General features: G+C 38.0%; 1 protein-coding gene, 1 non-coding gene and 1 pseudogene across 2 annotated transcripts; 2 read left to right on the top strand and 1 right to left on the bottom strand.

Moving 5' to 3' along the window:
* Positions 1-119,114: 119,114 nt before the first annotated feature.
* ELP5 (elongator acetyltransferase complex subunit 5) lies at positions 119,115-122,181 on the bottom strand. The gene has a single exon (XM_043969391.1). The coding sequence runs from the start codon at positions 121,353-121,355 to the stop codon at positions 120,486-120,488; it is 870 nt and encodes a 289-aa protein (XP_043825326.1). The 5' UTR covers positions 121,356-122,181; the 3' UTR covers positions 119,115-120,485.
* On the top strand, positions 121,728-121,834 carry LOC122730308. Its single transcript, XR_006353492.1, has one exon. It is a non-coding gene; the product is annotated as a U6 spliceosomal RNA (small nuclear RNA).
* Positions 122,182-122,188: 7 nt separating the features above from the next.
* On the top strand, positions 122,189-244,946 carry LOC122728876 (annotated as a pseudogene).
* Positions 244,947-288,358: the final 43,412 nt, after the last annotated feature.

Raw genomic sequence — 288,358 nt, 5'->3', positions numbered from 1 at the left:
TTAAGCTTGGGGACCTAGAAACAAAATAAAATTGATTTTTTAAAACAAGGTAATCATGAGGAAATTCTGCCCAGATATATTAAAAATCAGAAGGAAATGTGAGAATAGAACCCACCAGTCACTTCCTGAAAGAAACCCCAAAATGAAAATACCCAGGAATGAGGTAAAAAGAATATTGCAGTAAACTAGAAAGAGTTCTGGTACTGAGGAGCCACAGTCACTATGATTTTTACAGCACTACAAAAGAGAGGAGAGCTTGGAACATAATATTTCAAAGGGCAAATAATAAAGTATTACAATTTTTTTTCCAGCCATACCATATAATCCTATAGGAGAGAAATGTGGATCATTAGTGAAAGGGCATTTCAAGCATTCCTGATGGAAAAACACAAGAATTGAATAGAAAACAAGAATTGTGTAGAAAATTTTAAATATAGGGGGCAGCTAGTTGGCACCATGGATAGAGCTCCAGCCCTGGATTCAGGAGGACCTGAGTTCAAATTCAGCCTCAGACACTTGACACTTACTAGCTGTGTGACCTTGGGCAAGTCACTTAATCCTCATTGCCCAGCAAAACAAACAAAGCAAAAAACATTGAAATATAAACATGAGTCAAAAGAAAGTACGAGCAAGAAATCTGAAGGAATTATATAAAGATCAAGTATTTATAGCCTTAATAAGAGGGAGATGATTATATGTCACCCTAGAAGCCTATCATACAGAGATTTAAATAAGACAGAGGGGAGGGATTTTGTTCTGGAAAGGACAAGAATGGGGAAAGGAATATACTAGGGAAGAAAGTAAAAAGGGTGGAAGAACTTTTTCATATTATTGGAGTGTACAAATAGAAAACCATATAAATGGAATGGGGGACCCTGAATCACTTGAACTTCACTTTCATTTGCACTAGTCAAAGAATAGATACTAGCTGTGCAACCCTGGGCAAATCATTTAACCCTATTTGCCTCTGTTTCTTCATCTGTAAAATTATCTGGAGAAGGAAATGGCAAACTACTCAAGTATCTTTGCTAAGGAAACCCCAGCGGGGTCACAAAGAGTAGGACATGACTGAAAAATTAACAACAAAGCAGGTTAGAATACATACATACGTACACACACACACACACACACAAATTTTGATTTGAAATATTTAGCAGGGAAATGAGGGTAGGGGGAATATAAGAGTAAGTAGATCCAGGAAGGGATATTTCACTAAAAATCAACCATGTATAAGGACATTAAAAACCTTACAAATATGCAGTAATATTAACTTACTTTAGTGATAACAATATGTTATGGGGTAGGACTATTGAAGTTTGACCTGGCCAGCTGACATAGGTCTTCCTGAGACACCTTGAAGCAGGAGAGATATGCCCACTGGGCATGGCTGCTGCTTTTGTGGCATGAGAGGGATGGAGATGGCTTGAGCTGCCTCTCGCCCAACCTCCCCCAGCAACCATCAGTGGGGTATGGTCCTCCTTCAGGTGATCACCCCAATAAGGGAACTTTCCACAGTTAGATGATCATTCCATCAGACCACAATCAGTCCTCTATAAAAGTATTTGTCTGTCTCCAGCTTGAGGAGATAGGTATCTCAGAGAACCACGCCTCTATGTCATGCCTTCTCCCCATGAGAAGAAGTCCAAGGACTTCTCTCTTGGTTTCCTTTCCCTAGCACCTAAATAAAAGATTATTTTATTCTAATTGGATTCGTGTGCAAGAGGGTGTGATTCTTTAAGGAAGAATTCCTAAGAAACCCCAACCCCCACCAATTTCCCCCATAACACAATACAATAAAAATTATTCACTAAAGACTACTGAAGAAAGGATTTAGATTAATTGTAGACTAACAATACAAAGGCACTGGTGGCTCATAGAACAAAGTGTAGAAACTTATCAAAGATAATGACAATAAGATCCAAAATTTGTGAGATTTAGAATTCGTGGGGGTGAGGGGGAATTTTATCATTAAACACATTCAGCAAAAGAGGAACAGTTGTAGGGGAATGGGAATAAGGAATTACATAGTGAAGATAGGTAATAGGGATCGGATGATGACCTACAGAGATTCAGAATCACTGGGAAGGGGAAAGTATGATCAGATGGGAATTTGTTAATTATTAAGTGAAAATTTTCATTAGTTGTCAAGGTCAATAGTGGTGTGATAACAGGGTAGAGTCCTTTCAGAGCCTTGCTCTGTTCAGGTGAGGGAACAAAAATTTGGAGCAGAAGGAGTAGAAATACTCTCATTCCTTAAGGAAGGAGACCAGGCTAGAAATTGCCTTTACCTCTGGGGTGGGAGACTGGTATGGTAAAATGGCACTTCTCATAGGAGGCTAGAGATCAAGCAGAAAATGTATGGGGCACAGTGGAAGGTGCCCACCTCTCCTCTCCCCTTCTCATTCTTCCCCTTTGATGTAGAAGGTGAAAAAAGACTTAAGAGAAAAACCTAAGATCCAAGCTTTAATTCAGTTATTAGCTCCAAAAGGGAGTCAGACCCCAGTTAATGGATAACTTAGAAGTCAAAATGCTAGGTTCTTGTACTCACAGTGATCAGTATCCATAACGAACTAAAACGGGTCAGGTCAAAATAACAATAAAGGAAATGACAAGGCTATAGAAATTCTAAAGAAAAATGATTATATTTTGAAACTAGTCATGAGAATCAGAAAGAGACATGTGCAGAAAAGGACAAATTTGTCCCCAGATTCACCTTATGACTTGTAAACCCCCAAAACACACCTCCACTGAAAAAGGTACCCGCCTCGGGGGTTGGCTTAGGCCCCCAGGAACTCCAAATTAGGCTATGCACTCCCTTGTAACACCCCTAGGTGGAGAATATTATAATGAGTAGGACAGGCTCCTACTCCATTGTACCTCCCCAAGGTGGTGATTATTATAATGAGGCTGATAATCAATTTATCTATACTATAAATATAACTGTCTTTTCTTTCACTATTTGAGAGATACCTTTCCACTTTTCTGGTTCTCTCCCTGTGATCACTCACAGCATTGCAATAAAACTTGGTAAACTGAGTCACTGAGTCTTGTAATTCTTTTGGGACGACTCACGATCAATTTGACCCCACATTTTCCTGCCCACATCACCTTTATTCCTCCCTCCTCCATCCCCTTATCCCTCCCCTCCCCTTTCCTCTCCTCCCCCATCCACCCTCCTATTCCTCTCTTCTCTGTTCATCTCTCCTCTCTCCCCACTTCTCTCTTCTTCTCTGCAGAGACTGGAGACCAGGCAGGAGCCGCTAAATTTTTTTTTTTTCGGGGCAATGGGGGTTAAGTGACTTGTCCAGGGTCACACAGCCAGTAAGTGTCAAGTGTCTGAGGCCGGATTTGAACTCAGGAACTCCTGAATCCAGGGCCGGTGCTTTATCCACTGCGCCACCTAGCCGCCCCTAAATTTTTATTTCTAAGGTACAGGTTTGAATATGGCACTTCCCTGTCTCCCCACCTCCACTTCCACACTTCAGTGGTTCATAATAACATCTAAATCAAAATATAAACACCTTAGTTTGTCATTTAAAACTCTTCAAAGTCAGACTCCTCCCTACCTCTTGAGACATTTCATATACATGCAATCTATATTCCAGTCAAACTAGCCTACTAGCTTATTCTCAAACTCAGAATTCCATCTTCTTTATGCATTTCCGTAGTATATTCCTCCCCTCCCCCCCAAGCCTTCCTTGAATCCACTCCATCCTAATCTCTACCATTTATAAACCTTGCCTTCAAGGCTCAGTTCAGATGCCTCTTTTTTCCAGATCCTCCCAGTTGTTAGTAACTTTTTGCCATCCAAATTATTTTGTCTCTACTTATTTGTGTTACTTATGTTGTATACCTCCAGGGAAATAGAAGCTCTTTGAGGGCAGGGATTGTATAATTTTAGTCTTTGTATCCTCAGTGTATTACCTCACATACATTAAGCATTTCAGTATCTACTCCTATCTTTTGGGAGGGGTAAGATTAATTTAAAAAATATCTACATTTGGGACAGCTAGGTGGTGCAGTGGATAGAGCACTGGCCCTGGATTCAGGAGGACCTGAGTTCAAATCTGACCTCAGACACCTAACACTTCCTATCTGTGTGACCCTGGGCAAGTCATTTAACCCCAATTGCCTCACCAAAAAAAAAAAATCTACATTTGTTTTCAACTTTTGTTCATTATGTCATGGGGAAAATGGGGTAGGGGGTTAGGGGATAGGGGATAGGGGTTTGGGGTTAGGGATTTGGGGTCCTTAGGAATTCCTCTTTAAAGAATTACACCCTCAGGGCAGCTAGGTGGTGCAGTGGATAAAGCACTGGCTTTGGATTCAGGAGTTCAAATCTGGCCTCAGACACTTGACACTTACTAGCTGTGTGACCCTGGGCAAGTCACTTAACCTTCATTGCCCTGCAAACAAAAAACAAACAAAAAAAGAATTACACTCTCTTGCACACAAAAGCAATAGAATAAGATAGTTTATTTAGGGGCTAGGGAAGGGAAGGGAAACCAAGAGAGAAATCATTGGACTTCTCATGGGGATAAAGGCAGGGCACAGAGTGTGGCTCTGAGATACCAATCTCCTCAAGCAGGAGACCTTCAGGTACTTTTATAGAGGACTAATGGGGGTGACCATCTGACTGTGGAAAGTTCCCCCTTAGTGAGGGAGGACCTTCCCCCCCCCCAGTAGACTGCAGATCTCTCAAGCCATCTCTACACAAAGGCAGCAGCCATACCCAAATTTATGGGGGCGGGGGGAGAGACTTGAATGAAGGGTGGGGGTCCCAGAGCTAGCTCAGTCTCATCTGGTTCCATTTATCTCTTTAGGTGTGTCTGTCCTTTGGTTTAGTTTCTCAAGGAGAAGATTCCTTGATGTGCCCCAAAGAACTTTTGGAGTGCTCTGGGCCCATAACATTTCCATTTCCATTGTTGTAGTCATTGTGTATATTATTTTCTTGTCTCAGCTTACTTTATTTTGCATTAGTTCATGTAAGTCTTTTAACACTCCTTCATATTCATCATATTTGTCATTTCTTATAGTGCAGTAATATTCCATTACATTCATGTACCACAGTGTGTTTAGCCATTACCTAACTGGTGATTATCTACTTTGTTTCTAATTTTTTACTAACACTAAAAATAAGTGTTGGTATAAATATGTCGCATAAGGAGTCTTTCTTTTTGTCAGTCACCTCTTTAAGGTATGAGCTAAGAGTGAAATCTCTGGGCCAAAGGGCAAGAACATTTTAGCCACTATTTGCAATTCTAAATTGCTTTATAGAATAGTTGTGCTCAATTACAGCTCCACTAAGAAAGTATTAATATGGGGCAGCTAGGTGGCACAGTGGATAAAGCATGGGTCCTGGATTCAGGAGGACCTGAGTTCAATTCCAACCTTAAACATTTGACACTTACTAGCTGTGTGACCTTGGGCAAGTTACTTAACATTCATTGCCCACAGAAAAAAAAAAAAGGAAAAAAAAAAGAATGGATTAGTATGCCTGTCTTTTTACAATTTCCCCTATCCATTCCCATCTTTTGTCAATTTTGCTAATTTTCTGGGTGTGAGTTGAAACCTCAGAGTTGTTTTGATTTTCATTGCTTGTACTATTAGTGATTTGGTACATTCTTTCCCATGGTAGTTAAAAGTTTGCAATTCTTCATTTGAGAATTGTTTGCTCATATCCTATGAACAAGTAGCCTTCAATGGAAGGTCATTCCATTTTGAAATAACAAGAATTTTGTCAAAATTATAAGAATATTACTCCCCAATTGATAAATGGTCAAAGGACATGAACAAGCAGTTTTCCAATGAAAAAACCAAAACAATTTACACTTATTTGAAAAAATGCTCTAAATCCTTACAGATTAGAGAAATACAGATTTAAACAACCTTGAAATAACATTTTACACCTATCAGATTGGCTAAAATGATAAAAGAAGAGAGTGGCAAATGTTGGAGGGGATGTAGAAAAACTGGGACACTAATTCATTGTTGGTGGAGTTGAGAACTGATTCAACCATTTTGGAGAGTAATCTGGAATTATTACCAAAGAGTTATTAAATACCCTTTGACTCAGCAATACCACTACTTGGTCTATTTCCAAAGATAGGGAAAAAGGAAAAGAACTTTTATGTTCTAAAATGTTTATAGCAACTCTCTTTGTGGTGGCAAAGAACTGGAAATTGCAGGCATGCCCACCAATTGGGGAATGGCTAAACAAGTTGTGATATAGGCTTGTGATGGAATATTACTTTGGCATAAGAAATAATGAGTTCAATGATTTTAGAAAAACACGGAAAGACTTGCATGAAATAATGAAGAGCAAAATGAGCAGAACCAAGAGAACATTGTATATAATAACAGCAATATTGTTTTAAAAACAAATTTGAATGAATAAGTTATTTTGACTTTTATAAGTACCCAAATTAATGATAAAGGACATATGAAGAAAGACACTATCTGCATTCAGAGAAAGAACTGATAAATAGAAGTATGTATAGAATAATTTTATATATATATACTTATTTGTGTCTAATGGTAGCCATCTCTAGGGCAAAGGGTGGGGGGAGGGAAGAAAAAAATGTACAGGATAATTTTGTTGTATATTTGAAAGAAATAGCAAATTGTGCATAGTTGATTTGCAGTTTTATGTGCAATCATCTTTTTATTGTACAATATTATGAAAATACTTGTTTTATTCTATAAATTAAAAATAATTTTAAAAAATAGTGATAAATGCTCTGGTTCAGTCCTGTAGGACTTTTATGATACAGAAATCCTTTGTTGGTGCCTTGGTCTCCCAGCTTGGGAGTAGATGTGAGCTATGTCAAAGGTTTGACCACTGGGCCCTGAAGAGAGGTCCACTTAATAGACTAAAAGAAGTGACATCCCTCTTGAATTTTCTCTCTTCTCATTTACTGAATATTTTAGGACTCTCCTATTCTCTCCTTTGGATTTCCCATTATGAGAGCGAGGGGAAAATAGAGGAAGGGGATACCCTGGACGCTATGAACACTGCTTGCTTATGACAATGAGAGCAGATACTGTGTAGGTGAAGTAGGTTGGATCCAGAGGCCCTAGTGATTTTTTCTTACTTGTGTTACTCGGAGCTCAGGTGACTGATTAGTGATCATAAGACATCTATTGAGGAATTCAGGAATTCTTGGTTCCACAGTCAGTTCTAACTGCCCTTTGGGAAGTGCTCCCTACAATGACACCTTCTCAAAGGAGAAGATGACCATGAAGAGAATAAGGCATGCTGTTCTGGCTAGGAGATATGGACCATTAGTGAGTGGCACAGATGGCAGATCCAAAATGAATGTGAGAAACCTGTTCATATTTGTCTTTGTCTTTGTAGTGAGCTTTAATTATTTGTCAGTGGATGCCTTTGAGTCTTTTATGTCTAAGCATTGTTGTGAAACAAATAAATAGCCTTTTTACATCTAAACTATTTTGTACATTGAGTCCCTTTCTAGAAAAAAACCACCTTTTTAAGTTCCCCTTTGGGGAGACTTTAGACATAAATCAAATCTGATTTTTGTTTAAGAGATTGTCCCCAGAGTTCTGTTCTGGGGTGAGAGTATAATGAAGCAGAGTCAAGAAAAATCCTGGTTTCTCTCTCTTTAGAGGTCAGGCTCCCTCAGGACTGAACTCAGTCTATGTGAGTCCTAAATGGGGCTCCTCATTGAAAGAAGGTGCTCCCCAATCCCTCTGGGTGTGCAGATCTTAATACTTACTTATCTTGGATAGCCATTAATGAAAATTAGTTAATATTATCAGTTAATTAATCAATAATATCAAACTTAATATCAATGAATTCTTTATTAGAACTGTTTTGTTACATCTTTTCTGATCTCCTTGAAGAGAAAAAAAGTTGGAAAATAAGAATTTAGCAACACTACAGCAACTCTATTTGTTGTCAGGCTCTGTCTCCTGTTGTGTCATCCAGCCTGAACACAATGCTAACTGCCCTTTTTTCATCTTTGTGAATCCCATTCCTCTGGACTCAAGGAAATGATGTAGAAAGTGTGTAGAGTAAATTGCAATTAAAGGTAAACTGAGGCACATCCTCTAAGCAAAATCCATTTATTAACAGTGACACATATAACTGGTAATAAAATGAATAAAACTGACCACCATAGTAAGGCCAGTAACCCCTATGAGAAGGGGTGAAACCTTTTATTGACACAGGAAAGCAGAGGGTCTGGGCAGTTGGGGAACATTACAATTGGCTATAACTGGGGAAAGTGGATATTGGTGTGACTGATCACCCCCCCCACACACACACACACACAATTAGGAATGTTAATTGTTTTATGGGACTCATCTGCCCGTTGTGAGCTCGGCTAAGAGACCAGAGCCACACAGTTTGGCCTCCACCAAGGGGAGATCAAACCTCCCTTAACTGCAGAAAAATTGTCTTTTGGGGGACATGGCACCTGGTTAAGCTATCTGGGGTTTACAGACGACAAGCAGATGCCCCAGGTTAAGCTGGTTGAGGTGTACAGCAAACAGATGTTCCAGGGACTAGCTGCATGAATGATAACAGCATTCCCTTTCAACCACACCTTTAAATTCATTCCACCTGGGATAGACCATAATTTTGAGTGAATTCAGATCAAATATATACTCACAATTGTAAAAATCAATATAGTATAAAATCAATTGCATTGTAAAATCAATACAGTTGCAATCAAAGGTAATATTAATTATTTATCTCTTTACAAGAGACTGGCAAAGTGAATTCTGATGATATGGTAAATGGAAAAAGATTGTTTTTCTCCTTTGGGGTAGCTCAATGATCATCTCTCTTGTGAATGGAGCAAAAGTGGAAGACAGGATCAAAAGATGTATTCTCTCTTTTCTCCTCTTTGTCTTCATGTGAGGTGATGGTGACAGAGTCTGAGAGGGTGGCAGAGGCAGTAGGAATGGCTATCATAAGTGGGATGCTTTTCTGCAGTTGCGTTTGGCGGGGGTGGGGGGGTGGTTAGAAGACAACTGGAGTTGTAATCAGCATCACCCAGTATCAATAGAAGTCTTAGAACCACCAAGACTCCTTTTGGCTTACAGATTGCTGACTTGAAGAAATGCCTGCATTTCCTACTTTTCCCTTTAATCCATGAGCCTGAGATAGAAGTGGGTGGAAGATAGTATAGTGAACACCCTTCCTCCATTGAACCCATAGGTTTGTGTGCCAGAAACTTTCTTCTTTACATGAGAGATCTGCAAGGAGCTGGGAACATGCAGGCATGCATGAGATTTTATATATTTCTTTTGCATTTAATTCCATGTTACTAAACACCATGCATTCACAGCATACTAAGTTTTCAAATGTATGAGTGAAGTAGGAAGCGACTTGAGAAAGGTGAATATCCCCTAAAATAGGAAGTCTTAGCCTCAGGTCCAGGAATTTTCAAGGGGCTCAGGGATAGATTTCATGGAGTCCATGAGTTTGGAGAGGGAAAATTATATGGTTATTTTAATTTGTAATCCTATGTATTTTATTTTATGCATTTAAAAACATTTTGAGAAGGGGTCAATAGGTTTCACCAGAGTGCCCAAGGGTCCATGACACACAAAAATGTTAAGGACCCTCTGAAGGGTAAGAGCTGTGAGGAACATAGAGATAACAGATTTCATTTTAAAACATTTGATCAACAATTCATTTTATCTCCTTGTCTAATTGGAACCTGGCCAGTAAAGGGTCAAAACAAATGCCACTTCAGAGCCAAGAAGGCTACTACTGCTGCCATGTTGGAACAGGGGATAGCCACAGCAATTTGCTTAGGCTCCTAACCCTGCTAGAAAGTGACTAGCTAGGAAGGACATAGGCCCCACAGACTTAGAGGCTTAGGCATTTGAGCACCACCTGGTCGCTAGCTCAGATATTGCACTTGAAGCTAATTTAAACTCCCTTGCCTGGATAATTAACACAGTGACAGCTGGTTCCCTGTATGGATAAGGGAGGTAATGCTGAGCCAAAGTGTCACATTTGCACTACCTACCTTATGGGGTTGTTGTGAAAAAAGTGTTTTGTAAACCTTAAAGCACTTTCTAAATGCATGTTATTATTATGTTAGAATCAGAAGTCACATGAGGGATAGGCAGGGAAATGAACCTCTTGAAAATGAACCAGAATAAGATTCAGGCACACACTTTTGGTCTAAGAGGAGGAAGTGGAAAGACCACCGGACTTGAACCATGGAATTTGGGTCCAAAGCCACTTTCACTTCCTAATGACAGCTTTTTTATCCATAAAAGGAGGAGAATGAACTACATGGTCTCTTCCATTCTAATATTTTGTGATTCTATGAGAAATTACTTCCTTCTAGGTACCTGTGCCTACTTTATAGAGAAAAAACAATGGATACATTTCTAGTAATCAGGAAGGAATGAAAATCACCACTAAACTTCTTAGAGAAATATATATGTGTGTATATACATATATACATACATACAAAGATATATACATACATATATACATATAGTATGAATCCATGGAATAATTTAGTTTTGTAGTTTAAATTTTTTTTTAAGTGAGGCAATTGGGGTTAAGTGACTTGCCCAGGGTCACACAGCTAGTAAGTGTTAAGTGTCTGAGGTCGGATTTGAACTCAGGTACTCCTGAATCCAGGGCCGGTGCTCTATCCACTGCGCCACCTATCTGCCCCAGTTAAAAATTTTTAAAGCAAAATCTATCAGCTCCCCACCCCCTAGCTTCCCAGGCAAACCATGCTATTGCCCTTCACATTTTCTATACTACAGCCAAACTGGACTACTCACTGTTTCCTATGTAATGATGTAGTGAAAAGAACTCTGGACTTGGGTCTGAAAACTAAGATAATCTGGAACTAAGAGTTCCAATTCTACCACTTAACCAGTTTTTCCATTTGTAAAATGGAATGGGAAAGAGGAGGTGACACAGTGGATAGATAGAGTGTTAGGCGTGAAGTTAGGAAGACTCATCTTCCTGATTTCAAATCTGGCCTCAAACGCTTACTGGCTGTGGGATCATGAGCAAGTCACTTAACTCTGTTTGCCTCAGTTTCTTCATCTGTAAAATGAGCTGGAGAAGGAAATGACAAACTACTCCAGTATCTCTGCCAAGAAAACTCCAGATAGGGGTCACAGAGAGTAAGACACAACTGCAATGACTGAACAAACCATCTAGACTCCTTTTAATCTCTTAAATTCCTAGGATTCTGTCTCCTTTTTTATTTATACCATACCTCATACCTAGAATATCCCCTCAGCCTCCCTAGCTACTGGCTCTTGGTTGCCTCAGCTGCTCTAGACTACAAATGTTTTCTCCTTGCCCTATACCCATATCCTTCCTTCTTTCCTCCAGCATCTGTGCTTGTAGACTGTAATTTGCCTGTTGAAATTTTGCCATCTTTTAAAATTAAGCTTAAATGCTGCCTTCATAAACTGTTTCCTGGTCCCTCCATTCATAATAAGACATCAAATTGCCAAGTTAAGAAGCGTTTATTAAGCACTTACTATGTGCTAGGCACTGCGCTAACTAAGCACAGTGGGATAGAAGGGTTAAAAACGGTACCTGTTCCCAAGGAACTCACGATCTGATGAGGGAGACAACACCCAAACAGCTATATGTACACAAGATATGTACAGGATAAACTGGAGATGATCTCAGAAGCAAGGCACTAAGACTAAGAATGCTTGGGAAAGGGGCAGCTAGGTGGCGCAGTGGATAGAGCACCGGCCCTGGAGTCAGGAGGACCTGAGTTCAAATCCAGCCTCAGACACTTAACATTTACTAGCTGTGTGACCCTGGGCAAGTCACTTAACCCCAATTGCCTCACTAAAAAAAAAGAAAAAAAAGAATGCTTGGGAAAGGTGTTTTACAGAGGTGGCATTTTAGCCGAGACTTGAAGGAGGCAGAGATGAGGAGGGAGAGTGTTCCAGGTATGGGGGACAGCCTATGAAATTTCAGAGTTGGGAGTTAGAGTGTCTTGTGCTGTGAACAACAAAGAGGCCAACGCCTTCTTGTGAGAGACAATAATTTCAGAGGAGGTCATTTCCACCTGGAATATAAAATGCTGCTGATGAGTGTAAGGCCATACTTAACTCTACAGATATCCTCCCTAACTAGTGAGTGTTCCTGAAAGGGGAGGTAGAATGCTTCTGACTGTAGCAGAGAGCTAGATAATCTAATACCTTCCTCTTTGGAAGAAAGGTCAGGGCAGTTGCCAGGGCAGAGTTCCTTCCCTGATTTAGAGTCTTCTCAGAAGAGGAATATTATCTCTAAAGATCAGTTAGGGGAACTTGCCAAGCCAGTTTCAATAACTACTACCCTCATTAGTTATAAGCTCTCTAAGCTAGTAAGATCTTAATAATTGTTGATTGACATAAATTTTTAAAAAATTTACATGTAAACAAAAATGTTTAATATTTTATTTTTTTTAAATGTTGAATTCCAAATTTTCTCCCTCCCTCCTTCCTTCTCCCCACCTTGAGAAGGCAAGCAATTTGATATACATTATGTTTGTGTAGCCATTCAAAACATTTCCATATCAGCCATGTGGCAAAAGAAAACACAGATCAAAAAGCAAACAAGAATAATAAAGTTTTTTGGTTTTTTTAAAGGAGCTTCGATTAGCATTCATACACCATCAGTTCTTTCTCTGGAGTTGGCTAGCATTTTTTTTTTATAAGTCCTTTGGAATTGTTTTGGATCTCTGCATTGCTGAGAATAGCTAAGTTATTCACAGCTGATCATCATAGAAAAATCAATTACATTGTTAATAGCGATGGGCAGTCACAGTCATCTCTTGGAATCTTTTGTAGCCCAGAAGGGCACTGGCTAATGGATATGTAATGGGGTGGGGGGGGTTGGCTCATGACCTCATCAGCTTGCTAGGATGGTGTCTGCATGCTAAGGACAATGGAGAAAAGAGTAGCTTTCAGGAGATTTATTATGATGTGTGAAGGAAGTCCCTTGGAGAGACTGGAACGTGGGTGGACATTCTGTAACTGGTTCTGGTTGGTGTATGGTTGGAGGATCCTTCCCTTATTGACTGCTTAGCCACAAAAGGGCCTGAGGAGGTTTCAAATATCTCTTTGCCTTATTTGCTTCTGGGAAATCTTGGTGATTCCTTTAATTGTGGAATCTGTTGAAAAGAGTGGGGTCTCTACCCCTTTTTAAGGTGTTTTAAAAGATAAGAAGCATCTCCATCTCTTTGGCAATTCCGATTCATGGTTACACATGGTGAGCCAGCAGATGTGTGTTGGAGTATATTTTCCAGAGTCCTAAAGTTTCCATTTCCTTTGCCCTTGGAGAGACTCCTACCTAGATTTTTTTATGGTTTGGTACAGAAATGGATGACCAACAAGCCACCCCAAGATTTTCTGTGCTTTTGTTGCTGTGAGACAGGAAGCAGAGCACAGAATGCTGCAAGCAGAGGAGGTGAAGTATGAACTGAAATCTCTTTTCAAAGCTATTCATGGAAGCAGTCGAGTGGACTATAGGCTGTGAAAAGAGGTCAACCCCAACCATGCAGTGTGGACTGTATCAGGACAAAATTGGCAGCTACTCTTGGTGCAAGAAAGTGGAATTCTAATCCACAATTTCTTGTCTCCCTCACTTGTCATAGTGCTTGCTCAAGAAACCCTCACTACTTTTGTTTTTAGTTAAAAAAAAAGTTTTATTGATACTTTTTTTTTTCTACATTTCTATCACTTCACCATGACTCCTTTGTAACAAAGAGGTTCAGGTCAGCAAATCAAATCAAAATATTATCCTTGTCTGTGTTAAGGCTAAAATTCTAGCTAGTCTATCTAAAATATCTAATGAGTGGTCGCCAATAAATTATAAGCTTTATCAAGAGTTAGACTTTTAAGCATTTATTAAGGAGAATAAGAATTTGGTAAAGAGAGAGAGAGGCCTAGATTCATCTATCTGTTAAAGGGAGAGAGCATTCCTAATTCCGCTCTCTGCCAGAGTCCACACCAAAAAGAGAGCGAGTCAGAGCACCAGGCTCCCCCTTCTTCCTCCCACAAGCAAATGTTACTTCCTGACACCAAAGAAAAGACGCATGGTCTTGCCCTCAAAGACCTTCACCTCATGGCCGAGCTTTTCTACAATAAGTCTCCAGCAGGTGGTGTCATTCCAATCATTACATCTGATAACATATGCTTCATTCCACAATTTCAGTCTGACACCTCCAAATGACCCTAACCAGTCTGCAATTAGTTAGAACATCTATCAAAGTGTTTATAAAATCTCATGATATTATTTTCCTTCATATTATTGTGTAAATGTTTTTCTGGTTCTGCTTCCTATTCTCTATGCTGTTTCACAAAAGTCTTCCCAAGTTATCCTGAATTTATTTCATTCGTTCTTTATATCACAATAATTTTCCACCATATTAAAACATTTTGTTCAGCCATTTCTCCATCAGTGTGTACTCACTTTGTTTTTCTCTTCTCTCATTATCACCAAAAAGGTAATAATAGGGGGCAGCTAGGTGGTGCAGTGGATAAAGCATTGGCCTGGGATTCAGACATGCCTGAGTTCAAATCCGGCCTCAGACACTTGACACTTACTAGCTGTGTGACCCTGGGCAAATCACTTAAATCCCATTGCCCCACCAAAAAAAAAAAATGAGATTTGGGGCAGCTAGGTGGCAAAATGGATAGAGCACTGGCCCTGGAGTCAGGAGTACCCGAGTTCAAATCCGGCCTCAGACACTTAACACTTTCTAGCTGTATGACCCTGAGCAAGTCACTTAACCCCAATTGCCTCACTAAAAAAAAAAAAAAAAAGGTATAGCCATAAATATTTTTGTGCATGTGAGAACTCTTTTTCTGTCTTTGACTTTAGGGTACCATGTATGTAGCTTGCTTCTTCATGCAACAAGTCCCACATATTATTTTCAAAACTAGGTACTGCTTGAATGTATTTCCTATTGAACTTCCTTTTGTTCTTTGTGAATTTTTGTAAAAAAAATATTTCAATGACTCTCTTTTCTTTAGAATTGAAAACACTTTGGGTCCACTCTTCCAGAGTCAGGCACCTTGAGGAGTTTGGAAGTGTCTCTTCTCTACTATTATTGGCCTGAGGCCTCTCCCACCACTGGCTACATTTCCCCCTAATGTTAGCCCCAAGTGACTAGTGCCCCAGTTCCATTCAATCTCTTAACGTCAATTAGCTTTTACAAAAGTATATTTGCTTCCGTGATATATAGCAAGAATAAAAGTACAAAAATTTCAGGGGCAGCTAGGTGGCGCAGTGGGTAGAGTACTGGCCCTGGAGTCAGGAGGACCTGAGTTCAAATTTGGTCTCAGACGCTTGACACTTACTAGCTGTGTGACCCTGGGCAAGTCACTTAACCCCAATTGCCTCACCAAAAAAAAAAAAAAAGTACAAAAATTTCCTCCCAGCACTTGGTGGGGGAACATTCTCCTATATAGCACCTTTTTATCTGGTAATAATGGGCTCACTCTTAGCGAGTGGTCCCATCAAGTGCAGAAGCAGAATGACTGCTGGATGAATCCTCTTCCCAACTATCTTTGGTCTGGTTCCTAAAGGTCACCTCCAAAGGTCACTCCTTGCTCCTTTGGACATTGATGCTATAAATCCTGGATTCTAACTCTTAGACTCAGGTGGCTCACCCTCTATATTTTTCAAAACTCACAAGGATGCAGTCTTCAACCTTTTCACTTACAATGAAAGAATAAACAACAAGGTAGAAAAATAACTCCGGCCCATATTTATAGACCACATGTTGACCTTGGTAGGAGAGAGTACAAGGCCTCTGCATTCATAGCATTTGTCTCTCCCTGGCAGTTAAAAGGGAAGAACTAAAAGATGTTCACTAAGTAAGCAACCAAAGAGAAAATGGCTGCTCTTTAATGCCTTTTATTTTTTAATGTCACCCCTAGTTTCAGCTACCCAGTCAAACAAAAAATGCTTTCCTAACATGTAGTTAGCATATCAGAAGCAAAACGCTTACATTCTACATCATCACAACTCTCTTGGAAGCAGGTTCTCCAGCTTCTCCAAATGGAGGTGACACTGTTAGAGGCAAGCTGGGCACATGCCAGTGCCTAGTGCACTTTTCTTCTTTCTGATTTTCATAACCCTATTGCTCTGCTCATTCCATCCCCTTTCTTCCCTAGCTTGCCACTGAAAGAAGATAACAAATATACATAGTCAAGCAAAACAAACCTCGCCAGTGACCACAATGAAAAATATATGTCTCATTTTGTATATTAAGTCCATCTCTGTCAGGAGATGGGTGGCATGTTTCATCTTTGGCCTTTTGGAATAGTGGTTGATCAGTCATTTTGTTGATCATAATTCTTAAATATTTCAGATTTGTTTGTCTTAAAATTTTTGTTTTGTATAAAGTGTTCTAGTTTGATTCACTTCACTATGCATCAGTTCATGTAAGTCTTCCAAGGCTTGTCTGAAATCATCTCTTTCTTTTACCTCTTATGGCACATAGAGTTTCATTACATTTACATACCATAATTTGTTCATCCATTCCCAACTTGGTGGCTGCCCCATTGGTTTCAATTTTGTTGCTACCACAAGAGAGCTGCTATAAATATTTATGTGCCTATGAGTCTTTTTCTAATTTCTTTGGTCTTTGGGGGGTATTAGATCAAATGATTTGCACAACTTTGTTACTTTGGGGGTATAATTTAAAAGTGCTTTCCAGGATGTCTAGAATAATTCCACCAACACCAACAATATATAAGTTTATTTTTTTCTTCAATCCCTATAAGAATTTATTTTTACTAATCTGATGTTGTGAAATAGAACCTCAGAATTGTTTTAATGGGCATTTTTCTTATGATTGGTGATTTGGGACTTTTTTCATATGGCTGATAGCTTATTTTTCTTCTCTTGAGAAATATTTGTATTCATTGATCATATATGTATTGGAAAATGGCTCTTGGTCTTACTATATTTGCATGAATTCCTCATATATCCTGGATAATAGATCTTTGTTAGAATAACCTGTTACAAAGATTTTTTAAAATACTATTCCCTTTGTTCTCAATTTTTTTTTTGGTGAGGCAATTGGGGTTAAGTGACTTGCCTAGGGTCACACAGCTAGTAAGTGTTAAGTGTCTGAGGCTGGATTTGAATTCAGGTCCTCCTGACTCCAGGGCTGGTGCTCTATCCACTGTGCCACCTAGCTGCCCCTGTTCTCAATTTTTAACATTAATTTTTTTTAAAAGTTTGAGTTCCAAATTCTTTCTCTCCCCTCCTTTCCTGTCCCTCTCCCTGAGATGACATGCAATTTGATATAGGTTGTACATGTGCAATCATACAACACATATTTCCATGTTAGTCATGCTGTTAAAGAAAACACAGATCAAAAAAAGCTGCCAAAAATAAAGTGAAAAAAGTGTGCTTTGATCTGGATTCAGACTTAATCAGTTCTTTCTCTGGAGGTAGATAGCATTTTTCATTATGAGTCCTTTAGAGTTGTCTTGGATCATTGTATTGCTGAGAATAGCTAAGTCATTTACAGTTGATCATTGTAACAATATTGCTGTTACTATGTACAATGTTCTCCTGGTTCTAGCTCATTTCACTTTGCATCAGTTTATATAAGCCTTCCCAGGTCCTCTGAAATCATCCTGCTCATCCTTTTTTTTTTTTTTTTCCCTTTTTTTTTTTTTTTTTTGCGGGGCAATGGGGGTTAAGTGACTTGCCCAGGGTCACACAGCCAGTAAGTGTCAAGTGTCTGAGGCTGGATTTGAACTCAGGAACTTCTGAATCCAGGGCTGGTGCTTTATCCACTGTGCCATCTAGCTGCCCCCTGCTCATCCTTTCTTATAGAACAATAGTATTCCATCACAATCATATACCACAACTTGTTCAGTTATTCCCCAATTGATGAACATCTCCTCAATTTCCAACTTTCTGCAAAGATTTTTTCCAGCTAATTATTTCCCTTCTAACTTTAATTTTGTTTTTACACAATTTTTTTTGCACTTTTCAAACTTATGTAGTCAAAACTGACTGTATTCTATTTTTTGATTCTCCTGATCTTTTGTTTGGTCATGAATTCTTTTCCTATCCAGAGCTATAATAGATATTCATACCTTGCTCCTCTAATTTGTTTAAGATAGATATCACCTTTTCACTCTAAGTCATGTATCATTTTGGAAGAGTGTGCAGGGTATTCAGGTAGGACTAGAACCTCTGGTGTGAGGACTTGATGAGTCCTTTGGTGTTCACCTGTTGCCCAACTTTCACCTCTGGATCCAAGAAGCCTTAGAACATACAGTGGCCACATCCCGGTAAAACCACCTCAGTAGATGGGCTAAACCAGATGGGAGGTAACCAACAGACTTCAAACCCATCAGTGAATTAGGGAGATGTCTACCCCAAACATGTGAAGACCTCCTGACAGGATGGATAGATGAGAAACACTTGTTCCAACAGCCATGAAGGTGACTGAAACAGGCACTAGGGAGCACTTCGAGCTTGGTCAGACATTGAAGAGACCAATGTCATCCACTGGTTGACATTGCTGGTTGTCTCGACTTTTGTTCTGCCACTGAACTTTGATGGCTCTGGAAGAGAGAGCGAGGCTGAAAAGTCTGGGTAACTTTACCTCATTTAAATCCAGTTCACATGCAAGTCAAGACATCACCATGATGTTATTGGTCCTCTTCAAAAATGAAGGATGGACAACATCCTTTTGGAGTTTATCTTACTAAGTAGCATGGGTTTTTTATTTATATCTAATTTCAGCCAGATTATTTTCCATTTTTTTCAGCAGTTTTTGTTTCTGGGTCTAATTTCTGCTTCCCACCCCACCAAGCACCTCCTTTTGGAGATTTGTTTGTGATGTGTTTGATTTCTTCCCCTGAGATGGGATTATTCTCTACTTTTCACTTGGTTAATCTTAGCATTTTACAGCTTTGTAAAAATCATTCCATTTCATTTAAATCGTTAGTTGTATGAACATATGATTGGGTAAAATAACATCCAATAATGTTTTTCTTCTTCACTTGTGCGTTCTCTTTTTTTCTTCTGTAATACTGTGAGCAAATGATAATGGAAGGTTAGTGGGAGCTTGGATAAAATCATTAAGGAATTAGGGATAGGTTTGGATTAGTGATAGGTTGGGAAAGTCTTGGAAATTGACCAACATTATTTTCTCTTCTGGAAAAGGATAGACTGTTCCACGAGCTGCCCCAGTATCCATTGGGTGAGTCTGGCCCCAATTGTTTCTTTTAGAAAAGGAATGCTTCCCTTCCTTTGTCTTCTGGGTAACACAATGCTATTTAACAGGAGTTGGAATAAAAAGTACAGTGAACTGTTACTCCACAACCTTGATGTTCTTTTGCCTTTTTATTGCTATAGATATTTCTATTTAGTTCCCTGTAGTTATCAGTCCTTACTTAGGTTTGACTTTTCCTTCTTCTCAATCCTCTATCCCTTCCGTGTTCCAAAAACATGGTAAAACAAATCCAATAGTAAGTGAGGAAGCATACAGGTTATCATGTTATCCCCTGGCTTCAGCTATCACCTCTATGTCCACATTTACATAGCACCTTAAGGTTTGCAAAGGTCTTTACAAATACTATCTCATTTTATCTTTATAACAACCCTGAGAGGTACTATTATTCTTCCTATTTTACAGATGAAGAAACTGGGGCAGAAAGAAATTGTGTGCTCAGATTCACATAGCTAATAAGTGTCTGAAGCTGTATTTGAACTCAAGTTTTCCTGACTCCAGGTCTAGTGATCTATCCACTGCACCACCTAGCTGCCTCTTCACCCATTTTCCTACATTCAAAACCTTGGGGATAACACAGAATGATAACATTTCAGACTTGGAAGTAACTATCTGCTTTCACCCATAATATCAAAAGAGTCCCTCCTATAATATTCTTGCCAATTGCTCACCCAGTCTTTGAAGACTTCTAATAAGGGAGAACCCACTACTTACCAAGGTAGCCCACATCTATCTTTATTCTTTCTTCCCCATTCCTTCTCATATCTAATTGGTTATGACACCTTGTACAAGTTTGTTATTGGTCAGTCATTTCAGTCTCTTTGACTCTTTGTGACCCTATTTGGGGTTTGCTTGGCAAAGATACTGGAATGGTTTGCCATTTCCTTCTCCAGCTCATTTTGTTGTTGTTTGTTCTTCTATCTCAAAGAGGACCATGACATTAGGAGGTGATGTCATGACTTGCAGTAAATTGGATTTAAGTGAGGCAAGGCTATGCAAGGTCACCAACCTCACTTTCTCCTCCAGAGCCATCTGGGTCCAGTGGCAAGATATAGATCAGGACTACTGGAGATGGCCTAGTATGTTTAAGGCAATTGGATTTAAGTGACCTGCCCAGGGTCACATAGCTAGTAAGTGTCTGAGGTGAGATTTGAACTCAGGTCCTCCTAACTTCAGATCTAGTACTCTAGCTACTGTGCCACCTAGCTACTCCTTCAGTTCATTTTACAGATGAGGAAACAGGGTAAATGACTTGCCTAGGGTTACACAGGTAGTAAGTGTCTGAAACTAGATTTGAACTTGGCTCTTCCTTACTCCAGGCCCAGCACACTATCTACTGTGCCACCCTTGTACCAAATGAAAATGTACAATAACATCCTTCTTATCCATACCTAACTCTTTCTTCCTACTATCCACCCAACAATGCAATGTTTCATTACCACTCTCTGGCTTATTATAATACTTTCCAAAGAGGAATTCCCATTTCTACTCTCTTACCACTTCAATCCATTCCATCCTTCACACCACTGACAAACCTATCTTCCTTAGGTGCAAAATCCATCAGTTGTTCTGTGTTGTCTACCCAGTGAAGTTGAAACTTGTTTTTCTTTTCTTTTCTTTTTTTTTTTTTTTGGGCTGGGCAATGGGGGTTAAGTGACTTGCCCAGGGTCACACAGCTAGTAAGTGTCAAGTGTCTGAAGCCAAATTTGAACTCAGGTCCTCCTGAATCCAGGGCCGGTGCTCTATCCACTGCGCCACCTAGCTGCCCCTGAAACTTGTTTTCATGGTACTTGTCACCGTTTAGTACCACCCTCCCTTTTTAGTTTTATGTCATACTACTACTCCCTAATTCTATAACACTAGCCAATCTGGCCTACTCATCATCTTGCTATAGTCATTGCACTTTCTTGCCTTTGGGCCTTTGTTTCTTCTGTTCCTATGCTTACAATGCCCTTTCTACCTTCTTCATCCCCACCTGTTGAATTCCCTCGAATTCTTTAAAGCCCTAATCTTCCTAGTCAATAAAGATCTTTCCTCCTTTATTTGCCCCTTCCTTATACATTAATTAGGTCTTATTTTACATGACTTCTTTTTGTTCATGAGCTATCTCTTTTTTAGACTGTAAACTCCACGAGGACAGGAGTTTTGTTATATCTAAACCTTGCATATCCCAAAGGACTTAGTACAATGATTAGTGCACAGAATATACTCATTAAATATTTGGTGAATTGTATTGAATTTTTATAACCTGTTCTTTCTGCTCACACCAAGTTGCCAAGCCCTCCCTTTGGGTAGTATGAGTTTGCCAAAGATGAAAAAGGATTAACATGTCCAAGAATACAAATCCAGACCAGGGAATCTGTCAGTGTGAAGAAATGAGCCATGTTAATAAGACTGGGCAAGAGATATGTGCTTTTATGTTTTCCTTTGTCTTATGTCTTTGAACCCTGCAAATTTAGAACTTGTACCAAATGAAATAAAATGTACTTCTGTATTAGTGTGAGTGTACTCATTTCTCCTGACAAGTGTCTATGAGGAGGGTGTTAGGGTAGTTTGATTTATGGCTACTTCATTTTGCAAGTCATATGCTTGTGTTAGGATAGCACAAATAGAAGAGTATTTTAAGTGCCAAAAATATGGAATGTTAAACTTTATTTCTGAGTGATTTTATTTTCGTTCTTGATTTAGAAGTATTAATATATTTTCTTGACAACTCCACATTCGGGAAGATATTTTGGCTGCTGTAAATACCTGTAGGCTGAAGAGAAATGTATTTATCGACTTAACTCAGTTATAAGTAGATAGTTGAGATCAGAAATGTTAAGGTAATGCTTCTACTTTACTTAAACATAATTAATCATCTAGGTTTTAAAGACATATGGTCTAAAAGTAGCCACAGGAGACTCTGTATGGTGAATATTTTTCAAGCTTCCTTTGTAAGCTCTCTCTCTGTCCCTATACACATACCTACCCATTCACCCACCTAAATACACACACACACACACACACACACACACACACACTTGTATAGGTGTGACTAAAAAACTAATGTAATGTTTTCTTGTGTGGTCTACAGAAATCAACCTTTTGGTTACATTGACCTGAAGACTCTTAGTTCATCTTGTCCTTGATCATAGATACAGGTGTACTCTGCATCTTTCATCCTCTAGATATTCTTGAGAGGCCAAGGTAACTGTTGTGTTTCCATTTTCTTAGTTTCCTTCCTGCATTCCTGTTTGGTGAAGTTATTCTATTGTTCCCAGCCTTTATTTCCTTTAAGACACACACTGAGATGGGGAAACTATGGTTTAGAGGAACACTCAAGCTCTTGAGCTCTCAGCCAGACAAATAGCAGGTAGGGATATGTTATTAGGAATGCTGTTACAGACAACTTTCAATAGGATATTGCTAGAGAATGAACCAGTTATCAACATATTTCCTTGCTGAGATGTCCTACCACCAGGCACATATGTGTAAATAGCTATTTTACCACTAAAACAGAAGACTGGATCGATCATACCATCAAATTGCTTCATTAACGCTGCTGCTGGAGTGAGCCAGGACACTGCCCACTGAAGAGGTGGCCCTGAGCATAATTGTTCTCTTCAGGGATGCTTAGTCAGAATAGGCAGGTTCAAATTCTGCCTTTGACTTTAAGTAAATGACTTCAATAAGTCACTTAGTGTCTCTTGAGTCCAGTTTCTTCTTTTGTAAAATGGGTGAAATAGTTATCTGCTTCACCCTCATGAAGACTGAAGGTGATTCTCTGCCCCCCCCCAATAAACCTTTGATTTCATTGGTTTAGGAAAATGCCAGAATGGAAACTCATCCAATCATTGCAGATAAAACTGTAACTTAACATGTTAGAGAGTTGCTTGAGGGGCACAGAGAGGTTAAGAGATTTATCCAGGGTAACACAGTATGTTCCATATCAGAATTAGGACTTGAACCCATTACTTCCTGACTCTAATTCAGTATTCTACTACATCTCTGCCTCTTGTCAAAGGAAAAGTTAATATATGTAAAGTTATATAAGTAAAATGTGTATTTATTTGCAAACCTTTATGTGCTATGTCAGTACATCAAGGACCTGTGGGTTTGAAATTGTGGGAATTCTCTACCAACATGAATGTTGCCTTTTGGTAAATCATTGTCTCAGGCTATTTCCTGAGTCTTAGAGAGATTAAGTGATTTGCCCATGATCACAGAGCAGGTTAGTGTCAGAAGTGGGATTTGAACCTAGACCTTCCTGATTCTATGTCCAATATCCTATTCTCTATGACATGCTGCCTGCCAAAGTGCTATATAGCTATTTGTTAAAAGGTAGGGCAGTATTATGGAAAGAAAGAGGTAAACCTACCTCAGGGCTAGAAATTTTTTTTTTTTAAGTGAGGCAATTGGGGTTAAGTGACTTGCCCAGGGTCACACAGTTAGTAAGTGTTAAGTGTCTGAGGCCGGATTTGAACTCAGGTACTCCTGACTCCAGGGCCGGTGCTTTATCCACTGCACCACCTAGCCGCCCCAGGGCTAGAAATTTTTAAGAAAAAGACTTCTCAATGATAATTGCAATAATTTTGTTACGCTTGTTTTTTAAGAACACATGGTTTATAGCATGTTATCTTTTATTCTTTTTTTCTGATAAAAGTATTTTATTTTTTTCCAGTTACATGTAAAGACAGTTCTCAACATTTATTTATACAAGCTTTCCAATTTCATATTTTTCTCCCTCCCTCCCCTCCCTCACCCTTCCCCTAGACAGCAGGTAATCTGATATATATATATATATATATAACATTAAACATATTTCTGCATGTTATAAGAGAAAAATCAGAGCAATGAGGAAAAACCTCAAAATAGGAAAACAACAGCACCAAAAACAAAAGAAATAGTATGGTTCAATCAGCATCTATACTCCACAGTTCTTTTTTTTTCCCCTGGATTTGGAGATCCTCTTCCATCATGAGTCCCCTGGAACTCTTCTGTACCATTGCATTGGTGAGAAGAATCTAGTTCATCACAGTAGATCAACACACAATGTTGATGATACTGTGTACAATGTTCTGGTTCTGCTCATCTCACTCATCATCAGCCCATATAAGACCCTCCAGGTTTCTCTGAACTCCTCCTGTTCATTGTTTCTTACAGCACAATAGTATTCCATTACATTCATATACCACAACTTGTCCAGCCATTCCCCAATTGATGGGCATCCCCTCAACTTCCAATTCCTTGCCACCACATAAAGAGCAGCTATAAATATTTTTGTACATGTGGGTCCTTTTCCCTTTTCCATGATCTCTTTGGGGAAAAGACCCAAAAGTGGTATTTCTGGGTCAAAGGGTATGTACAGCTTTATCGCCCTTTGGGCATAATTCCAAATTGCTCTCCAGAATGGTTGGATCAGTTCACAGCTCCACCAACAATGCATCAGTATTCCAATTTTTCCACAGCTTCTCCAACATTTATTATTTTCCTTTTTTTGTCATTTTAGCCAATCTGATAGATGTCAGGTGGTACCTCAGAGTTGTTTTAATTAGCATCTCTCTAATCGTGATTTAGAGCATTTTTTCATATGGGAATAGATAGCTTTGATTTCTTCATCAGAAAACTGCCTGTTCATATCCTTTGACCATTTCTCAATTGGGGAGCATGTTATCTTTAAGGATGGTGGCAAGATAGAACAGATGAAAAGACTGGGGGCCCTTGGACCTGAAGTATGACACTTAAGATATGCCAGACTAAAACTAAGAAGAGATAGCTACAAGAAAACAACAGGATTCTATATTCCTTTGCAGAACCAACAGAGTTCAAGTGAAGATAGCCAGAGGCTGAATTGAGGCATGGGTATGTGCAAGTGGCTGGGACTGTGGCCAGGACAACAAAGGAATGCCTAGCTGGGGGCTGGCCTGGGCATGAGCATGGGCAAGGCTATGCAAATTACAATACTAACTACAAAGGAGTAAATAGCCTCATAGGACCAATATTTGAGTGACATTTGGAGAAGAGCCTTAGTGGGGAGACCCTGTAGCCTGTGGGGAAATTGATCTCAGATTATGAATGTCCAACAAGTTGGTTCTACTTAACATAGCCAAAGCAGAGCCATGCAGGCTTAGTCGCATACTCAGATAAGTCTAGGTAACTCAAAGGCAACATTGATCATTATAGCAGCTACCTGGTGGGAAGTAGTATGGAAAGAAAAAAGAACAACATCTTTTTCTCCCTCAAAGTTGAAATATATGCTAGCCACAGTGGAGAGATATAACAACAACAACAACAATAACACAACAGCAGCAGCAACAGCAACAGCAACAACAGCTTAGCATTTTTGTAGCTCTTTAAGGTTTGCAAAAAGCTTTACATATGTTAACTCATTTGATCCTCACAACAACCCTTGGGAAGTACGTTCTATTATTAAACCCATTTTCAGATGAGGAAAATGAGGCACAGAAATATTTAGGGGTTTGTCCACACAGCTATTAAGTGTCTGAGGTAGGATTTCAACTCCTCATGGGGAAATCTCATCATTCTGCAAGATCGAATCAGCCTTGGTACTCATTTCATTAGTATCCTCTGCCCTTCTGATTAGAGGGTGGAGCCCAAAGCTCTAAAACCTCCATTTAAGGAGAGGGCCCAGGCAATCCATCTCCTCATTTCCAACCTAGCTGCACCCTTTAGGACTTCTGTGGACTTGTACAACATGCTCTCATATCAAGTACCCTCTGTTCTGCCCCCTCTTCTTCAGCTTCCTTTTGTTGTGTTTTCCCATTCAACTGTAAGTTCCTTGAGGGCAGGGACTGTCTTTCTTTTTTTCTTTCTTTTTTTTTATATTTGTATTTGTATTCCCAGTACTTAGCATAGTTCCTGGCACATACAGAACACTTAATAAATGTGTATTGACTGACTAACTGAGGATATTCTGACTCTAAGTCCTTCACTCTATCTACTGTACTGCCTAGCTGAATTATACCTATATGTTAAGTGTGGAGGGGTATACATACACATACACATACACACATATCATATGGTTAAGATTTCAATGAAATAATCTTTCTGTTTGGAGAATATATGTTATAATTTTGCTTCTTACATTATAATTGATGTGAGAAAGATATTACCAAAACCATTAAAGTATATCAGGCTCAAAGAAAGAAAATAATTTAATTCAACCAATATTAAGCACCTGCAGTGTATAATATGGGCAGCTGAGTAGTGCAGTGGATAGAGTACTGGGTTTGGAATCAATTCAAATCTGGCCTCAGACACTTACTAGCTGTGTCACTCTGTGCAAATCACTTTACCCTGTTTGCCTCAGTTTCCTTAAATGTAAAATGAATGGGAAAAGGAAATGGTGAACCACTCCAGTATTAGGAAAAACCCAAATGGGGTCACAAAAAGTCAGATATGACTGAAATGACTCAACAACAACAACAACAACAACAAAACAGTGTACAATGCTGTGCTAAGCCCTAGGAACAAAAGTTGAGAACAAAGGCGTCCCTGACTTCAAGGAGCTCTATTCTACTGTGAGGATACATTCAGCATGTAATCAGAAAAGTATAATAAAAGGTAATTTAAGGATGGAGAGCACTAATACCTTGGGAATCAGCAAAGACTTCTAATAGGAGTTGTCCTCATGAGTTGAGTTTTGACAAAACTAAGGATTCTGAGAGGTGATGGGGAAGGATTGCATTGTAGACTTGGGGAATGACTTGTACAAATGCACAGAGGTAGGTTACAAAGTGTACTATGGGAGAGAAAAGTGATATAAGACTGGAAAGGTAGCTTGGAGACAAGTTGAGGGAAGAGTTATTTACCAGTCTGAGGAGTCTGTATTTTATTTTATTTGAGAAGCAATAGGCTCTCAGTTAAGGCTCACTTAAAGCACAGCAACTGTGCATTAAGATTATTTTGGTAGTTGTGTGGAGGATGGATTATAGAAGGGAAAGACTGGAATCAACGAGACCAATTGGAAGGTTCTAAAAACAATCTAGGTGAAAGGTGATGGGGCCTGAGCTGCAGTGCTTGTTATGCAAGTGCAGAGAAGGATATGGATATGAGAGATGTTATGGAAGTAGAAATGAAAATTAATTGAAAGGCAAGTAATGGTTTTTGGGTTTTTTGGGGGGGCATGGCAATGAAGGTTAAGTGACTTGCCCAAGGTCACACAGCTAGTAAGTGTCAAGTGTCTGAGGCTGGATTTGAACTCAGGTCCTCCTGAATCCAGGACCTGTGCTTTATCTACTGCACCACATAGCTGCCTGAAAGGCAAGTAATTGAATAGCAGGTAGGGATGTAGGGAGAAAAACAATCAGGAAAGCTCTAAGGGAACAAAGGATGACTTTCTCACAGCATTAGGGAAGTTTACAATAGGTAATTGTTTAGGTCAAGAGAAAGATGAGTTCTGTTTTGGACATGTTGAGTTGAGATGGCACTAGGTCATCAAGGTAGAATTGTCTAGCTGTTGGTAATACGGGAAAGCATTCAGGAGAGCTTTTTAGGGATAGATGTATAGATTTGTAAGTCATCTACAAAATGGTCATAATAAATAACATTTAACATAGCACTAAAAGGTTTGCAAAGTACTTTACATATGTTTGATTCTCATATCAACTCTGTGTTATGGGTACCATAATTATTACCATTTTATAATGAGCAAACTGAGGCTGAGAGGGGTTAAGTGTCTTGTACAGGTCACTCAGCTAGTCAGTGTCTGAGGCAGGATTGGAACTCAGTCTTTCTTATTCAAAGTCCAGAATCTATTCATGAAACCAACTATCTGCCAAGGATGTTGATCCAACAGATGGAAGGTGATGGGATTACCAAGAGAAAGATGAGAAAAGGAGGGGGACCAGTATAGAACCTTCAGGAAGACCCACATTCAAAGGGCAGGGGATAGACAAATAAGAATGAAAATAGGCAGTCAAGTAAGAAGAGAAGTGGGAGAGGGCAATGTGAAGGAAGTCAAGGGAAGAGGGAGCAGTGGGGTTGTCAGCACCGTCAAAAGTTACAGAGGGGTCAAGAAAGAAGACTGAGAAAAGTCATTTTCTCTTGCTATTTGATTGAACAGTTAAGAGGTAATTGGTAACCTTGGCACTTGGAGTTGGTGACCTGGAGTTTCATTACAGTGATCTGTTCCCAGAGACAGATTGTAAAGGTTTGAGAAGTGAGGGGATGGTGAGCAAGTGGGGGCAAAAAGGAGATTGAACAACTTCATGGAGCTTGGCAGTGAGAGAAGAGAGCTATAGGATAACTTCCTGAGTCAATGTTGGAGTGAAGCAAAGGCTTTTTATCCATCAGGTTGATTTGGGTGTTATTGTAGACAATAGGAAAGAGCCAGTAGAAAGAAAATGATTTAGGGTGAAAGAGAGGGATGTTGTTGTTTGTTTTTCCATCTTGAAGAGGACCATGACACCACAATGTGATGTCATGACTTGAAGTGAATTAGATTTAAGTGAGGCAGGGCTGTGCAAAGTCACCAACTTCACTCTCTCCTTCAGAGCCATCTGGGTCCAGTGAAAAGATCAGGCCGACTGGAGAAGGCCCCAGATGTTTAAGGCAATTAAGTGACTTGCCCAGGATCACACAGCTAGTAAGTATCTGAGGTGAGATTTGAAGTCAGGTCCTCGTGACTCCAGGGCCAGTGCTCTATCCACTGCACCATCTAGCTGCCCCAAGGGATAGAATTATCTCTGGAGCAAATAGAAGGGGATAGGCTTAAGGGCTCAAATAGAGGGCTTAACCTTGGCAAGGAGAAGGGCCATCTCTTCATCAAAGTCAAGGAGGAGAATATGGCTGATGATGTAAAGTGATGTTGAGGTTTCAACCAGGGGAGATATGGGTGTTCATGACAGATGGCCTCAATTTTTTTTATCAGTAAAGTAGAAGGTCAGGTAATTTGCTTAGAGACAGTGGGTGAGGGTTAGAGGGCTTGAGGAAGGAGGAGAAGACTTGGAACAGATGCTATGGGGGATATGCTAGAGAAGCAGCATGAAAATTGATGTGATATGATACTGATAAATTTGACACAGCAAAAAAAAAAAATCTTACTGCACCAAAACAGAAACTTTGTAAATGTCACTGCGTGTCCTGAATGATTTAATATAGCCTCACTTAAAAGACACCTCACTAACAAATTATACACACACACATATAAATTGTGTCTAAAAAACCCCCACATTTAATTCACTCTAACTAAACAAAATGGTTTGATTGAATTCAACCATTCTGCTTGTTCCACCTTAAATCACTTTGTGCCTTTAAAAGCAGTCTCTCAAGCACTTAAACAATCCACATTTCCATATTAGAAACATTATCTCCTGGCTATTTCAAATGAAAAACAAGAAGATGTGAGATGTGAATCTCAGACCTAGGTTTTAGGCTAGGTTCATCATCCTGGATAAGTTCATCTGCCTTACTACTACCTTATGTTTTCTATTAGTAAAATGGCAGCAATAATACCTAAGAATTTGTGAGAATGGAATGTCTATTGTTGTCAAGGGTTTGTTGGAAATGAGAAATATTATCAATATTACTTCTTTGTCTTCACCTTCCTGTCTTTTTTCTTCTTTCCCTTTATCAAGGTCCTCAGCTAGGTGGCACAGTGGATAGAGTGCAAATGGCAAACCTCTCCAGTGTCTTTGCCAGGAAAATCCCACATGGAGCACAAAGAACTGGACAGTCATTTCAGATTGAACAACCACCACAAAGTCCACTGCTGGGTCTGAAAGAATTTCACAAAAGAATCAGATGGGCCAGTCATTGCTGAAACCAGTAGGCCCCTTTAGTTAGTATGTTTAAGGGAAGGGCCAAAAGAGCGGGATACATGGTTTTAATGGAGACACTACAGGGAAAGGACTCAGAAATATCAAAGAAAGGATACTAGGGTGGCCCACTGACTCCTCTTTTATATTGGGACCAGGACAGATACCTCACCCCCAAACTAGGGAAGCCCCTCAACTCCTGTACTCTAGGGACAAAACTTAAAAAACCCCCGCTGTATATGGAGCCAGCGGCCTCAGTCCAAATCCTACTTTTGTTCTCTAATGATTATATGATCTCAGATAAGTCATTTTCCCTCCCTGTACCTCAATATACTCGGGTATAAAATGAAAGAATTGTACAAAATTATCTCTAAGGCCCCCTCTAGCTCTGTCATACTTCTTAGACCAGCTGCTCAAACTGCTTATGTGGGAGCTAGGACCAAGAGCTCCAAAAATAGGACTGGGAAGGGGCAGAGAAGGGATCCAACCAGGGATGTCACCAGGGAGCCTTGGGAATGATGGTCTTCCGGCCATGACAAGAAGAGGGAGGTCATGATGACTTAGGACCCTTGGATCTGTGCTTCAGGACAACTCAGTCAACTAGGGGTCATGACAGGCCTAGGATCAGAGCTGGTAGGCAGAAGCTCAGCTATTTCATAAGGAGGGAAGAGTGGTTCTACTCAGATTGCAACGATTTTCCACCCCAGAGGTCAGAGACAAGGAACTGGGAAATTGGAAGTTTCTTGCCTGGAAAATTCCAAACATAGAAAATACAGATAAAGGAAGAACATGCTCCAGAAAAGGGGGCAGGACAGGAGTAAGGGTGTAAGAGGCAGGAGGAGGGGATGCTGCTAGGGAACAGACAGATTGCTGGGCAGAGAAAGCCTAAATCTGAAAAACTGAAAAGTTCTCAAACTATACAATACCCTTAAATTTTTCCATGTGCGTGTGCCATATCCCCTATTAAATTCTACTTTCCGTGATAGCTGGGACTGTCTTCTCTAATTTTGTATCTTTTCCACTTCTTAGCATGGTGCTCTGAGCACATCAGATCTTAATAAATGTTTTTTGAATTGAATTGAATTGGAATCTCACCACTGACCCTCAGGTTCAGATGGCATACTTCCAGTTCAAAGGGAAATTTGTTGACTTGATGGATTTCACTGATACACTGACACCTCTGGTGGCCTGAAGCTAACAAAACTAATTGCCGTTGGCCTAGAAGAAGTTAAGTCAGGGGCTTCTCCGTTTAAAATTTTTTTTTTAAGGCTATCAAGTCTTCCTTCCTACCTTCCTTTCTTTCTATGAGGCAGTGAGGGTTAAGTAACTTGCCCAGAGTCCCACAGCTAGTGTCAAGTGTCTGAGGCTGGATTTGAACTCAGGTTCTCCAGGCCTGGTGCTTTATCCATTGCGCCACCTAGCTGCCTCCTATCAAGTGTTTATATATATATATATATATATATATATATATATATATAATGAATTCAACATGTAACTTTGAAAGCTATCCAGCTTATCTGTGGTTATTTCTGGCCTTCCTGTAGTATTGTGCCACCTTCTAGAAATGGTAGCAGATTGATCTTAGAAAATGCTACCAGCATTCCTTTTCATATTCAAGATCTTGGTGAATCAAACAACCAATCAACAAACATTTAAATGACAACTATGACTATGCTATAGGTACTAGGATAGGCTCTGGGGATAAAAAAGAAAGAAGGAAAGAAAGAAAGAAAGAAAGAAAGAAAGAAAGAAAGAAAGAAAGAAAGAAAGAAAGAAAGAAAGAAACAGTTCCTGCCCTCAAGAAGCTTACATTCTATCAAGAGAAACAATTTGTATATGTGTTCTTATACATACTATATATTCATGTATATAACATATATGTATCATGTATACATGTATATATATATATATATGTATGCAATATAATTGGGATCACTGGCAACTTAGAATATTAGGAAAAACTTCATGGAAAAGGTGACACTTGAGTTTTGAAGGCAACAAGGGATTCTTAGAGGTCGAAGTGAGGAGGAGCACAGACAAGGCAGTACACAAAGTGACAAGAAATGAGATGTCTTATGTGAGGAATAGCAAAAATGGCCTTGTCAACTCATCTCACTGTAAGAACTATAACACTTTTCCAAGGAAAGGGAAAGGGTCGGCAACGATGGAGGTAAAGGTGGCAGTGGGTGGCAGTCATAGGCAGAGGCACCTAGGAGTGCTCAGTGGGGTGTATTGGTCAGCAAAATGGCAGCAGTGGAGTAGTTATAAGGCATCTTTAGACAGAAGAGGGGATTGCCCATGTTAAGCCAGGAGGAGCATCAGTGCACTGGTCTCAGTGAAATGGCAGAATAATGAACCTTGCCCTTTCTAGTGTGACTCAAGTAGACCATGCAGCTTTGAGGAAGGTGTGTTAACTCTAGTAGACTTAAGTTCTTTTCTCACCGTGAGGTGGAGAGAGGGGGAGAGCTCAACTCTCAGGGTGGTGCTGTGATTAAATAGGTCCCCTTGAGGAAGTTTTCCCTTTTTAAAAAATAATAGGGGGCAGCTAGATGGTGCAGTGGATAAAGCACAGGCCCTGGATTCAGGAGGACCTGAGTTCAAATCCAGCCTCAGACACTTGATACTTACTAGCTGTGTGAGTAACTTTCAAAGTCACTTAACCTTCATCGCCCTACAAAACAAAAACAAAACAAAAAAAATAATAAACATTTTTATTTAAACTTGAGTCCCAAATTTCCTCTCTCCTTCCCTCCTACCGTTGCCCCCTCCCTGAGATGGTAAGCAATCACATATGGGTTATACATGTGCAATTCTGTAAAACATTACCATATTAGTAATTTTGTGTAAGAAAACTTAAATAAAAGAAAAAATGAATGTGAAAAATAACTTGCTTCAGTCTGTGTTTAATCACTATCAGTTCTTTCTTTGGAGCTGGATAGTATACTTCATCTTCATGTTTTTGGAACTGTGTTGGATCATTGTATTGCTGAGACTAGTTAAATAATTCATAGTTATTCATCAAACAATATTGCTGTCACTGTGCACAATGCTCTCTTGGTTCTGTTCACTTCACTATACATCAATTCATGTAAGTCTTTTCAAGCCTTTCTGAAATTATTCTGCTTGTCATTCCCTATAGCACAATAATATTCTATCACCATCATATACCACAGCTTGTTTAGCCATTCCCCAGTTGATGGGCATTCCTTTGACAGGAAGTTTTTTTGACCATGGACTTTAGTATGAGTTTTTTCTATATTCTTTGCTGTACATAAGAGACTTATTCTATATTCCATGGCTTGGTTGCTTGAAAGAAAACTAAAGGCTCTAGGCAGGTGCTAGAAATGATCCTTATGAACTCAGGTGAAACCCTCGGTGAGGACAAAACAAATAATAAAATAATTATTGAGAAGCCACCAAGATGAAACTAAAGTCTGTGTGATTCTAGATGAACTTTGGACCATAGATAATATAATCATAGATATTTTAGACATCTAGAGTTGTATGAAAAGAATAATGAAAAACTAAGAATCAGTTAACTGAATCTAAAGAGACAAGGACAAAGAAAAAAAAAAGTGACTGGAAAACCAGAATTACCAGCCTTTCTCTAACAGATGTAGCAGCACGGCTGTTTCTACATTTAGAAAGGACATTGACTTTAAATAGAAAACTGGTATGTACTGTTAGCATGGGATATTGTACCCCAAGAAGCAGTTGGCTAGCGTTACACATTTCATTGTTACCTAATGTAGCAGGAAAATCCTGTAACATCTGCTACCACAAACTAAGTGAATCTTCCACCTATAACAACTCTTTGATTTACTGAAAAGAAAGATGAAGAAAGAAATGTTCCACATGGATAATGACTGGAATTCAGCACCTCCAAATTGTGAATGTAGCCATGTTATTACTGACTTTCAGCAAATTTCTTTTTTTAAAGCCACATTTTTGTCTCTGACTCTTAATATAAACTACAATCACACTACATGGTTGCCATAGCTAGGAGCTATTGTTAAATGGATGATCTTATGTATAATTATCTGACTGTTTAAGTGAATGGTAACCCATATGAGCAGTTTAATTTTTCTTAAATTTGATTGTGATACTCTAAAGTAGTATTGTATAATATCTGCATGTAATAATTAAAGGGTTTGGTATGCATAAAGTAATTTCAAAGTGTTTTTAAGTGCTTAAAAGGTCACCAATAGGGAAAAGAAATGATAAATATGCTGTTTTAAACTGTATTTTTTTCACCACTTCAAAAATGTCACAGTGAATGAAAGGAAAAAGCTGCCCGATAGCAGATGAGTGGGTATTGACAGCTGCACTAGTGTTAAATGCTTCGTGGCATAAAAAATTTAGTGAAGAAACAAGTTGTAGTCACTTTCCCATATTACTTTTTATTTTTAAAAAATCCAAATTCAGATGTGAACTTTGATTTATTTTTGGATTTGTTAATGAAAGTAATTTGTTAAGTAAAGAAAATATGAAATCAATTGGACAGATACATATATACTCAGAAAATAGTTATATGTATGACATTCAATGTATAATTGTATAATCTTTGTAAAATTATAGTCATAATTTTGTGATATTGTTTTGTGGCCAGATGGTCTAGCATATGTAGCTATAGAATATACAGTGAGTAACTATATTATATATGATATATGTCAAGGATATGGAATTCCATGATTATACACATAAATGAGCACAATGTCTATAGTTTTTATGTATATACATCAGGAACAAGCATTTATTAAGCACCTACTATATGTTAGGCCCTCTGCTAAGTGCTTTGCAATTATTATCTCACTTATCTTCACAACTCTGGAAGATAGGTGCTATTGTTATCTTTGTTTTATATTTGAGGAACCTAAGGCAGACTAGCCTAAAGTCACACAGCTAGGAAGGACCTGAGACTGGATTTGAACTCAGGTCTTCCTGACTCCAGGACTAGAGCTTTATCTACTGTACTACCTTGCTGCCTATATACATAAAGAAATAATATACCTATATACATACCCAAAAGGTAGAAACATGCCAAGAGAGGGGCGGCTAGGTGGTGCAGTGGATAGAGCACCGGCCCTGGAGTCAGGAGTACCTGAGTTCAAATCCGGCCTCAGACACTTAACACTTACTAGCTGTGTGACCTTGGGCAAGTCACTTAACCCCAATTGCCTCACTTAAAAAAAAAGAAAAAGAAAAGAAACATGCCAAGAACTCCCCCAGTGGAATGGGTGGATGAAAACAATTTGTTCTAATGGCCATGAAGGCAGTTTGAAAAATGAAGGGTGAACAACAGCAGCAGCAGCAACAACAACAACAACAATGCTAATGGGAAACAGTTGGGGTTTAGAATTTTTCTTGTGATTTAATTTACTTTGGTTTGTTCCAGATATTTAAAAAATAATTTCTTCAAAGATTTCTGATTTCATTAGTGTTGATACTCTATCCACTGTTACCAATCACCATCCCCTCCATGCCTCTGTAGACAGTATTCATGAATTGCTATATCCAAAGACATACATCACCTGGTTGTTGTTTTTGAAGATGACCAATGACATCACTGGATTTGATTTACTTGTGAACTGGATTTAAGCAGGCAGAGTTTCTCTGAGTTGTCAGCCTCACTCTCTCTTCCTGATTCATTGAAGTCCATGGCAGGACAAAAGTCAAGATGACTGCTGCAGGATGTAATGGGTGACCTTGGCATCTTTGATGTATGACCAGGCTCTAATCACTTCCCAGCACCTGCTTCAGCTGCCTTCATGGCTGTTGGAACAAATTTCCTTATCTGTCTATTCTGCCAGGGGAAGTCTTCACATGCTTGGGGTAGACATCCCCCAAACTCCCTGATAGATTTGAGGTCTCTTGGTTACCCTCAACATGGTTTAGCTTGTCTGCTAAGATTTACCAGGATGTGGCCACTGTGTATGCTACAGCTTCTTGGATAGGAGTTGAGTGACAAATGGACATCAAAGGTGGATTAGCAGCTCTGAAAAGGGCTCAGTAAGCACTCACACTAGAGGTGCTGGTCCTTCCTCAACATCCCATACACTCCTTTTGGTGAGGTTCCTCTCCAAATTTAGGGTATTAAAGAGATTAACTATAATCTTGATTTCTAGGTCTATACTTGAAACCTTTGCAGCTGGGCAGGACCAACCAGAACTTGCCCTTTGCTGTCATGGCTTTGGAGATTCCAGAGTCACTACCAAGTCATAATTAAAGAAAAACTAAATTTATAAAAAATGCTTTCTTCCCAAAGAAAGTTGGGAGACATTGGACACAACAGATGTCAAACAACATCACAAAAATGTAACTTGTTCCTGATGTGGAAGTTATATCAGAAAGAACAATCTATGTGTAGTCATATCATCAGCTACTTAGAGCAAAAGTCAAAATCAATATAAAATTAGAAGAAAGGCTAAAGATAGGAGGAAGACTGAATAATTACAACATTTTCAGCTTGACCTATTCAAATCAGTCATTGATGCATAAAGCTAGAAAGTAGAAATGGCAAAGATCAATGTTTTGGCCTTGATTATGGCTGTTCCTTGAAAAATGTAAGTGATATACAACAGTTACCTCAGGGAAGTTAAAAAAAACAAACAACAACCCAGAATCTACCATGCTCAATCACTTATCCAAGATGAGAGACATGGCAGCCAAGGATAACATTGGTTGCAAATACAAAATCATTTTAAATACACTATGGATTATATATGAGTAGCAAGATGGTGGAGCAAGGTTTAGCTTAGTTTAGTTTAGTTTTTTTTGCAAATTTCTTTAATTAAAAAACCCCAGGAAAAGAAATTTTCACCAGTTATATTCATTCAACTACAGTTGAATCCACAAAATAAGAAGATAAATACTGCACAAGGTAAAAATTCTATTAAATAACATTGGACAACTTAAATAGAGCTTTTATTCACCATCCCCATATTCTAACACATTACATGCACAGGTCATAGTTGGTACAAAGCATCTCTTCAGAGTCCAGCTGTTAAAGTTCTTAACAAGTCGCTATGAAAATGACTCAAATGGACATCCCTTTCACTTCACAAGAGTCATCAGACACTCATTTTGCCCAATAGTTTGAAGGAATGGAAAAGGAATGGGAGGAGGGGGAAAAAGATGTGGGTGTCAGATGAACTATCTTATGTTTATAGGTATCATAGAAAAATAAATATCATCATTTCTAACCATCCATGCAACAACTGGCAAAGCATCTAAATTTATAAAGATTAACTGAATTGAAAATTTCACAGAAAATTACATAATAATTTTAGAAGGATTTAATGCTCCTCTCTCAGAACCGGACAATTCTAACAAAACAACAATAATAACAACAAGCAAACAAAAAGGAAAATATAGAATTGTGCAAACTGTTGGAGAAGTAACATTGGAAAGACATGACATCTTTTGAATGGGATCATTAGAGAATATATAAATATCTTTCCCTCTATTTGAAATCTTTATGAGACTTATCTACTTACCTATTGAGAACAACCATAAAGGGAGTATTAATAGGGAATAGGCCAGCTTTCATAATTGATATTACCATCACACATACAATTAACTGAAAGATATAGAGAGTATAAGATTCCACTGTGATTATTTTTTTAGTGTTCATAATAAAACATTCAACATGGTAGAGTAAAATACTACCTTAAAGGCTCTCTTCCAACAGTGTCACCCATTTAGGTATACATCAAACTAATTCACAATTCCTTGAAAACTATGACAAAAGTCAACTTTGTTCCATGACCCTTTGATTATAAACATTTAGGCAAGGCATAAAACAGGGAGATAGCTATATGGTCACCTGAGGTCCTTGCCAGTGTAATGGAGAAGATCCAGTACAGAGTCCAAGTTGAAGAGGGATCGCTTATGGATGGTGAGTTCCATTAAATGTTCTTGTTTGTGGATTATATTGTGCTGGTTGCAACTCACTCCAGGACATTTCAGAATATCATGAAAGAGATCTATATCACTCAAAAGATTTCAGCCTGATGATCCATAGAGGAAGGATCAAGTAGATGAAGAATGCTTATTGGATGCATTTGGATGGACGCCCTTATCAATCTTATCAAAGTTTACCAATCAGTATGTAGACTGGGGCCAAAAAGAACAATGGACAATGATTTAGGCCAATAATTAAATAGGAGTGGTTCAGTCTGGATTGCCTTTAGGTAACTGTAAGGTTCATTTAATAACCCCAAGTTTCTCCTTGAAACAGGTCCATCCATTTTTCTATTACCTAAATTCTACCGGTTGTATGGCTGCAAAACATGGAATGCAACAGGCTCTAAATAATTGGAAATGAATATCACACAGTGGTCAATGGACTAGTTGATGGCTGGTGAAAGCAGGCTACTCATACCTGCTATGGTGGACTCTGGGGAGCACATGCGTAAGAGTAGTACTAGAGAGGAAAACATAGATGGCTTGTGATCTGTATCATTGGAGGTAACATGCAAATTGATGAGATTACAAATCCATCTAAGTATTTGAGTAGTAAGACCTGATATACATAATCATATGTTAACAAAACAAAACAAAAATGAATAAAAAAGTAATGTCTTGGGGCAGCTAGGTGACGCAGTGGATAAAGCACCGGCCCTGGATTCAGGAGTACCTGAGTTCAAATCCGACCTCAGACACTTGACACTTACTAGCTGTGTGACCCTGGGCAAGTCACTTAACTCCCATTGCCCTGCAAAAAAAAAAAAAAGAAAAAAAAAAGTAATGTCTACTTGTAGCAGTGCTTTGGAGATAAGTATTTCCTAACAGAAATAAGGTGCTTAAAGCTTGTCTACATGAGCCCTTTGGAATCATGGGACTTGTGAAAAGACATTCCTAGAAGAATGGGGGAAATGATGTATTTTTTAGAATTGAGAAATTATCACAGGAAGGGATTAGAGTTCCTTCACATTATAATAGAGAAAAAATATGGAAGGAAGGAGATTCTTCCCCTCTCCTGCTCAGAAAATAGCAAAATGTGGTTCCTTGAGCATGAATGTAGGAACTCTCCAAGATAGTTTTCTTGTTAGACCAAACAACTCCTACCTCTTGCCTTTCATGACTATTACAAGTTGGGGTTCATCTAAGACCTGAGAGAATGATTCCAATCAGTCTCAGAAGCTGAATCCCTTTTTGGGAGCCCACCATATATTTAAGGTTCATTATTTTTTTTTCCTTTCATTTTGAGCCAAGATTTCTTGTTCTATCATTGGACTGCTCTTGTATTACCTTATGAATTGGCATGGATCCTTTGGAAAAAATCTTGGAGTGCCCTATGTGTTGGAGTAAACAAGAGGAATTTCTTTTGTCTAGACATCCAGGTGGATCACCTTATGTATTACAGGAGATCTGTTGGGGGAAAATAGAGCTTATTATATGTGCTCCAGGGATCATGGAAGAAATTTTATTATTATTATTATTATTATTTTTAATTTTGTGGGACAATGAGGGTTAAGTGACTTGCCCAGGGTCAAACAGCTAGTAAGTGTCAACTGTCTGAGGCCAGATTTGAAGTCAGGTCCTTCTGAATCCAGGGCTGGCCCCTATCATGGAAGAATTTTAAAAATTTTGTTTTTCATCTGAAGATGAAAAACTGTGGCTCAGGAACATTACCACAGGAGAACATTCAAGAGTTTAATGGAGCTAATGGCCTTTGTTCTACTAGCAAAAAAATGGTTGTGTACCTTACATAATTCTCAACATCTCCCTTATTAGCTTGTAAGCTTTCTGAGATCACAAACCATGTCTTTGAAAGATTTATATCCTCATTATTTCACATGGTACCTCAGATATGGTAGGTGAATTAACAATGTTGCTGAACTGAATTGGATAAAACTATTAGAAACCTTGAGAAATCATCTACTCTATCCCATTCATATTCAAGACAACTCAGAAAGATAGTTGCCTACCATTTTCCTTAAACTTTCAGGGAAAGGAAACTTTTCTACTTCTGATTTCTTTTACTGGTGGGAAATGACACATCCTGGGAGAATCTGAGATGAGTAAGCTATGAATTCACAAGTTAAAGTTTGGTTGGGGTGCCAGGATCAATATCTCTCTTCTTGATGAAATTACTAAGGGATTATTAATGGCCACAAGTAGTCAGGCCCTGAGCCAGGCTTATGGTGCCATCAAAAAGTCTTGCCAAATGATTAAGACACTCACTACTTACTCAGTCTGTGACTATAGATAATATGTGAAAGCTTTTTATAGGAGTAGATTTAGGGTTGGCTCTGTTATATATAATGCCCAGTTAAATTGGTAGTGAGGTTAATGTGGTTCTGTCCTTGGATGTGGCCTTGAACTTCAGATTTTTGTTCTGGTATGTTTCATCTTTTAGACACAAAAACACAGAAGAGAGAAATCCACTTAAGGAATTAGATTTTCTTAGTTGCTTAAAGATACTTCATGAGAAGAAGGCACCTTTAGGTGTTACATGAATCTTTTAGGTAATCAGGTGACCCTGAGGTCATTCAAAGTTTCTCCCAGAGAGTAGTTTAGCTTGAGGACAATCGAATTTAATAAGCCAAAATCCAACAGGAGGTTGATTCCTTTCTTTCATGGTTAGGAGGCAGCTAGGTGGTATAGTGGATAGAGCCCTGGGCCGTGAGTCAAGAAGACCTGAGTTCAAAAGTAGCCTCGGACACTTATTAGCTGTGTGACCTTGGGCAAGTCACTTAACCTCTGTTTTTTTCAGTTTCTTCAACTGTTAAAATGGGGATAATAACAGCACCTGCTTCACAGGGTTGTGAGGATTAAATGAGATCTATGTAAAGCACTTAACACAATGTTTGGCACATGTGTTGTAGATACTACATAAACCGCACCTCTGTCTTTACTCTTACATTCAACCTGTGGAATACTTCTGCTACTTTGTATGGTAACAGATTCTGTTTTTTATAATTTTTCTTTGTCATTTTTCTTTGGACTTCATCTGGTAGTTTTCATATTTGACATCTAAATGAAATCCTACCTAAAAAGTTTCCCCTTATTTTGGTCATTTTCCAAGGAGAAATGATTAATGATCAGTTAATTTCAATCACATTACTATTATAATTTTCTAATTTAAGCCCAATATGAAATAATCTTATTGATGTACTTTTCACTTTGATTTTTCCTCATCTTTTTTTTCTTCAGTTTTCCTTCAAAATTATGTTATTTTGGGCCAGCTTAGAGAATGGTGGAGCATTCATTTAGATTTGGGATGAAAAACCTTTGTTGGTTGACCACAAAATTTACTTTTCAGTTAAACAGAAACATGAATACCACAATCAGTGAAGACTTGCTTTAAAAAAGTTTTTTTCTACTTAAAAAATGGAGCTATGAATATTTTGTTGTATATGGGAAATTTCTTTTTGTTACTTAGACCCTTAAGTATATTTTTAGTAATGAGATAAACAGGTCCCAAGGTATAAATTTGAGCAACTTTTCTTGAAAAATTCCAAGTTATTTTCCATAATAGTTGGACCAAATCATAGGTCTCCTATTAGCATATTAGTGTCCCTATTTCCTTACAACTACTTGTACTTTTGCTACTTTTCTCTTTTGCCATCTATGCTAATTTGATATGAGGCTAGTCCTCACAGTTATTTTCATTTTCATTTATCTTATTAATATTTTGGAATATTTTTTCATAGATTTTGAAAAGTTTGTATTTCTTCTTTTTAAAACTATTCTTTCATATTGTCTGGCCACTTGGTTACATATTCTGGATATCAGTTTTTTATAAGAGATGCTTCATGCAAAGATATTTACAATTTTCTAGCTTTTTTCATATTTTAGCTAATTTTTATTTCTGATTTCAAGATATGCTAGCATCCCAAGGAAACCTGGAATGTTCTGAAGCAGAGCAGAGATGCAATGAAAAACAAATACAATAGGGATTTGAGCCTTAGTCATTAATTCTCTTGCTCTCCTTTTTTGGGGGGGGGAGGGCAGGGCAATGAGGGTTAAGTGACTTGCCCAGGGTCACACAGCCAGTAAGTGTCAAGTATCTGAGGCCAGATTTGAACTCAGGTCCTCCTGAATCCAGGGCCCGTGCTCTATCCACTGCACCACCTAGCTGCTCCATCATTAATTCTTACTTACAAGCCGTTAACCACCAACTTTGCCCTTTTATTGTGCAGTGTTTCTAATACTTTCTTGAAGCTTCTCTAAAATATAACATGTTTTTTTTCTTTTTAAAAAAATAGTAAACATTTATTTTTTCTTCCTCTCACCCTAACTGTCAATGCCATTAAAAACAAAACCTGTTTAACAAGTATTTATAAACAAGCAAAAATATTTCAGCATTGGCCAGGATGTGGGTAGCAGGAATCACAATTGGCCATTACATTGACTAGAGTGCTTAAATTTTTCAAAGTTGCTTGTTTTTACAATGTTGTTCTTGAATAAATAATTCTCTTTGTTCTGCTCACTTCACTTTGCATCAGGTTGTGCAGTCTTCTCAGGTTTCTCCAAAACTGTGCCTAACGTTATTTCTTACAGTAAAATAATATTTCATTGATGCAAGGTGATTTGTTTGTCTCAGCCCTAGTCACTGGAGATGTGAGAAAGTGGGTTAGAGAGGGAATGATAGGAGCTGGAAAATAAAATTAAAGGTGTACAAATGTTTTCTCCCTTCCCCAGAAGGCTTAGTGGAAGGTGTTGAAAATGTGAACACTGTCTGAGCCCTGACATAGGGAAGATGTGAATAGAAGTTAAAGTTAATCACTTTAACTTAGCTAGGAATGAATGTTGGTGACTTTCAATTTGGACGGATAAGTCAGGAATTCTTCATAACCACTTTAGGGCTGTAGTCCTAACTAATAAAAGAGCAGGCAGCATTAATTAGCTCAGAGGATGTCCTGCAACACTTTTTTGAGGGGGGGAAACTGATGGCACTGACAGAAGAACTCCAGGAGATGGAGACAACAGATGCCAATTAGGGTGGCAACATCATAGTGATGAATTTCTACAAGAAGAAGAGATCCTAGACCAAGTTAAAGGATTGTAGATTTAATCCATGAGCTCTGAGACAGTTGTTCAGTTGTTTTTCATACTGGGGCGGCGGGGCGGGGGGGGGGGTGCCATTTCCTTCTCTGGCTTATTTTTCACAGATGAGGAACTGAGGCAAATAGGGTCATACAGCTAGTAAGTGTCTGAGACTCGATTTAAACTCAGGAAGATGGGTATTTCTGACTTCAGGCCAGCTAGCTGCCCTACAAAAGACAAATGAGGAACAAGTGAGGAACAAGTTGGGCACAGAATCATGACATGGAGGAGCATACTGAGACCTTGATACTTTCTGGTATTATGAGTCAGGTAGACTCTTTAAATATAGGAGAGGGGAGTCAAATCTCTTGTATTTCTGAGTTAGTTCCCTACTGGGGCAAGGAGCTAATGAAAATTCAATGTTAGGGTGGGGCTTACATCTGGAATTAATGTATAAATTGCTGGAGAACATAGGTTTACCAGAGGGGAGAGATTCTTGACCGCTTAGTAATGTTGGGTTTTTTTCCCTTCATGGGGCTGGGGGTTGGTTGTTGACCCTAAAACAGTAGGACACAAGTGAGGAACGCTCTGGGGAAAAGGGGGACCTGCCTATCAATGAAGAAAGTTTTGACTATGGGCTTTAATATAAGCATTTTGTTTTGTTATGTGTAATAAACTTATTCTATGTTCCACAAGTAGGTAATTTGGTAGTTAAAATATATAAATTCTAGAAATGAACCAGATTCTGATGTTTCCTGGGAAGACTCAAGGTAAAGCAAAAATGGACTACAAAGAATACCGATTATTGTAACATTTCTAAGATACGAATTTGAGTCTCTGAGAGTTTAGTGCTACTTTGGAGCAAGGGCTACATACTAATAATTCCTAAAGGTGAACAAAAGGAAAACTTAGTAATGATGTTTATGGCTTATTTTAATTTTACATTTTATTCTTTATTCAGAATTTGACCATGAACATTTCCATAAAAAACAGAAAAATATACATAAAACCGTGAATCTATATTATGTGTAACATATTTTCTAAAGTATAAAATACATTAAACAAGTTAGTTTCAAAGCTGCCCTACTTGTCTGTGTCTTCCTTCAGAACTTCTTTCTGTGTTTTTATTTAGCACTAAAAAAAAATACTTCAATGACATTCTTTTTTCTTCTTTTCTTTAAAAAAATTTTTTTTGGGGTATCACTATCACTAACTCCTCTCTACCTTTTTCTAATTCCCTACCATTAAAAACAAACAAACAGGGGCAGCTAGGTGGCGTAGTGGATAGAGCACCGGCCCTGGAGTCAGGAGTACCTGAGTTCAAATCCAGCCTCAGACACTTAACACTTACTAGCTGTGTGACCCTGGGCAAGTCACTTAACCCCAATTGCCTCACTTAAAAAAAAAAAGAAAAGAAAAACAAACAAATCCCTCCCATATAACAAATTAGTGCAGTCAAGCAAAACAAATTCACATGTGGAAAATATCTGTCATATTTTCAATTTAATAGATTTTTTGGGATAGTTCCAAATTACTTTCCAAAATGGCTAGATCAGTTCACACCTTCACCAACAATGTATTTAAGTGGCTGTTTTTTTATTATTATTATTCATAGCCCACCCAGCATTTAATTTCCTTTTTGTGGTCAACTTTTCCAATCTGATGAATATGAGATAGTGTATCAGAATTATATTAATTTGCATTTCTCTAATTATAGTAATTTGGAGCATTTTCATATGGATAGTGATAGCCTAGATTGCTTCCCCTGAAAATTACCTTTTCTTTGAATATTTACCTTTTGGATAATGACTTTATATCAGTTTCCTTCGTATCTTAGTTGTCAACTTTCTCTTTTAGTAAGATCAGATGAGTTAATTTATTTTATTTTACTTAAAAAAAAAAAGTGACTTCTTGGGGCAGCTAGGTGGTACAATGGATAAAGCACTGGCCCTGGATTCAGGAGGACCTGAATTCAAATCCGGCCTCATGCACTTGACACTTACTAGCTGTGTGGGCAAATCATTTAACCCTCGTTGCCCCACTAAACCAAACCAAACAAACAAAAAAAAAAGTAACTTCTAATTTTACTTATAAATTTAAGAGAGTTGTCCTTAATTGTTAATATTCTTTTTTAATTTTCAGAATGTTTTGTTGGTATTTTTATTTTCATTGTTTTAGTTGCATGCCCAGAGTGCCAGGCCTAGAGTCAGAAAGACTTGTCTCCTTGAGTTCAAATCCAGCCTCAGACACTTATTAGCTGTGTGATCCTGGGGAAATCACTTAACTCTCTTTGCCTCAGTTTCCTCATCTGTAAAATAAGCTGGAGAAGAAATGGAAAAGCACTTTAGTATTTTTTACAAGAAAACTCCAAATGGGGTTATGAAGCATTGGACACGACTGAACAACCTTTTTTAGATTTCTCTTGATACCTGTGTTTTCACTTCAAAACTTTTACTTAGCTATGTTTTTTGTTGTTGGTTTTCTTTCAATCAGGAATGCTTCAAAATCCATCCCCCCTACCCCCGTTATAAGTCTGTTTCTCCCTGTGTAGCATTATGCTTAGTTTTTTGTAGGGTAACTTATTCTTGGGTATAAGCTTTTATCTTTTGCCTGTTTTGGCTGGTAGGTAGAATGTTTTGTTTATTCTAATTTCTTTTTATTCTGATTGCCAGAATTATAACTGTCACTTTGTTGGCTCAGCAAGTTACTTCAGTTCAGAGGAAAGTGAGTAGCTGTCTCCTTACTCAGCATGTTCCCTTGATTCGGAGGAAATTGCGGTGGCATTTGGTCAAGTATTGACTTGATTTTAGGACAGTATTAATGATTTATAAAGAGTAGTTGCTTCTATATCAGGATTTTGGTGCCCTTGAATGAAATTATCTAAGATTGCTTATGCTAGTGTTTTAGTAAATAATTCCTAACTCTTTGGAAAAGATTCCTTTAGGTATTTTACTTAACCCATTTGGAAATGTACTCAGGACCCAAATGTCTAATATATTAAATCATTTGACTTTTTAAGAATACATATTTCAATTGTTTGTTCCTGTCTATTAGAAACATAGCATTATTTTTCTATGTGTAAGATGGTTTTGAGGTAACTCCTTTTACATAGGGATTGTAAACTTTGGACAGTAATTTATCTCGTTTAATTTTTTTATTGTTCTGTCATAATCAATGAACAATTATTAAGTGCTTACTATGATCCAGACATTGTCCTAGATATTGCTGATACAAGTAAAAAAAAATTGAATAGGCCCTGACTCAATGAGCTTACATTTTATTCAGGGAAAAATATACTGTACAAGCATTTTAGTAGATTAAAAAAAGTAAATTTAAGATAAATACAGGATAATTTGGGAGTGAGGGTGTCATTAGCAGCTGAGATGATGAGGAAAGACCTAACATTGGAGGTGACTTTTGAAGGATGATGGGGAATTGAAGAGGTAGAGGTGAGGAAGGAGTGCATTCCAGACAAGGTGGAAGAACTTGAAGCTTGCAAAGGAAAAATAGAATTAGTGTCTCCCATAATGCCTGGCACAGTGCTCTGCACACATATCAGTGTCAAGGATGTGTGATATTTTTGGTGAGGGAATGGTCTTCACTGATGTAGATTTTTACCTATCAATGAATCATAGTTTTAGAGAGTTGCATGAGACTCAGAGAGGCCAAGATGGTAGAACCTGAGCCAAGTAGCATTTTAAGAAGCCCCGTGCCTGGCACATAGTAGGCACTTAACAAATGTTTATCGGTTGATTGATTGAAGATGAGAAATGAGTGCATTCCTGGCATGCAGAGCCACCAGTGCAAAGGAGGTACAGTATGAAGGTGTGAGAATTGGAATTGCACTCCCTACTGGAGAGATACTGTGGGGAAGCTCTGCCTGCCATGAGGAGAAGGCATGTGATTTGGAAGCTATGTGGCTTTAGTGTCTGGAAGCTGGCTGGCTTGCATCTGTAGAGCCACCTGTTAGACTTGTCAATCAGAGCTACCAGCCAATTAGCTTGGAGCTGTGTGTGTGTCTGTGTGTGTGTGTGTATGTATGGCCCTGTTTCCTGTTGGAGAGGATGATTTTGGGAGAAGGAAGGGGTGAGGGGCTCACTCTTTCTCTCGGGACCTCAGTTTGAGTGGAGCTAAGATGCTGGCTCCCTGAGATAGATAGATGAAGGAATCTTGGCCTCTTTCTCTCTCCTCACCAAATTCTTATGCTCCTTAACAAATACTTAAAAGTCTAAACTCTTGCTAAAGCTTATAATTTATGGTGACCACTCATTAGATTTTTAGATAGTCTAGCTAGAATTTTAGCCCCGTACAGATAGCAACTTTACAAAGGCTAGTTTGCATGAATCATAGAGTGACATAAGAAGAGTGATATGGGGTAAAGGTAAGGAGGGTGGGTGGGGGGACTTGTGAAGTGCTTTAATTGTTAAACAGTGGAAGTCAGAGTTATTGCCTCTAGCCTGAAAGCCTTGGGTCTTTGGTCATATACTGGGTTGAAATCTCTTAAATACTGATACCTTAGAAAAAAGGTGAGATTAGAGGTTGAGACCAAAAGGAAAGAAAGGTCTGAGGCTTGAACTGTTCCCAGTGGGAGGAGGAGACTGGTGCAGTATGATAGGAGTCAGCCTTTCCTTTCCAGAAGAAAGAAGAAATTCCTTCTCAGCCAGATTCTACTCCGCAACAATAGCTGCTAGTTACAATATCAACATGACCTCTTTCTTCACCTACATGTAGGCTGCACTAAGATTTTTGGGACATTTTGTATTTGAGTCTAGAGGTAATAGACAGCCATGGGACTTTATTGATGAGGCACTGTGTACTCTAGCCACTGTACGACACTGTCTCTGTGCTCTGCAGAGAACAGACACAAAACATATTTGTGGAACTGAATTCAATGAACCATGAAAACAGGTTGCATGTTGTAGAAATTGTTATTTTGATATTTTCCAAATGACTTTTCAATGAAAAGTGGTGAAATGATAATGATGATGATAATAATAATTAAAAAATAGCTAGCATTTATATAGGACTTACTATGTGCCAGGCACTGTGCTAAGTGCCTTATTAATATCATCTCATTTGATCCTCACAAAAATACTACAAGGTGGGTGATGTTATTATCCCCATTTTACAGTTGAGGACACTGAGGCAAACAGAGGTGAAGTGACATGCACAGAGTCACCCAGCTAAGAAGTGTCTGAGGCACCTCCTCAATAACTCATGTAAATAGGTTAAGTACTGCCTAATTGCACACCAAACCTTTTCCTCCATTTTATCTTTATTCTAGTTTTGTACTAATTGTTTTCTTTGTTCTAAAAAGATTATGGTTATACTGTCCACAGACATCTATTTCAGGAACAACTCCCACATTAGTAATGAATCATTTTCTTTATTTTAAAATATAACCAATTTCATTTAAAAAATGTTATTGGGGGCAGCTAGGTGGCGCAGTGGATAGAGCACTGGCCCTGGAGTCAGGAGTACCTGAGTTCAAATGCAGCCTCAGACACTTAACACTTACTAGCTGTGTGACCTTGGGCAAATCACTTAACCCCAATTGCCTCACCAAAAAAAAAAAAAAATGTTATTAGGTGTTTCCCCCTGTTTGGTGCTTCTAATTCTTTTTCAAAGAAAACACTCACGATACAAAGGCAATAAGTTTCTTGGTAGTCCTAAGTGTTTGTCTTTTTTATGCCTGAGCCTCATCCTGAACTGTATTTTCCAAAATATCTTTTGCTCTTCTTTCCTATTCTTACCTTTGCATTGAAGTCATCACATATTAAGATGTGTTCATTTAATAAAAAGGAATCTAATAAAATTCTTCATAGAATGTCTTTACCTTTCATCCTCTGCAACAGATGTTGGGGCATAACATGCAATTATTTTCATGATGGTCTTTTTGCACATTCTAATCAGGAGCACTCCAAAAAGTGATTTCAAAATAGCCTATGAAATGATGTTTCTTTTCTTTAGATACACAATAAAACCAATTATACCAAGTTCTCTATTTATTTCTCTTCTGTTTATCAGCACCTTCCTTCTTTATTCTGATTTCACTTATATCAGGAATATCAAGATTGATATGACTCAATGCCTCACTTAGTATGTCTACTCGTTGTTCATTGGGCAAAGATTTTGTGTTTGATGGACTGTGAACTTTAGTGAAGTGGACATGTCAGAAGATGCGCATCTAGAAGTCAAAGTCATGCATCTTAATATTAATTCCCCTTGCATGGAGGAGAATAGCTGGGTATCAGGCAAGACACAGCTCAAAAGCTTTTTACCTAATGTTTATAATGTGCCAGGCACTGTGCTAAGTTGGGGAGGCAAAGAAAAAAATGAAAAGAGGGCTCCCTACCCTCAAGGAGCTTATATTCCATTGGGGGAAATAGTGTGTACATATATTGGTATATACAAGTTACCTACAGAATAGATGCATGCAGAGAAGAGAATTCTGGAAGACTAGAAAGGACAGATAAGCAAACAGCTGTGAAAACTACAAGTTGAAATTAGATACTTAAAAAGAAAAGCAAACTATATGTAATACAGATCTACAGTTTAAATGTTTTTTAAAAAAGGATCTACCCTGGCCTCACCCCAGGGCAATGAGGGTTAAGTGACTTGCCCAGGGTCAAGTAAGTGTAAAGTGTCTGAGGTTGGATTTGAACTCAGGTCCTCCTGAATCCAGGGCTGGTGCTTTATCTACTACGTCACCTAGCTGTCCCCCTAGATCTGCAGTTTCATGAAGCATCTTTTTCTGTTCTATTATGTATATGTGAATGCCCATTTTATTTTTATTTAGTGCAGAATAAAAATAAAATTTAATTAAAAAAATAAATATAAGGTAACCTTAAAGGAGAAGGTATTAGCAACTGGGAGGGAATAGAAAGGCCTCCTGTAGAAGTTGAGGCTTGAACTGAGTCTTTAAGGAAGTGTGACGTGTACAACTATATGTGGTTGGGGGGGCAGCTAGGTGGTGTAGTGGATAAAGCACTAGCTTTGGATTCAGGAGGACCTGAGTTCAAATCCAGCCTCACACACTTGACACTTACTAGCTGTGTGACCCTGGACAAGTCACTTAGCCCTCACTGCCCCGCCAAAAAACCCCAAAACACAAACAACTATATGTGGTCCCGTTATTTCTGTTCCAAGTTTGGGGAAAATTAGCTGGGATTTCTAATATGTTTGTTACTTATAAATTAGAAGATTTAGCACCAGTTTGGGGCATTAAGAATTTATTAAAGCATACCAAGTATTAGTTAAAAGAGAATACCTGGGTCAGAAAGTTAAGAAAAGACCTATCTAGCCTAGTCTGCTTCTTCCTCCACCACAAGCCTGTCCGAGAGCCAAACTGAGAGTGCAAGCTTCCTCTTGGTCCGGAGGAGAAGCAGTCCCTACACACCACTCCAAGCTAATTGGCTAGCATCACCTAAATCTATTGGTTTTGCTGGACTTGAGGGAGGTTCATGAGCAGAACATGCTGAGGTCAGAGGTTCAGAGAACACACCCCCTGAGGGCCAGGTTCTCAGGTAGGTGTGGTTTCAATCAAGTTAACTCCAAGTGAATCAATCAGCAAAGTCAATCCAATTGATCTTTTCTTTTTTTTTTTGGTGAGGCAATTAGGGTTAAGTGACTTGCCCAGGGTCACACAGCTAGTAAGTGTTAAGTGTCTGAGGCCGGATTTTAACTCAGGTCCTCCTGAATCTAGGCCCAGTGTTCTATCCACAGCACCACCTAGCTGTCCCCAATCAATCTTTTTTTTTTTTTTTTTGTGGGTCAATGATGGTTAAGTGACTTGCCCAAGGTCACACAGCTAGTGTCAAGTGTCTGAGGCTGGATTTGAACTCAGGTCCTCCTGAATCCAAGGCCAGTGCTTTATCCACTGTGCCACCTAGCTGCCCCACCCCAATCAATCTTAATATAATCCCCTTGAACAGGGGGGCCTCTGGGTGTTCCAAAACCCATTATTTTCTCACATAAGCCAAAGTTCAAGAAGCAATTATGAAAAGGAAGAGAATTCCAGGCATGGAGGACAACTGGTGCAAAGGCAGAAGGATGAGAGATAAAATAGGATAGTTAAGGGGTGGCAAATAGGTCAGTATGACTAGACCACAAAGTATGTAGCAGAGAGGTCCAGAAAAATGAGGACTGAGAAAAGGCCGAATGGGCTTTGGTAACTAGGAGATCATTAATAATTTTGGAGGGAGTAGTTTCAGAAGGTCGGAATGAGGGGAGGAGCCTAATTGTAAGGGGTTAAGAAAAGAATGAAAGGAGAGAAAGTGGAGGCACTAACTATAGATGGTCTTGAGATAGAATAATAGTTAATGGAGAATGGAAGAATGAAATCACTTGCTTAAGGTCATGCAAATAATAACAAAGCTGGGATTTGAGCCCAGGTCATTTGGCCTTAAATTTAGGGCTCTTTATAATCCTACCATTTCTTCAAGCCTCTCCTCTCTTTGTAGTCTATCGTTCTGTGCAAGGAGAATGTTAGGGGACTAATTTTATTCATCGGTGACTATTCCCTAAATTTTGTTAGCTGTATAAGCTTCAAGCATTTGCCCTAACACCTTAGATTGGTTTTGTACTTTGTTATTTTATAGTCCTCATTGGCTGGCTTTAATATGTGCTCAAACTCTTTTCATCTTTTGTATTCTTTTAAAGTCTGAGGTTATGGGAGGACTCTACATACATACATACAGAGAAGTATCTACATACATATTGATGGGTCAGTTCTATAGTTTGTTCATCCAAATATACATTAAAATCTTTGCAATAGAAATTCTTTTTTTTTTTCTGGGCAATGAGGGTTAAGTGACTTGTCCAGGGTCACACAGCTAGTGTCAAGTGTCTAAAGCTGGATTTGAACTCAGGTTCTCCTGAATCCAGGGCCGGTGCTTTATCCACTGTGCCACCTAGCTGCCCTGCAATAGAAATTCTTCATACACTTGGTCCTTCCTGAGTGGATGGTTAGGCTAAATTCTTTTTAGTTGTAAAGGTGGAATGCATTGATTTACTCAACCTAGCCACTCTACTTCCTTTCAAGTACGGGCTGAAATATCTTAATACATTAACAAGGTGAGCTAAGTAGAAGGAAGAAATTGCTATCACAGTTTCGAAATTATAGAATTTTTTTTTTTTTTAGTGAGGCAATTGGGGTTAAGTGACTTGCCCAGGGTCACACAGCTAGTAAGTGTTAAGTGTCTGAGGCCGGATTTGAACTCAGGTACTCCTGACTCCAGGGCTGGTGCTCTATCCACTGCACCACCTAGCTGCCCCGAAATTATAGAAATTGGGACAAAAAAGGATGGAACTTTGAGATGAAGACCACAGAAAATTCTCTAACTAGATGGGAGAACCATTATATTATTGCTAATATTCTATTGTTTACATATTCTATTGATATATTTTATTATGTATAGTTATGTTACTACATCACATTAAATCATATTATATTAATTAAGTCATATCATATCATATTACACCTAAATGGCCATGTCGATATATGTAAAGTGAAGGGTAGAATTTAGGCAAATATCTACAAAATTCAAACAATTTGCTATTGAGCAAAAAATAAAGAATAAAAAAAAAGTAGAAGTTGGCCTTTATTTTCTGGATCTACTTTCTAGTATGATGAGTTTTCTGTATAACCATTTAATTCCCTACTTCAATTTATTTGTAGAAGCAAAACCAGTGAATCAATAGTGCAATTAATAATTTGATTAATCTACAGATAATGTAGTCTCTAATGTGTCCAGGGCCGGTACTCTATCCATTGCACCACCTAGCTGCCCCTGCGGTCCTTTCCAAACTGGGAAAACAGGACCACGAAAACCAAATAAAAGGTGAATTATGAATAATTATGAGAAGCCAGATCAGGTTCAAAAGTTCTAGACCTTAGTCCCTTGCTATCTTTATAAGTAGAGTTCAATAACTGCTGTGCCAGAACTATTTAGGAGGCCCAGAATTAAATCTACATTTTAATTAAACATGTCATAGTGTAGTATTTACTGTGGCCTCTCTTTCCCAGAGTGAGACAGGATACATTTCCCCTTCATAGTTCTAGAGGAAGCCTGAAGAGTTGGAGGTATTTTTTTCTAATCATGTCTACTTGTATCATCATTCCAATGTGTTCCTTCTTCTGTTAGCCTCCAGTTATTAGTACTCTAGTTCCATTTATCCAATTAACATCAACTGGCTTTTACCAAAAAAAGATATTTATTTTGAATATACCACCAGAACAGAGATTACAAACATTTCCCCCCAGATACAGAGGTATATTCTCCCATAAACATCCTTGGTCCTTGGGAACTGTTAACTCAATTTTGACATAGCATCTATACCACTAAGTTCATGTTCAAATGTTGGATGAGTCCCTGCCTCATCTACTGATGGGATGGGTCCTGTAGGCCATACTTCATTCCTCAAGGCACTGATGCAGAATTAACTGCAAAACCCAGCCTGTGCTCTGCTCTCGATGAGTTTTCTGTCTAACTATTCAATTCCCTACTTCAATTTATCTGTAGAAGCAAAACCAGTGAATCAATAGTGCAATTAATAATTGGATTAATTTACAGACAATGTAGTCTGTAGACTACTGCTCTTGGCCGTCCATCTCCAATCTTCTTCACCTAAGGTAAAAGAAAGAACAGACACTAAACCAAAGAAATTAACCCTAATTTCGTGTATATTTACAAGATCACATGATGGTCTCTGATGGAGAGGGTCCAAAGCCTTTCTCCTTACAGCACTGTCTCCTTTCTCTCACAGAAATATCACCATACAGGAAGAAGTCAAATCAAAAGAAGCTTGATTGACTAGTGTTTTTTGAACACATGCCCAGTTCTGGCTGCAGATGTTCAAAGAGACTCCTCTTCACCTTGTGGTTAGCTGACCAGAATCAGTTACAGAACTTCTGTTTATGTCCCAAAATTCATAAGGGGATTGTTTCAGCTGAACACTTTGAGCAGGTTCATAAAGAATGGGCTTATTGACCAGTTCCCCATTGCAATAGAATGCAAAAGATTTCAGCTGAGGTTTATCAGGCATAAGTGAAATCAGCTATCTTTGTTAACTAGATGTTCCTAGGAAAAGAGAGATCCCCAAAGACAAGTCTGACAATGTTTGAGAATTATTTGAAACATCTTTGACCAAAACCCACCATCATCACTACACCATTGGGGAGGGATTGTCTTGCCTCTTTTTTTATTACCAGCATTTAGCATAGACACATAGTAGGCACTTAATAAAAGTTTTCTGACTAACTGAAAAATAGCTCAATACAAAATAATGATTTCATAAAGTAAATGATATAAAACAATGACAAATTTAAAAGCCGGGTAGAAAACTGGGTAAACAAATGAAACATGCTTATAAAGACACTCTGACAATTACTGTAGAGCACTGGGAATACATCCTTAAATATTAATCTATGGTGACCTTGCAGGCTTTCATGAGCTAATTAAGCACTTACTACATATCTAGCATGGTGTTAGGCATTGGGGCACAAGTACAAAAAATGAAACAGGAAATCAATGCCCTACCCCTATGTGATGGGGAAGGGTGGAGTTGGAAAGAAGAGAGAAGAAATTCTCTTGACTTCTGGTTTCTTCAGTCTCTTCAAGCTCTGCAGTTGATTTGAGTACTTCTGACTTGCATCTTTGAGAGAGAAGATGAGTGATGCCAACCCTACTTCAGGCTGCTGAAGGGAGAATAAGACTCTGTAAAGATGACATGAAAGGAGCTAGTATTTTCTATCGTGGGCCTATCCCCAACTTGCTACACTAGAAACTTCAGGGAATTTCACCTTGGGTAAGATCTGGGGCTCTCTCTCTTGGTTGAGTTGTTATCTCACTACCAATGGATAAGCTCTTCACTTTGCATTGTCTAGTATATATTCTTCTATGTATTTGTGTTTTGCTATTGACTTGGAAAAATGTGTTTCTTTGCTACTTGCTAAAAAAAATAAAGCAATATTCACAATGAACTTACATTTTAATGAGGGAGACAACGGACATATATTTTATACATTGTTGTTGTTTGTCCTTCATTCTGTATGTAAAAGTACCCACAGCACAAATATTATAACTAATACACACCTAGAAATATATAGGCTAAAGTTATATGTACAAAGTGGTTTGAGAGGAAATTTACTAACAGTTGGGGGGATTAGGAAAGTCTACATGCATTAGATGGTACTTGAGCTGCCTCTTTTTTTTTTTTTTGGTGAGGCAATTGGGGTTAAGTGACTTGCCCAGGGTCACACAGCTAGTAAGTGTTAAGTGTCTGAGAACGGATTTGAACTCGGATACTCCTGACTCCAGGGCTGGTGCTCTATCCACTGTGCCACCTAGTTGTCCCGTTGAGCTGCCTCTTAATGGAAGAGAGGGACTCTATGAGGAAGACTTGAGGAGAGAATACATTTCAGGTCAGGGGCACGGTCAGCTCAAAGACATGGGACTGTCAAAGGAGAGGGAAGGTTCTGAATGAGGAACAGAGATGGCTTCCTCCTTGGTTGAACAATGAGTCTTTTTGTACCATTATGGTCCATGTCTCATTTCTGTGTCTTTGTGACTCTGGGTTTTGAAGTATCTCACTTCTGTTGCTTGTTAAAATGAGGTCCATAGAAAAGATGCAAACAGGAGCAGCCTAGAACAACCAAAGTCTTATGCTAACTTGATTAAAAACATTAAAAAACCAGCTAACAAGAATGCTTACTACAGAAAACCATGCCTAAAATTCTACATGGAACAAAACCCAGAAAATGAAATTCTGACTTTAAGACCTAGACAAGGTGGCAGATTTTAGAGATTTTTTTTTTATCCTCCTATGTACAAAATTGAAGAGAAAAACAAAGCAGCAGGAGGTCCAAACACGTCAATCAAAGAGGAGACAGCATATTCTTGCATAGGAATACAATTATGTAGAAGATATAAAAATAGGATTCCCTAACCTGACAAGTGGAAATATCAACCAAATGGGAAAAAAGGGGTATAGAGGATAATCTTTCCCTTCCTAAAAACAATAGAGAAATAAGAAGAAAATGAAAACTAGATGGGAGAGTGAAAGTAAGATGAAACTACTGTTGAACTTGGAATCAGAGAACCTGAGTTTAGAATTCCAATTTTTCCTCTTTGGGCCTTGGTTTTCTCATCCATAAAATGAAGGGGTTCAGTAAGATGACCTTTAGCTCTAAATCTATAATCCTATAAACTATTGGATTTGTACACACTATCAACCCATTAAGATAGAATATAAGACTCTTGTTAACTCACTCATGTGTGGAAACATCTTTTTCTTTCTGTAAAAATAATGAATAGTTGGGTTTTTCAGGGTTTATATGAATGCATCTCACACTGAATAGTGGAATAAGCCACTTCTATTACGGGATAAAAAAAAATTATGCTTGCACCTGAAAAATCATAGATTTCCATTTACCCAAGTAATTGAGTTTTAAGTGTGCCTTGCCAGGATGTACACAAGCTGCTGATATCTACATTGTTGATTTCTGCTTACTTTTGTAGAAAACTCCTATTCCAGACAGTGGTGGTTTGTTATGTTAATGGTATTGAATTCTCGTGTAGTTCCTTTCTCTCCCCCTTTCCCCCTTGTATTGATTGCATTACAAAAAGAAGTAAGTAAAGATATATGGTTTGTGTGTATGGAAAAGTGCTTTGATGAAATGAAAAATCTGTTTAATAAAATATAATGAAAGGATCTCACATCAATTTCCTAACCATTACAAGCAAAATTACAGTAGTCGGAGGAAACCTCTTAGAGCTGGGCAAGCCCTAAGACTCCTTCAGTTATTCTCCACTTAAAAGCTATCAATTTACAGCTGTCCTATGTATTGCCCTGTGAATTGAACAAGCCTTTGCAGTCTTTAATTAAGGGTGAAAAACTCTTTGAACATCACAGCATTCATCTATTCATGTGTGGAAAGCCTAGTGTAACAAAAGAATTTAATCAAACTACAACCCTAATAAAGACTACATTGCTTGAACTAAGTGATGTTATTGCAGTAGCAGCTCATAGTTTTACATTTAAAAAAAGCAGGTCAGAGTGTTCATTCATCTTGATTAGCAATGCCAACCTAATTACTTCTGGAGGAAACAGTAATTAGCTGGAGTCTCACCTCATTAATCATGACATTCTTGTAGCAGACTATTTTTATCTGATAAATGGCTTGGATTGGAACAAGGTGTATATTTGATTTCTAGTTAATTGTACACAGCTTGCCGCATAACATTTCACATTTTTATCATTTAACTACTTGCTTCCTGTGAACCTCTTGAGGGCTTTTTGTTGGCTACTTTTATTTACTTGGGTAGAAATCCCATAGAAAACCAGGGCCAGTTGTACTTGTTATGGAAAATAAGAGAAATGAGGTCCTGAGGAATTAGGGGATAGACCTCCATTTATAAGTCGAACCATTCCAAGAACTCAGGGACAGTGCTAAAGTTGCAACTGCCAATTCAAAGTGTGTGGAAACATTATTTTACTTTTTTTTGGCCCAGTAGTTTCTAAATGCTAAATGTTATTTCAAGGACCTATTTGGGTATTCCCTCCAAAAACACAGATGTCAATCTGTCTCTGACTTGGTAGGTGATCTTCAGGAGCTGCTTCGGCCAAAAATTCATCATCATGCAGCCAAATGATGATAAAACTCTTCAGACTTGCTTAGATTCATTTCTTGATAGAGTCCGTTCTTCTAGCCTTGCCATTTTGGTAAAAGGAGCTTGCATTTTGCTGGTATAGTCTTCAAGGTTGGAGCTGTGAATTCAGGGTCATGTCCTTCCCATTATGAAGCATTGGAGTTAGATAGAGGAAAAGAGCAAAATAATGATTTTAGATATGCATTATCCTCAAATCAGTGCTTGAAGTTAGAAACCTCCATAGGGATTATGGAGAATAAAGCATAGGGTTTAGAGTCTGCAAGACCTGGATTTAAATTTTTCCTTAGATTCTTACATGCTGTGACCCTGGATGTTATTTAACTTCTCTGGACCTCAGTCACCTCATCTGTAAAATGAGGGGGTTGGTCTCAGTGACCTCTGTCTCTTCCTGATCTAAAATTATGATTCTATGTTCTATGATGTTATGAAACTCATTCTATGCTAGCTACCAGCTGGTAGTTTTTTCCTATCTGGGACAGTTGTGGGGGGAGATTAGGATGAAATGGAGGAGCTAGGACACAAGGGAAGAAAGATGTCCAGTTAGGTTGACAAAACTTAGTAGTAGGGGAATCAATTTATCCACTCTGGATTGAATGCTGGAATTGATATTAGGGCTGCTGCCAACAGTAGGGTTGTGACCTAGGGTGGGAGGGTAGGTGAAGTATTATATCATAGGGTCCATGGAATTATAAGTTTTAAAAGGACTACCATTTTTATCATCAAGAATTATATTTACATAGCTCAAAAACAGGGACCTACATTTTTCTTAAATGTCTCAATCAGATGACTTCATAGCTTTCCTTGGCAGTGTTCTCTATTGACAGAAATCTTTATAGTCAAGAAGTTTCTTATTTTTTTTATAAGATCCAGAAAACATTTCAGCCATAGTTTAATTCTGTTCTTTGTTATCTTGTTCTTACTAGTAGACCAATATTTATCACAGTGGAAATAGTAGCTCAGGGGACAGAATACCTGCAATTTTTTTTTTCAGGCTCTATCATTATGGGGCTATGTGACTTTGGGCAAATTATATATAAAATTCCAGTTCCTTTGTTGCCTCATTTGTAAAGTAAAGATAATAATACCTTCCCTAACCTTTCTTTCTTTCTTTTTTTTGGCAGGGCAATAAGGTTTAAGCGACTTGCCCAGGGTCATACAGCTAGTAAGTGTCAAGTGTCTGAGTTCGGATTTGAACTCAGGTCCTCCTGAATCCAGGGCCGGTGCTTTAGCCACCTAGCTGCCCCTTCCCTAACCTTTCTTGCTGGATTCTTGTTAGGACCCAAAAGACTATATATATAGTATAGAGAACTTCTCCCACTCTCTATAAAATGCTCTAATAGCATGTGTCTCAAATAGTCTCTGACAACAGAAGCCCAACTCCTGGCCTTCTCATGGCAGAACTGTTTCCACTAACAGGAGAAGGGGCAAAGGTGAGTCACTGGCACTTAAAACCAGTAGCTTCGGGCAGGTGGGGCTCCTTAGTCTTGACAGGCAACCTGCCTAGGGGAAGGAAACCCTGATTTTAAACCTCCACTGCCTTGTGGCTATACCCATATATGAGGAAGGCTTCGGGAGTTAAGTCTGAGGAAAAATCAGGAGCTGGAGTCCCTTAGGCAGTTGGATGTTGGACATCACATCCCTCTGGCAACTCCTGCGGCGGCACTGGTGCCAAACTATATTGGCTCTGCCTCTCCTTTGGATCCACCAATGTTGCGGAGAGGGAAAACCTGCTGCATGGGCAACAGCTTGTTTTCCAATTGATCTGCCCAGGCCAGCGCCCTGGAGAGGACACTCCAGTTACTCCTCATGGGGTAGATACAACATGGGATTCAGCAGTTATCGGTTATAAGTCACTCAGGAGCTGCGGCTCCCGTAATGGACTGCACAGACACACTGTGGCCTGTGGCTCTTCAAGGTGCTGATCCATGGTCGTCCAAGACTGATAGAGGCCTACTACTACTACTACTACTACTACTATAGAGAACTTCAGAAGTGGGAGATTAGGAAGGCTAGGATTGTCAGGTTATAGGAAATCTGTTCTCAATCTTTCTCTTTCTTTTACTATCTTTCAATAAACCTTTAAAAAACCTAAACTCGTTTATCAGTGATTTTAGTCAGTTTCCCCCCAAAACTGGGGAGACAGATTAGAACCTATATTTAGAAATTTAAATTACACAGTTTGGCTTAGACTATATATATATATATATATATAAACACTTTGATAAGAGTAAAGTACTATAGATATAGAAAACATTATTAGTCTAAGATGTTATAATAACAGTTACATAGCACTTTAAGATTTGGAAAATGCTTTATACATGTTAGTTTATTTAGACCTTACAACAACCCTGTGAAGTAGGTGTTATCATTATCCCTATTTTAGAGATGAGGAAACTGAGGCTGAGGGAGATTCAGTGACTTGCCCAGAATCATACAGTTAGTGTCTGAAACAGGATCTGAGCTCATCTTCCTGACTTCAAGTCTGTTTACTGTGCCACCTAGCTGTCCCTATCATAGAATAATACTTCAAAAAGTCTTGATTTCATCATTGTGCATCACTGACAAAGCTCATCATTTCTCTATGCCTCATGAGACCAATCAGTCAGACAGTTAGTAAGTAAACATTTACTAAGTTCCTACTATGTACCTGATATAAGGCTAGGTGCCAGAGACACAAAGAAAGGCCAAGGATGGTCCCTGCCCTCGAGGGGCTCACAGTCTAACAGCTGAGACAACATGCAAACTAGTCTGTACAAATAAGCTCCATAGAAGTGAGTAAACAGAGGGAGGCATAAGAGTTGAGAGAGATTGAGAAATGCTTCATGGATTGTAGCTGGAACTTAAAGGAAGCCAGGGACAACAGTAGGCAGAGATCCTTGAGGAGGGAGAGCATTCCCTGTCTGAAGGACAGCCAGTGAAAATGTATAGTTTTGGAATGTATGAGATATGGAGTGATTTGTTCAAGGAATAGCAAGGAGGCCAGTGCGATTGGATTGAAGGGAATGTGGCAGGTATATATTATGAATGACTTTGACTGCCAGGGGACACACAGACATATGTGTATGCACATGCACAATATATACATGTGACCACACAATACATACACACACATGCACACAATATGCGCAAATGTCCACACACATTTATGTATACATGCACATACATGTATATGCACACACATACATATATGCACACGTGCACACATATACATATAATATACATCTACATCTACACACATGATCCTGGAGGTGATAGGGAGGCACTGGAATATATTGAGTAGGGGAGTGACATGGTCAGACCCGTGCTTTAGGAAAATCACCGGAATGATTATGAATTTCCTAATTGTTAAATTTATCACCTGGTGGTCAACTGTTAGGTGAGGAAACTCTCCATACTTACTTAGTCTGGTGGAAAATGTTATAATTTTCCAAGAATTTGGGGTCACTACTATGTCATAATGAAAAAAATATGAGGAGGATTTTATTAGAGGAAGATATTATTCTGTAATTGAGTAATGTTATTGAGTTTATATTCAATTTCCAGAGTCTTCTGCTTTCTTGGATAAATAAAACCAGTTCCTTTATCCTTTTTTTCTCAGAACTTGTATTATAAATGTTCCATCATTATTGACATCCCTTGGATCCTCTCCAAAACCCAGTCTTTTCATTTTTTTTCACTTATAGGCTTCTAAAATATGTTCTCTGTACTAAGCACAGAGAACTTTATACTATTTACAAAGTTAACATATTTAGTATATCATCCATTATGACAAAGACATCCTGTCCCATTTAAAAAATCTGTTAAATTAGCTTTTTCTTTTTTAGGTAAATTACCTAAAATGGATTTCATTCATCCATTAATTCACTGAATAAATATTTATGAAGTGCCTTCTATCTATGGCACACTGTGATAGGTGATAGGACAGAATTTGCACAGAATCTTAGAGCTGGAAGGGATCTTAGTCTAACCCATACCCAAGAAGGAATCCTCATGACATCATTTCTAACAACTAATCATATTACATCTGCTTGGAGACCTGCAAAGAGGAAGAACCTACTAGCTCCTCAGACAGCCCCTTATATTCTAAGTGTTAAGAAGTTATTTCTTACATAAATCCTAAGTTTGTTTCTGTGACTTTCACTCATTGCTCTGGGTACTGCCCTCAGGGACCAAACAGAACAAGTCTAATCACTCTTCTATAGGATTCAGATATGTGAATACAGCTGTCATATTCCTCACCCATTTCCCCTTGCTCTTCTCTTTTGCAGATGTTATAGGACAACTGTCTACTGGGTTTCTCTCTGTTCTTCCCACATAGGCTTGTTAGACTAGCTTTCCCTGATAGGTAACAAAGTTGTCCCTAAGACTTGATTGGCCAAGTGAGCTAGAGCTCAAGTTGGGTATCCTTTGATGCAATTTTCTAGTGACCTACCATACTGTTGTAGCTTCTTGGTTATCTAAGGACATAAAAAGGTCTAAGCACATGCAGTTGGGGCCCTTCAGACTTGGTGAATGTCCTGAGACTGTGAATTACCCTATATAACCCTGCTGAACAGAAATATTTCCATTTAAAAGGGAAGGGGGCCAGATCTATCCAAACAAAGTGCTACAGTATTCTTGCTTTTTTTAAAAGTAATAAACATTTTTATTTATAGTTTTGAGTTATAATTTTTCTCTCTCCTTCCCACCCTCCCCTCCCCCCTTCCTGAGGTGATAAGAAATCAGATATGGGTTATACATGTATGATTATGCAAAACATTACCAAATTAGTCATTTTGTACAAGAAAACTTGAATAAAAGACAAAAATGAAAGTGAAAAATAGCATGCTTCAATTTGTGTTCCATCAATATCAATTATTTCTTTGGAGGTGGATAGTATGTTTCATCAATAGTCCTTTGGGACTGTCTTGTTGAGAATAGTTAAGCCATTCACATTTCTTCATCAAACAATATTGCTGTCTCTGTGCACAATGTTCTCTTGGTTCTGCTCACTTCACTATACATCAGTTCTTACAAGTCAGCTCTGCTCTGGCAGAGAAATAGTTTTAGTAGATGTCTGGAAAATTGAAGTCTCACATCACAACTGGATTGTGTTAGGTTTGTGATCTGTTTATGTTTATATGTTCATTTATGTATATGCTCTTTCTGTCCAGATGATCCATATTGTACACTGCTAACAAGATTTTCTTTCTCCATTGTAGTTCACACTAATACTAGCCTTTGCTTTTCTCTGTGGTTCCTAGATTTTCTCATGTGAGTCTATCTTCTTAATATATAATGTTACCCAATTCCTTTCAGCTATCCTGGCTTTTTTGTTTTTGTTTTTGTTTTGTGGGGCAATGAGGGTTAAGTGACTCGCCCAGGGTCACACAGCTAGTGTCATGTGTCTGAGGCTGGATTTGAACTCTGGTCCTCCTGAATCCAGGGCCAGCACTTTATCCATTGTGCCACCTAGCTGCCCCCTATTCTGTTTCTTTTGAACTAAAATGTACATAGCAGTGTGCAACACCAACTCTCTGGGGGAAAAAAGTATGCATGGTACACTTTTAAATTTAACCTTCATTATTTACATTTTCTCCACAACTTTCTTAAGTCTAGACAATTAACAAAACAATAGATCAAGTCCTGATTTGTAGCATTTGCCAATTTCCAAGGTATAAATAATCACACTGAAAATTTAACGATAGGCTTTTTAGTGCTGGTTTGAACTGGACCCAGAACACTCTTGGGTGTATACATTCAGAATCATATTCCAAATATAGATTTTATCTCATCAAATCTCAGGAATTTCTTTCAGATCAAAATTGCCCTCCTTACATTAGGATCTTCAGTTTATCTTGCTTGTTGCCCATGTTGTATCATGGACTTAGTATTGGCTCTTTTCTAAGATGTTTTCTCCCTTTCAATTATTTCCTCCTAGAATTTTTTTATTGCTGCAGAAAAGTCCTATTGATTTTTTGGGGGGGACAGGTATTTTGTATCTTGCTATTTATTGAATCTATTAATTGCTTCAGATGGTTTCCTTGCTGACTCTTTAGTATTTTCTAAGGAAAGTATTATGTTGTTAGAAAAGTAAGGATACCTTTGTGTCCTTGCTTGTCTTTATGCCTCTATTTTTTCCTACAGTCTTACTGTTTATTATTAGTCTTTTCCTATAGGATTTTCTTTTACTGGATCAAGGCTCTGACCCGAGTGCCTTCCTTTTCTCATTCTACATTCTCTATTGGTGTTCTCAAATCAGCTCCCATGACTTCAGATACTTTCTCTGTGCAGACGATTGCCAGGTCTCTGTTTCTAGCCATACCAGAATGAATACTCCTTGAGTTCAGGGGACTGTTTTGTTTTCTAACTTTGTATTTCCAGAACTTTGTCCAGCATCTGTTCCATAGTGAGCTCTTAGTAAATGCTTCCTGACTGCTGACTAACTAACTCTCAGAAATTGTGGTAGCTTCTCTTGTCATTCTTAGAAACAGTAAGAACAGAAGTATAAACATTCTCTTCTCTACTATATCTATGCTACCTTGACCCCTAGGGAGTATGAACTCAACCTTCTGGCAGTTTTTACCAAGCATTGTTCCCATCAAGTTTATATCTAAATGTAGCCCTACTGCTGTACGAGCCCTATTCTCAGCTAGCTTTGGGCTGGGTTCAGAAGGTCAAAAGTCATTCCCAAACCCTTAACAAGGACACACTCAAGGTCTCTCTGAAGAAAGTTGGAAGACACAGGCACAGGATAGCCCAGCCTGTTGTACCTACATCAAAGAAGGAGCTGTGTTCTATGAACAAAGCAGAATTGCAGTAACTCAAAAGAAATATGAGATGCAGACATTGAGAGTCATCTCTACTCCAAATGTTCACATGGACCACTTGTGCCTGACCTGTAGTAGAGCTTTCCAAGCGTGTATTGGGCTGCTCAGTCACAGTTGGACACATTGTACCTTGAGCCCAACAGAGTGATATCATTTGGTCCTCTTTGAGAACTAAGGCCAATGACCATCCGGCATGTGCAGACACCCCAGTAAAACTGTCTCGGTTGAGGTAACTGACAGGCCTCAAACCCATCAGTGAGTTAGAGGGATATTTACCTCAAGTATGTGAAAATTTTCCTAAGTGGAATAGGCAGATGAGAACCTTCCAATGGCCATGAAGGCAGCTGAAGCAGAGGCTGTGGAACATTTAGAGACTGGTCAGACTTCAAAGACACCAAGGTCATCCACTGTATCCTGGGCCATTGGCTGTCTTGTTGACTTTTGTCTTGCCATTGGACTTCAATGACTAGAAGAGAATGTGAGGCTGACAACTCTGTGCAACTTAAATACACTTCTTATGTAAGTCAAGACATCACCAGGGGGCAGCTAGGTGGCGCAGTGGATAAAGCACTGGCCCTGGAGTCAGGAGTACCTGAGTTCAAATCCGGCCTCAGACACTTGACACTTACTAGCTGTGTGACCCTGGGCAAGTCACTTAACCCCTATCACCCCGCAAAAAAAAAAGAAAAGAAAAGAAAAAAAAAAAAAGAAAATGAAGGACAAGGGGCAGCTAGGTGGCGCAGTGGATAAAGCACCGGCCCTGGAGTCGGGAGTATCTGAGTTCAAATCCGGCATCAGACACTTAACACTTAGTAGCTGTGTGACCCTGGGCAAGTCACTTAACCCCAATTGCCTCACTAAAAAAAAAAAAAGAAAATGAAGGACAAAGACATTTAAGATCTTGGGTTGAATAGAATTCACTTCTTTACCCTTAGATAAAAAACCAAACTGCCTTGGGCTCTTGCCTTAAAACTAGCTTTAGGTCCTGGGGAGCAAGGTAGGACACTTTCCTTTTTCCTTTTCCACAAAGGATTCTCACTCAGCTCATGTTGTTGTTATTATTGTTTAGTTGTTTTTCAGGGGTGCCCAACTCTTTGTGACCCCTTTTGGGGTTTTCTTGGCAAAGATACTAGAGTGGTTTCCTATTTTCTTCACCAGCTCATTATAAAGATGAGAAAACTGAAGGAAACAAGGTCAAGTGACTTACCCAGGGTGACACAGCTAGTAAGTGTCTGAGGCCAGATCTGACTCAGAAAAATGAGGCTTTCTAACTCCAAGCCTGGCACTCTTTCTACTGTTTAATTATTGAGCAATGAATTCTAAAAGAAACAAAAATCATACTTATCATCTCAAAAGGAAATCCAGATCCCTACAGCAATCCCAGATCATGAGGACCTCTCCCCAAAAGAATTAGAGACTTGGGGTTGATTAGAAGTCACCCCAATTCACTCATTCAGGATGTCATTTTAAAATGTCCATTTAGGTCTGTATCTTTTCTTTGTGTTCTTTGTATTAATCACTGCTTTTATTGTGTCATAGTCTTATAAAAGATGTTAAACATTTCTCTTTTCTAAAGACATTTATTTATTAGCACATTCTGTTTTTATAAAGGTACTATACGGTGCTTAGAAATATACATATTCTTAAATGTTTCCCTAGTCCAAAGGCAGCACATTTTCTGCCCACCTAATTCATCTTTTACTCCTCCTTTCTTTCCAATAGTTTGGCAGAACCAGCTTCTTACAATGTGAGAAAAATGTAAATCCATAGGTTTACAAAGGAAACCAATTTTATTGAAATATAGTTATCAAAATGTTAACACCCTCCAAATTAATGGACCCCTGTTACAGAGGCTGTTGGAGAAGGGGATCCTGAGTGAGAGAGAGTTAATTTGTAAAGGCTTTTGCCTTGCTGGGGATTCGGACTTCCTGCATAGTTTTAGTTGTAATTATTCTATATCTGGTGAGTTATTCCTCTTTTGTTGGGAGTTGGGGGGTGGTTGGAAGGCTTGAAAAGAGATTTGGAGAAAGTGGCTATTCCCCCCCTCCCTCAAGAAACACTTCATTGTAACTGATGATAGGGAGTGTTATGCATTCTTTAAAAGAAAGGCATTTACCTTTCTACCACAAGGAAACCTGCCTATTCTTAGAATATATAGAGCATTCAATGGCTGTGGCAGGAATTCAAATGTAGCATATATACTCAATGCAATTCCCTGCAAAATTCACCACGTTGTCCATACCAATTGAGATTCTCAGCTTTGTTTTTCAAACTGCTTGTAAAAGCTTGTACCTCACCTAAGCACTTTCTTAAAATGTCGCTTTTTAATAACCTTTTATTGACTCTTGACAATGTAAGAAGCAGAATGAATAGTGGTGGGGGAAGCTGTGACACCTTGTAAGGAGATATTGTGAAAGATACGGACTACTTTCTCTGGGGAAGCCCTCTAATATATTAGATAGCCGATTTGCTTAGTGAAGAACTAGGAGTTTGGGAAAAGCCACCAGAGAGTAGAAGCTCAGGGCACAGGGATAATATCCTTTTCCTTTTGTGACTTTATCATCAGTGAGACATTTGAAGCACTCCCCCCAGCAAAGCGAAAAATCCCAAACCAAACACAAGAATAACCCTTTGGTTTTGCCAGTAGAAAATCAGGTGTAGAAGAGATGGAGTGGGAAGTGGGTAAGGGTGGGTTGAGAATTTATATCTTGTTAGTAACAGTTACAGCTGTGCTTAAGTAAAAAAGAGATGAATTTTCTGTAGCAATGGGGGCTATAGCGTTTGAGAAATTGAGAATTGTGGTTGGGAATTCATCATTCCTTTAGGCTGGACAGGACTCCAGGTGAAAGGGAAAATCTTGCAAGATGAAGGGATCAAATAGATCCTGTCCATGTTGGCACATTTATTCAAGCTGACAGATAACTCAGGACTTAAAGTAACATCTAGTGACTTACACAGATGTGGAATTACTAGTAGCTATTCAGCCACAGTGTGGCCTGGTGCTCTTGTAAAGTATCTGCCCCCATATGTGGGACATGTGCCTTTACCCAAAGAAATGGTAATATCTATTAGTATACTGTAAGTGCTTAAGAGTATAAAGTACTATAATGTACGGTGAGGAGATCAGGGAAAACTTCATGGGGGAGGTAGTTTTTGAGCAGGACCTCAAAGCTTCTACCCATCCCCCAGTAGTTTGTTTTGTTTTGTTTTTGGTGGGGCAAATGAGGGTTAAGTGACTTGCCAAGGTCACACAGCTGGTAAGTGTCAAGTGTCTGAGGTCACATTTGAACTCAGGTCCTCCTGAATCCAGGGCTTTACCCACTGCACCATCTAGCTGCCCCCCCAGTGGTTTGTTTATCCACTGAACTTTACCTTGATTTATAATCTGGATGTCTAATGCAGATGTTTAAAGTATTAGCTTCTACCTGATTTTGTAACCAAGTATTGCATGATAAATGTGTCATTCCAAAAAAATTTACTAAATATATGTGCAATAATGTTTATGGAATCATATATTTAGTCTTTTCTTTGGTCCTATCTTTAAAGTTGAAAAAAATCACAATATATAGCATTCTAGCATAGGAGTGAGAAAAAAAGTCTCCAAAATAAGAAACACAGGCTTAGGGATGACAATTTGTAAAAAAGATGCACAATTTCCTTTTCCCATGTGGCTAATATTGCATATTATCTTTTCTACAGGTTTGTAGAAGATGGTAAAGTCTGTAAGGGAAATGCAATTAATGTAGGAACATAAATAAATAAAATTAATTAGCAAAGTTTTGTTGTGAAAATTAGACCAGTTTCTAATGCATAATTTTGATGTTAACAGAACCTGGTATGCTTTAGGCCAAAATCTTTGATTCCAGAGCATAGTTCTTATGCTATTCTTATTAAAATTTAAAAATGAATACATTCTACTAATAGGATTTTTTCTTATAAATGAATACAGCTCTAGAAAACACAAGAATGCATTTAACTGAGAGAATACAAGTATTCATTTAATTTTCCTTATTGATCTTCTGTACTATTACCAGAGTCATATCTAAAAACTCCAGTGCCAGGGATAAATTCAGTTGTAGAGGTTTGGGTTTGCGAAGTCGTACAATAAAGTTATTTGCATGATTAAGATAAATTGGAGACAGAGGCCTTGGAAGTTGAGAGGTCAAAGAATTGAGAGGCCAAAGTGTTAGAAGGGTGCAAGAATTGGGATGAAGAAGAGGACTCCCAGCCAGGTGCTAAATTTAATGGGGTGGGTGGGTGGTGGTCATGGTAAATATAGGGACTGCCCTCTTAAAAGTCTATGGGGGCAGCTGGGTGGTGCAGTGGATAAAGCACTGGCCCTGGATTCAGGAGGACCTGAGTTCAAATCTGGCCTCAGACACTTGATACTTACTAGCTGTATGACCTTGGGCAAGTCACTTAACCCTCATTGCCTGTCCCCCCTCAAAAGTCTATGGATAATAGCTACAAAATATCTGCAAGATAACATGAATTTTAGAGGAACCCAGGTGGTTTCTGAGTGATGGTGGCCAAGAAAAAGTTTGAGAGTTGCAGTGGGGAGCATGGAGCATGTCATTTCCTCCTCCTCCAGATTTTTCCAAGATATTTTGAAGTTTACCCAAATCACTCTGGCTCTCACTGATTGACTAACAATAGGTCCCATCCCAAGCATCACTTGTCATTGTTTGGGAACTGATGGCTCAAAGTCAGTGTAGATCGCAATTGTCTCTCTTTTGGCCAGAAACCCTGAGGGTCTTCCCCTCTCAGATGATTTTTTGTTTTTGTTTTTTTTTTTACTAGGTAAAGGGGACTATTCTTCTCCTCATTTCTTTCTTTCTTTTCTTTTCTTTTCTTTTCTTTTTTTTTTTGGTAAGGCAATTGGGGTTAAGTGACTTGCCCAGGGTCACACAGCTAGCTAAGTGTCTGAGGCCAGATTTGAACTCAGGTCCTTCTGACTCCAGGGCCAGTGCTCTACCCACTGTGCCACCTGGCCACCCCATTCTCCTCATTTCTTACCTAGTTTTTTTTTTTTATCATTGAATGGGCACTGACTCTTTCAAACAGAGACCTGGGAAAGACCTTAGCTTAAAAAGGCCAAGGTTTTCTAATGCAACTGGGGCCATCTCCAATCATCCTGATGTATATCTTGCCACTGGACCCAGATGACTCCAAAGAAGAGAGTGAGGCCTGGTGCCTTTGAACAACCCTACCTCACTAGATTCCAATTCACTGTAAGGTCATGGCATCATCTTCCTGATGTCATGGTCCTCTTTGAGAACAAAGGACATACAACAAACCACCAGGGGGTGTGAGAGAATGAGCTTTCAGCCTTGGAAGAGATATCCCCAAATATAGTGTTGCCAGGGAAAAAGCGAGCTTTTAATATCACCAAAAGATGGCAAGAATCTGAAAGGAAGACTCAGTTCTAGGCTCAGTACTGACATTAGAGATTTGGGGCTAGAAGGGACCCTTAGAGACTGTCTGATAGAGACCCCTCATTTTACCGATTGTAGGCGCACACTGCAGCCAGGCTTCAGAGTAGAGGATTTATGGGAATTACAGTCCAAAGGGACAACCTAAGTTCTTTTTGCTTGAAGTGGAAGGTTCATGAGACTGCTGAGGGAGGATGTGAAACTTTACTGTGGTTGAGATGAAGAGGAGCTAAAATACATTTTTAATGTAGACTAACACTGATGGTGGGTGGGAGTGTTGTGGAATTTTGATGGAGAAACCCAAACGGCACTTAGGAATAAGGAAGAGTAGTTTATTGACGTGCAGGCCCAAAGCAGAGTAGCCTTTGGTTCTTTGGGCCCCGAGCAAGTGTGTCCAGACAGCAGTTATTATACCCCTTAAAGTGCAAAATACATGCAATATGCTCTACTTTCATTTGGGGGGGTCTCAGCTCGGGCCTCAGTTTTATCCCCCGTACTTTCCCATATTAGGAGTGCTGAAATACACTAGACATCTTATTACTCAGAAGAGCTGTATGACTATAATGAACTGAGGCAGCTCCTTGGGATAAACAAAAGGACGAGATATGTTTTACTCCTTTTTCCTTTCCCTGGGTTCTACAGTTTATATGCACTTTTTATGTAATTTTTTTCTGTTTAAGCCATTTCTAATTCTTGATTTTTTGTCTCCTCTAAATTATTACTGGTTTGTCTTTGTGTCTTCTCGCCCCTTGTGATAGGATCAAGATCTAGCGGGGTTCTGCCCTATTTTCCTATAATATGGATGAGGCTAATTTTTTCCTAAAAGGCAACAAAACAAGAACAACATTGGCCCAGGGTCGGGTAAGACACAAGTTGTGCTTCCTTTGACACATCTTTCTTGTGGTCTCTGGTTGTGGTGCTGTGTCTTCTTGCTTACCTAGAAGCATAAAAGGTCCTGTCCACATGAGATCAATGGTCTTCAGATTTTAGTAGATGCCTGAAGAGCATGGGAGTCATCAACATCCTGCTTGGCTGACCAGATGCATTTCTATATGGAAAAGAGGGGCTATACCTACTGAGTTAAATGATACTCTATATCTTTGAAATGTTAAGGATAAATAACTTCATTTTGTTAACAGTTCAATGACCTATGCATGCCCTCATTTTGTGCCAACATCAAACCTGAACTAACAGAGTTTTCAAGTCCTCCACTTAATAGGCCCTCAACTTCAGAATTTCAGCCACCTGAATTTTTTTTTTTTGGTCATGACTCAGTTGAGTAGGAAAATGTTTATGGATTGTTTATTTCCACTATTTAGGAACCTATAAAAGCTAACTACATTGGAATCACTTGAAGTTTCTCCTCTTAAATCAACTTAGCCCTCAGTCCAAGGGGGTGGGGAGGGAGTAGGGTGTGAGAAAAGAATGCCTTTCCTTGACAGTCCTAACAATCAGAGAGAGTGTATCCTCCATTTCTTTATTTCTGTACCACAAACCCTTCTTGGGTCCTCCCTTTCAATTCCTCAGTACATAAAATAATTAATAGAACATGAATTATGGATGATTAACGTGGTAGACCAGACCAGTACTGTCAAACTCAAATAGAACAGGTCTCTGCAGGCTGCATATTGACCAAGAAAACCACAAACTAGCATTATTTTTGTTGTATTATATTTTTATTTAGTTAAACATTTTCCCATTCCCATTTTAATCTGGTTCAAGCCACACTGGGAGTTTCCCTAATGTCTTTAGGTCTGCAGGCTGTGAGTTTGACACCTCTGGACTAAACAATCTCTAGATCCCTTTCACTTATAATATGCTATGGTTCCATGAGTTAATTGGGAAGCTTGGTAAGTATTGATGGCCTCACCAAATTATCATTTCTTGAAAAAATATACAACATTGATATCTTATCATTCATTTGATGCTCAGATTTTTAAAGATGATGCTTATAATTTTGTCTATGAAAAAAAGTCAGATTTAAAAAAGGGTAGGATAAAGGGAATGTGACACAAATGAAATCCTCTCATAATTCACAACCTTCATTCAGTTTGGGTAATGGTTCCTGTCTTTTCACTACCCAAACTGACTAATTAGTATTGACTTTCCTTTGTTTTTTTCCCTTGCTTTTCCTCTGGTGGAGGTGCTAATGAGAATGGAAATATTCAATGTGTAAATGGCAAGAGAAGAAGGAGTTACTAGGGACTGAATAAACCTGTGGCTCAGTAATGAGCCTTGTAAACCTGATATTTGGTTGATGCTATTTCAAGGCTGAAGACTATTTCTGGTTGAGTCTTCTCACAGAAATAAATACAGCTTTGAGCTTAATTAAAAGCATACAAAAAGCTTATTAATCTGAATAAATCTTTCCATCATTATGTTAGTTATTTTTATCCACCTAATTCATCTTTTACTCCTCCTTTCCCTAAAGTTCATCTCTGATCTGCCATCATGCTGAGATCTCTTGAAGTCAATGTCCCTGAACAGAAGCTCTTAGAGTTTTGATGTTGAGTCATTTTTCAGTGTGCCTCTACATGACCCCATTTGGGATTTTCTTGGCAAAGATACTAGGATGGTTTTGCCCATTTCCTTCTCTGGCTCATTTTACAGATGAGGAACTGAGGCAAATATGGTTAAAGTGATTTGGCCAGAGTCACATAGCTAGTAAGTGTGTGAGGCCTAATTTGAACTCAAGTCCTTCTGACTTCCAGAGCCAGGACTCTATCTACTGTACCACCTAGCTGGGTGTCCTGCAATGAACCAATCTAACTAAATTAAGAGGCTGACACTAGAAGTTGGTCCCCAGATGATTTTTTTTTTTTTGCCATATTAACTTAGCAAGGTAGACTAATAAGGCAATGAAAGAATGTGGTCTGGATCAGTAGAGGAACTAGCCACACCTAAGAAAAGAGCAGGTCTTTGGACTATTAAATGGTGTGCTTTTAAGATGAGACATGTAGTGGGCCTCCTCTGACATTATCCTGCATCTTCCTAGCTCCATTGTTCAGTAATTTGTTTTGGCATGGAAGATTTCTCTTAGCAAGGTACAAAGATCCTCATTTGTCTCATTGACAAGGATAACTTTGGGCACTGATGATGTCTTTAACAATGTGTGGGATTCCTTTGCAAGGTTAACTTCTTGGGAAGGTATGAATTCCTTGCCTTATTCTGACTTGCTCCATGAGGTAGGTAGATTGATTTGTACCATTGTTTTGCATTTGCTCTTTAAGGATTTAAGGGGGATGAAGAATTAGAGAGAAATAAAAGTGGGAGAAAAGTCAGCTTTCTTGGGAGCTATGTACAGTAGTCACATGAAATCTCCTGGGAACTCTTTACACTATGATTTCTGTGCTTCAGGAAACCCTGTACCCTGATGAACTAATGCTAGATGGAGACACAGATTGATGGGAAGTAGGGATCAGATTCTCAAATCCAAGCAGCAAGGAGACAGCAGCATGTCAGAGATGTTACCAGATCAAACCCAGTGGAAGAGTTGTTGGATGTGGTGGTGAGAATCAGTAGCATAGGATCAGCAAGGTGTGACAGCCATGATGTGGGAATTACAAAGAAAACCTTGCTCTGCTCTCAGTCATGTGGCTTATATAGTCCTCAAAAGATCTTCCAGAGTAGAGGGTTGTTGGCCTTAGGAACCCTCTGTGCTTTCCTTTTGCAAGGGAGAGGGTGAGTACTATGGCTGGGTGGCACTGGATAGATCCCTAGGACAAGTGAGACATCGGAAAGAAAAGTTTCTTTACCTCCTACTACTCCTGAATGATTTCAACTTATGAGGTTGGTGAAGGGGGAGAATCAACCAGGGGAGTTCAATAAATTAAAAGTTGACTGTATAGGTCCTGGGGGACAAAAAGCCTCACTCAAGGGGAAAGGAGTGTTGTTTTGATTGCTCAGAGGCATTTGTTTGGCCTTTCCTGCTGGTGAGATCAAGGTTGTCCTAGTTTTGATATCTCATTAACTTTAGTTCTTGCCTGAAGGCTCTTTTCACCATCTTTTCTGAGACCTCCAAAGGCCTTTATGATCTAGCTCCCTGCTACCTTCCTAGTCTTGTTATACCTTGTTCCTTAGCACATATTCTTTGATCCAGTGACACTGGCCTCTTGGCTGTTCCATCGAACAAGCCATCCATCTCTTGGCTCAGGGCATTTTCTCTGGTTGTCCCCTATTCCTAGAATGCTCTCTCTCCCTCATGTCTACCTGCCAGCTTCCACGGGCTTCCTTTTAAGTCTCTTTCCCATTTTGACAAGTTGGTGAACCAGTTGAACTGTCCTTGGTGAACTCGGTGAAGTGTCCTCTTCTCTCAGGTACTGTGCACTCTTATCTTATTGAAGATCTTCTTGGCTTCACTTAGTTTTGTTTTGTTTTTTTTGTTTTGTGGGGACATGAGGGTTAAGTGACTTGCCCGGTACACCCAGCTAGTGTCAAGTGTCTGAGGTTGGATTTGAACTCAAGGTTCTCCTGAATCAAGGCCAGTGCTTTATCCCTGCGCCACCTAGCTGCCCCTTCACCTCAGTTATGAATCACCCCTATTGTCTGTTGCCTTTACTCTTACCAATGTGCTGCTAAAGACAGAGCAAGTCATGAAACTGCGCTGATCAAATCCATCAGAAATGTATGTTTACATAATCTCACCTGGCTACTCACTGTCGCAAGGCAATCCTTTTATTCCTCCATAACTGATTCATTATCCCACTCAATACAGTAAACTATTTCAACTTTTCTTTCCTCCTCAAGTCTTCTCCTACTACACCATCTCAGCCAAGGACCCTGTTTCATACTTAATTGAAAAATTCAGATCAATCGCTCAAATCTTCCTTTTCTCCTTTCCTCCTCATTGCACATTACCAAGATCCTTCGGCCACTATCTCCTCTTTCACTCCTTTCTCAAACGAAGAGGTAGCCCTTCTTACCAAGGCAAACCCTTTTTCCTGCATAAGTGATCTCATGCCATCCTATCTTCTCCGCAGATTGTCCCCTCTATTTTCCCCACTCACACTTATCTTCAATCTCTCCCTGTCTATTGGCTGTTTAAAACTTCATAGAAAACATCACAGAGAAGACTAATCCACGTCCTTTGTGCTAACCTTAAGTAAATCACTGACTACTCCTTGAACATGGTCTCATCTTTAAAAAAAAATTTAAAATTTTGTTTGCAGGGCAATGAGGGTTAAGTGACTTGCCCAGGGTCACACAGCTAGTAAGTGTCAAGTGTCTCAGGCTGGATTTGAACTCAGGTCCTCCTGAATCCAGGGCTGAGTCTCATCTTCTTAACCAATAAAGTCTGCTTTGTACCTGATATGCATTTTGCTGCCTTGAGTGCTTATGTGTGAGCTTGGGACCACTTTTATCCAAATTTGTGGAATCCTAAATATGAATACATTAGGAGATTTTCTAGGAACGATTCCAGGTGGAGTAATGAGACAAAAGGGGAAACTCCCTCTGCGAGTTGGTCCCCAGGATGGAAACTAGTCCTTATGAGACCAGAGTCTTTTGGGGATGGGGGTCCCTGGGCCATTAATTACACACCTATGTATAAACTAGCCCCTGATGGGAAGGTAATTTTTAAACATATCTAAAAATATATGAATCTACTTTTTAAAAAATATCATTTTTCTTTAGCTTGGCCCTTTCTCTTTGTGGCAGTAGCTTATAGTCTCTTCATGAGTACTATGTTAGCTACAGATAAATGGTTATTCATGCTACATTAACCTATCAGCACTTTCATTTCATCTTTATTATTACATTCCTTAAGAGCCTAACAAGGACATAATGACCCTAGAAGCTATCAGGGCAGTCCACTAAGCTGTCATATGCAAACTTTTACCAATCCCTTTGTTATCCCCACTTCACTAAATTGTGAATGCCCCAGATGTTAAAATTAGTATCAAATCTATAATACAGCATAGTGGACAGACAGCTTAGGAAAGATTCTAGTAAAAACCCTGTTTATGGCATACAAAAGCATTTTTTTGTGTGACTATGCATTTAAAAATGGAAATTGTGCTCCATGTCATGTACCAAGTTCAAGAGTTGGCAAGGAGACAATGATTTTTCACTTGTGATAGTTTACTGGAAAAGCAAAGTGTTTTATGTTTTGGGTCTACAAGCTGATTAGATCAGCTGAGTTGCACAATTACTGTGCAGTCTGTTGATCAATCTAACCCTTCCCAAATGTGTATAACTGAACATGATTCCCCCCCCCATTTATTAGTCTTTTTAAACTTCATTTTCAGATTAAATTGGAATGCAAGGTTCAACCTAATGATGAAAGATTAGAGGAGGTCTGGACCAGTATAAATAGATTTTTCAAAAGGAAGAGTTTATTTTGAGTGGAGTGCTAGTTGTACTAGACAATTTCAGTCAGGGCCTCCTCTTCAGTCTTGTCAAAGCTTAGCACAGTCCAGAAGGCAGTAGTGTGTATGCCAAAAAAATGAGAGCAGCAGAAGTAAAAAAAAAAAAAAGGACAAGAAAGAATGGAAGGAAGGAAGGAAGAAAGGAAGAAAGAAAAAAAGGGAAGAAAGGAATGGAAGGAAGGGAAAAGAAAAAAAAACAAGTGCACTAAGAACTACTAACTGGAAAGCCAATGCTATAAAATAAAAGGGCAAGTGAGCATAAATCAATCATAAGTGAATCTGAAAACAAAACAGGAGTTGAAAGGAGTGAGAGAGACTTCACACATAATATGTAAAACGATTAAAAAATAATTAAAATTTTGCTCCTTCAATTACAGAAAACTAAAAAACAATTCCTTAAATGTTAAGAAAACAGGAATATAAAAACGTAAACTCTTTTTTGTTGTTGTTTTTGCCATAGTTGACAAGAGGCAAGGACATATGCCTATTGCAGAAGGGGAAGTAGTTGATGTATCTGGGTGTGAACTGGAAATATTCTATTATCTATACCCATTTCTCTAAATTCATTTTTCCTTTGAAACTTACACCGGAGGAGGGCCAAATAAACAAGACATTCCAGTCGCACTTGTTTTAGAGCTTGGAACAACAACAAAAAAATCAAGTGTGGGGGGGTCCTAAATTGATGCTAAATTTTATAGGATTAGAGTTGGAATTGTGATTTCAGTAGTCTAGGGTACTCCTGAATAAATTCTACTATCAGTGCCGTTCAGGAACATCTCTACAATTCTAGTCTTATAGAGTTTCCTAGAGCATGAGAAGTTAGATGATTTTATCCAGGGTCATACAGCTAGTAGTATATCAGAAGTTAGTTTTTAGATAGATTTTCTTGCCTCTAAAGCTACTTCTCTATCCATAGAACCTTTTGGCTAAAATTTGTGCTTAAAATAAATTTTAAATTAAAATACAAACTTTTCCCACAGAGAAATTGTTGATTATGGACAGGAGAAACAAGGACTATTGTTTTTGTTAAAGGGAGAGAAGCACACAACAGGAAGACCAAAATACCATACTGACCAAGGTAAAAAGATGCATTTAGACCAAGAACCTATCAGTCTTAAAGCCCAGATTATTTAGAGATATTTGAATGTTTGTTTGATTGTATATATAGTATCTACTCAGTAATAGTTATCACACTTATGAATATGAATACAAAGCATTGAATCAAAACAGAAAGAAATCAGATTGAGTTTTCTAGTATACCAAATAGCAGGCAAGGTTTCCAAAGGGAAATCAGATTTTTAAAAATACACATGGAGAGGGGCAGCTAGGTGGTACAGTGGCTAGAGCACTGGCCCTGTAGTCAGGAGGACCCTGTAGTTCAAATCCAGCCTCAGAAATTTGACACTTACTAGCTGTGTGATGCTGGGCAAGTCACTTAACCCCAATTGCCTCACCAAAATCAAACCAAAACAAAACAAATGCACATGGAGGAAGAAAGTAAAAGAGTTGGCTCATTAAATATAACATATCAAATAGAGTAAAAAGAAAAAAAAAACTTAATTGGTAGATTTTAATTTCTTATTAAATCTAGGGATGTTACCACAAAGAAGAGCAGCTGTAGGTATTTAGGTAGTGCAGTGTATAGAGCCTGACTCAGGAATCAGGAAGACTTGATTTCAAATCAAACCCTTCCTGGTATTTATCAACTGATAAAGGTAAGTAGCATTCACTTTAAAACAGTTATATAGGGCTAGCTAGGTGGGACAGTGGATTAAAACACTGCCCTTGGATTCAGAGGACCTGAGTTCAAAATCTGACCTTAGACACTTGTGAATACTTAGTAGCTGTGTGACCCTGGGCAAGTCACTTAACCCTCATTCGCCCTGCCCCCCCCCAAAAAAAAGTTACTATCAATTTGGCCATGTATATGACTTGTGTTTAAGTGCTTTTTGCAGATATTTTCCTTTAATAGTTGATATCAGTGTCTTTTGGTCTGCTTAAAAACCCCCATTGTATTCTACATATTAATCCTTGACAGAAAATATTCTATTATGTTTATGGACCACAATTTGCAATCCCTCAGTCTACTTTTTTTTTTAACTAGGGTTTTTTTTGTTTGGTTGAGTGTTTTTGGTGAAGATTTATTTTTTTCTCTTTTTCTTTGGCTATTGTTAGTTTACTTCTATTTGACATATTGTTTTTGAGATGATGAAAGTGAACCAGGTCAGACATAACATTCACTCAGCATTTTGCCAGAAGTCCTCTATCATATTTATTATGAAATATCTATCTATCCATCTTTCCTTTCTTGCACTCATTTTCTTGCTTCTAACACAGTCTAGAAACTCATTGCCTCTCACTGTAAACAATTGTAATACTTTCCTGATAAGTCTCCCCCATAGTTTGTTTTCCTGTATTTTGCTATTACAAATTGCTGCTGCTATTAATTTTTTATGTAAGGATGGTACTTTCTCCCCCATTATTAACCTCTTAGAGTTTAAATCTAAAAGTAGGATTGCTAGGTCAAAGATTGTGATGATTTTGGTAACTTTAGTTGCATAATTCCATGTTATCTTAAAAATGGTTAATTCAATTTATAGCTAAAAAAAACAGTGAATTACAATGTTAATTTTTCCATGTTTCTACCATCACTTGCTTTTGAAATATAATTTTTAAAACTATCTTTCTAAATGGTACCTTATCCCAAGTTCAAGTTTGGTACCAATGGGTAACAAAAGGATAGGCTTTATACCTTTGTTACTCTTGCTAGATTTTCTCCTTTCCATACCTATCTTCATACAAACCATCCTACAACAATAAAAACTCCCAATGAACACAAATTTATTTCATAAATTCTTAACATTGCAGAGATGGGGGTGAGGATAGGGATAAGAGGAAATCTCCAGAGAGAGAAAAAGAGAGAGAGCGAGAGCGAGAGCAAGAGCGAGAGAGAGAGAGAGAGAGAGAATGGCAGAGATGGATTATGAAAGTAGTTATGTATCAGCCAAATTCCAGAGCAAAATTAAAAATAGCACATTTAGATGAGCCACTTGAATGATCTTTAAAGCAAAGCAACTGACTTTGAAGACAAAACTCAGTAAGACAGCCAGAATTATTAACATCTTGTAAAAACACAGTGAAACAAACTGAATATGATATTCCAGGAAATTATGTAAGTCATATTGGAAACAAGGCGCAGTTTAGCTCAATAGAATCCATAGTATGCTTTCAGAGGGAAACCTGAAATGTAGCTCATCCATAAAGGTAGTCACTAAGCTCCACATCTTCAATATAAAAGAGAGCTCTTTCAAGCAGCTGAAAGTAGTTCATATTTTAAAAAAGTAAATATATTTATTTTGTCTTTTGATCACCTCTACATCTTGTTCACTTAAGGAGTCTCCCTTCATCAAAGTTATGAAAGTTCTCTCTGTCATTCCTCTAATTAAAAAAAATTAAATGATATGAACTTTTATATATAGGTTCATATTGATTGGGGATTATTGAAAGTTTCAATGCTTTCACAATAATTTGGTGAAAGATGTTTGTATAAACCATTCATCTTTCATTTTTCATTTTCTTTGCTTTCCATTTCTCTCAAAAAGTTCTTGTCAAATAGAGAATCCTTCCCCTAGTCATTTATATACTTGTGTTTGTCAAACATTGTTGTATATTGCTTCTAATTCTTGCTTATTTACTCTGATTATCTTATTTACTTTTTTTAAAACACCCAATACCAATAGCTTGATGCTTATCAGCTTTACAATATGATGTCTGGTGACTATATCCCCTCCATTGTTACCTTTTAAAATTTTCTCCTTGAGATTTTGCTAGACCATTTTTTTTGTTGATGAGGCAATTGGGGTCAATTGACTTGCCCAGGGTCACACAGCTAGCAAGTGTGTAAAGTGTCTGAGGGCAGATTGAACTCAGTACTCTGAATCCAGGGCTGGTGCTCCATCCACTGTGCCACCTAGCTGCCCCTCATTTGTTTTTTTACTAGTGAATATCTCACATGTTCTTATCATTTTTCTCTTTTTGACTGTGTTGCGCTAATATATCTTACTTTATCACTGAATTATTGAGTTTTATTTCCTCATTATCTTTTCCAGGTGGTTCATGGGAATGTTATTTAGCTTTCCTTCTAAGCTATTTATTCTCCTTATTTCTCAAGGGTTCTAATTTTAATCTTTTTGTTTGCCTTTTTTTTTTTCTTATAGTAGGCTTTCAACCCCCTCCAGGAATCTTTGTGTCTAGTTCATTCTCTTTTCTGCAATTCTACCTGAAATTGTTACAGAATTATTCTCTTCTCTTGGAATTTTGTTTTGAGGTTCTCTTAAATCATAGTGTTTCTTCCTTGTCTTTGCCTTTCACCAATTTCCCCTCCATACAATTCTGAACAGCTTGGATTTCATGCCAGAGAAAAGTAAGCTCTGGGTCTTTCTTTTGTGAGAAAAAAAATTAATAATGGATTTCTTGGGGGTGACCCAGAGATCAGTTTCTCAGTGCTTTCTTCCCCCTACTACAGGACGTCTAGTTCTGGAGAAACTTTAGCAAATCTTATTTGGGACAAACCCAAAGGAACAAAAGAAATGGAGGTAGATTCTTTTGTCTAGCTCAGTGAAGGACTGATGGGATCAAAGCACACCTAGATAATGGACTTTGCCTCAAGCAACTTGATGCAAGGGTCTTTTCCCTGATGTCATCTGTAGAGTTTCATTTTTATGTGGACCACCCTTCAATCAAGTCAACCAATGAATTGAATAATGCTAACTATTTAGCTTTGATCAATGACACCCTCTATCAAAAGAGGATAAAATTCTGGGAGAGGCCGGCATTCTCTTGGCTTGACTCTCTGGCCTCTAGGTCTTTTGGGTCTTTGAGTGCTTTTCTCCTGCTCATGCTAACTAGCATGCTGAAAACTTTCTCTCTGCTTTCTATACCATGCTGCCTGAGACAATGAGAAGTTAGGTAGGACATGTGGTCAATTCTTTACTGGTCATTAATATTAATAAATCAAAATATGCTTACCCCCAAACTGGTATCAATAGCCATAGTAATTATTCTTAAAATCACACTTTTCAGAGGGGCAGCTAGGTGGCGCAGTGGCATAGAGCACCAGCACTGGAGTCAGGAGGACCTGAGTTCAATCCCGGCCTCACGGCACTTGCCACTTACTAGCTGTGTGACCTTGGGCAAGTCACTTAACCCTCATTTCAACAACAAAAAAAAATCACACTTTTCAGGAAAATCTTGGGTGGTACAGATGCTAAGATGTATGAAAACAACTTCTATTCCAATACTTTTCATAACTGTTCTGAATGGTTCTCATCCCAAGCTATATATAGTGGTTTCCATCAAAAAGGACAATACCAAATGGAGGTGAGAGGCTTTCCCTCTCAGCGCTGGAGTAGAGTAGGATCCAGAGCAAATAGCATATTTCCTTCATTGTATTGTCTCTTTGGGGATGGAGGAGGAGGGAGAGGGAACACAAAGGAATTTCTTTTCATTTATATCTTTTATTTGTTTAATTCTCTGCTTCATTTTGCCCCTATTTCTTGTTTTTAAAAGGTGGGTTTAGAGGAATTTGTGTTATTGAATCAGGAACTTTTTATGTATTAATCTTCACTGGAATTCTGTGTTAGATCTTTTTTGATATTTGGTTGGCTTTTAGGTATTTAGATACTATGCCATTCATTACATCTTTATTGTTGTTGATATATTTATCTATAGTACCTTTAAGAATAACTTAGATTTTCTACTTTTCTCTCTTGACCATGTTTATTTTTACTTTTGTCTTATCTGAGGTCATTTGATAGTTCTGCCTTTTAGGATTCAGCTGAGGCATAATACATTGTATCCTAACTTCTCCTAAGGTCTGTATGAGAGATAATGTGGTATGGTGGTGTAATGGGACAACTGCCTCAGTATACCCAAATAATTTGAGGAGACCACCAAGTCAAGCAGAGACAGATTTATTTCATTCTCATGAGAATGGGGGACCCCATTCAAGAGATGAGGAGTGTGCTGATGAGCTCATGAGTTGGGTTTTTTATGGAAGTTTGAGGGGGCAGTCCCCTCATGCACAGGGTAAGCTCACAAATCTAACATCCAATTTTTTTTTTTTTGGTGAGGCAATTGAGGTTAAATGACTTGCCCAGGGTCACCACAGCTAGTAAGTGTTAAGTGTCTGAGGTCGGATTTGACTCAGGTCCTCCTGACCTCCAGGGCCAGTGCTCTATCCACTGCTCACCTAACTGCCCCTAACATCCAATTCGTCTTACCCAGCATGTGTGTTCAGCACATGATCATGGTATGGAGGCATGCTCAGCTGGGTTCAAGAGCCAGGGGGAAAAGGGAGGGAGAAAGGGTGAAACTACTCCACCCCCTGTAAGGAGAGGACAAGGGGGAAGAAGGGAGCTGGTATCAGGAGATAGGGCTTAGGAATGCAATAAGGGAGAGGTAGTATCAGGGTGGGTCCTGCGCTAACAAAAGACAGCTGTCCTGTTGGCCTCAGAACAAGCGGGGAAGAGGTGTGATTTAGCAACGGGATGGAATATGGACAGAATGGTCTAACAATAACAGGGACTAGGGGGCTGGGTACTTTCCAGACCAGCCTCAGAGTCTGAATTGCCACGTCCACCATATCCTGACCTTGTACTTAGCAGATCTTGCCTCTTGACACATACTGACTGAGGGATCCTGTGAAAGTCTCTTCAAATTTGAGTGAGTCAGGCAGCTCTTCCAAGACTCCAAGTTTCAGAAATGGTGTAGATCTACAGTGGCAGAGGAAGTTCCTTACTGGAAGTTTCCTGATGTTGACGAAATAATAGGTCTGGGAAACCTTGGGGGTTTTTGGAGCCAGTTTTATTAAACTGATTGAAATAGAAGAATCTTCTTTTCTTCTCTCTTTTTTTTTGCAGGGCAATGAGGGTTAAGTGACTTGCCCGGGGTCACGCAGCTAGTAAGTGTCCAAGGATCTGAGGCGGGATTTGAACTCAGGTCCTCCTGAATCCAGGGCCAGTTCTCTATCCACTGTGTCACCTAGCTGCCCCAAATAGTAGAATCTTCCAGCCCATCAAAAGGACCCTGAAAACTGCCCTACTCCTTGATAATTCTTGGTTTCCTTCAGGTGTTATGTGATTCCAATTCTGGCTACCTTTAGTTTCCCATCTTCCATTTCTTATATGCTGCTTCTGTCGGTCCCTTTCTGGGAGAGATATTCATGTTTCACATAGGGATAATGATGTTTAAAAAATTAACCATTTTCTCTAGTTCCTACTCCCCCATCCCCCCCCACTCTGAAAAAAAAAAGAAAAAGAAAAACCTTGAAATAAATATGCATGGTTAAGCAAAAGATATTTCTACACTGGCCATGTCCAAAATTGTGTCACATTCTTCATCTTGAGTTCATTACCTCTCTTTTGAGAGATGGGTAAACATTCTTCAACATAGGCCTTCTCATGGTTGTTATCAGGGCTCTTAAATCTGAAGCATAAATTATTTTCCTGGTTCTGCTCACTTCTCTCTGCATCATTTCATACAAGTCTTGCCAGGTTTCTCTGAAACCATCTCCTTCATCTCACCTAAAGGCACAATAATACCTTTACATTAATAAAATGAGTGTCAATTAATCATGATAATTAATAGTACCATTACATTAATAAACCTTACTTTGTTTAGGCATTCCCTAATCGATGGGAACCCCCTCAGTCTCTGTTCAGCTGCCACTACAAAAAAGAGCTCCCATACATATTTTTGTTCCTATAGGTCCTTTTCTTCTTTCTTTGTTCTCTTTGGGTGTATAAGCCTTGTAGACAACAATTTCATTCTCATCATCTGTGATCAATGACACACGGTGACTATCTCATCGAACTAGGGGAGAACAAATCTTCCTCTGCCCCCTTACCCTTATCTTAATTATTTCTTCTTCTCTTTTTTTTTTTTTTAGTGAGGCAATTGGGGTTAATTGACTTGCCCAGGGTCACACAGCCAGTTAATTATTTCATCTTAATGCCCACACTTAAGATTGCATTGACTTCGGTATTTGTATCTACTTTTCAATTATCTATCCCTTTATATCTGAACCTAAATGTTTTTCTATCTTCTCAGCTTCAACATAAATCCTTTATAACCCTACTGGTTAAAATTCCTTCCCCTTTGGCCTCAAGGACACTTCAGTTGCTAACCCTCTCCTTGTCTGCTAATGAACCTTGAGGAGGCTAACTTCCTGACAAAACCCCAATGCCCTTTGCTTCTTTCCTGCAGTAGTTATAGGCAGGTGACCATCTGCTTCCCAACATCTTATTCCGGGGTTCAAGGCAAGTCTAAACAGGAGATACAAAGACGTTTGACAAATGAGCTAATTAGCCCTTTACTCAAGATTTTGCTAAAACTTAGCCTTATTTTTATGACAGATTGGAGACACAAGCTGTGAAACATACATGTACCAAACAAATAATGATAATAACTTTTTAAAAAAATGACATCAATACTCTTAACATCCATATTCAGGTGGTCTACTTTCAAAACTTTTGAAGAATTTGTATGGCCATTCTTAAGCTTTGTTACTGGACTGAATCAAGATAGCTGTCTTGTTATTTCCTTTCCATTTTTAAGAAAGCTTGTTTATTATTATTTTTTTTGTGAATCACTGTCTCTGGCTTTAAAAATTAGTTGCTCAAAATGCAGTTCCTCATCTGTAAATGAAAGTACAGGGAAGGGGCTGGGTGAACAGATGACCTCTAACGGTCCCAGCTCTGCGTTGTATGAGAACTATGACCTAGGTGACAGCCAGTTAGGAAGGAAATGCCTTTATCAAATGCTGTGGGACAAAAAGATCTGAGACTCATTTGCATATATTATCCTCATAAATGTCTTCATCCAGTTACCCAAATAAGGCAAAGGGGGTAGAACTATTTCTCATCCCCCTTCATATATACCTCATTAGGCTACTCTTTTGTGACTTGTTTTCCCCTTCATTGCTTTTCTTTGGCATATGATTTCCTTTAAATAAAAATGTTTGTCGGTGGCGTTGGGGAAGGGTGGAAGTAATGGATATACTTCTATTTGCCCCATGTTCTAAACCTTCCTAGAAATATATCCTGTGGACAATATATATAGCACGACTTCTTGGCTTGGACACAGCATGGTAGATTTGCACTGACTTTAAATAAGCCTTCAGGCCCCACTCCTTAGTGAAAATAAAAATGCAATTCTAAATGCAACTGCAATTTTTTTTAAAGACAGAGGGTTTCAAGGTTTTCATATCTAGCCCTTTATATCAATTTGACTTTAGGTAATACTCAATAATCACTCTTTATTCCTTTTTAAAGCCTGAATTAATAAAATGTATGTTTCCACAATGAGTATTGTTTCTAGAATTGTTTTTTCAAATTCCCAATATAAACAGCTTTTTATGTAGATAATTAAAACCATCTGCTTTCCTGGTAGCTCAGTTATGTTTACAGCAGCCCCTTTTTACTTGGGGAATTAAACTGTCATAGTTTTTACTTTAGTGGATGAAACATCACAAAAAATGCTTTATGGCAGTTTAATGCCTCAAAAAAGAAGAATGTAGGCTATTTAAATATTCCTGTCAAAATGCTTTCAGCTCACTCAAAAGGCCTTTTTACTGGGTAAATATATCCAAGAACTTAGTTCATCAAGGAGACTTAATGCGAAATAAAGATTATAATATTTTGCATGCATACAGAGGGCTCTGTGTGCATGGCCCTAAAACCGGTTTTTAAAAGCATTACCTCTAATAATACTACTTTTGAGGTACAGTGACACTGTTAAACCAATTTTCTGGAGAAGCGGAAAATAGAGAGGATTGAAGGATTTGTTCAAGGTTAACAGAAAGTCAAAAGTCGAGTTCTATCTCAATCCCCGGAGTTTATCAGTAGAAGTCCTCACTTTCCTTTCTATATGTTGAACACACACACACACACACACAATGTAAATAGTGTTCAAATTGGGTTATCAGGAGATTTAATCCTACTGTCATTAACTTATATTTCAAATGGAATGAAACAATTTGAAAACACTGGTCACGTAATTTGCCAGTTTAGCATCTTCTTTAAGTGTGGGAACACATTTATTAAAGAAAGAGCAGCTTGTCTGAACTCATGCTGAGTTTGGGTAATAAAATCCATTGTCTCAATCTTACTTCTATGTTCTTCTTTTCACAGCTAAAGCCCCATAAGTTATTATTTTTTTAACCACAAGAGTAAGTCACTTGACCCTATTATCCTTGGGCACTTTTTATCTTCTTTGTAAAGTAGAATGATATTTGCTTTGTATCAAGCACATAAGAAGCTTACTTGGAAAATGTGGAAGAAAGAGGAGTGAAATCATGTTTCAATGACCTTTAATTTGCAGCTTGCAAAGCTTCACTGTCTGTTCAATTACAAGATTTTGGCTGCATGTTTTAAGTGAACTGAATTAAAGTTTTATTTTGTAGTTATGGGCAGGAGCATGGTAAATGTTTCTTATTGGGATTAAGTCTTCCAAAAGCATTTTTTACCACTCATGAAGTAAGATATCCTCTCTACCTCAAAAAGATGGAACAGACTACATTCTGATCTTGTAAGCTCTGAAAGATTAGAAAAGCCATAAAATGTCCTCTCAGAAATTGGAGTCAGTGGTTAGAGAGGCCATTGGAACTATAACTCAGATTCAGTAGCTGAGTGTGTCAGCTCCTCAGGGCAGGGACTATTTACTATCTATCTTTGTATTCTCGGAGCTAAAAGCGATGCCTGATACATAGTAGACACTTGATAAATGCTTATTGACTGACCTGACTGACTAGTGAGGAGCCATCCTGGAGGAGCAGTCTCTTTGACTCAGCCCAACAGAAAGTTGATCCCTCATCCAAGACATTGCATCTTACAAGAAGCTAGTCCAAATGAGAATGGGAGTGACTTTATCCACTAGCTACACCACACCCAGAAATGAACTTGGTGGGATCTATTCAAAAGATTAAGATCGGCACCTTTGTGTTTGAGCTATTATCCCCCAGGAACCAGGTATGTAAGGAGGAAAGAATATATACCTAGTTTGAACAATGTCCTTTGTAGCTTCTGTTCTTGCTACACTTTCTCAGTTAATATCCCTTCTGTAAAAGCTAATTGATATCAACTGGTTAGTTGATACTGAACGGAACAGGCCAGTGGGGTTTTATGAGTGAAAGTGTTAGAATCTATACCCAGTTTAGAGTTATCCATAGGATAGAGATGAGAGCAGTAGGCAGCTACCCTCTGGGGAATCTAACCTTTTAGTTTGAGTGAGGATTGAGAGAGGGAATCCAAAGGAGTTATCTATAAAACAATGTATTTCCATTGAGTAATTGGACATCCTATACTACTGATGGGCATATTTTGATTTTCCGTTTCATCTCACCTCAAAGAAAAATGCTTTCAGAAGAGATAGGCCATACCCTGGATTTGTAGTATGAAGAAGATAGGGATGCTTCTTGGGTTAGGGACTTTTTGTTTGTTGCTTGTTTTTGTTTTTATATCTTTAGTCCCTAGCAGAGTGCCTAGGTCATTGTTAGGAACTTAAGAAATATTTGTTGAATGAATTAACTTAGCATTCGTAATAAGTTACTCTTTTAAGGAGCAATCAAATGAGGAAACAAAAGAACCTGTAAAAAATGGGAGGAGAAGGGTACAACAAAAATTAATGGACAGCACATTGGAAATCTCATAAGATTGGCAGGCTGGGCCTCAGGCTGCTTAGCTGGGCTCAAGTTGGGAATATGTTACCTAAATAATAATGATTAGCTTAGAAAAATGTAAAGGATGTAGATTTAATTCATTTTATATGTTAGAACTGGGAAAGAGCTTAGAATTCTAGTTCATCTAGTTCTGGACCGGTGTGCCAGCTGCCTTACTCTAGGACCAGAAACCTTGTGCCTAAGACTCTCACTTTTTCATCTCAGAACTCCTGCCCTGAGCCTTGCTGGTCTGATTGGTGCAAGCTGCACACTGTTTCAGGCAGACTCTAGTCATGCTTTAATCTACTTCCCTACCCATCTTCTTAAAGCTGCCTTGCTGATGTGCAACTGTTTTTCTCTCTCCCTTCCAACTGTTTCTAATACTGAAACTATAATCAAAACAATACTGCTATTACTCCTTATGGTAGGTGATGGCACCAGAAAACTGGGCTAAGGCCAGGACAACTTGTGGTCTGGGAATGCTCTTAGTATACTGACTCCCGCATTATCTATAGTGAGGTCACTCCAGGTACCTGTCTGAAGCCACTGATTCCCAGTAGGTGACTATAAAAAAAAGGGAAGTGGACAAGGCCAGCACAATCTGGGTTGGGCGTTGAATCATGAAATAGATGAAGCTTCAGACTGTAGCAGTGGGCCACTAACACTGCGTCCTGCTCCTGGTTCCAGGGCCAGGACTATGATCTTTTTGCACTGTAAAGGAAGGGGTGGGTGGGGCAAAGAGAGAAAATCATATTAGGATATAATGGAGAGAAAAATATCCCTAGTAATCATAATGGTCAAAGGATATGAACAATTTTTCAGAAAAGGAAATGAAAACTGAAACAAATGTTTGACCTCAGAAATATCAAGAGAAACACATTAGCACAACTTTCAGATCGCTTTTCTATAATTCCTGTTAAAGATTCCTTGTCTATTCCTTGTACTTGTTTACTTTTCCAGTTATGATAACAATTCATATATACTCCACTTTTTCTGGTTCTGTTGTTTAAAAATTTTATGACCTTGACTACTCCTTCCCAAATTCTTTCCTCACTCTTAAGCCCCTCTTTCCCACCCTGTCCCCACCAACTAATTATTATTTTAAAAAATTTATTATTATTATTATTTTCGGGGCAATGAGGGTTAAGTGACTTGCCCAGAATCACACAGCTAGTAAATGTCCAGTGTCTGAGGCTGGATTTGAACTCAGGTCCTTCTGAATCCAGGGCTGGTATTTCATCCACTGTGCCACCTAGCTGCCCCCCACCAACTAATTATTTAAAAAGGAATTAGATTTTTTTTTGATTGGTTCCAGAGGTCAGAATTGAACAAACTAATTAAAATTACAGGAGAAGACAGATTTTTGCTCAATTGTGAGGAAAAAGCAGTGCAATGCAAAGCAATGCAATGCAAAATGGAATGGACTTCTTTAGGCTGGGAGAATGTCTATTTTTAGCCATTGTCGGTTATCCTATCTTTAGAATGTCTTCGGGTAGAGTATAGATGACCACTTGCCATTCTATTTCTGTTAGGGCACTACCATCCTATCCCAGTCATCCAGGTTCTCAACCTTGGAATACATCCTTCTTCCTCATCCCACAAATGCAATCGATTGCAAAGTCCTATCAATTCTACTTCTAATATCTTTTTTTTGTTTGTTTTTGTGTGGGCAATGATCGGGTTAAATGACTTGCCCAGGGTCACACAGCTAGTAAGTGTCAAGTGTTTGAGGCTGAATTTGAACTCAGGTCCTCTCAATCCAGGGCAGTGCTCTATCCACTGTGCCACCTAGCTGCCCCCTACTCTCATATCTCTTATATCCATCCCTGTCTCTCCATTCACATAATCACCATCCTAGTTAAGGCTCATTATCTCTTGCCTGTTTCCTGTTTCATAACTATATCTTCCATAGAACCGTTGAAAGTAATCTTCTTAAACATAATTTTGATCAAGTTAACTCCCCTGCTCACAAAGCTTCAAAGGGGCTTCCTCTTTCGAGGTTCGTAAACTTGAGGAATGTGAATGCTTAAAAAAAATTAATTGTATTTCAATATAATTGATTCCTTTTTAATTCCATGTATTATATTTTATGTATTTAAAAACACTGTTTTAAGAAGGGGCACATAGCCTTGCTCTACTGGACTGCCAAAGGTGTCTGACACAAAAAAAAGGTTAAGAACATAGGATAAATACAAATGCCTCTGTTTGGCATTTAAAGTTTTTTACATTTGGACTCCAGCTTATCTTTGCAGTGTTAGTCAGTTTCTCAGTCTCTCCTAGTTCAAACAATTCTAACTCAATCTTCAGGTAGGGACCCTGGGCATCTGCCAATCCCATTATTTTATCACAGCAGGTTTATTACATATTATTCCCTTTCACAATTTATGTTCCAGTCAAAATGGTCCTACTTGTTACTATTCTATAAAATTCAACTTTCATCTTCTTGTATGGAATACAATCCCCTTCTTTCCCTCGAATTCTTTGGTCCCTTCAAAACTCAAATCAAGGGCCACCTTCCACATTAGGCCTTTTTGTAGCCTCTCAAGTTACTAGTAACCCCTGCCCTCCTTCCCCCCAATGACTATGTATTTACCTTGTATTTCCTGTGTATTTATTTATATGTGTACATGTCACTGTCTTTAATAGAATGTAAACTCTTTTAGGGTAGGGACAATTTCATTTTTGTCTTTGTGTCTACAGCACCTAGTCTGACAACAGTAGAAACTTTAAGATATTTGTTGACTGATTGATTGTTGGGGCCATCATTGAAAAAATGTACCACTTGATTAGAAATTTAACTGAATGATCCTGAAGTCCCTTGAAAATTTAAGCCACTGTGATTTTATGATTAAACTTGGCGCTTCAACTTCCTTCTTCAACAACCTTTTATTAGACAAATATATTCTATTGAAATAGTGTGGAGTACTATAAAAATCAATGGTCTGAGAAATAGGAGATTTGGATTCTGTTCCTTTTTCTGTTTTTGATTTGCCATGTGATATTGGCAAATCACTCAAATCTCACTGGACTTGAATTTCTAAATTTGAAAAAATAATGAGGTAGGACAAAATGATAATTTTTGGATTCAATGATTCTCACATCAATGATTCCAAAAGCAGAAAAGACTATTCTTCCCACCATTGGACAGAAGTACTAATGGAACAAATGAGCAAAAACCCCAAATCAGATGGAAAAAGAGGAGAATAAACATATGAATAATTGAATTGCATTTTGCATTTCATACCTTGCTTTTATATCTATAGTTTTGGAAATTTTTGGAATTATTTATATTTTAAAAAATATGTAGGTGGTACATGTTATGAATTTCATGTCTCTTTCTTTCCTTTCCCTCCAACAAAAGACATTTTAGTTCATGAGAATAAGCCTATGGAAACTGCCTGGATTTCAAGTTTGATTTCTTTCCAGTTTAATGTCTTACTAAGCCACATTAGAAGTGACATGCATCAGGGGGCAGCTAGTTGCACAGTGGATAAAGCAATGGTGCTTGATTTCAGGAGGACTTGAGTTCAAATCCAGCCTCAGACACTTGACCCTCACTAAGCTGTATGACCCTGGGCAAGTTACTTAACCCTCATTGTCCCATGCAAGATAAAGGGGTGGAGTTGGGAAACATGGTATAACAAAAAATCCATAAATCAACTGGTCTAAATAAATTAATAAATAATGTTTTCTAGTTCCTTTGGGGATATTTATTGTTTTTAAAGAATGGGAATGAATATAGTAAAAAAAAAGGAAATGGAGGGGTTAATGTTCACAGCAAAATGATATTACTGCACAGAGCTTTGAATAAGATGAATTTTTACTAGTATTTTATTTTTTCCAATTGCATGTAAAGATATTTTTTCAACAATCATTTTTTTTAGATTTTTGAGTTTCAAATTTTTCTCCCTTCCTCCCTTCCTCCTCTCACCCCCCCAAAGCCAGCAGGCAATCTGATATAGGTTATACATTAACAATCATGTTAAACCTATTTCCACATTAGTCATGTTAATGCGAGAAGAATCAGAACAAAAGGAAAGAAACACAAGAAAGAAGAAACAAAACAAAACAAGAGAAGTGAAAATAGTATGCTTCAATCTGCATTCAGACCTCCATTGTTCTTTTTCTGGATGTGGAGAGCATTTTTCCATCCATGAGTCTTTTGGTATTGTCTTGGATAAAGGTATTGCTGAGAAGAGCTGAGTCTATCTCAATTGATCATCACATAATTGTTGCTGTTTCAGTGTATAATGGTCTCTGGTCTGCTCATTTCAACTGGCATCAGTTCATGTAAATCTTTCCAGGTTTTCTGAAATCCATACTGCTTATCATTTCTTACAGCACAATAGTATTCCATTATATTCATGTCCACCAACTTGTTTAGCCATTTCCCAACTGATGGGCATACCCTCAATTTCCAATTCTTTGTCAACACAAAAAGAGCAGCTATAAATATTTTTGTACATGTGGGTCCTTTCCCCTTTTTTAATGATCTCTTTGGGAGATCATAGACCTAATGGTGGTATTGCTAGGTCAAAGGGTATGCATAGTTTTTTTTTTTTTTTAAGTGAGGCAATTGGGGTTAAGTGACTTGCCCAGGGTCACACAGCTAGTAAGTTTAAGTGTCTGAGGCCAGATTTGAACCCAGGTACTCCTGACTCCAGGGCCGGTGCTCTATCCACTGCGCCACCTAGCTGCCCCGGGTATGCACAGTTTTAAGGCCTTTTGGGTATGGTTCCAAATTGCTCTCTAGAATGGTTGGAATTTCCCCACATCTTCTCTAACATTTATCACTTTCCTTTTTGTCATAAAAGCCAATCTGATAGGTGTGAGGTGTTACTTTATAGTAGTTTTAATGTGCATTTCTCTAATCAGTAGTGATTGAGAACTTTTTTTCATATGGCTATAGATAACTTTAATTTTTTCATTTGAAAACTGCCCTGTCCATATCCTTTGATGATTTCTCATTTTGGGGAATGACTTGCATTCTTTTTTTTTTTTTTTTTGGTGGGGGCAATGAGGGTTAAGTGACTTGCCCAGGGTCACACAGCTATTAAGTGTCAAGTGTCTGAGGCCGGATTTGAACTCAGGTCATCCTGAATTCCAGGGCCAGTGCATTATCCACTGTGCCACCTAGCTGCCCCAGACTTGTATTCTTATAAAATTTGATTCACTTCTCTCTATATTTTAGAAATGAGGCCTTTATCAGAAACACTGACTGTAAGAATTATTTCCCAGATTTGTTTTCCTTTGAATATTGATTGCATTGGTTTTGTTTGTGCAAAATCTTTTTAATTTAATGTAATGAAAATGATCCATTTGTGTTTCATAATGTTCTCTATATCATCTTTGGCCATAAATTCTTCCTTCTCCATAGAATATGACAAGTAACCTATTCCTTCCTTTTTCTAATTTGCCTATGGAATCTCCTTTATGTGTAGATCATGTACCCCCTTTTGACGTTACTTTGGTATGTGGTATAGAATGTTGGTCTATGCCTAGGTTTCTGTCATACTATTTTTCCAGTTTCCCCAGCAGTTTTTGTCAAATAGTGAGTTCTTATCCTGGAGACAAATCTTTGGGTTTTATCAAAAGGAGATTGTTATATTCACTACTACTATGTTTTGCTGTGCCTAACCTATTCCACTGATCCACCACTCTATCTCTTAGCCAGTACCAAATAGTTCTGATAGTTGTCATTTTATAGTATAGTTTTAGATCTGGTATAACCTAGGCTGCCTTCCTTTGCATTTTAAAAAATAATTCCTTGATATTCTTGGCCTTTTGTTCTTCCGACTGAATTTTTGTATTATTTTTTCTAGCCATATGAAATAATTTTTTTGGTAGTTTGATTGGTGTGGCACTGAATAAATAAATTAATTTAGGTAGAATTGCATTTTTTATTACGATAGCTCAGCCTACCCATGAGCAATTAATATTTTTCATTTGTTTAGATTGATTTTATTTGTGTGAAGTGTTTTGTAATTATGTTCATATAGTTCCTGGGTTTGTCTTAGCAGGTATAGACTCCCCAAATATTTTATATTGTCTAGTTATTTTAAATGGAATTTCTCTTTCTATCTCTTGCTGCTGGACTTTGTTGGTCATATATAGAAATGCTGATGGTTTATGTGGGTTTATGTTATATCCTGCAGCTTTGCTAAAGTGGTTAATTGTTTCAAGTTGTTTTTTAGTTGATTCTTTAGTATTCTATAGTTTTCCTTGTGTATTCCTAATTCCTTGAATTTCTTTTTCTTCTCTTATTGCTAAGGCTAACATTTCTAGTACAATATTGAATAATAGTGGTGATAATGGACATCCTTGTTTCACTCCTGATCTTATTGGGAATGCCTCTAACTTATCCCCATTACATATAATGCTTGCTAGTGGTTTTAGATAGAAACTGTTTATCATCTGAAGGAAAAATCCCATTTATTCCTATGTTCTCTAGTGTTTTTAATAGGAATGGTTGCTATATTTTGTCAAAAGCTATTTCTGCATCTATTGAGATAATCATATGATTTTGGTTAGTTTTGTTATCAATGTGGTTGATTATGTTGATAGTTTTCCTAATATTGACCAGCTCTGCATTCCTGGTATAAATCTCACACGGTCAGAGTGTATTATTCTGGTGAAAAATTGCTATAAATCTCTTTGCTAACATTCTACTTAGAATTTTGCATCAATATTCATTAGGGAAATTAGTCTATAATTTTCTCTGTTTTTGCTCTTCCTGGTTTAGATATCAGCACCATATTTGTCTCATAAAAGGAATTGGTACAATTCCTTCACTTATTTCCCCAAATAGTTTGTATAAGACTGGAATTAATTGCTCCTTAAATGTTTTGGTAGAATTCACTTGTAAACCCATCTGGCTTTGGAGATTTTTTTTTCAGGGAGTTCATGATGGCATGTTCAGTTTCTTTTTCTAAGATGGGCTTATTAAGGATTTTTATTTTCTCTTCTGTTAATCTGAGCAATTTATATTTTTGCAAATATTCATCCATTTCTTTTCAAAGTCAAATTTACTGGCATATAGTTGGGCAAAAATAGCACCTAATCATTGCTTTCATCTCCTTTTCATTGGTGGTGAATTCAGCCTTTTCATTTTTGTTTTTTTTTGGGGGGGGGCAATTGGGGTTAAGTGACTTGCCCCAGGGTCACACAGCTAGTAAGTGTTAAGTGTCTGAGGCCAGATTTGAACTCAGGTTCTCCTGACTCCAGGGCCAGTGCTCTATCTACTGCGCCACCTAGCTGCCCCAGCCTTTTCATTTTTGATACTGGTAATTTGGTTTTCTTCTTTCTTTCTGAAATCAAATTAACCAAAGCTTTATCTATTTTATTGTTTTTTTTTAAATAAAACCAGTTTAGTTTTATTACTTCTATAGTTTTCTTACTTTCAATTTATTACTCTCTCTTTTGATTTTCAGATTTCTCATTTGGTATTTAATTGGGGATTTAAAATTTGTTCTTTTTCTAGCTTTTTTAGTTGAATGCCTAATTCATTGATCTCTTTTTCTATTTTATTCATGTAGGCATTTAGAGATATAAAATTCCCTAAGAACTGCTTTGGCTACATTCCCATAAGTTTTGGTATGTTGTCTCCATTATTGTCATATTATTATTATTATTTTTTTTTAGTGAGGCAATTGGGGTTAAGTGACTTGCCCAGGGTCACACAGCTAGTAAGTGTTAAGTGTTTGAGGCCAGATTTGAAACTCAGGTACTCCTGACTCCAGGGCCAGGTGCTCTATCCACTGTGCCACCATAGCTGCCCCTATTGTCATTCTTTTGATGAAATTATTGATTGTTTCTATGATTTGGATGAGATTATTTAGTTTTCAAATGAATTTTTGGTTTATTTTTCCATGGCTCTTTATTACATCATGATCTGAAAAGAATGCATTTACTATTTATGCCTTTCTGCATTTGACTCTGAGTTTTTTTTATGCCTTAATACATGGTTCAGGTTTTGTGTAGATGCTATGTACCACTGAGAAAAAAGTATATTCCTTTTTATCCCCATTCAGTTTTCTCCAGATGTCTACCATATTTAATTTTTCTAAAATTCTATTCACCTCCTTAATTTCTTTCCTATTTGTTTTATGGTTAGATTTTAGTTCTGAGAAGGAGAGATTGAAGTGCCCCCACTAGTATAGTTTTGCTGTTTCTTCCTGTAACTTACTTAACTTCTTCTCTAAGAATTTAGATGCTATACCACTTGGTGCATGTATGTTCAATACTGATATTAATTCGTTGTCTATAGTACCTTTTAGCAAGTTCTAATTTCCTTCCTTACCTCTTTTAATTAGGTCTATTCTTATTTTTGCTTTGAGATAAGATTACTACTCCTGCTTTTTTTTTTTTTTACTTCAGCTGAAGCATAATATATTCTGCTCCAGCCTTGTATTTTTTTGCTTCAAATGTGTTTCTTGTAAACAACATATTGCTAGGAATTCTGGTTTTCATCCACTCTGCTATCTGCTTTCATTTTGTGGGAGAGTTCATCCCATTCACATTCACAGTTATGATTACTGTCTATTTCCCTCCATCCTATTTTCCCCCTTGTTTATACTTTTTTCTCTCCTTTTGCCCTGTCCCTTTTCACCAATGTTTTGCTTCTGACCACCACCTCCCTCAGTCTACTCTTCCTCCTATCAGCCCCACCCCCTTCCCTTTCCCCTTTTACCTCCTAGTTTTGCTCTCCCTTCTATGAGCACCCCACCTTTTTCTTTCTCCTCTTACTTCCTTATTAGGTAAGATAACTTTTTATACCTGAGTGTATATGTGTATTTTTGAGTATTTGTGAGTGTATATGTGTATTTGTGAGTGTATTTGGCTCCTCTTTGAGCCAAATAAGATGAGAGTAAGGTTGAAACAATGCTCACCCCTCCCTTCTTTACCTCTATTGTAATAGATCTTTTATGCCTCTTCATGTAATGCGATTTACCCCATTTTGCCTCCCCTTTACTCTTTTCCCAGTATAATCCTTTTGGCTGCCCCATGAGTTTTTTTAATTTTAGTGTCATCACATCAGAATCAACTTATACCCACACCCTCTGTGTGCGTTCCTTCTTTCTGCTCTAATAGACATACAGTTCTCAAGGGTTACAAGTATCTTCTTTTTTTATTTATTTTTCTTTTTTTATTTTTTAGTGAGGCAATTGGGGTTAAGTGACTTGCCTAGGGTCACACAGCTAGTAAGTGTTAAGTGTCTGAGGTCAGATTTGAACTCAGTTCCTCCTGAATCCAGGGCTGGTGCTCTATCCACTGCGCCACCTAGCTTCCCCACAAGTATCTTCTTCCTGTGTAGGGATATAAACATTTTAACCTTATTGAATAACATGTTTAGTCATTCTCTACCCCACCCTCTCCATTTTACCTTTTTATATTTCTCTTGAGTCTTCTATTTGAAGATTGAATTTTCCATTCAGTTCTGGACTTTTCATCAGGAAAGTTTTAAAGTTCCTTATTTCATTGAATGCCTATCTTATCTCCTGAAAGAGTATGATTAATTTTGCTGGGTAGTAGATTCTTGGTTGTAATCCAACTTCCCTCTAGAATATCATGTTCCAAGCCCTCTGATCTTCTAATGTTGAAGCTGCCAGGTCCTGTGCAATCTTGATTGTTGCTCCTTGATATTTAAATTACTTCTTTTTGGTTGCTTGCAGTATTTTCCCCTTCACCTGATAATTCTGGAGTTTGGCTACAATACTTCTTGGAATTTTCCTTTTGGGATCTCTTTCAGGAAGTGTGTGGTGGATTCTTTCAATAGCTATTTTTTCCTCTGGTTCTAAAACAGTGGGGCAGTTCTCCTTTATAATGTCATAAAATATGCTGTTCAGGCTCTTTTTAAAAATATCATGGCTCTTAGGTAGTCCAATACTTCTTAAATTGTCCCTCCTGATTGTATTTTCCAGGTCTGTTGGTTTTTTTTGGAAGAGTCATTTTGAAGAGTTATTTCTACTTTTACATTCTTTTGGTTCTATTTTACCTGCTTCAGAGGTCTCATTGAGTCATTAGCTTCTTCTTTTTTTTTTTTTTGGTAGGGCATATGAGTGGTTTAAGTGACTTACAAGGGTCACACAGCTAATAACTGTCAAGTGTCTGAGGCCTGGATTTGAACTCAGGTTCCTCTTGAATCCAAGGCCAGTGCTTATCCACCTGTGCCACCTAGATGCCCCAAGTCATTAGCTTCTATCCGTCCAATTCTGATTCTTAAGGAATTATTTTCCCCAGTTAGTTTTTTGTAACCTCCTTTTCATTTGTAATAGTTGTATTTTTTAAGGAGTGGGGACCAGGGACCTGATCATTGGCTTTCTTGCTCACTCACTGGGGATGGCCCAGCCTAATTGTGCTGTTGTGTGGTAGATACTCTAGCTGGCAGATTGCCTTTTGGCATTGAGCTGGGGAGCTCACAACTGGCCTGCCTGTTGCCATTAACTTGCTGAGCTAGGCCCTGAGGAGTCCTCAGCTGCTAATTCGTTCCCTGAGTGGCCTAAGAGACTTCTGCTGGCTTGCCCAAAACCCTATGTGCTGTGCCTGTGCTCCCCTTTATCCAGGTGGGACAGACCTTGTCCTGAAGTCTTCTAGGTCATCTTAAGCCAGAATATTGTTCCACTCTGTCTTTTTGTAGGTTCTGTAGCTCTAGAATCAATTATAGGCTTACTTTAAAGTTGTTTCTGAGGAAATTTGGGGATGAGCTCAGGCCCAGCTTCCTGGGTTCTCTCTGCCCATCTTGGCCTCCACCCTCTGGCTCAGAGCAAGATGAAATTTTTTAACATAGCAAAGAACGTAATAGTCATGTTTCCAATCACTCTATTACAACATATATAGACATATATAATTGATTAGTAAGCATTTAAGTCATTACATAAATCGTGATACAAAAGCACATAATATGATCACACAGAAGCATATGTTATACCATATGATGTTCACTAGCTCTTTCAAAACGAAATATTTTCATTTTTAAGTGATTTGAATGTGAAGCATACAATTTGGCCCTTCCTCTGTTGCTAACCTTTGTGGTGAGGAGTTAAAGAGAAGGGTGAAAGAAGTGATGAGTTGTAGCAATCAAAGGGGTGGGGGCTATGGTGTACATACCCTTTGACCCAGTGATACTGATACTAGGTCTATACTCCAAAGAGATCAAAGAAAGGGGAAAAATGACTCATAAGTACAAAAATATTTACTGTAGCTCTTTTCATGGTGACAAAAAAATTAGAAACTGAGGGGAAACCCATCAGTTGGGGAAAGTGATGTAATACTATTGTGCTATAAAAAATGATGAATGGGATCATTTCAGAAAAACCTGGGAAAACCTATAAGAAATGATGCAAAGAGAAATGAGCAGAACCAGAACCAAAAAAAGACCATACAATAACAGCAATGTTGTAAAGATAATCAACTTTGAAAGACATAGTAACTCTGATCCACACAATGACCCATCCTAATTCCAAAGGACTCATGAAGAAACATGATATCCCCCTCCAATAGAGAAGTGCTGTTATCCAGAGTGTAGACTGCAGCATCTATTTTCTCTGTTTTTCTTGAATAATGGCTTAATGTGGAAATTGTTTTGCCATGACTATGCATGTTTATAATAGGTTTCCTTTTTCTTGTACTTCTGAATATGTGGCGGAGGCGGGGAGTCAGTCTAATAGAGAGGAATTTGAACCCTTAAAAACAGGAAATAAAAGATTCCTGCGCTTACCAAAATACAAATAAATATGCAGAAAAATGTAACTGTTGAACTGTTTAACAAGTCAAATAAAAATACCAAGTATAACAAATAATGTTCTTATTTATTTATTTATTATTATTTATATATATATTACTTACTTACTTATTTATTTATTTATTTATTTTGTGCAGGGCAATGAGGGTTAAGGTGACTCTGTTCAGGAGTCACACAGCTAGTAAGTGTCAAGTGTCTGAGGCTGGATTTGAACTCAGGTCATCCTGAATCCAGGCCCTGGGCTTTATCCACTGCCACCACCTAGCTGCCCCCCAATAATGTTACTTTGTGGTAATATAATGTAATGAAATATAATATAATAATAATATAATATAATATAATATAATATAATATAATATATACTATAAATAAAATAACATAATGGATCTGTTTCTATTTGTTTGATATTATTGGTAGATGACTAACTCAGATAAGGAGAGATGTGGGATATAGCATATGGATTGGGAAGTCAACTGAGTCTATCCTGGTTTCAGGAAGAGTTCTGTTCAGATAGAAAGAAAAGGTTGAATGTTTTTTTTTTTTTTTTGTGAGGCAATTGGGGTTAAGTGATTTGCCCAGGGTCACACAGCTAGTAAAGTGTTAAGTGTCTGAGGCGCGATTTGAACTCAGGTCCTCCTGGAATCCAGGGCCAGTGCTCTATCCACTGTGCCACCTAGCTGCCCCCTGAAAAGGTTGAATGTTGATGCGGTTCCTTTCTATCCTAATATTCTATGGAGACACCTGAGGAATAGAAGGGCAATTGTAAATCTGGAGATAATGATAGGCAAACCTAGGCCATCCACAAACTCAGGAATGGGATTACATACCTGTAGGTTTGTGGATACTGCTAATCAGTTTGGCTTCTCCACACGCACAGAGATCATGGCAGAAGTACCAGGTCTAGGCCAGTGACCAGTCAACTGACGAGTATTTATTAAGCACTTGCTACATGCCAGGTACTATACTAAGTATTTAGGATACAACCTAACCATCCCCACCTGCCCACCCCTTCAAAAGACAGACTCTGCTCTCAGGAGCTCACAGTCCAATGGAGGAGACAATATACAACAAAACATGTATAAACAAGATACATTTGTTGTTTAGTCGATCAGTCATGTTCAAATCATCATGACCCCCTTTTGGGGCCTTTCTTGACAAGATACGGACCCGTGGTTTGCCACTCTTCCTTCTCCAGCTCATTTTATAGATGAGGAAACCTGACGGCAAAAGGATTAAGTCACTACCCAGGGTCACATAGCTAATAAGCTTCTGAGGTTGGACTTGAACTTAGTCCTCTGCCTCTAGGGCCTGCATTCTATCTACTGTACCACCCACCTGCCATGAATACATGATAAAATGGAAATAATCAACCAAACCTCCTACAGAAGAAAGGATTTGAGCTAAATTATGAAGGAAGCCAGGAAAGCCAGAAGGCAAAGGTGGCAAAAAGAACATTTCAGTCACGTGGAACAGTCAGTGAAAACCATTTAGTTAGGGGATCAAATGTTGTGATATTGGGAGAGGAACAGCAAGACAGCCAGTGTTATTGGATTGTAGAATACCTGGAGAAGGGTAAAGTGGAAGTGGTCTCAAAGATTAGGAAGAAGCCAGGTTGTGAATATAACACATGAAGATTTTACAAAGGAATATTTACTTCAAAAGGTATGATTACTTCCCCAATCCTAATAAATCTTAGTAAATGTTGCCTTTCTTGGAACAAGTACACATGATTTTATACTAGTTCAGTAAGGGTGCAGACCTCAAAATACTTTTAAAATTTAAAACTTATTTTAAATTGTATTAAAATATATCCCAATCCACATGTTATATCCCACATCTCTGCTTAACAGTCATTTCGACCTTCTTTCCAGATTCAACACTTCCCTGTGACAAAGCAAAACTATGGAGCAAAAACATTTGATAGTGACTTCATCTGATGGTGCATATACAACAGTAAGTCCTAGTAACTTCTGGTCTCTCTGGCAAAATGATGGAGTTATATTTCATCACCTGATATTTGGAACTTTCAATAATTTTTTTGTTATGAAGTTTGACTTTCTTTTAGAAATCTTTTAATTTACATTGTTGTAGTCATTATGTATATTAAATTAGAAAAAGGGTACTTAAGAGTTAAAGCAAGTACTTAGCCTAGGTGCTTAGCTGGTAAGAGAAACCCAATTTAAAGAGACAGGCACATGTGGAGATAGGGGAAAAATTTCTTATCCAACTGGAAGATCAGAAGATCACAGGGTTCAGCAGTCCCTTCGTGGTCATCATCTGTAAGGGCCTAAAATTCTAGCTATGATGCCTAAAATCTAATGAGTGGTCACCATAAATTAGAAAACTTATATCACCATCTTTGGGAATTAAGTATTTATTAATGTACATTAGAGGTTAGTAAAGAGAAACACATGGATCAAGTATGAAATTTGCTTGTTCTCCCCATCCTGCCTGTCTCTGCCACCCAGCTGAAGTCTCGCCCAGAAAAAGAAGACCTCTCTTCAGGGGCTTCTCCCAGAATCCTCTTGTGAAACAGGACACAGGGCCATACACACACACACACACACACACACACACACACACACACACACACATCTCCACCTAATTGGTTGGTAGCACTGATTGACACAACCAACAGGTGGTAACTTTTGGATGCTTAAGTTATATGGTTTCCAAGTCACATGATTTCTCCTCATGGCAAAACTTCCCTGCAATATCTTTCCCAGAAGGGGGTGCCATTCCAATTCTCACACAGTTGACATACATCTTCTCATGTTTCTCTGAATTCCTTAGCCACTACTCCTTATTATATCCCAAATTTGTTTTAATTTTTTTGCTACCATAGTAGCAAAAACAATTGCTATGAAGTTAAAAAAATGAAAAAAAAATAGTTGTAAAGGCTTGCTATTAATATTTTGGTGTATATTGGATCTTTGCTTCTTTCATTGACTGCCTTGTTTAATAGTGACTCAGAGGATGGACAACTGTTTATTCACTTTTCTTGCATAATTTAAAATTGATATTCATAATGATTGCCAGATTTCAGAAGTCTACCAACAATGTATCTTTGTGTATGGGTTCCCACATCCTCTTTAACATTGGTCATTCCCATATTTTGTCATTTTTGCCAATTTTCATTGGTGTGAGGTGAATTCTTAAATTTGCATTTTTCTTGCTATTACTTATTTATATCATGTTTTCATGGAAATATTTATACTTTGATTCTTTTGTTGAAAACTGCTCATGTGCTTTGACTATTTTTTCTACTGACAAATAGGTGTTATATAGTTGTGTCAATTCCCTCTATGTCTTAGATATGAGACTTTTGTTGGTAATATTGAAAGCAAACATTTATCCTACTCTACTAATTTCACTTTACATTTTCTCTTTAGTTTATTTGTAAAAAACCTTTTAATGTAGTCAAAATTATATATATTTTTCTTTTATAATTTCTTCTACATCTTTTTTGGATAAGAATTCATTTCCTAGACATAGTTATGAAAGGCATCTGATTGTATTCTCTTCTGATTATTTTTATAGCACTCTTTTTATTTTTTAATTTTTTTTTGGTTTGGTGGGGCAATGAAGGTTAAGTGACTTGCCCAGGGTCACACAGCTAGTAAGTGTCAAGTGTCTGAGGCTGGATTTAAACTCAGGTCATCCTGAACCCAGGGCTGGTGCTTTATCTTCTGATTATTTTTATGATGTGACCTTTTATATTTCAGATATGGATCCATTTTAATCTTACTGTGATATATATAAGATGTTGACCTTAGTGTAATTAATGCCAACACTGCTTTCCAATTTCCTAGCAGCTCTTATAAAAATAAGTCTAAGAATATAAGTTGTTGGGTTTATTAAACATGGGGCTATTGCTTTTGATTGTTTCTCTTTTTTGTTCCTGTTCTCCTAACCAACTTTTCTATTCCCTAACCAGTATTAAAAGAATTTTGATGACAATTATTTCAAAATATAGTTTAAATTCTGGGAATACCATGACCTCTTTATTTCTACTTTTTCTCATTATTTCCTTTCAGATTCCATACCATTGGTGCTTCCAAATAAATTTTTATTATTGTTTTCGCTAGTTCTAAAAAGCATTCCTTTAATACTTTGATTGGCATAGTACTAAATCAGTAAAATAATTTAAGTAGTATCATCATTTTTATTATTTTGGCATGGTCCAACCATAGTGATTATTTCTCTCATTATTTAATTCTTCCAATAGTTCTACAAAGAATGCTTTGTATTTTTATTTACATAAATCTTGTGTGTGTCTTAGAGGACAGCTAGGTGGTACAATGGATAGAGTGCAGGGCTGGGAGTCAGGAAGACATAGGATCAAATCTGGCCACAGACACTAGTTGTGTGGTCCTAGGCAAGTCATTTAACCCTACTTTCCTCAGTTTCCTCATCTGTAAAATGAGCTGAAAAAGAAAATGGAAAACCACTCCAAAATCTCTGCCATGAAAACCCAAATAGGGTCACAAAGATTTGGACATGATTGAAAAGACACAACAACAACATATCAAGGTAGATGTGCTTTGTATTTTATGGGTTTTTCCCTCCTGTGGAGTATCTCTAATTATAATTTCTTTCTGTTGGTGTTAGTACTGTATAGAATTGCTGATTTATTTTTTGTGAATGACTTTAGACTCTTAAGAAATGTTATTAAACAATGATAATGATGAACTATGATAATTACATGTCACATTGTCCCTTATGTAGATTCAGTTTGATCATTTGTTTTTCCATAATTACTTTAGGGCCTATGTAAATCAGATATCTGAAGCTGAACAATGTACTTTTATTCTATTTAAACTGATGTTGAAGAAATTTTAGTTGGTAATGTTTACATAAATGTACACACATTTTAAAGTTCACATAAGTCTAATTGTTTAATTGTAGGTATTGGGATAGTAATATTTATTTCAAAACCTGACCCTTTTCTAGGCCTAACCTGCATTAACTTAATATTTACATTCTTACTTCCTCTTTCCTTTCTATTTAAAACAATAGCTATCTTAGACATAAAATGTTAAAGTCTTTCAAGTACTTTCTTCATAATAGCACTGTGAGATAAGTGGTACATATATAAACACCCTAATTTTCTAAATGAGGAAACTTCCTCATAGAGGTGAAGTAACCTGCCTGGAATTATACAATTAGGAAGTGTTGGCTGGCTCCGTGACTTGAATCCTAATACTCTGGCAACTCCATGATTTCAGCTCTTTTTTATTTACCATACTGCACATTTAGGGAGGCATTCCTTTTGCCTAGTTTCAGAAGTTCAATATGTGCTTATAGTATGACTTTATTTTGCTTTCGTGCTATAGCTTGAATTATAGATGGATGTATGGGAGTTGCTTTAGTAAATTAATCAGTCACTTCTCTTCACTTAACCTTGATCAAATGAAAATAGCTCCAATCAATCAATCAATCAATCAAAAATATTTCAATGTGATGTGATTGGAAGTCTTTTGGGATTAATTGAAAAAATTTTGTCATGTCTGTGGGGACTTGTATAAAACCAGCAAGCTTATTTGGAATCTGGATTTGGGCATATGGCAGCTTAGAGGTGTAAGTCTTTTCTTCTAGCCAAGCTCCAAAGAAGGAATCATTTGGGGGTGGAGGAGAGGATGACAGTGCTTTGGCTTTCTTCTGATACTTTGGTCAGGTAGGAATCATAAACTTTGTTGCCTTCCTGTTCACACAAACCTGCATGGAGGTTCTGCTAAAGAAGAGCCAAGAATTATGTGGATCTCAGTTTTATCTCAGTGAAAGATTCTTTGGATCTTATGCAAATGAAAGGAAATAAAAAAGGAAAAAAATCAACAGGTTCAAAAAAGAGGGAAATATCCATAGGTTCAAAGTGGAATGGAGGCATTACCCTCTAACTCAATCTCTTCATATAAATTCCTGCTTTTATTATGTATAAACATCTAGAAACATTTCTCTCTATATTACTTTATTATCTATTCTTTATGCAAAATGTGCCCTGCAAAGTATTTCTTTTTCAGATTGGAAAAATATTCCATTGTGGAGATGGAGCTATTTTGGCTCAAATTCTTAATCAGTAGTTGAGGGAATAAGATACATAGCAAAAGGCACTGATAGCTTTGGTGGAAGGTCTGAGTTTCCAACATAAACCTTGGGAATTAGTTGCAGCAATAGAATATCTGTCTCTCAATGGAGTAATAAGGACTCATTCTCTGACAAGGTGCCTAAATAAAGACCCAATATTAAAGTAATTTAATTTTTAAAATAGGCTTTTTAGTTATAAAATTGTCTGCTATTATAGGATCTTAGAATTGGAATCCAATTCAATAATCATTTATTAAGGGTCTACTGTGTACAAGACTATGAGTCAGGCACTGGGAAATACAAAGGAAAAAATGAGAATTGTCTGAAACCACCATAAAAACACAACATGTACTAGGTAAATAAATACAAAGTATTGGGGGGTGGAGGTAGGAGGAGGGTGGTTGAAAATGCTAACAACTTGGCAGGTTTCACAAAGGCTTTATATAAGAAGTATCATCTGGCCTGAGCTTTAAATGGGCCAAGGGAGTCCAAGAGCTGGAGGCGGGGAGGGAGAGCTTTTTAAGCAGTGGTAGAGCATATCCAAAGGCAGAGAGGTGGGAGATGGAAAGTTGTATCTAGGAACAACCTATACATAAGTTTGGAAGTAACTTAGTTTGCATGAAGGGAAGTAATGTGAAGTAAATCCAGAAAGATAGCTTGAAGCCAGCTTGTAAAAGGCTTTAAATACCAAAGAGAAAAAGTTGTATTTCTTCTAAAGGCAATAAGGAGCCACTGTAGGTTTTTGAGCAGAGGAGTGACATAGTCAGATCTGTGCTTTAAAAATATCACTTTTGGAGAAAGAAGAAAGCCAAATTGCCAGTATGAAAAATGAAAAGCGTGAAATCACCACCAATGGAGAGAAAATTAAAGCAATAATTAGGAGCTATTTTGCTCAATTATATGCCAATAAACCTGACAATCTAAGTGAAATGAATGGATATTTACAACAATGTAAATTGCCCAGATTAATAGAAGAAGAAATAGAACACTCAAAAACCCCATCTTAGAAAAAGAAATAGAATGGTGGATCAGTGGAATAGATTAAGCACACAAGACGGTTGTAAATGACAACAGTAACCTCATTATTTGACAAAAACTGCTGGGAAAACTGGAAAAAATGTGGCAGAAACTAGGTATAGACAACATCCTACACCATATACTAAAATCAAGTCAAAATGGGTACATGATTTAGACATAAAGGGTGATATAGTAAGCAAATTAGAAGAGCAAGGAACTTTATTTGTCAGATCTATGGAGAAAGGAAGAATTCATGACCAAATAAGAGATAGCATTACAAAATGCAAAATGGATAATTTTGATTATATTAAATTAAAAGTTTTTTTGCACAAACAAAACCATAGCACCAAGATTAAAATGAAAGCAGAAATCTGGGAAAATTCTTTACAGCAAGCATCTCTGATAAAGGGCTCATTTCTCAAATATTTAGAGAACTGAGTCGAATTTATAAGAATACAAGTTATCCCCCAATTGAAAAATGGTCAAATGATATGAACAGGCAGTTTTCAGTTAAAGAAATCAAAGCCATCTATAGTCATATGAAAAAATGCTCTAAATTGATTAGAGAAATGCAAATTAAAACAATCCTGACTGAGGTACCACCTCACACTTATCAGATTGGCTAATATGACAGAAAAGGGAAATGATAAATGTTGGAGAGGGTATGGGAAAATTGGGACACTAATGTACTGAGTTGTGAACTGATCCAACTATTCTGAAGAACAATTTGGAACTACGCCCAAAGGTCTATAAAATTGTGCATAGCTTTTGACCCAGCAATACCACTAGTAGATCTGTATCCCAAAGAGATTTTTAAAAAGTGGGGAAGACTTATTTGTAGAAAAGTGTTTATAACAGCTTTTTGTAGTGGCAAAGAATTGGAAATCAAGGGGATTCCCATCAATTGGGGAATGGTTAAACAAGTTGTGGTATATGAATGTAATGGAATACTATTGTGCTATAAGAAATGATGAGCAGCTCTTTTCATGGTGGCAAAGAACTGGAAATTGCAGGGATGCCCATCAATTGGGTAACAGCTAAACAAGTTGTGATATATGATTATAATGAAATAATACTATTGTGCTATAAGAAATGACAAGCAAGGGGGCAGCTAGGTGGCATAGTGGATAGAGCACCGGCCCTGGATTCAGGAGGACCTGAGTTTGAATCTGGCCTCAGACACTTAACACTTACTAGCTGTGTGACCCTGGGTTTAACCCCAATTGCCTCACTTAAAAAAAAAAAAAAAAGAAATGACAAGCAGGATGCTGTCAGAAAAACCTGGAAAGACTTACCTGAACTGATGCAAAGTGAACTGAGACAAAGACAAGATTATACACACTTAACAGCAATATTATTACGATGATCAACTGTGGATGAGCTATTCTCAGCAATACATTGATCCAAGATAATTCCAAAAAACTCATGATGAAAAATGCTATCCACTTGCAGAGAAAGAACTGAAGAAATCTGAATGCAGATCAAAACATACCATTTTTCGCTCAAATTTTTCTTCATTTTTCCCCCTTTGGGCCATTTATAACATGACTAATATGGAAATGTTTTGCACGATTGCATATGTATAACCTATATCAAATTACTTATTGTTTTATAGAGGGGGAGATAAAAGGAGGGAGAAAGTTTTTAACTCAAAGTTTAAAAAAATGAATGTTAAAAATTGTCGGTACATGTGATTGGGGAAGAAATAATTTAAAATATCACTTTTATAGCTATTTTGAGGATAGATTTGAGTGGGGAGGGACTGGAGGTAGGCAGACCAACTAGAAAGCAATTTCAGTAGTCCAGGTGAGGGGTGATGAGTACCTAAACTAGGATGGTGGTCATGTGAGAAGAGAGAAGGGGATGGAGATGAGAGGTGTTGTGGAGGTCCTTGATAAGACAGAAATACATAGGAAAGTGAGGGAAAGGGAAGAGTCAAAGATGACTCCAACCTGGGTGACTGAAAAGATAGTGGTGCTGTAGACTTAAATAGGAAAGTTATGAAGGGACCTTAGGGAACATGTACTCCAACTTCTTTAATTTTATAGATAAAGATTGAAGTCTGGAGTGGTTAGGTGACTTGTATAGGTCACACATGTAGCTCAGTAAACTATGAACTATTGTTATTTAGTTGTATGCAACCCTTTGTGACCCCATTAGGGGTTTTCTTGACAAAGATACTGGAGTAGTTTGCCATTTCTTTCTACAGCTCATTTTACAGATGAAGAAACTGAGGCAAACAGGGTTAAATGACTTGCCCAGGGTCAAGTAAAAGCTAGTAAAAGTATGAGGCCAGATTTGAACTCAGAATGATGAGTCTTCCTGACTCCAGACCCAGAACTCTATCCACTAGATGTTCACTAAATACTTTGCCATACAACTATATATTAACCTTGTTAGGCATGTTCGTAAGCCCCCAAATGCTGTAATTGAAATGTAAGTGCTATGTATGATATTACCATAAATACTGACTATATGATAGAAGGAAAATATTTGATTTTTAAATAGTACAAAATGGAATCATTTCCCGATGTGGCATCTCCTATAGGTGATCACTTATCTTGAGCCAGATGAAAGTGAATGTCTGCCTCTTTTTCCCCCCCAATGCACACTGAACTGGAGAGCAGGTAATTGACTTCTGGAAACAAATTAAAGGCCAGAGTACCAAACTTTAGTTCATTAAAATACTTCTGTTTTATTAATCTCTTTGTCTCCTGCTATTTAATGAGTATTAAACTGGAATGGGAAGGAGTGTGAGGGTTGTGTATAATCACCTTAGAAGCAATAAATATGGTGATCAGAAGGAACACGAAACGAGAATGCCTATGATTCTTTCTCAAAAGTTCAAAGCATAATTGTCACTAACTTGGAATCTCCTTTCATTGTAACATCAAATAAATATGGAGGCATAAATGTTATTCCCAGTGTAAATCTATATGAATTATTCTGTTAATGTGAGAAAAGTGAGAGACCAATATGTAAGGTATCTAAAGGGGAAGACACCAAGCATGGAAAAAGTCTTTGACTTTATGCATATTGCACTTCCCCCCAAACCACCCCCCCCAAAACAATCAAACAAATGTGATCAAAAGAACATGAACAATTATCAACTATTTACTGTCCCATATAAACAAGTGTCATTTATACACAAATTATTATATTTCTTTTTGGGTGGGGAAATGAGGGTTAAGTGACTTGCTCAGGGTCACACAGCTAGTAAGTGTCAAGTGTCTGAGGCAGGACTTAAACTCAGGTCCTCCTGAATCCAGGGCCAGTGCTTTATCCACTGTGCCACCTAGCTGCCCCCATCTATACACAAATTGAAGACACTCACAATGAAGGTATTAGTAGGGAACTATCAGGCTTCTGCAAATGACATTCAACAACGGACCACATCTTTGCTGTCTTACAAATGAGTGAAGGACATAAGGAACATAAGACTCCAACAAAACAAAACAACAAGCCACAATACCTGACTTGGTAGAACAAAATGCTGCCTTATAGTCTCCTTTACGTCCAAGTGTCTCCCATGTGTACATCAAGATCATGCATGATTCCTTGAAAAACTAAACAAGAGAAATAACTCTATTCAATGACCCAACACATGGATAACACATTATCTATTCAATGACCCAATGATAACACATTATCATCCACAGAGAATTCCTTCTGGATCTGGACTTTGAATTGGTTTACTTCACCTGGTAAGGTGAGAAACTGCTATATGTCTTCTTGTCAAAATTATTCACCACTGTGATGTAGGAGAACCAATGTGAGTTGTACATTGGCCAGGTATGGATGGGTTTTGAATTGCACTCTTGCACAGAAGAGATCATAGATGTATTTTAGTATTGTTGAATCCAAAAAGGAAATAAGGTTAATCAGCATGACTTGATCTTCACGATAGCTGTTTCTGCTTCTATCTTTTTCCTAGCCATTACTTTAATAATCCAATCTAGAATATTTATCATAATTGAAGTCAAGGTTATTGGCCTAGACTACAGACTATATGCTTGTGACATTTGCCCTTCTACAATAACCTAGTATTCCTTTCATAGTTAATGATCTTTAAAGGACCTCTATCACAGGCAGCTAGGTGGTATGGTGGATAAAGCACCAGCCCTGGATTCAGGAGGACCTGAGTTCAAATCTGGTCTCAGATACTTAACATTTACTGGCTGTGTGACCCTGGGCAAGTCACTTAACCCTCATTGCCCTGCAAAAAAAAATCTATATAAGTAGCTCAGCAATCACATTTATTCTTTTAGTGGTCTAGATGTATTTCTATACCAAGCTGTATGCTCAACCTTCCTATGTCTGAATCAGGTAAGTTTCATCTGATGCCTAACTCCCCCTAATTCCATATTTGTATGTTCTTCTCATGCACCCTAGCAACTTCTACTTCTTTCTCCTTTCTACCGTAATGTATTATTTTTATTCTCTCTTCTCTTTCCTTTCTTAAAATCCAAACATTTGAACTGCTTCATTCACAGTTTCTCTATTTTTCTGATTTAACCTCAAAGTCATTGAAGACAGTAAGGTTCTGAAAGGATACTTGTTTCTTCTCCCCCTTTTAGGATTTTTTAGCACTAAATCATCATATGGTTCCTTCTGATTGGTCAAATGAATTTACCTTTCTGAGTTATCTTGATTCTTGTGCTTAAAGAATTTCAAAGTTTCTACTCATTTCTGGTCTTTTAATCAGAAATGATTCTCTGTCTTCATTCTTTCAGTTGATGACCTCATCAGTTCCTATGGGCTTAATGATCATATCTATGAAGATGACTCTAAAGTCTCTAGATTAAGCCCTAACATTTCTTGAGTTCCAAATCACCAACTGCCTATTGAACATTTTGAACTGTACTTCTTAAGCATCTTAAACAATATGTCAAAAACAGAACTCACTACCTTTTCCCCAAAATGATCTCCTCTTGCACATTTCTTTCTTTCTATTGAGCTATCATCATCCTTCCACTCAGGTTTGCAACTTCAGTGTTATTTTCAATTCCTCACTTTCCCTAATACCACGGTTAATTGCTCAATCTTGTTATTTCTACTTTCACAACACTTCTCATGTAAATCCCCTTCTCTCTACTCACATGGCCACCACCCCAACTCAGTCTCTCACCTGGACTACTGCAATAATTTCTTAATTGATCTCCCTGCCTCATGTCTTGTTGTACTTCAAACCGTCTTCTACAGAGCTTGCAAAACGATTTTCCTAAAGTACTTGTCTTATCAGGCTACACTTCTCAGTAATATTTATTTGTATACTTTTAAAATGATTTTGTTCATATAGTTCATGGGATTATTTTGGCAGGTATACTCCCAGGTATTTTATACTGCCTAGTCCCTCTAGGATCAACTAAAAACTTCTTCATGTTCTATTTAAAGCTCTTCAAACTTGCCCCATTTCTATTTTTCCAGTTTCCTTATTACTCCCCTCCATAAACTCTCTAGAAGCCATACTACTTGCTATGTCCCAGCTCTATAAGCCTTTGTACTAGCTGCCCACCATACTGGGAATATACTCCCTCCTAACCTCTACCTCTTAGAGATTGTCGAATCCTGTTTGCTCCTTAAAGTCTTTCACTGCACTCCAACCTACTTTTCCAACTTTATTATGCATCATTCCTTTTCATACATGAAGCACCCTAGTCACCCTAGGCTCTCTGTGCCTTTGTACTAGCTATACTCCATACTTAGAAATCACTTTCTCCTGAACATTATTTCTTTTGTGTGTTTTTTTTTTGTTTGTTTGTTTGCTGGGCAATGAGGGTTAGGTGACTTTCCCAGGGTCACACAGCTAGTGTCAAGTGTCTGAGGCCAGATTTGAACTCGTGTCCTCCTGAAACCAGGGCTGGTGCTTTATCCACTGCACCACCTAGTTGCCCCCACCACTACTTCTTAAAATCCCTAGTTTCCTTCAAGAATCTTCTCAAGCATTAATGTCTACATGAAGTCTTTAAATTAAAAAAAAAATTCCGAACTTAAGAAATAAAAAAGTATTTCCAATAAAAAATAGAAAAGAAAAAGATTGCAAATGATTGCAAATGTATGACTTGCTTTTCCTTTTAAATATATAATAGAGTTATCATGGAACTTTTTTTCCCCTCTCTTCTCCCTGTTCCCTCCAGAGATGGCTACCATTAGACACAAATGTGTATGTATGTGTGTGTATGTATGTACATATACAAAAATATACATATGTAAAATCATACTATACATACTTTTGTTTATCATTTCTTTCTTTGGATGCAGATAGTATCTTCCTTCTTATAGGTGTAAAATACCTCAAGGCTATTTTAATTTGCATTTCTCTAATCAATAATTACTTGGAATATTTTTTCATATGACTATAAATTGTTTTGATTTCTTTTTGGAAATCTACCTATTCATGTCCTTTGACCATTTATCAATTGGGGAATGACTCATTTTTATAGATTTGACAAAGTTATTTTATATTTCAGATATGAGACCTTTATCTAAGACACTGTCTATATAATTTCCCCCCAATATTCTGCTTTCCTTCTGATCTTGGCTACATTTTTTTATTTGTACAAAACCTTTTAAATTTAATGTATTCAGAATTATCCATTTTACACCTTACAATGTCCTCTATCTCTTCTTTATTCATAACTTGTTTACTTATCCATAAGTCTGATAGGTAATATATTTCATGTTCCTCAAATTTTCTTGTAATATTCCTTTTATATCTAGGTATCTATTGGTATACATCCAAAATGTATCCATTTTGACCTTATCTTAGTAAATGGTATAATATATTGCTCTATCCCCAATTTCTGCCAGATTGCTTTCCAGCTCTCAACATTTTTAAACCAAATAATGAATTCTTATCTCCAAAACTGAAGTCTTTACATTTGTCAAACACAAGTTACTATAGTCATTTGCTGCTGTAAATTGTATATCTACTCTGTTCCACAGATTAACCTATTTCTTAGTACCAGATAGTTTTGATAGTTACTGCTATATAATTTCAGATCTGATACAGCTTCCTTCTTTTACATTTTCATTAGTTCCTTTGATATTCTTGACCTTTTGTTTTTCCAAATGAATTTTGTTATTATTTTTTCTAACTCAGTAAAATAATTTTTTAGTAATTTAATTGGGATGGCATTGAATATATAATTAATATAGGTAAAATATTTATTGTATTGGCCCTGCCCCCCCATGAACAATTAATACTTCCCCAATTATTTAAATCTGATTTTATTTGTATACTTTTAAAATGATTTTGTTCATATAGTTCATGGGTTTATTTTGACAGGTATACTCCCATGTATTTTATACTGCCTAGAGTTATTTTAAATGGGGGCATCTCTTACTATTCTTGCAGGGTTTTGTTGGTGACAAATGATTTATGTGGGTTTACTTTACATCCTGCTTTTTAATCTGCAAAAAGATAGGTTTTTTTTTTTTTTACCTCATTGCCCGTTCTGATTCTATTTCTTTTTTCTTCTCTTGTTATTGTCAGGATTTCCAATACAATATTGAATATTGGTGACAGTGAGCATCCTTGTTTCACACCTCTTACTGAGAAGGCTTCTAGCTTATCCCCATTACAAATAATGTTTGATGATGGTTTTAGGTAAATGCTTATCAATTTAAGGAAAAATGAATTATTTTTCTAATTCCCCAAGCTGCTATTCATTTCCCCCAAATCACCTATTTATTTAGTATTTACCTATATGTGTAGTTTCCCTGGATAGAATGTAAACTCCTTGAGGACAGGCACCGTTTCCCTTTTTATTTGTATCCTTAGGGCCTAGCACAGTACATAATACTTTGATAAAATAATAGTATAGTAGGCCTTTCAAAAAAGTAAATAAGTTTAGTGCATCAAGACCTGTTCTTTTTTTTGGTTCTCTTTCTCCCTCTCCTCCCCCCTCCCTGAGGTGGTAAGCAATCAGATATAGGTTATACATGTGCAATTATGTAAAACATTATCATATTAGTAATTTTATATAAAAAAACTCAAGTAAGAAGAAAAACCACAAAATAGCATGCTTCAGTCTGTGTTTAATCAGTATCAATTCTTTCTCTGGAGGTGGATAGTATGCTTCATCATTAGTCCTTTGGGATTGTCTTGGATCATTGTATTGCTGAGAGTAATTAAGTCATTCACAGTTGCTCATAAAACAATGATGCTGTCACTGTGCACAATGTTCTCCTGGTTCTGCTCACTTCATTATACATCACTTCATATGAGTCTTTCCAGGTTTTTCTGAAACCATCCTGTTTGTCATTTCTTATAGCACAATAATATTCCATTACAATCATATACCACCAAAAAAAAATCATATACCACAGTTTGTTAAGTCATTCCCTGACTGATGGGCATTCCTTCGATTTCTAATTCTTAGCCACCACAAAGAGTTGCTATATTTTTGTACAATTTTTTCCTTTTCTCTTTTTCAGTTACTATTGTTTCCCTCCATCCTATTCCCTTCCCCATGATATTTACTCTATTATCTATCTTCTTTCACCCTATCCCTCCTAAAAAGGGATTTGCTTGACTGTCCCCTCCCCAAATCTGCCCTCCTTTTTTTCACCCCTCCCTCCTTATCCCCTCCCCCTCCTACTTTCCTTGCAGGGTTATATTACTCTACCCAATTGAGTGTGTTACATTAATCCCTCCTTGAACCAACTCTGAAGAGATTAAGGTCTTTGAGCTAATTTTGATAAGTATAAGGTTCATTCACTGTCTCATTCCTCCCACATCTCCGCCCCCACCCCCCACTCCATAAGCCCTTTCCTGCTTCTTTCATGTGAGATTTCACCCCATTCTACCTCTTCCCCTTCCCCTCCCCCCTCAATTTTACCCTAAAGATATCATCATGGGGTAGCTAGGTGACACAAGACCTGTTCTTGATGGAGCCACACTGGCTCTTTGTGATCAACTCTTTTCTAAATGTTCACTAACCACCTCTTTAATAATGTTCCAATATTTTTTTCAGGAATCAAGTGAATTAGCTACAGTTTATAGACTCTGCTCTTTTTTTTTTTTTAAATATGGAACACTTGCATTTGCTCTGTAATACTTCTACATAATAGTTACTCTTTAAATATTTGGTAATATTTACTGTAAATTTGTCTGGACCAGGGATTTTTTCCTTTGATAGTTACTTTTTAGTTCAATTTCACTTAAGATCTCTATTTCATGTTATATTGACCTGGCTATTTATTTATTTATTTTTTTTGGGGGGGTGAGGCAATTGGGGTTAAGTGACTTGCCCAGGGTCACACAGCCAGTAAGTGTTAAGTGTCTGAGGATGGATTTGAACTCAGGTCCTCCTGACTCCAGGGCCAGTGCTCTATCCACTGTGCCACCTAGCTGCCCCATTGGTTTGTTGTTTTTTTTGACCCGGCTATTAAAAAAAAAATTATTAACATTCTTTTGAGTACCAGGTTCTCTCTCTCCCACCCTTTCCCCACCCAGGGAAGACAAACAGCATAATATTAAGGTTTTTTGGGGGGTGGGTGGGGGCGGGGAATGAGGATTAAGGGACTCAACCAGGGTCACACACAGCTAATGTCAAGTGTCTGAGGCCGGATTTGAACTCAGGTCCTCCTGAATCCAGGGCTGGTGCTTTATCCACTGCACCATCTAGCTGTTCCAAAACAGCATATCAATTATGTATGTGAAATCATGTTAAACATATTTCCATATTAGCCATATCACACACTCAAAAACATCGAGATAATTATACTCCAATTTATACTCAGGGTTCATCAGTTCTTTCTCTGGAGATGGATAGCATTTTTTTCATCATGAGTCCTTCAGATCTGTTTTTGATCAGAGTAGCTAAGTCTTTCTTTTGATTATCATTACAATATTGCTGTTACTGTGCATACTGTCTACCAATTCTTCTCACTTCACTTTGCATCAGTTCATATGGGTCTTGCCATGTTTTTCTACCCCCCCCACTCCATTTACATTAGTATTCCCATCAGTCATATGCCAATGTGGACATCATAACTATTTTTAGATAAACTTCCATTTGTTTTAAATTCATAGTTTTGCTGGCACAGAATGCTACATGGTATTTCCTGAGAATCCTTTTACATTATTGGCTTGTGACTTTGCCTTAATGCTTTAGTTTGGTAAATTTATTTTCTTATTTTTGTTCAGTTTAACTTCAGGTTTATTAATTTTGCTAATTTTTTAAAAATTGGCTTTTAGTTTCATTAATTTTATTGTCTTGTTCCAGCTTATCTGTTTTTTGTCTCATTTTCAATATTCCCTCTTTTGTTCTTCCTTTGGATTTACTTTTCTGATTGCTTATTAACACTAATCTTAAAAAAAAACGTTGTTGATTTAGGTTCCCAGATACCTCTTTAGCTGTATTCTACTAATTTTGGTATGTTGTCCCACCATCATCATTCTTTTTCAACATTTTTATATTTGTTCTTTGATCTATTCTTTATTCAGTATGTCATCACTAAGTTCCCATTTAGATTTGCATCTTTTCCTTATATTCTCTGTACTAGTTTTATTGCATTATACTATGTAAAGGTAGTGTTTAGTACTGTTTTTTTTTTACACTTATATTTTTCCCTAGCCCTAGTAAGTGCTGTTTTTGTAAAGGTGCCATGTGGTTCTAACACACACATTCTTATTTTTTTCCCTATGTATTTTTTATTTTTTAAATAAGATTTTTTTTACACAATTACATGTAAAAACCAATTTTTAGCATTTACTGTTCTCATGTTTTGAGTTCCAAATTCTATCCTTTCCTCTCCTTCCTCCCTGAGATAAGCAATCTGATATAGGTTATAGATATGTAACGATGTAAAACATTTTCTGAGTCATTTTGTGCAAAGAAAACTTGAATAAAAAAAGTGAAAGTAGCACGTTCTCTGGAGGTAGATAGCATTTTTCATCATGAGTCTTTTGTAACTGTTCTGGATCACTGTAGTGTTGAAAATAGTTAAGTCATTCACAATTCATCACACAATATTGCTGTTGTCTACAATGTTCTGGTTCTGTTCACTTTATATCAGTTCATGTAAGTCTTTCCAGGTTTTTCTGAAAGCATACTGCTTGTTATTCCTTATAGCATCATATATCACAACTTGCCCAGCCATTCCCCAGTTGATGAGCATTACCTCAATTTCCAATTCTTAGCCATCACAAAGAGCTGCTATAAATATCTTCCTACAAATAGGTTCTTTTCCCTACTGGGGGAAATCTCTTTGGGAAACAGACCTAGTAGTGGTATTGCTTGATCAAAAGGTATTATGCGGTCTTACAGCCCTTTGGGCATAGTTTCAAATTGTTCTCCAGAATGGTTGGATCAGTTCACCAACTCCACCAACAGTGTATTAGTGTCCCAGTTTTCCCACATCCCCTCCAACATTTATTATTTTCCTTTTTTGTAATATTTGCCAATCTGACAGATATGAGGTAGTACCTCAGTTGTTTTAATTTGCATTTCCATAATCAATATCACACACACATATCCTTTAGCATTCGTATTGATTTTTTAAGTCAACACCAAAATTTTCAAGTTTGTTAGTATCTTTCCCATACTCCATAATCTTTACTCTTTTTTAAAAATACCTTTTGTTTTAGAATCTTGACATTTACTGTTCCTCCCCTATTTCACTATCCCTTGTTAAGAAATAAAAACAATTAAGGAAAACCAATTGACAAAATAATGGCATTGAATAGTGAATGTAACAATCTGCTATCAAAAGTCTCACTGCTTGCATGGTGCCTGACAAGTAGTAGGCACTGAATGTTTGTTGATTGATTGAAAAGAGGAAATGATTCTTCAACATCTTCAAAAGATAATTGGCACTGCTTTATTAATCAGATCTAGCAGTTATTTCAACCTCCAAGAATATAGTTCATCTAGGTCTGTTGACTCAAATATACCAAATAGCTACTACATGCTCTCTTAGTATTTCATTACTTATGCAAGGAGCAAAAGCACAAGTGCAGGACCCTTTCTAGCAATGAGACCTAGCTCTGGGCTCACAAGGATCAAGTTTGTGTCTGGATGGAGCCCAAATACCAAAGCAAGGGCATCAGGCTCTCTTGCACATCTCTTAAATCTTTGGTTTGGTTAATGTTTAGAGGCTACCCAAAAATAATTAATAAGATTCCTTATAGAAAGAAAATGTTATCAAGTAGATTTTATATAAAAATATATATTAAATGACATATTTTAATATAAAACATATTATATAAAAACGTATAGGGTGACTATTTCCTTTACCACAAGAGAAATGTTTAAAACAAGACTCAAAAGCATACACTGACCAATATTTATAGTAATTTGTAATTTTTATTATATTCTCTCATAAGATAAAGGCTGCTAGGAAACTCGTGGGATTGCTGAACAGTCAATCTTCAGCACTTTCATTTTACATCTGTATTGTCTGCTCAGTTCATTTAAGGTACGTATTTTCTACCAAGCCAAGCTCATCTTGTCAATGGTTATTTTTTCTTCTAAGAAATATTGTCCAAACAGAAGTACTTTCCACTGGGCAAATGGCACTTGATTTTTGAAATCACACAGATTCTTGAGCTTACAAGATTGCTGAATAGGAATATTCATCTCAGAATTAATGTTTGGTGACCACTGCTCAGGATAAGAAACACAAAGAAAAGGAAGCAAGAGCATCATGTTTTAATTTCAGTTTTACCTAGACAGTACATGCTCTTACTGCCACGTATGAGCAGCTGCAAAAACTGCTGAGGGAAGAGCAATTGCTTGAAAGTCTGAGGTAAAGTTTGAAGAGTCCTGACATACTTGAATATCAGGAAGAGAGTGATCAAGAGGGTGGAGTCACTCCTCTCAAAGTCTACTGAGTAGGTTGGCTCAGTGGCCTATCATCTTTGGCATACCTAGGCCCCCTTCCCCACCTATCACAGGGACTAAGGGACCAAATAGGAGCTTTTATTCCAGCATATATTCCTGAGCAAGAGACCAACGCTCATGTGTCATTAGAACTGACTTATTATGGGGCCACTGGAAGAGGCTAGGAACCACGTTCAGCTTCATAGGAAGTGCCCTAGCCAGAGCATACGTGTTACTGGCAGTGGCTAGGGTATAGGCCCAACTCCATGGAAGAGCCCCTGTCCAACATATCTGAGAGCTTCTCTGATGACCACTGTTACACTTAACCTGCACAGAAACTCACTTTTGATACTTGCCCCTCCCCCCTCTACATTCCAAAGATTATTCTCTTTAGCACCAGAAACAGATTCAAAATAAAAGTTGAGCATCTCTACCTTCTATTAATGGTTTTAATCTTTCCATTCATAATGAACAGTAGTCCTATCCCTCCTTTGATTCTCCTTTTCTTCCAAATTTAAACAAACTCAGGCCCACTGATCAATAACTAAGCTGGGTATAGTGAAAAAATTTATATTCAATTATTTCTACAGCAACCACTTCTGTGCCATCTGCTCTCTGATAGACTGCCTAAAAAAGAGAGATCCTAGCCCTTTCCCAGTTACAACTGTTTAAAGATACTGTACTATATTTAAGGGGTAACATTTTTCAAAGGCCATTTTGACTATATCAATTTTTGGCTTACACACCGACTTTAAACCATAACCTTCAAACTGCTATATGAAAACAGTACAACTCCAGGATCTAGGCCAATGCCTCGCTAGATATTCCGGATTCATTAGATATCCAGGTCATTGTCTGGATCTTCCTCATCTAGGTAGTCATCCGCATCAGGCTCATAAAATATCTGGCTGGTGGAAGAGGCTGGTGAAGGACGAAGCAAAGACTGTTGCTTTTCAGAACTGAAATGGAAGGGCAGGGCCAGCGTATCCCGGGCCTCTCTTTCCTTCTTGGACAGGTGGAGGTTAAAGGTCAAGTCTGCCATGGCATCCACCGTGGGAGTGGGGGGTGTTCGCTGGGGCTGAGCCTCCAAAGGAGGTTCCTTCTGGAACTGCAGGCTGAAATCGGGCTGGATGGAGAACCAATAAGTCTGCTCGATGGGGCGATGCCTGGGCTTGGGATGGAGGACGTGCGCAGTGGTCCTGCCCAAGCTCCCCGCCACCGTCACCTCCACCTGAGCCAGACTCCTTAAGGCACCCAAGGGCCCCGGGCCGTGCACGTCCTCATGCAGCAGGCCAAGCACACGGACCCGTCCAGGATGGGCTCTACCATGGCCCAGGGCCCTCAGCGCCTGGCACAGGGCACTGCAGGGGGCATGGAGCAGCAGCCAACTGAGGGAGTCCACGGCGAGAGTGCAGGGGCCAGGGTCTGCTCCCCTCAAACATGCCCTCAGGCTTCCCAGGGGCCCGCCGTTCCCGGCACAGCCCTGGGGGTCTCTGAAGACATCGTGGTACACAAGCCGGCGGTTCGTATCCGAGTCCAAGCCTTCCCTGAAAGCCTCCTCGCTTACCTCGCAGCCCAGCACCTGCACCTGCTCTCCTTTCAGGGCGACTTCCCGAACCAAAGCCTTCAGCAGGCTCCGGCCCTCCCAGTCCACCGAGTCTCGGACCAGTACCAGGTCGTAGCGGCTGCCGAGCAGCTGCAGCATTTTTCCTCCAGCTTCCCGGTTCCCAGTCAGTCCGGCTAAGCCCGGCCCCACACGCGGCTCCCCGGAGGCGCGCGCTGATGGCGTCACAGGGCTTGAGTTCGGATTCCGAGGCGGCGGGTCCTTCCTCCCACCCCCGCGGGTCCCGAAGGCCTCATCAGGTCGCGCACTGTGACGTTGCCGGCCGTCCTCCGCGCGAGAGGCGGGGCTGGAGGAAGGCGCGCTTCCTGATCCCGCGGCTGCAGAGATGATTCTTTTTAGGGAGCTGAAGTGGGGCGGGACGTGTGTAGAGGGACTGGTCAGGGTGGGAAGTTAATACCCACCAGGCCCGGCCTTTCGAAGAAAGCGCCCCTCCCTCCTTTAAGAAAGAATGGGGTGCTCGCTTCGGCAACACATATACTAAAATTGGAACGATACAGAGAAGATTAGCATGGCCCCTGCGCAAGGATAGCACGCAAGTTCGTGAAGTGTTCCATATTTAAAAGAAAAAAAAAAGGAGTGGGGGCAGGGCGCATCCCCGTAGGTGGACTGCAAACCCATAAGCAGCCGTTAGGAGCAGCTGTGATTGGGCATTTGGAAGGAAGGTCAGCAGCCGGTGGGCGCGTGCGCATGTGCCGTACTACCTCTTGGCTTTCTCAGGTTTTCATCTAGGATACCTTTGTTAGGCTCTACGATCCTATTAATAAGCATGGGAAAGCGGAGGCCGCCAGGTGGCGCAGTGGATAGGACTCTGGACCTCGAGTCGGCAAGATGTGAGTTCTAATGTGGCCTTAGCCGTGTGACTCTGGGCGGTTCACTTTCAAGCTGCGGCTGCCTTAATTCCCTCATCTGTAAAAATGGAGCTGGTAATAGCTACCCCCAAAGTTTTCTTGAGGATAAAAGTAAGGCACTTGGAAAATCTTAAAGAGCGACATTAATGCTAGTACTTACTCAAATCTGGATGGTGTAAAAAATGTTAGTAGCAATAAAATGATGACGATTGAATTGCTTGAGAGGAGTTATTTGGAGGACCACAAGTTCTCAAGAATGAAAATCTGAAGACACAAAGGGAAAGAATTCTGATGAAGAGAAAGTTGTCTGATGTGGATGCAATAAAGAATAAAAAAAGTATATACAGCAAAGGAAGAACATGTTTGTTTTGAGGAATGAATATAAGTATAAATATAATGAATATAAGTTTAAGTTTGGCATGGCCCTGTAAGAATAGTGTCAGGAGGGCTGATTTTCAGAAATAGAAAAAAAGTCCCCCCAAAAAATAATAGAAAAAAGAAAAAAGAAGCCTGAGACTGGGAAAGGGTTTTGATTTTATTGACTACACATACATAATAAAAGACACTCAGACACTAGTATAGCCCTGGGCAAGTAACTTAACATCTGTCAACCTTATTGTCCTCATCTGTAGAATGGGGATAATAATAACATGAGGGTAACCCACATTGAATGGTGGAAGAGCAGGCAGATGCCACTCACATCAATAACTGGCACTAGCCTGAGAAGGATGTTTCTAACTCATTCACTGATGAGCTGAAATCCCTGTTTCTGGAGATCCAAGTACAAGGTGAAGAGGGCAACCATGAGGTGACAGAAGTGAGCAAGCTTACTGGAGAGGCATCAATCAGCAATCAAAGGCAAACATCTTCCATGAGTGGGCCATCAAAATGAACTAGACAGGTACTCTTAAGTCAGGAGTGAAATACAAGGGACATGTGGAGATCTCCAACTTGTTAGATAAAAAGGATGTCAGTGAAGTGGAGGTCAGTGTGAACCTTGCCCAAAATGAACCTGACACAATCCTCTTGGCCTTAATGATGCAAGAAGGTGTGACAGATCTGAGATGCAGTGGAAACTTAGGTCAGGACTCTTAGAACAGAATTCATACAGGACAAGATGTTACTTACTCTGAATGGTGAGACAGTAGATCCATCCCCCCAACTGCCAGAAAAAGCTGGAGTCCAAAGTCAGACCTGGTACTTTGGCAAGTCAACCTAAAATTGTTGGTGTTAAGATCCCTACCTGCAAGATCATTGTGAAGGACACTTTCATAACATCACCAGAGTAGCTCTTTAGAATATTTTTCACCCAGGAGATGGCTCAGGACCTTACCCATGTTTTTTCTGTGTTAGAAGCAGATAAGAGTGGAAAGTTTCACTTAATGTCACCAGAGAGTTCTTACATCTGATCTCTGAAAAAACAAGATTGTGAGAAAATAGAGGTTTAAATCTTGTCCTGGTGGACACTTTGCTACCATTACCTGGACCTTTCTTGACATATATGGAGAGACAGAGCTTTTCAGGGAGGGCAAAGTAATGTCCATTTCCAGAGGGAGGGAACAGACTGCTGGGCAGGGCTGATAGCAATATTAGTTTGATAGCATCAAACAGACTTTTGCTATGGGCATGCTTATTTTAACTTTAACTTTTACAGGGGCCGATGGCCCACCCACAGCCAGCTCTCTACAATCCTATGCTGTGATCTGGCAGGGATAACACCTTTCCAACCAAGGATAGCAACCGTCCCAACCACTACTGTGAAGTCTAAGCCCTTTCACCATTCATATACCATGAGTTGTGTATGTTTTCTACTAGGCATGATCAGACAATTAATTCTTTTAAGTGTACATATACTAAATAAACATAACTTAAAAAAAAAAGGTTCCAGGGTTTATTGTTAGGATAAAATGAGGATATTCGTAAAACATTTTGTAAACCTTAAAGTGCTACATAAATGCCACAATAACTACAACAACTACTACTACTGCTACTTTGCAATTAACTAACTATTAATATTAAGTAGGTCATTAACTATTTTATATTTCCCCTCCAGTAAGCCAAGTGGGTTTTTTTCTTTCCCTGTGGTTTGTCTCTTTCTGGATGACACTTCCTGAATATTCTGCTGCTAACTTTGCTATGCTTTTGCCTCTGTAACTTCTCTGATAGCTGTTACCAGAAAGAGGAAAGATTCCTAATGCCTTTGAGATCTCACAAGGGCTTGAACCAAAGGAAAGAAGGCAGAAATAGAAGGTGGCCCCATCTCATCCCCAAAAGACTTGCTGCCTTATACGTTCGTGGCCAAGCCCTCTACTTCAGGCCTCCTGGGAGCTCAGCAGAGAGGAGAGGCCAAGATTGCCCTTTTAGTTGTAACCTAAGTCCCAAAGCCCATAGGTATGGGGTTCTCATTGATAGATAGCAATGTCCTACACCTGCAAGAGGGGCAGGGCAGAGTTAGTGAGAACAGGAAAGAGTGCCAATCTCTTTGAGTCTCTTTAGGTATTTTGTAGTCTATTGAATCTTTTTGGCCTCTGGAGTTGCTTTGCGTGCTTCTAAGCTCTAGCTTCAAGAAAGAAGATGGAGGGGGCAGCTAGGTGGCGCAGTGGATAGAGCACCAGCCTTGGAGTCGGGAGTACCTGAGTTCAAATCCAGCCTCAGACACTTAACACTTACTAGCTGTATGACCCTGGGCAAGTCATTTAACCCCAATTGCCTCACTAAAAAAAAAAAAAAAAGAAGATGGAAAATATCAACCCTATTTCAGGTTGCTGAAGGAAAAGACTGGGAAGAATCCAACAAGAGAAGAGCTGTCAGTCTCCATCACATCCCATTTCATCTTGCTATACTAGAGACTTTGGGGGAACTTTCCCCTGGGTGAGATCTAGGATCCTCAGATGGTTGAGCTTAGTTACCTCCCAGTGGGAGACCTCCGTTCGCTCTTTATTATCTGGGATATATTCCTCATATGTATACGTCTTCTGATTCTGTTTTGGCCAGACTTGGACCAATGGGTTTCTTTGCTACCTTCTCTGTGTTCGTTGTGGAACTGGTATTTAGTGGGAGGAGGGGGTGTTAAGCCTTGGATATAAATCTTGGGGAAGGAGGGGTCTTTCTTCCTCTTCCCCCCATTAATGAGCAACATTAGAAGTTTAAGTTGACTCTGAAAAACATGTGCTCTAGAACAACAATATTTAAAAGACAGATAGATATAATTCTAGCCCAATACCCCACTCCTCTCTTCTGTGAACACATTGGCCAATCTTCTCACCCCAACGTCCTGCTTCCTTTCCTGGAAGGAAATAAGCCTCTCTTGAAGAAATGTCAGAGGGAGAAGAGGCTGAAGATGACTATTCTGCCTCCCTTCAAGCCACAAAATGACATCCTCATGCTTAATTATGGGGACAGCTCTTGCTACATAGCCTTTGGAGTTCTGGCTCAGCTGTCAATTTTAAGCAAAGCCTCATGGATAATGAAAAAAGTTCTTTCATTATAGCTCTCCAAGGAAAAGTTATGTTACAAAGAATGAAAGAAACATTAAGCACCCACTATGTGCAAGTCATTTTGTTAAGCATTTTTTTTTTTGCGGGGCAATGGGGGTTAAGTGACTTGCCCAGGGTCACACAGCTAGTAAGTGTCAAGTGTCTGAGGCTGGATTTGAACTCAGGTCCTCCTGAATCCAGGGCCAATCCTTTATCCACTGTACCACCTAGTTGCCCCATCTTGTTAAGCACTTTACAAATATTTCATTTGATCTTCACAACCCTTGGAGGGGGTGCTATTATTTTCCCCATTTTACAGTTGAGGAAACTGTAAATGGTTTGCCCAGGGTCTCCTAACTGGTGAGGGTCTGAGATGGGTTTTGAGCTCCAATCCCACTGACACCAGGGTCACTGTAATAACTAACTGCCTCTAAGGGAGCATTCAGTGGTCCTGGTGGTGGAGCAGTAGCAGGAAATAACTAGCAAAGGACTTCAGAACTTAAAAAAGCCCTCTTGAATAAACTATAGCATTCTCTTGATCAGTTACTATCATCTCTTTCACATACAACTGCATTCCTATACTGCCTTTGAGTCTTTTTCTTCAACAATACTTTTTTTTTTTTTGGTGGGGCAATGAAGGTAAAGTGACTTGCCCAGAGTCACACAACTAGTACACTAATAGGTGTCAAGTATCTGAGGCCGGGTTTGAATTCAGGTCCTCCTGAATCCAGGACCAGTGCTTCATCCACTGTGCCACATAGCTGCCCCAAACAACACATTTTAAAAACCTTTTTGTTGTCCTTAGATTTGTCTGTCAGCCTCAGCTCTTTCTGAGCTTTGGCACCTCTCATATGATTTTTATTGTTGTTGTTGTTGGGTTTTTTTGGTGAGGCAATTGGGGTTAAGTGACTTGCCCAGGGTCACACAGCTAGTAAGTGTCAAGTGTCTGAGGCTGGATTTGAACTCAGTCCTTTGACTCCAGGGGCCAGTGCTCTATCCACTGCTCCACCTAGCTCCCCTGGTCGATGATTTTTATAGACCTTTTGTATTATCCTTCCACTAACTTTCTTGCTACTGGTTGAATATCTTAAGGAGAAATACAAGCACAACAAAAGAACCCTAAAGTGAAAGATGATTCTCTGTGCTTCTACATTAGTTTCTTTACAACATATTCCTGGGGTCAGCTAGGTGGTACAGTAGATAAAGCTCCAGCCCTGGATTCAGGAGGACCTGACACTTGACACTAGCTGTGTGACCCTGGGCAAGTCACTTAACCCTCATTGCCCTGCAAAAAAACCCCCCAAAACCAACCAAACAAAAAAACCCCAAACATATTCCTAATCTCTGTCCTTTTATTCCTCCACAGACTTTTCCTCTTGATGTCTTTAGAATTCTATTTATTTAGAATTTTATTTTATTTAAGGGTATCTCCCCTCACAGAATTTTTCATGATGGGATCTCCTCTAGTTTTCCTCTGAACCCTGTAAAATCTAGTCCCCCAAAGTCTAACATGCATGTTAGACTTTTCCCTAGTTTTCTTCTCCTCTATCACGAATTTTAAGATGGAACGGTTACTTTCATTCTAAGATTTCCATGATTTTGACCTTCAGTAACCAGTTCCTCGTTTAGGGCAACTAGGTGGTACAGTGGATAAGAGTGCTGGGCCTGGAATCTGAACTACTCATCTTCCTTAGTTCAAATCCAGCTTCAGACCTTTACTAGCTATGTGACCCAGCATAAGTTTCTTAATTTTGTTTGCCACGGTTTCCTCATCTGTAAAATGAGTCACAGAAGGAAATGGCAAACCACTCCAGTATCTTTGCCAAGAAAGCCCCAAATGGGGTCATGAAGAGTTGGACATGACTGAAAACAACTAAACTAAAAACTAAACTAAACTAAACTAAATTAAACAACAGCAACAAAAACCAGTTCCTCCTGGTTGGTGAGAATAAATCTAGAATAGCAGTTCCCTTCTTTGCCTCCAGATTTTAAAGGATTAATTTATCAATGGAGCCAAGGCAATATTAGATGATCTGCTTTTGGAAAAGAAAGAACTTTAGCGGATGTGCAGATAATTTGAATCCTTTAACACTACTACAACATTCCTGTGTGGCAGTTTTGTGAGCTGTTTCCTGAACTCCTAATTTACTTCCTCTTCCTGTTGAAATCATCTCTGATGCCAGTCTTGATTACATTTTCTGCCTCCATTTATCTTCACCCAAATCCTCTCCATCATGCTTACATTCTTTGGTTCTTATTTCCCTTATATGAGTACAATTTTTTTCAGTTTTGCTTTATTGTTCAAGGAAAATGTGGGAATTTGATTCTCTGTTGGATAAAACTTAGTTGATAGTATCTATATAATGATTACATTAGTTTTATATGCATCATGGGAGTTGAGTTGAAAAGATACTCAGAGGTTAAGTAGTTAAATCGATACCTGAAAAATAGTCCCCCCTATATTTCCAATAAGAATCCAGCTTTCATGTTCAAATGTTGTCATTCATGACTTCCTTTTTTCTTTTATTTAAAAAATTTTCTTTTTCTTTTTAATTTTTCCACGATTAAGACATATTAAGATATCTTTTTTGATTTCCAAATTTTTCTTCCTACCCTCTCTTCCCTCCCTACTCCTGAGGCCTGCAAGCAATTTGATATAGGTTATACATTACTATCATGTTAAACATATTTCCACATTAATCACAACAAAAGGAAAAAAAAGCAAGAAAGAATAAACAAGAACAATAACAAAAAAGCAACAAAAAAGTGAAAATAGTATGCTTCAATCTGCATTTAGACTTCATAGTTCCTTTTCTTAATGTGGAGCACATTTTTCATCATAAGTCTTTTGTTATTGTCTTGGATCTATGTATTGCTGTGTTACAATGTTCTCTTGGTTCTGCTCATTTCACTCAGCATAAATTCATGTAAGTCTTTCCAGGTATTTCTGAAATCCACCTGCTTATCATTTCTTATAGCACAATAGTATTTCATTACATTCGTATACCACAACTTGTTTAGCCATCCCCCAATTGATGGGCATTCCCTCAATTCCCAATTCTTTGCTATCACAAAAAGAGCAGCTATAAATATTTTTTGTACATGTGGGCCCTTTTCCCCTTTTTTATGACTCTTTGGATATAGAGCTAGTAGTGGTATTACTGGGTCAAAGGGTATGCACAATTTTAAAGCCTTTGGGGCAGGGTTCCAAATTGCTCTCCAGAATGGTTGGATCAATTCACAGCTCCACCAACAGTGCATTAGTATTCCATATTTTCTACATCTTCTCCAACATTTATCATTTTCCTTTTCTGTAATATTAGCCAATTGGATAGGTGTGAGGTGGTACCTCAGAGTAGTTTAAATGTGCATTTCTCTAATCAGTAGCAATTGAGAACATTTTTTCATATAGCTGTAGTTAGCTTTAATTTAATCATCTGAAAACTGCCTATTCATATCCTTTTACCATTTCTCAACTGGGGAAAACATTTTCTTATTTTACAATGTTAACCCCTTCCCCTATTTACCCTATACTGTCCCTTTGGAATAACCTCCCAGAGAAATATTCCAGTCATAAATCTCATCCCTTCAAATCTCAATAATAAACTGGGTGATCAAATTTGCCTTTTTATATTTGGGTCTCTAGGTCTCCTTACTTGTTATTCACTTTGTGCAATAGATATCTGAGACCACTGAAGTTATTGCCTCCCTCCCTCCCTCCTTTCCTTCCTTCCTTCCTTCCTTCCTTCCTTCCTTCCTTCCTTCCTTCCTTCCTTCCTTCCTTCCTTCCTTCCTTCCTTCCTTCCTTCCTTCCTTCCTTCCTTCCTTCCTTCCTTCCTTCCTTCCTTCCTTCCTTCCTTCCTTCTTCCTCCCTCCCTCCTCTCCCTCTTTGGAAATATTTCACTGAGTTGTACAAACTTTCTGTCAGATACAAGGTACAAAACAATTCTACAATATATTTGGAAGAAAGCAGAAATAAATAGTGCCAAATTCTTGTTTACATACTGTAGAGTAACTCATTTCCCTCTCTCTGTGATGTTCTTTTCTACCATCCTGGAGGTCCTTTTGCTGTCAATATTATTTATTTAATCATTTACAGTCATTGATATCTCTGCTTGGGACTCCATCATATAACATCAACATGTGTTTCTTGTGTAACTATTAAAACCTTACTGGTAGAATATCAAAAAGAATAAACAAAAAGCTGTTGGAATTTTCAATCAACTACTCAGCTGCACACTATTTCTCCAAGTTCTAGTTTAGATACTTCTAAAGCTTTAGGTAAAAGTCTGTGTGATAGACTGAAGTGAATATATAAGAAAAAAGTCATTCAACTACAAATCACAGATGTATGCATGCACACATGTATGTATACATGCACATATATAATTACGTGATAACTATGTTATATAATAATAGTTATAATACACATATGCATAAATTACAGGTGTGATTTTAAAATATCCATGTAATTTTAAAATTCTTAAAAATTACCAAGATTTAAAATAAATAGTAAACTTCATTTTTTTCATCATTTGTGCTTCTTGGACATCTCCACCTATGCTATTTCCATTGGACTATATTAAAACAATGATCCTAACTTTCTCCCAGTTGGAAAATTGGATTCTGTCCCTGGAATTATCCTGGGCTTTGATAGGTCAAAGTCTATGTTCCACCTCTTCATAGTCAGTCCTTCCTGGATATTTCCAACCATACCACCTCCCATTTCCTTTCCTTCCCCTCCCTTCTTCTTCATTCTTCATTCCTTCTCTTTTTCTCTCTCCCCTCCCTCCCTCCCTCCTTCCTTCCTTCCTTCTCTGTCCCTTCTTCTCCCTTCTCTCTTTTTTTTCTTTCTTTCTTTCTTTTTTTTAATTTTTGGTGAGGCAATTAGGGTTAAGTGACTTGCCCAGGGTCACACAGCTAGTAAGTGTGTTAAGTGTCTGAGGCCGGATTTGAACTCAGGTCCTCCTGAATCCAGCGCCGGTGCTCTATCCACTGCGCCACCTAGCCGCCCCTCTTTTTCTTTCTTTATCTCAATTTTATTTGTCTTTGTAATCTATTATCTTATGTTGAAAGGATAATGGATTGTTTTCAGGTACAATCATGGATCTTTACATTAATATTTCTCCTATAAATTCTTTGAAAAAGGTCTAGAAAAATGAATTGATTTGAGTTCACCTTTAATAACTTAATAATTGGTTTAATAGTCAATAAGAGTATCTTGTATGGTTTTATTGGTATAGGGAACTTCCAGCAAGGACACTTCAAAGTTTGCAGCTCAGTAACTCATTTATAGAGGGGCATTTTCCTGGTACCATTGAGAGGCTAAGCTGCTAGCTCATGGTCACTTAGCTATTATGTTTCAGAAGCAGTACTTAAATCCATGTCTTCTTCACTTTAAGACAAAATTCTATCCATTATACCACACTGTCATAATCATAATAATTATAAAATTAAATAACAAAAATATTTTAAAATGAAATATAGGGATTTACTTAAAATATTGCTGCCCTACCTTCTAAAAATTCCAAGATGGAAGACATGGAAGCAAATAAAATAGAAAAAAGGATAAGTAGTCAATAGATAAGGAAGCAGCATGTTCTAGTGGGAAGAATACTGACTAGAGTTGGAGGAATGAAGACTGGCATAGGCATCCTTCTTAAAATGGAGGTTTGAGGAAGAACCAGCCTATGAGAGGGAGAGGTCACAGAAATGGAGTATACTCCAATGTGTGAAGTCTAGGGGTAGAGTGGGTTTCCAGGATTAACATATTTCTCAGGCATTATGGAGAAAGTCAGGGAGAGTCTAGAATATAGATAGGACAAGATGCCTAGCTGCAGAAGCAGCTGGTGGAACAGTGGATAGGACCCAGTACTTGGAGTCAAGAAGCCCTGAGTTCAAATTTGGTCTCAAATTTGAACTGGTTGTGTGACCCTGGGTAAGTCACTTAAACTCAGTTTGTCTCTTTTGCCTCAACTGTAAAATGGGGATAGCACCTACTTTGCAGGGATCTTGTATAGATCAAATGATATAATATTTATATGTTTTTAAAAAAGCACTTAGTACAGTGCCTGGCATTTAGTAGGCTCTACATAAATGCTTATTCCCTTATTCTTCCTTGCTTCCCACTCCTGAAAGGAAGTGGCAAAATTTGAAACCAGAAGGGAGAAGAATGCTGAAGGTAGAATCACTCCCTTTTAAATATTTACTGAGTCATCAAATTTTTTCAGCTCAACTTCTAATTTTTTTCTTTTTTCTTTCTGTTCTTTACTTTTTTTTTTTTTTTTTTTTGCGGGACAATGAAGGTTAAGTGGCTTGCCCAGGGTCATACAGCCAGTAAGTGTCAATCAATCTTCTAATTGTAAGGGGTTATTCTTCATCTCTCAAGCCTTTAGGGCTAAGCAAGGTGCATATGGTTAGTAAGAAGCAGAAAAGCCAGTTTTGTGCATGTTCTGTTTAATCTATTTCATATATATTTGTATAATTATAATTTGTATGTGATGTAAGCAGAGGGTTGACACATGCCTAGATGAAATGTTTGTGGGATAGTAGTTTCATGGTGAAATGTCCCATTGCTACTTTTCCTCCTGTGATATTTCGTTAATGCATTTATTTTCAATTAATTGTATCTTGACTAAAGAAAAAGGAAATTTGTTGTTGATGAGGCCTCATGGGTTATGGTTTTGAGCAGCTGCTGGCACATAGAGGCTCCTGAACCTCAGATAACTTTTCTGGGAAATCCGTGTTTGGGAGGATGTTACCCAATGCTTCTTGTACAGTAATTCATTACATACATACATATATACATACACACACAGCAAAAGCATATCTATGTCTATATCTGTCTTTCTGTCAGTCCATCCATCTATCCATCCATCCATATAGCCATCCATCCATCCATCATCCACCCATGCATCCATGCATCCATCCATGCATCCATCCATGCATGCATGTATCCATCCATCCACCTATCTATATATCTCTATCATCTTTATTTCTATCTCTTAATGTAGGGTATATGGAGTGACCTGGTTAGACCATGTAAATTATGAGCGTCCATATGAGTCTGTCTAGATGTAGCTCACAGGGAGGCAAGACTAGATAGCTCTTGAGACTCCTCCCCAACTCTTTTTCAAAGGAGACTGATTCCTTCCAGGAGAAACAGGAGGTTAAGGGCCAGAGGCTAGCCACTCTACACTCCTCAGGAAAAGGGCATTCCTGGTAAGACTTATGTCTATCTGTTCCCTTAAATATTGTTAGTCTGGGGAATGTAATTTTTAGGTTCAAGCTGCACTCCTGATTACTGCCTGCTCCTCACACAGGTGTTGGTGAGTAATCAATCTCCACCATAAAGAGAGAGTCCCATGCAATTGTCCTTTTAAGTTGAGTTACCTATCTATACCTATGCATTGTACACACACACACACACAGACACACACAGACACACACAGACACAGACACACAGACACAGACACAGACACAGACACACACAGACACACAGACACACAGACACACAGACACACAGACACACACACACACACACACACACACACACACACACACACACACACGATCCCAACCTGTGGCTTACTTCATTTTGACCTATTGGTTTTAGTTTCTTCTGACTAGCCCTGCTCTGCTGCTACCCATGCCAGGCCATGATAGGCATGGTACAAAATATAGATTTCTCATTTTCTGGGATTACTGAAATACAACACCAGAGTATTAGAATGGATGCCAGCCATGTGGTTGGAATAGGAAAGAGGGAATACTTTTTTTTTTTTTTTTGTGAGGCAGTTGGGGTTAAGTGACTTGCCCAGGGTCACACAGCTAGTAAGCGTTAAGTGTCTGAGGCCAGATTTGAACTCAGGTCCTCCTGAATCCAGGGCCAGTGCTCTATCCACTGCGCCATCTAGCTGCCCCGAGGGAATACTTTGAAATTTGGGAAAGAGATATGAGAAGTCTGGAAATACTAGGAAAAAATGTGAGTAGATTGTTTTAAAATAATGGGGGTACAGAGTTGATTGTTTTCTAATAGAGTAAAAACTGATCTTTGATAAAGGCACCTCAATAGTCAAAATTTTGCCTCAATTTTATTCTTGCCCTGGCTTTCCTTTAATGAAAGGAGAAAGCTTGTTCTGAAAGGAAATGCTTAAATGAGGATTGAGGCATAGGGCAATGATTGCAAGGGCTTTTGAAAAGGAAAAATTAAATTCCTGAAGATTTTCTTTTACATTAGTCTATACAAAATTGTGGGGCTTCTCTTTAAATAGCCTTTTTTTCTTTCAGCTAACAAACATCTGAAGTTGATTTTCTTTAGTTGTGGGAGGATACTGTATTTTGTTCTTTTTATCCACCTTCACAAAAACAATAATACTAATGCAATGAATTTCTTATAAAGTAGCCTAAATATGATTTTATAAACTCATAAAATCTCTGAGTGGTAACACATACTATTCTTCCTATTTCATACTCAAGGAGAGTGAGAAATAGGCAATTTAGATATCTTCTGAAAAACTCTGTTGAATGTCTCATAGGAGGGTTGAATAATATGACACATTTCATTCTGGGATCCATTGCTTCTTAAATACTTCAAAACATTTTTGATTGTGTTGGTATGGCATCTCCCTCCAGTGACATGGATCATAACCTCTTTGTAACTTAGTAGTTCTTCAGAAATTCTGGTTACTGAAAAAAATTCATTACCCTGTGGCTAATCTGGAGATGTGATGTTTTGAACTTAGGTGAGCCCTTGGCTAACAGACATACAATCCATCACCAGGACCATGATGAAGCCTTTCTTACAGGTTTGGTAAGACTGGCTAGAACTTTCAACTATGGAAATAACTTTCAAGAATCCAGAGTTACATGGGGTAGCTAGGTGGTGCGGTGGATAAAGAACCAGCCCTGGAATCAGGAGGACATGAGTTCAAATCTGGTCTCAGACACTTGACTCTTATTAGCTGTGTAACCCTGGACAAGTCACTTAACTCTCATTGCCCTGACCAAAAAGAAAAAAAGAATCCAGAGTTACCTATACACCATGATGAGATATTAGAGTAGGACTTTAATGGAAGAGTATTCTATAAAACATGTAATGTTTATTCATAAATACTTCTTCTATGCTTCTGGTGCCCTCCTACCCTTTCTTCCTATTGTCATTCTTCCTACTATCTCAATTTCTGTCTAAGGATGAATATACAATGAAAAAAAAGGCTAGGAAAATGACCTCCCATGATTGCCTGAAATGCTCACAGAATCACAAAATTTGAAAGTTTGAAGGGACTTCAGTGGTTATCTAGTTAAAACCTAAAATGCAAGGAATCTCCACATAATATACCTATATACTAGTCATACATCCTCTGGTTGAAAACCTCTAGTGAAGGGGAAACCACAATATTTCAAGGCATCATATTCTACTTTTGGAAAGCACTAGTTGTTAGGAAACTTTTCCAGACATTAACTAAAAATTGGCCTCTTTGCAATTTCCACTTATTGCTCCTGATTTTACTTTCTGGGGCCAAATGAATAAGTGTACATGAAGACAGCTATCATTTCTGCTGAGTCTTCTCTTCTCTATGCTAAAATGCTCACGTTCTTTCAATCCACTCTTTTATGTCACAAACTCAAGGCCCTTTTGCTAATCTAGTTTTTTCTGGACAAGCTTAGTTTATCATTATTATGTTTTATTTTTATTTTTAAATTTTTCTCAATTCCATGTAAAGATTTATTTTTTATTTTTTATTTTTTTTAGTGAGGCAATTGGGGTTAAGTGACTTCCCCAGGGTCACACAGCTAGTAAGTGTTAAGTGTCTGAGGCTAGATTTGAACTCAGGTACTCCTGACTTCCAGGGCCCGGTGCTCCACCTAGCTGTGCCTAAAGATATTTTTTGAGTTCCAAATTTTTCTCCCACCCTCTCTTCCCTCTCCCCTTGTGAGGCCAGCAATCAATTTGATATGGGTTATACATTACTACCATGTTAAACATATTTCTACATTAATCAGAACAAAAGGACAAAGAAACACAAGAAAGAATAAACAAGGACGATAACAAAAAAGCAACAACAAAAGTGAAAATAGTATGCTTCAGTCTGCATTTAGACACACGCTTAGTTTATCAATATTTTCCTTAAGCCATAGCTCTCAGAACTGAAAACAGTATTCTAGTTGAGGTCTAATGAGGGCAGAGTTATCACCTCCTTATTTTGGAAGTTATGCCATTCATTGCTATCCAAGCTTGCACTAGATTTTTTTTGTCTGCCACATCACACTGTTGAATCAAAATGTCTCAGCACAGTGCCTGGCATATAGTAAGTTCTTAATAAATGATTATTGTATTGCATTGTATTGTATATTCATCTTGCAGTCTACTAAACCTCTCTCCCTCAGTTCTTTTGCAGAACTGCTTTCTATATCTTCTCCATATTATACTTGTGAAGTTGATTTTTTTGGTACCCAAATGTTAGACTTTATACATCCCATTCTATTTCATTTGTTAGATTCGAGCCAAGGACTCTTGCCTGTCAAGATCCTTTCAGTTTCTGATGTTTTCATTCATTGTATTAAGCTGTCCCTCCTGGTTTGTAGAACCTGTAAATTTCATGAGCATATGATCTGTGCCTTTATCCAAGACACTGATAAAAATGGTAATCAGACCAAAACAAAACATTAGATCTCTGATATGATCGATTAAAGATCTCTGACCCTGTTGATAAATTGAGCCATTAACAACTACTTTTGAATCCATTCCAGTTCTGAGTTTATTTAGCTGTATTATGTAATCTGTATCTATCTTCTCCACCAGAGTATAATTTAATTCTCTACCAGAAACTTGTAAAAAAATGTACACTTATCCAAAGCTTTCTCCCTTCTACTTGTTTAATATTCTTGTAAAATAAAAAGAAATTAAGTTAGCCTGGCATGCCCTGTTTTTGATGAAGCCATTCTGGCTCTTTGTAATCAACAATGTTTTTAATATGTTTACCTTTAATGAACTGTTCTAGAATTTCCCCGATTCAAAGTCAAAACTTCATCGGGCTATAGTTTAGAGACTGTTAATTTCACTTTTTCCTCTCCCCTTTTTGATAGTTATGACATTTGCTCTTCTTAATTTTGTGGTACCCTCTCTGTTTTCTAAGACCTTTCACATGTTACTGAGAGTGGCTTAGTAATCACATCTTCAGTTTTTTCAGGACCAGAGGATCTGAGCCAGGTGACTTGAATTCATCAAGGCCAGTTAGATACAATCTTGCTATCTTTTTATTTGGGTATCAGTTCTCTGACATTTTCTCCTGTCATGTCTAGTGTAAAATTTCTTCCCTATTTGCAGGGATAAAAGAGAAACAAACAAACAAAAAACCAAAAGGATTGAATAGCTCTGGGTTTCGGTTGTCAGTCATCAACCCTAAACCAAGATTCCTAGTCTTTCTTTGATCCTTCTTTTTCTTTCAGAATAGGTTTAAAAAATTCTCTTTCGGTTGTATGATTATGTCCTCCTCAAGACAAATCAGATTTCCTGGAACACTGGACTCAGTCTTTGATATATACCCAAAATGTATTAGAGTAGAACACCCACTAAGGTTGAATACTGAGTAATGTAGGAGTATGCTCTCATATACACTGGGGAGAGCTCTTCCACCCTGTTAGTGTATCTGTGTGTATGTATGTTATTGTGTAGACACAGCATGAATGTAGTGTAAGGGGAAACAAAAGATAAATGTTAACTTGGAAAAGAGACTATTTATGACAGGGGACACCCCACAATTGTCTTCAAATATTTAAAGTACTCTCATGGAAGAAAATGAAGATGTTACAGGGCAACATATTTCAGTTTGATATAAGAAAGAATTCCTGAACAATTGGAGCTGTCAGAAAATGACCTATTTCATGAGGTCTGGATGTCTCAGTCTCTGTAGGGGTTTGAGCAGAGGTGAGATGACCTGCTGTTGAAGATGTTATAGAGGTAATTCACCTGTCAGGTAGAGAGTTATACGAGATGTAGCAAGTGATTCCAAGAGTATTGTATACAGTAGCTATTATTCAAGTGGCATTAGTTAAGTTATTTTAATAAACATAGAAGGAAAAAGAGCACTCATTTCTACTGACCTGGTCATCAAATGGTATTCATTTATTTAGTAATTTGCACATCATAAATCAATTTTTATATGTGAAGGCATTTTCACAAATTAGTTTAAGTGTTATTATTGCCTTTAAACCAAATGTGTTCTAAACAGGCACAGTTGTTTCAAATTTCTGAATAAAATTATTACATAGCATTTTGGAAATACTGAAAATTCCTGCTACTGTTTTTCTGTAAGAGGACATTAGTTAATACTTGGTATTGAGATTGAATTGGAATAAAATTATTTTGATAGTGAAGAGATAGGATTCAACTATGTTAAGAAGTAGCAAAACAAATCTAAAATATTGTATAAAAACAATGAAAGAGTGCATAATTTAAGATGTACAATTGGAAATGTTTGATACTAAATTCTTCGCATGTCATTTACTTACTGACACATACACCCAATTCTAGCATGATAAATCTCATGATTGATAACAAACACTTTTGGGAATAAAAGAAAATTCCCGATTCAAAATTCAAATCAGCGAATTTACCATCGACCACTAGATGTCAGTACTGAACTGGCAAAACATTGCACTACCAAGCTTTTAGACAACATGCTATTAATTTATATATAAAAGGTATCTGACAGCTTTATTCTGATGAATTATGGGAATCCAAACCATTAATTCCCAGGCTTTGGTTATAAAATTGTCATTGATTTTTAATGTTCTTTGTAAAGTTGTGGCATGCAACAAATTTTCCTGCCAGAGCTGTTAAATAAATAGTCCTCCTCTGCTCTGAGTAGTACATTGATCTGTTAGACTGATGAGCAGAACCAATTGATTGGTTTATCCATAACACATTTATGACAGAATGCACAGCAGCAATTTGAACAATTATGAATGCATTTATTATATATATTTTTAATTCTCAAGTGAACCGAAAGAAATAGTTACAGGTAATAGACAGTAGCAATGCCAAACAATTCTTTATAAGATACATCCTGATTGACAGATGACTAGAATTGGTTGGTAGGATTTACTGAGTGGCTCCTCAAACCTCGCTAGATATGTTTGCTTTTCTCTATTGTGAAATTTGGCATCCACAAAGTATATTCTGAGCTTTTTTTCTAAAGAATAGATGGTTAGTCAGTATAAATGCAAAAGCTTTTGTCTATAGAAAGATCACTTACAAACTGGCTTCAGAATAAAGGACAGCTTTATACTCCTGATATCATTCCTGTGCATTTTAAGATTACAGTTTATGTATTTAGGACTTTGAAATTTGTAAGTCTATGAATGTTGATAAATGCTAATTCACTTAGAAACAGAAGTTATGTCTCCTCTGAAAATTTGGTACCAGTTTTGTGCTGGTGTATTCAATTTCACTCTTAAGAAAACACTTAACAACCCCAGCAGTTTTTGGAAGGACCATCTTTCGAGTTTGTTTCCTTAAAAAAAAATCTCCAAAATATCTTTTGTCAGTGACAACTTGCCCTCCACTTGCCCATTCATTTGTGTAAGTTAAAAATCTGTCATATATACTATGCTTTAGGAATGTTTTGTTTTTGGAAGATCAAATGGTCTAAGAAAATAAGTTATTGTTAATGCTTGTATTTCTGTTAATACAACTACAAACATAGCAAGTCACTTAATCTCCCTTGGTCTCAGTTTCTTCATCTGTAAAATGAGGGGCTCCAACAAAGTCGTCTCTAAGGACCTGTCTAATCCTGAATGTTATGATTGTCATGAACTTGAATTGTAAATCAGTGAAACAGATCGTGAAAACCCAAGGAACTGATGCAATTACTCTCTATTTAGTTCATTTTTCTTGTGTTTCACTTTTGTCCCAGATGTGGTGATGTGATATCAGTCCACACTCTGGAAAAGCTCCTCTGATTCTTCTTGGCAAGGGAGTGGGTTGTGGGTCAAGAACATCAGCTATAACTCAGAATTGGGCAAAGGGTTAAAATTCTTTAAAGGTTGCTCTTATTTAGTGCTGTTTTTCTCTGATTTAAAAGAAAAAAAAGAAAGAAAAAGAAAAGGAAAGAACCCCAGGAAGACAGAGTTTGATACACATATGGCTGCCTTTTACAAGTCATTATGATCTGTCATATAAATAGTGTATTTACTGACATTTCAAAATGTGGACACACATTTATTATTTTTTAATAGTTGCTTTTCATTGCAAGCTTCAAACAAACAAATAGACATTAGAAAATATGCAACGGGTCCACAGGTTCAAGTATCAATGTTATTTTCACTTCAAAAAGCTAAAAGACAGCCTAATACAGAGTATAAGCCTTTAGACTAAATTGAGTTAAATTAAATTAAGCTGGATGGAAAGTTAGAAAGGAGTGTTAGTTTCAGGGCTGATACAATTTTTCAGTGTGTGTGATGAATAGTAGCTGTGTATTTTAGTGTGTTTTTTTTCAAGGGAATTTTAACAGTAGTTGCTTTTTTTTCTCTTCAATCCAACAAGCATTTATTAATACTACTAAGTGCAAAGTGTTGTACTAGATGCTAGGGATACAAAGACAAGATGAAAAAAAAATAATGGTCTCTGCCTTCAAGAAGCTTACATTCTGCTGAGAGGATATAACATGTACACACACACATATTTATATATGATTATTTGTGAGTAAAAAGAGTCCTCTCAGGAGACAGCACATGAGTTGAACTTTGAAGGAAGGTAGGAGTTCTAAGAAGTGAAAAGTGAGGAAAGATTGTATTCCAGGCATGGGTGCAGTCTGTGAAACTATACAGAGGCAGAGGATGAAATGTCAGTTTCAGAGAACAGAAAGTAGGGCAGTGCAGCTGGAATGTAAGTTATATGAAGAGTTATAATGTGAATCAAGACTGAAAAAGTAGACTGAAATCATACCATAAGAAAACTTTAAATGTCAAGCTGAAGAGTTTGCATTTTCTTTGAGAAGCAATAGTTACTGATACCTGGAGTGGACATGATCAAATGTTCATGAAGATATTTTGGTAGTTGTGTCAAGAGTTGAAGAGGAAAGAGACCTGAAATTGGAAGTCCAGTTAGGAATTAGCTTCAATAGTACAGGTGAGAGCTGATAACAAATTGAAGTAGAGTAGTGACCATGTGAATGTGAGGTATGTTGTAGAAGTTAAATGGACAATACTTGGTAACTGATTGGATAAGGGTAGAGAGGGAGAAGGAAGTGTTGAAGATGATTCAGGTTATGAACTTGAGTGAATGGAAGGATGATTTCACTCTTTCCAGAAATAAGAAAATTTGGGTATGATGTATTTAGTGGAAGGAATATAATGGGACATCCAGTTGGAGATATCCAACAGGCAGTTGGGGCATGCAATTAGAATTCAGGAGAGAAACTTGCTAGATACAAAGATCTGGAAGATGATAATGGAACCCATGAAAGCCAATGAGATAGAGAGAGTAGAGAAAAAAGAGGATCTAGGATAGAAATCTCAGGGCACATACATTTGATAGGGGGCAGGTTCTGGAGATTGCAAAAGATCAGAGAGAGCTAAACCAGGAGAAAACAATAACTCCAGCAGAGGACAATGTTTCCAGGAAAAGCAATCACATGGCTAATATAGCAAATGAAGCAAGGGGCATTAAAAATGATGAGGACTGAGAAAAGGCCTTTCGGTTTATTAACTAAAAAAAGTTCACAGGATCAGAGATTTAGTGCTGGAAGGGACCTTAGAGGTCACTGAGTCAACTCCATAATTTTACAGATGAGAAACCAGAAGTTTAGAGAACGTAAGTGACTTGCCCAGGGTCACGCAATTATTAAGTTTCTCAGGCAGGATTTAAACTTGGATTTCCTGACTCCAAATTCAACACTCATCAGTAACCTTGGAGGGCATAGTTTCAGTTGAGTGATGAATCCAAAGTCAGATTTCAAAGGACAGACAACTGATTGGAGGGGGAGAGATAGAGAACAGACTTCTGTCTTCTATTGCATTTTTTTAGCATGAGAACTCTGGGCTATGCTACTCAGCATTTCAAACAGCTACTATTATTTTTCTAAATCTATGATTTCATGGTTATAAGGAGCTCCTGATGAGGAAACTTCTACCAATGCAGATAGACAATTTTCCTGAAATTTATAGTCTTAGATATTTGCCTGGAAGCATTGAGAGGTTCAGTGACTTTCTAATAGTTATACAATAGTACATTGTCAGAGGTGAGACCTGAACATATTATCCTGATTCTGAATCCTATCTTACTGCTATCCTGTGTTTATTTTGTATGTATATATTGTGTAATCCTAGGCTCAAAGCCTATTTGTATGGTACTCAACTTATTGGTGAGAAGTGATTGATTATTCAGTGCTCCATATTTGCATGAGTGAGGGAGTTGTTGAGAGCTTGGGAGAATCCTGCTCTTCAAGAGTTTAAAGAGAAAAGACATGCTATTCCAGACTCTCTTCAGGTCCTTGAAGAGAGAGAGACTCAAGGAAGAAGTCAATATATACAGGAACTGGCATCTTAATAATTTCCCTATCTTCAGCTTATTACTCTAGAGAGTTTTAAGTTTAACCCCCTTGGTTAAAACCTGGGACACTCTTTTGGTTGCCCTGAAATAATTTATCACTTCCAATGAGAGAGTTAATTCATTTTGAGTATTGTCTGATATGTATTCTCAACTGTATACTTTCTCTGATTTCTGTAGATTAAACAGGTTTATTTGCTATTTGGTCTGAGTATTAATTGTGGAACTGGCATTTGATGAGAAAGGAATCAAGCCTTGAATATATAGCTTGGGAACCTCCTTCCCCATTAAGGAATTGTGATCAGGAGTGCAACTTGAACCTAAAAATTCCTTCTCTTAGAATAACAATATTTAAGGGAACATATAGATATAATTCTGGTAACCCCTCTCTTTGAGGAGAGCAAAGTGACCAGCCTCTGGCCTCAATCTCTTCCTTTCATGCTGGCAGAAATCAGTCACCCTTGTAGAAAGGTGGTAGAGGAGATTCTAGAGTTAACTATTCATGCTTCCCTGTGAGCCACATATAGAGAGACTCATTTGGACACACATAGCCCACATGGGAAAAATAGTACCTAGCATGTAGTTCCTATAATAAAATGTTTGTATACTGGTGCTATTATTATATATAGTTAATTCAGTATTTTAAAATTTGCATTTTATGCCTAGTATTGTAATTATCTCTGAGTTATTAGCCTATGCTAATATACTTAGCCTCTCTGGTTTTTAAAAGACATATGAAAGTATATGGTTAGATGTTTCTAGAAAGAGTATGATTTTTGGTCAGAAGGGAGATAGGAAAACTTTTGAAAATTTTGTTGGAGTTCTGAATTCTAAACTCAAGTCAAGGTAGCTCTGTTAAATACAAATGCCCACTTCTGCTTTCTACATAAATAAAATAAATTTAGAGCTGGGAGGGACCTTATAGCTACTGTAACCAGCTCATTTTATTGAGGAAGAAACTGACATTCCGAGGAACTGAGTTCATATAGGCAGTAAGTAGAAGATTCAAGTTTGAACCCATGTTATCATGCTTCCAATCTAGCAATCTTTTCATAATATCACGCTTTAAAATCCTTAAGAGAGCATCTTTCTGGTCCCTCCCCCCATAACTTTCCTCTCAAAAAGTGAGAAGGGGGTGGAATTGAATGGGCTGATTGTATTTCTCACCTTCCAACAAGTTGAATTAGGAAGACAAAGACACACCTTTTGAATCAAAATATTTTGTAGTTAAGAAACTTAATATTCTTTATATTAAGGTGGTTTAGTATCTTCAAAAGCAAAATTATGTGAATTTTTTGTGGTAGACATTTGTACACATACTTTAAAATGAGCAGAGTAAGCTGCTCATCTGGAAAATAATGTTTGCTGTATGCAACAATCATCTTTTTCAAGGTTTCTGCAAAGTGTCAAAATCATATTAATGAAAAGAAGCAAAGATATGAACCTTTAAGGAATAGGTAATCTGTCTTCACAAATATTAGTATTTGACTCTAGAATATATTGATATTTAATTCATTTACACATACCACATATAGTTATGTGTAAGTTGCCCTTACACATATGGTTTGACAGAGTTTGATGTTGCAATTGATTATGTGGGAAAAAAAGGGAAAGAAGGCAAAGAAAAAGGGAAAAGAGGAGGAAAGGGAAGAGGACAGGGAAACAAAGAGGATGTAGAGGAATATGGGAAATAAAGAAAAGGATAATGATATGTTAATAGAAAAGCCTACAGAATAAAACCAATAAACCATTTAATTGGTTTTTGGCCACCTATATAAAAAGTATTAAATATGACATAATAAAAAGAAAATTGACCTAGGAATCAGAAGGTCTAGATTCCAGCCTCATACCACTAAATTGACTTTGGGTAAAATTCTCAACCTTATTGTGCCTCAGTTTCTTCATCTGTAAAATAAATAACAGGATCATAGATTTAAGTTACATTTGGATAAAACAGAGGGCCATTGCTCAGGTAGATGAAACAATAACTGACCATGGAGAAAAGGTAGAGATGCTTATTTGTATTATTTTTGTTGTTTTTGTTATTTTGCTTCTGTTTTCCCTGCAAAAAAGAATGTTCATAGGACTGGAAAGGAAATTGGGAGACAGTAAAAGAACATCTAGCTGTTCTTAATGAATTTAAGACATTTGATCTTACTGATCTATGTTATAGGATATTAGAAAAGCTGAACTATGTACTAAACTACTGGTCTTTTAAACACTGTGGATAACAGGAGAGGTAAGGGTAAATATTGTCTGATTTTCCACAGAGGGCAGAAAATGGAGTATATTAAACATAGGCTAATGAATTTGACTTTGATTCCTGTCAAAATTTTGGACTATAATATAATATTAAATAGGTAGAGAACCTTTAGCAAAAACAATGATGATCATAATGAACTTTATCTCTAAGACCAGGTAATACCAGACTCACCTGATTTTCTTTTGGGACGGATTTAATAGACTGATCAGGGGAATGCTGTAGATATAGTTGCCTAATTTTAGCAAAGAATTTTTAAATTAGGACTGCTGGGTGGTGCAGTGGATAAAGTGCAGGGCCTGAAGTTAGAAAGACCTGAATTCAGATCTCAGACACTTATTAGCAAGTCAATTAACCTTGCTTGCCTCAGTTTCCTCATCTGTAAAATGAGCTGGAGAAGGAAATAGCAAACTACTCCAGTATTTTTGCCAAGAAAAGCTCAAATGGGATCACAAAAAGTCAGACACAACTGAACTGACTGAACAGCAAAAATTTGTTAAATTCTCTCTGGATCTTCTTACAGAAAAGGTGAAGAGATATAGGCTAAAACATAGTATAATTAGACAGATTTGGAATTGATTGAATGGTTAGGTCTAAAAAGTAATCATGAATGATTATATATACAAAATCAACAGTAGCATGCCATAGTATTATTCTTGCTCTTATACTGTTTAACTTTTTGGATGTTTGAATGAAAGTATAAGTGACATACTTATCACATTTGCAGATGATACAACATTTCTACAATCTCTTACAGACTAGATGACAATTCAAACATACCTTGATGGGCTAGAACTCTAAATATAATCAAACGAGATGAAATTTCATAGTGATTATAGTGATATCTATACTTAAATCAAGAAAGTCAACTTCATAAATGTAAGATCAGGGTGCTATTGCTAGACCATTGCTCTTTTGAGAAAGATTTGATGATTACAGTGAACTTCAACGAGAAATCTTAACATAAATGAACAGTGTGACAAAGCAACCAAGAAAGTTAACAGTGTTAGACAACATGAAGAGAGGAAGAATATTCACAAATAAGTAGATGATAGTCATACTGTCCTCTGCCATGAAATATTGTGTTCAGTTTGGGGCGTCACATTTAAGAAAGTACTGTAAATTTGGGGAGGGGCCACAAGATACCCAAAACAGTGGTGAAGTGGCTTCATGCCACATGTGAATAGGTTGAAGGAACTGGCCATGTTTAGCCTGGAGAAGAGGCCGTTATGTCAAGGGCTGTCCTCTGGAACAAAGAAAAGATGTTTTTCTTGTTCTCAGAGGAAAGAGCTAGAAACAATGGCTGAAAGTCAGAAGAGGCAAATTTAGGTAGGACTAAGCCAAAGTGAAATGGGAGGTTTCAAGAGGTAGGGAAATTACCTTCACTGGAGGTCTGGAATGAAGGTTGGTTGATCATTTGGAGAGTATGGTTCAGAGAAAATCTTTTTCCAGGTATGAGTTGAAATAGATGGTCTCTGAGGTGTCTTCCAATTCTGAAATCCTCTGACTCTGTGTCTGTGACTAGAGGATACCTAAAGTCCTTACTTCCAGGTCTAGCATGCTTCAATATCTCTCTAGCTGCATGAAATTGGGGGAATCCCTTGACCTCTTTGAGTTTTGATTTTCTTATCTGGGCTAGATGATCTCTAAAGTTCCTTTCTATTTCTAAATTATTATGTGATTTGGAGTATACTCAGTATGTAAGTTCACCTTCATACTGTTACCAATATCATCAGCTATGACTGATTGGGAACAGAGCTTTTCTCATCCTGCTGTTTAAGCAGCTGCTAATGGGCAAAGATCACCCCAGCTCTATTAGAACATAAACAGCTGCTTTATTCTACTTACGTTAGTTTCTTAAAAAGAGGATTGAGGTAGCTCTGCTGTTGGGCTAGGGTTGCTAAAGTTCTGCTTGTTGTCATGTAAGGTATATAGTTGGGTCCCAATGTAGGGTAAGTATAATCAACCTGGCTGATTTATGTGTCATAGCATTTGAAGTATCTATCTGTTTTTACATTGTGAGATAATATCTTGAAAATATTTTGTAGTACTACACAAATTAAATATATATTGATGATGTTCTGATAATTTGTAACACTTAAAGCAAAATATTGAAAACCTTCAGAGAAGAGCTAGAAAGATGCTCAGTTTCTTTGTTCTGCCACTCACCTTCTCTTCGCAATATAATGAGAATAAACAGGATCACTTCTCTGAGAGATAGGAAACCATTCCAATTCCATGGCAATCTCCCTAAACTTTATAGTTCATACCTTGTCTCTAGGCAAGGGTATAGTTCATTATTTTGGCTGAAAAGGCCTTCATTTTAAACTCTTGCTCTGTTGTGATGTTAAGATGCTAAAATTAAAGATCATTTTACCTGGAAGGAACATTAGGAACTATCCAGTTAAACCTTATTTTCTCATAGAATTTACTGAAATTCTCAAGGAGGTGAAGTACTTCAATGAGTTAACCTGTTTATGTGAAGACAGAACTTAACTGCAGTGAATGGTTACATCAATAAGAATCACAGAATCTAAGAATTAGACACTACCTCAAGAGCCGCATGACCCAACTCATACCTGAAAAAGGATGATTTGTAAAATCTAGCCTGAAGGATGCTAGCTTTCCGCTCCACATCTCCAGTGAAGGCAAACCCACCACCTCCTGAGCTGGCCCATTCTACTTTTGTATAGCTCTGCTTGTCAGGAATTATTTCTTGTTGTTAAGCTTTAAATCCACCTATTTGAAATTTTCATCCATTGCACTTGGCTCTTCCTGCTCAGACCAAATAGAGCAAATATATTCCCTCTTTTGCAACAAAGCCCTTTACGTACTTGAAGATAGTTAGGATGCCCCTATAACTATTCTCTTCTCCTGCTAAACATCTCCAATTCCTTCAGTATCTCCCATCTGACATAATCTTGAGGTTCTTAACCTTCCTTGCTCCCCTCTTTTAGATATCCCCAAGATTATTCTCTAAATTCTTCTAAAAACATGACATGCAGAATTAAGCGCAATATTCCAGATGTGCTCTGACCAGGGCAAATAACTGCACAACCTGACTTGTCCTGAAAGTTCAACCTCTTTTAATTCAGCCTGGGATTCCATTGGTTTTCTTGGGTGCTATATTATATTGTTGATGTAGGTTTATCTCATCGTTCCCTAAAACCCCAAGTTTGTTTTCTTAGGAGAACTATTGTCTAACTATGTTTCTCCTCCTGTCCACAATCTTCTACTTATGAAGAATTTGAATTTGATTTTTTTTTTTGCGGGGCTATGGGGGGTTAAGTGACTTGCCCAGGGTCACATAGCCAGTAAGTGTCAAGTGTCTGAGGCCGGATTTGAACTCAGGTACTCCTGAATCCAGGGCCGATGCTTTATCCACTGTGCCACCTAGCTGCCCTCTGAATTTGATTTTTTTGAATCTAAGTGCAAGTCCTCATTTTTATGAAGTTCATTTTATTCTGTTTAGCCTAGCCCATCAAACTATTTTAGAATCTTGATTCTGTCATCTAGTATGTTAGCTATCTTTTCCAGCTTTGTGTCATCTGCGAATCTCATAAGCATGCCATTCATGTCTTCATCCAAGTCATTGATAAAAATGTTAAAGGGCATAGGATTGGGGGCAGGTAGGTGGCTCCTGAGTTCAAATCCAGTCTCAGACACTTGACACTTACTAGCTGTGTGACCCTGGGCAAGTCACTTAACCCTCATTGCCCCACCAAAAAACATACAACATAGGATTAAACATAAATTCCATTAAAGACCTTCTTTCAGATTGACCTCCAAACCTTGATAATTACCTTTCTTTGGCCTAGACATTCAAAATATTTTTAATTTGCTTAATTTTATTGTTCCCCCATTGACTAACCCATGTCTTTTGATTTTTTCCAGAGATTTAAAGCAAGATCTGTTACACAAAATTGTTCTGCATATAATACAGGATTCACTGTTTACTTGTTATTGTTGTTGTTTTTAATACTTGTATTACTTTTTTTTCATAAGGAGAAAAAATAACCCAATTTTTAACCAAACTTTGGGTATTCACTATTAGTTTTCCTCCTTTGTGTCAGAGAGGATTAAGAGATAATATTGGAACTTTGTGGGTAATCCTGTTTAATTTTTATTCCCTTTTTCTAACTCTTACTGGGGCAGTTAGGTGGCACAGTGGATAGAATGCTGGACCAGGAGTCAGGAAGGTTCATCTTCATGAGTTCAGATCTCAAAATCAGACACTTACTAGCTGTGTAACTGTGGGCAAGTCACCGAATCCTGTTTGCCTCAGTTACTCATGTGTAAAATGAACTGGAGATGGTAATGGCAAACCAATCCAGTATCATTACCAAGAAAACCCCAAACAGGGTCATGAAGAGTTGGACATGACTGAAATTACTAAACAATAACAAAATATAACTCTTACCAGGTTCTACAATAGCTAGCTAATTATAGCTAGCATTTATGTAGTGCTTTAAAGTTTGTCAAACACTTTATGTAACTCATTTACTTTGAACTTCATAACAACCCTATGAAATGGGCTGAGTGAAGTTAATTGACTAGCCAAGGATCACACAGCTAGTGTCTGAGTCAGGATTTGAACTCAGGACTTATTACTGATTTGAAGTGCAGCACTTTATCCAGTGTGCCACATGGCTGCCCTTTGTCTAGTTCAAAAGAAGCTCTGGTTATCTTTAGTATCAAATTACATAAGGGAAAATGTTGTGCTTATCCTTTTTACCTGTTCAATAGATGTTGATTAAGGATTGTTAGCATTCTTAGAGTGAGATATAATTAAGTATATATACACATACGTATACATGAAGATATCACCCAATGATATGTCAGCTATTTCAAAACTGTTCAAAATTCCAAGCTTAAGGGGGAAGCTAGGTGGCACAGTGGATAAAGCACCAGCCCTGGATTCAGGAGGACCTGAGTTCAAATCTGGCCTCAGACACTTGAAGCTTACTAGCTGTGTGACCCTGGGCAAGTCACTTAACCCTCATTGCCCCACAAAAACCAAAACTAAAACAAAACAAAAAAGCAAAAAAAATTCCAAGCTTAAGATGCAGGAATATAGATAACTTTCTGATCATTATTATAAATTAAGGATTTTTTTTAAAGAAGGAGATACATATACCCACTAAAGGTGCTTGCTTTCATCACTGTTTCTCTTGAATGGAGTTAAAATAGAAGAAAGATTCCCTTTAGATAGTAAGGTCTATTATAAATTGTGAATTGCATTGTGCTGATTGAAAAAAGGCCCAGAACACTGCAGAGCTTCCTAAATGAAATCTATACATTCTCAAGAGAATTCAGCTTAAATATCCACATAGGAAAGTCTAAAAGGATAAAGAATACCTATTGTCCAATCAACAGTAAGTATTCTTAAATACCTATGAAGGATCACATACAGCACTAGGTCATTAGGATGAATGGAAAGACAAGAAAACAAAATTGTCCATGCCCTCAAGGGGCTTGGAGGGAGACAACATGTACTATATGTAAATGTAAATGTGTATATAAAAATAATGTGTTTTATCTGAGGGTGGGGAGAATCGGGGAAGATGTCATGTGGGAGGCAATATTGCAGCTTAGTTTTGGAGGAAAGTAGGGATTTTAAAAGATGAAGTAGTTCATTCCAAGCATGTGGCTTCTGCAAAAAACAGAGGTAGGAAATGGAGTCTGAGGAAGACTGTCTGTAGAGTATGTAAAGAGGGGTAATACAAAATAAGGCTGAAAAGGAACAATCTATGTTATGCATTTGGATGGACATCTAGATATCATATCTGAGACACACTTTAACAGGGACAATGAGTTGTTCTCAGAAGTGAACAGAAGAAGAGGCTGTATTGCCTTTGGGCATCTGTGTACTGCTTTTAATAAACTCAGGATTCTTCCAAGATGAAACAAAGACCCATATTTTAACACCAGTTTTCTCCTGGTCATGCTGTTTTGTTGTGAGTCATGGAATACCACAGCATCCAAAGAATTAAAGTTGAGGGTCACCCAAAGGACAATGGAAAGGCACAGAGTGGGTGGGTGTAGGCAGGCTGAGAACATTACCAACAAAGAATTGCAAAAGAGAAGAAACATAAAGGATGTCATTGGAGAGAATTATGATGGAAAAGAAGGTGTGTCAGTCATGAGGCAAGATAACTGATAAACAGTGCCCACATCCCCATCTTGTCCATACGATGTCAGAAAATCTCCAGGATGTGTGTACCTCTTTTATGGAGGACCTTTAGGAAAGCATGAGCAAGAGCTTCACAGTTTGAGAGCACAAGGATAATTTGTAATTTGTAGCATTGGACTGAATTTCAATATCCTTGAGATCATAGTTCCATTGAAGTAAGGTCTCCAAAAATTATGGATTGTAACTGAACAAAATTTCATGCTATGGGGGCAGCTAGGTAGCGCAGTGGATAGAGCACCAGCCCTGGAGTCAGGAGTACCTGAGTTCAAATTCGGCCTCAGACACTTAACACTTACTAGCTGTGTGACCCTGGGCAAGTCACTTAACCCCAATTGCCTCACTAAAAAAAAAAAAATTCATGCTATTCTCTTCTTAATCCTCCCTTCTCACCCCATCCCTAAGCATTCAAGCACATAGTCCAAGAAATCAAGGCTTAAAAAGTAGTTTATATACTGAATAAGTGTCGTTCAATAAATTTTTTAAAACTTGGAGGGGAAAAAGAGCTTCACGTAATTTTATAGGACCTCTGAGGCCATGAGTTTTTAAGTAATCTTTTTTGATGTTTTTAGACAGACCATTAAGCTAAGGATAAAAGTCCCTGCGTTCAATATCTAGATACATTAAGCATTAGGTTTAAAATTTACAGTTTTCATTTTGACAAGGAAAATGACACGTTTGGTCTGGAGTGCTACCTTGAACTGTTTTTCAACACTGAGACAGGTTGTCAGACTGAAAGGTGGTGGTCTGTGCACTTAGTCCCTGATGCTCATGTACAAGGGTCCAATGAGGTAAATTGCTCCAGCCCATCAGGAAATTCGAGGCAAACCCTGTAGAAATGAATTGATCTCTGATTGGGGAAAGGGCAGAAAGGAAAAGGGACTAGTATAACAAAAATGCACTAAGCTACAGGGAGAGAAAAGTATTTGCATAATACCTTGGACATTTAAATAATCCTGACTTTTTATTGAGCGCACAAAAGGCCCTTCTTGCCCTCCATCTCACCTGTACTCTAACAATGAGACTGATAGATTTATCTTCTTACCTTGACATACTTTATTATTCCCTCATAGTTACTATGTTACCCTTTCTGATAACCACTGATATAGGTATGAGAATTTACCTTATTCTTTTTATGAATGGAATGGGGTACCTAGATGCATTTATACATGTGGATTTTGTTATGGAACCTGGTTGATAAAATAAAGACCAACATTCGTTTCAGGGGATGGAGAGTAGTTCAGCTTAAACAGATGTAAAACAATCATTGTACCATAAAAGGGGGACTGATCAGTAAGGGCCACAGTTTTTGTTTTTGTTTTTGTTTTTGTTTTTTGTGGGGCAATGAGGGTTAAGTGACTTGCCCAGGGTCGCATAGCTACTAAGTATCAAGTGTCTGAGACCGGATTTGAATTCAGGTCGTCCTGAACACAGGGCCAGTGCTTTATCCACTGTGCCACCTAGCTGCCCCCTTAATGTTAAATGATATTGAAGAGAAATCAGTTGGTCAAGTGGTAACATGGTTTTGGGGAGATACTGATTGGTGATTGATATTGGGAGTAACGACCAGATGGTGGCTCATGAACTGGATCATTATTGGAAAAGAAACCTACCTTAGGATGACTCCTAGAGCCCTGAGGGGAAGGGAAAGGGTCAGTGAGGGAGCAGTAACCAAGCTCTGGGGACTCAATCTGACAGTAAAGGTTGGGGCTAGAAGAGTAACTCAAGAGCCTCTATGCAGTATAGTGCTGAAGGATTTGGGGTAGCTAGGTGGCACAGTGAATAGAGTTCTGGGCTTGGAATCAGGAAGACTAATCTGCCTGAGTTCAAATCTGGCCTCAGACACTTACTGGCTGTGTGACCCTGGGCAAATCACTTAATCCTGTTTGCCTCAGTTTCCTCATCTGTAGAATGAACTGGAGAAAGAAATTGTAAACCACTCAAGTATCTTTGCCAAGAAAACCCCTACTGGGGTCACAAAGAGAAGGTTATGACAGAAATGACTGAACAACAAAGCTGAAGGATTTAGAAGAGACCTCAGAGACCATCTAGTGTGGTCTCTTAATTTTCCAGTCAAGGAAACTGAGGCCTAGGGAAGTTGTGATTAGCCTAAAATGACATAGATGGCAAGTAGTAGGGCTGGGATCTGAATCTATATCTCCTGACTCCTGACACCAAGTTCTTTCCAATGAATTGTGCTAATTCCACAACATACTCGAGAGCTAGCTAAGAGCCATGTTATGAAGAGCCTTGAATGTCATCCTAAGAAATACAAATTTCATTTTGTAAGCAGTGAGAAGTTACTGAAGGTTTTGAACAATTAGGTGACTTGATCAGGTTTGTGTATTGGGATGATGAATCTGGCAGCAGTAGTTAGGGTGCATTGGAGGGAGAAGTGACTTGAGTTAGGGAGATCATATTAGTAGACTATTCTCATAGTCCTGGTGAGAGGTAAAAGGATCATAGATTTAGAGCCAGAAGGTACCTCACCATCTAGTTTAATTCCCTCATTTGCCTAGAGTGGTTAAATGGTAGAGGTGAAGGGTTTTTTTTTTTTTTTTTGGTGGGGCAATGAGGGATAAATGACCTGCCTAGGGACACACAGCTAGTAAGTGTCGAGTGTCTGAGGCTGGATTTGAACTCAGGTCCTCCTGAATCCAGGGTTGGTGCTTTATCCACTGTGCCACCCAGCTGCTCCCTAGAGGTGAAGTTTGAATCTGTATCCTCTGATTCTACATCTACTGTTGTTTCCATTGTACCATATTGCCTCTTTCAATATATAAGTGAGGGCTTATACATTGTGGGGGATTTTGTTGTTTATTTGACTTTGTTAGGTCAAGTACATTACATATGAGTGCTAGGTTGCTTCATGATGATATTGTGTTGATTGAATCAATGGTATTGTTTACAATCACAAGTATACCTAATAGGACATATATAATAGTTATGCTCATGGTCGGCAGTTCAAGGCTGGAAGGCTTCTGGTTAGCCCACATTTACATATGAAAGACAGGAATTTAGAACAATTTCTGCAAAGTGGAGTATGATAATAGTTTTGCCTGGTTCCACCTAACCTTTTTGTACTTGCCAACTACCTACCCTTTCCCTTTCTTTTGTTAAGAGAGACCCAAAGGATTTGGAGAGCTTAGAGAAACTGCAGCACCTCAGACTCACACAGACTTTTGTGGTTTGTGGGAATGAAGGTTGACAGTCAGGAACTGACTGTAGTTAAAGAAGACTGTCTAACACTAAATCAGATAAAAGCTTGGGACATACCCTAATCCTGCTATTAGGAGAAGTGAGTCCAAAAGACAGAATAAATATTTGTGGTTTCTTACTGGCTTTTGACTGATTTGTCTGCCGAAAGAGTTTAGAATCTGGAGTGAAAACTGTGGAAGCTGACAGACTTCTTTCTTTATGAAGAGAAGACTGTTTTCCTCTAGTCTGATGAGAGCCTACCTTTGCAAAAGAGCTAAAGCTTAATCTTTGGACCATAAGCTAAGAAAGAGATGACAAAAACATCTCTCCTCTTATGGGGAAGAGTAGGCTACTACTGAGGTTGGCCAGATGGCAGCAATGAAAAGAGAAGGGGAGAGAGAGAGAGAGAGAGAGAGAGAGAGAGAGAGAGAGAGAGAGAGAGAGAGAGAGAGAGAGATATTAAAGAGCAAATTTTACACATACACATGACTTTAAATAAGTAGTGTTTAAAATGTCAAATAAATGCTTAATAAATAATACTTAATTATGATGCCATATGACACATTCACAAAAATATTTTATATCTAAGTGGCCAAATCCATGCCTGATTTTCTAAGATTTCCATTTTGTTTAGTTTTAATACAGTTTCTCCTCTCACCAAGCATAAGTGTGGTCAAAAGAGGCGCTCTCCCTCCTTTTTGTGATCACTTATGCACCCAAACTACATTCACACTGGCAAGTCTGTTCTTCTCCCCCCTCCCTCCTCTCTCCACCCGACCTGACCATGTTTGCCATACAAGTACAACTCACTCTCTTAGGGTCCTAAGGATAACCATGATGGGTGGGATTGGGGATGAGATACATCTATTACTTACTTCTAGAATTCCTGAGCCCCCACTGGTGAGCTTCTCATCTATACAAATCAGTTACAAGGACATAGTTAACTCTTAAATATGTAATATTTGCTAAACAAGAAGACAAAAGGAAGAATAATAACACTATGTTAATTAAGTAGAAGGAAAAAGCAATAATAATGAAAACACAACAGTCCACTGATAAATCTGGTTCACACTCTCCCATTAATGCATACAGTGCCCATGGGGAGAGAAGAATACAAAATTGCAGAAATCTAGCAGTGGGTCATAACAAGTAGGAAGACCCATGTACCTAGGTTAGAACTCTGGACTTCAGGCCTGGATATACCTGGGATAATTCACAACTATGGATTTCAGGCTTGAGAATCTGACTTCTTTTAGGTACACTCTATACTATGTGTCATCTACTGGGTAGGACCACTTTTAAGCCTCCCTGATCTCCTGTTGGATAAAAATACTTCTGTTACTCTTGGGGTATTGAAGTAGTATTAAGTTCTTTCGGCTAATGGTATTCTCAAATTTAGGATTTACTGAGTTTCCCAAATCTGTTCCCTCGGCAAAGCGCTGAGTCATTGTCATGCTTTTTTGGTGAAAATCAGTTTCCCTTAAGCTTCAGATCTGCAAAATTATTCAGGTCAGTTCTCTAAAGGCTTTGAGGGATTTCCCCCTATCAAGCCATGGAAAACAATAATGGCCAATGTATGCAAGCCTCTGAAAGGTTTCTCTTCCCTCAAGTTGTAGATGGCACTGGAACTCATGGTAGACTTTATGCATCCAGTTCTTCATACAGCATAGGAAGCTGCTTTCTTCAATCAGCTTTCAGAATCAAAGTTTTTCCCCAATAAGATCAGCTCCCCAAAGCAACTATATTTTGTAAACAGCTTCTCTCATCATTTTTTTTTGAGTGTCTCAAATTACAATGCCTCAGGGTCTCCTTATGTGTAGTGACCCATCTCTATCAGCCAGAGAAATGAAAAAAAAAATCACATTTTTGTCAGATATAACACAAATAGTTAATCGACAGTAATTCTATAATCCCCAAAACAGTTCTTCGATTCATCGTTTCCCAGCAATAAAGGACTTCCAAGTCCTAAAAACAGTAATATGTAAATTAGCTGTTCAGAAACAATGTATTATAGACATCTTTACACTAGTCAGTACTTTTCCCTTTCGTGAGCCTGTTTTCACTCCAGACCTCTCAGAACTGTTTCTCTTCAAGCTGCTTTTCTTTGTGCTTCATACAAAACGTCCTTTTCCTTCCCCTTTTAGTAAATAGGATGTTCATATAAGAAAAGTTTAGTAATATGTGTGTATGTATATATATATGTATGTATATGTATATATTTAAAAATAAATATGTATAATTGTTTCTTAGGCTATATTATGAGAGGCATTATATGCACAACAAGGGAGCTGATAGTCCCATTGCAGTCAGCTCTGTTCAGTCCAAATACAGAAGAGTGTGTCCAGTTCTGGGTGCTATATTTTAGAAAGGACATGTGTAGGTTGAAGTTTTGTGCAGGGTAGAGCAGCTAGGATAATGAGAAATGTGGAGAACATACTTATTTAAATATTGGTTGATATTTAATAAACATTTAATATTAAAATATTTTCTAAATGCTATTTTGCTTGGAGAAGAGAAGATATGGAAAAGTATATACTATCTCCTAGTATTCAGAAAGAGTGTCACATATAACAGTGATTAAACTTGTTCAGTCTGGCCCCCAAAAGAACTAGTAGCAAACGTGTGGAAGTTACAATAATTTTAGTGCCACCAAAGAAATAGCTTCCTAAGCTTTAGAACTATTTTAAAATGAAATTGGCTGTCTAGGTATCTATTGAGTTGCTCATCACAGGAGGTCTTCAAGTAGAGGATGGATGACCGTTTGTAGGCTATATTATAGCTGATTTCTTTTGAGGTTTGGGTTGGCCTACATGAAATATGAGGTCCTTTCCAACTCAGGGTTTCTGTCATTTTTATAATAACCATATTACTGTTAGGCAATACAAATTATTTAATGGGCTTGCTGTCACAGTTCTCAGTGGAAATAATAAGTTTCTTCAGCTAAAATGTTTATAGTAGCCCAGGGGTTTTAACTGGTTAGGGAGGACTGGGCTGACTCACATCATGCAACATCTGGTATGGGCACAGCCTTTGCCACTGGACTTTAAATGAACTGATTGAGAAGAGCCTTTTTCCTACAAAAAGGGGAATATTTTAATACCAAAGTTAACTTTGAATCTTTGGTTCTTTTCTATAAGGGGGAGAGAGGGTAACTTGCCCCTGGAGGCTGAAGTGCCCTCCTAACTCTGAGCATGTCCCACATGAGATGGTACTGGGAGGGATAAACATTAGGTATATTTTGGAGGCAAGAATCCATCTGCAGGGCACTGCTGGAGGGATGGTGTTGGGGGCCTAAGAGATGAGTTTGCTAGCAAGAGGGAAGGAGGCTCCCAGGGAGGAAAAGGCAGAGCTCACAGGGCAAGAAGACAAGTCAGAGTGATAAAGAGCAACAGAGGCCGGAACTGTAAGCAGCAGCAGGAGACAGTGGCAGCTGTGCTGTGGCAGAATGCTTAGCAGGAACTATCTGAGAGTGAGAGACTCAGGGGAACAAATGCTTTGTGAAATTTCACCAGCACTGGTGTGTTTGTTTTCATGTTAGGTTGTAATTACAGGTGGTGGTCATAAAGGCAATAACTTTTTTTGGCTAAGTATGGAAATAAGAGGTGTGTGTGTGTGTGTGTGTGTGTGTGTGTGTGCACACGCGCACATCTGAAAACAACATATGTAACAATACCTTTATTATCTTGGAAAAAATCTATTTCCTTATGGAAAAAATAGTTTTAAAAAATTATCAAGGAAGAAAGGATCTTAGTTTTTATCATGTCTACTCCCACCTTCCATTTTGTACGTGCTGAAATTATGTTTCAGTGATTTGTCCTGGCAGCCAATTAATTATATAGCTAGGGCTATTCAACTCCTCCAAATCCAAGACTCTTTTTTTCCTGTACTAAATGCCACTGCCTCCTTAAGAAATAATGAATGAGAGTGTATTTCATGCAAAAGAGAAATAATGACAAGAAAAATCACTTTTTTTAATTATGACATTTTGTAGCATTTTCTTATATTTGCAACATTCACAAACATGATAATTTTCAAAGCCTACAACTCGTAATTGTTCCAATACTCAGGTCAGAGAACTACTATTCAAACCCATAATCATGAAATCTCAGAGTAGGAAAGAACCTGAGAGGACACTCTATAACCAAATAAAAGACCCCTACAATACCCCTACTACAACTGAAGCAGTCACCTTGCCTTTGCTTGAAGATGGCTAATGAGGAATCAGCCTCTTCTGAGGCAGCTGATGTCACTTTTTTTTGGCAGGGCAATGAGGGTTAAGTGACTTGCCCAGGGTCACACAGCTAGTAAGTGTCAAGTGTCTGAGGCCAGATTTGAACTCAGGTCCTCCTGAAGCCAGGGCCGGTGCTCTATCCACTGCACCACCTAGCTGCTCCCTGATGTCACTTTTGAATAACTCTAATTGTAGGGAAGCTTTTCCTCACTTCAAACCTGTACTATCTCTTCTAATTTCCCCTTCACTTCTCTGACAGTGTCACCATTCTGGCTCAAGGTGGTCTTATCACCTCAAACCTGGATTATAATAATAACCTTTTAGTTTGTATTTCTGCCTCAAGTATCTCTGCCTACTCCTGTCCATTCTCCTCTAAGCTGTTAAATTTGATCTTCCTAAAATTCATGTCTGACTATATCATCTTCCTACTAAGAAACTCCAGTGTCTCCCCCACTTACCTTCAAGATTGTATATAAAATCCTTTGGCTTTTACAATCTTGTATAACCTGGTCCCTTCCTATCTTTCCAGTCTTCTTCTCTTCCATATACTCTATGGCTTCCTTGTTGTTCCTCCTATATAACACCCTACCTCTCTCTACTCTAGGCATTTTAACGGGCTGTCCCCATGTCTGGACCTCTCTCCCTCATCATCATCACCTTTTGACTTCCCTGGCTTCCTTCAAGTCTCAACTAATGTTCTACCTTCTACAAGAAGTGTTTCCTAGTCCTTTTTAATCTTAGTTCCTCCTGTCAGAGATTATCTCCAATTTTTCCTGTCTATATATTGTTTTTTTCCCTTTTTCTTTTTTGGTGAGGCAATTGGGGTTAAGTGACTTGCCCAGGGTCACACAGCTAGTAAGTGTTAAGTGTCTGAGGCCGGATTTGAAACTCAGGTCATCCTGAATCCAGGGCTGGTGCTCTATCTGCTGCGCCACCTAGTTGCCCCTATATTGTTGTCTCCCCCATTAGACTATGAGCTACTGGAGGACAGGGACTGGGTATTTTTTTTATTCCTTTATTTGTATCCTCATTGCCTAGTACATTGCTTTTGTTGTTTGTCCTTTGTTTTCAAAGATGACTAATGTCTTGACTTGTGTATGAATTGAATTTAAGTGCAGCAGTGTCATACAAAGTTATCAGTCTCACTCTCTTCTAAAGTCATCAAAATCCAGTTACAAGACAAAAGTCAGGACTGGGAATGGCCTGGGAAGCAGTGGATGACCTTGGTGTCTCCTATGTCCGACCAAGGTCTAAGTACTCCACAGTGTCTGCTATAGCTGTCTTCATGGATGTTGGGACAAATTATTCTCATCCACCCATTCTACTGGGAGAAGTCTTCATATGTTTGGGGCAGACAGTCCCTAACTCACTGATGGGTTTCAAGCCTGTTGGTTACATCAGCCTGGTTTAGCCAGTCAAGATGGTTTATTGGGTTGTGGTTGTGCTACGGCTTCTTGGAATCAGAGGTGAGAGTTGAGTGCCAGACACCAAAGGTGGATGAGCAGCCCTGAAAAGGGCTTGGCAAGTTGTTATGCTGGAGGTTCTAGTCCTTCTTGAGCCCCAATACACCCACTAGTAAATAGCAGACACATGATAGATGCTTATTAACTTGAGCTTAATTATTTCTACCCATCTCTCCTGATTCTTCCCTCTGAGGTTAAACAAAATGACCCTAATCCATCTTCCCCAAGATGGCCCTTCAAATATTTGAATAAAGTTGAGCTGTCCTCCCTGAGTTTTCACTTCTCAAGGGTAAACAGCCACAGTTGCTCAGATTGATCCCCGTGTGGCAGGGCTTTGTGTGCCTTTATCATTCTGATTGCCATCCTCTGTATTACAACATACAGACATCATATAGGTGGCAAATGACTCTGAAGTCAGGAAGACATGAGTTAAGATCTGGCTTCAGACACTTACTACCTATGTGACTTAATCTTTGCCTCAGTTTCCTAAAATATAAAATAATATAATAACAGTACCTACCTCCCAATTTTATTGTGAGGATCAAATGAGACCACCTGTAAAATGTTTAGCATAGTGCATGGTACATGGTAGGTGCTTTATAAATACTAGCTATCATCATCATTAGTAGTAGTAGTATATGCTCATTAGCTTATCAAAAATTTCTTCCTAAATTGTGGCCTGGCACATAGTAAGCACTTGATGAATGTTGATTGATTGATTGTGGTATCCAGAGTTGAATACAATCCTTCAGATTACTGACCAGGGCAGAGTAAAGCAACACTATCACTTCCTTACTCTTTAATGTAACCTAAAATCCCATGAACTTTTCTTGGAGACTGCAGTCCACCACAATGACCAGATCTTTTAAGATTATAGGCTAGCTATGCTTCCCTCATCTTATATTTGTGAAATTACTTTTTGGAACTCAACTGCAAGAATTTATACTTCTCCCTATTCTATTTTACCTTATTGATAAAACCTAGTCAAATTCAGCTTGTCAAAATATCTTTTGAATTCTGACTCTGTCATTCATAGTTAGCTATCCCTTACAATTTTATGTCACCTGTGAATTTACCAAGTGTACCATGGGACCACACACCTAGAGATGGAAGAGACCTCAGGGGTTACATAATTTAACCCCCTCATTTTACAGTTGATGAAACTGAGGCCTGGGAGGTAAATTGAGTTGCCCCAAATCATCAAGATAGCATCAGAGGTAGGATTAGGACCCCAGTCCTATGACTCCAGAGCATTTCTACCACACCATCTTTCCAAATTCCATATTCTCCTGTTCACCCATAATAAATTTATATGTGATTTGGTATTTTTAAGTGTTGTGCTGGGAATTAGTAACAAGTAAGGGATGATAAGGCTTTTAAAGTAACAAAAATTACTAAGAAATCATTACAAAGAATAAACATCTTAGGTCAAAAGGTACAAAAGAGTCTGTAATTCAAATGAATGAAAATCTCTGCATTGTACCCCAGTAATAGTAGTGGGAAAATGGTCTAAGACAGTGATTCCTCCCTCCCCACTCCGTTTTGGGCAAAGCTACTGGCCAATGGTCCACTGAAGCAGTGAGAGGAGCTCAAGTACTCTTAACTTCTCCTTGGTTAAGTCTACCCATGCCTGACTGGAAAAGGAGTACATCTTAGGCCAGGGCACAAGAAATACTCTACTAGCTAAGTTTAAAGTTGTTTTGTAGGACTATAAGATGGGTTTACAAAGCAGTTTTCTTTCAGTGTCCCTTTGAAGTAAACGGTGAAAACTTTTTTTTTCTTCTTTTGAGACTGGGTAGCTCTAGAAGAGGCATTGAGAGGCTGGAAGTCTTTGTGACTCATGAATCCTGATGGCACAGAAAATTTAACTTGTTTTGTTTTTCTGACTTGGGCTGGTTTGGTTTTCCTTAGGCATTTTGGTGGCACTTTGCTAGGGGCTCACCCTATTGGTGCTGGACATAGTACAGATGTCCAATTGACTTTAGCCTGATGAAGTTCAGAACTCCTGAATTCAAGTGATTTACTGGCCTCAGCTGCCTCAGTAGCAGGGACTCCAGATATACACCACCTTGTCCAACAGTAAAAACATTATTATTATCCCCATTTTACTGATGGGCTAGTTCAACAATGTTTGACACTGCTCCAGAAAGTCGAGGTAGAGAAATCCCAAGATTATGACCTCTTGGTTCCCTAGTCCATAACTATTATCTCTTGGACTAAGAGATTATTCCACTGGATTTCTAAGGATGGGACCCCAAGAACCTGAGGTCCAGGAACTCTCTGTCTACATGGGCAAAAGTAAATTCAGCTCTATTGGCATGGTAGAACACATTTGAAATCCCTGCTATTGGGGAAACTGAGGCTGGTGGATAGCTTGAATTTGGGTATTCTGAGCTACAGTAGGGATAAAGCTAATTATGTGACTGCACTACGTCCAGCACCAACATGAACCCTGGTAGGGGTACAATGGGGTGGGGTGAGGAGCATCAGGCTGTCTAAAGAGGGGTAAACTTGTCCAAATCAGCAATGCAATAAGTCAAAGCTTTCATGCCAGTCAGGAATAAGATTAGGCCCATGAATGCTTGCTGAACTTCTAGCCTGGGTGAGATAGAGGGGCTGATTCTATGAGCAAACAAGTATGAAACAAAAGAAGTAAATGTAACTTTAATGTGTCTCTGCTCAAAGCAGCCATTTATAGCTGTAGTAGCAGAGCTATTGTTTGCCCCAGATTCTCGCTCTTGCCAACATGCCTACTTCTAAATAGGAAAAAGTAAAAACAAAAAGAGTAACAGAAAAATAATAGAAAAGACAAAAATAATACCCTTGAAGGAAAAGTTTATAGGATATTAGCCCCCTTCCTATGGATCTTTAATCTATAGGGAAATCCTGGATGAACTGTTCTGACTTGTGCTATGACAGGGTAAGTAGTATAGCTAGAAAGAAAATTATATAGTCTTGGATGAGTCTCCAAAATGTAATCTGTGGTTTGAGAGAATTTGGATATCCCTTGAAAAATAATTTGTATTTTAGGATGCTAGACAGGCAACTCCAAAACTGGTGCTGCCTAGGAAATCCCTCCACACAAGTGAAGAAAGTTCTGTCAAACACACTTTACTAAGAAAAATAAATAAAATGAGGACATATACTGTGTGGATAGCTATAGCTAATTCTATAGCCTGCCCAATGTATTTGAGATCAATGGTTTACCTTCCCAGACCAACCCCTGTTTTTTTTTTTTGTAATAAACATTTTTATTTATAGTTCTGGGTTCCACTTTTTATTGTTCTTTCCCTCCCTCCTCTCCCCCCTCCCTCAGGTGTTAAACAATCAGATATGGGTTATATATGTATGATTATTCTCAACAATACAATGATCCAAGACAATCCCAAAGGACTATGGATGAAACATACTATCCACCTCCAAAGAAAGAACTGATATTGATGGAACAGACTGAAGCCTGCTATTTTTCACTTTCATTTTTTTTCCTTTTAATCAAGTTTTCTTGTACAAAATGACAAGTGAGAAATATGGTAATGTTTTATACAACCCTTATGTTTTAAATTATTGATATCACTTTTAACAGCATTAACTGGGGTATGAATTCTTTTTTTTAAAGAAAGAATGGGATCCCTAAGTATCAATAAAAAAAATGACACATTTTTAAAAAACTACAGATATATGGAACCTATGTCAGGGATGGGAAGTAAGTGGGATTCAGTGAGATTAGGGGACAGGAAGGTGTTGTGTCTCCTGGGGTGGTGTGCGGCTCAAATGAGATAATAATTGTAAAGGACTTTGCAAAACTTGTTCTTGTTGTTTCTGTTCTTATTAGGTTAATGGATCTCCAGGCTTGCGATGACTTCATTCCCTGAGGCTTGGACTGCATTCCCGCTGAGCAATGTTTATAGAACAATACAGGTGTGTGCTGGTAAATGCTTAATAACCAGGCTCTCTGGTAAAGAAAAAGTGTCATAAGAATGTGAGTCATTCCCCAAGTGATAAATGGTCAGAGGATACAAACAGACAGTTTTTGGATGAAGAAATCAAAGTTATACATAGTCATATTGTTAAAGCTAAAATTCTAGCTAAACTGTCTAAAACATCTAATGAGTGGTTGCCAATAAATTATAAGCTTTAGCAAGAGTTAGACTTTTAAGCATTTATTAAGGAGAATAAGAATTTGGTAAAGAGAGAGAGAAAGGCCTACATTCATCTATCTATTAAAGGGAGAGCGCATTTCTAGCTCCCCTCTCTGCCAGAGTCCACAGGAAAGAGCCTCAGTCAGAGCTCCAGGCTCCCCCTTCTTCCCCCCACCAGCAAACGTCACTTCCTGACACCAAAGAAAAGACACATGGTCTTGCCCTCAAAGACCTTCACCTCATGGGCAGAGCTCTTCTACAGTAAGTCTCCAGCAGGTGGCGTCATTCCAATCATTACAATATGAAAAAAATTATCTAAATATTTATTAGAGAAATGCAAATTAAAACAGGATATGATTGTGATGGAATACTACCGTGCTGTAAGAAATGATGAGCAGGATAATTTCAGAAAAACATGTAAAGACTTGCATGAAATAATTAAAAGTGAAATGAGTTAAACCAAGAGAACATTGCATACAACAATAGCAATATTGTTCAAAGAATAATAGTAGATGACCAAGTTATTCTGAGTATTTTTTCTCTCTCTCTCTCTATTTAATAGTATTTAATTTTCTTTTTTTTCCAATTACATATTCATTTCATATTCATAGGTAATTTCCAATTACATATTACAATATTCATTTATGTAGGATTTTGAATTCCAAATTTTTCTCCCTCCCTCCCCTCCCCTCTCCCCAAGACAGCAAGCAATCTGATATAGGTTATACAGTAAAATCATGTTAAGCACATTTCCATATTAGTCATGGTGTGAAAGAAGAATCAGAAAGGGAAAAAACAAAAAACCACCCCCAAACAAAAAAAGTGGAAATAGTATGTTTTGATCTGCATTGAGACTCCATAGTTACTTTTCTGGATGTGGAGAGCATTTTTTCATCATAAGTCTTTTGGAATTGTCTTGGATCATTGTATTGCTGAGGAGAGCTAATTCTATCACAGTTGATTATCATACCATGTTGCTGTTACTGTGTACAATGTTCTCCTGGTTTTGCTCATTTCACTTTGCATCAGTTCATGTAAATCTTTCCAGGTTTTTCTGAAATCCCCTGCTCATCATTTCTTATAGCACAATAGTATTACATTACATTCATATGCCACAACTTGTTCAGGTATTCCCCAATTGATGGGCATCCCCAATTCTTTGCCACTACAAAAAGATCTGCTATAAATATTTTTGTACATGTGGGTCCTTTCCCCTTTTTTTATGATCTCTTTGGGAAATAGACCTACTAGTGGTATTGCTGGGTCACAGGGTATAACACAGTTTTGTAGCCCTTTGGGCATAGTTTCAAATTGCTCTCCAGAATGGTTGGATCAGCTCACAACTCCTCTGAGTATTATAAATACTGAAATCAACTACAGGGGCAGCTAGGTGGCGCAGTGGATAGAGCATCAGCCCTGGAGTCAGGAGTACCTGAGTTCAAATCTGGCCTCAGACACTTAACACTTACTAGCTGTGTGACCTCGGGCAAGTCACTTAACCCCAATTGCCTCACTAAAAAAAACAAAAAAAGAAATCAGCTCTAAAGGACTTATGAAAGAGGATGCTTTCCACCTCCAGAGAAAGAACCTATAACAGAAATATGCATAGTATGGTGCTCTCTCTCTCTCTCCTTTTAAAGTTAATGGTCTTGAGTGAGTTTGGGAGATAAAAAGTGAAATTTTATCTTTAATGCACAGGGAGAGACAAAGAACAGCTTATAGAGACTATTTAGGAAGTGTTTGTGGGACATAAGGTATGACCAGACTAACCGTAGTAGGAAGAATATAAGGGGCATATAAATGACTCCATTTCCAGTTTTTCTCTTCTTGCTCTGCCTGCATTTTCTTGTCTTTATCTTGCTCCTTTTCTATCTCTGGTCTCTCCTTTTGGCACCCTTTCTCCCATCTTCCAGGTTTCTAGTCTGAACCTGGTAGACAAGGAGACCTTGTGTTAACTCTGATTTTAAAACTAAGTCCATCTTCTTGGCAGTAATGTATCTTTATGGTTATTGCTAAACATATAGTCTGTTTCCTGGGAGTGATTTTAAAATAGATTTAAATGTTTCTTACAAATTGAAAATTTTCTGCCAAATCCATACATTTGCTAGTCTGCATCAAATATTCCTCTCCCTGGTGGAGAGTTCTATCTCTTAATCAGTTCACCATGGCCAAATATGACAAATTTATTTGTGGTGTCCAGCTATATCTCACAAACCTATATCCAATGGAGTCTATAACATAGGATAGCTAAAGGTGAAGGGCTGGATAAAGAATTAGTGCTAGTGAAGGGTAGAAGGGGTGAAGAATGATAAGCTTGCAATTCTGATAACAAAGTTCATAATATCTTGGAGCATTTCTGAGTCCATTGGAGAATCCTTATTAATTGGCTGGTAGAATTCTGCAGCAGATATAGTTTAGGCCATATAAAGGATGGGAAATTTCCTGTGTGTAGCTAGGACCCTATGGAAAAATATACACAGAACTCCTGTTATGCTGAATGATTGAACATAAAATCCTGTGAGACTTTACATTCAGCAATTCATACTGGTGGAAATTCCATCCCTGTAATGGTAATCATACCCTTGGGCAAAAGTTACTCCCTTTGGGGAAAATTCTCTCATTATGTGAATGGCTTCATTGGAGTTGGGTTATTGCCACTATATTTTGGAAGCATGTATGAATTCATAAAGTAAGTGCTGACCAACACATCACTAACTTTTGTAAAAAAAATAAATGGGATAACACTTGCAGTGAAATAACTTTTCCCATGTTTCTTAAGATGCCAGCAATCTTTGTATGTGAAGACAACATAGAAAACTGGAGCTCTAATGTAAAAATACTCTTTCTTTATCTGCCACATTGTGAGATGGGCCCATGATGGAGCTCATGGAAAATGAAAAGAGTAAAACAAAGATATTTATTGATAATAATAGAATAAATTTCAGATGGTTACTCCATGAAGCCTCTTAACTAGAGTACTGGAAAGTATTTTATAAACTATAATTGACAGAGACAAAAACCTGAGCAACAGATTAACATATCTGCTTATCCTCTCACTGTTGGGAACTGTATCCAAATGAATATAGCTTCCTTCTGTAGCCTATTACTTAATGTAATATATATATATATATATACACATATATAATATATTTATTTCTCTATAAAATTCTATCTATATTTCTCTATATTTTATCTATATAAATTCTCTCTATGTATATGTGTATACATACACATACATAAAAATATACATATACATACACACATATTATAAATATAAACAACTTTGACTTAGAAGGTCAGATTTCATTTTTTCATTCAACAAACTTTATTGAGTTCTTTCTTTGTGCTGTTTACTGTGGGTCATGATGGTTTGGCAATCTTTCTGAGGATGAATTAAAAAAAAGCACAGGATTGAAAGTCAAGAGACCTTATTCCTCGGCTTTTTCAACTAGCAGTATAACTGAATCTTTTAATCTTTTTCAGATTAAGTTTCTTAGAAGTGAAGGGATCATAGAGATAATCTCTAGTGTTGTTTCTCCCATTGAACTGTAAGCTCCTTGAGGGTAGGGACTTTGTTTTTGCATTTGTCTTCCTTCGTTCGTCTGTCCGTTCCTTCCTTCCTTCCTTCCTTCCTTCCTTCCTTCCTTCCTTCCTTCCTTCCTTCCTTCCTTCCTTCCTTCCTTCCTTCCTTCCTTCCTTCCTTCCTTCCTTTCTCCCTTCCTTTCTTTCTTTATTCCTTTATTTGTTTTTGTGGTTCAATGAGGGTTAAGTGACTTGCCAAGAGTCACACAGCTAGTAAGTGTCAAGTGTCTGAGGCTGGATTTGAACTCAGGTCCTTCTGAATCCAAGGCCAGGGCTTTATCCACTGCACCACCTAGCTGCCCCCTGTTTTTGTATTTGTAAGGAATCCGCTCCTTTGCACAGTGGTTGGCACATAGTAAGCACTTAATAAACTCATTCATTCATTCATTCATTCATTAAAGGTCCTTTTCATTTCTGATATTCTAAGTCAGAAGTTTGTCTTTTGTGTTTGGACTTTGAGTGTCAGGGATGCAAGGGACCTTAGAGATCATTTAGTCCAAACTTATCCCCCAGTCTTCCTACTCAAATCTCTTTTTGCTTCTGCTTAGGTGCCTAGTGCTCCAATATTATGTTTGCCCAGAGTCCTGAACTATTATGTTCCTCTTGGGACTACCTTGTACTTGTACTTGTACTACAGTTGTACTGTGAACTTTAGTTTCTTGACTAAATATCTCACTACCTCAGGGCCATATTCTTTGTTGGAGAGTGTCATGGTGGAGATTGTTGGTGTGGGGGTCTTTAGGTATTCCTTTTTAAAGAAGTACACCCTTGGTACAGTTAGCTGGTGCAGTGGATAAAGCACCAGCCCTGGACTCAGGAGGACCTGAGTTCAAATCTGACCTCAGACACTTGATACATACTAGCTATGTGACCCTGGTCAAGTCACTTAACTTACATTGACCTGCTCCCCCTCCCAAACAAAATTATAACCTCTCACACACAAATCCAATTATAATAAAATAATCTTTTATTTAGGCACTAGAGAAAGGAAACCTCAAGAAGAGTAGTGAGGAGAGATAGATCCAGAGATGTGGTTCTCTGAGACACCTATCTCCCTGAATAGGAGAAAGGCCATAGTTTTTATGGAGGACAGATAGTGGAGGGACAGATGGGGTGATCATCTGACTGTGGAAAGTTCCCTTATTGGGGGTGATCACACAAGTGTGGAACATCCCCCAGTGGGGGTGGTCTGGGAGAAGTCCAGTGAGGGGCAGTTCCGATTTTGAGCCATCTCCACACCCAGGTGCCACTCAGGCAGCAGCCATGCCTAATGGGCTTATCTCTCGTGCTTCAAGGTATGTCTATCTTCCCAAAGAGTTACCTCAGACCCATGTCCTAACCCCATAGCAGAGAATATTTAAATAATTTGATCAGTGAAGATGTTCTCTTCTTAATATATTATTCTTTCTAAGTAATTTGTGCATTTCAGCAAGGATCTTCTAGAGGTATTTTAGTGACTGTTTTATATCTCTCCTCCCCTTCATAGCTAAATTCTTTGAGAAAGCAGTCTGCAGTTGGTGCCTCCCCCCCTCCCCCCGCCTTTCTTTCCTCTCACTCTCTCCTAAACCATTTGCAATCTGGTTTTGGATCTTATTCAAAACTGCCCTCCCATCTTAATTGACAAATCTAATAGCCATTTCTCAATTTTTATACCCTTGACCTCTCAGCAGCTTTTGATACCATCATCACCTTCCTTTATTTTGATTCTCTCCTCTCTAGGTTTTCATAACACAGTACTTTCCTTTCTAACAGCCCCTTCTCAGTCTCCTTTGCTGGGTTTTCTTTCATATTTGCTAACTTTGAGTTAGGGTCATATAGCCTTAAAGAACTGGAAATTGAAGGGATGTCCATGAATGTAATGGAATGCTGTTGCGCTATAAGAAATGATGAGCAGGGAGATTTCAGAAAAACCTGGAAAGACTTACGTGAACTGACGCAAAGTGAAATGAGCAGAACATTGTACACAGTAACAGCAACATTGTGTGATGATTAACTATGATAGACTTAATTCTTCTCAGCAATGATCCAAGATAATTCCAAAGGACTCATAATGGAAAATGCTATCCACATCCAGAATGAGAACTGATAGGATCTGAATGCATATTGAAGAATACTATTTTCATTTTATCTTTTTCACATTTTTTCTTTTAGTCTGTTTCTCAAAATGACTAATATGGAAATGTTTTACATGATTGCACATTTTTAACCTATATCAAATTGCTTACCACTTCAGGGAGGGGTGTCAGGAGGGAGGGAAGGAGAAAAATTCAGAACTCAAAATTTCAAAAAAGGAATGTTAAAATTATCTTTACATGTAATTGCAAAAAATAAAATACTATTTAAAATATATAAAAAGGTTATATAGAATTAAGATGCTATATTCAGCCTCCATCTCTCTTTTCATTCTACCTTAGGTGATCTCATCAGATCCTATGGGATCATCATTATCCTTATGCAAATCATTCCCAAGTCTATATGTCCAGCTCTAGTCTGTCTCCTTATTCCCAGTTAAACATCATCAATTGCCTTTTGGACATCTCCAATTGTACATTCCACAGGCATCACAAACTCAACATATCTAAACCAAAACTCACTATTTAATCCCCACATCCAACTATGCCCCCTTTCTAAACCACCCTATTAATTCTTTTTTTTTTGCAGGGCAATGAGGATTAAGTGACTTGCCCAGGGTCAAACAGCTAGTAAGTGTCAAGTGTCTGAGTCCAGATTTGAACTCAGGTCCTCCTGAGTCCAGGGCCGGTGCTTTATCCACTGTGCCACTTAGCTGCCCCGCCCCCCCACCCATACACACACCCTCTTAATTCTGAGAGCATCACTACCCTCCAGGTTATTCAGGTTTCTGATCTTGTCATTCTTGACTCCTCATTCTCCCTTCCAGATATCTGTCCATTGCCAAATCTTTTTTCAAATATCATATCATTTCTAATATGTATCTCCTTCTCTGTCTTCATATAGTCACAACTCTTGTTCAGGTCATCACCTCGACTATTGCAATATCATTTTAACTGGTCTACATATATTGAGTCTATTTCCAATCCAATCTCCTTCACTCAATTGTCAAGGTAACTTTTCTGAAGATAGGTCTAACCATGCCATTCTTCCTCTTTTCTTCTCCCCTTCAATGAGCTCCAGTAAGGTTATTCATAACCCTATGGACAATGAACTGTCCAGTTTGTCAGTATTCAAATTACTACCAAATTGTTTGGTATTTGTCTAATTAAAGCTGAAATCACTTGCTACTTCCTTCATGCTTGAGCAAATTAACTTCTAATAGGAAATGGAATATATCATTTAGATGAAAAGAAAATGAATAACTATAAAATAACTGCCTTCTGCTCTTTTTTTTTATGAGAAGAAGTGGGGAGGGAGAAATGTCAGGTGATACCTTTCTCTGCACATGATGCTTTGGCTTTTGAGTCACTTGGTGAATTTTGGTGAAAAATTGAACTTTTTGCCACAAGGAAGCCACAAATGATCTATAACTGAAGAAGACAACATTGGGAAGAGAATGTAAACATTTATAAAATTGAATTAGGCTCAGTTGGTTTAAATAAGGCTAGTAATGTGGGGGAGGGGAAAATGTGCTGTCACCATGAGGAGAAAGAACAAATCTTTTGGAAGCCTATCCTTCCCTATTGAATGTGTTCTGAGAAAGGAGACTGGCTGGCCCAATGCTGTCTCTTTTAGTTATTTTTAAAAATGAAAAACAAAAGTTGGTTCTCATTTTCTGAGAAGGAAAATCTCCTTGCTATTCTACTTTTGTTTCTGTTCCAACTAAGAATGGTCTTTTCTTTCACCATGGACAAAGAGACCACTGTGTTAGGGTACTGACTAACTTTTTGAGAACTTCAATTCTTTTCCCTGTCTTTCTTCTTCTACTGACCCTTCCCTTTGCTGAGCTGGTGTCGGGTCTCTTGTTAGGAATACTAATGAGAATGTCTTTCAAGAGCTATGGATATGCCATCCTGTGAATCTGCTTGTAAAAGTGTTATCCAGGCAACTTACTTGGAGAATTGTGTAAAGTAATGGGAAAATTTGGAATCAGGGAAGATGGATTTGAGTCTTGGCTTTGCTATTTGCTAGTTGTATTAGCTATGCCTTAGGAAAGTCATTCCACCCCTCTGATCCTCAGTTTTCCATTGTAGTTATTAGACTAGATGGGCTCAGAAACCCCTTTCACCTCCAAGTCCTATGATTCTATGCCCAGAGGCAGGATTGACTACTCAATGCCATAAAATACAAAATTCAGGGAATGTTATAATCCTGCTTTTCCTGTATAGAACAGCTGACTGAGGTAGCATTTTAACTGTTAAACATCTGTTGCTGATTGTTTTTTCCCTCTTCCAAATCTGAGGGCAAGAGTTGAAACAAGTCATTCAAATCAATGAGCATTTATTAGATATTTACTAATTGCCAGTTACTCTGTTAAGTAATGGAAAATCAAATATAACTTAAAAGGAAGATGGTTCTTGCTTTCAAGAAGCTTATATTCTAATGGAAAAAGATACTACATAAAAGAAGCTGAAAAGCAGGCATTGAAGGAAGACAGTATTTTCCACAGGGCTAGAGTAGAGAAAGAAGTTTTGAGAGTCAGGACCCAGAGAAGAATAAAGGAATGAACATACCTCGCCTGGGAATTTTCCTTAAAATTTAGGTTCTAGGTGAAACTGACCTATCAGAGGATAGGGGCCACAGGAGCAGAGGGATCCTTAAAGGTGAGAAAGCTGCTGGGAGCGCCTGCTTGGTTATTCAATCATTTTTTCTAACCATGGGGTGGTTCATATTGGACTATGTACAGTTTCAAACAATTTTAAACTTTGGGTTATCTTTTTAAGTGTTTCAAGTGGAATTGCTTTTCTTCTATTTCTTTTTGGATTTCTATTCTTAAATCTGATAGTTCCAACTGTTAGGAAGCACACTGTTGAAGTCAACCTATGTTTCCCATAGCTAATACAACTAGCAAATAGCAAATTCCCAACTTTTCATTGTTATATATTAATAGGTTTTTAGAGCTGGGTGGGACCTCAGTATTTCATTCACCCCACCCCGACCCCTTAATAATAAATCAAAGAACAGAAATGAAGTGATATGAAGTCACTGGCCCAAAGTCACATAGCTAGTTAGTGACAGTGCTCTTCTTATTATACTTCACTATCTGCTAATTAGATACGCCTTTTTAGGTACCAAGATTAATTTTATTTCTCCTTAGTAATTATGTCTTTCAAACAAATGCTGCTCCTTTGGACTGTATATTCAGTTTATATGTATCTGCTGATCTGTCTTTGTATTTTTATCATGCCTATCACTATAGTTACCAGATGCTGGCTCAAATGGGATATTTTATCCTAGGATACAATAAGATACAAAATGGGAGGGAGAACTTCCTCATTTGCCACAAGCCGTGAGATTGATATGATTTACTCAAGAGAGTTAACAGCCAATATTACACAATATATTTCCCATATGATACACAGACCCCCCCCCCCCGCACACACATTCATTCTACATTTCCTTTTAAGCATCTTGCCTTTAAATTGTTCTTTATAAGTAGAGTCTTCTAGTGCCCAAATTATTTTGTTTGTCCTTTGAAGCCATTTCAATGTATATCCTTTCACATCCCTAGGTTCCAAGATTAAGTAGTATTATAGTTAGGGGCATATACATTCCATATTACAATAATAGTATTTTGCACAGTCATACAATGCTGATTCAAATTTCTTAAATTTAACTGCCTAGGGCTAGGGGTGAGAGGCTATTTACAACTCTGACCCAATAAAGTCCTTTGAGATTTTTAATAATACTTATAAAAACTTAATTTTTAGTCATAAATTTTGTTTTCACACAGGAAACCTAATCTAATAAATGCTCCAAGGTTCCACAGATTCTATTTCTGGTAAAATTAAGCAACATCACTTTATAAAGTGATTACAATGTATAGCATGAGTCTTTTATTGCTTTTGTAGTTTATTACTTGTTAGGAAAAAGGGAGAACTTGTGCTCTAAATTTAATAATTTCATACCAAAATTATCCATTTATATTTGAACTAAATTTTGCTGATTTTTTAATGTCTTCATTTACATCGGGTGTACTAATTTTGCGCTGTTTTTTCACTTGTCATTTTATACACGTCTTCACATTTCTCTTAATTCTTCATATATGTTGTTTCTTAAGGTGCAATAATAATAATAAAAGATAGGGATTATGCCTCTGAATTCATAGGTATGGGGAATTCTCAAGTAGGTGGTATAATAGTTACCTTCCTGGGAATTTTCCCTCTCTTCCACCAGCAGAGGAATAAACACAAACACACACTTGTCTGGTGGTGCTCTATTGCTGTGATTTATGAAATACCACAATGGCCAAATAATTTAAATTGGGGGTCATACAACGGGCAATGGAGTGGCACTTGGTGAGTTTGAGTAGGCCACAGAGTACTAACAATAAAAAAACATTACGTGAGAAAAGTGTCCTAATAAATATTATCAGAAAGCTGTATGGCTGAAAAAAAAAAAGAAAAGGTAGGCTGATTATATAATGAGAACAAGAGAAAACTGGGACAACCCAGGGGCTGCCTACATATTCTGCTGCTATGTGGACATTTTGTAAAGACATTAAGAAAACACACTGTTCAGTTCTCATATGGAATATTTATGACAAGACAAATGTCAATAAATATTTATTAATGCCAACTATGCGCCAGACTCTCCACATAAAACTTTGAAAAGGAAAAAAAAACCATTCCTGCCCTCAAGGAACTTACAATCTAATGGGAAATAACATCACACCAAAGATAGCAGATGGAGGGAGGGGAGAAGGTATCTGGTGCAGGGGCATGTTGGAGAAGCCAAAGAAGTCCGAAATGAGAACAGCTGGGTGGGAAATGAGATCTCTGAGGAGATATCAAATCTTGTTGGGCTCCTTAATTCTTTTTTTTTTTTTTTTTTGGTGTGTGAGGCAATTGGGGTTAAGTGACTTGCCCATGGTCACACAGCTAGTAAGTGTCAAATGTCTGAGGGCATATTTGAACTCAGGTCCTCCTGACTCCAGGGCCTGTACTCTATCCACTGCGCCACCTAGCTGCCCCTCCTTAAATGTTTATTGTTTCCACCCTCCAATGAGAGCGGCAGAAGTTGCTTTTTGTAGGCATCTAACACAAGGGACTCGTGAGTCACTGAACACTTTAACAGAGAGGGTTTACTTTGCTCTTTTTGTGCTTAGCTTTTCTGGACGTGATTTCCCTCATCTCCATCTGGAAGCATTTCAGGTCACTCAGTCATCAGGGTGCAGTGACTCACGTAGTCACAGGTATTTCTCTGATCCTTCCCCTTGGGTTTTTAAATTGTCCCTAAGGTAGGAAGCTGTATCAAAGGAGTTAGGGGCCAATCAGATTTCCTGGGGTGGAGCTTTACCAGGGAAGCCAGGAGGAAAACTGGGCCCAAAGGATTTTGCAGCATTTCACGTGGGGTGGGGATTATGTCAGGGTAAGGGGAACTGCTCCAGAAAAACATGGGTGGTTTTACCACAGTGTGGATGAGGAATGAGTATCAAGGCTGATTGGCTCTTGTAAGATAATGAGATTTCCCGCTGATGAGGTTTGTAGGGGCACTGAGAGGGATGAGGTTGTGAAGAATAGAACTTCTCTAGGGTTTGCTGATATGCACTATTGTGAAGAGGGACCCACAGCAATCCATTGAAGTATCAAATTACATCCTCTGGAAGATTTGACTGGTATCATGCTAAGTTTGTAGATAATTTGTATGATAGGGGCATAGATTTAGAACTGGAGGAGACCTCAGGGGCCATGTAGTCCAATCCTCTCATTTTACAGAAGAAGAAACTGAAGGGCAGAGAGTTTAAATAAATTGCTCACGGTCAGGAAGCTAGTAAATATCAGAGGTGGGAGTTGAATCCAGGTGTTTCTGACTCCCAAGTCTAGTCCTTTATTCACTACAACATTCTGTTCTCTTGACTATATGAGTATCATCAGACTCTTACATGGGTTTGTGAGCTCACTGATATGGCAGGTCCCTCCTATGATATGGATCACAACCCACCATGCTGAATCAGCCTATGAGATTCTTGTTCATATCCTCCCTTAAATTTGTGACAGGGTAGTTGATGGAGGAGGCTAAAGGGGTTAAAAGATAACCTATCAATTGTAGTTTAAAAGGGGTTAACAGACAATCTAAGATCTGAGCTCTAAAACCCAAGGGGCTAATAGATAACCTATCAACTGTAGCTAAAAGGGGCTAGCAGATTACCTAAGACTTGGGTTCTTATCAATAGTACCTAAAGGGGTTAACAGAGAAACTAAGGTTTGTGTCCTTACAGTAACCAAGAGGGTTCATCCCTATCAACCAATACTATCAACAAAGGCAGTAACTAGGGACCACTAACCATTAATAGCTATTAATATTCCCAGATGACAGGACACCTACAAACCAGATCTTAAGTAAAGAGAGATCGTAAATGCAGCGACCCCCTGGATCTGACAAGTTTATTGAACATGCGCAGAAAGGGCCAAATGTGTCATAAGGTTCACCTTATGACATGTAAATACCAAAAACACACCTCCAAGGAAAAAGGTACGGGAGGGGGGGGTTGTCTTAGGAACCCAAGTCTAAATTAGGATAAGACCACCCATGAACCTGCCAAAAGAAGGAGATTAAGATAATGAGGAAATAACCTACTTTTTCTCACTATAAATAGAACCATTTTCCTCTCCCTATTGGAGACACTTATCTCCTTGGTGTCTCCCTGTGGTCATCACAGTATTTCAATAAAACTTGGGAAACTGAATCACTAAGTCTTGTAATTCTTTGGGATGCCTCACGATCAATTTGATCAATTAAATCCATCCCCATTACTACATCAGTAGTCACCTAATATTCTGGAGGCTTCCCTCACTTCTCCTGATGCAATTGGGTCACGTTTTCTGTCCATTTATCACTCTTTCTTACTATATGACCAGCCCATCTTTTAGCTCTAGGACTTGATACAAGTTGCATAGTATTATCTGCAAATAGGAGCAGCTAGAGCATCTCACCAGAATCCTTGGACTTGGACTTTGCCCTGCATCTCTATGAAGGAGGAGAACACCTTTGGTCTTCCTGTTTTAAGTCTCACTTGATATTAATCAACTTCCCGACAGATACCTTGTTGCCTGAACCAGAAACGATGCCCTAGAGATCTTAAATTTTTGGTTTCAAAACTCCTTCCCTGTGGCTCTGCTCCCCTTAACTGTCTATTGGCTCACACCCCCTGTATCTGGGCTTTACTCTGGCCTTGCTTCAGTCCACTCCCCAAAACAGGAGAAGTATCACAGGCCTATAGAAGGGTAAATGCTGACCCATATATATATATATATATATATATATATATATATATATATATATATATATATATATATATATTTTATGGGGCAATGGGGTTAAGTGACTTGCCCAGGGTCACACAGCTAGTAAGTGTCAAGTGTCTGAGGCCGGATTTGAACTCAGGAACTCCTGAATCCAGGGCCAGTGCTTTATCCACTGTGCCACCTAGCCGCCCCCTCTTTTTTTTTTTTTATGAGATATTTTATTTTTCCGTTACATGTAATGATAGTTCTCAACTTTTGTTTATACATGCTTTACAATTTCAGATTTTTCTCCCTCCCTCCCCTCCCTCCTCCCTCCCCTAGACAGCAGGTAATCTGATATAGGTTATATCTATATATCTCTATACATATACATATAGATAGATATATATATACACATAATAACATTAATCCTATTTCTGCATTAATCCTGTTACAAGAGAAAGAATCAGAGCAGTGATGCAAAACCTCAAAATAGAAAAAAAAAACAACAGCACCCAAAACAAAAGAAATAATATGGTTCAATCAGCATCTATAGTCCACAGTTCTTTCTTTCTTTTTTTTTCTTGGATTTGGAGATCCTCTTCTATCATGAGTTCCCTGGAACTCTTCTGTACCATTGCATTGGTGAGAAGAATATAGTCCATCACAGTAGGTCAACACTCAATGTTGATGATACTGTGTCCAATGTTCTTCTGGTTCTGCTCATCTCACTCATCATCAGCTCACGTAAGACCCTCCAGGTTTCTCTGAACTCTTCCTGCTCATCATTTCTTACAGCACAATAGTATTCCATTGTATTCATATACCACAACTTGTCCAGCCATTCCCCAATTGATGGGCACCCCCTCAACTTCCAATTCCTTGCTACCACGTAAAGAGCAGCTATAAATATTTTTGTACATGTGGGTCCCTTTCCCCCTTCCATGATTTCTTTGGGCAAAAGACCTAAAAGTGGGATTGCTGGGTCAAAGGGTATGCACAGCTTTATCGCCCTTTGGGCATAATTCCAAATTGCTCTCCAGAATGGTTGGATCAGCTCACAGCTCCACCAACAATGCATTAGTGTTCCAATTTTCCCACAGCCTCTCCAACATTTATTATCTTCCTTTTTTGTCATTTTAGCCAATCTGATAGGTGTCAGGTGGTACCTCAGAGTTGTTTTAATTTGCATCTCTCTAATCATTAGAGATTTAGAGCATTTTTTCATATGGGAATAGATAGCTTTGGTTTCTTCATCAGAAAACTGCCTGTTCATATCCTTTGACCATTTCTCAATTGGGGAATGACTTGGATTCTTATAAATTTGATTTAATTCCCTATATATTTTAGAGATGAGGCCTTTATCAGAAGCACTGGCCTCAAAAATTGTTTCCCAGCTTTCTGCCTCCCTTCCAATTTTGGATGCATTGCTTCTGTTTGTACAAAAATTTTTTAATTTAATATAATCAAAATCATCCACTTTGCATTTTATAATATACTCTATCTCATGTTTGGTCAAAAACTGTTCTCCTTTCCAAAGATCTGATAGGTACACTATTCCTTTCTCTCCTAATTTACCTATGGTATCACCTCTTATGTCTAAATCATGTATCCATTTTGACCTTATTTTAGTATAAGGTGTAAGATGTTGGTCTAAGCCTAATTTCTGCCATACTATCTTCCAGTTTTCCCAGCAGTTTTTGTCAAATACTGAGTTCCTATCCCAGAAGCTGGAGTCTTTGGGTTTATCAAACACTACATTACTAGTGTCATTTACTACTGCATTTCCTGAGCCTAGCCTATTCCATTGATCTACCACTCTATTTTTTAGCCAGTACCAGATAGTTTTGATGACTGCCGCTTTACAGTAAAGCTCCAGGTTTGGTACCGCTAACCCACCTTCCTGTGAATTTTTTTTCATTATTTCCCTGGATATTCTTGATTTTTTGTTTTTCCAGATGAATTTTGTTATTATTTTTTCTAGCTGTATAAAATAATTTTTAGGTAGCCTGATTGGTATGGCACTGAATAAGTAAATTAATTTAGGCAGTATTGTCATTTTTACTATATTAGCTCTGCCTATCCATGAGCAATTGATATCTTTCCAATTATTTAGATCTGATTTGATTTGTGTGAAGAGTGTTTGGTAGTTGTGTTCATAGAGTTCCTGGGTTTGTCTTGGCAAGTAGACTCCCAAGTATTTTATATTACCTACTGTTACTTTAAATGGAATTTCTCTTTCTATCTCTTGCTGCTGGACTTTGTTGGTCATGTATAGAAATGCTGATGATTTATGTGGATTTATTTTATATCCTGCTACTTTGCTAAAGTTGTTAATTGTTTCAAGTAATTTTTGACTTGATTCTCGAGGATTCCTTAAGTATACCATCATATCATCTGCAAAGAGTGATAGTTTTGTTTCCTCCTTGCCTATTCTAATTCCTTTAATTCCTTTCTCTTCTCTGATTGCTAAAGCTAACATTTCTAGAACAATATTAAATAATAGGGGTGATAATGGACATCCCTGTTTCACCCCTGATCTTATTGGGAAGGCCTCTAATTTATCTCCATTGCATATAATACTTGCTGATGGCTTTAGGTAGATACTGTTTATTATTCTAAGGAAAGCTCCCCCTATTCCTAAACTCTCTAGTGTTTTTATTAGGAATGGGTGCTGTACTTTGTCAAAAGCTTTCTCTGCATCTATTGAGATAATCATATGATTTTGGTTGGTTTTCTTATTGATGTGGTTGATTATGTTAATAGTTTTCCTAATGTTGAACCAGCCCTGCATTCCTGGTATAAATCCCACCTGGTCATAGTGTATTATCCTGGTGATCACTTGCTGTAATCTCCTTGCTAATATCTTATTTAAGATTTTAGCATCAATATTCATTAGGGAAATTGGTCTATAATTTTCTTTCTCTGTTTTTGCTTTGCCTGGTTTTGGTATCACCACCATATTTGTGTCATAAAACGAATTTGGTAGAACTCCTTCTTCACCTATTTTTCCAAATAATTTGTATAATATTGGAATTAATTGTTCTTTAAATGTTTGGTAAAATTCACCCGTAAACCCATCTGGCCCTGGGGATTTTTTCTTAGGGAGTTCATTAATAGCTTGTTCAATTTCTTTTTCTAATATGGGTTTATTTAAGGATTTTATTTCCTCTTCAGTTAACCTGGGCAGTTTGTATTTTTGTAAATATTCATCCATTTCATTTAGATTGTCAAATTTATTGGCATACAGTTGGGCAAAATATTTCCTAATTATTGCTTTAATTTCCACTTCATTGGTGGTAACATCACCCTTTTCATTTTTGATACTGGTAATTTGGTTTTCTTCTTTCTTTTTTTTAATCAAATTAACCAATATTTTATCTATTTTATTGGTTTTTTCATAAAACCAGCTCTTAGTTTTATTGATTAATTCTATAGTTTTTTTGCTTTCAATCTTATTGATTTCTCCTTTAATTTTCAGGATCTCTAATTTAGTGTCTAATTGGGGATTTCTAATTTGTTCTTTTTCTAGCTTTTTAAGTTGCATGCCCAATTCATTAATCTCCTCTTTCTCTTTCTTATTCATGTAAGCACTGCTTTGGCTGCATCCCATAGATTTTGGTATGTTGTCTCATTATTGTCATTCTCTTGGATAAAGTTATTGATTGTTTCTATGATTTCTTGTTTGGCCCATTCATTCTTTAGAATGAAATTATTTAGTTTCCAATTGATTTTCATTGTACTTTTCCCTGGCTCTTTCTTACATGTAATTTTTATTGCATCATGATCTGAGAAGGATGCATTTACTATTTCTGCCTTTCTACATTTGACTATGATGTTTTTGTGCCCTAATACATGGTCAATTTTTGAAAATGTGCCATGTACTGCTGAGAAAAAGGTATATTCCTTTCTATCCCCATTCAATTTTCTCCAGACATCTATCATGTCTAACTTTTCTAGTAATCTATTCACCTCTTTCACTTCTTTCTTATTTATTTTTTGGCTAGATTTATCTAATTCTGAGAGGGGGAGATTCAGATCCCCCACTAGTATAGTATGACTGTCTAATTCCTCTTGTAACTCATTTAACTTCTCCTCTAAGAACTTGGATGCTATACCACTTGGTGCATACAAATTCAATATTGATATTACTTCATTATCTATAGTACCTTTAAGTAAGATGTAATTTCCTTCCTTATCTCTTTTAATGAGATCTATTTTTGCCTGCACTTTGTCTGAGATAAGGATTGCTACCCCTGCCTTTTTTACTTTAGCTGAGGCATAATATATTCTGCTCCAGCCTTTTACCTTTACTCTGTGTGTATCTCTCTGCTTCAGATGTGTTTCTTGTAAACAGCATATTGTAGGGTTCTGGTTTTTAATCCACTCTGCAATTCGCTTCCGTTTTATAGCAGAGTTCATCCCATTCACATTCACAGTTATTATTACTGACTGTCTATTCCCCTCCATTCTATTTACCCCCTTTGTACTTTTCCCCCCTTCTTTCACCCTATTCCTCCTCACCGACCTTTTACTTCTTACCCCTGCCTCCCCCAATCTGCCCTCCCTTTTTATCACCCCCTCTCTTTTCTTTACCCTTTTCTCCCTTGCTTTTGTCCTCCCTTCTATCAGTCCCCCCCTTTCCCTTCCCCTTTTGTTTCCCTAAAGAATGCGTTAAGTTTCTTTATCCCAATGAACGTATATGTTATTCCCTCTTTGAGTCAGATCTAATGAGAATAGGGTTGAAACCATGTTCCCCCCTCCTTTCTTTCCCTCTATTATAATAGTTTTTTTCCACCTCCTCATATGATATAATTCATCCCATTCCACCTCCCCTTTCCTCTCCTCCCCATAGACTCCCTTTTTATCCCCTTAATTCTTTTGTATCATCACATCAAAGACAATTTATATTTATACCCTCTATATAAAGTCCTTCTCTCTGCCCAAATACATCTACAGTTCTTAAGAGTTATGAGTATTATCTTCCTGTGTAGGGATATAAACAGTTTAACCTAATAGGGTAACTTTTTTTTTTTCCCCTCTGTTTACCTTTTTAAACTTCTCTTGAGTCTTGTATGTTGAGATCAAATTTTCTATTCAGTTCTGGTCTTTTCACCAGGAAAGATTGAAAGTCCCCGATGTCATTAAATGTCCATCTTTTCCCCTGAAAGAAAATGCACATTTTTGCTGGGTAATAGATTCTCGGCTGCAATCCAATCTCCTTTGCCTTCCGGAATATCATATTCCAAGCCTTGCGGTCCTTTAATGTTGAAGCTGCCAGGTCCTGAGCAATCCTGACTGTGGCTCCATGATATTTAAATTGCTTCTTTCTGGCTGCTTGGAGTATTTTCTCCTTCACCTGATAATTCTGGAATTTGGCTACAATATTCCTTGGAGTTTTCCTTTTGGGGTCTCTTTCAGGAGGTGATCGATGGATTCTTTCAATGATGATTTTATCCTCTGATTCTATGATATCAGGGCAGTTCTCCTTAATAATTTCCTGGAATATGGTGTCTAGATTCTTTTTCTGGTCATGGCTTTCAGGCAGTCCAATGATTCTCAAATTGTCTCTCCTCGATCTGTTTTCCAGATCAGTTGTCTTTCCTATGAGGTATTTCACATTTTCTTCTATTTTTTCATTTTTTTTATTCTGCTTGACTGATTCTTGGTGTCTCATGGATTCCTTATCTTCCAACTGTCCCACTTTAATTTTTAAGGCATTGTTTTCTTCAGTGAGATTATGCACCTTTTTTTCCATTTGGCTAAGTGAATTTTTTAAGGCATTGTTTTCTTCAGTGAGATTATGCAGCTTTTTTTCCATTTGGCCAAATGAATTTTTTAAGGCTTTGTTTTCTTCAGCTTCCTTTTCCAAGCTGCTGATTCTTTTTTCATAGTTTTTTTGTTTTGCTTTCATTTCTCTCCCCATTTTTTCTTCTACCTCTTGCAATTGATTTTTAAAATCCTTTTTGAGCTCTTCCAGGAAGGCTTTTTGTTCTTGCGACCAATTCACCTTCCCTTGTGAGGCTTCAGATGTAGACAATTTGAGGCTATTGTCCTCATCTGAGTTTGTGTTGGCTTCTTCCCTATTGATACAGAAGCTCTCAATGGAGAGGGCTCTTTTTTGCTTCTTACTCATTATTGCAGCTTATTTATTTATTCTTTAAGTTGAGGTCTGCTCTGGGGGCACCAGGGTCCCTGTTTTGGGCTTCTTGTGCAGGTGTATAAGTGCTGTGTGACCGGGCTTTTACTCTGAGGCCTTAATGGTGTGTGGAGATCCCCCGCCCTGCACTTCCTGTCTGATTGTGCTCGGCCAGCCAGGCGCCAGACCCCGGCGTCTGATCCCGCCGTTCGTGGCCCTCTCGGCCGGTGCAGGTAAGTTTTTCCACTGTCCTTCTTGGCCACCAGATTTTTGAACCAGGTTCCGGGAGCCTCAGTTGTTCGGCTGTGGCCCGCAGCGCCTGCTGACTTGCCCTGACCCCCTCGGCGCTGGGTTGCTGCCCTGCGCTGGGCCTCCCTTTTGCCCGAGTCAGACCGACCTTTTCCTGAAATCTTCTAAATTATCTCTGGTTGGAGGACTGTGTCTCTCTGTCTCTTTGCAGGTTCTGTAGTTTCAGAATCCGTCCAGAGGCTTGATTTAATGTTCGTTTTGAGGGAACAGAAGGAGAGCTCAGGCAGCTTGCTGCTTCCTCTCCGCCATCTTGGCTCCTTCTAATGCCTAGCCGCCCCTTCTGACCCACGTTTTTAAAAAGCAAAGAAAATAAGAGTCTGCAAAACATAGGACAGATAGTTTGACTTTGATTTGACTTTGATTCCTGGGAAAATTCTAAAATGGTTTATTAACAGATTTTTAGTGAACATACAGGAAAGGAATAGGTTCACAAAGAGCCAGCATGGCTTCATAAAGAACACGTCATATCAGACTAACCTTATTTCATTTCTATTCTTTTTTTTAAAAATAGCGTTACTAAATGGGTAGGCTAGTACATTGATAGCAAAATACTTGATAAGTATCTCGTGACATTCTGATGGAAAAGATAGAGAGATGTGGGATAGACAGTAGTGCTACAAATGATTTCAGAACTCCAAGAATATTCATTAATAGTTCAATATCAGCATGGCAGGAGGTCTATAGTGGAGTACCCCTGTGCTCACTGGATCATAGTTATCATAGATCTAGGACCTTAGAAATCATTTAGTATAACACTGTAATTTTTTCGTTGTTGTTGAATCTTGTCCTACTCTTCGTGACCGCATGTGGGGTTTTCTTTTTTCTTTTCTTTTTTTTTTTTTTTTGTGGGGCAATGAGGATTAAGTGACTTGCCCAGGGTCACACAGGTAGTATCAAGTGTCTGAGGCTGGATTTAAACTGAGGTACTCCTGAATCCAGGGCCGGTGCTTTATCCACTGTGCCACCTAGCTGCCCCTCATGTGGGTTTTTTTTTTTTGGCAAAGATACTAGAATGGTTTGCCATTTCCTTCTCCAGCTCATTTTACAGATGAGAAAACTGAGGCAAAAAGGGTTAAGTCACTTGCCCATGGTCACCTTAGCTAGTAAGTGTCTGAGACCAGATTTTAACTCAGGAAGATGAGTCTTCCTAACTTCAGACCTGGTAGTCTATCCCACTATGCCACCTAGCTGTCCTAATTTAAAAATAAGGAAATTGAAGTCGAGAGACTAAATGGCTTGCCCATGTTCATACAGGTGGTAAATAGAAGAGCTAGCATTAGAACTCAGGTCTTTTAACTACAAATCCAGCACTCTTTTCACTCTACTATGTTGCCTCTTCACTTGTCCCAGGACTTTTTTTTTTTAATCAAAGATTTGAATTAAGGCATTATAAAATTTGCAAATGACACAAAGCTAGGAGGAATAATGAATACACTGAGTGACAAATGGAGCTGAATTTACTAAGATGAAATTTAATATGGATAAATGTAAAGTCTTCAGTTGTGTTCCAAAATCAATTTCAGAATTACAAGATGGGGGAGGTTATGGTTAGATAAGTTTGTCTGGGAATTAAAAAACAGATATGGGAGTTTTGGTAGAATATAAGCTCACAGGAGCCAAGACTGTCATGTTTTAGCCAAAAAAGGCTAATGTGATCTTAGGGCTGCATTAAGAAGGACATAGTTTCTAGGAGCGAGGAAGTAAAAAAAGTACTATACTCTGCCTTAGATCATATCTAGAATAATGTGTTCATTTCTGGATTTTGCATTTTAAGAAGGGCATTGACAAGGTGGATAGCATGAAAAGAAGGGAACCCAGCATTGTAAAAAAATGAGTCCATTCCAAATGAGGGAGGAGTTGAAGGAACTGGGAATGTCTAGCCTGGAGAAAAGAATGCTTAGGAAGGAAATGAAAATTGTCATCAAATATTTGAAAGGCTGATTGGAAGAAAGTGGCTATTATGGTGTTTCTAGGATACTTGGGCAGGAGGGCTTTGTGAGAACCTTCAAATAACATGGGTGGCCAAACTACTTGTCTACATATCTGATCACTCCCAATTTTATATATCAAATGATAATATATTTTCTTTCTTTTCTCTTTTTTCATAATTAAATGATGAATGCATATATTTAAAATTGATATATACCAGGATTAAATTTAGATTAAAGACAACATAATCTAGTATCAGTATCTTTAATTTTTTTTTTGTGAGGCAATTGGGGTTAAGTGACTTGCCTAGGGTCACACAGCTAGTAATTAAGTGTCTGAGACCAGATTTGAACTCAGGTACTCCTGAATCCAGGGGCTGTGCTCTATTCACTGTGCCACCTAGCTGCCCCAGTATCTTTAAATTTTTAATGAAATAGTTTCCCTCAGGTTAACTTTTTTTGACCTCACTAGCAGTTTTTCTTATTTCCTGTCTATTTAAGTTGTGATTCCTAGCCTTTATATATGTAGGCCTTTTCAATCAGAGACTGCTGGCCACTTTATCCATTCTTGGTCCTTTGGGTTATCTTTTCTCAAGGGGATAGCTTTTTGGCTTCTTGTTCACTTTGTGAATATCTCCTTTTTGGCCCTATATCCATTAAGGGGTTCATGTGGATCCTCCTATTCACTTGAGGATAGATCTCTGGCCTTTTGCTCTTATTTACATCATTTTGAGGATTAGTACTACTGATTCATCCCACTGGTGGTGGTGTTCAGTCCTTTCAGTCCTGTCTTTCTTTCTGACCCCATTTGGAGTTTTCTTGGCAAAGATACTGGAGTGATTTGCCATTTCTTTCTCCAACTCATTTTACAGATGAGGAAATTAAGGCAAACAGGACTAAATGACTTGCCCGGGGCCACACAGCTAGTTAATGTCTGAAGCCAAATGTGAACTCAGGAAGATGAGTCTTCTGACTTTGGTCCTGACACTCTACTGAGCCACCTTACTGCCCCATCCCACTGATATTCTTCTATTAATTTACTTGATCTTCTTTGTTTACTGATCAGTGATTACCTCACATACCGCAGTAAATAGAGTCCCCCCCCCCCATTAACTATTGTTACATGTTTCTTGGATCAGTGTTTTTATTAGTATGGGTGTTTTCTCCATAGAGAGAGGTGTGGATTATCAGCCATTCAAACCTTACTATTCTGTGTGATTCTCGTCTATATTTTTTCATAATTTTACTCAGTGGGTTGAAGGTTTTCCCCTGACTATTTAAATAGCTTGAGGATAGTTGTGTAGCACTTGGATGATCCATCTCATTATATGACTTGCCTCACTTACTCTTTTCATCCTTTGGGGTCTACTACAATTTTGAATCCTGTCCAGCCATACAAAGATAAAGAAGTTCCACTTGCGTGTGTACGGGAGAGAGAGAGAGAGAGAGAGAGAGAGAGAGAGAGAGAGAGAGAGAGAGAGAGAGAGAGAGATGGACAGAGACAGAGAAACAGGCATAGAGAGACAAAGAGAGATGGAGAAAAAGAGAGATGGAGACAAAGACAGAGACAGAGAAACAGAAAGTCAGACAGATAGACAGGAGAGGTTGAGGGAGAGAGAGTGATAGCTAGAGACATATAGGTAATGTGACCGTACAGTGACCTAGAGGAGAATGTTTGTACCTTAAGAGCACACCAAGCTGTGATTGGTTCTTTCGACCACGGAATTTACCCCTTGCTTACACATCAAGTTTATCCTGTAACCTGATCCTAATTCTACTTGACCAACCTGATGCTTTTTTAAAAAATTAAATCAAAGAAGTATTTTATTATTTTCTAGTTACATGTAGAGAGAGTTTTCAACATTTGTTTTTACAAGATTTCTAGTTTCAAATTTTTCTCCCTCCTTCCCTCCCTCACCCTCCCCCCCCCCCCCCAACGCTTTTGTTCCATCCCTGAATGGGAAGCTTCTAGTTATAGCCATTTCAGGCAATTTTAGCCAGTACCACATCAGAACCTTAGTTCCACATCACACCTGGTTGTTTGACTGGGTTAGAAGAAATAATATAAATATATTTCTAGCCCTAATTTTTGTTTTTAAGTGAGGCAATAATTTTTGTTTTTAAGTGAGGCAATTGGGGTTAAGTGACTTGCCCAGGGTCACACAGCTAGTAAGTGTTAAGTGTCTGAGGCCAGATTTGAACTCAGGTACTCCTGACTCCAGGGCCGGTGCTCTATCCACTGCGCCATCTAGCTGCCCCTCTAGCCCTAATTTTGACCTTTAGTACATTGATTCTTCCCAGTTCTCCCAGTCCATTGATAATTGTTCTAGCTAAACTACCCTCTAGCCTTGATCCTCTTTCTTTCTTTCTTTCTTTCTTTCTTTCTTTCTTTCTTTCTTTCTTTCTTTCTTTCTTTCTTTCTTTCTTTCTTTCTTTCTTTCTTTCTTTCTTTCTTTCTTTCTTTCTTTCTTTCTTCCTTCCTTCCTTCCTTCCTTCCTTCCTTCCTTCCTTCCTTCCTTCCTTTCTTTCTTTCTTTCTTTCTTTCTTTCTTTCTTTCTTGGTAGTGAAGATCAAGTGACTTGCCCAGGGTCACACAGCTAGGAAGTGTCAAGTGTCTGAGGCTGGATTTGAATTCAGGTCCTCCTGAATCCAGGGCTGGTGCTTTATCCACTGTGCCACCTAGCTGCCCCAATCCCCTTTCATTTGAACAGAGTACTCTCTTATCCTTTGAATCTTTTGCCACCTTGACCTGCCACCTTTCCACTTTCTACTCTCAAGTTTTATACATAATCATGCATAGTATGAAATAGTGTGTAACATATAACAGACACTTAATAAATACCACATTTTTTCTTTTTTCTTTTAATGTGTTCCTTCCCCACCTCTGCAATTGCATATTAAAACAATGTTTTAACATTTAAAAAAATTTTGAGTTTCAAATTCTCTCTCATCCCTCCCCTACTCCTTCACTGAGATGATAAGCAATCCAATATAGTTTATACATGTACAATCATGTAAAACATTTCCATATTAGTAATTTTGTACAAGAAGACAGATAAAAAAATAAAAAGAAGGAAAGTGAAAAATAGCAAGACAATCCCAAAGGACTAATGATGAAGCACACTATCTGCCTCTAGAGAAAGAACTGATATTGTCTGAATATAGACTGAAGCATCCTTAATGAATTTAATTGAATGACAGAATGCTACCAACAACTACCTGAGGTGGCATTTGGTTCCATCATTGCCATGGACAGTTTAGCCACTGGTACTTTAAAATAAGTAATTAATTAAGAAAATTACAGAGTTTACAAGGTTCCAGACTTGGGGAAGGCTTGCCCTACTCCTTCTAGCTTGCAACTACTTGTGATAGGGCAATACCTAGGTTCTTATAGCCTTGGTTCTTCTTGGTTCTTGAAACCCCCAGAAAAACAAAACAAAACAAAACAAAAAAAACCTTAAACCAAAACAAACCTATTTTTGAACTTAGCTTTAGTATCCTTAGGATATCCAATTGCCAAACTGAAGAGTAGAATCATCTCCAAATGGGTCTGAAACTTGTCTGGAAGATGCCATATTGATAAAATGAAGAATAGGACTAAACAAATTCTCACCTGTTGGCATTACATATGTAGCTATTATATTTTTCACAATTATCATAAATTTCTTTTTCTGCTCAGTCTTGGTTGGCTCCCACCAACCATTCAGAAATCTTTTAACCTCTGTACCAAAGAAATGGTTCACATACTCAATTCATGGTAATTACGTAAATTAAAAAAAAAAAGAGAAATGTCATGAGCTCTTGAGGTTATAGTTTGTAGTAGGCTAGGACTAACTTTTCATAATCTTTTCTTTTGTATTTTATCTTGTTGTTTTTTTTTTTGTAGGGCAATGAGGGTTAAGTGACTTGCCCAGGGTCACACAGCTAGTAAGTGTCAAGTGTCTGAGGTCGGATTTGAACTCAGGTACTCCTGAATCCAAGGCCAGTGCTTTATCCACTGCGCCACCTAGCTGCCCCCTCTTTTGTATTTTATTAATGAAGTATAAATGTTTTTGAGTTATAATATCTAGTTCATCAGAGCAGGATAGGACTCAAAATTGGAAGATTAGTTCTCAGACAATTGTCTTATAAGAGGGGGAAAAAGGAAATAAAGATGTTAATTTAATTTTTCTTTACTTCCTTCTTTGTATTAAGAATTCAACTTATTATAAATAGTACAGTGGGGAAGCCTGTATAATTTTCATTTTTTAAATTTGCAAACTCAGTAGTGCTTGTAAGGAAACAGTGGTTTTGCTTCCCAGGAAGGGTTTAATAATAGGGCACTATAGTGAGGTTTCTTATTCTTAATAACATTATATTACTTTAAAAAACAATATACTTCAGGACACCTACCAGTGTACTTTACAGTACTGCGTGATTAACTACAATTAAACAACACTAGTTCAAGCATATATTTCTTCTTTTAAAAAAGTTCTAATCATTTTTATACCAGAACCAGTGAGCTTAGCATTATGCATTTGAATGAGTCACTAGGGAATCGAATTTGATGATCTTGAAATGTGAGATAGAATCTCATGAGAAAGAGAAATAAAGGTAATGGATTATAATGGTTACTTCAAAGTCTTTACCAGGCTTGCCACATTGTCTCTATTATAATATTAAAAAGTTGACAACTGACAAGAATTTATCAATTCAGTAGAAACAAAAGAAAGGTATTGAATAGGTGGTTTATATCTCGTAAACCAAAATAATTGATTGAAATTTTTCACTTTCCAACTGACTATTGTGATGTCATATAAACATTTATATTGTTAATGAAAATCAGTGAATTTCCTTTCCATACATAAAGGTTTTCATTCATTCATTTATTCATCAAATTTATCCAAATGCTACTATGTATAGAAAGTAGTTTTGTAGAAATTAGGTTTAGGGGCAGCTAGGTGGCGCAGTAGATAAAGTACCAGCCCTGGATTCAGGAGGACCTGAGTTCAAATCCAACCTCAGACACTTGACACTTACTAGCTGTGTGACTCTGGGCAAGTCACTTAACCCCCACTGCCCCACACACAAAAAAAAGAAATTAGGTTTAGACCAACATATATATGTACATGTGTATACATATACACAGATGCACACATGTGTATATTTATATATTACATATATGTATATACATGTGGCTATATGAATTTATATATATATATATACTACAAAAATATATGAGAATTTTGGGGGTGTCAGAATCCAGTAGCAACTGATGATGGGGATCAGAAAAGGCTTTTTGTAGGAGGTAATACTGGAAGTGAATTTTGAAGTAAGTTAAATAACCCAAAACAAATTCCAGGCATGGGGGTAGCCTATGCAAAGAAATGGAAACAGGAAATGGAATGTCATTAGTGAGGAGCAGGATGAAGGCCAGTTTTGTTGGAATGTGGAATGTGCAAAAAAGAGTATAATGTAATAAACTTGGAAAGCTAGAATGGATTGTGAAGGGCTGTAAATGCTAGAGGAGATGGTGTTTAATTCTAGGGATAATAGAGAATAAAACTGTGATACAGGAATATCACTTTGGCAGCTGTATGGAAGATAGAATAGAGGAGGTAAAGACTGAAGGCAGGGACACCACTTACTAGACTATTGAAATAGTTAACATGTAAAGTAATGAGAACTTGAACCAGAGTGCAGGTCTAGGGAGAAGAGAAGGGGTTGGATGCCAGAGATAGTCTAGAGGTATAGTTGACAAGACTTGGCAACTGATTGGATATGAGGCATGATGGAAAAGGGAGATGTAATAATTTTATGGTTGTGAACCTGGAAGGATGGTGCTCCTTGACACAAATAAGGAAGTCAGGAAGAAGGGTAGGTTTTTTGGGCAAAGATAATGAATTCTATCTTGGAAATGCTATGTTTGAGATGCCTACATGACATCCAGTTGGAAATGTCTAATCATGGAGACAGAAGAGCTAGATATATGGAGAGCTAGATATATGGAGAAGAGCTAGATATATTCAAATAGAGGATAATTGAAAACAGAAGAGCTGATGAGATCACTGACTGAGTGGAAGGAAGAGAGAAGAAGAGGACTCAGTGGGAAGTTCACAATTAAAAAGTAAATGTGGATGATGATCTAGCAAAGGAGCTGAGGAATGGACAGGCAGGTAGGAGGAGAAAAAATGTCGTGGAAGCAATGTAGGAAGCAACATCAAGAAAATCCAGAGGAGACACAATATCTAGGAGGTGGGCCTGATCAAGTCTCAAAGGCTGCAAAGTGATCAGGAAAAATGAGAACTGAGAAGAGACTGGAGAAAAGATTGAAACTGGCCATTAAGGTCCTATAAATAACTTACAAGAAAGAGTGATGTCATTAGTATTGGGAAGTAACTGGGAAGAGAAGAGAGGAAATTGAGGCAATGAGTATAGATTGCCTCCCTCTCCCCAGCCCCCCTCAACTGTGAAGGAAAGGAGAGCTTAGGAAGGATAGCTTGAGTGGTGGTAGGGTCAAGTAAAGAATTTTTAAGTGTATTGTACTTTTTTATAGCTCTCCTAAAAGGCTGGCCATAGAACAAGAGGGATTTCTTTTTATCTCTGAGGGGTTTCAGATTTTAACAGAGGACAAATCACCCATAGTATTTTAAACTTTGACGTTGAATGAGTCTTATGGGGAGGAGAAGCCAAGCAATGAGACACAGAGACACAAACATGAAGAACCATATACTTTGAGCTGATGGATGGGGGAGGGGTGTGTGAAAAGGAGTGAATTGCAGAGTTTGGAACCAGAGCAACATCTCATCTTGCATCTATATGCTGAATTCTGCCATTGTGCATTGACTGAGTACCTTAAGACATTCATTACCTGTCCCCAGTGACAGAAGAAAGAACTTAGGAGCCAGGTACAGAATCCTAAACTGACCGGTGACTATTTGAAATGCAATAATGGAACTGTGGTGAGACTGCCTGGGAAATTTTTCTTCTGTGTAGGAAATGCTCTCACTGATTATCTACTTTACTTACTCCCTTGCTTTTCCCATTCTATAATGAAGAATTGGATGGAAGGCAAACCAGCTGTGTTTACTCCTTCCACTTGTTGCATCAGACTATGTCCATTTTTGAAACTATTTCACTAAAATATTATTTATGTTTTCTCAGTATGTATGTGATAATGTATTAAAACCCAGATGGCCATTTGAATTTCTGCTTACCTGGATAACCAAAGGAAGGCAGAGCTCCATGAAGAAGGTAGATTTATAGTCTTGGGGTTTTATAAACCCAGAGTTTCAGTGCACACTGGCTAGAGGCTCAAACTTCATTGTTAATACATTTAATTGATAATACAATATATAAAGGGAAGAAAAGAATATTATTCAGGGATAGATTATTCCTGAGACTCAAGCTATTAAGCAGTCCCACACTTCAAGTGGACAAAATGTGTATAGTATTGGTAGGGCCATTTTTGTGTGTGTGCCAAGGGTTTTAAAAAGAAGCTCTTCCTTTGAGGGGGTACTGAAATGAAAGAAAGTCATGACCTTGAAAAGGGTAAGGAAAATGAATTTTGAAAGCACACTTAGCAGTTCCATTGGTTCAGTAGAAGAATAACAGCTAAGCCAATCTTTCTCACTAGCATTAACAGCTGCCTATATATGGGGCTTGTCTGGGATGAACAATTTTTATTCTCTTTCTCCCTAAAAATCCCCTTTCTCCTCAGATAGCCATCCTTCCTCCCTCCCTCCTTTCTTTCCTTCCTTCCTTCGTTCCTTCATTCCTTCGTTCCTTCCTTCTTGTCTAATCTAAGTCTACTAAAGCTTTGGTGAAAATACTCTCACTTTCATAGCTACTTAATTGGTTATAGGCTAAAAGTATATTGCATGAGTCATTGCTTTAGTGGGTTAGTGCATATGATGAATGCTTCATTAGCTAGTTAATGTTTAATGCTTAAGGCTGCTTTGTTGGTTGTTTAAATACTTTCTTGATCAACCAGTTGAAAATTTGAATGTTATACCATGTGATATATTGTCCTGCCATATGTATTAACCTTCATTTAAGTCTTCTGATACTAGTTTAAATGTAGTGATATAATGATAATGTTAAAAGAAAGGAGAGAGGGAAGTATAAGATAGTTCATGCCAAAGTTAGGCCAAGACAGACCACTACAGATGTGCTCTGCAAATTGCCAGATTCATTAAATCCAGATTGGAAGAAATAGGACAGGAATTTGAGGAGCTACTAAAATCTCAAGAGGGAAAATTTGGAGATCTTGAAATCACTGGAAATATAAATTAATTACTTAATATAAATTCCATAAATTATATTTAGTAACAAAATGAATGACAAAAATTATAAGAATATCTCAAATGATTTTGTAAAGATGGGTATGCATAGACTGGAATTTCAAAAGCTCTTTTTGATGATTTGACTTCAAATTAAAGACCAATTATACCAAAATGAAGTAATTTTTAAAAGCTCATATCTTCTATAACTATCATAAATGAGTATGTTTGTAAACAATATTTGAAAGAAAATATAAAAAAATTTCAGGACTCACATACTATACAAAATGTATGTTAGTTGTTACAATAAGAATCTTAGGAAGACAGGTGGCATTATCAAGTAATACTCCTAAAGACAGCTGTTAAAAACCATAATGACAGAAGCAATTTGAGAGGGCTATTGAAAAAGTATGCTGTGTGACCCTGGGTAAGTCACTTAACCCTCATTGCCCCACAAAAAAAGTATGGAAAGGCATTGAAAGATTATATCAGTAGCTAGCTGCTACATGCTATAGAAAACTTGAATGCTGTATTGCCCAATTATTAGAGGAAATTGAAAAAAATGTAGTAAAGTAACTAGAAAAGGAAAAGATATTAGCAACTCTAGATTCTCTTCACCAGCAATCCAGAATTAGACAAGAAGTTAAAGTGATAACACAGAGTCAAAGTGTTACAAAAAGAATTTAAGCAATTCAATGGCTATAAAAATAATTTACTATAGAAGCTTGAGAAGTAAAGAAATCAGAGGGAAGAGAGAACCCTTAAAGAATGAGGATGGGGAAAATCCTGGCTGTCTATTTGGTTGAAATAAATTTAATACAATGAAAATGTAAATCAGGTCGAAAAGCCATAGAAATCTTTATTATGCACTATTAATATAAAGAACAATAGAAAGTTTTATCAAGGCAGGTGACTGAAATGCTAGCTTCTCTGCAAAGCTGGAAACGGGGTGAGGCCAGTTAAAATCCATAATTATTGGCTTAAAAACTTTGTCTATATTCCTCAAATATGAGAACCCTGTAGACTGCCAAACATAGGCCAACTGTGTGGTTATGTACTTTATACAAAATATTCACAGCTTGCATCACTAAGAAAATCTATAAACACCTTGATCCTTTAGATTTCCCTTAAAGGTTCAGTTTAAGTGCTACCTTCTGCAAGGGATTTAGAAAGTATCTGGTGACAGAAATACAACATTGCATATGTCAAATATAATTGATATTTGTTATCACTGAAACTGATCTATGAAAAACTTGGGTACAAGAACTCAAGCAGCAACATGTCAACAAAGAAACATCAAAGAAATGACTGAGTCAAGCAGATTTGTTTTTAGATACAGAGGAATTTGTGATAATACTACGCAATCAGATCATTACTTCTAGAAAGTACAAAAAGTTCATTCTTATGGAGAGCATATTTATTTATTAATAAAGCTTTCTCAGGGAAATGCTAGAATAAATGCTACATATCACTGTAGGGTACAAAAATGGAACACCTACTGAATACCTACAAAGATAGACTCAGAATTATACAGCAGAGGCTCTATTTTCAATGTAGCTGCATATCTCCCAATTTTCTGTACTATGAATACAAGCTTCAAAACATTCTTGAGAATTCAACAAAATGTGCTACATCTGGAGCATTATCACAGATAAAACGATTACCCACAATTGTCAGGACATAAAAATGAATTCTCCCTAAATTTTAGAAGAATGTTTTAAATAGATGTTGTAATATATTTCCAAGAGATATACATACATACATACACACATACATGCATACACATATACATATATGTATACGCACATCTATCTAATTGTACTTAAGGATGAGTTCTTCAGGTGTTCAAACAGTTGAATATCAATCTAGCAGGCATTGTTCATCAGCATGGTTTTCCTGTGTGGACAGGTTGGTCAAACTCTTTTAAGTGATTATGCACTCACTTATAAGGCTTGATAATGATCCAGAATTAGATCTAATCAGTGCAATGTCATTCAAAGACGAGCATCTGAAGGATCTGCCAAAAGAGGCAGCTATGTGGCCCAATAGATAAAGAGCGCTGAGCCTGGAGTAAGCAAGACCTGAAGTCAAATTCAGTCTCAGACATACACTGGCTGTGTGATCGTGGTCAAGTAACTTAACTTCTGTCTGCCTCAGTTTCCTCATCTGTAAAATGGGAGTAATAGTTGCACCTACCTCCTAGGGCTGTTGTGAGGATCAAATGAGATAATATTTGGAAAACATTTATTAGCACAGTGTCTGTGCTCCAACAAATGCTTATTCCCTTCCCTGTCCTTCCTTTTTTTTTTTTTTAGTGAGGCAATTGGGGTTAAGTGACTTGCCCAGGGTCACACAGCTAGTAAGTGTTAAGTGTCTGAGGCTGGATTTGAACTCAGGTCCTCCTGAATCCAGGGCCGGTGCTCTATCCACTGCACCACCTAGCTGCCCCTGTCCTTCCCTTTCTAACCCACTTGGACTTTGTATTATATATCTTCCATGACAATAATGAATACTCTTATTTGACAACATTTCCAACATTTTATTCATTGCTTGAAATGAATGATCAAGTCAAGTCAGTAAGTATTTAATAAGTACCAAGTAAATAAGTAAATGCCTAGCACTGTGCTAATAAATGCCTAGCACTGGAGATAAAAAGAAGAGTAAAAGACATTTCCTACTCTCAAGGAGTTTATAATCTAATGCAGGAGACAACATGCAAACAACTGTGTACAGAGAAGAGATATGCAGGTCATATTGGAGATGATAAACAAAGAGAAGGCATTAGCATTAAGGAGGATTGGGAAAAGCTTTTCAAAAAAAAATTAAAAATTTTTTTTTATTTTTTTGCAGAAGGTGAGACTTTAGCTGAGACTAAGAGGAAGCCAGAAAAGCTAGGAGGCAGAGATGAACAGGGAGAGAGTGTGCAGACAGGAAAAATGCCTTGAATTGGGAGATTCTAGGTACAGCAAGGAAACCAGTGCCACTGGATCCCTTTGTATATGGGAAGAGGGGATGTAAGGACAAAGAAGATTGGAAAGGTAGGATCTGAAAGTTTACATCTATTTTTATTTCTTCTAAGAAATCATGAAGGATTTTGGCATTTTCATTGAAGATGCCTTCTTACAGGAGAGCCTTTAAGATATTATTTTTCTTTGCCAAATCAAATTATTTCTTATAGTATATAAACAGTAAGCACCATAATATTTTTGTATTCTCTTCATCTTTCAGCTAATTTTTCATTGACAAAAATGTGTTCAGGAGGACCTCAGTTCAAATCTGGCCTCAGACACTCGACACTAGCTGTGTGACTTAACCCTCATTGCTTTGCAAAAATAAACATGGTCTGCTCTGAAATATCATCTTTAAAGACATACCTGTTCTATTCTAATAACTTTATCAATGATATATTTGATACATATATAAATTATCTTCATAAAATTTTAGATAGATGGGAAAGTGGGCATGTGTATCAGTAGCTGCCAATGCTCTTTTGGCCGTCTTTTTTATTTGGCTAGCCATAAGGTCTGTGGTGTTTTTTTTTTTCCTCCATGACTTTGTTATCTTTTCTTCTTTCAGCTACCTTGAGAATTCATCCTTTACTGCACTAGTCCAGATGATTTTCCCATCTGTTTTTCCCTCCACTGTCATTTGTGCTCCCTTCATATGCACATCCAGAACATGACGTTAAAGTCCAGGTGTAGTGGCTCTATATGGCTAAAAGGGTTTATTTAAACAACTTTTGAAGATCTTTTTCACATTTCTTCTGTTTGTTTTTTGTCCTGGTTTCATCCATATTAACCAATGGGATGACTTAGTTGGGTCTCTAGTCAAGCTTTCTTTAAACTAGTTTTCTCTCCACTGCTGTTTTATTAGGCAATACTTCTCATAATCTTCCACCATCCCTTCTCCAAAAGATTTTGCAAACAAATTTATATTCTAAACCAGTGTTGCTGTTGGCTGCCACATTTCCCTGCTTGGCAAGTAAGTTAGGTGTTTGCTGACAAAGAAAGTTTTTAGGCCCTTTTGGTCTCTTCATTATGGCAATTGATTTACAGTGGTTAAACTTCTTTATGAAAAAAGGGGTGCTTATGTGTGTTTTTTTTCTGAAGAGAATTTGCTTGCTAGCTAACTTCTTGGAAATGAGCCTATTCAAACTTAGGTAGGCTGGTCCTTGAACAACAGGCATACAGTTCATCACTAGTCTCCTACTTGTGCCTATCCAGCTTTGTAAGACTTGTCAGAATTTTTACTATATTTCTATGGCTTACAATAACTTACAATTACCTCCATATCTTGATACATTAACAGAGTAGTATCTTAAAGTAGATAGCTGAAGGACCTGGACAAGTATGGTGGCATTACTTTACAGTTACCTAACTGAATTCAACAGCTCTTATTATACCTCATAATTTTGCTACATGATCATGCGTTTTCCTGTGGACAAGAATAGCTCACTTTTATGTAGTACTTAACAGTTTACAAAATGCTTTCTTCACAACAACCCTAGGAAGTAGGCAGTACAAATGTCATTGCTTCAGTTTTGGAGATGTGGAAACTGAGGCTTGGAGAAGTTAAGTGACTATCCATGTTCACTTAGCTAGGGGGTAGGTGACAGACTTGGCACTTGAACCCACATCTCTGACTTCAAATCCAGCGCACTTTCTATCATGCCAAATTGCCTCCCTAAATAAGGATAAAGAAAGATGTTTGTAGTAGTTTGAACAGCACTGCCTGTGTTTCCATAAGTTTGGCCTTATGTATATGCCAAACTAAAATCCAGAGCATACTGGTTTTTCTTTTTTAGCCTTATAAAATTCTTAGTTCTTCCTGATCTAGTCTCTTACCTCCAATTCCCCTTTTGGCGATGCTGGTTTTTATGTACCTGAAGCAGTGTTCTTCTTGACCTAATGTTGTACCCTTAACAGTTAAACCAAGGCTCAAAATACCTTGAGCTACTGTTTTTATGTTCTACTAATGTTTAGTGAAGGCTTCCAAATTCATTTCCCATTTTCCTGGTGGGGGAAAAAGCCCTGTGCCAAAAGCATTCCATGATGGATACTAAACTAAGTCAGGTAGCAGCTGTCCAATCTAAACTTTGGTGGATAATTAGTTGATTCAGTATCCAAAAGAAACAGGTAATTGTGATTCATGAATCCATTGACAAGGCAGATATTTTACACAATGCAGACCTTTCTCTAATGAGAGAGGCTATCTAGAACTTTAAGCAGGAACACACTCACATTTAAATATCGTTGTTTTCTTTGGGGATATTCTTGGCAAAAGATTTCTTCTTATAGCCTTCATTTTTTTCTGGGTGATTTTCAGTAATACTCCACAAGTAATATGCTAATTTCACATAATTTAAATGCTTTCTAAGTAGGCCTAGAAGAATAGTTGTGCCCAGGAAGGGAAGGGTCTGCCTTAGGAGGTGCAGAGTTGGAAGCACCTACTGTCTGGCATGGATAGCTAAAGAAGACAGAAATATCACTCCCCCCACACAAAACACACACTTTGGGGGGGCATTAAATTTTAAGATAGAAGAAGGGAAAAGGCCCACTGCTTAAAGAGGATGTAACAGAGATTATTGACAGAGAAAAAAAAAAAAAACAGAGCTTCTGGAATCTCACTTTTCTTCTGTTCTCTTTTCCAGGGAGAATGACCTCTGAATTTGAAACTATAGAACAAAAAATGCCTGTGAGTTGTTCCCCAAGATAAGTAAAGAAATAATAAGATGATACCTTGCTCCTCTTTATTAATTTGAATCACCTGGTTAAGGGGAACTTAAATCCTTGGATGCTGAAAGAGGTGGTAGATATGATTGTTAAAGCTACTGTCATTGACATTTGAAAGACTGTGGGGAGCAGAAGGGGTACAACAGAAGGGGAGAAGAGAAAAATGTGCCAATTTATTTTTAAGGAAAGAGAATATAGTCTGCAAACTATAGGCCATTGAGCTTATCTTAAATTCTTGGGGAATTTCTAGAGCAGACAATTAAAAGGATAAGTAAAACATCTAGAAAAGGAAAGAGTGATCTCAAAAGGTCCATATGGCTTCAGTGCAGACAGCTTATGGCAAACTAACCCTCATTTTCCTTTTTTTGACAGGGTATTCAATTTGCAGAAGCAGGAAAATACTCTTTATAATAGTTTACCGAACTTTTATAGCAGAACATTTAACAAAATCTTTCCCTACTAATTCTTGTAGAGTGAGATAGAGAAATGTGGGGTAGGCAATAACAACATTTAGGTATATTCAGAATTCCTTGAAGACCTTAATCCCCAAAATAGTAATTAATGTGTCCAGGTCAGGTTGGAAGAAGGTCTCTAGTGGAGGGCCACAGGAATTTGTGATATTTAGCATTTTTATCAATGATGTGGAGAATGGTTTTAAAATGTATGCTTATCAAAATTTCAGATTACACAGATGCAGAAGAGAAAAGCTGCCATGTTGGATGAATAGAGCCCAGATCCAAAGAAGATCTTGGACAGGTTAGAAATGTTGGCAAAATTCCAAAAGGACTATAATTAGGGATAATATCAAGACCTTATGCTTGGGATTCTAAAATTAAGCCTATTATAAGTAAAAAGCTGGGAATCAGGTGGTGTTAGATTGCGTTCATCGTGAAATAGAACTAGAGGTTTTAATTGCCTGCAAAACCAGTAAGAGCTTATGCCATGAAGAATGGTGATAAGCTAGAGAGGGAGCTAACTGGTATGGCAAAGGATCTCAAGAGCTTGCCACATGAAAAGTGATTGATGGAATTGTGGGGTGAGGCTAAGCTTGAAAAAGAGAAGACTTAGGAGAAACATAGTTCATCTTCAAGTATTTGAAAAGGTAGTAATAATTGAGGAGGGAAAACACTGTTGGAAGCTGCAGAAAGACAAATTTAGGTTTGTTATAAATTAAAAAAGAAAAAGAGTAGCTAGGTGGTGCAGTGGATAGAGCACTTGACCTGGAGTAAGGAAGACCTGAGTTCAGATTTAGCCTCAGATACTTAATAGCTGTGTGACTCTGAACAAGTCACTTGACCCTGTTTGCTTCAGTTTCTTCTTTTATAAAATAAGCTGAAGAGGGGCAGCTAGATGGCACAGTGGATAAAACACCGGCCCTGGATTCAGGAGTACCTGAGTTCAAATCCGGCCTCAGACACTTAACACTTACTAGCTGTGTGACCCTGGGCAAGTCACTTAACCCCAATTGCCTCAAAAAAAAAAATGAGCTGAAGAAGGAACTGGCAAGCCATCCAAGTATCTTTGCCAAGAAAACCTCAAATGGGATAATGAAGAGTCAGTCATGACTGAAAAAAACAAACAACTGAACAACAACAACAACAACAACAACAAAGTTTAAAAAACACCTCAAGCTTCTTACCAGTTAAAGCTACACATAAAGTGAAATGGGCTGCCTCCTGAGATGCTAGCTTCCCCTAAAATAGAACTGTTCAAGTGGAGTCTGGATGGCCACTTATCAGGTAAAGTGGAGTGGAGAGGAGGGTCTTTGGTGAAGGTTAGATGTAGATGAGGTGGCCCCTGAGCATGCTTGAACTTGGAGATTTCATGATTCAGTGAGAGTCTTTTAGAAGCTGTTTTATGTTTAGCATTAACAGTACCAACAAAAACAAGAAGTGTCTGTAATAACAACAAGGATTTCCTGTGTCCACTTATGTTGATTGCTACTTATCTTTTTACCCCTGGTCCCCCAGCCTTCCAGGTTATTCAACTGAAGTCATGTAACAACGGCTTGATTGCTGGTCAAATTCACTTGACAGTTCTGTGTCCCACAAATATCATCATGAAAATACCAAAAATACATTTCCAACGGATAGCTACAATGAAGTTTTTAGGGATTTTGAGTTTCCTTCCTGGACTTGGAAGTTGCTCAATAAAAGACTATGCCTGGGACACAGCCATGTAGTGGGAAGAATACTGAACTTAGAGTCAAAAGACCCAGGCCAACCCTCTGCCACTTCTAAGTGATGGGACATTGGGGCAGGACGCAACAGCTCTCTGGTCCTCAGGTTTCCTTATCTGCAAAATGAAGCCATTAAACTCAGTGTTCTATCTCTGGTGTCCCTTCCAGTTGCAGCATTCTGAGATAAAGCTAAACGATAGCAGCCAGAGCTGGGCCCAACTCACAGCTATTGCCTAGCCCGTGAGTTGGGTTAGCTTCATGTATCCCAGTATTCCATAAGATGGAATGTGCAGTATCAGAGGACCGTCAAATTTTTTTTCCACTGCCCACAACCCCAGTGTCAATGTTCTCATTAAATGTAACTAATTCAGAAGCCTATAGGAGGCATGTGCAGCTTTCAAACCTATTATCTCTGCTTAACTTTTTTCATCTTTTTTAAAGCTACCCTTCTGGAATAAATTATAAATTGTCTAAAACTAATTTTCACAGTGAACTGTTTATGGTTTTTTAAAGAGAAGCTTCTGGGAAGAGGTAGAAAGGAGGTTTAATAAATAGAGAAGCTGTGAGGTTCCCAAAACACATAAGTAAAATTAAGAGACAACATGTGGCTGAAGATATCACTAAAATAGATATAGGGCAAAATATATTACAGGATCATAGAATTTCAGATTTGGAAGGGCACTCAGGAACCATCTATCCAGTTCAAGTTGTACCCCCAAAATAATCCCCATGTGAGCATGCTCAATGAGTGATCACCCATCCTTAGCTTGATCATCAGCAACAAAGGGAAACCAATTACTTGCCAGGGCAGCCCATTCCATTTTTAGGGATCACCAATTGTTAGAAACTTTTTCCTTACATCAAGATGAATGTGTCTCTTTGCAACTTTCTGGAGCCAAATAGAATAAGTGTAATAATCCCTTGTCTAGGTGACAACCCTTTAACTTCTTGAATATAGCTCTCATGTTCTATCCCTCCTTCTTATCCCACTAGTCTTCTTTTGCTCAATATCCTGAATTCTTGAACTAAACCTCATCTGACATAGTCTTGAGACCCTTTACCATTCTGGTTACTCTCTACTCAATGTTTTCTAATTTCTTAATGTCCTACATAAATTTTGATGAGTAGAACCGAACACAACACTCCAGGTAGGTACTGACTTGTTCTGATATTGCAGAATTATCACCTCCTTACTCCAGAAACTCTGATTCTCTAAAAGCAGTCAAAAATCTGATTAGCTTTTTTAGGCGGCCATATTGCTTTGCAGATAGATGGAATTGTCAGTCCATTGACACCCCAACCTTTTTCAGACAAACTACTATCTCAAAACATGCCTCCCTCATCTTGTACTTATGAAATCTATTTTTGGAACAAAAGTGTAAGATCACATTTATTCATATATTTATTCTTTAATAACAATTTTATTAAAAAGAAATAATTTTATATTAACTAACTGAAATAATGAAATCGATGTATACCTTCTTGAGTAAATGTGGTAGGCTTATAGCCTTCGAGATGGTGTAAAAACAACAGTGGACCAAGAGAGTTCTGGCTTCCAATTTTAACTCTAAAACTCATGAGCTATGTGACCTTGGAGGAGTCATTTAGCTTTCATATCAATAAAATTTGAAAGTTGGATGAGGTGTTTAAACTAGGGACATTCACTTCAACCTAACTTTCCTTGTATGAGTTCCTACATTTTGTGACAAAGTATTCTTTAAATGAGAGATTCTGTGGTAACTCAATGTCTGCATTAAGAGGTGTCAGAGGTGCAGTTCTAATATTAGCACTCTTTTCGTTCAGATTAGATGTCGAGTCATCGAACATTTAGTGCAAGACAGTTTATCTTTGCCTTAACACAGTAAAGATATGCAACAAGGATACAGAGACACTTGCCTTCTCTGGATATTGGCCCCTTCTTTTTATTATGTTTGTTCAGCAGAGCAGGGTAATGTAACTCACATGGGCTTCAGATATCCAGTAAGTCCGAGAGGTCTACACTCTCTGGCTGGGACTTGCCCAGGTCTTGCCACCTTCCCCAAGTCACCATCCAATCTTTTGTCAAGTTCTGTCAATTATACCTTGACAATATCTTTTATAGAAATCATCTAATCCCGTCTCTCCTCTGACACTGCCACTACTGTGGTGCAGACCCTTGTCACCTCATTCCTGGCCTATTCCAATATCCTGCTGGTTGGTCTCTGCCTCAAGTTTCTCCCCACTCCAGTGCATCCTCTACTCAGGTATCAAAGTGATCTGCTCAAAGTTCAGGTTTGAGCATATCACCCCCTGCTCTGCATTCAATAGTTCCCTAGCACCCCCAGGATCAAATAGAAACTCCCATTTGGCTTTTAAAGCTCTTCATAAACTAGTCCCTTCCTGTCTTTCCAGTCTTCTCACACTCCCTTCCACTCTAAGCCTCCTTGATGTTTCTTACACAAGATGCTTCAACTCCTGTCTACATGAATTTTTCCTGACTGTGCCCCAGGCCTGGAATTCTTTCTTTTCTCACTTCCAGCTCTTGGCTTCCCTCAAGTCTCAGCTTATATCGTACCTTCTCTAAAAAGCTCTTCCCAGTTCCCTTTAGTGTTGATGTTTTATTTTCTCTGAGATTACCTTCCATCTACCATTTACTGTATATTGTGTCCTCAATTAGCCCAAAAGCTCCTTGAAATCAGGGAACGTTTTTGTCTTTCATTGTGTCCTCAGCACTTAGCTTATGTCTATATAATGAGCATTTATACATTCTTATTGACTGACTGACTGGCAGATAGATACTCATCTATGAAATTCTTATTGGGGGGAAAAAGGGGTTGATCCTTTAGGCTGGTTTTAGGGGTGAAAACAAAAGAAGGCAAGATACAATTAGCATTCATAGTATGCTCATCAACTGATATGGGCATGACTCTTCCCAGAGAGTTCTGCCTCTTAAATGATTTGACTAGTGGCAAGAAAATGGCCATGTATTATTCTCTCAGAATGAGAAAACAAGGGGCCTTATGAAGGTGGTTATGTTTTTACCTTCTTGGAATTATAGTTCTAAATTGCTTCTTAGAATTGTATAACTTAGTGTGCCATCCTTCTTCACTCTGAGGAATGTAAATGAATCAATACTGCTTATTATAGACAATATACATGCACACACATACTATAGGTATATTAATAAGTAAAGCCTTCCTGGGACCTTTCTGTAATGGAAATTCTTTCATTTTCTTCCCATTGGAAAATAGGATTCTGCCTCTGTAATTTCCCTGAGCTTCGATAGGCCAGCTTTGGCTTTACCTTGCTCTGTTCTTGGACTCTATAGGACTCTCTTCTGTCATGCCATTATAGGCAATCAGTCTCTTCTTTTTTAGAGATATTTTATATATTGTCTTCCCCATTAGAATACAAGCCCCTTGAAGACAGAGATTAATATGGTTTTATTTGAATCCCAAGAGCTTAGCACATTGCCTGGCACATACCCAGCACTTAATAAATGCCTTATTATCTGTCTGCCTATCTCTCTAACTGGAGGCTCTAGAGAGAAGAAGTGAAATTCCATTACACAAATATCCTAAGGAGGCCTTACTTATTATTATAGCTGTAGTATGTACAAATGTGTATGCACATATATATATATATTCTATAGCAAGTGATATTGTTTCACTTATGTTCCTTATAGTTACAATATTCTAATAAGCAAAACCACACCCACATACCTATGATAAGAATGGGTCATAAAAACCATGGAAAGAAATCATGGCTGTCAATCTAACAAGGCTCTATCACAATATTCTCCAAGGTCTTTTCTAGTATTGAGAGTCTATGACATGATTTTATTTCAGTCTTGATCTGGATGTTACATTTTTTTTTTCAGAGTTAAGGACCTTCACCTTTTTCAAACGATTAGTATCCTAGGCAAAATGATAAAGTAGGTCATAGGCAAAGACAAGCTTTGGCAACCAGCTTATGCCTTAGGCAACAATCATTATGACATCACTTAGAGCTGCTCACTATATTGCTTCTTTCTTGGAATTTCAGGGTCCAGGGATAACCAACATTATTCACTCTTCCTTATTCTTTGGGACCTTGAATCATTTGTCTATCATCTGAAAATACTTGTCTGTTCCCCTAATTCTTTCCTACTGTTCTCCCTGTACACCCCTCTACTACCTCAAAAAAATTATAGCTAGCTATTTTGGTTACATTGATAACTACATAAGAAAACCCCAAATGTATGAAGAAGAAAGCTTATTTTATAGTCTATGATGTGCAATTGTATGGATAACTCAGCTTATCTATCATATCTATCTATCTATCTATCTATCTATCTATCTATCTATCTATCTATCTATCTATCTGTCTGTCTGTCTGTCTGTCTGTCTGTCTGTCTGTCTGTCTGTCTGTCTGTCTGTCCGTCCGTCCGTCCGTCCATCCATCCATTTATCCATTCATCTATCTATCTATCTATCTATCTATCTATCTATCTATCTATCTATCTATCTATCTATCTATCTATCTAATATTGGAAAGTGAATGAAAATGGACAGTGAGCTGGGTTCTCACTCATTAAACAGGAATAAGAGAGTGGGCTGGGCTGCCTTTAAGAAGTTGTGCAGTACTTTTAATGACATCTAAATGCTTTGAAACAAAGACTTATTGCTTTCAATGTCCATATTCTGCTGATAGTGTATAGCTGCAAGTAATGGAGTTTTATTGTGTTTGAACAATTACAATTTTAGGCCACACAAAGGCCAGTGGAGAGGAGCATGCTGGGCTTGAGGAGGCTGCAAGACATTACAAATGTAGAATTACCCAGAAGAGTTGTAAAGGACATCATCAAAGATCTCTCTCTCTCTCTCTCTCTCTCTCTCTCTCTCTCTCTCTCTCTCTCTCTCTCTCTCTCTATATATATATATATATATATATATATATATATATATATATATGTATATTTGATGGTGTCCTTTACACACAAATATATGTGTGTATGTGTATGTGTATGTGTATGTGTGTGTGTGTGTGTGTGTGTATATCTATATCTATATATTACCAGAAAGAGAGATGCTCTGGCCATGTGATGAGAGAGAAGAATAATGTTTTGTTTTTGCCTGTGTATCTTTCTTGAGTATTAGAATATCATTGATACCAAGTCTAGTACGTGGCACCTACTAGCTACTTGTTGAAATGAGTTGTATTATGTTGATGGATGTCCACTGTGGTCCATTGTTATCTGTGTTGTATCAAGAGGTTTAGATGAGGGCTCCCAACACATAGGGTGAACACCTTGTGGGGGATGTGTGGTAGGACATATACAATAGTTGCAAAGGATGAAAAGGCATTGATGGATTATAATCTGCTCCATTGGAGGGAAGACCCAATTTTTCCGATGCTCTCTAGGCTTTTCTGGAGTGCAGGCTTTGCTTTAGTAGTGACTTATATGCTAGCTTTCTGGCATTTTCCCCCCAGTGGGATAGGCTTCACCATAGGACCCCACAAATTCCAACTTGGAACTTGGTTGAATATGTGGAATTCTTTGGAGTTAGGGTTTCTATTGTGTGGGGAGCAGCTGCAAGTCCAACCCTTAGCCCTGCCCCAGCTAACCAGAGGAATAGCATAGCATGATTTCTGACAAGTTGTAGTTATGACAGGCCTCAGTGCTTATTGGTCTTTATCTAGTTACATCCAGTCATTTGGAAATTGCTCTATTTTGCAAATGTGGAATCACTTGAAGCAAAAATAAAAAGCACCATTCAGAGCTTCTCTATCCCAACTATTTAGTGGAAGCTGTCACAAGAGGGATGAATGACATATTTTTGAACCCAGCGCCTTGGGGTATTCTCTGGTATGCTGCAAACCCCAGGACTGCAGAGTAGGAGGCCAAACATGCTGTGGTTTTGCATATATTAGTCAGTTGTCCTAAGAATTTTTTTTCCTACTGAAAATATACAAATTCAGAACGTTCTAATTTTTTATAAGCACATTATTTGGTTTCTGTTCACAAATATTAATTGGATTTCTTTCTTGCTGGTTCCAGTCTCTGGGGCTTGGAGGTCACCACAGGTGCCTGACGGGGGAATACAGGCCAGCAGGAGTGTGCTTCCTTCCCAGCATTCTGTGTCCCGTTCTTGAGAGGAAAGTATTTGATTAGTCCTTTGCAACCTGTTTCTCTTCAAATATAAGGAGAATACCAGAAACCACTGTGCCAACTCTGGCTGTAACTCCTTTGAACACTGTGGGATCTGCTGGAAGAATGTGAAACAGATCTTACACCAGTTATAGGTTTCTCAATATGATATTTTATTTAAAAAGATGGCTCATTAATCAGTGGAATCCATTTTGAATTAGATTTAGTTCTGAACACAGAAGTCCATTCTTGCTAATATCCCAACTTGGTATAATGGGGTATAATGTTACTAAAATAGAAATGAAATTTAAGACCCAGATCCTGTCCAATATCAGTGGACCATCCATCCTCTGTGGTCCCTGCAGCTTTTGAAGCTTTCTTAGAGATAACTTGGCTGAGGTTCTGGCCAAATTTCAGTGTGAAAGATTCTATTTTAAAAGTATGCTTTATTGATGCTTTTTGTTTTACATCATAGTTATTTCCGTTTATTACACCCTTCAAATGCCGCCTCCCCCAAATGCAGTGTGTTTTCCCTTTGTAATAAAGAAAGAAAATTAAGCAAAAATTAACTTTGTAACTGTGACATGGAGCACCCCTTTACCTAAAGGAGGGAGATATGTTTCAGAACGATTCTGTCTTTGCCCCCGATATGGTATCAGTTCCAAAAAGGTATCTTCCATACATAGATCAAAATAAATTACCTGTTCAGAATCCTTTTATAGGAGCAGACAAAGACTACTACAGACATACTGGGAAGTCAAGAACTAAACACAGATTCTGCTCTAGGGAACACATACTTAAGGACTTTACTTCAGAGGTTCTTCAGTAAGTGTCCAAGTGTCAGTCCCCAGATATTTGTTAAACTCATTGTTCCTATTCCTTTATGTAAATATAGAGCAGAAGAACTGGATCTGTGATTTCTTCTGTACTAGAGAACAGTCCTGGATGAGGAAATATTCTCTATCAATGTCATTCAGCAACCTTCTCCACAATTTATAGATGGAGAGTCACCTAGACAGAAGTTAAGTGACCTTTGCAAGTGTCACACAGCCAAGAATGTGCCAAACTTAACACCAGGGGTTCCCTGACCTCCAAGATCAGCTCTCCATCCCATTATGGCACATCCATATATAAATGTGAACTCTTTCAAAATAATCTTAGCAAAACTAGTGACAGGAAGCAGCATGTTTATTTAAAAGCCTATTGCAGAAGAAAGCTTACCGAAATGGATCTGGGATGCCATTAATGTAGATATCCCCTTAAATGACTTTGATTGCAGCACATCCCATGGTACTCTTGTCCATGTCCTCTCACAAGTTTGCCACAGGAGGCCCACCCCCACCCAACATGCCAAGGTTCTTTACTTTCTTATGATTTAGGTTATAATGATCCCTTGGCACACTTGTCCATAGCCTTCCACAAGTTCGCCACATGCTGTCCATCCAACATGCTAACTTTCTTCCTCACTTTCTTGTGATGGTGAGAGGATGCTGGTGGAGCACAAAGACTGTCCACTCTTTATTCCTTGCTTTTGCCATGTAACTAGCCCTTCTTGTTTAGTCAGATTCCACTGATGTTCCCTTTTACTCCAGTCCTGCTTTGGAGTTCTTTCTTTATTCATGATATATTACAGCCAACTCCATGCACCATGCACTTCTACAATGGCTTTTTAGTTGTACTCATTACTAAGCAATACCAAAATATTGGTAGAAATCTGAAAAAAAAAACTGAGCAGGATAAGAAATAGAGAACAGAAATAAATGCATCCAGGTGAGTGAACTGTAATCTTTACCTGTTGGACAGGGTAGGAAGGAGGGATGAAAAGTGTGAACCAGGAATGTCAGGAAGACAATGATCCTCTCAGTTTTAAAGTTTTAAAGACTCAGCTGATTCAGGTAATCCAGTCAATTAAAGGAAGCTACAGCCACTCATGAGGTAGGAAACCAAGTGTGCCTCCATCTTGGGAGGTCTGGGTATGCCAGGTGAGCCACACTTAGGGGTTCCTCCTGTTAGGCAATCTGGGTATACTCCAAAGGCCCCATTTCCCTGTGAAATTTGCTGTCTCTGGCAAGGCATGGGTGCATTTTTTTTGCACAATCTTCATCCCAAATTCAGGTTCCTGTCCCATATTCAGAACAGTTCTCTGTGCTCTCTGAGGAAGCCTATAAGTAATATCTTTTTACTTGCTTCCCCAGTGCTATATGGCAAAGTCTCAAAACAGCCAATGCTGCATTCCACAGTGTTGCAATTATACATGTACCGATAGATGAATGTGATAATTATCCTTAAATATAAAGTTTTGCAGATTCACAAAATCAGGAACATTTCACAAAGTTTGTCAAGTAGTTCTGCTGGTACAGCCTTAGCCCTAAATGGCCTTTCTCAATCCATAAGTAAAAGAGAGCAAAGATGAAGAAAACTGGCTTTCATTTCAGGCAGAAACATGGTCCACACACTGAGCTTTCCAATCTACATGGAGCTCTCTTCACAGAAGACTGGGTGTCAGCCCTTTCTGAAATGAGCAAGTACCCTGGGTAGAAAATCTTCCAATAATTCTCTCAGTGCATAAGTACATATATTTAGGATCCGAACAAAAAGCATCCCTTTCTATACAGGGCACACTAAAATTCTCTTGGGGCCTTTTCTGGCACAGGTGATTCCCCACAGAAGTGCAGGCAATTTTCTCTGGGTCCCTTATCCAAAAGGGCACTCCAAATTTCCTGAATGGATCCTTGCTATTGTCAGGGTAAACAAAATGTAATTGCAAAGTCACTCATCAGTAGAAGAAGGTAAGTAGGCTGTTAGTGGAGTAGCTAAGACTGTCAGCTGTTTGTGGATTTGGGGCACAGGCATTTTACCCTACGAAGTTTGCTTTAGCAAAAGACAAGCAGTCTAGGTCTGTTTCGGTGCAAAAATTGCAATATGAATATTTCATCTTACACAGTAGCCATCAAGTGATTCCAGATTTCTTACATTAAACTCAGTAACATTACTTATACACAGCTCAGTAATATAGAATAGTACCAGTATATACCAGTTGCTATATAGAATTCATTAATACAAAAATTATTAGTACTTACCAGTCAAGCAATAAACAAGAGAAAATATTTCAAAATCAAACTGACATAACTGTCAGGGAACATTCACTGGAAAGAAGAAAAAAACAATCACCTTGTGTTTACAGCCTAAAAAAAATTGTCAATTTTCTCTAGGATCTTACAGTCTAGGGCATCTCAAAAATCAAAAGTACCAATTTTATTCCATACAAAGCCACATATCTGCTCACTTTTTTTTGGGCCGGGCAATGAGGGTTAAAGTGACTTTCCCAGGGTCACACAGCTGGTAAGTGTCAAGTGTCTAAGGCTGGATTTGAACTCAGGTCTTCCTGAATCCAGGGCCAGTGCTTTATCCACTGCACCACCTAGCTGCCCCCAAAGCCACATATCTAATGCTGATCAGCCTGGCCCTCACTGTCTGGAAGGCAAGTAGGCTAGATTTCATTCCTTCTGAAGTATTCTATGGTATTCTTAAGAGGGTTGAGAGGTGTTTAAGTTCTCTGCTAATGGCTTCAGCCCTCACCAATGGTATTTCTTTGGATGGTTGTGCTAGTCTTTGCATCTCAGTTTCATTTAGCCTCTAACACATCCTCTTTCAGGAGAAAAGATGGACATTCAATGAAATTGGGGACTTTCAAGGTTTCCTGATGAAAAGGCCAGAACTGAATAGAAAATTCAATCTTAACATACAAGACTCAAGAGAAGTTTCAAAAAGTAAATAGGGGGGAAAAAGTTGCTCAATAAAGTTAAACTATTTGCATCCCTACACAGGAAAATAATAATTATAACTCTTGAGAACTGTATATGTATTTGGGCAGACAGGAGGATTATACACAGAGGGTATAAATATAAATTGTCTTTGATGTGATGATATAAAGAAAATTAAGGGGTTTAAAAGGGAGTTTATGGGGAAAAAAGGAAAGAGGAGGTGGAATAGGATGAATTACATCATATGAAGAGGTGCAAAAAACCTATTACAATAGAGGGAAAGAAGGGAGGGGTGAACTGTGTTTCAACCTTACTCTCACTAGATTTGATTTAAAGAGGGAATAGCATATACGTTCATTTGTTTTGTTTTGTTTTGTTTTTGCAGGGCATTGAGGGTTAAGTGACTTGCCCAGGGTCACACAGCTAGTTAAGTGTCAAGTGTCTGAGGCTGGATTTGAACTCAGGCCCTCCTGAATCCAAGGCCAGTGCTTTATCCACTGTGCCATCTAGCTGCCCCCTACATTCATTTGGATAAAGAAACTTATCTTATTCTTTAGGGAAATAAAAGGGTAAGGGGAAAAGGGGAGGGACTGATAGAAGGGAGGGCAGAAGCAAGGGAGAAAAGGGTAAAGAAAAGGGAGGGGGTGAAAAAAGGAAGGGCAGATTGGGGGAGGCAGGGGTAAGAAGTAAAACGTTGATAAGGAGGAATAGGGTGAAAGAAGGGGGGAAGTACAAAGCGGGTAAATAGAATGGAGGAGAATAGACAGTAATAATAATTGTGAATGTGAATGGGATAAACTCTGTCATAAAACAGAAGCTAATAGCAGAATGGATTAAAAACCAGAATTCATTTAGCTGCTAACAGATTAGCTTTTACAAAGGAATAATTACTTTAAAAGGTATAATCACAAATATACAAACTTCCCTAACGTGAAAGGTCCTATTACAATAATAAATAAGGGCTGATTCCCTCCCCCCCCCACACACACACATGCAACTTTAGTACCTTTTCATCCTTCAGATGCACTGTGAATTGATTCATTAATAGCTTATAATTGTATCTTTGCTGTTATTCATCCTTTTTTTTTTTTAGTGAGGCAATTGGGGTTAAGTGACTTGCCCAGGGTCACACAGCTAGTAAGTGTTAAGTGTCTGAGGCTGGATTTGAACTCAGGTCCTCCTGACTCCAGGGCCAGTACTCTACCCACTGTGCCACCTAGCTGCCCCCTCATCCTTTGTTTTTGAAGAGGACCCAGTGACATCATGGGGTGATGTTTTGACTTCTATGTGAATTGTATTTAAATGAGGCAGAGTTGAACAGAGTGTCAGCATCACTCTTTCTTCCATAGTCATTGAAGTCCAGTGGCAAGACAAAAGTCAAGATGACTGGTGATAGCCCAGGATATGGTAGATGACCCTGGTATTTTAGATGTTTGACCAAGCTCTAAGTATCCCACAGCACCTGCTTCAGCTGCCTTCATGGCCATTGGAACAAATTGTTTTCATTTGCCCTTTCTGGCCTAAAGAAGGGCAGAGGTCCCCAGGGACCCTTTTTGGGGCCCTTATGATTTGTATCACTTCTAACATGAATTTTCTTTGTGTTTAAAATCAACTGCTTTTCCTATCTTTCTTCTTTATAGGGCCATTTTGATCGAACATTTGGGACCATGAAATTAAAATAAAAGTGTGGTGGCTCTGCTGTCCTTGAAGAAAAGTTTGTGATTAAAAAACCCCAACAACCTTGTATATCTTTTCCATTTTTCTTCTGCTTGCTGTCCTCCTTCCATTTTCATCCTTAGTTGCTATTGCAATGACTTTGCTTAGTTAGGTCTCTTGCCAGATTTTCTTTTAAATTGGTTTTTATTCCCTTCTTCTCTGTTTTCTGAGGCAATATACACATAATCTCCCATCATTTTTCTCTGTAATATTTTACAAACAAATTCATTTTCTAAACTAATATTGCCCTTAGCTGTCATTTCTCTCCAATTGGCAAGTAAGTCAAGTGTTTGCTGACTAAAGAGCTTTTTAGGCTCTTTTGGTTTTCTTGTTATTGCAACTGATTTATCTTGGTTAAACTTCTATATTCTATCTTCTATTTATTTTCCCCATTTTTTATTATCGAATAACTCCTTTGAAGTAGGTGCAAGGACAGCATTTAAGAAATTATACATCAAATCCTTTTTTTTCTCATTTGTATTCATTTCATACATTGTTTTTTGGACTGGTGACCTTATAAGGTCAGCCCATGATCAATTGTACATGGGCTTTTGATGTCAAAGACTAATGTTCCCCATTAGAAAAGGAGTTGTCTCCTTTCACAGTTTTTATGGTTATTGAGTGGTCCCCCTCATGTCGCAGGGGACTGCTGTAACTTTTCCTCAAAGAAAGTACTCATAATATGTGTGGTGTGAGTATTGTTGCTGTGGTGGTCTGCACATCTTTGGCTTCAGCTCATTCCATATTTGTGATCCAATATTGACAATATGTTATCTCTCTCCTTACCTATTCCGCAGCCTTTGCATTGAAATTGACAAGTAATTAAAGGATGTGTTGATATAATCTGGAGAATTAAGAATTTACTGAATTCTTAACAGGGTTTCTTTACCTCTTCATCTGTAACAGATGTTTCATAAGTTGTAGTTATTTTAAGGTAGGTCTTTATTGTGCAAATACTGATAAGGTAACATGAAGTCACCAAATGTCCCATAAAATGATATTTCTTGTTGGCCTTTGGGCACACAGATAAAACAATTCGCCATATCTAGTTTATTTTGTCTCTCACCAAGAAAAAACTGCGAGCTAGAAGCGTGTGGATGAGAAATCAGGAAACCTTGGTTCTAGGTGTGGCTTAAGTTGTATGACCTTAGGCAGTTCATGTAACCCTCACCTACCTCAGAAGGGTGTCTGTGGGAGGATCAAACACAAATAATTTATGTGGAGGTACTTGAAAAGTGTAAAGCTGTATTCCAAGACAAGGCATTATTAGTTTGCAAGATGTTTTCAAATGTCCTTGTGGCTTATGAAAACAGGACTAACTAGGGATACTAATGTGAAGACAGGAAGTTGAAGAGTATATGTTTCTGGAATTATTCTCTTGTGTCAACTGTCTTCTTACTCCCAATATTTTCCTGGAAGTGCTTAGTCAGTGTTTCTTCCGAGCCCATATTTCCCTTCTCTAATTGAGTAATGGGATAAAGTACTATATCATTTCAAAAATTATACAGATTAATCCATATATCATATACAGCATGCCGATCTAATGCAAGGTGATGGATCGAGTGAAAAGATAATAAATTTGATGTGGAATAGAGAGTTGTTGATTGCCTTTGAAAGGCAAGTCAGCATAAATATTTCTCTGCATATTCTAGTCAGTTTTCATGTGGGAGTGGAAGTCTGGTTAGCTGGGAAAACATAGGCTTCACTTCTTACATTCTGGTTCTACCACAGAGTTGCTTCCAAACATTTTAAGACAATGTGATAGCCCAAAAAGGTTCAAGGTTCCTTATCGTTGCAGAGTTAAAAACCTATAATTTAATAATAAAATAAATTTAAAACATAAGAGAAAATAATAAAAACCTAACCTTTAATGTTGGTTGCTTCATCTTTTGTTTATTTTTATATTTTTATTGATATTTTTGTTTTTATATTATAGTGTTTTACATTATACATTACATTTGTACATTATCATATTATAGTCCTTATCGTGACTCCCTCCTCAGAGAACCATTCTTTATAGCCACAACAAAAAAGAAAAAAACAGTTCAGCCAAAACTAACCAACTCATCAGCCAATTATGACATAGGGTATAGTAGAGTTTCACTTGTGTGTTGTACTGGTGAATTTATTGTTGGGCACTGGGGGCATCAAGGTGATGTAGTGGATACAGTGCTGGGCCTGGAGTCAGGAAGACCTGAGGTTCAAATCCAATCTAGGTGACTCTACTAGCTAATCATGGGGAAATCACTTAATTGCTGAACTAGTCTCAGTTTTTGGGGTAGGAGTAGGTGGCAAAGTGGATAGAGCATTGGTCCTGAAGTGCTTGGGAGGATCTAGTTCATCTTACCTCAGAATCACTTAGCTGCTGTGTGACGCCTGGGCTAAGTCACTTAACCCCAATTGTGCCTTAAACATCCAGGATCATCTCTAGTCATCATGCTCATACATCTAGCAATTGGACCCAGATGTCTCTGGAGGAGAGAGTTGAGGCCAGTGACTTTGACAGTCTTTCCTCAGTTAAATCCAATTCACTGTAAGTTGTGACATCTGTCATTGTTCTCTGGAAGAACAAAGGACAAATGACAATGACAACAATAATGCTGGCACTAAAAAATTTTTGGTTTATTGATAGTTTGCTGGGGATATATATATTTTTAGAACTCAGAATAGCTTCCTCCCCACTTTTCAAAATAGTATTTTATTTTTTTCTAATTACATGTAAAGATAGATTTCAACACCATTTTTTGTAAGATTTTGAGGTCCAAATTTTTCTCCCTCCCTTCCTCCCATATCTCTCTTTTCTCAAATACAGCAAGCAATATAATATGGGTTATACAGTATAACCATGTTAAACATATTTCCACATTAGTCATGTTGTGAGAGAAGAATCAGAACAAAAGGGAAAAATGACAGGAAAGAAGAAACAACAACAACAACAAAAAAAGAAAAGTGAAAATAGTATGCTTCGATTTACATTCATACTCCATAGTTCTTTTCTGGAAGTAGAGAGTATTTTCCATCATGAGTCTTTTGGTGTTGTATTTGATTCATTGTATTGCTGAGAAGAGTTAAGTCTATTCACAGTTGTTCATCACACAACATTGCTGATACTGTGTATGATGTTCTCTTGGTTCTGCTCATATTCACTCAACAATCATTTCATGTAAGTATTTCCAGGTTTGTTCTAAAATCTAGCCGTGCTTATTGTTTCTTATAGCACATAATAAGTCCATTACAGTCATATACCACAATCTGTTTTAGCTCATTTCCCAGTTTGATGGGCATGCCCCTCAATTTCTAATTCTTTCCACACACAAAAGAAGCTGCTAGGGGGCAGCTGGATGGCACAGTGGTTGAGGGCACTGGCCCTGGATTCAGGAGTACCTCGGTTCGGGTCCAGCCTCGGACACCTAACCACTTACTGGCTGTGTGTGACCCTGGGCCAGGTCACTTAACCCCCATTGGCCCCGGCAAAAAAAAAAAAAAAAAAAAAAAAAAAAAGAGCTGCTATAACTATTTTTGTACATGTGGGTCCTTTTCCCTTTTTTATGATCTCTTTGGGATATTGTCTTTCAATATTTAAAATTCTTTTATTTTCCCTCTTCTGCATTTAAAAGATGTGTATTGGGGCAGGTAGTTGGTGCAATGAATAGAGCACTGGCCCTGGAGTCAGGAGGACCTGAGTTCAAATCCGGACTCAGACACTTATCACTTACTAGCTGTGTGACTCTGGGCAAGTCACTTAACCCTAACTGCCTCACACACACACACAAATGTGTATTAGGTTCCTATTTGTGTGAGGTACAAGGGTAGGTATTGAATAAAATGAATGAAATCAATATTATTGTTAAATTCTTTGACCTATTGCTCAATAGATTAGTGGTCAAAGGACATAAACAAGCTATTTCCAAAAGATTTGCAAACTATAAATAATTATATAAAACATGTTTAAAAATACCAATAGTAATAAAAATGCAAATTAAAACAACTTAGAGTTTTTATCTGATTCCAAGCAATTTGACAATGACAAAAAAAAAAAGGTACAGTCAATGCTGGAGGAGCAATGACCAAACAGGCATACAGATATACTGTTGGTGGCACTATGAAGTGTATTTCAATCTGAAATCAGTGGAGATTTAAAAAAGGCAATAGCATATTAGGCATAATTTCTGAGGAAGAGAAAATGTTTCTTTGTTGTTATTTGTCCAGCTAGTGGTTTGTAATTGTTGATTTCCTTACTTAGCCATTATCCTCAGCTGTATGCATCTCTCCCAGGGGTATAATAGTGATTTCTTCATTAAACCTGGAGGCAGGGTGTAGCCAGGTTCTATCCATTATGCCTTTCATCCATTTCTTTACTGTTACCTTTACCAGATTTCTGTATTTACCTGTCTACTGGAGTCTTTTATAAAGAAGTTTCTTACTGGTTTCATTGCTGTCACTCTGGTGCAGTTGCTATCTCCATTTATTCGCTCTTCCTACAATTCTGTTGTTTGGTGTGATTGAAAAGCAAATAATCTATTCAGCTCTGGCTTTCTTTCTAAAAAAGGTTTCAAACTCTTCTTTATTGTTGAATATCCATTTTTTTGTCATGCATCCTGAGCTCCCTCAGAACATATTATTCTATTCCCTCCTCCTTTTTCTAGTGGGTGCAGAATAGTCTTATGTTATTCAAATGTCCTTTGTATTTGAAGGTCTTTCTCCTGATGGCTTACAGAACTTATTGTTTCTGAATTGAATTGTTAAATTTAACTACCTTGTCTTGGAGTTTGCAGCTTGTGTTTTTCTTTTTTTTTTCTTTTCTGGATCTGTGAATTTTTTCATTTGGAATTTCATTTTCTATGTTCAGAAGTTCTGGGCAATTCTCTTCTATTATTTCCTTCATTAAGATCTTTTGTCCTGTCATGTTTTTCTCAGAGACCTATTATCCTTAAGTTGTCTTTATATATCCTGTCTTTGAGATCCACATGTTTTGCTTGCATAGTGAGCATATTTTATCTTAATATTCTTGTTTTTTCCTTTCTTTTCTTTGTCTTTCACTTCTTTGTGTTTGCATTCCCAAACTATTATTCTATCTTTTTTTTTTCCTTTGGTGAAGCTTGCCATTGTAGATTCAAGTTTTTCCTGTTCTGCTCATTATTTTTGCTGTGCAGGACATCAATTCTGCTCTCATAATTTTCATTTCTCATTCAAACAACGTGGGAACAGTATGTTGTAGTTCTGTATTCTCCTCAAATTCGACAAGATCTTTTTGTCTCATCAAGATTTGGATCATTTTCTTTCAGTTTGCAGTATTTTTTCATAGATACCTTAATTAGTGTACTAGATCCGAAGGCCATATTTCTTTGTCACTGTTTTTCCTATTGGATTATCTGTTTATGTTTAAGGTCATTGAGATTTCTTCTTCCAGAAATATTTGGTATCTTCAGTCTTGTTTTTCCTCCCTTATTTTCTTTATCACTCACATCTGACTCCCTCTCCTCTGATTATGGTTTCCTTGGGGTCTGGATTTCAAAGTGTCTCAGCTTCCTCCTGTTCTGGGCAATTTACTATTCACTAGCCTAGGTCTCTGTCCCAACTTACTTTTGGGTGGTCAGAATTGGTCCTAGATGGATACTGTACTTTTCCCTCAGGATTGGTGGAGTGCTACATAGTTTTCTACATGCATAATTTTCAGTTCTGGTGAATTGTCCCATTCCTTTTGTTCCTTAGTTTTCTGTAGTAGCTGTGCCCAAACTGGCTGTTGAGGTCCAAGAAAACTTCTGTAGCCTGGAACTCAATGCTATTGGAAAGGAGGATGGGGTATTGGGATGGGGTTTGATGAAACCCTGTGTTTAGTCTTTGGATCTGCTAGTGTGACCTCAGTAGAATGAGAGGTGGGTCATTGAATGTCAGATTCTGGGTTTTGGGTTCCATGTTCTTCTCACATTCCCTTGGGTCCTCTGTCTTATGAAGTGTTTGATCATTTTTCTTTATTTGCAGTTATATGCACAGATGCCTAGACTTGTTTACTAGATCTGGAGGCCATATTTCCTTCTGTTGTTAATGTTTTCCATGTTTCCCCTGTTGACAAATCTGCTTATGTTCAAGATCATTGAGTTTCCTTCTTCCTGAGACTTTTGGTAATTTCAGAGATTTAGAATCCTCTGTGTTTTGTATTTAAAGACAAATAAGGGTGAGAGGATTGCAAAACTAGGCTTTTTTTTTTTTTTTTTTAGTGAGGCAATTGGGGTTAAGTGACTTGTCCAGGGTCACACAGCTTGTAAGTGTGTGTTAAGTGTCTGAGGCCGGATTTGAACTCAGGTACTCCTGACTCCAGGGCCGGTGCTCTATCCAGAAACTAGGCTTTCTTAACAAATAACAATTGTCTTTAAAGATGACAAACTAGGGGGCAGCTAGGTGGCACAGTGGATAGAGCACCGTCCTTGGAGTCAGGAGGACCTGAGTTCAAATCTTAAGGGAAAGGGGAATTGAACTGTTAATGACTCTGACTCATCCTCTTACAGTTTTCATATTAATTGAGTCATAGGTACTGGAACTCTTCTTAGTCCCTGATACTGGAGTGTCATGTGCTTCTACACAGAGGGTCCTGACATAGACCATCACAACCTTCTTCCAGGGGCTACCATCCCTCAGAATTGGGTAGATTGAATACTGTTCTGCTGCTGAGACTAGGGACTTGTGACACTTGGAACTCCTAAGGTCAATGCCAGATCAGTGGTAAAGGTAATAAGTCAGTACTACACCTCATTACTCATGACAGATATAGTCTTATCACTCCTTTCCCCTTGTCTTCTCTCACCTCCTTTTATATTCTGCACTTTGGAAATATCTCTAGCTATATTTGTGTCATATCTCTTGGGTCCAAGTCTCTGTTTCCAAGCTGACATTCCATTTCCTGTGCTCAGGTCTTGGGTTTTTGGTTGGTGAGACAACGACATACCTAACTCAGACCCAGACCCAGCCTGTTGATTTATGGTCATTTGCATGCCCTTGAGCCCCTCTCCTTTCCATCCTTCTTGCCACTGCTTGTCTCTCACCCCCCCCCCCCCCCCCTTTTCTTTCTACCTATAGGTTTGGAAACAGGAATTAAATTAACACTACTATTCTTGGAAATGACAAGTCAACACTTGCCCACACCATTCACTATTCCTATGACTTCTCAGACCAAAGCATCTCTACATAATCACTACTTCCCTATGTGGATTGTCTTCCTCATTAATTAGAATGTAAGCTTCTAGGGGCAGCTAGGTGGTGCAGTGGATAGAGCACAGCCCCTGGAGGCAGGAGTACCTGAGTTCAAATCTGGCCTCAGACACTTAACACTTACTAGCTGTGTGACCCTGGGCAAGTCACTTAACCCCAATTGCCTCACTTAAATTAAAAAAAAAAAGAATGGAAACTTCTAGAGAGCAGGGACCATCTTGCTGTTTGTATGTATATCTTTAGCATTCAGCTTGGTGCCTGGCACAAATGCTTTTTCGTTCATTCATTCATTCATTCATTCATTCATTCATCCTCAATCATTCTCTATTGTTAATAAAGTCTGCTTTATCTTTGATATCTTTTTCTCAATGTTTCTATCTTCTGATGCTCTATGAAATACAGATTTTTCTGGAAGACACTATACTCTGTTAGTACCCTTTCCAAATCTTGTCACTCCATCCCTCACATATACTTACTCTTCCAGGAAAAGGAGTTGCCATACTCTTGCTCTCCACTGTCACCTTCAGACCTCATTTTGCTAACCCATCACTCAGAAACCATGTTTCTTCCTTAGGTGGCGCAGTGAGATAGAGCACTGGCCCTGGAGTCAGGAGTACCTGAGTTCAAATCCGGCCTCAGACACTTAACACTTTACTAGCTGTGTGACCCTAGGGCAAGTCACTTAACCCTCATTGTCGCCCACCACAAAAAAAAAAGGCTATCTTTCTATGATGTAGAAGAATTGTTCCAGAAAGGATTAACAATTATAGCTACCCCCTGATTCTCCCAGACCAAAATTATCAACTCGAATAATCTTACCACCTTTGATTCTTTTCTAAGAGTTGAGAACTTGAACCCAGGTTTCCTGAATCCACATTCAGGAAACAGTTCACTACATCACACCAAGAATCACAGTAGACCTCGAGGCTAGATATACTGTTGATAATAACTGCCCCAAGAGCTATAACTAGAAAATCTGGTACCTGAGGAAAATTCATTTGAGTCATCACCAAAAGAACTATGCCTAAGAAACTACTCCTTTCAGGAATTGAAAAAGATAGGACAGAAAGAGGTTGAGGAACTGGTAGGCCCAAGATAGTCCAAGAGGAAAGACTGAGGTAGAGAAGACTATGAATCGAGATGCTGTATTTACTAAGAAGGAGTGACCTCAAGATCTACAGGTGGCAGCACTGAGTACCTGGCAATAGTTATAGGGTTTGTGTGTGTCTGGGGGGGGGGGGGGTTGTTGTTGTTTTTTTTTTTAGCGAGGCAATTGGGGTTAAGTGACTTGACTAGAGTCACACAGCTAGTAAGTGTTAAGTGTCTGAGGCCGGATTTGAACTCAGGTACTCCTGACTCCAGGGCCAGTGCTCTATCCACTGCGCCACCTAAGGAAGAAACATGGTTTCTGAGTGATGGTTAGCAAAATGAGGGTCTGAAGGTGACAGTAGAGAGCAAAGAGTATGGCAACTCCTGAATCCAGGGCCAGTGCTTTATCTACTGTGCCACCTGGATGCCCCTGAAAGATAGCCTTTAAAGACATGTTTGATTAAAAAGAAAAAGAAGATTGAGTTCAACAAGAATTCAAAGATGGTTGGATTCATTCATTCATAGGAATATAATATTTATAACTAGAAGGAAGCTTAAACAAGATCATCTTTGAAATAGATAGCATTTCCATAGTTTTTTAAAGTTTGCTGAGGGAAGCCAAGATGGTGGAGGAAAGGCAGTGAACTCCCAAACTCATGACACGATTGCTCCAAAAAACATCCAAATAAGGTCATAGGAAAACGCCTGGAGCAGCAAAACTCACAGAATAATGTGCTGAAATCATCTTCTAACCAAGAACAGCTTGGAAGGTCAGAAGGAGGGAGCTGCTGTGCTGATACAGGAGTTGGACCCAACCCCAAAGTCACCTTGACACAGATCCAGTCTCAGGAAGTCCTCACCAGAGAAGGAGAACCAAAGAGCCTCTGAATCAGCTGAAGCACCGGTGTCATCTAGAACTAAGCTCACAGTCTGGTGAGTGGGCTGAGCCATGGGCAGGGGAGAGACTACAGGGGTCTATGCTGGTACTAAGGCCGAACTTGGATTTTATACCCCTACTGAGAAGCAGGTGGTAGGCTTGAGTAGAAGTGGCCCAGGTGGGGGAGGGGCACAGGCTCATCAGAACTAACAACCACAACACACAAAGCTGGTTGATTGGCAAGTTGTTCTGGGGTCATCTAGGACCAGGAAACAGGCCGGGTGAGGAAAGAACCTGATTCTCCTTAAAATCATAACACCTGGGACTTCTTAAGCTTGGATACTGCAGCCTGGGACAACAGGGCCCCTACCACTTTAAGGAGCTAAAGTAGCTAGTAAAAGAAAGGCAAGATGAGCTGACAGAGGAAAGGTGAGGACCATAGAAAGTTTCTTCAGTAACAAAGAAGACCAAGGGGACCCTCAGAGGAAGATGTCAACATCAGGGCCCCCTATATCTAAAGCTGCTCCAAGAAAAATTACGAATTGGTCTCAGGCCATAGAGGTGCTCAAAAAGGGACTCTAAAGATAAAAATTAGAAAGGTAGAGGAAAAAATGGAAAGAGAAATTGAGGGTGATGCAGGACAAGGACATGAGAAAAAAGTCAACAGCTTGAAAAATCAAATTCAAAAGGAGGTACGAAAAGGCTCTCTGATGAAAATAATTGCCTAAGAATTAGGATTGAACAAATGGAAGGCCAGTGACTTTATGAGAAACCAAGACACAATAAAGCAAAATTCAATGAATAAAAAAATTGGTAGGGCAATGTGAATATCTTCTGGGAAAAACTGCTGACCTGGAATGAGCCTAACACTCATCAAAATTGGCTCAAAGATCTCAATCTCATTAGAATTGGCTCAAGGAGGGAATAATGCACACACTTAATTGGGTGGAGTAATCTCTATAACCCTGCAGGAAAATAGGAGGGGAAAGGGGCAAAAGAAGGAAGGGCAGAGTGGGGGAGGGGACAGACAGAAGCAAATCCCTTTTGAAGAGCGATAGGATGAAAGAAGATGGATAATAGAATATCATGAGGAAGGGAATAGGATGGAAGGGGAACAGTTAACAATAGTAATCATGAAAAAGAGAAAAGGGGGAAAAATTGTACAAAAAATATTTATAGCAACTCTTGGTGGAGGCTAAGAATTGAGAATCAAGGGAATGTCCATCAATTGAGGAATGATGGAAAAATCTGTGTTATATGATTGTAGTGGAATGGACTTGTGCTACAGGAAATGACAAACAGGATGATCCCCGAAAAACCATGAAAGACTAATGTATAGTGAAGTGAGCAGAGCTGAGAGGACATTGTGCATAGTGACAGCAGTGTTGTTCAATGAGTAATTGTGAATGACTTAATTACTCTTGGCAGTGCAATGATCCAAGACAATCCCAAGGAACTAAGGAGGAAGCTTACTATGCACCCCTATAGAAAGAACTGATAAAAAGAACACTTGTGGATCGTGCATATATAACCTGAATGCAATCTTGTGGAGGGGGGAGGAAAGGGAGGGAGGGAGGGAGAAAAATTTGGAACTCTAAATCTTATGAAAATGAATGTTGAAAACTACCCTTACATGTAAATGGAAAATAAAATAAATGTTTGTTGAAAAAAAAAGTTTGCTGAGGCCTTCACATTTCATTTTATTTCATCTGACCCTCACAACAACTCTACAAGGTGGTTAAACTTACCTGGCACATGGAAGGCATTTAAATTCTTGTTGATTGTCTTGTTGACTGGTTGACTTGATTATTATTATTGTAAGGGCCAAATTCAATATGAGGAAAGTTAATTGGGCAGCTCGCTGTAATATTGGGGTAAGGAAGGAGATTAACAGCCTCTTTCAAAAACCAAACAGGGTTTATTAACAGGAATAAATTTAAAACACAAGTAAGGTTAATAGAACTTGGGACAAAGGAAAAAGGGAATACAGGAAGGAAAATAATATGTACTGAAATCACACCAACCGGACTCAGCTATTCTCAAGGAATAAAACGGCTGCACCCCGCCTCTCTCCCTCTCACACGCCAGAATGGAGAATCTCTCCCCTTCTCCTTCCCAGAAAACCCCCTGTCTCACAGGAAACAGGGTGGTCACACACACAGCCCCAAGCTAATTGGCTGGCAGCCTTGATTGATAGAATCAACAGGCAGCTGTACAAATGCCAGCTGCCCCAGTTTCTGGATGCCGAAGGTCACCTGACGACCCTCACCAGGCTTCCAATCATAATTTGGCCAGGCCCATGTAGACGTTGGTGCAAGGTGGGTGGAGCACTGAGGCCGGGCAGGGAGCATGCTGGGGCTTCTAACTTTAGTCAAAGATAGGGTCAGAGAAACCTCAAATCACAATTAATTCTTTACATTATCTTTATTTTATTGATGAAGAAATGGTCATCTAGAGAGTTGGTAACGTGCCCATAGTGTCTTGGCTAATTAGCGGCAGAGGGGGATGTCATTTCAGATGTACATCCTTCTAAGTCTGGTACTCTATCTCCTAGGCCATATGACCATATGACAGATGAGAAGACTGAATCCCAGATAGGTCACATGATGATTTGCACAAGGAGGTAAAGAAAAAGGTCTTTAGGTTCTTTGACTCCAAATCCAAGTGTCTTTCCACTGTACTGTACATCTTGATTTAGTCATTCATTTTTCACTATGGAGAACTCCTGCTCTAGAAACTCCTTCCACCAATGTGGATCATATAGATTACCATTTGCCTGGGGCACTGAAAGGTTTAGTTGCTTGCTATGGTCCTATATCAGGTTTATATCAGATGTAGGACTTGAGAACTCAGGTTGCAGCTGCGTCACTTGGATTATTTCAGTTAAGTTTTACAACAACTTTGTGATATGTGTAGTACGGTCAGGTAAGAATGAATCTTTTCCACTTTATCGATGAAGAACAGATTCAGAGAAGTTAATTAACTGGAGTATGATTACACTGCTAGTAAGGGTCAGAGGTTTAAATGTAGAGCTGCTTGGCTTCAGTGCTGCACTTCATACATTGCACAAAACTTATCAAACTTTTCATAGGCTTATCAGTGTGCATAATTAAAAGATTTTAGAATATGAAGGGTTGTTAGAGAGCATTTGGTTCAAACCTTCATTTTATGTTTATAGAACTTGCTCAAGGACACATGTCTTGTAAAGTAAGTAGCTCAAATGTCATGTGTATATTTGGGGTTGCAAGCAGAATTTACCAAACCTATCCCTAGACATGCACTCTAACTTGGAAAAACCCAGAATGGTTGAATTTACTCAATTAATGAATAAAAGAATGAATGAATGAATAAAATTATTAAGCACTTGCCTTAGCACAAAAGCTTGGGATACAAACGCAAAAACAAAGACAATTCTTGCTCCCTAAGGACTCAAATTCTAATGGGGGAATCAATATGTATGTACTGGTGGCAAGGAAGGGGCACTTCGGTCCACAGCATTACAGGCATTGTGGGTGAGGCCATAATAGAATAGATTTACACACCTTATTCTGAAAAGATGGCAGAGTTGATTTGATCATGATTCATGACTCCAGAATTTAAGGGGACAGGCAAAGGCTACCCACAGAGGTTATGGAGGAGGAAGGGAAGTGAAGCAAGGCTAAGGCTTTTCAGAGTGTCAGTCACCAATTAGTAGAGAGTGGCACCAGGACATCAATTCCTCTAGGGCATGGTTTCTGGAAGGATTATAAACAAAAAAATCTGTAAGAAAATCTACCTTAAAAACAGCAATTAATCTAAAACAACCTAGGGAGAACAACAAATTAGATAGCTTATGTCCTTTTTTTAAAAAATCCTGTATAGACTTAAAATTTCATCAATGTAGAAAACTTTAGGTGTGGAAATTCCTTTTGATGAGAAAGAGCAGCAACTCTACTGTAATTTATAAATTTCGAGTTTTATGATTACTCAATGCCACGAAAATTTCTAATTCTGATGAAGGAAAAGAAATAGTAAAGTCTCCAAGCCATAGAAAATAGGTTTATTGAGAGAGAGCCTATCTCACAATAAAGCCAGTCAGTCAGGGGTAGGACCTGAAAGACCCCTAGCCATGTCACTCTGATGCTTTTATACTCCAACAGGGCTGTAAAGTATTTATACCCTACTCTTTTAGACACACAACATAATCGGAATGGGGCAAATAGGGCATTTCTGCAAGACAAACACACTCAAAGTGATGCATATTAGTGTATGTCTTGTAAAAAGAGCCACAAAACATAAGCAAAATGGGGCTTCCACAACTGAAGTATGTGGTTCATTATATGGAAGTCTTCCAACTAGTAGATGACTATTCCTGATTGGTGTATCTAGCTCAGGAATTACTATTCTGGATTTGACTGATGTGTGGATTTAGCTAATAGTTATGTGGTTGTAGAACTACTTCAATGTGGTAGGTGTACAGCCTTACTAACATATATCTTACCTAATCCATTATTATTGACTTAATCTACTAATAAAATAAAATAAAATATCTAGATATATTAAATAACAATTTTAGTTAATACACTGATTATTATCCTAGTTAAATCACTTAAATCTAAGGAGTGGGGAAAATCTCACTCACATCAATCATAGAAATGCAGTTGAAAGGGACCTCAGGAGTCATTTAATTCAACATATGATTTATTTTTACAGATGAGGAAACCAAGGCTCAGTATAATTAAGTTACTTGTCCATGGTCAGACAACCACTTTGTTAGAAGTATGAATTGAACACAGTTCTTCCTGACACTAAAGTCATCTCTTTATCTGATACATCATGTTATCTCTTGTAAGTTTTAGAAAATCATTAGGGAAATATTCATCTCTTTGATATTGAAATGTGGTCTTGTAAAATCTTCTGCCCATGTTCCACATTTTGTACTGCAATATAGAGTGTACAATATGATTATGCATATGATTTATTTGCTAGCAGGATATTTACTAAAGGAAGTTCTGCAGTTCTATAAACTGTAACATCTTGTATTTTGGTACTCCTCCCAACAGCAGTTCTTGAGAAGGCAGAGACCATCTTCAGAAGCTGAGTACAAGTAGACTGAGCTCCAAATGAAAAGAAGAATTGAAAAAGTGTGTACTGTTTTTACAGTGCTTTTAATATCATAAGTAAGCCATCATCTAATGGAAATAATGACCACCGGGACTTATGTTTATCTTGGGTTTAGCCCACTTACAATACATTTAGCCTTTAGCTTTTCCATGTGCCAAAACCACATGAAAAGGACCACACACAGATTCCTGAGGTCATTATCACTTCGTTGTGATTTTGGAAAAGAAAAGAAAAACCAATTCTGTCTCTACATTACTCTTTAAGACCAGAATTCCTATAGGAGTGTTTGAGTGTTTTTTTCTTTTCCTCATGTATATTTGTTCATTTTTCTCTCCTTCTAACTCAGGTTACCTGCCTGTTTCACTTTCCTAGTGGTTGGTTTTTGGCATATAAAATGAAGCTTGAAAGCAGTGAGGCTTCAAGTATGCTTCAGTACATTGAAATAAAAACGGCCTAATCCAATATCCTCTTTCCAGTAATTAACATCTTCTTTAAATGAAGGAGACAAGATTGTTTATGTTTCATTAAGCTTTGAGACTTGATATGAATTACTGTATTTTTACGTATTTCTGTAGAACCTTTTGCAACTCACACTGTGACTGTCTCAGGTTAAGTACTCTCTATATGCATCACTTCATATTGGCACCACTAATATACCAAATACTGCTTTAAGATGTTCAGTAATGCACATGAATGCAGCATAAGAACTGAAGGATACTGCTCGCAAATATAGCATTGATGGGTAGAAAGGCAAGACAGATCTCCATCTTGGCTAGTCTAGGTGATCAATGTTTTGTTTCATATTTCACCCAGAGAGAGCATGTGTGTCCTCAAACACCATATGCTAAAGAATTCATTCAGTCCTGACTCAGGAAAAGATATGCCACCATTCTTCAAAGGCCACCAGGAGTACCTCCTTCCTGAACCAACCAGCACATTCACCTGAATGTCTCTCATAGAGAATGGATCTTTATCCTGCCTAATTTGCAATATTTAATGAGTACACAGCCTGACAGGATGGGATGCAGGCCAGAATGATGTAGAAAGATACTGCCAGTCTCTCATCAGGAGTTATTATAGAATTTTTAAAAAAAGTTTTAACACATTTTTAATATATGCATGGCATAAAGGGTTGTACCACTGACTAATATGGTTTAAAACTTGAAGATTGTGTAAATAATATTGTAAATGTTACTAGGGAGAACAGCTTTTTTAAAAAAATAGCAAGAAATGTTTGCTGCCAAGCTATATATTTTAAGATTTCTTGAAATGAAATGATAAACTTAGATTTAGATTTAAAAGTTTAGCTGTTTTTAATCTTATAGCATATCTTTCTCTTTAAACCAAAGTCAAAGGAATTCTTTACTAAGCCTTTTCCTCTCTTGTCCTTTCCATTTAAATATTCAGTTCTATTTCAGGCCGTACTCTCTAACCTTGAGAGCTCATTTGGAGGTTCTTGCCAGGGAGGGTGGCTAGGGGTATACCCTTGATTGAAGAACAGTACTCCTCTGAGGACAATAGTAGAAAAACCCAAACCAAGAATGACCTCAGGATAAGGAAGAATCAGGCTACTAGTTAAGATTCTAGTATCAGTATTTTCTTTGTCAGGCTTTGAAGAAGTTTAAAATTCTTAATGAAACGGAGCTCTTTCCCATCAAAGACAGTTAATGAGGAATAGAAAATTTCATTGCCTATAGAGTGAATTTCTGAAGATCAAAACCTCCCCACTGGTAAGAATCTTTCCTGTTGTTCAGAACAGAGAGCAAGCCAACATTTGGTTTTCTGTGAAAGAAAGATAAAAATATAGTTTTTGAGAAGGATAATGATTTATAGAGCATGCCAGCACAAGGATTTGGGTAGGCACAGGGCAAAGGAGAGGGCATTCTGGGTGGGAGGAACAATAGAAGAGTACAGAAGTGGTAGAGGTGGCAGTAAATGTGTACTTCGAGTATCAATAGTGATTTCATTTGACTGGAGTAAAGGGTTCAAATTGGGGAGAATACAATAAACTAAGCTAGATGAGTAGCACAGAACAAGATCAATAGCTCCAAGAGTCAAGTAGAGGAGTTTGTACATAATATAGGCAATTCAGTATTATTATAGATTCTTGATATAATGGAAGTGGTGTTTTGGGAAGAGTAGTAAGGCAACTCTTCAAGGTAGATAAGGAAGATATCTTAGTTTAATAGGAAAAAAAGTGGATTGGGAGTCAGGAGATCTGGGTTCAAAACCAAGCTCTGCAACTAAAATTGATGTGACCTTGGCCAAGTCATTCCATTTCTCTTAGAATTACCTTCTTTATCTGTAGAGTGAGAGAATTGGACTCGATGGGCTTATATTTTATAATTTTTGGATTGAACAGGGGAGTTTAGAAGACCAGTTATTAAGCTATTAAGTTATCAATAGTGCCTAGCATTTTTACTAAACAGCAAGTGTATATGCCTACCATATGACAGGCACTGTACTAGGTATTGAGGATGCAAGGACAAAAGTGAAACAGTTGCTTCTGTCAAAGAGCTTTCATTCTATAAGGGGGGATGATATGTATAGCATGTATACCTATAAGTATATACAGAGTAGGTATATATAAAATAAATTAAGGGTAATTTCTTGGGAAGCACTAGATTGGGACAGTGGTAGTGAGAATGAAAAAGAAGGCATGACTAAAAGATCTTTAAAGGAAGAAATACAGGACTCAATGGCATATTTTATATAGGAGATAAAGGAGTCAATGAGTTTCAGCTCCGTGGGACAGTTTTCATTGAAGAATGGGGTGAAGCCATTCATTAGAATAATCAGGACAAGTAGCGCTGAACACATGGACTGGGCAACACCATACCGATGAGATGGCAACTTCAAATTCCTCCAAAATGACTCCAATATAATTTCCATGAATGAATAGAATGAAAGGAATGTATTTAAATTTAGCTGTCAGAGAGTTTGAAAAGTTTAATCATATTAGGAAACAACAGCCTGAATTGAATAATGCAATAGAATTGGAACCAGGGGCAACGGTGTCTCCTACCATCCCCTGGACCAAAGACACTACTGTGTTTTTTAAAAAATTCTCTAAACTTATGATCGTCATCGCTTAGGTGAGAGACAGTCTGGAGTAATGGATAGAACTAAGTGTAGACCCAGGGAGACCATTCCGCTGACACAGATTAGCTACATAACCCTGAGCAAGTCACTTTACCTTTTATTATTCTAGACAACTCTTTAAGATTGAATTGGGGGGAAGGTACCAACCTGTATTGGTAGAGGGAGTTTCCTCATCTGAGAGTTTCCCCAAACCATGAACTCAACAAGTGCAATCCCTGTTCTTATTTAAAGAAAAACTCCATGATAAGATTTAAAAATACTACATGGTGGGGCAGCTAGGTGGCACAGTGGATAAACTACCAGCCCTGGATCAGGAGGACTGAGTTCAAATGTGAACTCAGACACTTGACACTTACTAGCTGTGTGACTCTGGGCAAGTCACTTAACCCTCATTGCCTAATAATAATAATAATAATAATAATAATAATAATAATAATAATAATAATAATAATAATAATAATACCATGATCAGCATGAACTACTTTAAAGAAGCACTGGAATGCTGTACTTCTACCTTTAATAGGGACTGAAGATCCCATTGATGGATATACCCAGCTAATTAGTGGTATAGTAGAAATGAGAAGGCCTCTTTTCTCCCCTATTATCATCCCCTACCCCTAACTTCAAAATACTACTTCCCCCCTACCTTTCTGATTATGGGAAGAGAACAGAAACAAAGGCCCCACACAGAAGTAAGAATTAAAATGAAATGCCCCATCAACTGCATGACAGAGATAAACACGCTCACAAATTTATACAGAATCCAGAATTTAAGAACCCAAGGGGACTTTAGAGTTTATCTCAGGATGATAGCAGAATTGAGAAGAGATTGTTAAAAATAACAAACATTTTTATTTATAGTTTTGGCGTTCCAATTTTTATGTCATTACTTTCCTCCCTTCCCCCCTATGTGTTGAGAACATATTTTAATGTGGTTGGGATGGGAAAGGAGAAATAAAGAAAGATGAGTTATACTATAGAAGGAGTGGTACAGGTGAATAGAAGTGGCACAACTCATGAACAACTTCACCTGTACTTTAATTTATAATTGTATCAGAGATCAAGCCTGGTGATTGACTATAGGATTATGAATATATGAGATCTACACTTAGGAGAATTTCTACTGAACTGTTACTTGCTGGTAAACACTTGAGATTTCAGCATTGTTACTGCCCTGACTCCCACCCAAGTAGCTAATCTTTATAGCAACAACGGAGGTTGTTACTGAAAAAAAAATTTGGAAGTCATACAAGAGTATTCTGTAAGATTATAAGTGCTGCTAGCACAATAGCAGTATGGATGGTTATTCTTAACTCTAATAGAAAAATGAAATGTGAAATGACACACTTCTCACTGATTTCATACTTTTAAATCTTGGTATTAAGACAATGAATTCAGCGGTAAGATTAATCAGCTAAATTCTGCAGTGGAGAAATGAATCTTGTTTTATCTACAGGCAAGACATGTTGCCAACAGCTGTATTGAGAGTGATGTGATCTTTCTCTAATGAACAACTAAGAGCCATTGAATAAGCTAAAATAATAGGATCCCCTTGTTTGTAGTCAGTGTGTTGACAGGGGAACAAAAGAGAACCATGGAGTAAACACAGGCAGGCTCCTACAAAAGAGAGAATTTAAAAATTAATAAAATAGCTAAGCAGCCAACAACCACAACAAAAACCAAACCCTCCTTTTTATAGATAGCATGTGAAGTGCTTTTCTAATTAAATATTGGGGTTTTCAAAAGGAGTGACTGAGCTACTGTTTAATTGTTGAAACAGCTCTGAATTGGGCCCTTAAACCACCTTACAAGCCCATCTTTATCGTACATTAGTTTAAAGTTCCACAGAAAGTGTGTAAATTTCTGATCAGTTATTGACTTACATTGGGTATCATTTTACCCAGAAGTCTCTCTTGAGGCAATTTTCCCAATTTCAGCCATTTAATTTGGAGAATAGGGAAGCATTCCAGAAACATCCAAAAGCCCTTTACCAACTTTATTATTTCCTTGATAAATGATGGTTATGAATAGCTGTTTCAAACAGGGCTGAAATGCAGCTACTCCTAGGGTAGAACACCAGCAGCTGTAGAAACGTTTCCCAGCAACCCAGACCAATGGTGTTAGGGAAAACAAATGTGCTTCTTTTGTGCCTTATCTGGGAACCTTTGCTTGTTAACTTATCATGGTTATTCAATTTAGATGCAGTCTTATTTTGTTCTCTGCATCTATTTTACTAGGATCTGAAAGATTTACATGAATACTGGAGCTATTTTATGCTTTTAGATGTAATATACTTGTCTCTAAAAAAACAGTTAAGTCTTTGTCTCCTAATCTATAGTGCTTCTATAATTATTACAGAGTAGGAAGGTTGGTACACCATGGGACATGATTTTTTAATTTTGTGAGGGAAATATTTCTTATGATTCCAATGGAGGCATCAAGACCTGAGGAAAATCACTAGATTTCCAAATAGCTTATCCATCAATATATTTTCTAAACACTTTATGAACTAGGTAATTAGTACAAAGGTAGTAGCTGGGGATTGAGGGTCAGTTCCTGGTAAAAATTTAGACAGTGAAGTAGGGCAAATTTTCTAAACTCTGAGAATACTCCTGGACTCACATGGTCCAGTGTACCACACTGCCTCATTTAGTCTTAATGTTGACCTTTACCTTATATCAACTTCTCATTCCTCAGTTTCCACCTAAGCTTTTAATTTTCCTTTTCTCATGCTACCATGCCCCTGTTCTTTTTGTCCTGGTTCTTACAAAATGATTAAAGGATTCAGCTGTCATAGTCCTAAAATTGGAACTTTCGTGGTAGACAGACATATCACTAGGTCAGGAAAAAGCTTCTGAGACCCATCGTTTTTTGACCTGATTGTCCAAAAGGTGAAGGGATAAGAATATCACTGCCACTGCAAAATAATTAGTGGTTATACTTGAGGCCTTCATCTTCATCCCACTGCAGTACCACATAGCCCTACTTTCTAGCTCAAATGCAGTAGTCATACATGCAAGGAGGTTGGGTTGTCTATAGGGATTGCCTTATCCTCCCACACTTTTGTTGTTCAAAGTTCCATTGACTTTGGGGCTTTGCTTGAGTTGCTCAGTTTCAGGTGAAGTCTTGGAAAACTCTCAGTGAAACAAGAAAAATATTCTAAGTTCTCTCCTTTTCAGCTTGCTTCTTTTCTTTTTCTTTAAATCATCTTGTTTTGGGGCAGCTAGGTGGCGCGGTGGATAGAGCAACCAGCCCTGGAGTCAGGAGTACCTGAGTTCAATCTGGCCTCTAGACACATTAACACTTTGTAGCTGTGTGACCCTGGGCAAGTCACTTAACCCCAATTGCCTCACTAAAAAAAAAAAAACATCTTGTTTTAGTTTCCTAGGAAGTCTTTCATGGAAATCTTAATAAGGGGGAGATGGGAATGGGGATATAATAGGCCTGCGATTGGTCTGTTGAGAAATCTTTTAGTTGTCTGGACCAAATTGACTGTAGTTATTGAAAATGACCTTACTAAATTGCTATCAAAAATAACTTAATAAATTGGAAACAAAACAAGAATTGCATTTCTTCAGAGCCAAAGAGCAATACCCTCGCAGAGTGCCCTACAATAGGGAAAACAAATAACCACTACTAAAACATAAACTCTATAGTTCTTCTTTGGTTTATATTGCCAGTTTTTATTATTCCCATCATTTAAAACCTATGGCTATCTTCTCATCCCCATACTTCCTTAAATACTTACTATGTCACTGTAAGAGGTTTCCAGTATCCCATGTGGATCCCTGCATATTCCAGGGATGGGCCCAATTGACTAGAAACAGCAAAACCAAAACAACAACAAAAAAAAGAAAGGGAAAAAGAGGGGAAAAGTATACATTACAGTGTTTTCATTTACCAAGTTTGCATCTTCACATTTACATGTTAGTATATATTTGTTTAAGAATCTAATAACATCAGGGCAGACACAGTGAAAATCTACACATTTTGAATAGTGTTTTTTTGGGGGGGAGGCATTGCTGTTAAATGATTTGTCCAGGGTCACACAACTAGTAAATATTTGAGGTCAGATTTGAACTCAGGTCCTTTAGACTTCCGGGCCAATGTTCTAAACACAGCACCACCTACCTTCCTCCATTGCAGTTTTAAAAAGACGTACTTCATGTTTACCCACATGAAGAATAGTGTGCAAGGGTCCTGGCTTTTCTGGCTTATCTTACTTTTCAATATTCTTTTCCTTCCTCTTGCTCCACCATAGTGTTATGATTCTTTTCTATATGATCATTTTCTTATCCTCTTCATGAAAGTGAATTTCTATATATAGTACAAATAAGTCTCTCTCTTTCTACCTTTTCAATTCAATTCAGTTAAGCTCAATAGACATTTATTCAAAAATTTTCTTTGTGGAAGGCGCTGTGGTAGGAGCCCCATTCCAGGAACAAGGGGACAGTATGTACAAATAGACAAAGATGGCAGAAGTCAGCATGAGAATAGGGGACAAAGAGATCCAGTTTGATTGGTATAAAGAGTACATGAAGGGAAGCAATATAAAACTGGATAGGTGGTCTGGGACTGTATCCATACTGTTGAAGGTGTTCAGTGCCAGGATCAAGAGATTATGCTTTTTTCCAAGCCCATTGTGGTAGCAATCGCTAAAGGTTTTTTTTAAAAAATATTTTAGTTAATAATTTTTTATTAAAGTAGAGTGACAATAATATTAATAACCCAAGAGCAAGATTATCCTGAAAGTGGTGTGAAGGCTGGATCTGAGAGTCTATTTTAATCATGTACGCAAGAAGAAATGAGGACCTGAACTTAGATCGTTGCAGGGAGGATGGAAAAGAGAGGGTCAATTTGTGTGATATTGAGGAGATAGAATCAATAAGACTTGGCAATTGATTATATGTGGAAGGAAAATCAAAGATGTCTCAGATTATAAATCTGGGTAGATGTTAGTGGCGCTATCAAAAGAAATAGAGAAGTTAGGGGAAGGGGCATATTGAGGTGTGGGTAGCATGGTAATATGGAAAGAATTCTTTCTGGGTTGAATCAGAAATTCAAATCTCTGGTTCTTCCTGTCTATATGACCTTGGGACAAGTCATTCTAATCTCTTTGAGCTCTAATTATCAGTAAAATGAGTTGGTTGAACAAGATGACCCTTAAGTAGAAGAGGAAAAGAGAGGAGGTTCAAGGACAGAACTAGAAGTGACATCCTTATTACCTCTGCCTGTCAGAATCCTTAGATTTTATTAAGGTTCAATTCAGGTGCTATCCCTATTTGTAGTTTTTCTTTATTTCTTATTCCCTTTGCCCCTGAATTATTAGCATTCTTTCCCTCAAATTGTCTTCTATTAACTTATCTCATAAATCGATATAGTGGAAACAATGTTGAAGTTTTTTTCAGGATTTGGGATGAAATCTTTGTTTTGCCACTTACTATGCCTTTTGACCTTGGGCAAGTCATTTCATCTCAGATGAGCCTCAGTTTCCTCAACTTTATGTAGAATTTCCCCTTGGGGATAAATTATGGAAGGATTCTTCTTTTTGGCTATGAGAACGTGGTTGTTCAGTTAGACCTTTGTGCCCCTCAGGGTCTCTTCTTCCTCCCGGCCTTGAGGTGTAAGGACAATCTCTGAGCTTTGGGTCACCATGACTGAATGACCTCCTAGGCAAATCAGTGTCTAGAATGTGACTGCTTCTTTGTTTTTCCTTTCCTTCAGTACAGGACCTTGTGAAATCTCAAAAGACATTTGTCATCTTTCCTCTTGCTGGGAGCCCAAGGAGCAGGTTATCAGTTACTAGAACAGTTGCAATGTCAATCGTGACAGTGACAGAGACTGCAACAAACCAAAAGAAATTCAGTCATGGAGAGAGAAACCACTGACTTGGAGTTGTCAGCTAAAACGCAATGGAAGCGAAATATAAAATAGCTAGGTAATGAGTAGCTCTGTTGTAAATGCCCCACTCAACACTGTGTTTAATCTTCTCAATTCATTACCCTATGATTCTTTACTCTTTAGTGATCCCCTTTTTCTTTATGGGATTAAAACAGCCGGTTCCATACCTGATCTATGTTTGCACTCTGGTACAGCTGCTTCCAAGTATCACTTCTGGTGCTGTTTCACCAGTGGCAGCAACAGCTTTGGAGTTCTCAGTCCAGAGGTGGTAAGGGGTTGGATAACTGATCTGAAAGAGATTACTGGGGACCTTGAACCAATACTGGGCTCAGGACCCTGTTGCACTGAGCATATGCAGTTCTGGGTTACAGTTCTAGGAGCTCTGGTGGTTGGTTACAAGGGATAGGGACTAGGCTCAGTTGCAAGTCAGAAAGGAATACTAACATTTGTGGCTGCAGGGGAGCAGGGGCCCTGGTCCAAATTCTAGGGCAAAGAAGAGTGTTTGTGGTCTCTCATAAGGGAGCAGGGGCTCTAGTCTTAGTTCCAGGACCCTGAGGAGAACTAGTGTTTGTGGTTTTAGGGGAGCAGGGCCCTTCTTGGGTAAAGAACAGAGCACAGATCAGGAGAGCAGTGACCACACTTCTCCCTAGATGACAACTCCTTGGAAGCACTGAAAACTTGCACACTCCTAGAACTAGATATGAAAATAGCAGTGCTGAAAAACCTTGTAGCATGGGATAGTGTCTCCCTACCCCTATGTGAGCAGAGCCCCACTTTAACATAAAGTCCAAAGTCAAGAAATAGGCTGGAAAAATGAGCAAACAGCAATAATATGGTAGTAGGGAGGGCCAAGACTTTATAAACTCAGAAGAAGACAACAGTATGAAAGCAACTAAAGCAAAGCCTCAAAGAAAAATGCTAACCAGATACAAGCCCAACAAGAATTTCTTGAAGAGTAAAAGAAAGGCCTAAGAGTAGAAAAGGGAAAGAAATGAGAATGATGCCAGAAAATTATGAAAAGAGAAATAATAGCTTGGTAAAATAATCCCCCCAAATGCTGCAGTAAATAAGACTTTAAAAACAGAATTGGCCTAATGGGCCTAAGGGGCACAAAAATTCCCTGAAGAAAAGAATTCCTTAAATAGCAGTATAGGTCAAATGGAAAAAAACGTGCAAAAATTCACTTAAGAAAAAACTCCTTCAAAAGCAGAATTGGCTAAATGGAAAAAGAAGTACAAAAATTCACCGAAGAAAACAATTCCTTAAAAAATAGAATTGGACAAGTGAAAGCCAATGACTTAATGAGATATCAAAAAAAAATAAAATAAAATGAAGTCAAAAGTATGAAAAAATAAAAGAAAATATCAAATATCTCATTGGAAAAAGCAACTGACCTGGAAAATAGATTGAGGAGCTATAATTCAAGAATTATTGGACTGCCTGAAAGCCATGATCAAAAAAATAACTTTGATATCATGTTTTAAGAAATTATAAAAGAAACTTGCCCCAATATCTTAGCTACAGAGAGTAAAATAAAAATTGAAAGACTCCACTGATCACCTCCTGAAAGAGATTTAAAAATGAAAACTCCCAGTAATATTATAGCCAAATTCCAAAGCTCCCAGGTCAAGGAGAAAATATTGCAAGAAGCTAGAAAGAAAAAATTCCAATATCATGGAGCCACAGTCAGTATCACACAAGAATTAGAAGCGTCTACATTAAGGATAGGAGGGCTTGGAATATGATATTCTGGAAGGCAAAGGAGCTAGGATTACAACCAAGAACAAATTACCAGCAAAAGTGAGTATAGCCTTCAGGGGGAAGAAATGAACATTTAACAAAATGGAAGACTTCCAAGTATTCCTGATGAAAAGACAGAGTGAATAGAAAATTTTACATTCTAACACTACTTCTCAAGAAGTATAAAAAGATTAATAAGAAAGAGGATCATAAGGAAACTCCATAAGGTCAAACTGTCTATTTTCCTATGTGGGAAGATGATACATGTATCTCCAAAGAACTTTCTCATTATTAGGGCAGTTAGAGTCTACATAAACAGAGGGCATTGATATGAGTTGATTATGTTTGATAATCTAAAAAAATGGAGTGAGAAAGAAGGATGCACTGGGAGAAGGGAGAAAGGAAAGAAAGAATGGGAAAATTATCTCACATAAGAGAGATGCATAAGAAAGAACTTTTATAGTGAAGGGTGATTTTTTGGGGTTGGGCAATACTTGAACTTCACTCTCATTGGAATCGGTTCAAAGAGGGAAATTATATATATATAATTTTATAGTAAGTTTTTCTGATAATGGCCACAGTTCTCAAATATATAGGGAACAGAGTCAAATTTATAAGAATAAGAGCCTTTCCCCAATTGATAAATTGTCAAAAAAATATGAAAAGGTAGCCTTCAGGATAAATTAAAGCTATCTATAGTCATATTAAATAAATGCTTGAAATAACTATTGATTAGAGAAATAGAAAATTTAGCAACTCTGAGTTTTCACCTCACACCCTATCAGAAATGACAGATGTTTGGTGGGGATGTGGGAAATTAGGTATACTAATGAAACTATTGGTGGAGTTGTGAACTGGTCCAACCTTTTGGAGAACAATTTTGGACTCTGACCAAAGGGCTACTAAACCTGTGCTTATCCTTAGACCCAGAAAAACCTTTACCAGGTTTGTCCCCCAGAGGATCAAAGAAAAAGGGAAAAGATATAGCAGTTGTTTTTTTTTTTTTGCAGTGGCAAAGAGTCGGAAATTGAATGAATGTTCATCAGTTGGGGAATGGCTAAACAGGTTGTGGCTGGTTGTCCTTTATTAATTTTTTGTTTGTGTTTTTGTTTTGTGGGGCAATGAGGGTTAAGTGACTTGCCCAGGGTCACACAGCTAGTTAAGTGTCAAGTGTCTGAGGCCAGATTTGAATTCAGGTTCTCCTGAATCCAAGACCAGTGCTTTATCCACTGTGCTATCTAGCTGCCCGCTGTTGTCATTTATTCTTGAAGAGGACCAAAATGGCATCACTATGTTGAGGTCAAGGTATAGTGTTTCCAATTGTGGCTTATTGGACCAATATGAACTTGGAAAACTCTACCACAATTTGGGTAGAAATAGTTCATGTGAACATTTGGAGTACAGATATCTCCAAATTTGCATGTCACATTTCTTTTGAGCTACCGCAATTCTGCTTTGCTCTTAGAGTTCACAGCACTTTTTTTGATGTGGGCCCACCTACTGGGAAGTCCTGTGTCAATGTCTCCCACATCTCACAGTTGATTCCAAAGTTCTGAAGAGAGACCATGCCTACTTAAATAATATGTAAGTAATAATTTTATCAGGCAAATATCTTCTGAGAAATTTTGCATGGATGATACATACATAGAATCTAATGCATTATTATAATCTCCATTTTGTAGCCTGAACAGAAGTAGAAAGTAAATATAGTGTTATGGATTCAATATCGTTCCTCAGTAGTGGAGAATATATATTGTAGACATGTCCTTAGTCCTACTCTTAAATATTCTTCAGGCATTAAGTCTCATAGCATTGACTGGTAATGAAAGATACAAGACCCAGAACATGTCAATGAAAGTCAAACCATGAACATATAAAAGGTTATACTACCTAGTAGGCTTATATTTTATTCTTCAGTGCCTTAAGTTTACTTTTCAATAGAAATTTTTTTATCTATTAGCAGAAACTGCCCATGAAATTGGTGAAAAAGTCATGTAACATATACTCCAAGAGATAATTGAATGAAACTTATGTAAAGGGAATCAAATAATACAAGATCATGAAATGATTTGATCTCTGTCATTTGTATGTCAAGTCCTATCTTTAACTTTCCCTCCCCATAACTTCTCCCCAGTGAGAAGTCAAACAGTAAGAATACTCCTAAGAGGTAAAGCAGAGTCTGCTTTACCACTGACGTTACTGATTTTATGCCAGTTTTGCATGTTCCAGAAAGGGATGTCTCAGTTCAGAAATGTTGGAAGTGACCTTTCTAAAGAAATATGAAGGCATCTATTTTGTCTGCTAACCTTATTTTATGGCAAAGCATTGGGAATGGTCTTACTGTACAGTCATGCCTGTGTGTCTGGTTTTCACACAAAAAGGTATGTGAGTCTGGCACTTTCTAAATTCAGCATCAGTGGGGATATTTATTTCTGTCCATGAAGAAAGCAATCTGTTTAGCAACCTGAATCAGAATGTGCACTGAAGAAAAATGGTTTACCAAAAAAAGTGCTTCTGAAGTGGCATAGACAGGCTGAGGACTATTTATTGTCAGGTGGGAGTTCTGCATTTGGTAAACTTTGGATTGTGCACTTTAGGCTGTTCCCAAGATAATAAATTTTGAGGAAGAAAAATGATGGCTGTGCCTCTCTTAGGCTACATGATTTGCTGACCAATTCAATAAGCCATGTACTTTTAGCTTGGCAAATCTTTAAGAAAATCCAAAGAGGCTGATCTGAAGATCATAATAGGCAAAAGTTAAGAATAGATGATTTCCTAATTTTTGTTATGAACTTTGGCAAAGTATTGCTGAATATGTTGGGCTCTACTAATGACATAAAATTACATCTTTTAACCTTTTATATACTGGTGGTTTGGGTGGGCATGCTATTTAGTTCTTTGTGACACATGAGGACAGAAAGGATTAACTGAATTTAGAAACTTGAAAAATTCAGATTAAATCCAGTATAGTCTTTCCCTCACCTTACAGAATATTTGGGATAAATCTCTCTGCCTATGGGAAAGATTATAAAAAGGACAAGAACTAATAACATGAAATGTCACAGGTTAGAGGTATGTTTTTCATGCAAGTTTTGAATCTGATTCTTTTTGAACATTTAAAAATTATTTTTAGAAGTAATTAAGATACTTTTATTCACATTTCAGTTTTCTAGTTAATTAATAAGGTTGCTGAAATAATTAACGAGGTCTTTTTAGCTATGTTGGGAATGAGGGAAAGAATGAAGGAAGAATAGTAGAACTGCTTGAATTGAATGGGATAATGATGAGGGGACTGATGAGAAGGCAGAACTACTCAGCTTCTGTTTTTTACTTTCTTCTTCTTTACCAAGGAAAATGATCTTTGAATTGAGATGGATAGAACAAGAATGGATAACTGGAGAAAAAACTAAAGATGAGTAGGTTAAGAGAAGACCTGGTTGTCTTCAATGAGTTCAGGTCATTAGAATAGAGAAAACTACATTCCAAAATACTGCAAGAGCAAACCTGATTGCTGAGTTTGTCAGTGATATTCAAAAAGCATTGGGAACATGGCAGTTATTGTAGGAATAGAGACAGATGTCCCAATTTTCAAAAAAGGAAAAGAGTAGATTCTTGAAATTCAAGGTTGGTGAAGTTGATTTTGACTGCTGGAAAAGTTTTAGAGCATATGATTGAAAGAATGCTTGGAAGCATTTATAAAGGGGGAAGTAGGAACTCAGTGATGGCCAGTATATATATATATATATATTTTTTGCAGGGCAATGTGGGTTAAGTGACTTGCCCAGGGTCACACAGCTAGTAAGTGTCAAGAGTTTGAGGCCAGATTTGAACTCAGGTCCTCCTGAATCCAGGGTCAGTATTTTATCCACTGTGTCACCGAGCTGTCCCCGATAGCAGCAGATCTTTATAAAGAACAGGCTAAGATTATTCCATTTTTGGAAGGGGGTTATAAGACTTATACAATAAAAGTTATTAAATATATAGTATACCTGGATTTTGATGAATCATTTAAGAAAGTCCTTCATTCTATGGACCAGCTAACATGGAATGATGTCCATTGGACTAGAATGATTGATTGATGATTGAATAGTAATTATTAATAGGAGTAAATTATGTCAACTTGGAGGAGATCTCCAGTGGAATTCTCTGGGGATCTGTCCCTGACCTATGATGGTCAACATTTCATCTAATAACTTCAATGAAGATATAGGTGCAATTATTTTTTTTTCTTTTTTCTTTTCTTTTTTTTTAGTAAGGCAATTGGGGTTAAGTGACCTGCCCAGGGTCACACAGCTAGTAAGTGTTAAGTGTCTGAGGCCGGATTCGAACTCAGGTACTCCTGAATCCAGGGCCAGTGCTCTATCCACTGTGCCATCTAGCTGCCCCTAGGTGCAATTCTTATAAAATGTATAGGTGATACAAGTTGAGAAGGATAACTAACACATAGATTGAGAGATTCAGGATACAAAAAGATCTTGCCAAATTAAGAAGAATCAGAGACTGGGTGACTATTTGTAAGAGATGTTATAGAGAGGTTTCTTTTCAGACATTGTATGCGCTAGCCAAGTTTTAATACTAGTTGACCAGGCAATGCAAGTGGATGAAACAGATCAAAATGTGATTGGGAAATATTTAACAAAATAAATAAAAATTCAATAAAGCACAGAAAATGTTAATTTGTGATTTTTCTAAGTCAATATATGGTCCATAGGGATCTATTTTTAATTGTGTTTGAAACCAATAGACTAGATGATTTCTGAGGCCTATTTGAGATCTGATATTCTCTTATTCAATGGAGAGACAGAGGCTATTACCCCCAATATACAATTGAAGAAACTGAGGCAGACATAGATTAAGTGACTTGTGCAGATAGTAAGTGTCTAAGGTCAGATTTGAGTTCAAGTCTTAACTCCTGACCCAGCACTCTATCCACTCTGCTCCCTAATTGCCTTTAGGGAGGAAAATGAGCTTGGATGTCTGGGATAATGGAGATATCATAGATAGAGACAGAGATATCAAAAAGGGAAACAGGACTGGAGAGGAAGATAATGAAATTGGCATATAAGTGAAATGCTAGATATCTAGGTGGATAGAGCTGTTGGTCTAGTCCTGTCACTCACTTCAGGTTTTATAGAGGGTAATGATGTCTTTATTTACTTTCATACTTTGCTTAATGAGCTGGTAAATAGGTTCCATCATAGTATCTTCTTGGACTAATCAAAAAAGATGGTTTCATTTCTTTTGCTTTTCATTAAATGAGACATCCATAGATTGTTTCATCCCCACAAGCTCTTTTGGGTTCTCAATTGAAATAATTTACATTGGATTTCTAATTTATTTGGTGAAAATCTTGTGAAAGTATATTTTTAATATCATCTTTGGCAGCTGTGATTTTTTTCCACATTGGAAATCAAAGTAGAAGAAAGCTCTTGTGACTCTTGGCTTCAGAGAACTGGAGCATTATTCCACATAAGCCAACATTTCTGTAAGACTAATCTCTCTGACTAGAAATTATTTGCATGGAAGTAAATATCCTCTCATACCTTGTTCAAAGCTGATATCTATTATCAATTTTGAGAGATTATTATCAAAGAAAAGCACTTTTTGTAATAAAAATTAGTAGAGATCCTATTGTAGTGATCAAAATTTTCCTAGGTTATGCTGAAGGAATAAAATGATTTTCTCTTCTAATTCTGCACCATGTATACTGCTGGAGGCATTGTTCAACAAAACATTAACTACTGTTTTACTACTACCAAATGTTCTAGATACATCCAGGTACTCTATAATTAACACCCCTGTGCGGCTATACAGTGGACCCTGTTCACCACTGATTTGAGTGCAGAGTGGCTGGAATGGCAGCTGAACAACAGGCACAGTGTAGCACAAATGAACTAAAGGCCAAATTCTGGCTGGAAAGCCTAATACCTTTCAACATAATGTAACTTTATTTTTTGGACACCTTCACAAAAAGCATGAAATTCTGTTTGTGAAATAAATGGAGGAATATTCACCCAGAGAAGTACAAAGTGGGAAACAGCCAGAGTTAAAAGGGACTGCGAAGGAATTAGTGCCTGGGAATTAGTTGTATTAGCTGGAGAGAAATTAGGGATGAATGAAGGGAGGAAGGGAGCAGCACCTTTCCCCTCTTCACCTTTCCTCTCTTCTCTCCTCTACCTCTCTTTTTCCTTCCTCTACTCTCATTTTCTCTCTCTTCTTCTTTCCACTCATCCCCATCATGAAGCATGAAGTGCTGAAATATTCCAAATCCAGACAGAAGAATTAGCATCATAGATACAGAGCTAAAAGGGACCTTAGTAATTAACTTTCCATTCAATTCTTTCATTTTACAGATGAGAAAAGTCAAGACTTTGAGAAGTTAAATGACTCGACCAATTTCACACAGGTAGCAGAGCCCTAAATCTAGGGCTCTGTATCATTACATCACCATGTCTATTAGTCAACTGGGCAGCTAAGAGTTTGGATGAAAGGGATGAAGAATCAAGCAATATATGGATATCAGGATTGCAGATTATTTGCACACAAAGCTCAAGAGAACATGGTGAATTAAGTTGTTGTTCGTTCATTTTTCAGTTGTGTCTGAGTCTTTGTGACCCCATTTGAGGTTTTCTTGGCAAAGATACTGAATCAGTTTGCCATTTCCTTCTCCAGTTCATTTTACAGATGAGGAAACTTAAACAAACAGAGTTAAGTGACTTGCCCAGGGTCTCATAGCTACTAATTGTCTGAGGCCAGATTTGAACTCAGGAAGAAGAAATTTTGTAACTCAAGGCCTGACACTCTATCCACTGCACCACCTGGGCAAGATCACATAGTTTATAGTAGATTTGGTATAAAAAACAGGCCTCCTAGTTCTCAAGTATGTGTTCTTTCATTGGAGATATGATAGGCTGTCTTGGCTCCTGCTCAAATATATTTGGATGCACTTCATTCCTTCCTCAGCCCTTTGGGTTTGCTTAATTTCTGATCTAATGGGTCTGGTGTCAGGGTGGCTGAATCCAACCCCTGGGGACTAGCCTGCCAATGATTGGGTTTATCTGAACTATCCTTTCATCTCAGTCACTTGCGTTCCCTCCATTCCCCTTGTGTTCTGTTTCAGTATTACTTGTTCCTTCTGAAAGCCTCCATGCTGTCTTCTGTCCTCATGGATGAGCTGCAAGATGTGCAGCTCACAGAGATCAAACTGCTTCTTAGTTGAATCACTTTGAAATAGGAAGTGAGCTTTGTTGAAGCTTCAACCAGATGAACTCCTTTTCATGAGCATTGTGATGATCAGATGAAAAATCAGTCCAGGTGGAAGGAAAACTTAGTGATGAGCATTTGCAGCTCCTCCAGTTGTAGAGGGAGGAGAAAACAAGGTGAAATAAGACAGGGCATTAAAAAACAGCACATCATGTCTTCAGTTTCCTTTTAATAATAAGTTGGCAAATATTCTTTCTATCAATGGTTAGCAGCAAGCTATTAATTAACTAATTGCAATCCAGCTCCCTCCATTCCTTATCCTTCTTAAACTCTTCATATCTTTTGAAACAGTTGACTAATTTTCTCCTTCCTTGATTTAAAAAACAAAAACAAAAACATTGATCTCTTCTGATTCTCTGTCCTGTCCAATTGCATTTTCTCAGCCACCTTTGCTGGCTTTTCATTGACTTACTGCTCCATGGTCGTAAATTTCCCCAAAATTTCTGTCCTGAGACCTCTTCCCTTCTCTGTTGAAGTTGTCCTATGGGTTGTGTTTTCTTCTCTCTGCAGATAACTCATATGTCTGAATATCTATCTCTAATCTCTCTTATATTCAAGTCCCTCATCACCAACAGCTGCTGAATAGAATGTCCTACCTGAATGTCCCATAGCCATCTAAAATTCACTATATCTCATTATCTTTATCTTTGAACCTGTCAGTTATCTAAACTTCCCTATTTCTATTCAGCTGTCACCATTCTTTCAGGCAATTGAGTTCACAACCTTAGAGTCATTCTTTACTTTATCCCTTTTGATCACCCCTTCTTCCCAATATTCATCAATTGCCATGTGCCATCAATTTTAAAATATCTTTCTCATCCATCCCCTTCACTCCATTCACACAGTCACCACTAGTTTTGTCTCTTGTGACTTCTTGCCTCTACTACCACAATAACATCCTATGGTCTTCCTGACTCTATTTGCTCCCTCTCTAATCTAGTCTCTCCATGGCTAACAAAATGATATTCCTAAAGCATAGACCTGACCCTATCAGTCTCTTGTTCAAGGAACTATAGTGATTTTCTGAAGCCCCTATTATAACATACAGACTTCTGCACTTGTTATTCAAAGATATTCGTACACTGTCTCTAACCTACCTTTTATGGTTTATTGCACTTAACTCTCCCTTGCCACACTCTACAATCCAGTAAAACTTGTCATTCTAGTTTCCTCCTTAGTGCCTTTGTAACTGTTACTCCATCATTCTGAGTCAGGTCTTGTTTTGTCTTTGTATCCCCAGTGCCTAGTACAATACCTTGCGCATAGTTGTTGTTGTTGTTTTAAAAAACCCACCGAAAACATTTGTTGAATTGAATTAAGGTAAAGGTACTAGCTCTTTCAGATCAGGAACCAGATACCAACTCTCATTTCATCTCCCTAAAAACCTTGGGTTGTTTGGAATATCCAATGAGATTATAGATAAGAAGTGCTTTTAAAAAATGCCCAAATCCAATGATATGAGTTAAGTGGAATGTAAACTCCTTGAGGGCAAGTCCTATTTTGTTTTTGGCTTTGTATCTCTAACACCTAATACTGTGCAGAGAATATATAGTTAGCATGCTATGAATGCTTGTTGAATTAGAGAAAATACACACAGACACACAGACACACATATATCTGAATACAGAACTCTTTCCACTGTACCAGGTGGAGTAAATGAAAAAGAGAAAAACATCAGTGGCTACACTTTTTATGAATGATGCATTCACTGCCTCAATGAATCTTGGAAATTTCATATGCATTCTCTCAAGTGATGCAGACAAAATAGAAGTCATTCCCTTGATTTTGTCTTAGTAGCATTCTGACAAGCTACCTCAGGAAAAAAGGGATGAATTTTGATGGCTAGAATATGGTTTCTTTATGCCTATTCTAATGATTCTATATTACCTACACACATATAGTAATTTTGTTAGATATAATATTAGCTCTTTCAAATAAGACAGTATTATTCTCTTCCTCTCTCCGTTTCCTCCAAGTTTTACAGATATATAATCTGAGTCATAGGGAAAGTGATTAGGAGAAAGGTGCTCAAAAATTGCTAGCAACTTCTGATAGAAATAAGATTTCCTAACTCCATGCCTGGTTCTTTTGTCATTAGGTTCTAGATTGTCCTCCTATTGCGGCAGTGGAAAGGTTTACTCATTTTGCTGTGCCAAAAACACTTCCAGCAAAGGGAAGTAGATTTGATTAAAAACCTCTACTGTGATTTAAATTTCCTGGATAATTCAGACCAAAGTTTCCAAATAAGTGTTTTCCTGACTCACGCTTCATAGATGATGGCAAATGGTCAGAAAAGGCTGGAGAAAATCTTATATTCTCAGAATTGGTAGGGACTTTAGAGGTTACCTGGTTTAATTTATATTTAAAGAATGAAGCTTCCTTACAATATCCCAACAAGTGGTCACAAGGCTTATGCTTAAAGGTCTACAGGGAGGGGTGACTTACTGTTTTGTGAGCGAATTCATTACATTATAAGATAGTTCTAAGTATTAAAGTTTTAACATTCTCTCCCCCTCTCCCCTTTTCAATGAACAAACACTTGCTTTTAAATATCACTTAGAGCAGTGTCTGGCATAGTGAGCACTTTATAAATGTTGTTGTTATTATTATTTTTTCTCTTCCTTCTCTTCACCTTACTTAAAAAAAGAAAAAACAAAACCTTGTAATAAATATGCATAGTCCAACAACACAAATTCTTGTATTGACTTTGTCTAAAATTGACTTTGTTTCATTCTTCATCTTAGAAACATTAACTCTCTTTGGAAGTCAGTAGCGTTCTTCATCATGGGTCAAATGGAATCATGAATGGTCATTGTGAGATTTGAGTTCTCTAGACATTCAAAGGTATTTATGCCATGCTCTGTGCTGAGTGTTTGGGATACAAAGCAAAGCAAAAAACAGTAATTAGTCTCAAGGAGATTGTGGTCTGGTTGAATGACAACATGCAAACCACATGTACAAGCAACATGTATGTATATGCACACATGTATAGGCATAATGTGTACATGTGTGTATGCATGCATACACATACAAGCATGCATGCATGTGATGGATGGATGGCAATTTCAGAGGGAAGACACTTACACTAAAGAGGACCTGGAAAGGTTTCTTATAGAAAATGAGACTTTAGTCGATTCTTAAAAGAAGCTAAGAAAACCAGAAGGCGAAGATGAGGAAGGGGAACATTATAGGTATGGGAGATAGTGAAAATGCCCAGCATTGGGAGATGGAGTGCTGACAAAATGTTGAACAGGATCTCTAGGGCTCACCACTAGAGATTTGCCTCAGGGTGGATATAGATTTATTAATTGCCACGTTTGAGTCCAGCCATTCAGATAATCCTGAATCTACCTACCAGTACTACTTAAGTAGACTACATCTATTTTGTCCCTGTGGGATATTGTGAGAGACTTTGCCAGTTGCCTTGTGCTTCCACTTTTGCTTAATACATATGTCATTTTCCTTATCTACTATTGTAGTAACCTTGTCAGAAGAGGAAATGAGGTTACTCTGCATGAGTTATTTTAATGAAGCTATGATCTTAGTGATTTCTACTTCCCTTTCTAATTGTTCACAAATACTCCTTTGGTAACAAATTATTGAAGGAAGTAAAGGTCATTGGTCTTAAGTGTTATTTAAAAAATTTCAGTTTATATACACACCCCCCAAAAAAAGTGTGTGTGTGTGTGTGTGTGTGTGTGTGTGTGTGTGGTGGTGGTGATGAAACTTGTGACGTACTTTGTATTTTTAAGAAAAGCAAATTCAGGGGCAGCTAGGTGGCACAGTGAATAAAGCACCGGTCCTGTATTCAGGAAGACCTGAGTTCAAATCCAGCCTCAGACACTTGACACTTGTTAGCTGTGTGACCCTAGGCAAGTCACTTAATCCTCATTGCCCTGCAAACAAACAGAAAGAAAAAAAATCAAATTCAAACACTACTTCCCATTGAATAAATACCTAAATTTCATAGTTGTCCAGTAAGCAGTCCTGAAGGTTGTACCAACAAGGCCACCAATAGCTGGGTACTTCATTTTTCTTCTTGAATCTTTGAGCACTATTGGACTAATATTAATAGCCTAATAGTAATAGTAATCAGCTCACATGCATCCTTTTTGGTGTTTTATGGTTATACAGGGTGGGTCAAAAGTCACTATGTTTTAATAACTTTTTGAAAATTATTTTTTCTTTATTTTACACCATTTGTGAGATTTGATTTTTCACACATATAAATTCATTTTTATATACACTGTATATGATGCTATGGTATTGTAAATAAAAACAAAAAATAAAGGAATTATTAAATATTGAACCCCCTTTGTGATTTTTGGCCCACGCGGTATATCACCTCTGGTGGTGCAATGGATAGCGTGCTGGGCCTGGAGTTAGGAAGACTCATCTGCCTGAGTTTAAATCTGGCCTCAGATACTGACTATCTGTGTGATCCTGGGCAAGTCATTTAACCCTGTTTATCTCAGTCTCCTCATCTATAAAATGAGCTGGAGAAGGAAATGGTAAACCACTACAGTATTTTTCCCAAGAAAACCCCAAATAGGGTCACAAAGACTTGGATATGACTGAAAAATGACTGAACAACAATCTCCTCTATACACATATATTACTTTCTGTGAACCTCACAATAATCCAGTGTGTTTTTTCCAGTTTTATAGATAAGGAAACAGAATAAGAGAAACTATTTGGTTTGCCTGAGATCATATAGCTAGTAAGTGCCTGAGCTGGGATTCAAACTTGGATCTTCTGTTTCTAAATCTAAGTGCTCTTTACACTACATTATACTCAGCCTTCATATGGACAGAAAAAAATGACTTCTTTTTTAAGCTTCTTGACCCTGATGAGATCCTTTAGTGATGATCAGGAGCTGGAACTGTTGAGTTTCAGATATAGATTGGAGAGCTTCCTTCCTAACTTCAGTAAAATAGCTCAGAGTTTGGCTCTCACTTTTAAATACTACGCAGATGGCACTGAACCCCAGCCAAACTGGCGGCAACTTGATTCCCTCTGGTGAGTGCTGGTGGGGTGTCTACAGGATGGCATTCACTTCTCATCTCTCTCTCTCTCTCTCTCTCTCTCTCTCTCTCTCTCTCTCTCTCTCTCTCTCCCTCTTTCTGTGTCTTTCTCCTTAGATTCAGGGCCTTTTCTTTAAAAGCACGTCCAGCATAATAAAATCACTGGTTTCCTACCTGAACATCTACTTCTATTAACTATCTCATCTTTTGGAAGATTTCATTTCAGTGCTAGTTCAATGGTTTTTTTTCTTTTGTGATTCCCCACTGATAGGAGAGAAAATGTATGGAAAGGGAGATCTAAGAAGTTTCCTATGGGTTTAGAACAGAGAGAAAAAAGGGACACTCAGTGCCAGTTGTGAAAGAAGCTCATAAATGCTGATAGGGACGTTAAGAAGTTTCACTAAATTTGGAACTTGTTTTCATGAACTAAAAAAAATAACTGCATAGAATGGACACAAACCAAATTTTAAAGAAGGAACCTTTTTTTTGTTTGTTTGATTTATTGTTGTCGTATCTTATTTTGTTGGATACCCATTTGGTACAGAGAAAATTTGCAAACCCAGTGAAATGTTAATTACAATAAATACAAATGACCCATACAGAGATACTAAGCCAAGGAAATGAGAGTGAAAATTCCTGTGCATGTGTCTATTAAGTCATTTGGGCTTTATATTCACAATGTAAATATAATGGAGGGTTATAGATGTGTTCTAATTTCCTTAAGCTATCAATCATCCCCTTTCTTTAATCTTTAATTCATATGATACTTACAAATGTGCCCAGGCTTCCTCCTATCTTTTACAAAAAGGACATACTGGCATAGATGGCCAGTTCTCTAGGCATACAAACATGCCTGGGTTGCCCAAGACCTTTTTTAAAAAAGGGATGTATTAGGACAAAACACCCAGGACAAATCTATACATCCCTTTCCTTTCAGAGTCAGAACTTTATCACTTCCCATTCATTTCTTAATCCATCCCGGTCTGGCTCCTGACTCCGTGACTTTTAAAACTGTTCCCTCCAAAGTTGCTAAAGATCTCGTTATTGTTAAATCCAGGGGCGTTTTCTCAGCCCTCTTTCTTCTTGGTCTTTCTGAAGCTTTTCACATTATCAACCACTCCTTCCTCCTGGAGACTCTTTCCTCCTTGACTTCTATATCTTCTATTCTTCCCTTATTTTCTGACTTTGCTGAATGAATCCACTATAAATTTCTTATCTAATATCAAGTGAGACCTTGCTGAGTTATAACAATCTTTTAATTTTTCCCTGCTTTACTTTCATTCATACTTCCCATAGCTCCTGTTCCAAAGCTGTTAGTCCTTTTCTCAAGCTACGTATACCATCTTCCAGCTCCCTTCCTTTCAGCCTACCTTGACTTCTATTTAGTGGTGGAGTACCCTTACGGATACTGTTCTGACTGCTTGCTTTAAGCCTCTGCTAAATCACTACCCATTTCCTGCCTTCTAACTGGAGATGTTCTCTGGATCCTCTTCTCTTATCTCTCTATGCTTCCTCTTAGAGATCTCAGGTGCCATGTGTTCAATTATTTTCTTTATGAAGATAACTTCCAGGTTAAGATATATGGAATTAGTTTCTTTTCTGACATCTAGTGCTATATTACTTATTGTCTACTGTGCATTTGCACCTAGATGTCCCATAGTCATCTCAAACTCAATGGCTAAATGTCCAAGATGATTTTTTCCCTCAAACCCATACCTCTTCATAACTTCCCTCTCTTTATTGAGGGTACCACAATTCTTCCAGTCACCTAGGTTGCTAAGCTCAAGTTTATATTGAAATCTTCATTCACCTTCAGTTTTTATGAAATCTTTCTCCACAACTTCTCTACCTTTTTGGTAAACCTTATCCTAACTTCTCTCCATTCGGAAGGCCTTATTCAGGAGATTATTGTAATAACTGCCCAATTGCTCTCCCTGACTCAAAGCTGCCAAATTGACATTCCTAAAACACCAAACCAATCATATTATTCCTTGTTCAAAAAGCTTCCAGCCTTTTGGGGAAAAATGCTAACTCAGTTTACTTGGCTTCTTGAAGTATTTTATTATCTGGTTCCAGTCTACCTTGCAAGGCATATTACACATTACTTTCTTTTTTATAGTCCATATTTCAGCCCAACTGCTCTACTTGCTATTCCTCGCATATAACACCCAAGCTCCTATCTCTGTGCCTTGTATTCCTATTCACTTTAGCCTCCCTATGTTCAGTGAAAGCTCAGTTTAAATGTCACTTCTATGCAAGACTATTCCTGATCCCCAAAGTTGCTTGTACCCCCTGAAAAAGGAATGTTAAAATAATTTGGATGAAAAGAAGGCTTGAAAGGTAGATTAATGCCTGCCTTCAAGTGGTTTATAAACAGTATTTTATAAAGAAAATGTGGATCAATTATTTTCTATATCCATGGAAAATTGAGTACATTTTAGCTTTTTAATGAGGTTTTAAAGTAACAATTTTGATTAGCTATAACAAAGAGACATCAAGGTAATGCATTTCTGTGGACAATTTTTTATATATGTATATATAAATATAAACATTTTAATATTATAATTTATAAATACACATATTCCCCTCCTCCCCTCTAGTAGAATATAATAAATCTATAATCTAATCTGGCAAAATTATCTGACCAGGACTTTTTCAATTTTGTCTCTCTATTCCCAGCACAGTGCGCTTAATGTTTATAAGGTGTTAAATGAATGCTTGTTGAATGAATGAATTGATTATCTATGGAGTGTTGAACTTGGGACCAGGAAGATGTGAATTGATATCCCACCATTGATATTTATGAGCTGTGTGACTGTAGGCAAGTCACTTAAAAATCTCTGAACTGTAGTTTCCTCATATGTAAAATGAGGATTGGGATTAGATGGCTTCTAAAATCCATTCTAGATGTAAATCTTTGATCTTAGATCCTACATCGGTCTTTCATTCTCTGGACAATTGGGTAGTTCTCTAGCATACTGTCCCAAAGTAGGGTCATCTGAGCTGTACCTAGCACTTTTTGTATCTCAGATGCAAGGCACAAATGCAGGGTTGGGAGTGGAAGAGTAGAGGAAACATGTTTCAGAACACCATGAGGACACTTACAGGGAGGCTGCAGGGTAGTCGTGTGGGGCAGGATAAAGGAAAACTTACCTGGATTCCTCTAGACCGGGGATACCCAAATCTTTTCTGTCCTAGTACCTCCTGGTTTTCAGAAGGAAGGAAACAATTATTTATGAAGTGCTTAGATATATGTTTTATGTATTGCTATATGCTTTACATATGTCTCGTTTCATCCTCACAACCATCTTAGAAGATAGGTGCTATTATTCTCATTTTACAGTTGAGGAAACTGAGGCAGACAGAGGTTAAGTAACTTGTCTAGAGTCACATAGGTAGTAAATGTCAGAGGATGAATTTAGCCTCAGGTTTTCTTGGCTCCAGGTCCAGTGTTCTATCCAATGTACCACCATAACAACCAGCAAACCTTCCAGTGCCCTCTATTCAATATGAAGGGCAATAAATTCTAGAGTTTACCATGCATATGTATGTAAAAATAAAAGAAAAATATGGATTAATTTTTCATAAAGAGAACTTTATTTGGTTCATAACATTTTTTATTATAAAGTTGTTGCTTCTCAAATCCAGAACATTTTCCACTAGCACTACTGCTTTTTGCAATATTTGAATAGCATGACATAATTATTTAACAAATATTTCCTAAACTCCCTTGACAAGTTTTTTGTACCCTTGGGGAAATATCTCTGCCTGGTTGGGAACACCTGTTCTACACTAAAGGAAAATAATATATTCTCTACTCCCCACAATAAGGGAGAACAAGGAGAGCTCATTTTGACAAATTATTTTTTTCTAACTATGTATCTATATTATTAAAGGACTGAAAAATTTGGCATCTTTTAAACTTGGGAATCCTAGGGGAAAAGTCCCAGTCTCCCTACCCTAGTTATTGTTCTTAGATTCCTAGATTGTCATGGCTATTCTGGACTCTGAGATAATCATATTTTCCACTTCCTTTCTTCATTTTAAAATTCTCTTCTTAAAGATCTTCATAATTGTATTTAGTCATTCATACTACTGTTCTATGACCTTGATGTTTCTTTGTTTTATAGAACCAAAATCTTGACTTTTAAAATCTCATTGAAAAAAAATCTCATTGAAATTTCAAAATTTGCTCCGTCTTCTGTGAATACAGAAAACAAGTGGTAAGTAGTTTCTTTATAAAGGTTATTCATACATTGGAATGAAGCTATCAATCCATCCTTTCTACCTTCTAAATTATGGCAACCTTTATTTGTTGAACCTATATTCAAACATTTTAAAAGGCATATACAGCAAATATGTTCAGAAGAAAGTATTTGGAAGTGGAGGTGAAACAAAGTTCAGATAAGACACAGTCCATTTTCCTTGAGCAATTTGCAATTTAGTCAAAGAATAAGACTATAACACAAATACCACTACTGCAATTTCTATTACTACTACTACCACTACCCCAGCAACACTGTTATAACATCTACTATGTACCAGGTACTATACTGAGCAGTTTGTAAATATTATTTCATTCTATCCTCAAAGGAATCCTGAAAGGCAAGTGCCATTGTTATTTCCATTTTATAAAAGAAGAAATTGAGGCTGACAAAGGTTAAGTGAATTGCCTAGGGCCATAGAGCTAGTGTCTGAGGCTGGCTTTGAACTCAGGTCTTTTTGCTTTCAGGTCTAGTACTCTAATCCACTGTACCTGCTAAATACCTGCAATAGCTATGATACCAGGAATTATATGATAAGTGCGTTAAATAGCTTCAAAACAAAGAGCCTGCTGGTCTGGGGTGGGGGGGAGGTCATTACCAACTGGTGTGATCAGAGAAGGCTCCCTGAAGAAAGTGGCATTTGATTTGGGCTCCAAGCAATAATAGGATTCAACAACTAATGGGATGGCATTTCAGGGAATGAGCAAAAGGACTGGTATGAGAATAGTGAGTGCATGCCTGGGAACCATGTCTTATTCAATTGGCAATCATGAGCCCTTCATCTTCCAAGGCAGTGTGGAAGAGTGATAAACTTGTCCTTAGGAAACCGGGGTTCATATTCCTGTCTCTGACATTTACTAAGCTGTTACTGTGGACAAAACAGTTTGTGTCTCTGAACCTCAGTTTCCTTAAGGATTGTTTTGAGGAAAAAACCTTATAAATGTTAAAGTATATGTAAAATTATTATTTTTATTGTTCTTTTCTCTTCTTTTTCCAGTTTATACTCATCTTTTTGCAAAGAAGTATAGTGTATAATAACAGGGACCAGAAAATCAAGGTATTTTCTTCTGGGAAGATGAAATATTGATCAAACAAGCTTCGCTCCAATATGTCAAGTGAAAGACAAATTAAGCTCTTCTCTACATTTACTTGACTTAATTTATAAAACAGAATTTTATATCATTGTCCATATATATGCAATATTTCTTATATTAAATGAAATTGACCACCAAAATTCTTAGAAGCATTAGGATAAATTTAAAAGCTCTTGAAATGTCCAAAATCATGCAAGAAAACTTTGTAGTTGTATTTATAAATACGTAATAATGAAAATGAGATGCATATTAAATGAATGAAACATTCAAGTTCAATCAAAACCAGTTTTTGAATCTCATTGTTCTGATTAGTAATCTATATTAAGTGTAAGATGAATTATCAGTTACATTGTTAGGAGGTCTTCTTTAGAATTCTCAATACTTTATAAGGAAATAAGTTTAGAATTCCTAGAAATATTTCATAAGAAAGACTTTTCTTTTGACCTTTGTAGTTTTGAGAATTATCTGGCAAAATATAATCTGTTGTAATCACAGCATCATTAACTAATATAAAGCAAAGAAAAGGAAATCCTTTTTGTACAGAGCTTTTAACCAAATTAACACCATTTTTAGTTGTTTTTTGCTTTTTATCCTCTTTCTGGAAATAAAATGCCAAATCTTGGCCTGTGGCTTGACTCTCGTTTTCATGGAAAAGTTTCCAAGGTTGAATTTTCTGCAAATGACACCTAAACATTACCTGGATCTAATTCATGCTGTTCATTTTACTGGTAACCAAGGGAGAGATTCCGTTGAAGTTATTACCCCTCTGTTACACAATAATTCAGTAAGACTGGAAAATCTGTTATTTAGGAGATAATTTTAGTTTGCCGCTGAGGTTACAAGGCAATAAATGACTCTTTTCTGGATCCTTAGAGTTTACCCAGCACATTTATGGGGCTATTTGTTGCCCTGTGTACTTATGTGTAAGTTAAATTATTACTACTGCATCAAATTTACCTTAAAAATGTTTTTATATCTTTAAGGTTTTTTTCTTTTTCTTTTGCTGGAACTCTGTCTACATCTTTAGCTCTATTTCTATCTTTCTCTCCTGTTCTTCCTCTATCTCTCTTCCCTCCCCACTTCCTTTCAGCAGGTGCCTTTATAGAAGGTGGTTCAATTCTTTGTGTTTTTTCCCCTATAGTAGGAAAGAAAAAGAAAAAAACAATTCCACACATTGATAAAGTATTTTTGAATATTATTAGTTTTGATTTTTTGTCAATTATTTGACTTTTCACTGGTTAAATCTAGGACTTAAAATATTGGTTTTGTTTTGTTCCAGAGAAAAATTTGATGTATTAGTTGAAAAGGTTTTCAACATAGTAAAGTTTATTTACTTCTTTGCCACCTAGTACCATTTAGTACACAAGGTAGTTTTTATTTAAGAGGGGGAAAAGGATAATCAGGTCTTAATATCCATTTGAAAAATGCAACAATTTAAAACCTGAAATGGATTTCAGATATTTCAAGGACAAAGAAATATAAAATGTTATTTAATAATTATGAGATAATAAAAGGTATACTTTCAATTCAAATTAAGAAAGATGTATTATTTTGAGAGTGAAAAGATTTCATTTTCCATTTTTGGTCTCATTGCTTTGATTCTTTTTATCATGCTATCAATTTATTCCTCATTTTGTCATTGATTCTCTATTCCCCATTGTTCATATACTCCTTGAGACCAGGAACTGCCTTTCCCCCTCCCCTCTCCCCAATGTTTAGCACACAATAAACACTTATTAAACACTCATTGACTGACTGTCATTTGTTTACTGTGCTTCATATATATATATATATATATATATATATATATATATATATATATACATATATACATATATATATGTCATTTGCAAGATTATTTATAGTTCTTATTCAGAAAATTTATTTTTTGCTTGCATCACTTCCTAAAATAAAATTTTAAAATCATGTACAAAGTACTAAAGTAAATGACTCTCTTCCCATGATCCTTTTTATCTGAGAAAATTAAGACTAATAGATTAGACATTCCTCAACTTTATTTCTCTGCATGTTGACATTTCTCCATATCTTGACTGATCTCCTCTCCCATGTTTCAGAGGAAAAACTGCTGCTCTTTCCCCCTAAAACTAACCCTCTCTACCTGTGTCCTTGATCCAATACCTTCTTGTCTCTTCAGGGACCTTATTTCATCAATTATCTCTTCTCTGACATGTAAGGGTCTCCCTTTCCCTGTCTACTTTTTATCTGCCTACAAGAAGGATCAAGTCTCTTTTATTTAAAACAACAACAACAAACAGAAAATAACACACACACACACACACACACACATTAAAAAAAGCAAACTTCCTTGCTACCTGTTATACTTCTTTGACCTACTAGCTCACAGTCATCACTTCCTTTGCTTCCTTCCTCACTCACTCCTCTTTCTTTTGCAGTTTGCGTTTCATTTCTATGTCTACTGAAATTTCTCCCTCTAATGTTATAATTTCCAGATTGAATGGTCTTTCTCAGTTTTTATCTTCTTTTTTTTTCTTCAGTTTTCAGACTTCTCTGTGGTATTGAAAATGATCAATTACCTCCTTGTTCTGGAAACTCTCTTCCCTTGGCTCCTATCATGTTGCACTTTTCTGGTTCTCCTACTTCTCTGGTTCATTCATTAATTTATACATCCCTTCATCAAACACTATTTAAACATTTACTAGATGCCAGACACTGTTCTAGGCACAAAAATGATACTCCCTACTCTAAAATATCTTATATTCTATTTAGGAGAAACAACATATACACAGATAATTTTAAAGTAGATACAAATTAGTTTCTGGGAGGAGGGTACTTACCACTGTAAAGATCAGGATATGCTTCATGTAGGAGGAGAGCTAAGCTTTGAGGGAAGTTAGGGGTTCTAGGTAGATGTAAAGAACAAAAGCAGTTCAGACAAGGGAGGGGGGGTGTTGGTGGGGTAGTCAGAGAAAGCCTTGGCAAAAACACAGTAGAGGAGTAGAATGTGTGATGGAGAATAATGTGCAACAATCCATGATATATGGATTGTAACAATGTTGTGAGGGCCTTTAGAAGCCAAACTGAGTAATTTGTATTTTATCCTAGAGATAAGACAGTGCCACTGGAACTTCTAAGTAGGGAAGTGACATGGTCGGGCCTATGCTTTAGAAATATCAATTTGGCTGATATGTAAAGTATGGATTGGGAAAGGAAGAGACTAGAGGTTTAAGGAATAATTGGGGGAGATTACCACAGTCCAGATGACAGGTGATTGGAACCTGGAATGTGGTGGTGGCTATGCTTATGAATTGATGGGGTTGGTTACGAGGTTTATTGGGAGGTTAGAGTCAAAAAGATATGTCACCTGAATGTGAGGAGTGAAGGAAAGGGCAAAGTCAAGTAGGACTCCAAGGCTATAAATCTAGATAATTTGAAGGATAGTGGTACCTTCAAAAGAAATAGGAAAGTTCAGAAAAAGGGAGTGTTTTGGAGAAAATATGATGACTTCTGTTTTGGAACTAATCAGCTTGATTGCTCAGTTGATAAATGGTCAATAGATATGAACAGGTAGTTTTCAGAAGAAGAAATCAAATCTGTAAATAGTACCATGAAAAAAATGCTTAAGTTACTATTTTTTTTTAAGGGCAACAGGGGTTAAGTGACTTGCCCAGGGTCACACAGCTAGTAAGTGTCAAGTGTCTGAGGCCGGACTTGAACTCAGGTACTCCTGAATCCAGGGCCAGTGCTTTATCCACTGTGCCACCTAGCTGCCCCCTTTAAATTACTATTGATTAGAGAAATGCAAATTAAATCAACTGTGAGGTACCACCTCACACCTTAACAGATTGGCTAACATGACAGAAGAGGATAATGACAAACACTGGCAAGGATGTGGAAAAAATAGGGACACTAATATATTGTTTATTACTTTTATTTTATTTTATTTTATTGCAGGGCAATGAGGGTTAAGTGACTTGCCCAAGGTCACACAGCTAGTAAGTGTCAAGTGTCTGAGCCTGGATTTGAACTCAGGACCTCCTGAATCCAGGGCCCGTGCTTTATTCACTGCGCCACTTAGCTGCCCCCGACACTAATGTATTGTTTATACATTAGTGAGGCAATTTTTTTTTTAGTGAGGCAATTGGGGTTAAGTGACTTGCCCGAGGTCACACAGCTAGTAAGTGTTAAGTGTCTGAGGCCGGATTTGAACTCAGGTACTCCTGAATCCAGGGCCGGTGCTCTATCCACTGCACCACCTAGCTGCCCCCTACTAACGTATTGTTGATGGAATTCTGGTCCAACCATTCTGGAGAACAATTTAGAACTATGTCCAAAGGTCTATAAACCTTGCATAAACTTTAACGTAGCAGTACCATTACTAGGTCTGTATCTGAAAGAGATTAAAGAAAAGAGAAAAGGAACTATTTGTAGAAATATATTTATAGCAGCTTGAGATAAATTATTTTTCTGTTATATTAATAACCAATTATGAACTTAGAATCCAGGCTTTTTATCCTGTTTCTTCTTTGAGGCCCAGCTCCTGTGGAAAGTCAGCCTTTGAAGGATATGGCTGACTGAGATTAACCCTAGCCCTTGGGAACATGCTCTTTGATCTTGGGCCAGAAGCAACTAGGAGACTTTACTTCTGTTTAGAGTGTAAACAGAATCCTGTCTAGGCAAGTTCTTGTGCTGAAGAAATGTACCCCTGTCCTTGTAACCCTCCATTAGAGTTTAGAGTGACACAGCTCATGAAGGAGGAAAACAATCAGAGTGGTTTTGATGGAGATAGATTCACCATCCAGACTGCTGGATGTGGCTGAGTCCCTTGGTCAAGCCAAATTCTCAGTAGGAAGAGCTGAAGATTCCTAGCTCACGTCCCATTAAATGTCCATCAATCAGTTGTCAAGGGAATTCCCTTTCAAGGATTATTTAAAACTTTCAGGCTCTCCATGTCTTTTGTCTTTGGTTATTGATTATTAGCTAGCCTAATTAAGAAATCGATTATTAATTATCGATTATCCAGAAACTCTGTTTCTCAGGTTTTTTCACTACAAGCTCTTTTTGTGGTGGCAAAGGGATACCCATCAATTGGGGAAGGGCTGAATGAGTTGTGATATATAATTGTGTTGGAATACTATTGTTCTATGAGAAATGACAAGGGGATGGTTTCAGAAAAACCTGGGAGTTCTTATATGAACTAATGCAAAGTAAAGTGAGCAGAGAGTCAGGAGAACATGGTACACAGTAATAGCAATATTGTAATGATGATCAACTTTGAAGGACTTAGCTACTGTGATCAAAGACAATAACCCAAGATAATTCCAAAGGATTCATGATGAAAAATGCTATCCACTTCCAGAGAGAGATCTGATGGGTTCTGGGTTTTTTTGTTTTTGTTTTTTATTTTGGTGAGGCAATTGGGGTTAAATGACTTGCCCAGGGTCACACAGCTAGTAAGTGCTAAGTGTCTGAGGCCAGATTTGAACTCAGGTCCTCCTGAATCCAGGGCCGGTGCTCTACCCACCGCGCCACCTAGCTGCCCCCTTTTTTTTTTTAATTTTGGTGATGAGTTCTGAGTGTAGATTGAAGAAGCATACTTTTCTCACTTTCTTTTTCTTTTTTTTGGGGGGGAGGGTATGTTTTCTTTTGTGACATGACAAATATGTTTTGTATGACTTGACAGATAATTAATATCTCAAGAGGTGGGGAAAGGTCAGGAAAATGGAAAAAATTCAGAACTCAAAATTTAAAAACTAATATTAAAAATTTTAATGTAATTGGGAAATATTTAATGAAAGAAATAAAAATAGATTAAAAAAACCTTTAAAAAAGGAAATAGTAAGTTGACATGCTTATTGAACTTCTAGCTAGAAATGTCCAATAAACCATTTGTAATATGGGGCTGAAATTCAGGACAGAGACTAAGGCTAGGTATGTAGATCTGAAAGTCATCTGTATGAAGCTAATATTTTACAACTAGACCCATAGGAGTTGAAGAGATGGGGTTGGGGAGAGAGAGAAAGATAGACAGAGACAGAGGGAGGCAGAGAAAGAGAGTGAGAGACACACATACACATAGAGAAGTGTCACAAAAATTCATGGAAGAAACTCTCTTGGAGGAATGTAGGCTAGACATCGTCAGGGACTGGGCAGAGTGGTCAAGATGGTTAAGGCCTGAAAAATGCCCATCATATTTGGCAATTAAAAGGTCATTGGTAACCTTGGATAGAGCAATTGCAAGGAAGTGAGAAGTGGGAGGTGAGAAAGTGGAGGCAACAAATGTAGAAAGATTTTTCTAAGAGTTTGGCTATGAAAGGGAGTAGAGATATAGGATGACAACTTAAGAAATTTAAAGATTGTAAAGGATTGTTTTTGTTTGTTTTTAGAACTCAGATGTTTATAGGCAGTAGAGAAGGAGCCAGTGGATAAGATGTAGTTCATCTTACTGTGCCTTCTTTTCTTTTTTTTCTCTATACTCTCACTTGGTGGTCTTCTGTATTCTCACTGTTTCAACTATCACAGTCTATGCAGATGACTCCCTAATCTGTATCTCTTTCCCTGTCTTTTCAAAGCTCCAGACTCACATTTCCATCTGTTTCCTGAATAATATCTCCATCTGCACTTCAAACTTAACATTACTGAAAACATACTTATCTTTCACCCCCAAACTGCTCCTCCTCCTGACTTTCCTGTTTCTGCTGTTACCACTATCTTCCCAGTTACCCATGCTTGAAACCTTATTGTCATCTGTAACTTTCCCCTCTTTCTCACTCTCCATGTTCATTCATTTACTAAGTCTTTTCATTTCCTTGTCTGAAATATAACATATGACCACCTCATTCACTTTATTTCCTTTTCCATCATGCTAGTTCACTCCCATTATGTCTCATTTGGACTATTCAGTAGTCTCTTATTGACCTCCCTACATCTAATTTTTGCCTACTGCAAACTATATTATGTACTCCTGCTGGTATAAAACTCAGTTCAGTTCAGATCACACCTGTGCTTAAATTTTTATTCATCTATTTATCCTCTCTCTCTCTCTCTCTCTCTCTCTCTCTCTCTCTCTCTCTTTCTCTCTCTCTCTCTCTCTCTCCCTTTCTCTCTACTCAGAATTTTCAGTGGCTCCATACTGCAAATTTAATAAAGAGCAAACCACTTTGCTGAACATTTTGGATCATCTATGGGTTTCCCCTAATCTGCTATTCCATCTCACATAAATCCTCTTCACATATCTTACATTCCAGCTAAACTGGAGTCAAGTCCACTATTCCTTGAATACAGTCCACTTGAGCTCCAATTTATTTCCAATATTTATTCCTTGAATAAGGCGGAACTTCAGTTTAGCTCTGGAACTCTGGCTGTTCATTCTGCTTGGAGCATTTTTCCTGACAATTTCTAATCCATATTTCAATACTTAACTTAAATGTCACCTCCTCAATGAAATCTTTTCTCTTCTGATTTGGTAAGGGCCCTGGTATGGAAGGAGGAGGATGAAAGAGAGGCCTCTTTCCTTTGCACTTCCAAGTCACTTCGTACTTTTTTCTCCTTTCACATTTTGTAGATACTCCTCTGTATATGTGTTTAATTCTTAGTTTTTCTGGCATATAACTGTATATCTGATCATTCTTTTTACTAATCTGTTTGTTGTTGAGTGGGTCATTATTTAAGAAGTCATTTTAAAATGACCATTTAAGTCTATACTGTTTTCTTATGCTCCATGTATTAATTACTCCCATTAAGTTCTAAAAATGTTTCTTTTTTTTTTTTTGTGAGACAATGGGGGTTAAGTGACTTGCCCAGGGTCACACAGCTAGTTAAATATTAAGTGTCTGAGATCGGATTTGAACTCAGGTACTCCTGACTCCAGGGCCGGTGTTCTATCCACTGCACCATCTAGCTGCCCCTAAAAATGTTTCTTATTTATGTTTTTCTTTACTTTTATTTAAAATGTCTTTGTGTCTGATTTATGGTCTTTTTTGTTCTGATAAATATGTATATTCTTTAATATCCCCATTCAGAAGATTTATGTCTTTGTGCTCTAAATTCTCTAACAATTTGTATAGTTCTACATTTTCTTTCATTTATCATTCTGTTAGATTTTCCAGCTCTGAGATCAGAACAATTTTCGTGTTTCTATCTTTATGCAAATCAGTTAACTTATTCATTATGGATTTAGATTCTTTGCCATTTGATACATGTGTTTAGTATGGATACTGGTTTGTTGTCAGTGATTGCCTTAGAAAACTATAGTTTTTAAAGAATTTCTATTGATGTTATGAATTTTATTTCTACCCCATTTGATAGCATGACTGAAATCTCTGTTTTTTTCATTCATCAAATGCATAGTAAACACTGTTCCACTATCTCATTTGTTTTTCATATGTGTCTTTACTTTTTAGATGTGTAGCTCATGTACAATGCATTTTTAAAAATTTTGTTTTCTTATCCCTTCTGTTACTCTCCTTTGCTTTATTGGATCGTTTCATCCATTCATGTTTAAAGTTATGATAGATAGGCTTGTGGTTCCTCCCATTTGTTTCTTTAGTTGTTTTTTTTTTTTAATAAATCTCTTTCCTCTTTTAAGTTAGTCCCTCCATAGGTTCTTTTCCCACTACTCTGTTCCCATTTTCTATCCCTTCCTTAGTGTTTGGATTATGCTCAAATTACTAAATAATTTTTATTGCTTTCATTTGTTTTAGTTGGATTTTTTCCTTTTTTATCTTTTCTTTTTTCCCCACTCAATTAAGAAATTAATTTCAAATGTGCTTTCCCTTCCTTCCTTCCAGCTGTTCATTTTCATTAATTTTCTTTTATTGTACCATAAAACTTTTGATTTGATTTATTCTCTTCATTATTCCTCAGTATTCTGAATTTTATTTTCTTACTCGTTGTTGTTGTTGTTCAGTCATGTCTGACTCTTCATGACCTCATTTGGGGTTTTCTTGGCAAAAATACTGGAGTGGTTTGCCATTTTCTTCTCCAGCTTATTTTATGGATGAGGAAACTGAGGCAAACAAAGTTGTGACTTCCTCAGGGTCACATAGCTAGTGTGCAGCTGGATTTGACCTCATGAAGATGAGTTTTCTTGATTCTTTAGTTATACTCTTATTTGTTCCTTCTTTATTTCTGTCATGTCCCTCATGAAGTTTAAATCTCCTGATAATAATAATGATCTGGTTTGAGCTTCTTCTAACCAATTTTTTGACTATTTATTGCCCTTCACAGATCTTGTCCCATTCCACCCCACCACACACACACACACTTTTTTCTCATCAGCGAATTTTTTTTTTTCTCTCTGAGAAATATCACTTTTCTAGGGAACATGTTGGACAGAAGCAGCATAGTGTGGTAGAAATTATCCTATGTCTCAGGGTGTGCAACCCAGCCCTAACCCCTGGCCCTCACCAAGATCAGTCTCCTTTCCAAAGACTGTGCCATCTTATCTCTGATTTTGCCTCCTCTCCCCATTCTTGGTACTAATATATCCCTTCTCCTATGTTGTATGATGTTGCCCAGGGTGTCATGACACTCTCTTAGAGAAGGCAGACTCCCATTATACAAACTCCTACCAAACTAAATCCATAATAAAGTCAACCATTTTCCACCGAAGTCATGTACTTCCTCCTCCATCAGAGTGCTTTTTCTTTTTTCTTTTTCTTTTCTTTTCTTTTTTTTTTTTTTTGCAGGGCAATGAGAGTTAAGTGACTTGCCCAGGGTCACACAGCTAGTAAGTGTCAAGTGTCAGAAGTTGGATTTGAACTCAGGTCCTCCTGAATCCAGGGCCGGTGCTTTATCCACTGTGCCACCTAGCTGCCCCCACCCCCCCATCAGAGTGCTCTTTAAGAAAGTTGCTATTACTTACCTTGCTGCTCTTCAGGCTATTTCTGTAACTGCAAACTACGGCAGCTACAGTCTAATCCAACATAAAGTCCTTGATTTTTCTTAACTCCCAAACAACTTCTCCCTCTGAAATGAGCTCTTTTCATCTTCTTCTTTTCACCTCACCCTTTCCCCTCTTGTTCAAAGACAAGGAATCACCATTTCTTCACTCTTCTTCTGTGAAATTGGTAAAGGGGGATCAGTATTTTCCATCTGCCTCTCACTGTTCCACTTCCCTTTTATGCAACATCCCACTTTGCAACTGCATTCTACAAAAGACATTGATTGGCCTGGAGGAGGATCAAGAGATTTAGTCTATGCAGCTCCCAATTTCCTAGTATTTACATACTTCTAATATTTCACATAAATTTTTTATTTATTTTTCTGCTACTTAGCTATCTATTTCTTTCATCATTCAGTTTCGTGATAAGTTAAAAAAATTCCCTCTTCTCCCTTCCAATATATTATTTTCATTATTTCCTTTTACCCTGCCATTTTCATCATTTCTCTTTCTTTCAACTCTATTCTGAATTTTATTTTCTAATTTGTATGCTATATCCTTATAAGTTCCTTCTTTATTCTCTCTGTGTCCCTCATGGGGATCAAGTTTGGGAGTTCCCCAGTCTGAGATCCCTCTTCTAATCAATATCAATTTTATTGCCTTTATATTGTCCTATACTCATCTCTTTTTTTTTTCTGCTGTATCTTAGAAATACTAAATTGTGAGGGAAGCAATATTAGGTAGAATGTTGTTGTCAGCTGCCACGAGGACCTTACATATCTGTCCTCTCAGGGTCATGCGCTGCTCATAGAAAAGGCACACATTTCTTCCCTCAGAGGAATACATAAGAATCAAACCCATTAGTGAATTAGGGCAGGGTCTACACCAAGCATGTGAAGATTTCCCTGGCAGAATGGCCAGATGTGAACAATTTGTTCTAATGGTCCATGAAGGCAGTGGAAGTAGGTACTGTGGAGTGCTTAGAGCTTGGTTTGACATCAAAGTTGCCAAGGTCATGCACTGCATCCAAAGCCATCACCAAATCATCTTGATGTTTGTCTAGCCTCTGGACTCAAATAACTGCCTCACTAAAATCCAATTTATGGGTCAGTCAGAAGACATCACCCATACCATTTTACCATTTTTACCTGTCTCAAAGTCCTGTGGTGACAGACAAGTGACCATGCAGCAGGTGCGGATACACTGGGAGCCATAGTCACAACCTTGCAAACAAGTAGTCCAGGCCAAACAGTATCTTTTTCTGAGGCAGCAGTGAGATTTGGCAGCTCCCTGGATGTCCTGAGTAGCCTTTTTAAAAAATAACCATATGACTTACCTCCTGGCATAAGGAAGGGGCTAGAAAAGGTGCCCTAAAAATTGTCTGCTTCACCTAACCTACCACTGGCCTGCTTACTGCGACAGGAACCTACCCTATGGTTGAAAAACAAACAAAAAAATGTACAAAAACTTTTGTGTGATAGCTCAAAAGAAACACGGCATGTACAAATTTAGAGACATCTCTACACCAGATGTTCATATAGACTATTCATGCCCGACTTGGGGTGGAGCATTCTGAGCTTGTGTTGGTCTGATCAGCCATGGTTGTACACACTGTATTTTGATCCCAACATAGGAATGTTATCTTGGTGCTTTTCAAGACCAAAATACAACAACCAAAACACTGGAAACACTTTGTGAAATAAGATAAAACTTTATTAAACATAGAGGAAAGATATTTGGATATGATTTGGTTCAAGGGTCTCCAAATTAATGAAGATCATTAATATGTTTCATTTATATTTTGCTTCATTTCAATTTTCTGGTTAATACCTTTAATTTACTACTACTACTACTACCACTACTACCACTACTACTACTACTACTACTACTACTACTACTACTACTACTACTACTACTACTACTACTATTGCTGTTGTTGAACTTGAAGAAAGATAAATCCATTGATATTACAATGAATTTTCACCAAAAAGGTGGCTGATGAGAATAATACATAAAGTGGAGAGAAATAAATAGGAAAACAACTGCATTTTGAGTTCTAACCATTTTGTAATAGATTTGAAATTTGTTCACTAGTTGTACCTAAACAGTCTAACTGAGGTATTTTAAAACCTGGAGAAATCTAGCTTTTGGAATCCTTGGAGAGGCTAATTACATGACTGGATGGGGTCTGAACATATTTCCCTCTCTCTTGATCAGAGCTGTGAATTAATTTGATTCTATACAAATATTATTTATCAAGTGCTATGTACTCAGCACTGTGCTAAGTGGATGAGTGCAGGAGATAAGTGGTGGGCTGAGGTTGAGTGCTAGCTAGGCTACAGAGGGAGGTTTCTCAGCCTTCTTTTTTATAACTGCTCTATGGGTTTGGTACTTTTCAGGAAAAGATTCTAATTTATTTAGGAAAGCCATCTTTCTGTGTATTTAGGGAGATGTGGGCAGACAAGCAAAGAAGAAAGCTAAATGTGCATTGACTAAAACAAAGGTTGTTGTTTCAGCAAAAAAAGCTTCCTGGAGCAGTAATAAACAGACTAGTTTCTGCTTAAAACTATCACCTCAAGTAAGGAGAGGACTGTATATAGCTCTGATATCCTTTCATACTTTACTACCTGAACCCTCTCCACTATAGAACAACCTGAATATTTGTTTCTCACTGTGCAGCATGCATTTGTTGACATGGCTTGCTGTTGAAAGCTTGTCCAGTCATGTGACTCATCTTCACTTGTCATTTTAATCTTGCTATGTTTTTAGTAAAAATGTGTAGCTATAATGAAATAAACTTGATGGTAGTTGAGATACCTGGGTAGCCAGGTAGTGCAGTGTTGGGCTTGGAGTAAGAAAGACAAGTCCCAGACATTTGCTCCTGTGTGACCTTGGGCAAGTCACATAACCTTCTTTGCCTCAGTTTTTTCATCTGTAAAATGAGCTGGAGAAGAAAATTGTAAGTGATTTTAGTATCTTTGCCAAGAAGACCCCAAATGAGGCTACTAAGAGTTGGATATGACTGAAAATGACAAAACAACAAGTTGAGATACCAGTTAACCATTGCACCATTTCCTAAGAGAACTGTGAGTTGTCAAGTAACCAAGCATTTATTAAGCATTACTATGAATTAGGCTTAAACAACATGAACAGTTGCTGTCCTCAAGGAGTTTATAGACAATACAAAAAAGGAAGCTAAAAGAGTTGGGGTGGGGCAAGAATGTATTTGCAGGTGTTTGGGGATGGGGTTGGGGGGCGATGCTGGCAAAGTCCAAAGAGAGAGGAGCCTGGTTCTAGGTTCTTCCTCAAAATGGAGATTCTATGTGGACCTCAGAAGTGGGCGAAGGTGTCTGCAGGGGAAGAGGCAGAAGGGAACAGCAATGGTGGCAAAGTCTAGAGAGAGGAGCATGGTTCTAAACATTTTCACTAGCCTTAACAAAGTGAAAAAACTTAGATTTCTCTGCAAGTGGTTAAGTGTGGGGGAGTGGAGGGTGGGTGGGAGGAATCGGAGGGGGGGTGTAAAGTAGGTCTGGGAAAAAGGAGAGAAATACAGGGAGAGAGTTCAGGAAAGAAAGTGTTGTAGACATTGGGAGAAAGGTTACATTTACAATGACCACAACCATATCACCAGTGCATATACAATGCTCAACTTAAATCTATCCATAATGGCAAGATATATCTTCCTATTTTTAGACAGTAAATTGCTCTAGTACAGAAAGTCAGTCAATCTTTATCATATAGTTCTAGACATGATTCAGAAGCAGTTCCTACTTCTCATCTCTCACCCCAAAGCAAGCTTTCTGTTAGCATTTGGTAGCAGCTAGGTTGCCTAGTAGATAAAAAGCTGCCCCCGGAGTCAGGGAAGACCTGGGTTCAAATATGATCTTACTAGGTATGTTAGCCTGGACAAGTCACATAACTTCTGTGTTCCTTAGCTTCCTTATGTGTTAAATGGGGATAATAATAGCATGTACCTCCAAGGGTTGTTGTAAAGCTAAAATGAGATGTTTTTTAAGTGTTTGCATACTTTAAAATACAATATTAATGTTACCTGTTATTTATTGAATTAAATGGAAATGTGACTGACCAAGATGGGAAACAGAACAAACAATTTTGGCTGAGAAGGTGGGCTCCAATGTGATACAGCAGGAAGAACGCTGCATTTGGAGTTAGAGGAACTAGGTTCAAATCCTGCCTCCAACACTTGTGACCTGCATGAGTTCTGGGCCTCAGTTTCCTCTTCAGTACAATGAGGACTTTGGATGGATGGTTTCTGAGATCTCTAACAGTTTTGAATCTGTTGTCTATGATACTGTGACCAAGATGGTGAATAATTTGGGTAGAGAGGAAAAATGGATCTGGAGACAGAGGCTGAGGTAAATGAAGGGAAGTCATAACATTTGCAGTTCTATTGTGGGAAAATAAGAGGGGTGTGGGTAGCTCTTATCTATCCTGTTGCTCTGTAATGTTATTGTGATTGAAAAGCAAGGTAGGTACACTAGTCCAACAAATAATCATTCCTTTTTACTTAGCTCCCAAATTATCTTCCTAATTAAGGTTTAAAAGTCTATTTTATTGGTAGATATAGAAATATATGCTATCATATGGACTGGCTCAGGTTAAAGGGTGAATATTCCATGCTTCTCTTTGGTATGTGTTTAGCTAAATTGAGTTCACCATTTTGCAGAGAGTGCAATTCAGTCTGGGTGGTGTTGGTGCTTGGAGGATTTAATCTGGTTTCCTGTACTATTTGGTATTATTCACTTAAAATATATACGGGCCTGTTAAATGCAAACACTATTTTGAATTTCTGCCCCTTAAAATTTTAGTTGGGTCTATGAATTACTGATTATAAAATGATAGTGTTTTATCATCTAATCTGTCCAGAAATCAATTACATTTTGTCATTTATATTGTTTTCTTAGTTTCCACTTAACTCAGTTTCAAGTCCCTTTTCTGACACACTGTATGATGGGCAAATCATTTAACCTCTAAGTGTCCCAAGTAACTCTCTGTGACCACAAGGTGTTGATGAGTTACCAATATGCATGTGGTTGGGGTTGGGGAGAGCTGATGAGTATATTTCTACACATGGGAGTTCTCTATACCAATTAAATCACAAAGTTGAACCAAAATCAAAACAAAATAAAATACTCAGAGTTGGATGGAAGTCCTTAGAAAACTAATGTGCAGAGAGCATCCTTAAAATTAAGTAGTTAAGGGGGTGGGGGCAGTTAGGTGGCACAGTGGATAGAGCACCGGCCCTGGAGTCAGGAGTACCTGAGTTTAAATCTGGCCTCAGACACTTAACACTTACTAGCTGTGTGACCCTGGGCAAGTCACTTAACCCCAATTGCCTCACCAAAAGAAAAGAAAAGAAGTAGTTAAAGGGAACAAATGATCTAATAAAATGAAATCCAACTACTTTTTGTTACATGCCTCAGTTGTGGGTCAGAAGCCTGGGTAGAAACCAAGCTTACTCCAAAAAGCCATGTGTTTGGTCTGCCAACCTTCAGCCCAGTTTTTTCCCCCTACTTTGTGTGTTTATCCCTGAACAATTCTTCTGATTTCCAGGTCATTAAAATCATACATATTGGAAAGACAATAGAGATCACTTCCTTCTTCCCTATGTCTTCATAATGATCATCTCAGACAGATATTCTGGGATCCTTTCCTGAATAAATGATACACAGCTGGCAGCAGGAAAATATCTCTTGATTCAGACATTTGTCAGGTAGTAAACATAGCCATGTGTTCTTAGTGAAAGCCACACCCACTGTGCACGTGTTTTATTAGAGGAGTCAGCTGCCTACATGCTGGAATGGAGAAAGTTGGAAAGCACAAATGTGAAGGAGAAACAGTTATAATAGAACTAGTTCTGTGAGTTATTGTGTGTTCCTTAGAAACCTTTCTTTTGAGCCTAGCTCTGGAAAGTCTTGCCTTGTATGTTTGTCCCTAGGAGAATGGAGAATTCCTAGTGTAACACCATGTTACAATGCTTAATTTGTTTTAAGCCTAGGGGTAACATAGTGATCCTTAAGGTTAGTGTGGTTCTGTCTGCTTCAACTTTAGGAAGTTTATTTTAGATAAACAGTGCTGAGTTCCGTTACAATCACTCTGAGCTCCCAGTTTGGAAAATTCTGAACATTTAAGGGTGGCTTGTGCTCTCTGTCTACTTAACAACCCCTCATCCCTTTGTGGCTGAGGCAAAATTCAGTTTACTGGAATCATTAGGGTAACAAAACAGCAGATTATATTATAATACTTGTTGATAGTGCCATGGGGTACAGAGCACCCCAGAAGTTTGGTCACCTGCCTGGTTGAGGGAATGAGAAGGGGGTTTAAGAAACAAGTCAATTATGGAAAGGTGAGGGAAATAACACAGGAGTCTGACGAAAATCCTGCTGTCTTCATGAGCCGTTTAGCGGACTCTCTGAAGAAATATACTAACCTAGACCCCCAAAGAGATGTAGGAGTAACTGTCCTCAATATTCATTTTATCAGCCAGTCTGCTCCTGACATTAGGAGAGAGCTCCAGAAGTTCTCTGGGGCACATCAAGGAACCCTCTCCTTGAGAAACTAAACCAGAGGACAGATAACGCCTAGAGAGATAAGTTGAACAAAATGGGACTGAGCTAGCTTCGGATTCCTACCCTTCATTCTGGTCTCCCTTACCCTGGTGTGATGTTTAAAATCTAAATTGTGGTCACCTTAAATTAGAAGCTTTAGCACCAGTCCTTGGGCATTAAACATTTATTAAAGCATACAGATATTCCCATGGAGTTCAGAAAGTTAAGAAAAAAGCCTATTTAGCCTAGAGTTCCAGCCTGGTCTGGCTCTTCCTCAAGTCCTCTGCCACAAGCCTGCTTCAATCACGAACTCTCTCCAGCAAACTGATTGTGGAAGCTTTTTATAGGTCTGGAACAGAGGCTGTCCTTACACACTGCTTCAAGCTGATTGGTTGGCATCATCCAAATCCATTGGTTCTGAAGGTGTTCTCAAGGTGTGATTACAATCCAGTTAACTTGAAGTAGGCTAATCAGCAGTTAATCACTCTCACTTGATTCAATCAGTCTAGATTAATCTCCAGGTGGGTCTTTGAGTATCTGCTAAATCTCATTATCTCATCACATTAGGGAGATAAATTTGGGTGTGGCTGCAGCCTTTGTGTTCTGAAGAGGGATCCATAGCCACCCCTCACCCAATTCCTCTAGTCACTACCAGTGGGGGATGGTGCTCCACTCCTCACCCAATTCCCCCAGCTACCACCAGTGGGGGATGGTCCACCCTCACTAAAGGAACTTTCCACAGGCAGATGGTCCACCCCCATCAGGCCTCTATAAAAGTACCTACCAGCCTCCTGTTCGAGGAGATTTGGTACCCCTGAGCCATGTACTTTGTGCCTATCTCCCCATGAGAAATCCAAGGATTTCTTTCATGGTTTCCCTCCCCCCACCCTTCCCTTCCCTTGCTCCTAAATAAACTACCACCTTATTCTACCTACTTTTGTGTGCAAGAGGGTGTAATTCTTTAAAGAGGAATTCCTAAGAACCCCAACCCCTACCCTAACCCTAACCCCACTTCCCCCCATTACATTTTGGCGCCTGAACGTCTGTAGGGACACAGGAATTTTCTCTTTCCTCTTAGCACACAAAACTGGGGGGTAGGAACCTCCCTTCTGGGTTTCCTTTCTCCCTCTCCCGACTGACTCAACCTCCCCTTCAAGTCTCCACCTGAGCTATCTCCCCAACCCAGGTCCTTACCAGTGTCTCCCACTGCTTCCCTACTTCCATTAAAGGAATTTCCCATTGGGAAGGGCACAACATTAAGGCATGTCCCTTTTTCCATAAGCAAGTTATCTCAGATTAAAGAGAAATTGGGGAGCTACTCAGAGAACCCCACAAAGTTCATAGATGCCTTTAAGTCTGTGACACTGGAGTTTGACCTTTCCTGGACCGATTTGCAAATTATTCTTGCCAGCTTTTGTACCCCTGATGAGAAAAAACAGATTTGGGACCTGGCGGTACAAGTTGGGGATGAACACTCAAAGGTGGGACGTAGAACCGAGATGGAACTATGATAACAGGGAAGACAGGGCTCGTAGAAAGCACATGGCTCAGGGGTACCAAATCTCCTTGAACAGGAGGCTGGTAGGTACTTTTATAGAGGCCTGATGGGGGTGGACCATCTGCCTGTGGAAAGTTCCTTTAGTGAGGGTGGACCATCCCCCACTGGTGGTAGCTGGGAGAATTGGGTGAGGAGTGGAGCACCATCTCCCACTGGTAGTGACTAGAGGAATTGGGTGAGGGGTGGCTATGGATCCCTCTTCAGAACACAAAGGCCGAAGCCACACCCAAATTTATCTCCCCAGGGTAAGGGAGACCAGAATGAAGGGTAGGAATCCGAAGCTAGCTCAGTCCCATTTGGTTCAGCTTATCTCTCTAGGCATTATCTGTCCTCTGGTTTAGTTTCTCAAGGAGAAGGTTCCTTGATGTGCCCCAGAGAACTTCTGGGGTGCTCTGCACCCCATGACAATAGGAACCAGGAGGGGAAGTTGGGGAAAAGAGTCAAATTTTTTTTTGTGGGGGGGGGGGCGGGGGACGATTTTCTTCAGCTAGGGTCTTTGGTTCTGAGATGCCTAGAGAGCTGACTCTCCATGACCCTCCTTACTATCACTCTCCTTTGCCACAGCTCAGTCCTTCCTTTGCTCTTAAGTAGTAAGCTTGAATGGCAGGCTTGTTCCATCCTCTTGAATGCAGACACTCACAATCTCTCTCTCTGGTTTGGGGATCCCTTCTTTCCTTTGCACATATTGCCTAGGGAGGGACTTGGTCTCTCCTTTACTGGCTTGGATTGATTCAAGGAGTTACTATGGACCCTTAGTTCTGATTGTTTGATTTAAATTTAAAAGCTTCTTCCCTAACAAAGATAATTACTTTTAAGGAAGTACGCTAATCACATGGAGCCCCATCCCTACACTAGAATTTAGTCTCTTTAGCCTAAGTCTGTCTATTGGCAGTGGGAAGAAGTAAAGAATGGGGCTGATTTTAACTAAGATTGGGACTGAATAATGAGATTATTAGAGGTGGCTGCCACTACTGAGAATTGGCTACACACTATATTTAGGAAGCTTTTTTCCCCTCAGATATGTTTAAAGCAGGAGACTTTGAGAGTCAGATTCCTGTCTGCTTCTGTAGCCTCTTTCTTTTTCTGTGGTGATGGGAACTTATAGTAAGAAAATTGAGACCAGGCTGGGGAAATTCCTTTAGTTCTCTTAATGGTACAGAGTAATACTATATTCAATTATATGTCAGCAAAATCCAGAATTCAAAGAAAGTTCATGAGTATTTATAAAATATAAAATAATTAAATTAATAAATTAAGTAATAATGATCCTAAGTAACTCAAATTCAGAAAAACAACAGCAATAACTGAGACTATATGACTATATATATATATGAGACTATATGACTTTATGACTATATATATATATATATGAGACTATATGACTTTATGACTATAAATTAATCACTAGAACCAGAGGGTGAGGGAGAGGAACCCTGAGACATACAGGTTAACAAGTAAATTTCATTAAATATTTTTAAAAAGTAATTAAAATATATATTCAAATTTCTCAAAATGTTCTCTATGGAAATAAAAGAAGGCTAAAATAATTGGAGAGGTATTCAGTGCTCATAGTTGTGCTGTTTTAATAGAAAAAAATGAAGGTGCTATTTAAATTTAATTTACAAATTTAATGCTATACCTATCAAGTTAATAAGGCTATACTTCACATTGAAACAAAATAATATCAAAATTCATTTTTAAGATTAAAAAGTCTAGAGTACAAAGGGAAATAATGGGAGAAAAATGTAAGCATGAGAGCATACCATCCCCAGACCTCAAACTATATTAAAAGGAAGTAGTTATAAAAATTATTTGATATTGGTTAAAAAACCCCAGAAAAATAGAATTGCAGACTATATTTAGAGTTAGAAGCAAAGATAAGTGCTAGATCAGTGTTTGACAAAACAAAGAACAAAAAAGAATAGAAGAAGGGCTCTTTATTTGACAAGAACTGATGGGAAATTCAGAAAGCAGTTTGGCAGAAATTGGGTTTAGACAATCATTTTACACATGTAGTTTACATACAATTTATCATATAGTCTCAAATGAATATGCAATATGAATTTAAAAGGTCATATCACAAACAAAAATTAGAGAATAGAATGAAGTACTTTTCATAAGTATACATATGGGAAGAATTCTTAATCAAACTCTGCTATGAATGACTTAGTTATTTTCAGCAATGCAATGATCCAAGACAACTCTGAAGGACTTATGAAACATGCAATCCATCTACAGAGAATGAACTGATGGTATCTGAATACAGATGGAAGTATATTTTTGTATTGTTAGTTCCTCTTTCTAACCTTTTTTTGTCTGATATGTTTTGCACGACTGCACATGTATAACTTATATTTAATTGCTTGAGTTCTTAAAAAGCAGGGTAGGGAGGGAGGAAGATGTTATGGGAGGATTATGGGCCCTGGTTACCCCAACAGTTCTCTGGGGAGTTCAAGGACCTTTTTCCTTGAACCCTCAGTGGTTTTCCCTTGAAATCAAGTAGGACTGTCCTTGAACTCAATCAAGGACACACACACACACACACACACACACACACACACACCCAAAAGAGATAAGTGGCAAGCATGCTCCAGCACCACCACCCTACATTCCAGTCCTCTTGAGCACCTGGATGAGGTAATCCAGGAGAAGACCACCTGAAACTGACCATTAGCAGACTGCTTAGACCCATCAGGAGAAAGTTGACACCCACCACCAGATCACTCACAAGGGATTCCTCCTACTCCAGCTCAATGAGGGAGGACCCCCAGCCCCTCACACAATAAGAGACTCTTACCCACCCCATCTAAACCCTATAAAATGGCGCTCCCTGAGCTAGTCGGGGAGGAAAGCGTTTTGTTCATGTAAAACTTTCTTCCCGGCCAGTTTCTCTTGTACCCCAATATACCTGTTCTTTTATTCTTAATTAGGTCTTGTGCAAGAGTGTAATTCTTTACAGAGAAATCCTAAGGACCCACGTGCTTTGTCCTCCTGGTTTTTCCCCCATATCAAAGAGAATTTGGAACACAAAGTTTTAAAAAATAGATGTTACAGGCGGCAGCTAGGTAGCGCAGTGGATAAGGCATTTGCCCTGGATTCAGGAGAACCTGAATTCAAATCTAACCTCAGATACTTGAAATTTACTAGCTGTGTGACCCTGGGCAAGTCACTTAATCCTCATAGCCCTGCAGCCTGTGTGTCCCCCCTCCCCCCCCCCCACAAAAAAAAAAAAGAATGTGTGCAAAAAAATAGCTGTTACAATTTGTTTTTATATGTGAGGTGGGGGAAAATTATAAATAAACAAAAACAAAAATAAATCAAAACAAAAAAATTCTTAAACAAGGGATAGATATCATTATAACAGACAATTTTCGAATTTAAAAGCTTTTGTAATGTGTTAAGATAATGGAATTTGGTAGGCACCCAGGGGTCCTACTTGATTGAATTAGTAGTGTTTGAATTGGGTATGTATGAGGAACTACTAAGTACTTGCTTAAAGGTGATTAGATCTTGAATTTAAATTTAGCCAATCCTGAGAAGGAGTGTTCTCAGAGGCTATGGATTGCTACATCAACAGGAGACCACTCTCAGCCAATCAACTTGAAGAACCTCCCATTTCTGGGAGGAATTTTACATGAGCTATTAAGAAAGGAAAGGTTTCTGTCTCTCTGGCCATACCAAATAGATTCAAGCTTTAATAAATCCTTAAAAGCCTAAACTCTTGGCGAATTTATCAGTGATTTTAGCCAGTTTCTCCCAAAACTGGGGGAACAGATTAGAACCCACATTTAGATTTTTAAACAACACAGTTTGGCGACCACGAATAGGAAAGCTGAACCTTTGTCTTCTAATCTTCCAGTTAGGTAAGATTGCCCCTCCTCTGTCCCTTTAAATTCAAAAGTACTGCTTTAAAGGGCTGTTTTCCCTTTATATTTTCAAATGGATTTTTTTTTTTTAGGGCAATGAGGGTTAAATGACTTGCCCAGGGCCACACAGCTAGTAAGTGTTAAGTGTCTGAGGCTGGATTTGAACTCAGGTACTCCTGAATCCAGGGCCGGTGCTTTATCCACTGCGCCACCTAGCTGCCCCTCAAATGGATTTTTAAAACTTCCTAAGTACTCCTTTTCTAACTTTAGCTTCACTAATTAGAGAAATGGAAAAGATCACGTTGATACTTGGTCAGTTTGAATTTAATGAATTTTTTTTTTATTCCTATTCTTAGTTTTGTTGGGCTTTGTTATGTGGTATGGAGAGTTTGGCATATCATGGAGGATATTAGAATGAGGATTATTCCCCAGGATTCCCCATTAGGAAAGCTACTTATGGATTGGAATAAGGGAAAATTTATAGCAAATACAACCATGACCAGGGGAAAGCTTATAGAACTGTGTTTTATGTGGCATAATGCATTACAGGAAGAATGGCCCAAACATGGGTCATTTAATCCCCAAACATTGAGGCATTTGCAAAGAATCCTATGCCAATGCCCACCTGAACTTTCACTTTATTGGAAAATCTGGGCCAGAGCAAGCAGGGATTATCATACTGAAGATATAGGACAAGGAGAATCCAAGCCCCAGCTTAAATCTGAGTCTGTCTCCCAAACCAAAACAATAAATTATCTGACTCAGTCCAAGCCCAAGCTTAAAAACAAGGCCTCTCAAACTAAAATGCCCAATAATACAACTCAATCCAAACCTGAGATTGAATGCAAGGCCTTTCATACTGAAATTCCAAATGACCCAATTTCTATTCCCTCTTCCTCTATTTCCTCCGTGCCAACCAAAGAAAGAAAGAAAGAAAGAAAGAAAGAAAGAAAGAAAGAAGAAAGAAAGAAAGAAAGAAAGAAAGAAAGAAGAAAGAAATGTTTCACCTGTAGAGGAGACAGAGAAGATAAACATTTTTCCCCTTCAAGAGATCCTCACCCATGGTCAAAAAGGTGCTATATGTAAGGTCAGACAATACACACCTTTTTCACCCAATGATTTGATTTCATGGAAACACAATATTCCTAAATTTGATGAGGATCCCACAGCAGTTATCAGCTAGTTTAGGACAATTTTTAGAGCATATCAGCCCACTTGGAATGCTGTTACTGAGCTTATGGAAACAATATTATCCCCAGGGGAAAGAGCAGATATAGATATAATAGCTGCAGCAAACGGTCTGGAAGCCACGGGAAAGGTTGATATTGGGTGGCCTATTCAAGACCCTGACTGGGACCCCAATAACCCTAGGCATTTTGATATGTTGAAAGATGCAAGAGAAACATTGCTGAAGGCAATGGAATCCTGTACTAGAACGACTGATAACTGGCAAAAATTAATTTTTTTGGTGTCATGGACCCCCTTGGCTTTGTGATGAAGCCTAGGAGCCCTTCTTAGAATAATGTTTGTAAATGCACAAAATAAAAGACATAAGATTACAAAGAAAAGTAATTATATTGAAATGTAGTTACCTCAATATTAGGGGGGAAAAAAACCAGTTCATGGACCCCTTGTTGAGAATGTCTGAGTTAGATGGTCTCTAAGTTCTCTTCTAGTTGTAAATGTATATTACCTTTGTAAGGTTGCTATCTAGCTATACTGTCTAAAAAAATCTAATGAGTGGTCACCAATAAATTAGAAGCTTTAGCAAGAGTTTAGATTTTTAAGCATTTATTAAGGAGCATAAGAATTTGGTGAAGAAAGAGAAAGAGTCCTAGATTCAGCTATCTTTCCCAGGGAGCCAGCGACTCTTGCTCTACTCCCCATGAGGTCCTGACGAAAAAGCCCGCTTTGCCCCTTCTTCATCCCACAAGCCTCCTGTCTAAACCAGAAACATCAAATGTCACTTCCTGACACCAAGAAACTGACCTTCCAAGCCACATGGCTTGCCCTCAGACGCCTTCCCCTCATGGCAGAGCTTTCCTACAGTAACTCTCCAGTCGGTGGCGTCACTCCAACCATCACACCTTTAAGGTCATTCCTAGCTCTAAAATTATATGACTTTGGGATAAGATGATCTCTAAGGCCCCTCCAACTCTACAATTTTAGACCTCAGACACTTAACCATCTCTTTGATCTTGGGCAAATCACAACTTTTGTCTGCCTTAGTCCTCTCAAAAATGGGGATAATAATAGCACCTACTTCCCAGGGCCATTGTGAAGATCCAACGAGATAGTGGTTATAAAGTACCTGGCATATAGTAGACATTTAACAAATACTTGTTCCCTTCTCCCTCTTCCTCTGTTTAAATTTTAAAGCCCTTCACAACATAGCCCTTTCCTACCTTTTCAATCTTCTTACACTTACTCCCTCTCGCATACTCTCCAGTAATACTGAACTTGTTGTCCCTCAAATCTCCTGACTGCATTTTTAACTGTGTCCCCACTGCCTGGAATTCTCTCTGACCACATCTCTGCCTCCTAGACGCCATCTAGACTCAACTTGAATTCCAGATTCTCTAAGAGGCCATTCCCAGTTCCTCTCACTGCTAGTACCTTCTTATGACTCCTTCCTCCCTTCCTCTCTTCCTCCTTCCTCCCTCCCTTCCTCCCTTCCTTCCTTCTTTCCTCCCTCCCTCCCTTCCTTCCTTCCTTCCTTCCTTCCTTCCTTCCTTCCTTCCTTCCTTCCTTCCTTCCTTCCTTCCTTCCTTCCTTCCCTCCATCTATCTACAAAATTGTTTGCATGTTGCCTTTTGCATTGAAATGTTAGCTCTTTGAGGGCTGGGACTGTCTTTGCCTTTTTTTTTTTGTCTCAGTGCAGGTGGTGCCTTGTTCACAGTGAACCCTTAATAAATGCTTGATGACTAATTGACTGACTGAAGAGAAGTCTGACTACCCAGATTCATGTTTCTGTCACAGGGTAAACACTGGCTAGGCTTGTAATATCTACTCTCTTTTGCTGTGCCTATCCTCAGAGGTATTCCCAGAGTCACTGGGAATTTAGCCTCAAACTGAGGCTAAATGAAGTTTCCTTCTCTTGGTCAAACAAAGCTGCTGGCAGAATTGGATGATAGAGAAAAGGCCTTCCCTTGGAAGGGAGCTGGGTCTTCCAGTATTTGGACATTGCAGTCAATCACTGACGTCATTAGAAAATAGACACCATCAGCTTCCTCTGGCTAAGTGATGAGGCACTTTTGGTAACAGCATTCTCATTTCCAGACAGTGCCTATTTTATCATTTGCAATTTTAGGGTATTTTTGACATCCTCATTTCTTTATGTAAGATCACAGTGACTTTATGTCAGTAAATTTGTCTGTGCGAAATGGTCTACCGTGACAAGAAAAGCACTAAATGGATGTGATTCAATTTTAAATATAATTAATAAATTACTGGGAAATGTTTCCATTATGAATACACTTATGTTTTGTCAAATACTCTATTTAATCCAAGTGCTCACAAAAATAGCTAGTGTCAAGTCAATTTTTATAAAGGGAGAGAATCAGCATCAAAATTATTATAAAGTTGGCATATTGACAAGCATTTATTTTAAATAACATTGCCTTCTAGCTAAATTAGGAATATCAAACACACACAGTCAGCCTGTTTTAATTACCTGCTCTACTTCATTATTAGAGTAAAGTTGCCCCTATGGGGGATTTGTTGCTTGTCTTGATTTGCTATATCTGTATTTGTCTCCTCCTTTTGAGGAAAAAAGAATAAACATTTTCAAGTGAAATTGAAATTGATATTGATAGTTAAATTCTCTGAGGATTATATTCAGTTAAAAGAAGGAGACAAAATATATAAGGTTGAGTTTGTTCTTATTTGGCATAGAAGAAATGATGCCAATACATTTGTTTGTCATATTAGAGATGATAACTGCAATGAAGCTAAATATCTTTCTGGACAATAAATACAAATGTAATAGAGATGCTTACTCATGGTTTTCTGGTTCACTGCATAGTGCTTGGTGACAAGCTGGGTTGATTTTCACTGTTCAGCTCTGCCACCTTCTAGCCTCCACATGGTAATAGGAGTGGAAGTGACATGGCTTATGGCCAATGAGTATGGGAGGGAAATGAGGAAGATGTGGTACGAAATGTGATTGAGAAGAAGAGGGAATAATCCAGGGAAAATGAAATGAAGGACTGGCTAGCTTTTATTATTAAATATTCTAGAAAGTCAAATTACCTAAGATATGTTGATATATTTTGTTAGTGTTTTAAAAACAAGCTTTTATAAATTTAATTGTTTTTAAGTTATTTACCTTTCCTTTTAAAAAATTGATCTTTGGTGCTTGTTTTGGGATTACTAATTTATTTATTCTCTCTTTAGAAGTTTGCATGCTCAATTCATTAGTCCTCCCTTTTTCTCTTTTGTTAAGGTGTTTAGAGTCTAAGGACTGCTGTAGTTAATATCCTATATATTATGGTTGGTATTCTTACTGATATTCTCTTCCATATCCTTACCATCTCCTGCCCTATTACTTTATATTTGCATGTATTTTAAGTATGTAAGCTCTTTGTGGTCACTCATGGCTTTGTTTTTGTATTTATATCTGCAGTGCCTAACAAATAGTTACATTCTTAGTAAATGTTTGTTGAATTGATTTGAGGTACCAGTTTTTGTACATCATCTTCTCTATTATGTGGAGCCTATAATTGCATAAATATCTGTGCAAGGAATTAACAGTTTCTACTCTATTTTTTAAAAGATTAATCTTAAGAAAGATGACATTAACAGGGTCAGATAACCAAAAATACACCTTAGTCTGAACAGTGCTACATATAGTTTCTACTTCCTGAATTTTATACCTTTCACCCCATCAATGTTAATCACTCTTCCATGACTATCTCTCATCTCCTAAACAGACTCCTATAGTTCCCAGTGGGAATAGAAAATAGCTGCATTTTGCAATTGCTCTAGAAGTTCCTCCCTATAACAAAACCTCACCAAGCCCAAATTTCTAATCAGGCAAAGATTCTTATAAGTGAGTGAAAAGGAGGTTAGAGAAGGGGGGTAGGGTAGGGAACAAAAAGGAAAAATATGAGTGTTATAGTTCAACTCACATCCAGAACTTTAATATCCCTTCCTTTTTACACAACTCATTAGCACTTTCCTCCTGTAAGTCAACTTCAATTTTGTCCTTCCCAGCCATAAAGTTGACTGTGACTCTTTCATAGGACCCACATGGACTTAAGTTCATGGAACTATACATGGGGCTAAACCAGCCCAGTTCAGTCCCATCCCTGGCCAGTCACCGTTGCAGACCTAGCTTCCTACTTCTAGGTGCTGTACTGAAAAAGCAGGTGTAGGAATAGGCATGGGGTGAGGCAGGAGAATCCCAAGTGTGGGATCCAAGGCAGGTTTCAACTAGGTATGGGGTAGGACAGTTCTCGTCTCCTGATTAATAAGGGTCCAGGGTAACAGGGCTAATTTACCTGAACATCCATGTGGCCAAGTTAGTAAAGGGTAATGGCTCTCTACTTAAAGCCCCAAATGACTCTGCTTCTGAGCATGCTTAATCTCCCTGCAAATTATTGAGGAATTACACAAATTGCATAAATGAGGAATTACATACATTCCACTTTCAATTTTTTTTTTTTGCATCTGAGAAAGCTAATGAGATGATCTTAAATAAAGAGTGAGGGGGAGGTGCTCATATCTATCTATATATTAAATATCGAGACAGCTTTATTTCTTATTTTTTGAGATAAAAGCAAATACACCTCCATGGGTTGTCTTCAGTCATTCCCTCAATCACACCACCTGATTTTGGAGATCTATGCTCTAAATGACCTTCAGTCAAGGCAGGCCTTTTTGTTTCTCAGGTTGCTTCTCCTCCTCATAGCATTGTCATCTTTTATTTCATGCTAGATAGGTTTGTTTACCTTGTTAAGTTTCTTTTTTTGATGAATATACATGTCAAAGGCTGTATCTTGCTCATATTTTTTAGAAGGATGGATAAAAGTCCATATTCCTATTGAAGATTACTTTTTCTCATGAAGAATTATACTTGGTTTTGTAGATTATGCTTTTATAGGGTACATCAGTTTTTGTTTTTTAATTTTGGGCATATCATTTTCCACTGTCATATTTTCATATTTTAACATTATGAAAAATCCTGAGTAATTCAAATGGGAATTCTTTTATTTGTGAATTCCTTTCTGCTGCTTGTAAGACTCTCTGACATTAATGTTCTCAAACTTGGTGACTATATTTCTGAGTGAGTTAAACTGAGATTTTCTCTCTGTTGATATCTTATCAATTTTTTTGACTTGTAGTTTACCTTCTGTTTCTAATACATCCAGAAATTTCCTGTGAATTTCTTTGAACAAGCATTCCAAGTCCTTAGTTTTTCATATTTATTGTACTGAGGTATCTTTTATTTATTTATTTCATTTTTAAAACTGTGATTTACTATCTTTTTTCATAAGGGTTTCTCTGTGAAGACCTCTCTCTCTCTCTCTCTCTCTCTCTCTCTCTCTCTCTCTCTCTCTCATTTGGTTATTCTTTTTCTTTGGTGAATCTATTGATATTTTGAGGTGGTATACAGAACCTGGACTTAACCTTGACCAGCTTCCAAACATTCTGGAATGAAGTTTAATTTTCTTTCCACCCTGCTTGCATGAACCTCAAATTACCACACAATACTCAAATCCAAATTGTATATATGTGCCCCTTTACTTGGAAGCCTTGTACTATTGTTTGAGGTTGTAACTGTTTACAAAGAACAAAAGTTTTGAATTTGGATATTAACAACCAAAAGAATTGCAGGCAGGCTTCTAGTACTGCTTCAGATAGTTTTACTTGGGTGAAACTCATTACTTGTTGCTGAGTGATTTAGATAAACAAGATTTAATGAGAGTAAATGAGGATACCCTGCCAGCCAGAAATAATTAGATAGTGTCCTTTTGAGAATCTTCCTGCAGTGGAACAGGAAGAAAAGAAGGATTAGGCTAAATTTTCAGTGACCTTACTGAGGAACAGAGTCAGTACTGGTAATTGGCATGAAACCCATGAAAGTTCAGTCCAAAAGAGATTGTGTATCACTGTTGTGGAGTCCCACAAAGACAAGTTATAGATAGAAACTGTTGAATTATCAACAGGGGATGGAACCAGAGGAGAGAATTCTTGAGGTGTGTCTTGTTACTTGAGCTGTGAGTTTTGTTGAAAGAGTTATTACTGGCCAGAGGAAATCTGAGGTGTACTTTGCTAATATTTTTAGTGCCTAGGAGGCCTGCGGACACCACCTTGGAGGGCTAAGAGAAGAGAGAAGACAATAAGAGTGAATCTAGCAGAATAGGAAGTGTACCACTGCAGTGGCAGAGACAAACTGTTAAGTATTATCGGTCATGAGATGAAAGCCATTTTCCCTCTCCTTCCATTTTCCCTCTCATTCCCCAAAATTTGATGGAAAAACTGGTTTGTCTGAGTTGCTAAATAAGAGTCCACTATACCTTTTCTAATTCCTCAAGGGACCTTCTTGAGTGGGAATTCTTCCTGCTGAAGAGACATGCAGATATAGAGAGCTGAATCTTAAATTGTTCATTCACAGAGTGCCAAATTATGTAGTCACTTCTTTCTGGCAGTGAATAGAAAGTCAGGCTGGAACTTAGAGATACAAAATCAGGTTTAGAAAGGAGTGCATTTTCCCCCATATGGTGGCTGCTACCTAGAGTATAGACATATGTGGAAGAGTTTGGCAAAGAAGGAATGGTTTTCACACCTACTACTTATAAAAAAAAGGATGTCTTCTAGTAATCAGATAATTTCTTTGGGTATTAATATTTAAATATATGTTTCCCTTTATGTATTATGAAAGACTAAATCCCATCTAAGTTGTCTTAGACATAAAATATTATTGAGGCAGGTTGAGTAAGAGCATCCAGGTTGATGTACTCAGATGCTATACAGTAATTATTCATTCATTTATTTAGCCAGAAAACATTAAATGAAGCCATTGTCATGGACATGCAGATTGATACACATCTTCCAGGCAGACCTCAGCCATAAGGGACCAAGTCTGAAACATTCAAGACATTTTCCAGAGGAATAAATTCACATGTAAATGAACTAGCTAACTATATTACCTGAACATTTGTTGGATTTCATTGTTAATACAGTTAATTCTTAGGACTCTAAGAAGAGAGGTCTCTGTCATTTTATGCTTATATTGATGTGAACAATTGTACTTTGGCTAAGAAAGTAAAAAGATGAGAGCACTACATATCAACTTTTCATACTTTCTTCAATAGAACTGTAATAAAACTAGTGATGAGAACAAAAGTTTCATTTTGGGGATTTCTTCTTTAATTTTCATATCTGATAGTTTTTTTTTAATAATGATCAGAAAGCTTTAAGTCTTCTTTTTCCTTTGAGGTCAATATTAGGTTTGCCCAGTGGTCAGCTTTACAAGTTATTACACTTCTATTTTAATGGGAACATAAAGATCATTACATTAAAATTGGTGCCCATCAGGGTTTCCAAGTATTCTACCCCCAGTGGAGATTTTAGAGAAGCTGTGCCATTCAGGGGTTGAGAAGAAACCCAAAGAAATCATTATGACAGGTTGAAGTTAACAGATTTTCACACAGGAAAAGTAAATGAAAAGTATATATTTTGCATAATGAAACAGATGACAAACTGGGCAAGCTGGTCTATTAATGAGCCTCCCGTAAAGCTAGAATGCACGGAAGCAGGGAATGAGTATGGAGAAGAGAAATCACTCTGATCTTAACTTTTAACAACCAATTTTAATCAAACCATTTGAGGAACAGAGTTCTTAAGGCCCTGTGATGGCAATGCAATTTGAATTAAAAAAAAAAAAAAAAGATGACTTTGTAGGTGAGTGGTAAAGCATATTTTAAGTAACATAGTTAGGAATGAGCCAAGTTATGAAGAAAACTTAATTTTATTTAGCTTTTGCAGCACACCGCCTTTTCAAAAGCTTCCACACAAGTCCTGGATGCAGTGTAGCTCAGTGGAAAGAGTATAGGATTTGGAGTTATGGGGCCCAGGTTTCTGTCCTAACTCTGACTCCCACTAACTCTCTGGCATTAAACTAGTTACTTACCTTCACTAGGCTTCAATGAGACACGATTGTAAGTGAAGAAATTGGACTAAATGACCTCTAAAATCCCTTCTAACTCCAAATTTATGATACTGTGATCTGAGAATGTTTCTTTACATCAGTACTTAGAGATACATTAGTATTCCTTCTTCCATAATCAGAAAGGTGTTTAAACAAAGATCCTAATCTTATGGTAAAAAAAAAAAATTTCTGGCTAGGTCCACCCATGATCTGTGATACTCAAGAAATAACTTATTAAGAACAGTCCATTGAAGATATTTGTGGAAAACCCTTTGTGTAGAGTGAATAGTGTAGCCAAGTATTCCAGATGTCTTAGGATAAAAAAGATTCAGATTGTTAACAACTAGGTGAATGTGAGAGCCTACCAACTCTAAATCTATGTTCCTATGATCTGTGAACTTCCAGAAATAACTTATTAAACAAGTCAGTTGGAAATATTTATTGAAAATCCTTTGTATAGAGTGAACATCTGTGTAGTCTGCTATTCCAGATGTCTTAGTATGAAAAAGATTCTGATTGTCTATTTACACAGCTCAAATTATCTGAATGGTAGCCAATTCCCCACTTTACTTTGTACTGCAGATAAAATTGTTCACTGATTTTAAATGAATCATTTCTATTAAGGTATTAAGATAGCACCAAAGAACCTGAGAGGTAATTTCCTATAGGAACCTAATAATGATTAATTCCATATATATAATAGTTTACTCCCATTTGGGATAAACTTGAGTATCCCTAGTTAAGGAAGGTATGTGAGTTCATCCCTGGGATTTCTATAAGCAAAAGTGTTGTGAACTCCTGCAAATCAGCATTATACTCTGGTTTGTGACTCCTATACTCCAGACAGTTTCATGTACTTGAATATATATGCTTCCAAATGTTTATAGCAATGTCTAATTTGCTTTCATGTAAAAGAGGGAAAACAAGTTCTCCTTGAGGGAAATGAAATTTATCTAATTTACAGTTAACTCATTAAATTATGATATTGAATGAACCATCTAATGTCTAAGCAATCTCCATTTATCTTATTTTTTTTTTTAGTTTTTAGAGTACTAACTAGTACTCTAGTTGCATTTTGCCACTTTACAAGAAGTAGCTTTTACAAAGACATATTTACTTTAAAGACATAGCAAGAGCAAATATATAGACACTTTCCCCAACATATCAGGGGCACAATCTCATCTATACAAGTGCATTTTCTTGGGGAAGGAGTAGTGTTGGCAGAGATTAAGCTCAAAACTTAGTTCAGTTCCTAAATAGCATTCTTCCCACCAAGTTCACATTCAAAAAGATATGCCAGATGAGTGCTTTTGCTGGACTGGGGTACCAGTCTCCCAAAGACTGATCTTTGCTCCATACTTCTTGGGAAATTGATTTTGTGCTGGCTGCCAAACCCAACTTGGAATCTGTTTCTCAGACTCCTGCAGCTAGTTCTTCTAACCTTTGAAACTTCAAAGGTTAGAGTCCTCACTCCCTGCACCTAGAATGGAAAAGAATCAATGAAAAGAACAAAGAGGCACTTTTCTCGTGGGCTATGTGGTTTTAGAGGGGGAGACCATGAAGCCCTTCCCCTTAAAGCATGGGCTCTAACCAAACACTGTCACACAATCAGAGAAAAGTTGAGAATAATAAATGAAAGGGTGCCCTAGAGTTCACTATCTGATCCATACCTTTTAAAGACTGACAGTTCTGGGGGGCAGCTAGGTGGTACAGTGGATAGAGAACCGGCTCTGGAGTCAGAAGTACCTGAGTTCAAATCCAGCCTCAGAACATTGACACTTACTAGCTGTGTGACCCTGGGCAAGTCACTCAACCCCAATTGCCTCACCCCCCCCCCAAAAAAAAAGACTGACAGTTCTGGATACACAACCAATAGAAAAAGGTTCCTTCCAATCCCATGGTAGTCCAACTGGAATCAATCATAAAATGTCTACATATGCTTCATTCTCTCCAAAGCACTTCCCTTGCACATCATC

The sequence above is a fragment of the Dromiciops gliroides genome, chromosome 5 (genome assembly GCF_019393635.1).
Source record: "Dromiciops gliroides isolate mDroGli1 chromosome 5, mDroGli1.pri, whole genome shotgun sequence".
NCBI lineage: Eukaryota > Metazoa > Chordata > Mammalia > Microbiotheria > Microbiotheriidae > Dromiciops > Dromiciops gliroides.
This window is presented reverse-complemented; position numbering and strand designations above follow the sequence as displayed.

Excerpts from the sequence above, each read along its gene's own strand:
- ELP5 (XM_043969391.1), bottom strand. The coding sequence starts at position 121,355 with ATGCTGCAGCTGCTCGGCAGCCGCTACGACCTGGTACTGGTCCGAGAC.